Source organism: Lichenostomus cassidix, chromosome 2 (genome assembly GCF_008360975.1).
Source record: "Lichenostomus cassidix isolate B80296 chromosome 2, HeHo_3.0, whole genome shotgun sequence".
In the NCBI taxonomy this organism is placed as follows: Eukaryota; Metazoa; Chordata; class Aves; order Passeriformes; family Meliphagidae; genus Lichenostomus; species Lichenostomus cassidix.
The window spans coordinates 16,304,380-16,506,941 of NC_139482.1; the positions used below are offsets into that span (position 1 = coordinate 16,304,380).

General features: G+C 40.2%; 2 protein-coding genes across 2 annotated transcripts; both read right to left on the bottom strand.

Moving 5' to 3' along the window:
* Positions 1 to 4,241: 4,241 nt before the first annotated feature.
* Positions 4,242 to 45,663, bottom strand: GAD2 (glutamate decarboxylase 2). Its single transcript, XM_085050484.1, has 16 exons — positions 45,475 to 45,663; positions 45,149 to 45,208; positions 44,851 to 45,003; positions 43,637 to 43,870; positions 38,767 to 38,857; positions 37,824 to 37,936; positions 33,898 to 34,013; positions 22,448 to 22,527; positions 19,299 to 19,353; positions 17,796 to 17,912; positions 16,634 to 16,698; positions 12,770 to 12,848; positions 10,934 to 11,083; positions 9,077 to 9,184; positions 7,455 to 7,544; positions 4,242 to 6,844 (listed from the first exon to the last, which is right to left on the bottom strand). Exons 1-16 carry the CDS (start codon positions 45,548 to 45,550, stop codon positions 6,671 to 6,673), a joined length of 1,761 nt encoding a protein of 586 aa, XP_084906610.1. The 5' UTR covers positions 45,551 to 45,663; the 3' UTR covers positions 4,242 to 6,670.
* Positions 45,664 to 47,258: 1,595 nt separating this feature from the next.
* On the bottom strand, positions 47,259 to 160,739 carry MYO3A (myosin IIIA). Its single transcript, XM_085050485.1, has 35 exons — positions 160,474 to 160,739; positions 152,283 to 152,465; positions 147,340 to 147,474; positions 131,201 to 131,305; positions 130,340 to 130,439; positions 116,532 to 116,608; positions 115,132 to 115,277; positions 113,396 to 113,461; positions 112,846 to 113,001; positions 103,569 to 103,668; positions 101,178 to 101,294; positions 100,396 to 100,500; positions 100,229 to 100,312; positions 99,269 to 99,471; positions 97,381 to 97,479; positions 97,166 to 97,280; positions 93,705 to 93,831; positions 92,513 to 92,723; positions 90,531 to 90,678; positions 83,124 to 83,277; positions 81,813 to 81,901; positions 79,960 to 80,089; positions 77,481 to 77,560; positions 76,793 to 76,870; positions 73,564 to 73,769; positions 71,427 to 71,538; positions 70,633 to 70,795; positions 69,902 to 69,988; positions 66,639 to 66,762; positions 64,939 to 65,851; positions 64,148 to 64,286; positions 55,074 to 55,183; positions 52,509 to 52,549; positions 50,616 to 50,756; positions 47,259 to 48,698 (listed from the first exon to the last, which is right to left on the bottom strand). Exons 2-35 carry the CDS (start codon positions 152,448 to 152,450, stop codon positions 48,584 to 48,586), a joined length of 4,944 nt encoding a protein of 1,647 aa, XP_084906611.1. The 5' UTR covers positions 152,451 to 152,465; positions 160,474 to 160,739; the 3' UTR covers positions 47,259 to 48,583.
* Between the last annotated feature and the right edge of the window lie 41,823 nt (positions 160,740 to 202,562).

The window sequence follows — 202,562 nt, forward strand, 5'->3', positions numbered from 1 at the left end:
GGGCTTTCTGTGCAGGAAATATGAAGGCTATTGATCAATAGCTGCAATTTATTTAAGGTTTACTGCCATAAAATTGCTTTCAAGCACTGTAATACATCAGTAATTTCAGCTGTGTTGCAATTGAGGCATCTGTAATCAGCTCCAATCACTGAAAGGCTTTTTGAGTTTGATTATTTTTATCTTTTCTTTCGTAATGACTGTAGCTAAACTAGCAGAAGAAAAAGAGAAAGTGATTGCAAATTGTCATCGGTAGAAGACAAAGTCTATCACAGTGGCAAATAAAGGGCAGGTTGTTTCAGAACCAATGGCACAGTGCTGAGGGGATCCATGCATACCCCTTGGGTGCCAGTGTCATGTCAACAATTCATGATTTGCTTGTAGATTTTTCTGCAACACCAGCTCATAAAAACATGAATTAAGAGAAATGCCAAAGGGAGAAGTGAATCAACACAAACTGAACTGTGGTATGCACAAACAAGGCCCTGAGTGTGTGTGCCTGAACTGACAATTTTGACCACTACCATTAATTGTACGTATTTTGTATTTCACTTCAATACGATTATTTCTTTCAACTACTGACATGTATTGAAATTTTAGTAAATGTGAGATGTAAATAGACAGATCTCTGTTTGGTTAAGCAGGGAAAACAATTCTGTAGTAGTAGTATTGCAATTCATTTGTATTGAAGGTAAAAGGACAGAATGAGATATGGAGGCACTTGCACTATATCATAACCCTGCCATTTGTCATTTGCCTGTTGGATATGAATTCCTGAGGCAGCTTATGGGATCTGTAGCCTTAAAACAGGAAACAATTTTATTTTTATCCAAAGTTATTACAGAAAATAACACAACAATAAACTTGAAGTCTAAAAATTTCTATCAAAGCATCTATTCAGAACTGTCCTGAATCTGAGTAGTAGGACCTTACTTAAGGCCCTTTGCATTTTATTAATATCCAGCTCATTAGGATTACTGTGATTAATACATTTTAATTCTCAATCTCCCAGATTTAATATAGACTTACCTAGAGTAGCAGCCCAAACTGTTGGTGCAAGAGCCAATATTCACAGGGTAAGGGATGGGGATTCATAACTCATCTGTATGTGTTCTGCTCCCAGAAGGGATGTAGGTGCCTGCTGCAGAAGGAAGGTGAACTATCCCTCCTGCCCCAGGAAGAACAACTTTATGGGCCCAGTCTCCAGGAATCCCCTCTGCAGCCACTGTGCAGAGCTGTTGTCCTTGTTTCTTTGAGTTTTCTGCAGCCAGGAGGGTTTATCATGCTGGTTAAACACGCTGGTGGAAGTCATGCGTCTGGGAGCTGGTGAAAGGAAACAATCTACATCCCAAAGTCAAGTTCATTGAAAGAGGAATCCAAACAGAGGATTGCCTAAAAGCTTCATATTTTATTTCCGCATTGTCTCTCGATCAGAAGGAAATATTGGTGAAAGAGAGAAATCATCATGTGAGACAAAGTCCTGAGACTAGCTCTGTGCCCCAAGTCCTTTCCATACTTTCCAGTCTGGAGCTGACAATGTTGCAGCTTTTAGTGCTGCCAAGCTTGGGCTTCCACTGGCTGCCAGCACAATACAAACAGCAGTGGTTCATCTGAATGGCAAAATTAGCTGGAGCTGTTTGGCAGGGACTGCTGTGGAGTCACTTGTCGTGCTGGGCATTGCCTCTCAGCACAGGAGCAGCTGGGGAGCTCTGCTGGGCAGTCCTGGTGTGTGCAGTCCTCAACCACACTGCCCCAGCACTCTTTATAGACTGCCTTTAAAGAGCTGCGGGCTGCAGCTAACTATTTTAACACAAACCATTTCCTTTTAACTTCTCAGAGCAACAAAAACATGTTTACATCAAGTCCCAGACATCTGTTCTTTCTTCCAGAGCTGCTTTCATTACTGGGACAGAGGAGGATGGGTAGGAAAAGAGAAGTCCATCATGCAGGGATTGAAGAAGTGAGAGAAAATGGAAATTTACTGATACAGGATTATATAAAATAAAATTTTCCAGGGTAATGGGACAAATTAAGTATATCTACTCTTATACTCCCTGTCCTGCTTGTTAGTTTAATGTTTGTATCTTTCTGTTGCTATATAATTAAAATTTTACATGGTTTTAATGTCCAGTGCAGGTCAGATGTCAGTAGCACACCAGATCCTGTAGTAACAGGATCAAGATCAAGATCAAGTAATGCAAGATCAAGTGTTTTACAAACACTTCCTTTCTACGGAAGGTGAGGACTTTAGAAATTTCACATGCTGCAGAACTTGTCTTTCCTGATTATTGATCACAGACCTCTGGAAAATTATCCCTGGGGGATTACAGGTCACAGGCTAATAAGGAGTACTCTAGGGGACTGGGATTAAGCAATCTGGGTTAACATCATGAAAGTTAGGTATTTGAAGATCTTTGGAATTCTCAGCATCAGCCATCAGCTGGAGTGAGACCATGCAGGGACAGCTGTTGCCGAATAATGGGAGAATGGGAGGTTTCCATCCTCGCTTGACTTGTGACTTTTCTGTGCCTGGAGAAAACAGCCTTTGCTCTGTTTATGCCACGGGAATTTATAGAACAGGGGTTTTTTACCTTCATTTGCAATGCAAGAATTTCAGTAGCAAGGCTTTTATTCTGTTACAAAAAAAAGATAGGTATTCCTTTTCTTCTAATCTCAGACCAAATTTCTTGCTCCAAAATATAGTGTAAAATACATACAGCTGCATCCTACAGTGCTGTAATGAACAGTGCCATGAGCTGCAGCTGTTGCCTTTTCAGTGAAGAGCAAATTGAGGTCTGTAATTCTTCCAGCCCCAGCACCTGGCTTTCCCTTAATGGCTGAATTACTCCCTTTAGTTAGGTTGACCAGGTAGAAGCTTGATGGTTCAGACATTGTTGGAATAAGACATTAGCACATTAAAGACAGAGCTTCGTGGCTTTTTTTGGTGTTTGCTTTCTGCCTAGAATGAGTTTCTTCTAGGCAGTTAACCTGGCTAAGTCAGATAAAAGATACACATTTTCCTGATCTCTGTTTTGCTTTTTTTCTTCCTTAGCCATGCTAAAACATGAGTTCAGTACAACTAACTTGATATTTAAACCTGCCTTCCTTGGAGCTGTGGGCTGTTGGCTAGGTGAAGGGTTCTCTCTGGGTCCCACCTGGAGCCATTTGCAGAACAAGCAGCATCCACCAAGAGCCAAAATCATCAAGACCCAATGATCACATCAGCCATGTCCTTGGGGGGTCCATCTTGTAATATCAGACCAACAACTCAACTGGCTGAGAACTTCTTCAGCCTCCAGTCTGCTCCTCAGCCACTCTCATGGCTGACAATACAGTCCCAGGGCTGAGGATTTGCAGAGATGCACAAGAGCCCAGCTACACTCTTTTCTCCTGCATTAACCCCCCAGCAACTATTAACTACTGTGTAATGAGGCAAGTCAGTCACTTTTACAGGCCCAAGCTTCATGCACATCTGTGAGGATAGTGCTCAAGAAGACTAAACCAATGTTCCCTCTCTCAGTGCCAAGTGGAGAGCTTCACTGGGATAAGGACAAGTTCTCCCTCTTCATATTTCCTTGCAGATCTCTTAGCTGGGCTCCATTCAGCTATTCAGCATAGGTGTTAATCTTAAATTCTGCTAGAGACTTAAAGAAATGATGCAAAAAAGCCCCATTTCAGGCATGAGCTTTTTGACTGCTGTGGTTTTAACAGCATAGCTCTGTTTTATTTCTCTGCTGCTGGCATTGCACTGGGCAGTACTTCAGAGGGTGGAAGAGAAATAGAGCAGATTGGTGACAGATTTTGAAGGGAGGCAGCCCTGGGCCAGGGGAGACATAAAGATTAAAATCTTAAGTTTTTGTATTGCTTGTTTTGTCTTTTTCACTTCATAGCCCTTTTAAATTGTTGCTATTGTATAGTCTGTGCTGCCCTGGCAAGTGCCCTGAGTGCTTTCACTGCTGTGCTGAAGGCTTGATTTGGGGCTATGGTTAATTTGTGGGTAAGTACTTGTGAAATAAAAAGACAAAACAAAACATTTAAAAATTGTCCCTGTCTGAGGAGAAAAAATCAACTAAATCCATCTTGTAAAGATAAGGTAAAGGAATACCAGATGTCAGATGTATTCTTGTATGCTGGTGCTGAGTGTTGCCTTAAAAAAGGTCTGGTGATGGAGTTGGAATTTTTATGTTACAGTAGTGAACAAAATGCATCTTGTAACAAAAAAATCAAGCAGGAGACACAGAAAGTTCCAATTTAACATTCTCTTTATTGGGGCCTTGCTCCAAAATGGCACAAATGATAAACACTTAGAGTGCTCATTAGTGCTGCAAATGAAAAGACCCAGAGTCACATTTTACACTTTTATTTGGATTTAGATCAACATCACAGATAAGATACTTTGGTCAAACACAAGAACAGATTGCTATGCCACTCCTTCCTGGCTGCAATAAGTACAGTAATGTGTAAAAAAAAAAAAAATGCTGGTTCTCCTGGGACACCAAATGTAAATCTTGGTTTGGCACATACATCTAATAAATACGCTGTTTGCACTTAGCACTTTAAAATGTAATTGCACATGCAAGATGTAACCAGGCTACTGATCACTTCATCATTGTCCCTGTCCTATTTTTACTTTGTTAGTTCTTTGCTTGCCTTTTTCCCAGCAAGAAAAAAGAATATAATTTGCTGCTCTACTCAGTATGTCAGTGATTAGTCTGCTGATTTTGACACGTTTAGCAGAGGTCACATGGAGGCCTTCCTGATAGAATTGGTATCTCCTCTACAGCTTGACTTGCAACACTATGCAGGTAGCAATGGAAATCCACTGAGGTGAGGTGAGAGCCTGCCCAGAAGCTGAGGAGGAGAGGTTAACATCAAGCAAAGATACAGTAGAGGGACAGGCATGAATGCAGTTCTTACAATATCAAGAGTCAATACTACTACCACACAAATAATGACATATCAATAATATATTGTACAAGCTTATAGAGCAACACATGTTGATTTGCAACATTGTACAGTTTAAATCTAAAGTGCACAGCCTCAATCTGAGGTGACAAAACAGTACTATCAATATAATAAAGGCAACACAATTACAGACACTATTTATTTCCTCTTACTTCATGTCCTCATATTACATTGAATCAATACTCCATTTATCTATTTGAGATGAAATTAAAACCACATTGCACTTCTTTTTTTGTCTTCAAGTATTTTAGAGACAGCAAAACAATATTGCTTTACAAACACAAGTTGGCCATTTAGGCAAAGTTGAAACCAAAACTTTAGTAGGGTTATAAGTAGACAGGTCTAAGCTGCAGAACTCTTACCAACACTTCCAGATGCTGGGGGGAGAAAGCATAGATTTCAGTTTCCATGCCAGAGACACCTCTAAAGCTAAAGGAATGATGCAGCAAATAATTTCTGCTAGAGCTATGCCCATGGTTTCTAAACAGGTTGTGAGGCTCTGTAGGGGCTGTTCTTTGGCAGATGTAGCCAAATCTCAACTTCGTTGTAGACAAGGATGGAGTCCAGCACTGTGAGAATCCTTTGACAAAACAGTTTGTTGTTTAGAGCCCATCCCTGTCACTCAGACTACAGTCACAGTTAATTTAGGCCTTGTCTTGCAGACCTGTACATCTGTAAGAAGTCTTTACCTTCCTTATGTAGCTGTGAGGTTTTCAATGTAGTTTTGGACTGCTCAAAGCAGAAATAGTTTTGAGATAAGAATTTACTCAAATGTGTATGTGACTTTTTTTTATAGGCTTTTTAAAAACAGAACACAGAAACCATCCAAATACAACCTTATTTCAGTCTTGGTTAGCACTGTATATTGATTGTGCGTCTGCTTAGGCCACGTGGGAAATATAATTAGGAATAATGGCATCCTATTGTTGTACTGTAATTGATCTTATTAAGTGGTTGTAAGAGCTGCAGTCCTCTTGTGGTTATTCAGTAACCAACCCTGGAGATGTACAATCCATATGACATGGAGAAAGAATGTATTATATGGGCTTATTATTTTAAAACAAGCAGTAATAAATATTTGAGGCACCTCCATCAAAAGAAGAAGAATCCCAGTTAATTTTCAGCTTCTGTCCTTGCAGTTTTATAACCCATATAAAATAAAAATATATAGTTTACAAAATAGGATTTTTTTATATATATATATTTCCTTTTGTAAAACTATACTTATTTAAATACATTTGAAATGTCGCTATAGGTAAATTAGAAATTCTGTTCTAATACTACGAAAAAGGCAAAATCCTTTCACTTTTAAACATACAGCATGTATATTCTGCATCTCACCACCCCCTCCCACTTCCCCCAATTTGATTTTGTCATAATTTTGGGCAACTTTGGCATCATTCAGTTTGATTGCTTTTAATTTAAAGTAATTACTGTGTTAAAATTTGGGATAAAATTTTAAGTATCTTCTGGTCTTCCTTATTTGTTTCAGTGAAGCTTTGTGTGCAGCTAATTATTACGGAGGCCTTCTAAAACTCAGGAAAGGACTTTAAAGGAGCCATGTTTCTTGATTTTAAACTGTACTCTACTCCAACGCCACAATATAGAAATAGATTTACTTTGGAACAAACTACAAATACATTCGCACAGTTTGTGACAACTTAATTGTCTACTTAGAGGTCCAGGAACAGACTTTCCCACCCAGTTATTATAAATCTTGTCCCAGGCGTTCTATTTCATCAATCAGGAAATCAATGTCCTGGTGAGTGGCCGCAGGGTTTGAGATGACCATTCGGAAGAAATTCACTTTGTCTCCCAGGGGCTGATAGCTCACCATGGTCGTGCCATACTCCATCATCCTGGCTTTTATCACTGGTGCCACCTGCAGAGTAACAAAAAGCATGGGATGATGATGATGGCTATTATTATTGTCATTATTATCATTATTTTCATCATCCTCATTATTAATAAAACAGAGTATACTTTCTTTTTTTATAGAAGACGGAGAGCCACAAGCAGCTGAAATGAAATTACATCCAATATTAATCAAAACATTAACCCCCACTAAGGAATAAATGTTGCATTGAAAAGGCATTCAATTTATCTTGTTTCTTTGCCCTGCTCTTAAAATGACTGGGAAAATTTCCCTCTGCTACTTCCTCAATATTACTGACAGGCACACAGTGGTTGTTTTTCGTACTGTTCAAAACATGGCTACAGTTGCTTTCACATGCCAGAGTGCTGTAGCGTTGTTGAGCTTTGGCTGCCCTCGCTGGGTTTAGTGGCTGCAGTTCACAGTAGCTTCAATACGTGAGCTCCGAGCAAAAATGTGCTCTGCAGCTCAGGCAAACCCAGGGAATACCACACCTGGGGACCAGAGGAAGGTGGCACCAGACTGACCTGCAGCAAAACAACCATGGAGGTGTCAGAATCTCACCTTGCCCTGTGCCTGGGGAGATAATTTTGGGGATTGGCTGCAAGATGCTGCTCACCTTATTCAGGCGGCTCGTTCTCTCCTCGCTGTCTTCCATCCCACGCAAGCTGGGAGGTATGTACCAGAAGCAGACATTTGTGTGCTGAGGCTAAGCACAGAATAATAAGAGTTTATGTTGTAAGAAATGTTCATAATATCTCAGTTGCAATTAAGTTCATGCCTTCCTTCCCTCTCATACATCATCTTGTGACAGCAGTCAATGGTTTTCATTATTGTGGTCCACTGAGAGTCATCAGCATTATTAATGCAGAAAAGATAATTTAAAGCAATTTATTCCCAGGGTGTCAGATGCAAAAACACGTCATCCAGCTGGGCAAATATATTTACGCCTTTCTGAAAGGCATCTAGATTTTGCAGATCCTGTCCCCTCCAGGGGCTGGAGGGATCATGTGGCTAAGGCAAGAGTCTATTACAGATAATTTAGAGGTGAGGACCGTGTCATTTACTTTTATTACATGACAGAATAATATAGAATCTGGTTCTGTAAACAGGACCCACAGGTGGTACATAAGACAGTCTAAGATTTTCTTACGTTTAGCGGAATTTGTTATTTCTCAATTTGATTCAGCTAGCTGTTGCATTAATATGCATGCACCACAGCATCTTAGGTTGTTTAACATCTATGGGAGCACTAAGCAGAAGGGCATAAAGAAAGAACTAGTTGACATTTTGTGCATTTTTCCAGTCTCCCAAGAGTTGCCTCTGTTCTTCTTTACTGGATGGTAAATGTGTCTTACAGCAACTCCTCCTGTTGCCAGTCCCTTTACTTATCATCAGACCCAATGGACCAAATTCAGTGATGATGTGGAAGGTGGAGAAAATAAATTCCATAGTGCTATGCAGATATGAGCCTGTAATCTCTGAAGAAACAGTGATGTTCATCCTTGTTCTCTTTTACAGGCAATTGTAATGGAGACCTCTGTCTGTCCCCGGCCATCACAGCTGGAGAGGTTGCCCACAAAGCCATGGCTGAACACAGAACAGTCCAGCACTGTCCACAGGTACAGCCACCCAACCCAGGCTGCACTGCCTTGCCCTGAGCACTGTGTTCCAGCCAAGCTCCTGGCATCCAGCGCTCCCATCTCAGCTGGACTCCCTCCACATGACATGCCTAGTGATATCTGCACCCCAGAGAGTGGTGCTACCTCTGTCCCAGGAGCCAGCTGGGTTCCCAAGCAATGCTAGCCCCTTGCCCTGCTGTGCTGCACCCCATCACAACAGGGACCTCAGTGCAGATGGCCCCTCCAGGTCACCCCAGCTGTCCTTTCAGAGCTGTGTGGGGCACTGTACCACCCCTCCTAAAAGACCCTGCTATTTAGAAAACTGCAACTTGTCTTTATGATATAAGAGCTGGTTCTAATTGTGCCTCTGTGTGTTGGGTTAGGCTGAGACACCAGTGTTTTGTTTCAGCAGGGTTAAACTGAGCAAAAGAACACTTATGCACAGCTCCCTTGTCCCTGCATTCCATGAGGAATGGAGGAACTAGCACATCAACAGGTTTTGTAACAAGGCTCCCTGCTTTCTGTCTCATGCTGTTTGGTTTGACCTGTTGGTAGCATCCCAATAGGTAATGAAGCAAACACTGTTGACCAGCTGAGAAACAGAAGTTGCACTACATACCTTTCCATCAAACACCATTTCATACCCTTCTCTGTTCTTTATTTTATTGTATAGGTATTCAGCAAGTTCCAAGCACTTATCAATTTGTGCTTCAAATCCTGTGGTTCCCTTTACAGAGAGATGAAGAAAAGCAGTTATGTAAATATCTGTTCTACAAAATAAAACAGCAAAAGGACCCCACCATACTTGCCAACACATCAGCACAAGTCACCTCTCAGAAGTCTCTATGAGATCAGTTAAGGATCTGATTCTGTGTGATGAAGGGCACTTTGCTAAGCAGAGCTCATTTGTTTCTAGCTCTTGCCACTGACACCCCTATAGCAAATTCTGCAAAATAAGCATCATGTAGTTGTTTGGTTCTCAGGAGTATTTTGCTCAGAACTTGAAAAGCACTTCTACCAAAGGGTGTCTCTAGTAGATTTAGTAGGTTTAGTAGGATGGTTTTGGACAGCTTGGACTGGCACTGTCTTCAGGAGGTGTTGAGTTCCAGACATGGGGAGTCTCCTGCTATTTTTAAAATAGGGGATTTTAATCTTCCAGCAACGATGTGCTTGGGGCCTTTCCAAGAATAATTTTTTTTCTTTTTTAGTTAAGCACAGAATGTGCAGATAAGCTTTTAGAGCCCAGTCTGATGCCTGTGAAAATGCACACTTTGTTTAGACACTACCCTGCCTCTGTAGTGTTTTTCTCTCTTATTTTCTAACAGACACCATATAAACTCAGAACCTGTGTTTTTAAGAGCTGCAGAAAAGCCTGCTTTTTCTTCTCTGGCAGAAGTCATAATCCTCTCTGTGACATCATAATTGTTCCTGCAATCACCAACTGTGATGCCTCAAACAAAGGATTCAGCTTCAAGAGGGAAGAAGGGGAATAAACAGCTGGAATAGATAAATTCTTTAAGAAACACACATCCTATTTTGTAATGTTAATATTACAAGCAGAGTGTGAGAAGAAAAAAAGCAGTACAAGGCACATTGAAAAAATGGGCTTTAGGAGAAATGTCTTGAGTAATGGATGCATGTCCCTGCTAATCTGTTCTGGCAGTGCAGAACTGACTTAAAAGCCCATGTCATTATCCCTCTGTGTATAGAGATTTCAAAACAGAGTAGAGGTAGCACTGGGAGAAAGGCTTGGAGTAAAAGAGACATGTGGCTAAAATCGCCTGCCACTCTGCAGACCCCTCTTAGCACAACAGCTATTGCATCCTCCTTTACAGACTCCCACACCTCCTCAGATGTTTAATGAAGCACATGAGAATCTTTAAGGTTTTCTGGAAATGAAAACAGTGATGTCATCTCCTCTGAACCACCAACCCTAGGCAACCTGACATAATAGATTGGATAAATACATGCAAAAACTTATTTAGCAACACAGAAAAATTAATCATTAGAGCTGGTGTTTGCAGATTTCCCAGTCAAGAGTTTTTGATGTTTTCCTCTACTCCTTCAAAAGATTACCTCACATCTACTGCATGCAATGAAACTAGGTATTCCAGTCTTGATTTGCCATGTTTAATTTCTGAATATAATTAAAAGGTCTTTTTATTTCCAGAGATCTTTGTAACAACATTCCTAGGTATATGATTTATGTCGTTAGACTCCTACAGTTACACAAAGCAAATGCTATGCAAAGCCATACAGTTCAAGTTTCAAAATCATGTGTGCTGCTTTGAAGCTCCATTGTTAAAAGTATAAAACCCCCAGAAAATAATAATGTCCTTTCTTTCATGTTATATGTATGAAATTCAGATCAGACATTTTCTAAAATTATGATTGCAGAAAAAAAACCCAAACCAACCCCAAGTGTATCTGGTGTACATTATTTTAATGTAAACAAATGTGCAGCAGGCAGTCCTACCTTGGCCCTCCACATCAGCCATAGCTTGAAAACATCAACATGCCGTCCACACTGCAAAGCCTTGTCTCCTGTGTCGTAGGACAGGTCGTAGTGCTTGTCTTGTTGAAAGAGGTAGGAAGCATGCATTTGGTTGCAACTCTGCATCAATCCCTTATGGACACAAAAACACAAGCACAGCGATGTAGGCACAGATGTGGCTACTGCTTTGAGGGTTGCTTTGGGTGAAAAAATTACAAACACCCAAATTCAGTCAAATATGTGTCCAAGTGCAAAGGAAAGATCAAAAAAAAAAAGACAAAACTAGACTAGTTGTTCAATGGACTCACCCCTTTCAGTGCCTGAGACACCTTGGTACCTGATCCAGTAATGTGTAAACCACTCCTAGATCCAAAGCACTTAAAAAAAAAAAAGCTTGACACTGTGCTTCCTAGCATTCTTATACTTAATTTTTGGATCTTTCCTTTTATTCTTTGCTCTGGTTCCTTTTACTCTTTTCCTTTGAAGGCATCTTTTCTGAGTCAGACCAAGACAATGGTAACTAATCTAAATAATATCACAGCACTTATCAATTGCTCTGGTTTCTAAAATTCTGATTTTTATTCTTTTCCTTCTTTGCAGGAACAGTTCTTTTCTGCAAAGCTCTCAGCAGTGGATTGGATGCTTAAGTGGTATAGAAAGCTTTGAACAGACAGAAGAGCATATGGCCTTTAAAAAGCCAGCTAGAGCTATTTTTGGGCTGCAACATACCGTTCTAAGAGCCAGCTTTGTGGGAGGGACAGAAGCCAACAAGGTGAGGAAACCTGGCTCATGAAAGCATGAGATTTCCTTTCAGGCTTTTTAAGTAAAATGCAGAGAGCCACATTCTGGCTCTCGTTAAGATCTCAACCAAGTTTATGGTATACCTTAGGGATGTTGCCTAAAAATGGTAATTTCCAGTCCAAGAAGAATCATAACATGGCTGTTTATCATCAAGTTTAATCTTTATGTGTAACTCAAAACTGAGATAGCAAAACGAGAGGGAGGAAAAAATTGACTTTCTCCTAATCTGAGCCATCTGTTCTCACTAGAAGTCAAGGATGGTACTGACTTCAACTGGGCAGGATTTGTCTTGGGGAACTGACCCAGAGGGCAAATAAAAGCCAGTTTCTCTCTTCCTAAGTGCAATTGCTTTGTATACAATCTGTTGTACAGCTGTTAGCAAAACAGCAACCAGCTTTTTGATAGTGGTCTATTAAGTGGTGGCTGTACAGCAGCTGTCCCAGTAACTGATGGTTATATGAAAATTACAGGCTTGAAGGGTAATTCAAATTCTAGCACTAAATGAAATGTCTAGTTTTTATTCTGAGCGCACTTAGTGCTCCATTTTTACTTCCATGTGCCCCCAAGTGGATATATAGATCAAGGCTGGGTAGGAATATCATAAAAGTCTAGAACGTGTAATGATGCCTCGATTCTGGACCAAATGTTGTGCTGCATGCAAAGCATGCCATTCACCCCAAGAGGACCAGAGTTTGCCTGCAGTTACCTCTTATGCTACACAGGAACGAGTGGGGTTACACATTTATGCACCCACAGCTTAACCATGGACATTTTAAATGGAAAGTCACAAAATTCTGTATGGATATTGCCATTGACTGGGTCATTTCTGCTACACATCTGCTTTAATTCCTTTTAGTCACAGCCTAAGCATGTAAATAGAGGTCTTTTCTCAGTTCCTGTTGTAATCCTCATCACATTAGCAAATATTAGCTATGGCACAGTTATGAAGAAAATATCCAGGATTTTCAGAAGTAAAATGCCAAAAAGGAGCAGAGAAGCACATATATTGTGACATACCTCTTCTCTTACTAGCAGGGCTGAGCACTGCAGCGGGACGCCCATCATCTTGTGAGGGTTCCAGGTCACTGAGTTAGCCCTGGGACAGCAAACCACATGAAACTCAGACATTGTACTATGTGATGAAACCACAGAGGCATTTAGAAGTAATTAGAATAACACTGAACATGTAGCAATACTCACTTTTTTTCTTTTTCTGAGCAAGTAAAGCTGAAAATAATCATGGCTGATATTAGGAAAGCAGTGCCTTCACAGGGGACCTAATCCACTCCAGTTGACTTTTGGATGACAATCCTGGCAATTTACCACAGCATAATTGCTCTATCCACAAAACTTAATCAGTATTAAACTTTCTGGGGAGTCATCTATACTTTATAAACATAGGGCAAACGTCCTAAAAATTCCCATGTGACCGATGAACTTTCTAAAATCACACAGCCGATTAAAGACGCAAGATAGGAAAGCTGGCAACCTAGCAGATCTCCCTCCCTCTGATTCCAGTTTCAACAAGATTTTGCTAATTAGCTCACACAGGCATTTTTAAAAATTCCTTGAAATACTTCTGTGTATTCCTAAGTCTCTGAGTAACTTGGAAAACCTGGCCCAAAGTAATTTTTCTTGTTGATCTGATCATGGCAAATTTTCATAGCTCCTTAATTTTTGCTTGGCTGTGGCAATCCACACAACTACAGTAAAAAGCATGGAACTGACCCATCTTGCTGGAAAAGAGTCTGATCCTGCCTCCCTTCAGGACACATGCATTGGAAAAACTGCTGTCAGCCTAGATTTTGTGAACAAACAGAGAGCTGACACAACACAGTCTAGAGAAGAGGCATTTGGGATTGTGGTGAGGGCTGAATGGAAGAGTGTCCAGTTGTTATTATTTTAATTTCGTGTTATGCTTGACTGGCTATTTTATAATTACTATTATTACATATGATGAATTAGCTGATAAATGTATGGATTTGCATCCTGTTTGTCAGGCTGTCAAAGACACATAGTGTATGTGATTTCATCTTGTGCAGTGATTTGTATTCTGATGGTATAAATTGGCATAAATCAGTCAACTGAGGCACGTGAGAACTTAAAGGACCCAGGACACACTTGCAGATAACACTGATGTGAACAGAGGTGAGCAGGTTACAATCTGGCAGTGTTTTCCTTTGTAGGACTTGGAGACAGTGCTACAGGTTTATGCACATCCTGCCAAATTGCTTCCACTCCTTCAAAGCAAGCAACTTCAAAATACACATGGACATCAGGCAGTACTTTTGTGCTTTCCTCTTTGCTATTTAAATGGGACTGTGCAAGTGCCTGATACAAAACCTGTAGGGAACAGTCTTCCACAGGCAACATCTGGCCACTTGGCTTGGCTTTTTGAGTATCTGGCAGCTTTTAATCAGCTCAGTCAGTCATCTGATTACAACACCAAAGCTAATGATTCTGAACCTCCACTCAGGTCTGTGAATTTCCCTTGATACGATACTTTTTAATTTTATTTGTGCCTATGCAAAATCAGACAGAAAATCTTTAAGAGACCTCTAAGTAATAACAGTGGTATGCATTTTCTCAAGCAAAAGGATTACTTACTGACAACATCCAGATGTGAATTATCTATCTAAAACATTTAATTTATGCTATGGTCACTTATTTACCCAATTACATACCAGTTAAACACAAAAAAGAATTAATTAGGTAAAACAAAACTCCACCATTTTTCATTTGTTATCAGTTATTTTGGGCTTCTATCATCAGTATCTGTTTCAAGAAATTGCTGACCAAGACAGTGAAGCAAAAACATCTACAGGAATCCACAGATGTTTTCTAAAAGCATCTCCTATTTGCCCAAATAACTGAACACCAAGAACCTATGTGATTTTTTGGCTGTAGGTCAAAGATAGGAAAAAAAGGAATATTTTTCCTTGAGAGATTTCAAATGGATGACAGGAGAGATTCACAACTGGTAGAATTTGGTCCTGGGCCATCATTAAATTCAGAGTGGGGCATAGTCACTGACTGGCCACAGCCCTGGGAAGGAAGCCCAGACCCTCCATGGGAGCATTCACTCACTGCACACATGAGCTCTCATGGAGCTGTCACCCCTGCCTGAGCCTCTGGATGGGGGACACCAGGCTGGAACTCCTGATGGTGGCCAGAGCTCTCTGCTCCACACACTGGGGCTCGTGCTTCCTTCAAGGCACCTTTCAGCACCTTCAAATCTGCCATGTGGGGACTGGAGGGCATGGGAAGGACAGTGCTGTAACTCATGCTGCCTGTGACAGGAGTATTTCTGCTGGACTGACTGTTGCTAGAAGGATGGAGTACTCAGAGCACAGTGTGCTCCAGCAAATGCTCCCTCTCCTATCAAACATGAGTACCAGCTTCAGTTCTCTTCCACTCAGACCTGTAATGACTCCATTATCTACCGTGAAACAGAAAGATCCACAAAAGGTCTGCTCTAAAGGTTCCCACACTTGAGATCTGGAGAAACTGAAATGAGCTGCTGTGTCCAGCAAGCAGAAGAACAGCATTCAAAATAACAAATTTCCTTAATGCATTGCCAAACATATTGAGATGGTGCTTATCAAGGACTTAATAAAATCCAGTGGAGTTCTGGATCTAAAGCATATTATTTGGAAAATGCTCCAAAATAGATGTAACCTGAACTTCTCATTCAGGTGCAATTTGGACAGCAATTTGGGAGGAAAACCTTTTTTTTCATACTCTGCCCTCACAGCCAACAAAGTAGACTTTTTTAACTTGCTGCATATTTGGATATATGTTCTTTTAATGCATGATATGTAAGTCTGGAGCACTGTAGGCAGTCTTAACTAAATCAAATTCATAGAACCATTGGCTGCTTTCCAAATTTTGCATGTGAGATGTATGAGAAAAGAACTGAATCATCAAGGTATCCTCCTAATCTCCAGGATCAGGATGAGGAAGTTGTTTGTAACTTTAATTGGCAAGGAAAAGCAATTTGATTTAGTGATAAAGAAGGAGGAAGGGAGTAATAATTTACTCTCAAACATCATGAGCTTCAGGAAACACAGAAATGAGAATGACTCCATCTACCCCAGTATACTGCCTCTAGAAAGTGGACGAAATAGGTGACTGGGAGGAACACAAAACAGGGCAAGCATGTATGAACTTTCCCTACGTAATTCCACTCATTTGTGGCTCACAGAAATCCTGAATGGTTTTTGTCTTTCCTTGAATGCAGATAAATCTTAACACCCTATGGAAAGGATTTCCACAGCTTAACAAAGCATTTCTGGGTAAGCAGCTGTTTTCAACATCAGTCCTTTCAGCCTGGACTAGCATTACTTATATTCATCTGCATTATCTGCAGTGTTTATGATCTCATGACTACAACTGTGTATATGAGCACAGATTTACTGAGAAGACATTAGTAACACAGTCTGGAGAGGGCTATACTCTCCAGAAATGACAGAGCAGGACATTTGTCCTAACTGCAGGTGCATCCACATTTTATACTTAAGACTTCAGTGTACAAGACCTACAAGATTCACTTCTTAGAGAAATGAAATTGCTAATTCATACTGGATGCTGAATCAGAGAACGCTGCAGAAATTACTCTGGACTTGTGAATGTAGGGTGGAAGGAACAGAAAAACAAGCATGGAATGTCTGCTGTTTATACTCCAAAACAAGCTGGAACACTACTGTAGCACAAAGGCACTCAGCAATGCTGCTTCAACTGGAAGAACAATTTGTATGATTTCTCCCTTCTATATCTTGGAGACAACATCGATCCTCAATTTTTACAGGCATTGCTATGGTAATCACAAGTATGTTAAAATGCATTTGATAAATGTCTTTTATTGGTACTAATAAAGCATACCTTTCAATGCCATTTAACTTCCATTTGTGTTTCCTCGACATCAGGAGCCCACCACCCCATGCTCCCTGGAAGGCAAGACACATTATCTTAATGAGAGCTCTGCTTTTCTCCGTCGTGACATCTGTGCATTCCCATCAGTTTGGGACCCTTTTTATCTTGCTGATGTGGCACATTCCAAAATGACCAGGCAGATGGGGCCTGAGGCATTAGCTGTGCTAACAATTTTCTTCCAGTAGCTTGGAAGCAGCGGTTAACAGCCCCCAATGCAGACACCCACCCTTTATCCTCTGCAAACCCCTCACCAGCACGTGGGGCTGCCCCATGCTGTAATTAACAACTTGCAGAGCTGCTCCTGGGTCAGCTGCCTTTCCTCTGGTAGCGACTAAGTTATAATAACAAACCAGCCTGGGATCTCAGCTACTCTGGGGAGTTTTCATTGTATTTTCGACTCACTAATGCTTGCTCTCTACTCATTTGCTTTCCTCACAGAGATCTGGGACAGGCAGGCGTTCCATACGACTGAGAAGTATTTAAGGTAAATACAAATTCTTCCTTTGAATTGGACTGATTTTGGCTGACACAGTAATAGAAAATCAAGACTCCCAAATCTAGGGAAGTCAATTACCAAGCCCTTTTGGAGAAAGGATTTGCAAAAATGACACAGAAGATATTCTAGGGCTGAAAGATGATCCTTCAGAAAGATTTCTTGGCAAGAGTCTGGATAAAGCTAAGTAGCCAATCTGATAAATTTCCCAAGCACTTGCATTAACCCAATCAGCAATTCACAGTACTTTATTCCAGACAAATGTAGCCTTTTCCTTATGTATTTATTTTGCAGCTGCTGCAGAAGCTGAGCCAGTGCTCAGTATGCTTCTTATGTATTTCTTTACTAATGGCATTTAAAGATAAAGCTGGAAGCCAAAAGCACTCTAACTAGGTCATATTAAGTGTCCCAGTTGCTGGAAGTACAACTACAGTCACAGCTCCTAAAATATCCCTCTGACCTGAGCCTTTCAGAGGCATGGGAAGTCAGTGCTTGGATGTTAGACTTAATTACAGGGATCAAATACAATGGGTTTTGTACAACTTGACACTGTCCAAAGTGAATACATTAATGCTAATACACTTTGTAATCCAGCCCTCCAAGTATGATGGTACTTACATCCACATGCATCCAGATTTTGTACTTCTTGCAGATGTCTGCAATTGCTATGAGAGGATCAAATGCCCCATACACTGTTGTCCCAGCTGTGGCACTCACCAGAAAAGGAACAAATCCCTGCAAGAAGGCAGAGAGATGTTATGCATGGTCAGAGTGCTGCAGCCCCCTCATCCCGCGGCAGCCCAGCTCCCCTTGTGCTGCTCCCACAAGTGTCTCCCTGAGGACATCCCTGCTACGTGACACTGGTTTGCTCAGTTTAGATGACAGCGATAGAGAGTTTCTACCTTAAGGTGGCAGCAAACTTCCAAACCAGCATCCTCCATTTATTAGGATGCATGAGACAGGTAAGGACTCAACAGAACAATTCTCCACACCACCTGCCTGAAACAAAAAGGTCTGCACTGCAGGATGTCACGTAAACAAACCTCAACCAGGCACCACAGTGAGAGAAGCATTTCTGTGCCCTGGGCTGCATTGCAATTATCCCAGCGAGTGGCTGGACATGTGGTGTCCCAGTTCTGTCAGTGGGAACATCACGTCTGAGGGTGTTTCCTGGGGCAGTGGACAGAGAAGGTGTGGGGCTCACCTCCAGCCCCATCCCTCATGCAGAGCAGGGAGACAGCTCTTCAAAGGTAAAAACAGCAGCCTCCGCAGAGGCCAGGCACCATCTCTTGGATTCCCTCTGCTGAATGCTGTGCCTCACAGCAGAGCACTCACCAGCCATCACTTCTGCACTATAAGGTCTGGGGTATGCTAAAATTTTTACCAATGATTCATTCTAATTTCATTTGTAGTTCTGTTAATTTCATAAGGACCACTTGTAGGTCAAGAGTGGCTACCTTTTTTCTTTTTTTTTTTTTTTTTGCACAACTGGGGTTCAAACCATCAAAAAGTCAAAACTTCCTTCTGCAAGAGTCAGTAGGTTTGAGTGGCACTCTATTGTAATTTTGCCTTATTTTTTTTATCTACTGTATTGCTTTTCTTGGAAAAAGTGCACTTTTAATGAAGATTTGTGTTATTAATCAGCTTTGAGTGCTGTGTATCTAGTGAATACAAATGTTGAAAGCACAGGGCTGTGAACACATAAAAAAGTGTGTGCGTTTTTAGACATGTGGAGATTTTAGTCTACCGTCTATTGATTTGGTGAGTCTATGAGAAGAATTTTCAATGCATTACAACAAAACACAGTAGCCAAAATGATTACTCTGGTTTTGACAATATTCAGCTGAGAAACTGCATCATAGGCTGATAACATAAAAGAGAAGGGTGTTATACAGAACAACATATAAAAAGAAAGCCAAATAGCTCATGGATATTACAAAGTAGCACTAAATCTAATTTCCTAGCAACTCTTGCCTCATTAATTGGCAGGCTACATTTCTGAGAAATAAATCAAAACTTATTGGGGAAGCCTGAGTTGTTTTACCAAGGAAAGCAAACAACTGGCTTTTCCATTCTTCAAGTTTTTTTCTTCTTTGGAAGCAGAAAAGCTGGTAAACTTACTTTTTGTTTGGCTTCAACAATTCTTCTTTCAAGGTCTGATGGGATCATTTTCCCTCTGGAGCAAGAGAGAGTTATATCAGTAACCTGATCTGGAAATCAACTTTTGCTGTTACTTTTTAATAGGAACCCCAAAGAAGGAGCAAAATGACTTTTTTGCCTGAGAGTTATGCAGGACTGAAGAGCACAGAAAGACTCTGTCCATTAGTCTGAGTTTTCACCCTAATTATTTAGTCAATGTGTTTGCATCGATATGGTGATGGTAACTGAGAGAAAGTATCTCATGGCCATCCCATTACAGACTGATCCTGCTCCTCGGAGCCTCTTGGTCCTGTCTGAGGTTACAGTCCTGGGAGGAAGATTCAGGCTCCCAGGGAGAGGCTCAGCCCAGCGCCTCAAGAAGTTCACTGGGTGCCAAAGCCCATGGTCCTCTCTCAGCAGGCACAGAAAATGCCAGGGTAGCTGCATGGCCTTGAGCAGTGCAACTCAGCTGTGCTGTCAGCAGTTGTCTCTGTGTTCCCTTGCCAGGGATGAACTCATTTCAGGGTGACTTTTCCATGGATCAGTGAATTACATGTTTGCATTTGCTTGAAGCAGGGTGTGAGAAGCTGCCAGTCTAGACTCACTAAATGCACTGTCAGGCTCTTTGCACTGACTTTATTTGCAACACCTCTAGTAAGAACCACCTACTTTGGATTCAGACTCAGTCGTGTAAGGCTTGAAGGCTAATTTAGGAAATCCTGTAGATTAATTAGGCACAAGAAAAAACACTGCTGATATTGAATACTGAGGCTAAAGTTTTCTTTGCTTTAGACACAAGCAAGTCTATCAAAGAAGAGGCAGTATGCATACCAGCAATACATACATTACAGATTCCCATGTTAGATAAAAAAGGTCTTCACTGGTGTTGAATGTTGTACATTTAGATTAATATTAATTTTTAAAGACTTTTTCAGATTTTTTCTTTCACTAAACCTTGATTTCCTGCTGCTCTGAAAAAAGGGACAACATCTATTAAAGCTCAAAATGAAGTAACATGGAAATTATTAAACCCATTAGTTTTAGTTTCATTTTGCATAAAAACCCTTGAACTGTTTTCATGACATTTAGATGCATGTCCTTTTAAAAAATTATTTATTTACTGTAGTAAGATGCTCTTGGTTTTGTAAGTTTTCATACTTACATAGCTTACTATAAGAGGATATTTATTTCAGTAGAAATGGGTTTGTACTACTGAGTTTTTTTGCAAAATCTCTCCTGCATATTCAAAACACTAAAATACTGAAAGAATAACTAAAAATAAAAAGCTCTACAAATCTAAAAATTAGCGCTGATTTTTCTTGCAGACATGCAAGGAAGGTCTAAAGAGTATTCAGCTCCTTGTGAGTTTCCTCAGACACATGGACATGCTCAGAGAAAAGCAGTAGTTGTCCTATCCTCAAAAGCTGTTCCTGGGATCATTAGAGGAATAAAGAAAATAAAACTATGTCAAAGTAAGGCAATGAGTTTCTCCTCAAAACATAATTTAGATGTTGGTCTTTAACAGTTTCTAATTTAGTGATTTTGAGCATAGAAACATACACAGAACTGGGCAGATGCTTTCACTACCCAATTTTTTTTACCAAAGCAAGTGATTATGCATCCCCTGGTCACATGGGGCACATACAGGAATTCATGGCCAGGAGAGGGCAATACCCAAGCAATGTCAAGGTCTACCAGCCAAACCAGGCAAACTTGGCAGCTGTGGGTCAGAATGGGAAAAAGCCACTAGCCACTTGGTCATGCTGAAAACATTAAAAAGATATCAAGGCACTCCTTCACTCTTCCACAGGCCCACATCTTCACAGAGGGTCTTCTCAACCACACCAGCCCACATCCTGTGTGAACAATCTGCTGTGTCCCTGTGGTGTCTGCTGAGACACACAGTAATCCTGCTGTTTACTGCAGCGTGGGCAGGATAACCATTGTGGGCTTCACAGAAAATCATCACGCTGAACTTGCACAAGAAGAAAAGGAAGACACGACTTCATTGATCCACATCCATCTTTGGTGAATAGGAACAATTGGGGATTTATTTTGATGTGTTCTGGTTGTTTTGACGTCATTAAATCCTCTTCAAGGTGTGCTTAGTCTTTTGTTAATAAAGAGATAATAATGCCATAAGTCAATATGCAGGCACTGTGATTAGCACTGTAAATAGCTTACTTGATGCTCGATTTTAATGCGGGAGCAAAGTATTTTGATAGCAGCAAAACCTTCAATTTCTGCTAGAGACATAATTATTTCGATACCTTGTAACAATGAGGGACTCAAACAGCATTTTCTATTGAAAAAACTCTCAGTAGAATCAGTAAGAGTTCCTGTATTAATTGCTGTCCCATAGAAAGTGTCATCCCTAAAACTGAAAATTTTTATCGGAAGATGTTGATTTTGTTAATACACTTTTGTTTTCTCAAAATGGGTTTTCACAGAGAATCAAAACCTCTTAGTTGGGTGAGTTAAGCAAGAAGTTATCTACCACCCTTTTTTTTGGAGCCTATGTGACCTGCAGATTAGTTGCCTCCTGTGCTGTTGGTTTCCAGAGACCATCATCTTCCTTAGCCTGTGCTTCCCACAATGCTGCCAAGATCCTTCTCTTCACATCCTATCACAAACATGTCCCTATCAAGGGCACTGAGGGAAATGTAATCCATCTGAGAAAGATGGTGGGGACATGAAGTAATAGAATTACATTAGCAAATGCTCCTAAATATTATATTCCTATAAAAGGCCCGCTTCAGCTCATATTAATGGATCAAAATGTGCAAGTCTATTTTGACCAAAATAAGCCTCCTCCTGGTTTCTTAGCAAAAAATGTAAAGAATGATTAGTTCAATATCCTGTTTCACTTCAGAATGAAAGATAAAAAAGTATCAGAAACCTCTGAGGAAAGGAACTTTCAGATTTTTTATGAACTCCAAAAATGGACCCATAAAGAAGCTAACAGAGCCAGTTCCTCAAGTGGGATAAATTAGTGTAAGTCTGCTGAAGATGACAGTGCTCTGACAAATTACACCAACTGCTGACCACATCCCACATGCTCTCTTTGAGCTGAGCACCTGCTGATTCTCTCTTATGCACCACAAAGAGTTGTATTTGACATCTTTACTTACCTTTCATCACATCTAATCAAAATCACACTATCTGTACCAATACCCAAGGCTGCAGCTCCTTTCTTCACAGAAAAGTGACTCTGAAAAAATACATTTATTATTATTTATTGGTTTTATTATTTCTTATCTAATTAATAAAAAACACTACCCTCTTGCAAGCCCTTCAGCAAGAAGTCCCATGGGGCAGTAATTCCACACATAGCCCATCTGGAAACTGATCACCGTCATTTGAGGCTTCAAAGAAGGTTACTGCTGTCAACTGGAGAAATAGCAATCCCTCTAATCTGGGTTTACTCCTGGAATATTCCATACACAGCTGTGGTCGATGCTGGACCTTGATGCATACCTGCAGCTTCTATTGCTTGCACAGATTCAGCTATGAGCTTGATTCACTGAAACAAAATAGTCTTCACTAGAGAATTCATTTAGTTTGTGATGTCCAGAGTCATATGCTACAGTGTATCTTCTGCCCAAATAATATGGTGAGAGAAATTAATATGGGAAGCTTAATTGTGATCTCATGCCAGTGAAAGCCAGTAATAACTTCTACTAATAAACAGAGCTACTGCAGTTTAAAATCAGAACAGGGCTATTATTATAGTCAGACCATTAGTTAATCTGTATGTACAAAATAAAATGTGGAAGTTACATACTAGAGTGCAAGTCGGCCTAATTTTCTCTCCCTCATAGGACTTAACTCCTGAGCCAGTGTTAGTTTATAATTCTAAATTAAATCCCAGTGATTATGATAATGCAACAGTTTTATATCAAATTATAGCCCCAAGAATCTGATTTCGTATTAACTCAAACCCAGCTGTTAACAATATTGTCCAAAGTAATTTAAACTACAGATTATTAAGCATTAAAAAAATGGTAATTCTTTAGGTATACTACAGTACCATTAGCTTAGGATGTAACACTATAAAAAAGACCCAGAAGATAAAAATCTAACAAGGCTTTTAAAGTGTCCAGAGTGTTAAAGAAGAAAGAAAAACCTAGTCTGCAGAAGATCACAAAGCAGAGAAGTAATCACTACTGCTTTGTCAAGGGAACGTTTGCTAGCAGCAGAGATGTAGGGAAAGAAATTGGCATAATGGTTACACATGTGACCTTCACTTAAAGGCCATGGATTCACAGCATACTAAAGGGCTGCACACATAATGAACACTTTGAAAATTACAGTAATTCTAAGCCAACTTAATGAAAAAGGAAGAAGAGTAGAACTGCAACATGTATGTCCAACTTAAGAAGTGAAAAACCTCTGTGTTTTAAAAATTGCTCTGGGAATAGTTTTCATTGAGTCTTGGTTAGGTGGTTAGGTTTGCATTAAGAGTTTCCGCTACAAATTCCTTTTTTTATGTGCCTGTATCTCACCATTTTCGCTGAAATTCTTAAAAGTTTTTATGATGTCTGCTGACTTTTTCAATATCCAGACATTTTGAAGAAGTCCAGATTCCTCTGGAGTCATGTTTCGCTCATGATATATAGACATTTTGAACATACTTCCTCAGGTAAATATTTTTCATAATACTTTCATTTTATAAATGCAGTTGGTACAGCTTTTCCCCATGGGACATGGCTGCAGTGTACCAATGGCATGTATTGAGCAGCCCCTCAACATGTTGCCTAGTTGTAAAATCAGTTTTTGAAGTCCTAGTACAGCAAACCACCCCAGTTCCTGAACTAAGCCCACTCTGAAATGTAAACATACACACACTGGACTGACTTTCACATATACTGATGATAAATGAAACGCATTTCATCACTTAGATGAGCGACAGGGGATTTGTGCTTAAATGTTCTGCTGTCCTAGACTGTGTTCCTTGCAGCCAGCCTGACCAAGCTGACATCAGGTAGGCTTCCTCTGCATTCTGGGGGAAACAGGCACCTCCAGGCAAGGATTCATCCAGCCTAAGGGCTGCTGGACTGGAGTGGGTGCTGAATGTCATCAGGTGAAGAAGTTTCTACCCCTTCTCTCTGAACAAAGTCCTGTGATATCTGCTGTCTGTGAGAATGGGAAGTGTACAACATCTGCAGCCACCAGCTGTCCAGACGTGGCAGATGTTCAACACCCTGACACTGCCCAGCCTGTTAAAGCCACTGGTCACTGGTATGTTCACCTTCAAAAGGGAGTTTGCTCTGCTGTTTTTCTGGCTGGGGGTCACAAGGTGCTAGGAAGTATTTATACATGGAACATCACAGCTCAGCCATCACGCTGTTTTTTTCATGGCGTGTTACTTACTTCACAAAACTGAATTTTCGAACAAACGCTTTTCCATGGGTTTCATCAGCTTCACTAAATTCAGTGGACTTTTCATCAGCACTGCAAGTGAAGGCTTGGATTGTGACCAATCCACAAATCTCTAAACATCAAAGACACAAAAGTCTATTCCCAGTCCTGTGGGCCTCCCTGAGCCCTGTGGGGCAGCAGTGCAACTCCGTGAGAGAGGGGAGGAGAAGAGGCCATGAGATGGCTCCTGGCAGGAGGAGGCATATAAAAAATTCACAAGTTTAGGAAAGTATCTTTGAACTTTGCAAAAACTGAAACAGAGCAAGAATATTGCCAGCATGATGACAGTTCACTGACATGCTGTATGAAACCAGAACTGCATTCACATACTTAGAAGCATTTAATCTGTTTTTAATTCGTGTTTTACACAAACTGATGTGCAAATACTCAGTAGTATAAATATACAAATGCAGGTAGATATTTAGGAGTGAAGAGTCACAGATGTATTTCACTGGGATTTGAGTCAATGGCATAGCATTGATTAATTTTGCTCCTTGTGCCACACTAGTTAATAAAGATTTACTGTTGCAATTTGTTTTTCTACTAGAAAACAGAACTATTCAAAGTGCCTTAAAAAAGAAAAAGACAGATTTAAATGGTCTACTATGAGGAAGAAAATTAAGCCCATGTGCTCAAAGGAATCTACTGGAATATGGCCAAGATCAGCTGCCTTGTTGAGCAGTCTCATGGCACTGCTAAAAGAGCACTGGGGAAAAAAAAATGAATGTAGTGCTGATAGCTCAGTGGCCTGGAGGCTTTTTACAGACTGAAGGGGATTCAGTGGTCAGGAACCAAAACTGGTTTAGGGATAAACTGGGAAGAAATACAGAAGTCTGTGACAGAAGGGCAAATGCAATTACAATTTCTAAACAAACTCTGAATATGAAATGGCTCAATCTGTGTATACAGACACAGACATATGACTGCTGTTAGTTTTTGTGTCTTAGGGCAATGCCACAGGAATTACTACAAGTGTTTGAGAGGCTCTGAAAGAGCTAGGATGAAAGCAAAGTAGAAAAAATATAGCTGTAGGAGCAAAGAAAAATTTCACAATGATAATTATTGAACTTTGGTTTAATATTCCTTTGACAGTGCTGAAAATTTGGTTGCCTGTGTAATATAATGGCAAACACAGAAAACTATAAAGGTCAAAGAGATGAAAAGATTTGCAGAAATAAGCCTGATCAGACAGAACTACTCACAGATGATTTAACTGGGCTAACAAAGAAGGACATGAAATGTGACCCCTCTGCAAATACTGGGGCTACAGAATTTTCAGCCACTCCAAGAGGGGAGTTTGAACACCAACTTTCACAAAACAGCTGTATAAGAGTTTCTCAGATCTGAAGTCTTATGGTGGGAGAACCAGGGTAACAAAGGAAGGACAGGGGCAGACTGCCTTATGCCAGTCCTGAAGAAAAAGCCAGGCTTGCAGATGCTGGAAGGTCTGGAGTTTCACCACTGTCCTGTGCTTGCCACAGAGGACACACAGATAGGAATGGGCTGTCACTTCAGCTTCCTGCCTTCCTCCCCTGCTTCATGCTCTGCAAAAGGGTATGTGGAGGACTGCAAATACATCCCCAACAGATAGGAACCTAATTTCTGTATAGAAAGAAATGTGGTAAAATTCAGTGGTGAAGGAGAAGGTATGGATATTAGTGACTAGGAGCTTCTTAATGGTCGGGGGAGGGGGGGGGGAAAGGGTGAGTCCAAGCCAGGGGAATTTTCCCTTTGTCTAAAATTTCAGATGTTATTAAGTATAGATGTGTTCCCCAAATAGCCACTTTTACATGGTTAGCTTTGTAAAGCAGAGACAATGTAAACGTATTACAGGTGCAAAAATGAATAGACCCTCTGAAAAATGGAAGAATTGGAATAATAAAAAACATCATGATGCTGAAAAGTATGGCATTGTTATCTAAAGTGCTTCAATGTACAGATGCTTCTATTTTTATAGCTTGCTAAATTACTTGCTCATCATCTGGCATGGCTGAAGCTGTCAGGAAGAACCATCCTAATGCCATGAGCCCCATAGGGCATGGCTGTTTTTTTCAGATTGTTGTTTCTCCTTGCTTACATAAATCCAGAGTGGCATGAGCTTTGTGGAGGTGGCTTATCAGTAACCAGCTCCCAAATGCTGAGCAAGCCAAGCCATCCTGCAGCTGAGCCTCCCCTGAGGTCTGGCACTGGCAGCCTGGTGCCCAGCAGATACAGACCCCCAGCCTCACCCCATTATCTACTCACCAGCAAAGAAGGTGAACACACTTTCCTCTTCACCTCTCCTGGGCTTTAAGCATTATGGAATCCCTGGATAAGTACACTGGGCTACTTCTCTCTAAATAACCTAAAAATGTGTGGCTGGTCCAGGTTTGGTGTTTGGGCTCCCTCAAAAGTGGGGAAGAAAAGGTACCTGCAGAAGGCACTGCATCTCTAAGGCAGAGATTTGCATCTCTAAGGCAGAGAATCTTTGGCACATTTTTTAGACTTAAGTTGAGTTGTCTTTTGCAGATCTTGTTCTTTTTTTTATTGGCTACAAAAAGTGTATAGAGTAACTCAGATGAAATGTTTACACTTCAGGTGATTAACGTTAAGCAAGATGAATCCTATCTTTATTGTCTAATTTCAAGCCAGAGCTTCTCCTTCAACCACCTACAAAAAGAGCATACTGTGCCCTATCCAAATTTTAAAACACTGTAATGAGATATGTATTTGCTATTGTTTCATTTACCTACTGTTATTTAGTTTTTAAAGTTATTTCTTAATATCAGGAGAAAAATGGGGATATTAATGTTCCTTAACATACCAGTAAGTACATCTTTGGAATTTTTGAAACACACACAACTTCAGGCTGCTTTTCTAATCAGCAAGACTCATTTGGCTTTTTTTCCAGTGCAGATAGTTTTGTAGGATTATATGTGGTAAGAAGTGTTGCACTGAGCTCAAGAGGATACTGTGGCAGTGTAAAAGCCACAAGATGTTGACCAGATGAAGGATTAGACCCAAATGATGAATTTTGCCTTTAGCATAGACTGCCCCAGAGCACTACTTTTCTGGAAAATGGTTTTACTTTGATTTGAACGGTGCTACTTGAATTAAGTTGTTCCTCAAATAAGACCAAATTTTCACTGTTTCCTCTGGCTTCAAATACCATAAAAAATAATGTTCTAGTTATTATACAGTAATGCAAAGAAATAATGTGTGAATTGACCAGTTTGATTTTAAGTTTCCTTAGATGGAAAGGAATCGAATTTCTACTTACTCTGTATGTTCAGAATGTAACTTACAGCATTGTAATCTGTGCTACCAAATAGAAAACAGGACTTCCAGGCTCCTCAAATCTTTCTCTGTAAGTTGCACCACACAGAACTCCCCTTGGATGGCTTCTGGCAGGTGGCAGCTCTGGAAAGTGTCCCCTAAGTTGGGGGGACAGTGTGCAACACTGTGTGCCGTAGAAGTGGTAGCCTAGAGATCAGATTTTCATTCATTCTACACAGAAATCAACCCAAAATCTTCCATAGCCTACAAGCTACAGACACAGAAGTCACTCAAGCTACACAGAAGTCACTTTTTAATTTCCTTCTGCATCAGCACCAAGAAGCTTCATAGTAGGTTTCTGAAACTGCTCAGACAAAAACTTCCCAAAGCCACTCTTGTCCCACCGACACTGGTATAGTTTGAGACATTCCCTGCAACTAATGGGGCTAATCCACAAAGGGAAATCAGCGTGCAAGAAGCTGAGGAGGTGATTTTTTGCTAACTGCCTCCTGATCTAGCTGCTGCATGGATGCTGAGTGCACTATTGCTGGGAGGGTGCTCCCCTACCACCACAGACAAGCCACCTCTCCCAGTGCTCACCCCGAGGATGAGGCCCCTCTGAGTGTGTCCAGCTGTCTACAATGCCGACATTGAAGAGCCAAGAGACTCCCCTCCAGTCAGTACATGCCAGAGCTGCACTCCTAGTGAAGTCTCCAGCAGCAGCTACTTCAACACGAGAGCAGTGCAGATGGGGAGATGCCAGAGGCAAAGAGAGCCTCTTCTGCCTCCTCTGTGGTCTCTAACTGGGTGAAGAAGTCCCTTATTGTCAGATCAGACCCAATCACCTGCAGTTTTTACTCTGCATTTTCTTTTCCAAACCTATGATAAGAAATAGTGCTGCTACCTCCTTGTTGAGCACCTAACAAGATATTCCTTCTTTGGGGGCTTCTAGACAAGTGGGAAAGTAAGAAAGTTGTTGCAGACTATGTGAGAACAGTCTTGCTGGGTTGGAGAACAGAGAAGATGAAAAAAATTGTATGTCTTTCCAACTATGATCAGACTTTTATTCATTCTCTGAACTGTGGATTAAGCCCACACAATCTCTAATTAATCATCAAATCCACATAAATGCTACAAGGCTCTTCAAACTATTTTCCTACTATCAATTAAAAGGGCCAAAGGCTCTTTTGTGACTTGAGCCCACCTAGTTCTCTACGGGTAAACTTCCCCTCTGCACACTTTTCCTCCTCAGGGCAGCATGACTCTGTCCTTTTGCCTGCTAGGTGTAATCCCTGCTCTATAATATTCCCAGCTACTATTAGATACTCTTTAAAGACAGTGCTGGTTGGACAGGTCAAAATCACAACAGGGAATGGGTTAAAATTCAATGGCTCTTGCCTCAAAGACAAATGGAACTACTAAAATATTCTGAGAAGGTAGCTATCCCTCTCAGCAGCTTTCTCCATGCTGAAAAAGGGATGGACTCCTCTGAGCAATTACAGCAGCCTAAAGCTGATATGCTGGAGCACAGGAGGAGTCCTTCACTTTAGATTTTTCATCGTGTTTGAAATGATAGACTGAAATAGGTTTTTACAACTGGAATCCATCACTTTTCCCCCTCTGAGTCAAGGTCTCTTGCGTCATGTGCAGTCCAGAACAGCTGCCCTGAAGGACATCACTGCTCCTGCACCAGTGCAAATGAAAGACTGATGATGTCCTGATGAATACAGAAGACTGAATTAAATCCTGAGTGCAAGTGCATCTCAGTGAAATTAAACCTGTGCAAGACCAACCCAAATAGTTGCAGGGTACTTCACCATCACCAGTGAAACAGAAACCAAGAGAAGCAGTGTACTGGGGTGTGGCTTGGGAAAGATTTGCTGGCTGGGAAGATGCACAGTTGGAATAATCACATAACCTATTTTAGGCACCAAATGTAGGTTGTGTATGTGAGGAGGCTTTTTATGGTCAGTGCACTGAAGTAGGTGAATCCCTCCCAAAGGTGATTCAGAACATTTAAATTAAGGAATATTTAGGTTCTTAATTTGGATGCTCTGAGTTTCTCTCCAGAGGTGCTTCTCTTCATTGGTTGTGCAGATAGTGAGGCTCCTAATTTTGGAACATGATGCACTCCTGAATTAGGGAGATAATTACTTAAAAGCTGTGAATTACTCCTCCCTTCCCTTCTCCCCCACTGGCAGCTGAACCTATCATGGTATCAGATGGAGTTCAGATTCTGATTACAGTAGTAGTGGTGGCAACTGTGACACAACTTCATTCATTTATAGTAAAGGAATCTCTAGACTGGTAGTAACGAAAACAGAGTCTCATCTGGGATGCTGAAATTCTTGGCTGAGGGTTGCTGATACTGAAATCTTTGCATCTGACTGAAAATTTCAAGACCAAAATCTCCAAGTTTTTCAACATGTACAGCTACCTTGAGCTTTGTTTACTACCACACCACATGTGCAGTGCATGGGGAAATGATAGTATGGATCTGCTGCTCCAGCTGGATCCCTACAAATCCATGAGACATGATCCCTACAAATCTACTGGGTCTGAATTCTCAAAGAGGTGGCTGAAGTCATCACAAAGCCTCTCTCAGTGAGTTCTGAGTGGTTTTGGGAATCCAGTGAGGTCCCAGCTGACTGGAAGCTGGGGAACATCCTCCTGATTTTCAAGAAGGGCAAGAAGGAGGACCCCAGAAAACACAGGCCTGTTAGTTTCACTTCAGTGCCTAGTAAATTCACAGAAAAGATTATTCTGGGAAGTATTGAAATACCACACCTGGAGGACAATGCAGTCATTGGTCACAGCCAGCACGGCCTCATGAGGGGAAGTCCTGCTTATCAAGCCTGATTTCCTTCTATGACAGAGTAACCCACCAAGCTGATCTAGGAAAGCCAGTAGATGTAACCTTTCTGGACTTCAGCAAAGCGTTTGATGCTGTCTCTCACAGTGTCCTTCTGGACAAAGCATCCAGCTCACAGCTGGAAAACCCCATTACACCATGGGTGAGCAACTGGATCATGGGTTGGGCACAAGGAGTTACAGTGAATGGGGTGACATCAGGCTGGTGACCTGTCACCAGTGGGGCTCCACAGGGCTCCATCCTCAGCCCAGTTCTCATCCAAATCTTCATTTTAATGACTTGGACACAGGACTCAAGGAATACCAAGTAAGTTTGCTGATGATGTGAAATTGGGAGGAGCTGTTAACTCCCTCAAGCACAGAGAGGCTCTGCAGAGAGACCTTGATAAATTAGAGCTCTGGGCAGTCACCAACAATATGAAGTTCAACAAGGGAAAGTGCCAGATTGTGCACCTGGGATGAGGCAACCCTGGCTGTGTGTACAGACTGGGGAATGAGAGGCTGGAGAGCAGTGCCACAGAAAGGGACCTGGGGATCCTGGTCCATGGCAAGTTAAACGTGAGCCAGCAGTGCCCTGGCAGCCAGGAGGGCCAACCCTGTCCTGGGGGCATCAGGCACAGCATTGCCACCTGGGCAAGGGAGGGGATTGTCCTTCTCTGCTCTGACCTGGGGCAGCCTCACCTTGGACATTGTGAGCAGTTTTGGGTGCCACAATATAAAGAAGACATTGAGCTGTTAGAGAGTGTGCAAAGGAGAGCCCTGGGGATGGTGAAGGGTCTGGAGGGGAAGTTGTGTGAGTAGTAGCTGAGGTCACCTGGTTTGTTCAGCCTGGAGAAGAGGAGACTGAGGGGAGACATCGTTGTGACCTTCAATATCCTCACAAGGGAAAGCAGAGGGACAGACACTGATCCCTTCACTTTTGTGACCAGGGACAGGACATGAGGAAATGGCATGAAGCTGAGTAAGGGGAGGCCTAAGCTGGGTATTAGAAATAGATTCTTCCCCCAGAGGGTGGTTGAGCACTGAAACAGCTCAGGGAAGTGGTCACAGCACTAAGCCTGGCAGAGTTCAAGAAGCTTTTGGACAATGCTCTCAGGCTCATGGTGTGATTCTTGGGGTTGTCTTGTGCAGGGCCAGGAGCTGAACTTGATGATCCTGATGGGTCACTTCCAGCTCAGGGTGTTCCATGATCCTATGATTATACAGTCTGCTTGTTCCTTGCCCACTGTCTTACAAGAGCATCCAACTGTGGCAGAGGGAAACCTCAGTCAGGCTGAGGAGTCTAAAAGTAGGTATATCATCAGCATGATGTGATAAATGAGACAAATGACATTTGCATACCTTAGTGTTTGTTCAGGTCCTGCGTGACACTTCCTATCTTAAAAAGGATTATACTTCTAGGCCTCTGTAATTCCTGTAACAGCTTCTGCTGCTTTGAGGGTTAAACCATTATCTCATATCCTTTGGGCAATTAAGGGTTAAAGGGTTCTGTCCTCAAATAGTGTGGTTTCTTAACGTCTCTAGAAGATGAAAACATACTTTATAAAAAGCTTGACTGAGGAAGGGACAAAACTGCAATTTTAAGATACTTTTAAAATGTAATGGATTTCAGATGCCGTCCTATGAATTCTCTAGTATATTTGATTTTTGAATGTTTAATTTGCTAAGGGAACTGCTTTTTCCCTGGCATGAAAACACAATTATTAAAGCTCATTTCATTACTTTGAGACTGATAGCACAATTTGGGTCATTGTTTAACACTCCATCGCTATGAAAACAAAGAAATTCTCTAATGATTAATAGGATTCGTTACTTTAAATAATCATGCTGAACCTTATTTGCAAGACTTAGGCTTGTAACTTCCATATGAATAATGTATCTCTAGCTGTACATCCAGCTTTGGAAAGTTGCTACTCATCTGTAGAGTCCTCTTAAACTGCTATGGGAACAATTATTCTGCAACATGGAGCCCACAGCTGTGTATTGTATCTCATCCCATCCTACTGCTATGAAAGGCATCCTCAGAGAGATTTACTCCTGCACTTTTCTGATCAATTTTTAGGGTATTTTTTGTTCTTCACACTTGCATAGAATGGAAACAAATTCTATGGCAAGTCAAAAAAGGCACCAGGAGGACATTGTTACCCAACATGGAAAGTATCCTGCTGAGCCTTGGCCACGAATGAGTCCTTTCTGGCTGAGCACACACAGAAATTTAGAGTGGACAATGAAGCCTGCAAACAACTCACAGTCCCTTCTGGGGATAACCCTTCTACTTTCCTTTCTTCCTGCACCCACATTCTCCACTCTAAGCTAGAGGGAGTTTTAAATGGTCATAAGGCCAAGAACAACCCCCCCAAGAGAGACTTCTTCATGGTTATACAAAGAGCAAAGAATGCTCTCACAAGGAATACTCCTGTTTCTCTTGTGCCCACCTCTCCTGCCCTCTGGCACTATCAGGTCCAGAGGTGCCTATGATGAACCCCCTGTGCTGAAGCTTTTGCTCACAGGAAGAAACTCCCAGCGAAGCCCAGCTGCCCAACAAACACTGCAGCTGCTCTGCTGTACACACACACATCATTGCCTTACAACTGTCTTCATGTATGTTATCACCTTCTCATCAAGTAACAGCCGGAGTGATTTCAGACAGAAAGATGTTGACTCAAAAGGATTTTCTGTTGCCCCAGAGTGACCCAAACAGATGACATTCCTGGCAGAAAGTGCTGAAGCCCAACGATGAGCTCTCCCCATTTGATGTGGTCCTTACCACTCACACCAACATTTATATGGACACAAGTGAGAGCAAAGAAATAGCAGTGGTTTGTAGAGACTGCTCTCCCTGGATTTTAGCCACAGAAAAGTGTAGAGATCCTCCCTCTATATATCAAAAAGCCAGCCTCTTCCCATGTTTTTATTCCCAGTGAAGGAATAACAGAAATGAAGACAGTTGACAGCAAATTCCTGTTCAGCTATTTTTTTCATCATAAATTCACACAAGCAGATGTAACAGATTGGAAAAAACAGAAACACATACATGTTCTGATGTGAAGGCAACCAGTCTGGGAATAGCTGCCATTCCTTTTTCTTTAACTTCTGGGAACATCTTGAAACGTGCAATCAACATAGCATACATGTTAGATATGGCACCACCTGGAGTCCACAGTAATATACTGTTACTTTTTCTATGCATTATAATGTCATTTCAGAACAAACAAGTCTTGCTAAAGTTTTTATATCTGTAATGCTAATGTCTCTGCCTCATGGCAGAAACACAGATTCTTCTTCCTGATGCTCCTCACAGCTGGGCTGTGTAATAACAGGATCTACTACACACAAATAAAAACTTATGCAAAAAGTACCACTACAAAAAATGACTGGGGCTTCCCTTCACCCTCATTCAGCTACCACCTCTCCTTCAGTCCCCCTTCAGTTCAGGAAATCTTAGCTTTCCATATGCCATCAACACATAATCCCCACTCTATTCCACCTCCTAAGCAGGTGTCCCCACAAGGCAACTTCCTAAGGGATTTCCAAGTGCTACCTGATCTATGCTCTCCTCTCCTAAATCAGGGTGGTGTTTTATGCCCCAGCTTTGAGCAAACCCACCCACTGAGACCAAACAGCCACTGCCTTCTGGATAACTGGAATGGGAGGAGAGAAGAGAAAGTGAAAAGGGTCATTCTAATAAATATTTTTCATTTTCATTGTCCTCTGATGGGAACAAGGGGAAAAGGCTAAATGTCCCTAACACTTGCCTTAAAATCACTGGCATACATTCACTTAAAATACCCATTTCAAGATGCATGTTTTACCCACTTCAAGATGGGTATCAGATTGACAGCTCTGCAGAGGTCTGTTTTTCCTTTTTGAGATTTTTAAAAACTGAGTCTCTGTGTCTACAGTGGAACAACGTTTGGCTTTACATTAATGCTGCATGAGCACTATGGGAATATAATGCAGTACCTGAGGCAGAGGCTGAGAACTTTTACATTTGTATACACACAAACACACACAGAGACAGATATGTATATATGAAATCCATCAGGTTTATCCTATATATATATATATATGTATATGTATACACACACACACATATATATATATACACACACAGAGATTGATTATATATTGATGTTTATGCACATATATTTATATAAAGCAAAGGTTTTAAATGAACAGGTCAAAATGCCACTGAGGTAGAGTTCAACTATTGCAACATTCATCCATCTAAAAATGGAGTGAAGAGCACAAGATGTGCACCTCCAGAGGATGGTTCAGCTCATTCTATGGCAGCTGTCTGTAGATGGGACCTGCCCTGCAGACACATCCCTTCCCTCTCCCTCAAGTATACAGGAGTTGCTGTAACTAGCCCAGGGTATTCACCCAATGCTTGGGCAGCCAAAGTGAGATAAGCTAAAATCTACCCTTTAAGCAGATGAAGGAAACACTGTTGAGTATCTGTGCTGGCAAATTTAACATTGTTTTGACTTGTAAGATTTGTTTTAATCTCACCAAAGATATATATACTGTTGCACAGCCCACAGAAGCTGTGCCCTTCATTTCTAATCAGTATCCTAGCTCTGCTCTTGCAGTGAGGCTGCCCTGCTCTGGGCTTTCCCTGACCTCACTGGCCCTCTTGTGAATCCAAGGGAAAATGCCACAGAAGAATGGCATTGCTGGCATATGGGTCAGCACAGATCAGGGTTTTTCATCCCCTTTCAACTATCTTGAGGGATATGAATGTATTTCTACACCTCTCTGCAGAAATGACAAAAGAAGAAATGGAGAGATTAAGACGAAATGCTCAGGTACCTGCCCCTAAGAAATGCAGATGTCATGCAACAGCTGCTACTGATGATTTAGGTGACTCAACCAAGGTGTTCAAGTTGAAGTAATTTGGCCTATCTTGTCCAATGTCATTGGCTCAGTGTCAAAAGAATCAAGACTGAAATGTTAAGTTTCTTCAATACGAGGCTTTCCTATTAGTATTAATTACTCTGTCATTGTACCTTAAGTTTATTAATAAGCCTGCATTCTGCTTTTAATTTTGTAGCTGTGTTTACATCCACAGTTAATTGCAGGTTACAAAACACACCTACAGAATTTGGAGAAAATAATCAGGCCCTTATGCTTTACATGTATTGATACTGTGTATTTAATTCCAGAGAATGCAGAGAGGAAGAACCTTTTCCTTGCAACAGCGAGGGCTTCAGCTAAAGCCATGACAGTTTGAAGTGAGAAGACAGCACAGAGATTATTTTGATGATTGCCTAAAAAAGCAGAACCTGCACACTGAGTATTGCTGCCTTAAGAGAGTAAATCAGAGCTATGTACTTTGCACAAACCAGAAACTGCAGAGAAATAAAGAATGAGAAGGGGCAGCCCTGCAAATGCCAGCGCAGGCTCACGCTCGCCGGAGAGCCTGACCCACGCAGGTGTCAGCTCGATGAAGTGAGCTCTGACACACCAGCCACACCTTGGCCCCGTGTCAGGCAGGACCTTCCACAGCCCCAGCAGCTCCTCCTGGGGCACACACCTTTCCTGACTCACAGTGTCTCTACAGGAGTTTGCCAGACTCGGGCAGATCTGAACACACACCGAGCCTTTCAGCCAGCCTGCTGCCGTGCCCGGCTCTGCCCTCCAGGGCTGGCTGGGCAGCATGGCTATTGCTCTCCTCTCACCCTGCAGGGCCCTGACAGCCCAGTGGGAAGGTGAGGAGCTAAGAGCAGCTGTACCGAGCCAGGTCAGGGTTGGTAACCAACCACTGCTCAGTTTCCAAAAGCTTTCACTTTGGTCCTGGGCTCGGGATACACACTCAGATGGCTGGTGTGATGGAGGCCAAGGTTTTCAGGGGGATCTCTGAGCACCACAGTAAAAGCTGTCAGAGTTTTTGCTCTCAGTGCTTTTAAGTAAGAACTCATCAAAAAGCAATGTCAATTCTTCTCCTGTGTTTCTCTACATCTGTGGAAAGGGCCAGAATAAAACTCCCACACCACTTCCCACGAGTGCATTCAGATGTGAGAAGTTGAAGGTGAACCTTGCCTGACCTTCATGGCCTCGGAGAGCTGAACGTCTGAGGCTGTTATCAGTGAGGCTTTCCTCTACTCAGCAGTGCTCTCTTTCCCTCTCCAGTAGGCCAACTAGCTTCCCTTCCTGAAAGGCTCCTTCTGCAACAGCTAACAGTCTGTTCTCTTTTGACAGGCCATGATTTTATACCCAATGTATATTCTGTCAATATTTTGCAATTTTGTAAGAGAGACAAGCCAAAATTTTTGAGCAATGAAATTAGAGAGTAAGAGAAGAGGTGACAAAGAGTATAAATCAAAAGACTAAGTGGAATGATTAAAAAAACAAAAAGTCTTAACAATGTTAATCAATGATTTCTATACTAACTTTTTTGCCTTACTGACTTGCCCTGAAAGATTCAGGTTTCTAAGCCTTTAAGCACTCAGATTAACTAGCTGCCCAAGCACCCCACTGAGCAAAACAGGTCAGCTTCACAAGGAAAGCCAGCAACATGCTCTAATGCTGGCAGGGTCTTACTGACTCCACTAAAACTGCTGGAAGGGATGCTGTGTCTTTCCCTGCTTGCTCCAATTTCCCCTGCAGTGATGGAGAGCTTTGTTGTGTTTCTTCCCTCCATTATTAACACAATAGTCTATTTCATGTAATCCATAAAAAGTGGGGGCAAAGCAAAACTGCAAGGCAAACGTCTCGTCTCATTATGCTTCCCATGTGCCATTACAGCTGCTCATCATGCAGTGCAATTTGCTCAAACAGACCCTCATAATCACATCCCTGAAATTCATAAACATGCAATACTTTATCTCAAAGAGGCCACTGGTGTTTACTAGCAAGTGTCCTCTCAAACATGCATATTTAATTATATTTACTCTTTAGCTACAGGGCATGTCATATACCACAGTCTGAAAAACAGAGAAAGCTTGAAATGTCATGTACCAGGTGAAAATATCCCATCGCCACAGCCCCCTGGCCAGCCAACCATCTCTCTCATTTTCCTTAGTGTGACATATTCCAAAAGTACAAACACTGGAGCAATTTCATAGGTGAACCTGAAACGTAGTAATGTCCATGTTTAATGCTTTCATCTCAACACTAACATATCTTTCTCCAATATTACATTACATTATAGCCACAACATACTCCAACTAATACATGTAAAGATCTGTTTCACAATATTTTCCACAGTCTTCCTTCTGATTCGACATCAAATGTCTAGAAGGAGAAATGCAGAGAGCGCTTGAGAATACATTTCCACCCACTTTAGTGAAAATATTTTGCCCCCTGTTCCAGGTTGAAGGCTTTGCCCTACATCCAAGAGGTGCTGGGCAGAGCCAGCCCTTCGCCCTGCACAAATCCGTGTGCATATCTCGAGGCACGTGTCAGCTGTCCTATGCACAATGACCAGACAGTGCATGAAGCTAAGCAAGCACACCAACATTCTTCCTAAGCCCAAAGCGAAAAAAACCCCACACTTTAAATTCTGCATCTCTTTCTTACAGGAAGCAATGGCTCTGTCTGCTCCCAGTATGGATTGTACATAACCCCTCTACATGAATGCAACTGCTCACTTAGCCCACCTTTCATTTTTTGTATTTATGCATGCAAAATTTTAATCTGTTTGTATTTTTTCTGTGCTTTTGGGAGGTAGCAAAACCAACATCATACCAGTATGATGAAATCTTATAAATGAGAGCCTCCAAGACAATGTTGAATGTCTTTTTGTAAATAACTTGTAACCATTTAAAAAGCAGTTAATTTTCCCCCCAGCAATTTTAGCATAAAATAATTTTTCATTCATATACAGCAACTGATTTTTTAGAGTATTACTGTAAAATTATATTAAACATCTATATATTAAATAAAAAAATTTGCTACTTACATATTAGTATTTGCTGCTGATGTCAGCCAGTCTGCCGCCAATCCAACCATGTCCAATCCAGTGGAAAGTTGATTAAAATATCTAGGGTGCCCTGCATAAGATAATAGGCTGATGACTCTGAATGAAACTATTCAGTGCTGAACAGTATATTTACCTTCATATTTCTATAGAGAAGGAAGTGCTTTCAAGGTATGAAACAAAGCAAACAGCAGTAAATACATTTCTTGAAAAAGGCGGGATAATTTCTCTTCTTTCTCATTTCAAACTCAGTAAAATCAGAGTAATTACACTGAACACAGAATAATGAATTCCAACATTTCCTATTATCCTTTCAATATGCCTTGAAAATTAGCACATTGCTGCCTCACAAAAATAGCTGTTTGCTCCCGTTAGTGTGTCACATGTTGTCACTGGATATGGTTTTGCCTGACTAGGTTTGAAAGGCACGCATGAGACACCATCTGAAGAGCTTGCCAGGACATATAACATCAGTGATGAATGGCTAATGATTGTAATAGACAGGGCAAAATGAGAAAATGGAGTATTTTGGTGACTGCTTTGCACATGACTCAATGGCTGATGATTGGATGAAGATGGCAGGGAAGGTGGTGGTCCTTGTAATTTCTTCACTGTCAGAGTGCAATTACAAATAGCCTGGCTACTTGCAATTGTGATTTTAATCAAACACCATGAAAACCAGCACTGCTGCCCCAGCAGAATGATGCACAAGACTATATTCAGTGAGCAGATAGTCCATTTACTTGGTTAATCTAATTGGCTCCTGTTTTTTTCTAAAATCCTCCTAGAGATTTTCCTTAAAAAGATGCCTAGAGCCATTAAACTCAGGAAGCATTAAAATTCCATTTTTACTAGTTACTTCCCGCAAGCCCCTGATAAGTGGCATAATTACTGGTACAAATTATGGATGGCCCACAATTACTTAAATGCCATACAACTCAAAGGAAGGCAGCCTCTGCTTGGAAAACACCTGTCCTGACCCTTAGACGATGTACTGTTATTGCCATCAGAGAAAACAAAAGATAAAGGAAGATGATTGAGGAAATGCAGACCCAGCACTGAGAGAAAACTTATCTTCGGTCTCCTGTGGCCTCTTATCAGGCGTGGACACATGGCTGGCAGAGCAGCACGGGGAATTGCTCCCCAGCTCCCACCCTGCAGCACACAAAGGCAGAGTAATCAGGCTGAGCAGGCAGGCCAGAGCTGAGGATATGGGGCAGGGGACACACATGCAAATTCCACCTCCCTGTGCCCTTAACCTGAGACCAGCCCTGTGCTATTGCCATCCAGCCTGATCGCATTTTGCACTGAGCTCCCCCTGTCCAGTGACAGAAACTGCCACCTTTCCCTGGTCTGTGCTGCCAAACACAGGCAGCCTAAGTCCCTGAGACACCGAGGAATGATGCTGAGATCCAGCAGAATGAACTGGATCTTGCTCCCTGCTGTTCACACTCTTCAGTGGGGTCAGTGGACCTAAGACACACGTGCACCCCATCACCACCACCACGGCCTCAGCAACCCTGCTCTGGAAGCTCTGCCTGACAGAGGACTGCACCTCCCCATACTGGAGGGATTTTGGGAGATTTCCATATTTATACCTTAGGTTCCATATCACAGCTGGATCCCAGATTTCACCTGAAAGTAACAGAAAATTAGGAGCTAAAACCCTTTAGTAGGTCTGAGCCACAGGAATGCTCAAAGAGGTTACAAAACCTCCTGTTTTGGAAATAAATCCGCACTGAAAAGCTGGGGAATAGCAGAATTTGTATCTGCAGCTGCAGTGTCTCAGCGGGTCTCTGCCATACCCAGCCCCAGGCGACAGCCCTGTTGTCACTGCCTGTTTCTTCAAGCAAACCTCCCAGCACACCACCTGCTTTGGGAGCTGCCGCAGGAACGGGGCCGGGCAGCCGGACCCTGGAGCGAGCAGCGCTGCATCGAGAGATGTCAGGATGGAGAGAGCGGGAGCTGCGGCTGCCGGGAGAGCCCCCAGGACCACACCTGTGACACAGCCCCTCCCGCTCCGTGCCCTTCCCTTCTGCGGCACGGCTGGAACACGGGAGGGCAGGGAATGCACTGCCCCAGCCTGACCCCAGCCCTTGCTGCAGGGGTTTGTCTGTCCATTGACAACTCAATACGTGAGCAAACTCTCTTCTCTTGGCTAGATGGACATGGAAAATTGAGCCTTTGCTTAAAATACAGGCTCTGCTGGCCAGGTAAGAAGAGTTTATAAGAGGTGCTGAAAAATCACTACCCGGGTGCCTCTGCCTGAAATACACATCCTTTGTCGAGGTTGCTGCTGAACAAAGAGGTATTGGAAAAGAGACTGTGACAGGGTGAAGAATGGGGGGAGAGGTGAAAATAGGAGATTATGACTTCATGGTTTGTTTAGCAATAAACAGTGTATTCGCAGATATGCCAGAGTAAATCGGGAGACGACGGCCAAGACACAGGGACAAGGCACAGGGACACCGGGGTCCTGGCTTTCACCAGCGAGGGCGTGCCTTTGTCCCCCACACCCTCCCAAACACACTCCCGCCGGCACCGGTTCGAGGCACGGGCATTCCCAGCATGAACACAGCCTCCGCAGCGGCCGGCGGGAAGCGATGAGAAGGGCTGAGCACCCCGGACAGCTCGGATAAAGGCACGGCTGGCAGCACTGAGTCTGGCCGTGCTGGCAGCCTCACTGCGTGCATGGCCAGCATCAGCGCCTGCCAGGGAGCAAGGCTGGGCCAGAACCGGCTCCTTGCGTCCTTCCTGGAGTCCCTAGGCCATTTTTAAACGTTCGTATTTTAATTCCCCTGTTCAATTTCAGTTGTACAGCACACTGTAACTGAATTTCACACCCGTCTCTCCCTGCATTCGCAGTCACTGCCTTTTACATTCTCTAGGCAAGGATTCTGTCTCTGCTGGCAAGGGGGCAGAAAGCGTGGCATCCCCGCACCCCAGCGAGCCATGGCATGCGGGCAACACCTGGGAGCAACCCAAACCTGCCCCTCGGCCGGGAAATCAGCCATCTGCCTCGCCGAATGCCCGGACCTGGGGATCCAGCTGTGAGGCTAATCTAAGCAATACAATTTATTTTTCAATGAGCCTGCCGGGCCCCTGCAGCCAAACGCCGCCCAGGAGGGGCCGTGTCCGAGGGGCTCCTGCGGCAGCAGTGGAGGCAGACGCTGCCCCCAGAAACCTCACCATACTGCCCTTCCTCTGAGGGTCATTCCAGTGTTTTACTCTGAAGCACATGCCGAACCCTCTGCATTTTGTTAACCCCCTCCCAGGCTGGGGCTGTCGCCCCAGCGTGCTGAGGAGCAGCAGCAGCCAAGCGAGGTGGCTTTGCACCCCCTGGAATGAGCCCTGCCATGCCACCGCATTTTGCAAAACCCCCCAGCACCCGTTCTCAGACTTCAAAAACATTATTTTCATTAATACAAATTTTAAAAAGCCAAGACGGGAAAGCCTCCAATATTTACAGAGAGGAAGAGAAATGGTAAAAGGGTCTCTCTTTTTGGATGCACAAAATTAAACAGGTCTATTATGTGAAAACAGGCTATAACAAAAAACAGTTAAAGAAAATCACCTAAGAAACACTATTTTTTGACTGCCCAGAATCACAGATTCCACGTTCTACATCATTCCGTGCAAACATGTTTCCTATGCCCTACCCAGACGCATCACATAGATCACTGGGCTGACCGACTTTGTTCCTGTAGATATCATTTCTCTAACTATTTATTGCAATATTTTACAGATATTTTGACAGCACCCGACTCACGCACCAAAAACATTCGTCTGGTCATTTCCACCTCTAAACGACGAGGATTACACAGATCACTCATAATCTTTACCGGGATCTGTCTGTTCTCTTCTCAAAACCTGGGGGTTTTTGTTTTCCACTCAGCCTCTAGTCACAAATCAGCCTTTTGTCTCTTTCAGTAATTGCTACGCATTTATTTTTAAGCAATTTCTCAGTAATTCAAATTCCCACTAAGAGCTCCCCGGACTCCCTATTATTTCCCAATGACAGCCGTAATTGCGGCTCCGCTTTCTGCCTGCTCCGCCGCAGTTTATTTAAGGTGGTCCCGATGCAGAGTCGGGCGCTTCCCCACGCCTGAGCGACCCCATGCCGCCTTCCCTCCCCGAAGCCCACATGGGGCACGACTAACAGGGGATGCCAGGCAGGCAGGAGTCAACCCATCCCTGCTTTCCCCAGTGAAAAACAACTGATGGCTGATAAAATAAATCAGACATCGGTTTTGTTGCTTGAGCCTAAAGTTGAAACAAAAATCAATGTTTCAATATTCCTGTGTACGATTCTGCTAAATTCTCCAATTTTTATTTTACGTCCTGCAGGCAAAGTGAGAGACACGGCAAATGGCCGCCCAGAGGTCGCATTTTCAGGCTGTTTACTGCGATTTTGGCTGTTAAATGCGCTGGTCCCTGCTGCCCCCCGTGCAGGGACTTCCCTCTGCCCTGCGCTCCGCTCCCGCCGCATCTCTGCTCTGCAGGGAACAAGAGGCCATCGCCAGGGCATCCCACGTGAAACGGATGAAAAGGAAGGGCAGAAATTGGTGAAGGTAGTGCCAAGTCTGCTCAGTGGCACACTCGGCAACTCCGACGCACAGACGCATTAATTTTAAATCGGAAAGGGTGTGCGAGGCTGAGCTGACAGCTACAGAGATGGAGCTGCTGGAGTGTTTTATCATTTTGGAAAACTATTTCTGTCTCTGCTAGAAATTGCTTGGAGCTGACAAAATACAGTTGCTGCTTCAATCTTTAACGTTTCAAGCTAAATTGAAATGACACCTTTAATCAACGGATGAGACCATACAGAGTAGAAAATGAGCATTGCTATTACCTGTTTTAATTGCATACTTCAGAGTCATTCTGCAGTTCGATAAAATTTCTTCCAAGGTCTGTGGCTGGTCTGCCAGTTCCCAGTTATATTCCTGGAGCAGCTCATTTGGATAATGGAAATCAATAACTTTTGTTGATCTGTCAAAACTTTTCACCACATACTGAAGTAAAATGTCCACAACGTCTTGTAGGAAAGACATAGTTGTTATTTCTCCGTTGCATGTCGGCAGAAGATCTGGGAATGGAGAAATTTAAAAGTTAACTTCGTTTTACGACTTCATGCATAGATTTTGAACAAAGGCTTCTCCCACATATGTTTAGGAAACCTTTACACTGTGTTTAATAGAAATAGGTTTTATTTTCATTTAATAAGCGGATTGACAGGATTGTATTTCAAGGAATGTTCTGAGAGATAAAACGATTTAATCTCCTATCTAAATTGGCCAGTTCTGTCCACAGTATATTTCAGACCAATTTTAAAGACAGCGAGAGCAGGGAAACAAGAAATAAGGGAAAACGAATCTCAGGAGAAATAAAGACTGAGCAACAAATGTTACAAGCAGCACCCTAAAAATTGTCATTTGCCTTGCAATAAAATACCTTCGTGGTGACTCTCCTATGCAAGTGACTTGTTGATAATTTAATGCCTTTTTCTGAGGCAATGCTGCACGGGCTCTCGGTGTACACAAAGCTTTTGTTCAAGCGTGATGGCTCAGTCCGAGCCGGACTGTAGTGGAAGCCCCTAATTTGGGGTCCCGGGCTGCCGAGTAAAAGGGTGAGCTCTTGGCCAGCGCATGTCGGCAGGAAGCTGGGATCTACTCATTAGCAGATACGCTACCTCCAAGGTCAGAAAAGATGAAGTGCAAAAATATCTCGAATTAACGCAAATGAGTAAGAGAGCGCTCTATCTCCCTCCTCCCCTCCAACCTTAATTACATCGCAGGGTCTTCAAAGAGAAGGTCGCTGCTACCAGTCTCCTTAGAAATAGAAAGCTGCAGGCTCCAGCACGCGGGATTTTACTGCTTTGTTTTTTTCTTTTCAGGATTTCTTGTTGTTTGAGTGATTTTTCGCGGGTTTGAGAAATGCCCGGCGGGGGCCGGGGCTGAGGGCGCAGAGCAGGCACCCCACGCCTCCGCGCAACGCGATTTCCCGACCGAACCGCTGGGTTTGTGTTGTTAGTTTTAGAGCAGCAGCGTGCCCCGGGAGCGCCGTTACCTGTTGAGTGCAGAAAGGCGTAATTCACGTCCGCTTTTTGGCAGCCGCAGGGCTTTTTGTCGCAGGTACAGGTCGGCCTCGGCTCCGCTACCCCCGGGGCTGCTGCCTTGGCGCCGGTTTCCACGGGCTTCTCGGCATCTCCGTAGAGCAGGGCTTGACAGCGACACGGACACACGGCCTCATTACCCGGGCATCGACCCTCGTCCCCCGCCCCCCCGGCCCGGGGCAGGTCCCGCGGCGCTCCGCGGGCGCGCAGCCGCGCCCTCGCCGCGGGCTACCGGGGCCTCCCTGCCCTTACCGCAGAGTTTGTTTCCGATCCCTCCCGTGAACTTCTGGGCAACCTGACACCAAGCTCTGGCTGTAAGAGAAAATCGAGCGGAGGGTCCGTGGGGACGGGTGTGGGTCGGGGGCGTCTCGTCCGACCCCCGGTCCCGTTCCCCAGGACCCCCGTGCCCCGCAGAGCCCCGCGGCGCTGTCCCCGGCTCCAGCCGCCGTCGGTCCCCGCCGCCCGCACCGCTTCGTCGCGCCGGTCGAGCTGCCACAAAGGGGGCTCCGGAGACCGGGCAGCGCTGTCACGGCGGCTCCGTCGGGCCGGTCCCGCCCGGCCGCTCGGCGTCCGCCTACCTGTGCCGGGCGCCTCGGCCGCCGCGGAGCCCTCCTCGGCTCCGAAGTGCCAGAAGCCGGAGCCGGGGCTTGCCATGGCGGAGGCGAACCGGCGGGGCGGGCGAGGAGAGGCGAGCTGCAGCCCAGGCGGCCTGAGCGAGTGTGCGTGAGTGTGAGTGTGCGGTGTGTAAGTGCGCGCGGCTGCGCCAGGCGGCGGCAGGCGAAGGGGCGGGAGCGCCCCGGGCACGCGTGGGTGGGAGCGTCTCCCGTGGGCGCCCCCGGGCCGCGCCCCGCAGGCGCTGCTGCCCGGGACGGGGCGGGCGGCTCCACGGCAGGAGGTGCCCGCTGAGGCGGCCAGCGGCGGCGGCGTCGGCTGTTCTAAGCGGTGTCCGCACCGTGCATCGGAGGATCGAGGGGCGGCGGTGGGAGGACGATGGTGCTCTGAGCAGACCCGAGCTATAGGGGCTGCTTGCGCCGGGGCTGCAGCTGCCTGGGGGGGCGAAGGCGAGCGAGGTGGCTTGTGCCGTCTTCACCCCGCCGACGGTCCTTGCGGCCGCAGCCCGGCGGGGCGGGAGGAGAGGGCCGAGTCCTCCGGTGCCGCCGAGCGCTGAGCGGAGTGGAAAGGTAGTTTTCCTGGTCTTGGCGCGGGTGGCCGTGGTGGTCCAGCCTGGTACCCCGAGGGGAAGGTTGGAACTACGGGGAAAAGCATCAATCCTTTAAGATGCGAAGTGACGGGAAATCCCCCCAGCCCCCTCCTGTTCTTGCACCGGGGCACCCCCGCAAGTGCGCGCAGGGCGCTCCTGGGCGGCGGCGCCGAGGCCGGGACAGCCCGGGATAGCCCGTGCCGCCGGCGGCGAGCAGCAGGGCAGTCCCGGGGTGGGGAAGAGACAGCCCTCCTGAGCCCCAGCCGTCCCATCGGCCCGGCCCAGAGCCACCGGCGGGCGCCCCGTCGGGCCGGGCCGCTGCGGATAAGGCGCGGGTGGAGGGGCCAGCACGGGGCTGGGCTCCCGCTGTCCCTCCGGCTCCCGGGCGGGCAGGGGCTCCCGGCTCCCACGGACCTGCGGGAGGAGCCTTGCGCGACGGCACGGCTGAGCCCGAGTGTCCCTGGAACGCCGGGGCACTGCCGGGGGCTTCCCGCAACATTCCGAGACCATTCCGAGCACCATCCTCGCTCCAGCCCGGGGGAGGCAGAGGGCCCAGAGGCCAGACGGGAAGAGCACGAAAACAACTGTTCCCGTTCCCTTCACGATGTCATTTCTGAAGGCAGCCGAACCCATCCCTCTTCCACCCAGCCGGGTCTCGGCGGGAGCACAGAGCCTTTCCCTGCCGCGGCTGCCTCTCCTCTGGCACAGGAGGGATTTCCAGCCCTGGCCTTGAAGGGAGGCAGGACCACAGCAGGTCAGGATGTGGCTCTGCCGAGAGCGCTGGTCACGCAGAGCCCCCACGCTCTTCACAGCCAGGCCGCGCTGTGTTCGGCCCCGGGCATCTCTGCTTTCTGCAGGCACTTGCATGGTTACGAGGACTGTCCCACCATGGGACCTCACAGAAATAACACAATGCTTTAAACTTTAAACTCAACGTTTAAAACACTGCTGTGGTGGGAAAGCAAAAGAAAACCAGTCTAGGCACCTCTTCATGTGAAATTACAGTCTGCTCTGGTTGCCGCATCACGCTGGCTTGCACGTAGACAAAAACCCCAGCTTTCCACGACCAGAGGCTGCTGTGAGCCCTTCCCTGCCTTGCTTGCTCATGCCCCAGTCCACAATGTTTTGTCGGTTCTGGGTGTAATTCAGACACAATCAACCGTATCGCTGCTTGGTGCATTTTTATTTACTTTACTGTTTTAATAACACGTGACAAAGCAACTTTGGAACGGATTTAAAAATTTTAACAATTTATAGCAAATTTTACATTGCAGCAAATTTTAATCTGTTGCACAGGCTTGTAACTAGTTACAGATCAGGAAGCAATGGTTATCTGTCTCTGGGGAAAAGGCCAAATGTGCATGGGGAATGGACAAAACCCAGCCCCTGTGGCTGACTGCTGCCGCCAATTGTCACGTTTAGGAGAGCTAAGGAATGGAGTAGGATCAGGCCTTTATGCTGGCATGGTGAAATTTGCCTTCTCTTGCTTTGCAGCTGGGAACATGCAATTATGAATCTTGAATGGAAGCGCTGCAATTATCTGTGTGGTTTCTGTGAAATAAGGTCTTTTGAATAAGGAATTGGGGAAATTTGAACACTGTGGCTATTGCTTTTATTTTCATTTAATTTTTAGTGGAACTGATTAAGAATGATCATTACATTTCGGCAGCAATCAACCTGAGAGTGTATTTCTATTCCTTTCTTGCTACCCCAGAGATTAAGATTCCTAAAAATCTAATGCAAATGAGAACAAAGCAAACATGATTTAAAAGTTCATCACTTAGTCACAAAGCTCAGAGGCAGAGGAGAGGGCTGGATATACTTCCCATAAATGGACATCTCCAACATAAAGATTATACACACAATATTGACCTTTAAAACTGGCTACTAGCTTTACAGTAAAGTCAATAATGAAATAAACTGCCATAGTATGCTATCCAATTGATCCTTTATATTCATTTTCACTAGAGGGACACTTGCCACAAACAGGTCATCCCAAAATTTAGGCATTGTAAAACTAAAATGAGAAATTCCCCCATGGTGCTCTTGCCATTTTTTTTTCTGTAAAACAATTTATTAGAAACAATAACTAAAGTTTTCTGAAGGTGCATATGGGAATCTGAAAGCTTAACTAGGGAACTATAAAGTAAATCATTATTTTGATTGGATGAGACTGATGAAGTTAAAAAAATATGCACTGAGGAAAGCAACCTAGATTTAAGCTGTTTAATGTCTAATAGTTTTAGGATGTAGCAGTGGTACACAAAAGAAAGCTGATTTTTATATTAGGGAAGAATATTATATGTGACTGACAGTGTCCCTTTGCAATGCTGTTGGGCTGTAAACCACAGCAATTCATATTCACATGAACACACACGTAAACTTGAAACACCGAAGATTAAAAAAAAAAAAGGAAACACATGGTATAAAATGATAAAAAAAATTATGCTAATAAAAGCCAAATGGCAGCAGGAACAGCACAGCAGCTAGAACTGCTGGATAAGGCGCCGGCGCTGTGAGGTCTTCCGCAGCAGTCGTCTGTAGTCATAGGGATTATCTTCGGCTTTACTCTCTTCCAGGGGTCTTTCTGCCACCCTCGACCTAGGCATTAAGCAGAGAAGTGTTTTAGAAATTAAAGTCAAAACATTTACCTTGGCAAACACTCCTAATCGACTGCTTAACCTCCACCCTTGTGGGAGAAAAATAAAAGGAGAAAGAAAAAAAATCAGCTGACTTTGCTAGGCCTCTTCCTGTGCTGCACAAAACAGGCACCTTGGAACAAACACATTATATGCTAGAAGCAGATGAACACAGAAGAACAGCATGTTCTTCTATGAAGGGGACATAATAAAAGGACATAAAAACGTTGAGAGCATGGGGATGCTTTGCAGTAGCATTTGCCTGATGGTTACTGCACCAGATTTTCAGTTGGCATAAATTTGTTTGCTCTGTATTTAACCTGCCTGTGGAGCTCACTTTAAGTGTCCATCTAATTTTATTTTATTTTCAGATGGCAAGATGTGCTTTGGATGCCACCTCTTACAGGCTGGAAGGGTGATGTGGCATCAGCTGTTACCATGGAGCAAGATTAAAAATAAAAGACAATTATTTAAAAAGTAAATTACTCTGAAATAATTACAGAAATTTTTAGTATTCTACACTAAAGGTGTCCCCACCACTGGTCCTACACCAATGTTGAAGGTAAACTGCCAAATAAAACATATTCAGTGCTTCACTTCTGTAGATTGAAATGGCTGTACAGTCTGTACATCCTGGTAACTCTACTCAAGATATACTGAAGTGCAGAAATGTTAATTAATTGCATTCATCTGCCCTCTGAGGTAACAGTGTTGATTTAAAAGTTACACATCTTTTGTTTCACTGTGCCTACTTAGGCTGCAATCAGAGCAGCACACAGGAAAGGGTGAGAAATTCCTTTTAGTAAGGTCAGTAGTAAAACATTCATTCACCTAAACCAGACCTCAGGGTGACAGATTTGGTGTAATTAACCACCTTAGAAATGCAACATTTTCTAATGGTTGTAAACTACATGGTAATTCCCTCATATTATTCTTTTCAATTGCACATCTTCACAACACTTTCCTGAAACTTATTTAGATCCTACATGAACAAAGGCCAGAAATGAAATACGTAACGGGCACAAAATATTCTACATTCTAAATGTTCTACAGACCTTTTCTCTGTTACTACAGATACATTTTCAAATTCAGTGGTCATCTCAGGATTAGTGTTTCCGTTAAGACTTTGACCTAGTTAGTTTTCCAAGCTTTTTTTACATTTAGGAGCATGCAAGAAGATAGAAATATATTAAGATATATAGACGTGAGTTTGCATATGCAGTGTGTGTGGGTGCACTGGCAAGAGTGAGAATGTGAATTTCCTTAGCTTGGTAGAGGTCACCCTCTATGAAGTCTATGTGGGAAGAGAGGAGGTCTGGCAAACTCTCCCTTTAGGGTTTGTCTCCTGGCTGTCCCCTCGGCAAGGTGCACACAGGCTACAGGCACCTGTGCTGCTACAGGACAGCAGGAGAAGGAGCCAGTCAAGCTGGACTCTTACCTGCAGAAAACATGCAGAAAGTCTGCCACACATCCACCCTATTTAAAACCTAACTAATCAGAAATACAATTTTTAGGTTCTGCTTCAGTTTAATTTTATTTTGGGTCAGAGATGCAGCATGTCTGTCCATTTGGCCCTTGGGAAACCAAACAGTAGCAGGTAGGCTGAACACCAGTCACACTGGTATTTATCTAGCAGGTAGGCTGAACACCAGTCACACTGGTATTTATCTCTCCTGCATGGAGAATATTTAATATATTTCCATTTTAAGATGGGAAATTTTCAGCCATATGTTTTACAAGTTAATTTGACAAAATTCTATGACTAAAATAATAGATTTATGTCTAATTTGAAAGTGCATTTCTTTTCTTTTTAATAGTCTTTAAAATATCTCCACAAGGATATACAATTTTTTCCCTATTACTATTTTGGATGAATTACCGCTCAGTAGCTCTTAAAATGGAAGTCCTGCGCTCAATTGGGTGTCTCTTCCTTCTTGTGGTAGTACTGCTGTCCTTGGAGGTGGAGTCAGAAGATGAAATTTCTTGGTAGTAGAGATCTATATCTAGCACTTTGCTTAGGCTGTCAATAAATAAGAACAGTAAGTTAACAGTTTGACTTTTCCATATTATTTTCAACATACAAACCCAAGGCAACTGAATATCATTATTAGTTCTGTTTATGTGTTGAGGATCGAAGGAAAAATATATATAGGCACAAAAAATCAGTCTCTGAAGTGTGACTGCTGTACAGTGTAGATATTGAGAATTTTGAAATGCTAAATACTTTTATATATTCATAAAGGAGACACAGATGACTGAAATTGTTTGGGTTTGCCATTAGACTCAGTCGAGAGGCATTTTTATGCTATAATTCATCTGGCCTATTTTAGTTATCTTTTTGAGCAAGAGATGAGTAATTTTCATAAAGATGACTATTTTTTTCTCTGAGTACAAGAAGAGAGTCTAAAGCAACTAGTTCAGATATGGGTGTCAATAATGCATATATGTCTTATTTTGTTAGGTGAATGCTATCCAGGGTATTATATATACAGAAAAAAAAATCAGTCCCAACATCCAGTTTAGAATAGCTAAGGAAAACAATAATATCCTAAAAAGAAACTGAAGACAGAAATTCAGAATTCAGTCCTCACATTGGTAGAAACTGGAAGCAATTAATTGATTTCACTTGCTATGTTCCACTAACACAGAGGCAGCCCACGAAAGAAGATGCAGTCAGGGAACTGGTTAACTAGATTTAAGATGAGCAAAACCTAACTGAAGCCAATGAGAGAAAACACTAGATTTTGCTGTGTTGTCTTTTCGGTTTTTTTGTTCCCTAGACTAGAGTCAATAGGTGTGAATTCTTTTCAGGACCCAAATGACATCAGAAAAAAACCTGAAAGAGACCAAACACGGGGGACATGGACATAAGGTCAATCCTTTAAGCTGCGGCATAATCAAGTGCAATTTAAACAGTGGTTGAATGAAGCTCGGTGCTGTGAGCACATTTTATAAAGATGTAATGCCATGCCACATCCTTTAAGATACATATTTTAGCTACAGAGTTTGTATTGTGCAGCCTCAGCTGAGGATAGTGCAGAGAGCCCATTCATCTGGTGTCTGTGAGCAGGCTGCCATCGCCTTCTCACATGGTGCCACAGCAGTGCCACCGAGGGGGCAGCAAAAAAGCCTCGGTTTAGAAACACAAATAAAATAAAGCTATGATGTATGTCAGGAGCTGTGAACCAGGTCTACAGCACACTTAAGGATCTAACATACAGAAGGGCAGTATATACCTATTGCTTCCTTCTTTTCAGCAGAGATCCATCAAAATAGGTTAGTTATACTGTGAAGAAAACACTTGTGGTTCAAATTTCAAGGGCTACTCTTCTTTAGCTGTTATTAATATTTATTTTTTAAAATTTTTTATTATCTATTTCCAAACACTCAAATATTTTTAGGAGAAAATTTTGACAGTCTTTGTATTTTTGCTAACAAACAACAAGCTGATTGCCCATTTGCTTTGACTAGAATTTTAAGCACCTTCAATTATTTTCTGTGTCAGAACTATCTTTGATGTGGACCTTATCTTAACTTATTATAATGCTTGTGTTACCATGGTAAAGTGCCATGTTTTAGGAAAACTGAATGACTGAATTCTGTAATGGATTTTAGTCGATGAAAATTGCATATTTTAACTTTGCATACAAGTCCCCTTGTGAATCACCAAATTACCGTTCTTTTTTCAATGCTTTATTCTCCTGGTTGAAATACAGCTGAAAACTATTCTAGAGTACTAGAACAACAATAGTGAGATAATGAAAAAAATTACCTTTCTTTTCTTGGTTTCCGTTTTTCATCTTGTATTGATTTCTAAGAAAATACAAAGTAATTAAAAATGCTAAAAGGAAAGCTTATGCAAACATACAATTGATCAGTGTTAGGTGGGAGAGTGTTGTATATTTTCCATTAAAAGAAATTATAGAGAATGAACAATTGTCCCAGAAAAATCTCTTTTAAGAACCTTTGAGACTGAGAATGAGATTAGCATTGTTGCTCCCAAATTTGTTGCCATACTGTGAAAAAAAGCCAAAGTAATGATGATCAGAACAGAAAAAGGGGATCTAAAACTTTCAAACAGCTATAGCTGTTTTAATGAAGTTTACAACACTATCTCACTGAGGCAAATTTACTGTGATGCCATGAGAATTTCCATGAATAGAAACAATGGAGTGGTAGGAGGCATAATCCTATTCTCATTAATGCCAACGTAGCCTTGACACAGGTTTTACTAGAATAAAATGGACAAAGACCCCATTTAAAAACAGTATACTAGATGGCACAAGAACCTTTAGGATACAAGGTTTCTAAAAATGCAGAGGAGAGAAGATTCATAGGGAATGTGAATAATTTCTTATCTCTAATAGAGTTCTATCCCTACAGCCAAAACAATGCTATGTTGCAACACCTAACACATCACACTTCAAAGGCAGTCTTTTTAAGTTACCTTTTGGTCTTAATTGTGTTTCTTGCAAATGAGTGAAAACTTATTAGAATTAGTGTCTGTAAAGTCACTGTAAATCAGAAATCCTGATGGACTTCAGTATGCAGGCAAATGAACATGACATATAATTCCAAAATGATAGGCTGATTTAAAGAAATATACCCCAAAACAAAATTCTAGTGCCTTATATGAACAATGGGCTATTGTCAGGCTTCATTTATACCTGTATACCCCTTCAGGTCATTTGATATGCAAGGAGATGAGTGAGAATGTAAGGTGTCTAATTAATGTCTGTAGCATGACCTGAGAGAAATACCTGATTTAGCAGAAGACAGAGAATTTTTTGTAAAAAATGCACTCATATTGTGTTTCTTCACTTTCATGTGATCTGGGCTTGATAATAATCTGTGAATGCCTGAAGGTCACAGAGATTTTTAATAAGGTAGAAAATCCGCAATAGCTGGGAAAGCTGACTGCCCTCTAAAGCTGACTACCATCTAAAGTTAGAGCTTAATGACTTACCCAAGGTCTAAGAATTTAAGAACTAGTAGGTCTCCTTTCTAAGCTTCAGTGTATAGATATTCACAGTGAACCTTTCCCTGACTAGCGAACTTCATGTCAGGAAGACAGGCTTCTCTTTTTCACACCTTCTTGAAAATACAGCTCGTTAAAAGTAATATTGATTAATCTCTTGAAAAGCTGCTGCTAAAAATGGATTAAAAATTTCCTGGCATTGCTGCAGTTTTTGTTTGCACTGATGTCATGGCTGTTTTCTGATACGGAGCTGGCTGTGTAACAAATTTGCTCTCAGAAAATACTATATTCCTGACTCTATAGTCTTAGCTTTCTAAATAGACATTTACTGCAGAATTAACCTTCTCCTCAGAAATTCTCTAATACAGGTTTTGTGTCATGCTTTTCATTTCAGTCCTTTATCTCACCAATCTTGCTTTCACAAAACAAATTTTATTCTTACACGCAAATTTATTTTTAAGAGTGCAATTTCTTTTCAGAATATCCCCATTCCAAAGCTGTGTTATTTCAAAGCTCCAGAATAAAACATAGCTGTATTTGTCTTTTTTTGGTATGCCAGACACAACTGTCCCTGAAGGCCCTGGTGACACCTTCTGTTGAAAGGAGAAGCAATTGCTATGGTTAGTTTATTAGCTGGGTTCTCACCGGCTGTTAAAATAGGTCACTAAGATACAGGCACCTCGAGCAAATCAGTTTAATTGCTTTTTTTGTTGGAAGTGCTTTCTGAGCTGCTTTTATATTTTCACTCTTTCTGCTTACTTTCTTGCCTTTTTTTCCTATATTTAAGGGCACTGAAGTCAAGAGGGGAAAGCAGCACTCAGTATCTGAACTTGGACCAAAGGCTATATATAGAGACACTCAAATCCATTAGTCTCCTGAGCTGTTGGTATTTGCCAATGCCTTCATAATCACAATCTGACACATTTGTAAAGGAAGTTACAGTGTGCATACTAATACAGCTTATTTTAGTATTTGCTCTCTCTGCAAGATCAAGCACTAATTTAGATGCTCAAAATAGCTCCAAACAAACCTGTGACTCTCCTGGTTCTCTCCTGTGACTTACAAAGAAACTATGGAGACAGGGTGCTTGATTTGGGTATTGAAAATGCAAATGCTGCTTATGCATATAATCAAAGTACGTATGTTTAGGTACAAAAGTAAACACTGGTCTGCCTGGGTAACTCTGTACTTCAATTTCAAGTCTTGTTTGAAATGTGAAGTTTGTGGCCTGCCTCCTTTCAGCAGGACACAGGTTTTATGCTGTATTAGAAAACAAAAAATGGGAATTGGGTAATTAGAAAAGACAGTTTAGATGGGAATTATCTGACAGTTTTAGCTCACAAAGCTTCCTAAACTCACATGTATTAGAGTGTAGTAGGTGGAGTCTTCTGGATTATTTAATGTCTTGGGCTTCCGTGGCCTTCTTGGGGGTCTCTGCATTGGGCGAGAGTCTTCTACTTTGGCCACAACTGTAAAATAGCAGAAGATAGCAGTGGTTATTTCTTCACAGAATGGAAGGCTTTTGGAAAAACAGGAGAGAATTTCACCAAAGAGAGAAAAAATTCCACATAGCCACTTTTACTGCTTGCCGTAACTCAAGAAAGAAACTGGTTTGGACATTTTCATCAGCAGAAAATGGGTTTATCCATTCGAGTCCTGACTGCCCACAGGGACAAATGCCACATAACAAATGCCAGGCTGGAACAGCCTGAAGGTCTGCCTGGCCCAGTCCTCTTCTTCTGAAAAGGGCTGATGCTCCACGTTCAGAAAAGGGCTCTGAAGGGTAATGGCTACTGTGAGGCTACTGTCTTGTAATGGGGACGTGTGTGGCAGTGATGATGGTTTTTTTCAGAATAAAGTAAATCTGTAAGGCCTCTGTTTCAGAGATTGGTCCTCTACATTATCATAGTGAAGCTTTTCCTTAAGGTCTCCTGCTGAAGCTTTTTATTTCAAGCCAAATCATGTACCGCTGGGCAACACAGCATGTCCATCGCATCCAATGTAGTCTGAGATAGTGTACTTGAATCCTGATCTCCATTTCTACAAAAACTTTCTGCAAACATGTGAAAAATGCTTTCACTCTAATAGAAATGAAATCAAGATTTTAACACAAAATAGAACTGCTTCCTCTGGGAGTCTCCCAGTTCAGAGTTTAGACGCTGACTTGCAGATTACACTGGTTGGCACATAGGGAATTAGAAAAATATCTTGAGTATTTCCTTGTTAAAAATCTATATGCAATTCTGACACTGCTAAGATACAGGTCTGCTTGGGTTCATAGGCTGTTTGTCACAGAGACAACATAGAGTGCAGGGTTCCTAATCCCTGTTCTTGGAGACCACAGAACTGACCCTGGAGGGACAAGGGAGCACAAAGGTACAGCTTGGTGAGCATGGCCTCCTTCCCTTCAGCTTCAGCTATAGGAAAAGTTAATGGGAAGGAAGCAATTCCTTCATGATGATGGAGAACAGGGTTGCACAGCAGCAGAACACCAACGATAGAGATGCGTCATAGGGACACGCAGGGTGGGGAATGAAGTCACACAGAGCACAAGGTTGAGGCACAATGAACCGAATGTGTAAGGTATATTGCATTATCCAGTGAGGTTTAATCTTGTCCTTGTCCCATCACATATACCAAGGACAGTCCATGAGAAAAAACATCTCCTTGTTCATAAATGAATATAGTGTGAGGCTGGAATGGGGATCTAGGTCCCAGCAAATTACTAAAGTATGTTCCGCTAATATAATCCTTTCACAAGAAGAGACTTTAACTCCATACCCAGATGTGTTTGACATGTGATTGAGGAGTCCTAAAAGGAAGAATGTATTTTGTTTCCCTATGACCATCAGAAACCCTTTTACATGATAAAAATAAAAACTCCCACATACAGCAGACATCTTTTTAATTAAGCAGGTAGCACAATCATTTAAAATGAGAAATGATCAGTAATACATCAGTGTTGACTCCTGCAAAATTAGCTGTTTAAGTTTTTAGTTATGTGTGATAAATAAAGGCTTGTAAAGGTCATGGATATACAGAGGAGCCAGAATGAATAATGTTAATTTAAATTGTAGTTGGATAATGATTACATTTATTGTTTTAGTTTCTTATCTGAAATGCAGACTGCTTCTTCTGTAATGAATGAACAAGTATCTTTGTAACATTTTGCAGTTAAGAGAACAATGGTGTTTTCCTCAGCCAGGTTACAGATAATTCATGTTAAACAATGAATTTTTAGATGCAATAAATTAATTTCAGTAACCTGTATTAAATATAACTGACATACCCTGATATCAATAGGTATAGCAGGCTTGATTGTGCTCTTAATACAGGCCATTGCTACCTTGCTGCATTTCAAATGGGCAACCTGGATTATCTGACTTTCCATTTGTGAGAGAGAAAAGGCATATCTTCCCTATTTTATTTTTAAACACAACAGGGGTCCAAAGTGGAAACACTACCCTAAAAATATCCCTTAAAATTCAGTGCTGTTGAAAAGAAACACCTAACGCCCAGTCTGTAGGACATTTTCAAAAATTTTGTCAAAGACCATGACTGCATGAAAGTCTGAAAAAAGAAATGAAGCCAATTTGGGGGCTCTAGGTAAATCCCAATGAAAAGGCTCTCATAATGCCTAAAGATTTTTTATTGTCCACTAAGAATTCATCACTGTGTATGCTGTTACATTATTTAATTCATCAATGTCAAACAGATAAAGCATTATTATATTCTAGATACAATTATTCCAACTGAAATTACTTGTATACTTCTTGTGTGTGTGCTCTGCAAAGAAGACTGCTTTTTACATTCAAAAAATACCATTTTGGCAATGATAAAGGTTTCAGTAGAAAAAAGCTTTTTATCTCAGCTCTTGTGTTGTACAAATGTATAAGCTGTGCAGAAGAATTGAGTGGATAGGAACACTATGTTGGGGCAGGTAGCCTTCTAAGCTTGGACCTCCACTCTTCCTTATTAAATATAGGGCTGAAAATGCATTTCTGAGTTTTGCCTCCAAATGACACATTAAGGTTTTACTTTATTTGTTTCACCAGAAAATGAAACTGTGATTTCCTTTTGCACGTAGATTTGTGTGTTCACTGCAACTGAAATTCAGCAGATGTGGTAGTAAGTTGTATTGGATAACACCAAGTAAAATTTGCTTTTTTTATTAGTTTCTGATAAATACAGAAATAATTTACCAAGTCAAAGTAAAGGTTGGGAATGCAATTTAAATACACAAGTTTGACAAATAGTGAGTTTGATGTGCTTGTTTTCCAGATGGACTATACCTTTCTGCAGCAGGCAATGAAGCAGAAAGGAGGAGTGAAATAATTCATTTATTAACAGGGCAATTATGTTGCTTCTGTATTCCATTACAAAGAAAAGGTTTTTATTGAAGTCCAGTCTCTCCATAGTAAAGTATCTTGTACCTTATTTTTTCTTAAGACTTCATGTATCTCTAGCAAGATCTGGCTGTGTGCTTTATATGCAAAAGGAAAACTGATGTTTCTCTCCTAACAGGCATTTAAATAGATATTTTATAACACTGGTACAAAATCCATTCAGACAGCAGCTGTCGAAGAACTTGGGAAGTGCCAGGCTGGTGCTATCATCCCTATCCTACTAGAAGGGTAAATGAGATGCATAAACCAAGACCCATTGCTTGACATTACATCCTAGTTAGTCATTAGCAGAGCTAAGGAGCTGGACCAGAGGACTTGCTTAGACTCCCACCCCTGCAGCTAGCCCACACCTTGCTGCTGCATCTACCTGAAGAGGTGCTGTCTGTGCTGGGACACACGCCTTGGGAGCAATGTGTAGGAGAAACTGGGAAGACACTGAATAACAGGTTGAAACAGGGGGATTTTCCTCCTCAGACTTCCCAAGTGTATCCAGACAGTACTTGGTTAGTAACAAAAAAAAAAAAAAAAAAAAAAAAGAAAAAAAAAAAAGAAAGAAAAAAAAAAAAGAGATTTTCCTCTCATTACCTAGGTGCTTTGTTTTTGACAGTGAATGTCAGCCATGCCTTAAAACATCCCCAGGAAGTTAAATCTCCCTCCTGCCCAGACTGTCAAAGCATACATTTGATCTAGTGATGATAATAAAAGTTAAAGTTGTTTTCCTGGGAATGAATGAAATACAAAGTTAAGGGTCAGGAAAGGCATGTGAACAGTGTAGCTGCCAGATAACATTAAAGCAGGTTTACTAACTCTAAGAAAAATTCTTTATTCCTGTCAGTATCTCAGCTAGCTCATTTAGCACTGCCACAAAGGTTCCTACCTAAGTTGCACACACACTCAGTTGTACAACATATTAATACTTTCATTCTCAGCCCTCACTGAAAGCTCCAAATATGCTGAAACGTGTATACGATATATATGTGTATCTTGAACACCACCACAAACTACAGGAACTGAGGAGAGCTGCATGTGCTTGAAACATTCAAGGATGAGGAAGAAATGCTTGAATAAAGATGAGTCAGTATCAACAGCCCTTTAGGTTGAACTGTGTCTGCACATTCCAACATACAATGATAAGCTTGGAAGACAGCAATCTAGAGGAATCAACATCTGTGGAGTCTAATGTAAATTAACTATGACTTACAACAGATTTTATACTAAAGACTGGAGAAATAGTGTGGTTACAGCTGTGATAAACATCTAAAGGATGAAAGGCCTCTATTTATTAGGCTGCCTGGAGAAACAGACAAGGCCATCTTCATGTGATTTAAGTGAAATGTTACATGTTTGATTTAGAGTTATTCCACATTTTATGGAGGCAGAAATATAAAGCCAGGCTTGGAATTAAGCAGGAAGGAAAACAAGAGGAAAAGCAATAATTGCATGGGGTTTGTGGAGATCTGAAAGTAATCAGAAAAAAAAATGGAAATACATCAACTGGAATTCCAGGACTTGATAATGAGAAGCTAACAGGTATTACTGCTTACATCATTTATCTGCATACCTTTTTACTGTTCTAATTGTACACAGCATGAGGATGTAACTACTCAAGTTCAGAATTTGCATAGAGAAAAGCACTGCTCTTCAACATTCTGGTTAGTAATTTTTAGGTATTTTTAATTCATGGGATGCTTAATACAGCCAGATTTGGAAATTATGGCTGATGGCTGCAAATTCTTAGCAATCTGGAAAAAACAGAGGGATTACTCTGGCACAGACCTAGAAGTAGAAACTGCAAGAGACTGAGAACTTTGTGTACAGCAGAAGTTGAGAGTGTTTGATCTCTGACACCTAAGTCCCACAGCCCCACTGAGGAAAGCAGTTTCAGTCTCGGCCAACACTAATACAGAATTACAGAATCATACACATTGGAAAAGACCTCCAAGATCATCCAGTCCAGCCTTTGACCACCTTGCCAGATAGACCATGGCCCAAAGTGCCATGTCCAGGTGTTTCTTAACATCTCCAAGGATGGTGACTCTACCACTACCCTGGGAAGTCCATTCCAGTGCTTAACCACCCTTTCAGTGAAGAAATTCCTCCTGACGTCCAACCTGAACCTCCCCTGGTGCAGCTTGAGGCCATGTCCTCTCATCCTGTCACTGGCTGCCTGGGAGAAGGGGCCAACCCCCACCTGGCTGTAGCCTTCTTTCAGGCAGCTGTAGAGAGCAATAAAATCACCCCTGAGTCTCCTTTTCTCCAGGCTAAACACCCCCAGCTCCCTCAGCTGCTCCCTGTTGGACTTGTGCTGCAGACCCTTCACCAGCTTTGTTGCCCTTCTCTGGACTCTCTCCAGCACCTCTCACTTCTCAGAGTCTGGTAACCTGGGATTACTTCTTTTTAAGAGAGGATATTTAAGGAAAATGTCTGTACTCCACTTCCATGACCTCCCAGCTCTTATGCTCTGCCATGGATCTGAGCAACTCCCCACAAAGATCTTCTACATCCTGGCTGTATGTTGCCCAAAGGGCCACTCCAGTAGCCAGAAACCACCAGACAGCAGTGCCTGACTACCCTGTTTTTCTCCAGTCCCACACCTCAGTGCTCCCTGGCTGACCATTCACTTGCAAAGAAGAAAGTCTGGCTGGTGAATACTGCTCTCTCACCCAGGGCTACACAGGCTCCCTTTTCCTTGCAAAGTCTGCCCATTAAACTTCCATTAATAGTGCTTTGACAGCCTACAGCAGGAGGAATCCTGGATGAAAACCCTGCCTGTCTCATTGCCTCATTTAGCTGAAAAGGTCCTCAGCTGCACTGGGGTTCCTCATACTATGTAAATTTCATTCTAAAGATAGAAAATTCTGTTCCTGAGAGTTTGTACTTGAACTGTCTTTAATAAGCAGAAGGATGGGCACTATGATTCATCTGGAAAAAAAAAAGAAAAAAATTACTTCCATAATGATCAAATTCTCCTCACTTCAGCCTTTGATCTCAAAAATCTTGACAGCATCTACTTGTACATCTGTTCTGGCACCACAGCAACCTAAGGCTCTGTAGCAGTCCAAAGGTGCAGTTCTGGGGTGCAGCCATTACATTTGGCTGAAAGTGTGTAAGCAAGCAAATATAACCTACTCACATTCTAGCCACAGGGAATTTTGTTTATTCCAGGAGCCTTGTGCAGCTTGCTTTACGCATTTTATAAATACAAAGAAATTTATTTAAGAACAACTTAACCTTGTGGATTTAAGATTAATTTAACCTCTTGCTCAGATGTTCTTTGAACTGCAAGCTTTGCATTTTTATTAAAAACAAACAAACAAACCATTTTAAAAATGTGAACATTTATCACAGTATGCCATCAGCTGTTCCTCAGTTCCTTCCCTTCTATGGGTAGCAATTTAATAAAATATTTTAATCAGAAGAAGTGGTAAGTTCTCATGCTGCATAATGGCCACCTACCCACAGACAAAGGTAGCCAAGATTTCCTATCTAGCTATAAAATACAATTCACATGCTATAGCTGTAAAACAACATATAAAACTAGTGAAGCTGATGAAAAAAGTGTGAATAAATGTAAATGACCAAAGTAATCACAAATAGGTGAATACCACATGATTTAAAGAACACCTAAAGCTCAACAATCCCTGCCTTCATAAGACTAGGACAGGAAAAGTAGGCATAGAGGGAAAGCTGCAGCAAAAGCATATCCTTCTGTAAATGAGTGTGTAAAAATCTGACTGTAACACATAATGTAGGCAAGAAGACAGGAGGACTCCTCCCTTTTAGTAAGGCAGTGGATCACCACATCTACCTGCTTCACTTTAGCAGTACATTACCTCAAATCTTTGGGTTGTAGTTATTTTACTATGTTGCATGTAGGAAGAAAGTGCAATATCCAGAATGTTGATAACTCATATGTTTTAGACAGTACAAACCTAAATGTACTGAACACAGGCATTTTGTTACTTAAATATTCTCTACATCTAGTTAAATCATGTTTGCTATAATAAACATCTACTTTAGACAATGCAGCTTAGTGATAAAGCTGGTTTCCAACTGGCTTAAAGGCAAACTGGGGAATTACTGCAGTATATTGTCTTTACTACCTTATGCATTGGTCATAGCTGGAAAACAAACAGTTTTCCTGTCATGTGAATTATGTTCAAGTGTAGAAAAACAAAGTTCACATTCCACACCAAGAAAGGTTTTTCAGTGAACTGTTTAGCACACTTTACCACTGAAAAACTTCTGCATTGTGACACCACAGGGTTTTCCAGCACCACGACATTTTCAGAGATAAAGGGAAGTGACGTAGCTGACTGGTCACGCCTTTAGGGAGGGGTGACTTTTAGGCAGGATGACCCTTTAGGCAGGGTTGGATTCACAGGTGACAAACCCTGGCAAGCCTTTGTCTCCTGTAAAGCTACTTAAATTGATAGCAGTGTGAAGGGTAGACTTCACTGCATTTTACACATGGCAGGTACATTTTCATCTGGTTTACTCATGCAAGTGATGAGATCTTTAACTGATAAAACAGGGATTTGTATATTTATTCCCTTTCCCTCTACCTACCTCTTTTCTCTAGCTTCTGCTAGAAAATGTGTTAGAACGAAGAGTTATTTTCCAAAGCATGCATTTTTAATTTCTCATGTTTGTCTTGTCAAAAAATCAGCAGTATCTAATAGAGAACTCTGTACAAACCCATTAATGACAATCACAAACATTGCTCTGTCTTTAATGAAAGATCATGGCACTTAGTTTTCCATTTCCGATTTCTTTTCTCTTGCAGACTTTGGTCTTTGAAACAGGCTGAACTACATAGATTACTTACCAGCAGCCAATTTACTCTTAGAGGAGTAAACACCAAGCCCTCATTTTAGCAGTCTGCCCATTTGAGAGGACTCCAAAGTGGGACTGAAGTACTTTTAAAATCTTTTCAATGTAGTCATGGGAACAGGAAGAAGTTTCATCACACATGACAACTGAATCCCCAATGTTATAATGAAAATAGCACAGCTAGCTTTGGGCAGCAAGAGACAGTCCTAGATCTTATTCCAGCTCTTCCCCAGAGGCAGTGCAGTGGGCTCACACAAGCCCTGCCTCAGAGATGGAGACACAGCCAGTTATCTGCCACATCTGCCCTCATCTTCCTCCACATCTGCAGCCCAGGACATGGGCTGAGGAAATTCCCTGTTCTGTCTATTCCAACAGAAGAGGCTTGAGCAGCTCAGTCAGTTCTTTGTGGTCCTGTTGGTGGGGCACAGGTCTTAATGATCTGCATGCTCAGAATCCCATGTCCTCTTTATTCTCCCAGTGCTCTTCCCACTTCCACCCAAGCTGCTCCAAGCATGCTTGCATTTTGGGAACTTTCACTGCCCATATTAACTGGAATAGGAATAAATCTGGAGTGTATTTTTAGAGATCATGCCCTCTTAAGCGTGTGACTTACAGGGATACTGAATATTAATAAAACTTCACTTGCAATTTTAAGGACATACCCACCAACATGGATAGGAGTTACAGGTTTTGAATAACCTCAGCTGCATTTGTGGATAGCAAAAAATTTACTCAGCATGTATGTGATAGACTTTAGTAAATAGTTTGGCATATTACCTAAAAAACTGTTTCGTTTTTAAAGCATAGTCGCATATCCTACCAATAGCACACACAGTTGAGTGACATGAGTTAAAAAGAGCCAATATGGAATTTTTAACAAATAAAAATATTCCTAGAGATTCTGTGTCTAGGTCTCACAAAGATTCATTCAGCAATCCTAAGCAGCACTGAAACAAAATACCAAGAAAAAAGGTAAATACATAAATCCCAACCAGGTTTGGATATTTCTCTTGAAACTGTTCCAGACACGCACTGATATGAGGCTTAGTACAAAAATACACAGCCTGAGTAATATGAGCAGCCAGAGTTAACTCATCTGCTAGTTCCCTGGCCTTTAAAAACATGACCAGGAGTAGCTTCTTGTCAGTCCTGTTTACAAATGAAAATTCTGCTAACAGTAAGGTTAAACATTACCTGACTGACAAACATGAGAAGAAAGCCGGCCATTAGCTTGCTTATCTTTGGACAGCATCACAGGTCTCAGCTGATGGGACAATATCATTTCGTTCAGTTTTTGCTGCAATGCTAAGTAATCTTCAGATAATTTTGATATCTGAAAAATACATTTTTACATTATTATAGAAATAAGTACACATGTTCAAAGGTAATCAAAGATGAAATAGTGGATTAATTTAAAAGTTATTGCTCCACCTACTGCAGTGTACACCCCTACCACATTTACCTCCTCATCTCTGGAAAAAAATGAAGATGGGAAAAAAAGACACATAGGGAACTCCACACTGCAGTCAAGTCCTACAGATACTTCCTATTGGTTCACATATGTGAGCAGATGGTGCCTTGCTAATGGAAGATTGCTTTTACAGCTATAGGCATACTTCTCTGTATGTGTGTGAGTCCCTGACATTGACACAGCAAATTTCAGTTTCATTTACAGGGACATTTCACAAGTTTACTGAGTTAGGGACCTTGATGGGTAAACAAACATTTCAACAAAGGCAAAACTTCTGCATTAAACTTAAATCCAATTAACTTTATTTTTGCTAGCACTCTTTGTCTTTTCCTCCTTCCTGAAAGGGCTATTTTCTCTTGAAAATCAAAATATGCATTTTTATATAGCACACATTACAAAATCTCCTTGTTTAGAGAGCCACACCTTGGTACCATCGAAGTCAGTAAAACAATTTTGCCATTCTGTTATTGCTTAGAGTATTATGCTCAACATATGTTGCTTACAAGCTTCTTACCTGTCGTGAAAAGGCTGCCAAATCACAAGCCTCTTTCTCTGGGTCTCCCTTCAGTGTCTTAGAGTCTTCAGCCTCTGTACTGGTGCTTTCCCTACCTTTTGTTGTTTGGGGGTTGTTATTTTGAATGTGTATTTCTTCTGTTGGCTCCTTTATTATTTTCTCTTGACTTTTGCTAGGTAGTTTCCCTTCTTTTCTGAGTTGTCCCCTCCTTCTGTAACCCCGGTAATTGCTCTGAATTACCACTGCTGCCTTCTCTTTGTCTTCTGAACCTTGTTTTTCTGCCTCAGCTTGCTTCCATGAGCCTCTTCTTAGTGACTCTTTTCTTGTAATTCCTTTACCTCCTGTAGGCATCCCTGCTTCACGCTTTAGGTGGTTTCTTTCCGCATCCCTGTCGGTCCTGGGCTGGACCACAGCAGATTGTTGATTTTGCCAATCTGCACTGTGTGTGTCTTGATTATCTTGCTCTTGATGAGGTCTAGGTTCAGCTGAGATTTTGACAGATTTGCTGGGTAACTCTTCCAAAGAGTCCTGTTCTTCATCTTCACCAGACTCTTCTACTGCAGGGTTCTGCTTCACAGAAGCTGCCTCTTCTTCAGTAGATGTTTTCTGTTGTTCCTGTACATTCCCTGTGTCACTGTGCCCAGAGCACTGGCTGTCAGTGACACCATCAGCTTCATCTTGAGTCTCCTCACTTGCCACTTCTTCCACTGTATCATTTTGAGCTGGCTGCAGTTGTGCTTCAAGGAATTCCACAGCAGATAATTCATCCTCTGCCATGACATCTGCTTCTTCTGTTCTAGGGAGGGCACTCTTCACTTCAGTTGGACTTTCCTTAGGATCTTGAAGTTCTTCATAATTTTCCTTCTTGCTAATGGATGCTGCATTTTCAATTTCTTGCTTTCTGAGTGCTTCCCTGAATGGAACAGAGTTTTGGGCAAAAATTACAGCTGAAGAAGACGAAGAGTAGAGACAACTTTACAACTACTTTTGGTGGTCTTTATGTACTAACTGGCAATTTAGTACACTGCAACATGGGAAAGATTAAGTGCATATAGCTGGAATTAAAAATCGCAATTTCTGTTGTTGTTATTATCTCTTAAAGTGAAAAGGGATGATATTATTACCATCAACATCATCACCTCTTAAGTGAAAAGGGACATCCCTGTTAAACTTCATGGAAAATTTCCAGGAAGACAATCTAGGCTGTGTGAGGGCTAATAAAACAGTAAATAATTAATTTAAATATTAACAAAAACATAAGGCATAACACCTTTTAACACCTCAAGAATGTATAAATACACACAATCCTAAAGGTATTCTGGGTGTCCTCTGTCATCATCTTTGCTTATCTCAAACAGTGACTTAAGAACAGTTCCTTGCAGACATCTGTCTCACTCTTGTCTGAACATTTTTTATTACAAGCTAATTCCAAAAAGAGACTCATCTACAGGTTACATTAATATTACAAGTAACTACAGTATTGTTGATCTTTCCCCTAAATATGCCTTTATTCCTTGGGCTTGAAAAGATGAGAAAATTGGCTACTGCCATAAAAAACCTCCACATAAATATGCATTACCTCTGCATACATATCTAGAATAATCCTAATTTGCCTCACTCTTAGTTTATGATGTTGCTATTCAGTAGTGTAATTACTGGAAAGGGACACATTTGAGTGACATAAGAGAAAATGACACTACCTCCTGCTTTTGAAGACCTTCCTCTCCTTATATCCCCTGTAGTGAGACTGAATTGTTATTGCTGCTTTGTTTCTTGTTTCAGTTAGTTCTTTTCTCTTCTTCCTGAGTAAGTATCCTCTGGCAACTGATACAAATTGTAATGCAAAACAACCTTAGGCAACAAGCAATGGGTGTCACACACATTTCAGACAGCCAAGTGCTAACAGCATTAAACAAAAGCTAATAAGGAAATACAGACCAGGGTGCCTATTATGATTATGTGTCATCTGAAATTATTCCCATGACATTTATTTGAGGTTTTGGAAAGCTGTACCCATTCTACACGAGGATACAAAGAAGCTCTTTCTTCATAGTTTATTGGACTAAAGAAAATATAGGAAGATACAGAATAAAACAGAAACACAGAGCTATAGAAGCGTCTCTAGAACACAGTACTCTGAGCTTCATGTACCTGCTTTGCCTGATTCAGGCAATTGATTTGACTGTCTTTCATTTCCCTGCGAAATGCCTTATTATCAGCCTATGGAGATTACTAGGCTGTCAACTGGCACAGGCTTGGAGTTAGCTGAACATTCAATAGATCAGAGAGAAACTGAAAATTTTATAGCTCAGTGGTTACAGAAGACTTAGCTCATGCTCCTTTGGCAAAGATTCATTATTCAAAATGAAAAAGCTCAGCATGAAAGATGTGCTAAGCTCCACAGTAACCAGGTGCACTGTGGCAAAGAAACTCCCCACTTGTGCTTTGTGGGAGGCACAAGTTACAGCTTCTGGTCTGAACCAGAAATAAGAACTCAAACATGGGCCTTCCCTGAGCCACGTAGGTGCTGATGGGTCACTGGGGCCTTGCTGCAGGTGCCAGCATGTTGGTATCTGGTGCCATCTGAAATGCTCCAGGATAGCAGGGCATCTACACAGAGCTGGTGGAAAGAGCAGGACAGATGGGCCTTTCTGGAGAGGAATAGTTTGGTATACCACGCGAAAGAAAGTTGGAGGCCAGACAATATAACGAGGGCACCTCAAATGACACTAGATACCAATATGAGGGAAAACGAGCTGAGCATTTGCTGATTTTGAATAAAATTAACCAAACCATAGGCTCCACTGACTATAACAGAAGTTCAGACACCTAAATCACATTTAGACATCTACACTGAAGAGTCTTAATCAGAAACTGAATTGTATTCAGAATGTTGCTCAAAAATTTTTGAACCTGAAAATAATTTCCTAATGGGAACTGGCTCAGTCTCCACAGTGCTGTGATTTGGACAAATCTGCAGTTCCAGGGGTTCAGCACAAATCCGCTAATACATGGCAAAATAAAAAGAACACAATGTTTTGTCAAAATATTTCTGTTGAACTCTAATTCCAAATGCATTACCAAGAGTATGGGGATAGTGGATTTGGGTGATTTAAATACTCTGTGGACATGGTAGTATGGGACTCTTATTTCAACTCTGCTGAGTGTTTTGCATCACAGAGAAAAAGTCAATCTCACTTAAAAATGAGAAGGGAGCATAAGCAGTCCATTCCAACACATTCATGTAACTTAGTGCTAAGTTTTACGTGCTTTAGCATTCCCCACTCATAGCTTAGACCAGCTTGGGCTCCTCTAGGTGCAGTCATTCAGTGTAAGAAGCACCATATAAAATGGGCATAAATTATACCTCAGTAACTGGATATAGGATAAAGAAACACAAACACTGGAAGTGGAACAATTGGATTTTATATTGCAATCTGACAGAGCCAGAAAAGTGCAAATTTTAAAGCATTCAGAATACTTCTTGAGTTTCTTGGATTTCTGAGCCAATTCTCTTTCCATTTTCATATAAAAGCAACTCAACAGGAGTTATTTTGAAACAAATCAAGTTATGTTGTCAATGAACATGCCAACATAAGCTACATCTGGTGTTTTTAGACTATTCTGGTTCACATTTGACGTTTTCTGAGAAGTTTGTTCTGAGACAGTAGCTGTCTAAGCTTTGTTTTCAAACAGGAAGAGGAGTTTTGTATTGCTTTAGAAATAAATGGGGGAAAAATAGAGAAAGCTAAGTAAAAATGGACTTCATTTTAGTTTTGTCTTCTTGTGCACTGAAAAAGTTGAAATGAAACTGCAGACATGACAGAGACAGTGGACAAAAACAAACATTTAGAACATCAAAAGAGTGAAAGTGGTAAATGTATACTTTTGCATTTGCTAAATATCTAATTGACAATGTTCAGATGTGCAATAATTTTTGGCACATTACTGGATTTTATGCTGGTCTTAGATTGTTTTCTACACTGATGAACTTCTACCAACTGCAGTGAAGTAATCTTCAGTACACACTCCCACTGACTCAGTGCAATTAACAGATGCATCTGACAATGATTAAAACCAGCACTGGTGGTGGTATGTACTCATGAAGGCATATCTGAGGACATTTAAATCTAGATAGACTAGGTACTGGCAACACTAGCTTATATTGGGTTGCCACCTTTGTAATTACTGAAAATGCTGTGTGGATTTGTGGCAGCTGTTTTATAGAACCATAAAATCATAGAATGGTTTGGGTTGGAAGGAATCCCAAAGATCCTCTACTTCCATCTCCCCTGCCATGGGCAGGGACACCTTCCTGCCTTGAGGTTGCTCAGAGCCCCATCCAACCTGGCCTTCAGTCCCCCCTCTCTCCAGCTGTATTGCTCCTGATTTCAGAGCTGTCTAGCCTATGTCTGGCTTGGGGATGCAGGGACAGGGGAGACCAAAGTACAGGGAGGAAGAAGAGTTGTACCACAGCAACACCTGGGCCTGTGGTTATTATGGCTGCAAAAGAGAAACAAAGCAATGGCAAAAAAGAAAAAGAGGCATGAGCGAAATTACAGCCTGCAGTCTTCTCAAATGTAAGCATTACTGATACGGAAGAAATCCTGTTCCTAATGGAACAGCACACATGCATATGTGATATGCAGGCAGAGTTGTGTGGGTTTCGACAATACCCGCACTGGGTAGCTGTAGTACTTCAATATCTCAGACCAGGAGTGACAAGGTTTGCTGTGGCATTTGAGCATCCCAGTTCACAGCAGTGGAAAGTGCCTCTAAACCACTCTGAGGTACAGGTAACAGAGTACTGTGACCCATTTTAACCACGGTATACAGATATTTAATAGAGAAATTATACCTCAGAACATGCTAATGAGCATAGTCAATTAGTGTAGTGAGAATCTGGGTCAACATGTTGTGTATGGATAGCACATTAAAAGCCAAGAAAGCAAACAATTCTTACTTGCTTGAAATCTGGTAATATATTCTTCCACTTTTTTATTATGTTTTGCATTTTTGTATTCTTTACGAGCAACAAACCCCCTGTAAGCTGAAAAGAGATGTTAAAAATTAAGTAAACCACTAGGTAAAAAAAAGGCTCTAAGAATAAAGAAAAGTCTGGATTTACAGACCTCTATTAAAAAATTCATAAGTATTTTGCAGGCTTTATCTTTCAAAAAACATGACAAGCGCAACCAGTAAATCTACATAAAAATACATTTTCTGGTGAGTAAAGTTATTATGAATTAAGTGAATACAAACCACAAGAGAATCAGAATGTGAAATAAGATGATGTTTGAAAGTATTAAAAAGTTCAGTTGATGTCTCCATCAACAGGGTAATTTGCCTTATTATCTAGGACAGTTAATATATTTTATTTTCATTATTATATCATACAACCTTGTCAGTGCATGCCAGAATATTATTAATAAGAGTATCATCTGTGCAATCACATCCTTCCATTCTTAAAATTGCGGTTTAAATGTAGTATTGATAAATGTAATTTCAGTAAAGAGATTGTCATAAGCTGGTTAAAAGAAATTTTTCTTCATAAGAACAGATATAGCCATGCATAAGGTATTTTGTCAAATGCAATAGAAAAGAGCAAAATCCACATCCAGCATGCACATTCATCTATCAACTGTACACATGCAGTGGCTTTAAGCAAAATGTTAAATGCTTTAAATCTATTACCTGACTGTATTTTAATAGCACTTTGTTCCCTTTGTTCCTTTATCTTTTTGTATCTCCTTGAACCCAGCCACCCTCTGACATAGGCTTGAATCAAAATAATCATGTCAACTGTCTCCTTCCGCATTAAATTTAGCTGCTCCACATGATAGTATTTGAGGAATACCTTAAAAAGAGAAACAAACAAAAGTTTTAGTTACCCTGCCAGGCCCTTTATTCACTCAATCCATTTAACATCGACAGGAGCTACAAGTTGGTTTCAAATGATGAACAGACTCTTCAGCTGTAGTACGTAAAGGATCATTCTTGTCAGAGATAGCATTTTCATTGTTTGGGATATTAGCTTATCCTACTTTTCAGTATCTTTAGTCAGTCCCTGCTTATTAGTGTTTTTATAGGAAGATGTGTGAAAGTTTCAGTGCAAGCCTTCAGTCTGTAATTATAAATCTATTTTCAAAACTACAAGGCTGGCAGTTTTGTCAACCTCACAAATCTAATGTACGTTACATAAACGTGATCCAAATCTGGAACCTTCAATTTCTCCACTTTCCAATTTTAAATCTAAAGCATTGTTTATTTGCTAAATTTCTTTTATCAAGCATGAAATCACATAAATCCTGAAAAATGAGTCCAGCACAAGGGTTGCCAACACACATCGGGTGTATATTAAGGAGTTCGCTTTTTAAAAAGAGTAGAGACCAAGAGCTACTTCAACCAAAAGAGCGAGAAAACAAATTGCTTAATATGTTAACAAAGGCATACTGCAACGATGAAGATAGAGTATATTAAAAAATTACTTTAGTTTTTCCAAGAACCCAGTTGTCAAGGTGGGCTTTTTCCAAGATGGCAGCACAGGTTTCCGGGCTGACTGGAGGATCATCATTTGTTTTGTAACAGATGAGGTAATACCTAAAGACAAATGCATGATTCTTTATTTGCTTAATGGAGGGTAACACATGCAAATACACTTAAACCATTCTTTTAAATAATAAAAACAGTTACATGGAAGAAAACATAGCACTGAAAAAACCAAAACAGCATATGAAAGAAAGTGCAGTCATTTATACACAGTACTGAGAAACTCAGTAAAAAGTGGATGAGTGACATATTGTACACCCTGGAGGGTTTTTAAATTCTATATCAACACCAGAAGGTTTTTAAAAAGAGTTAAACCCAAGTAGAGTAGTGCACCATTTCTTTCCTGCTCTCTACATTCTGTGAAAGTGATTTCAGTAGCAAAATAGAAATAAAATAAAAATATTTTAAAAGCTTTTCTGCCTGAATTATATTATTTCATATTTAGAAATGTCATGAAAATTTCCTATCTTATGTGCTAGACCATCTAACTTGGAGTTATTTAATATGACCTGTGACACATCCCAGCTCTTCTTACCTCCTTGGAATCAGCTTTGTAGATCCTTTTGGAACATGTAAGTGCCATTGTGACATATCATCTGGAAGCATTTAATCTAGCAAACTCATTTCTCAGAATTAATTCTGACTAGGAAAAGAGGTCATGATGCTCACTCAAAAATTACCTGTAATGCACTAGCTCAGCTGCTGGATAGAAAAGTTCTTGTTTGTTCCAGGACTTTCCAAAATGCTCTATAACAAAATGAACCACATCTATCTTGGGTCTCTTAATTTAAGAAAATTACATTAATTATGTGTGCTTCCTGACAGTACATTATGCTTTTTTAATTGTTATTCAGCCTTTATATACAAAGCCTGGGTTTACCAGCTTTAAATGATGGTAAAAGTTTGCTCACAGAATAATAAAAAAAGAGACCATATAAATTGCTCTATCATCATCCACAGCTTACTTTTTTTTTTTTTTTTTTTTTTTTTTTTTTTTTTTTTTTTTTTTTTGTGAAGCACAATGAATTGGCTTATTTTTATTATAACAATAATGTTGCCATTATCTCTGGTCTACCTGTAACTCTCGACTATTAAAAAAACCCAAACCCAAAATAAGAAGACAGATATTTAATAAAAAAATCCCTTTTCATTTGAGGGCCATGTCTCCAGTGCCAGAGATCTGCAAAGCCTCACTGTAATCAGGGGCACAATCTCTGGAGAGCTACCCCATTATGTTCACTGCTTTCCTCTCTTTTTCCCTGAACAATTAAGTTTGGGGGTTTTTATAAAAAGCTGTCACCAAAAGCTACAGCACATCTTGTAGTGATAACTATCTTTTTCCATATTTCACTCTTCCAAAACAGCAACACTCCCAAGATTAGTTTTTCCAGAAACAGTGCTACAAAAATACTCCTTTGCTGTTCCACTCCTATCTCATTCACCTGCAGCATTCTCCTGCTAGCTCCCTGTTTCTAGTGCACTATTTCTTTTAAATTCTTCTGTCTGAATAGGTAGTTCTTGCTTCTTCCCAGTTTTGATCTCCACTCCACACATCTCTGCTCCCTGTTTCTAGTGTACTATTTCTTTTAAGTTCTTCTGTCTGAATTTTAAACAACACTATGCACTCAATGAACTTTTCAGCCCTAGACTAGGAATCCCAAATTATCATCTACCCTGCACAAGTAGATGCTGCATAGTGTTGAGGGTTGGGAGCCAGAGAAACTGTGATGTTCCATGGATGCTGTCACTCCAAATTCTTGGCTTTAATTTGAAACATTACATTTCTAAAACTCAAGTCCTTGAAGAAACTTGCAGATTATAAGCAAGTAAATTTTTAGTCAAATGTTCAGAGAGCCTGAAAAATCATCCTTAGATGCATCATCTTCCCCTACCCATCAGAAACAGGTCAGTAATATTGTGCCTGAACTATTCTTGGTCATCCAGTCTGTAACTTCTTTGTCACAGGAAATGTCTTTGTATTTTTTTTCAAAGACCATGCCAAAAACACTGCTGATGCTTAACAAACACTGGACAGCAACTGTAGGGGAGAAAAGAGCTTCTTCACATCGATGTTACCGTTTTATGAAGTTAGCGAAGAGTATACGATGTGAATAACCCTGTCTTCGGATCCTTGCTGTCTCCAGAATTCCTGTGTAACGCAGCTGAACCAACACTTTTTCTTTGTCAAACTTGTTTGCCTGCCGGTCATTGTTTGGCTTGATGCACCTGACAAAATGAGGCTGGCCAACAACCATTTTGGATAGCAAATCCATCAGAGAATACTGCAAAAAAGTAACAAGAGATCTATCATCAGGATACTTATAAAACTTGTGTATAGGTCCACGTGTAGTTGAAATTTTATTTCATGTGATCAGAATCATGTCCAAAACCATTTACATTTCATTAACCTGGTACTTTAAAAGTAGAGGAAGTAAATGACCCAACAATTACAGCTTTGATAAGGTCTCTAAGCTACTAGTGTATACTACTTGAGAGAAACATTGATTCCAAATAAATGAACCAAACTTCATCCAGGACATTCTGACAGATTTCCATGATGTTTAACACATGACAGAACACTTACACTCCTTACATTTATTTGCTTATCTGGGAGTTCATTAGGTAATTACAGCCCACTTATTTTTCTTGTTGTCACCTATTTGAAGACCCTTGTTCACCCAGGCAGTAAATCATCCTTCTATGGATGGGAAGTGGAACAGCAGCAAGCCAGTAAATATTTCAGTTCCTTCATTAGACTGGAGGAAAGTAAGGCCACCCCAGAAGAAGGGCTGGTTGAAGTGCTCTGATCTTGGCATGTCCTGTTCATTGTAGAGACTGAGTGTGATACCATAACTGCCCTGTCAAGAGGAAACTTTTGAGAAGACCAAAACTAGAAGTACACAAGATCACAATTCCAAAGCTGCATTTTTCCCACCTCACCAGGATACCAGGCCAGCAGAGGGGATGCAGCTTGTAGCTCCCCATGCCAGCTGAGTGGAATCTGACTAAACAACCTTGATTGGTGTTTTGAAAAAGTGCTTCCTGGGAGTATCTTATTAAAACACAAATGAAGAGGCTCATTCCTCAAGATTCAACCTGACTCAACAGAAAGAGGCAGCCAGGAGGTAATGCAGCTCAGCAGTAGGTTGGTTACATGAAACCAATGTAGGACGTCAAGAGCCATATGTTTCCTATTAAAATGTGCAATTCCATTCTGGACAGAAGCTGCACCATGCAGCAAAGTGCTTAATTAGCTCCATCACTAGTGTGCCAACTGAACACAAACAAGTAGGACACGCTAATGGATATTTTTTTTTCCATGCAGTCTGAGGCGGCATATGCTTTTCTCTGTCACCCATAGGTTTCTGTGTATGAGTAAACCAGTGGGGCTGAAGCTGAATTTTTATTTAAGAGCATTAGCTATGATGATCTGAGCAAGGATTTCCACTACAGAAAAGAGTATCAGAAAAGTGCAAATATAATTAACTCATTTGCAGCCTCTGATGCTAGAAGTGGTCATAATGCACTGAATCATAGACATTAGGTTTGAATGAGATTCAAATTTTTTTCATCTAGAATATTAGAACATTATGTACCTTTGGACCACCATGATACCTAAACTGAAATTATCCTTCACAGTCCACAAAGCTGTGCAATTTTATCTACAAAAGAGAGATCTGGCTCCTTATTGTTCTGACATGGATGTAAATGAACTCTTACGGGTTGTAAAATCATAGAACACCCTGAATTGGAAGGAAATCATCAGAATCATCAAGTCCAGTTCCTGGCCCTGCACAGAACACCCCAAGAATCACACCATGTGCCCGAGAGTATTGTCCAAACTCTTCTTGAACTCTGTCAGGTTTGGTGGTGTAACCACTTCCCTGGGGAGTTTGTTCCAGTGCCCAATCACACTCTGGGTGAAGAACCTTTTCCTGATATCCAACCTTTTCCTTATCCAACTTAAGCCTCCCTTGACTCATCTTCATGCCTTTTCCTTATTTTGTCACTGGTCACAAAAGTGAAGAGATCAGTACCTGTCCCTCTGCTTTCCCTTGTGAGGACATTGAAGGTCACAATGATGTCTCCCCTCAGTCTCCTCTTCTCCAGGTTGAACAAACCAAGTGACCTCAGCTACTACTCACACAGCTTCCCCTCCAGACCCTTCACCATCCTCAGGGCCCTCCTTTGAACAGCCTCTAACAGCTCAATGTCTTCTTTATACTGTGGCACCCAAAACTGCATACAATGTCCAAGGTGAGGCTGCCCCAGTGCAGAGCAGAGCAAAGCAGAGCGGAGCAGAGCAGAGCAGAGCAGAGCAGAGCAGAGCAGGACAATCCCCTCCCTTGCCCGGGTGGCAATGCTATGCCTGATGCCCCCAGGACAGGGTTGGCTCTCCTGGCTGCCAGGGCACTGCTGGCTCATGTTCAACTCGCCATGGACAAGGATCCCCAGGTCCCTTTCTGTGGCACTGCTTTCCAGCCTCTCATCCCCAGTCTGTACACACAGCCAGGGTTGCCCCATCCCAGGTGCAGAATCTGGCACTTTGTCTTGTTGAACTTCATATTGTTGGTGATTGCCCAGAGCTCTAATTTGTCGAGGTCTCTCTGTAAGGCCTCTCTGTCCTTGAGGGAGTTGACAGCTCCTCCCAATTTAGTGTCATCAGCAATCTTACTTAGCATTCCTTTGCATTGCGCATTGAATTAGTCATGAACATCCCCTCAGACACTTTATGGATTGCTGGGAGACATGACTAAATAAGAGCTGGAAATTCAGAGCAGAACCAGCTCTGTGCACTACTTCAAAGGAAAGGATGATCTTCCATGTTATTTTTTATTGCAGGACCAGCAGCACAGCTAGTGCTTGGGAAGGTCCAGAGCACTGCTGGAGAAGCCACAAGGATGAACTCTGGGCAGCCTCTGTGCAGTGACCATCAAGAACTTTCTCTGGAGCTCCTGCTTCCAATTAACTTTGTCCTTTCTTAAATTCTTTAAAAAAAGCTTTATCACTAATATCCAATCTCCCTTTATCTTCCTTGGTGGAAATACAAGCAATTGAAAGATTAATATTGATCATCATACATCATCATGACAGCAATGTGGCTGTGTAATCAAGTTCAGTTAAAGATGAAACATCACAATCTCCTCGAGATATTTGTGCTGCACATACTGCTGCATCATGTATGCAATTCACAAACTCTGAATGGATCACTACTGACTCTAACTCAACAGGTGCAATTCAAAGAGTAAAAGAATAAATGTTTGTTGTACTCTAGAAATATTTATTAAAACATCTGATATCTTACTCTAAAATAAGAAGCAACTGTCTGTGTTTTCATGCTGGTTGTCTCTCTTGGATGATGTCCAGTATCTCCTGCTTCATTCTACAAAGATGAAGAAAAAGAAATTACACTTTTTATCTCTAGTTAGCCTGTAGTGCCCTTTCCCATGCCCCAAGAAAGTACCCCTCAGAGAACAGAGACAATTGTAAAAGTATTCTAAACAGCAAAAGTTACAGCATGATCACTAGCACAAACCAGTTACACCAATACTTTGCTACACAGTTCACAAACATTCATACACACAGAGGGCACAAATTGATAACAGAGCATCTAATAACTGCCACAAATAACTGGACAATGTCTGATGTTCTGTTTGTTATTTTATCATCACTGTTCTCTAATGAATGTGGCTATACTCCACATCAGTATTTTCTCTTTTTGCTACAATACAGCCGGGAAATAGTATTTTTTTCCCCTGAAGTTGTTATAAAACTATAGCCAGAAAGAAGGGAAATGTTAGGTTTTTACCTCACGGAAGGAATATGAATTGCACAACACAAAGATATCCAGCTAAACAGAAAAGAAAATAGGAGAGGGAGAAAAACCAAGGAAGGGGTTACTTGCTTACTTTTAGTACCAAAACAACTACTGCCTTTCTAGCTTAAATTAGGCTTCAATGCAGAATCACAAAATTTTACATACAAAATCTTACCTTTGTATGACTGATTGATTTTTGTGAGGTCCACATTTGGTAACTGATTGTAGTTTTGCTTTTCGTGTGTGCCAGGTTACCTATGAGAAGACAAAAGAAAGCAACATACCAAAGTGCTTACATCTCATCTAAACTAAGAACAGTGCTGGACCACTTTATTCACACCCCTAGTGCAACCATATGATTATAAAGGTTGTTGATTGTTTCAGGGTATGTCCTCATTTCCCTTTTAACCCTTGGGATGGAATGATCTGAAGAAGTTGTATGACTATAGAACAGGATGATTTTTTCTCCTTCAGCTCATACATCAGCTACTTGATAAAAAGTTAAACAGACTGCTGCTGAAGATAAGAAAGATACATCTTAGAGCGTCCATGTGGTTTTACCCTAAGAATGCTATTGTACTATTCTAGTTCTAATGCTACATATTAGTTTAAAAAAAAAAAAAAGTGTTAGTACCCTTTTCTGGCCCTGAGGAAAAGTGACATGGCATGACTCAAGCTTATACACGTAACTCTACGCTTCAGTACTCTTTCAGTACCCTGGTAAAAATAATGTTGTATCTTTCCACAGACCTGGCTGGAAACCATCACTGGCCTGTGCTTTCCCTTGAAGTGTGGCTCGGTATTCCTGGGAGGCTACCAGCTGACACGGACCAAAACTGTCCCAGGGAGGCTTTCTAACAATTAATCAGGATGAGCAGTCCTGTGGGAGCGTTTCAGCTATTGTTCATTGGCTCTGTTTGCTTTACTAGCACAGACATAGTCTTAAGACTCTAACTTTAGAATTCTAAATCAAGAAATACCTTCATTATGATGACTTTGAAGGACTAGGTGTGCTGGTGCACTTTACACAGACACTGGTCTTTCAAAGGAATAATGAAAATTCTGCTGAGCTTTTCATCTTGTCTCTCTATGTTGATAAACCTTAATCATTTCTGCATGCTGCCACTGCTTCTGCTAACAACGTAACACCTCTGGGATCTCCACTGGGACAGCCTATATCTCTCTATGCTCAGCTGCTATCAGGAAGAGGTGGATAAAAGTTGGAACAATAGCTGCAAATATGTGTCATGATGAGCTAATGCATCACGTATTATGTGATGATATCAAGGGCTAAACCTCCCTTGGGTTCAGCTGAATATCACAGGGTGGGAAGAAAAAAGAGAGGATTACTCACAGCTAACTTTAACTATCTGAAAGTGAGGTGTCTACAGGACCCCTGCTTTATTCAGTGGAGAGAGGCACCTTTAGAGGAGATTTTTCCCGTCTCAAGAGAAACACCTGATGGGTTGAACACTGGATAACCCTCTACAATTCCTCTGATTCTAGATGAATAACACAGATCAGAAACCAAACTTTTAGATGGATATAGCTGGATGGTTTGGGTCAGTTAAAAAAGGCTACATGCAATGTTTCACAATATTTAACAAGAAGACTAAAACAGCCTTCAGAGTTATCTTGCAAAGCATTAAGACTTGGGATCAGTTCTTGGAACCATTTGGATGCTTGCTTTGACTCTATGGAAATTATAGTTTAGTATATTAGCAGATATCAACAAGTCAAAAAGTTCAAGCAAGGACACTGAGGTCTGTGCTTTCCCAGGAACGCTCACTTAAAATAGAACTTCAAGACCAAATTTTGCATTCTATTAGCAAAGCTCCCTTTGTAAAGAACAGAGTCTTGCCAAAACCTCAGCTTCTGTAAGTTATGATAACATTTTCACTTCCTTTAGGCCCCTCCAATTTAGCTTTTCTATTCTGCTAGAAATATGCCTCCCATGTAGTTGTACAAGAAAGTAATGTTGTAAAGTACTTACTGTATGGCATCCATGCCAACACACAGGGAGTACTAAAACATGGTAACAAACTGGCTCTAAGGAGACTCACCCATCATCCTGAAGTGGAAGGTAGGACACTTTGCAAGGACATGGTTCAAATAAGGTGCAACTTAGGAGTAATTTCTGCAGAGTCATTTTTTTCCTCCACCTCTACTTAACAAATCCCTGAGGAAGAGCTAACTGCTAGGACCCCATCAGTTACCAATCGTAAAGGACTCTAAGACTGAGGAAATAGAAGAGTGTCTTCTAACTCTTTGCAGCAGATGTTTGGAGCCCCAACCTTTGTTCTCTACCACTTAGAGATAAATTGCACTGAGGAAATTTATATATACCCTGTCTAAAACAGGCCAGTAACTTACCTGAGCCTTCCTATTCAGTTCTCAAGACATGCACTCCACTCCCTGTCTTGATCCCCTACCCTGAAGAGAAGACCCTGAAAGAAGTCTCTACCACTTTCTTGGCACTTGACCAGACCGTCCCCTGCATCTTGAGAAGGCTGGGGCTCCATTCAGCATAGATTCTAGGGTTGGAAAGTTAAGCCACAAAGTGTATAATATCATCAATTAGTGGTCATATGAAACCTAGCAGTGGTCATCACGAAGGCTAGAGAAAACTGAGGAGATCACCACAACAGCAATACCTGTTTTTGTGAGAGGATGGGTTACCAGCTGTCGTGTCAGGTTGTTTTCAGATGATCGCAGTAGCAGCACAATATCAGCTGGCAGAGTATCTCTATTTTTGGCTAGGAATCCACTTGCATTATATAGAACCTGTTTTAAAAAGTGCATTAATACATCTTCTTGGGGTTTGAAAAGTAATTGTAAATTTAAGCTTTCTGGAATAGAACTTTTAATATATCAAGATATGAAAATAGCTTTTCAGCCATCAGGCTCACTCTTGCTAACAGTCTTTGACCACTGAAAGTTCTAACTTTTCCATACAGAGACACGATGCAGATCACTTAAAGCAAATCCATCATTCCAAAGTAGCTTGAGGCATTAATTTTTCTAATGCAGATATATTAATAGTAGTTTTAACCTGTGTGGATTTATCACTAGGACAAGTGCATTGCAGTCCTCCTTTACACCTATACATGTGTGAATGCACAATTAACGATGCACTTGATTTCAACCACATCACACAGGATTACCCATATGACTGTACAATCTTTCTGCACTATTCATATTGTTCTGTACTAGACCCAGGACTTAACACTCTTCCTAGGGATTTCTGTATTAATCGTAGAGGAAGTTTGCAGAATCACAAACTGCATATTTGCAATCAAAATCGCTCTAAAAATTTAAAGAATGGTGTACCTAACTCAAAATATCACTCCAGGGTTCTATCTCAATGATGCTTTAAGGGATTCACAGGAAAACCTTACCTCTCAAGAAGGGTAGAAGATACTGGGATGCATAACTTAGAAAAATCTCTCACAACACAGCTCAATGGAAGTCTTAAATTATGAAAAATACTTGTAAAGGAAGAGGAAATAATTATTCTCCAGTTCCACACTAGACAGGACTAGTAGTAATGAATTGACATGACAGCAATGGAGACATAAGTTAGACAGTAGCAGAAACTTCCTAATGAAAAAGCTTGTTGAACACTGGAAAGGGTTAATAGGGAACTGGTGTAATCCCCATCTTCAGTGGTACAGGTAGAGCTGACTCTCCACTCCTCAGCAGTGAGTTATGCTAGGCTGGTGAAGTGCTGTTCAGCTAGAGATGAGGTTCAGAGAAGTTACAAGAGGCTCTTTGTAGCTGGTTGTCTTCCACAAGGGTTAAGTTTTCTTCCACCAGCTGATGGGCAGTATTTGCATCTTCCCAGGCCAGCACTGCACAGACTCAGCATGGTTTCCTATGTGAGACACTAGTCCTCACTCTGTACCCTTTAAAAGAGCTCAGCAGGACGTGAGAGATGCTGCTTTTCCAAGGCAAGGTTCAGGTGACCAGTGTCACCTTGCTGCAGCGTAACAGCAACTCCTCCTGTGTTTGCAGGGCATGTGCAGCAAGTCAGCTTGCACAGGAAGGCAAAATGCTGCTCACTGAATGAAGCAGGAAGCAGGGGCTGAACTCTCTATCTGGCTGATGACAAAGTACAGAGCTAAGTGAGGCTGATGGGGTGTGGGAGGTAGTAGAAAGAATGAAGCTGGGTCCTGATTAGAAACAGGGGGAACAAGCATGGTGCAGGACTTTAAAGAGCTAAGGAGAAGAGCACTCAGCTGCATTAGATAACAATTATGCTTTTGCGTCTTCTATAGTACAGTCAGCTCATTTACCTGGTGACATTTAAGAAAAATACACTCCTTCTATTGCTTTTTTAAATGAGGGATAATAGCTATTCAATTTACTTTTGATTTGTAAGGCACTGCCAACATACCCATGTCTGGAATGAAGACATGACTGTTGAGAACCAACCCAGCTGACCTCTTCTATTCCCTTCCAGCCCTACCATTCTGCAATCCCCAACTAACATCATCACATGTCTTACCTTTCCTGCATAATGATAAATTCCAAAGGTTAGATCTACTCTTTTGGGTCTCCAAAAATATTTTGACTTCAAATTATCTTCAAATTTTTCTGAAAGGAAACACATAGCTTATCTTACTGGAGTTACTGTACAATCATTCTCTTCTGAAGCTTTATCTCACCAAGGATATTTCCTAATTTCTCAGGCAATTCAGGGGAACAAAACAGACACTGATGTTTTCAAGGACAGAGATACCAAAATGGTCTTGTAACAAAAGACACTAATAGATAGAGAATATGGGAGCTCTTGGACAAGTTACTTCCTTAGTACCAAATTTTTAATGTGTGACCTCAGAAAATAATAGAATTTTTAAGGTGGGAAAAGATGCCTAAGATCATTAAGTCCAATGCTTCACCCAGGACCACTCTGTTCACTACTAAGCCATGTCCCCAGGTGCCAAATCCACATGTGTTTTGAACACATCCAGGGCTTGCTTTTCCAAGATTTAGATTGAAATATATGAAGCAATGTAGTAATCCTTCCTAAGGATTCCTTGAGGAATTGTAAGGAAACATTGATTGATTGATTGATTGATTGAGGGTTTCAGTACCATAGAATAAAAAGTATGAGGATGGAAGGAAAACAAACACGATAATTGCTTTAGCATGGGCATTGCTAATGGATGTTACTATGTTTTGTGATTGGTTGTTGGTAAAAACTGTAATCTGACATTTTGCACATTCAAAAATGAGTAAAAGAAGGATTTACCTGCACAGAAATACCACTGAAATAACTAAGTCAACAGTAACTGCAACTTCCCACCCAACAGCACTGAAATTTTCATAATCTGACTTACAATGAATTTAGCTGTTTTAATTTTAATTTCTGAACAGTAAAAACTCAGCAAGCATAATTTGCTGAAAAACACTGAAGCATGTTTGCAGTCATTACTCTTAAAAAGGATTAAACTTCTTGTTCAGATACTGCTCACCGAAAATCTCAAAGCTGAACATGATGCAAGTTTGCAAACAGTGTTCTTGGTCTATGACCCTAGCGTTTTAACTCAGTTTGCAAGCTCTGCAGTAAAAAATTCCTGAAGGCAGGAGAACTTGAAACCTGGATCAGCAGCTTAGGTTCATTCGTACTCTTGATGTTTCTCTATGAACTTCGAGGACACAACCATCCCTGCATGCATGTGTCCCTCAAACACACTGTGGCACTGAAATGAGGGCTCGCTAAAAACATGACTAGCACATAGTCTAAACTGTACATGCCAAACAGAAATCTAACAGAAGACAAGCTGCAAAACTCTGAAATGAACCATACACTTACCTACAAGTGTCTGATCTGTTGCTTGTGGGAATCGACTTTCCTCATCAAGCAGAGATAATAAACCCATTGGTTTCTGCAGGAACATATCTAAGAGGGGCCTGTTGTCCTCATATTCTATAACTCTTGCATCAACACCTTCATAAAGGTATTCATTCTGCAGCAAAAAAGAGAAGGCATGTTTTGTCTGTGTATACAGAACAGGAAATAATAGGAAATAATTCACAAACCGTCAATTGTAGCAAATTAAAACTACATTGAAGAAGTATGCCTCAGGCCTAAAGATATCAAGATTTTGCAGAAACAAATGTCAGCTGGGATTTTTGGTTTTGAGTACATAAGTTCAATACTCCAGCAGAATATTTGGTAAAGTAAGATACTTTACAGGAATAGCAAGAATTAAAGAAACAGAGTTGAAGAAGCCATAGTGTTTGCAAATAGGGGTCTCAGGATCTATTTATTCCCCTGGTCCAAAATGTAGAAAATATTTCTTAACCACTTAGAGCTATATTTACATTTCCAGTCAATTTCTCAGATTTAAATGATGGCTAAGATTTACAAAACTGACTATGTGTTACAATGGCTTAACTTGTCTGATCACCCTTCTCAAACATCTAGAAAAATTCTTATGTGGAGAAGAAAGGTACGCATACATTCTAATAATTAAAGAATTGTGTACATATTTCCTAAAAATTAAATATATTGTCACAGATTTGTCTCTACCACATTGTCAGTCCTTTTATGGAACTAAGAAAAGGTATTCCCCAAGATTTAAAAACAACAGAAAAGTTGGTGGGGTGGAATTTTTAGTTTCTTCTTTTTGTTTGGTTTGGTCTGGCTGGTTTTCTCCTGAAGACTGCAAATATCTCTGTATTTCTCCCAGACTAAGAAGAAAACAAGTAAAAAATGTTGTGTACACAGTGTGTTGCAATGGTTTTATCTTGAATATAATTTAGATTATGGCTGGAGAACACAAGAATGACCTTCCATAATCCTTTAGCAAGGCACAGGACAGCTGTAGATTTACCAAGGGAAGGATGCTCTAGGGACTGCCACCCCCTATTATTCTTGCCTACATTAGGTAAAGCAATATCAGTTATCCATCACAAAATGCTCCTGTTTGTGCCAGGGCTGCCTTCAGTCTTGTGCAGGCTGTACTGTGAAATACAGAGTTAAGCCTTTGGGTCTACTTTACAAATCATCCCTCTGCCAAAGGATAGGACTTTATAAAAGTGTTGTATTCATGTAGGGTGATAAAATCACAATTTTGCTATCTTGAATTCATTGTGAAAAGAGTGTCACGAAAATGAATGATGGCTAATATTAATGAGTTCAAAGACCTTTAACCCTGGAAGACCTCTCATTATGTGTCATTCACTTGAGTCTGAATGAGTGAAGAAGGCAATGCACTCAGCATTTCAAAAAGAAGTCCACTTTCATATACAACAGAAAAACACGTTACTAGATTTCATTCCTCTTAATCTCTAAGCAAGAGAGAAACAGCAAAAGGCATAAAATCAATAATACTGCCCTGAAAATACAGGCACAAATAAAAATCTGCTGATCCATTTGAAAGAGAACACAAAATATATACCTAAACCCTTCCAAAATCCAGACTGATCTGATTTCCCAGGACACTCTTCACTCTAAGGATAGGTTATAGCTCAGTTTACATGCCATACAAAGGTGTAATCAGTAAGAATCTCTCCTACAGCCCCATGAGGGCTCCTCATTTGAGACACGTAACATTAACCTCATTCATGTCTCCCCTGAAGCAGTGGACAGGTGGAGTTTTGCTTTTTATTTTAATCAATGACCTGAGTAGCAGGACAAGACAACAGAGTAATAAATGTATCACTGATATAGGCCAGAAGTTAATTATGTACCTGTAAGAGCTGGTGGCAGAAAGGGAATGAGTCTGTGTTATCTCCCAAAGATAACACGGGAGAAGGGGCAGCTTAACTGAGGGTTACAGCTGCACTGACACACAGATGTTCATGGAACCAGCTGTTGCTATTAGGATTATCTAGAGTACCCTTATCAAGGGGGCAAGGGGAAGAGATTGCTCAGAATGAATCTATCAGAGGGGAGTGTTTCTGTGATGCTCAGACATCCTCAAACAAGCTCTCACAGCCAATCTATCTAACGATTAACTTTTTCCAGCTTCAAATGCTTGTGAGAGAGGCTGGTCTAGAGAGCTGATAAAAGTGTTCTCCTAGAAAAAGAAAGGAACTCTTAGTAGCTGTACTGCTATTCTCTAATAGCGACATCTGCTCCCCTCCCTGCCCAGCCTGACCTCCCAGCCCACAGTGTGTGTGACCACTCTGCCTTTTGTGTCTTTTGTGTCTCGATGGCTGAATGAGTGACAGCACTGCCAGTTTTGGTAATGCTGCCACCTGCCCAGCAGGACATGGAAAGAGTTCACTCCATTACTTCCCACGGGCTCCTGAAGGACAGCTGATAACCAAGCCGGGCACCAGTCTGACAGATGACTCAGAAATGATACTGTACTACACTTTCTTATGCAGTGCTGGTTTCAACCACATCAGTAGGATACAAGCAGCAAGTATAAAAGCTCTAATGATGGACATCATAAAACTGTAATAAAATAGGTCTTGTTTGAATTAATAAGATGAATCAGCTACAGGATTTTGTAATCCCCTGTGATGTTCTATGACAAGAAAGCTCCAGAAAATAGCTACCTTTTGAAATTCTAAAGCCCAATCCATTAGAAATTATTCCCATGGATGGGATGTCAAAAGGAATAACTAAGTTACACTATTAACTGGGCTTCCACCTCATCTTAGTATTGCATGGTATCTTTTCTATATCAAAACTATGTAACATTAGCTTGTGCAACCTGGTTTCAATGGTAACAAAAGAATTATAAATGCATTAGGAGGTGGTCTTCATGTTTATTAAAGTAATGCCATTTTGCGAGAACATGTTATGATGACACTTTGGTTTGAATGGGGACACCAGAGACTTATTCAGAATGAACCTTTTCCAGCTGAAACTAGAAGATTAAATTGTCATGAGAATGTAAAATAAACATTGCACACATTTAATGCAAAAAGTATCATCCCTCCAACTGACAGCAAACTTGCTACTTTCCAAAATGTTTTAGCTATCTGCCATTACAACTGACAGCAAACTTGCTACTTTCCAAAATGTTTTAGCTATCTACCATTACACCTTTTACTTTTAAAGGGGGGAATGACAAACTAAAGAAATGGGAAGGCTGTCTTGCTGATCAATGTGACCTGCAGATCATGGAGCTGAAAGAAATTAACTTACATCACTACCTAATACGTAAGGGAAACACCTTGAAGGACAGGACTGAAGGTCCAAAAGTTCTGCTTTGCTTAATATTAATCTAAAAAACAGCTTGTGCCAGCAAGACTGGTGGACATCTAAAAGCAGCAACTGAGTTGAGAGCCCACATTCTCTCCCCAGTCAGCAGAGACAGGGATATATCTATTTGTCCACATTTACTGCTGGGAATCTACACTATCTTAAACTATAAGCCCACTTCAGTCTTTCTGTTAAATTAGGGAAGGTAGGTTGCATTCAGGCCGAAAAGCCTTTATTCTCAAGTGCAAATATTAAGTCAACAGTAAAGAATAAATTCCCTTAATTTTGACTTGAGTTCTCTACATTGGCACACAGACACTCTGCCGTAGCTGACATCCTGAGCCTCAGATTGTGATAGTACCACCATTCTTTCCTATTACCCCTATCACTACTGTATCCTTATTTTTGTAGGCCACACTTCCAAGGAAAGCAAAACTGTGAACACTTATTAGATTCAGACACAGAAAAGAGAACACTGACAATGATAAAACAATGTCACCTGTAACACTGAAAGTACAATTCAACCTTAAGAGTTTATTTACTATCTGGCTTCATTGGTCAAGTTGCCAAAACATGATTCACCTTCTTGAATGACATAAACACTACTTATTAGGTCAATATGGGTTAACTATGAACTAAACTATAATCAGCTGATTTAGGCCTCAACTTCCCACGAAATAAGTCAAATTTCATCAAATTGCATGTAATATGATATTGAACAGGGCAGAACAGGGAGAGGAATGAAGAAATAATGTCTCTATACATTTTGATTCTCTTCAGGGCAATGTGAAAGAATTTAAGTTTTTCAGTCTTCCTTGGGTACATCTACAGGGCTCAATGCAGAGTTGTGTTACAGATTTCTGATGTTGCACAGGGAAATCTGACATGTCTGTCTGGCACTGAACTGGTAATGGAAAGTCAACACAAAGGTCTTGGTGACTGCTGGCATCAGCCTTCTCATAAACATAACTCCTGTCTTTTAAAGACACAAACCCTTGCATGTAAAGTCAATTGTAAAGTCAGGCAGATACATCAGCAAAGGGCAGAGGTCATCCTAATGTTTGTTTTTTACATCAGTGGTACTTCTTATTTTAATTTACAATTAAAGTACATTACTGGCATCAACACAGGAGAGTCCTTACCATGAACAGAAAAGATTCTGAAGCCAGCTGCTTTCTCAAAGGCTGTTTTTGTGATATAAAACTGGGACAACCATGTAATAAATAAATGAAAAATGATGTCTTATAAAGACTATGAATCATAGCACAAATCATTCTGTGCCATTGGGTTGTAATGCAGAATAATACATTTCTCATTTCCCATCTCTGAAGAGAGAGATTTACACCCACACTTGCATGAACTTAATCTATATAGCTCATTCTGCACTGCTGTAGTAATATCTTTGGAGACTGCTACAAGTTAATATAATGAAGTTTGATATAATCAGATGTAGTGGTTTGATGTAAATGAAGGTAGACACTCCCTTGCTTGGTGTTACAGTCTGGATGTGGACACTTGTAATAGAAATATTAGGACTGGTATAAATGAAATATGAATGGGAATGTGCATATAAGCACCAGAAAAAAGAGTCTTAAAAGAATAGCCATGTAATACCCTGTGATTTGAATGAAGAACATTTGTTCATAACCATAAAACTGAGGAAAGTGTTTCTTACATCAAGAATAGAAGGCCTTCACTTAAAGAGAACACAGTACAGGGAGCTAGCAAGTGGAACACCCTCTAAATCTGACAGCAGGAGGATGACTGTAAGGTTATAGCACATCACACAGAGCTTTCCTATGAGCCCACCAAGGAAATGGACTATAGGCATAAGGTTGTATATATTCCAAAGAAGTAAAGCCAGATAATTACCTTGCCAAATGACTATGGAGGCTGAAGTAAATAAGGGTTTGAGGCAAAGAACAATCTCTAGAGGGTATGAAAGATATGTTTAAAAACTATTTCAGCAAGAAGAACTTAACAGACATGATGAAGACTTGCTAGGTGGTGTCCATTATTCTATATGTCACTTACAAATTATCTTGGACACACCACTTGAACACACACACACACGCGCGCACACACACACATCATGGTGCATTCTATGTGTCTGTGAGGCAATGAAATCCATGGGAGAATGAATGGAAATAGGTAAAACTGACCTACTTAGAGATTCTGTAAAGAAAGATCACCTTCCCCTTCCACAGAGCCTGTAGTTTTTGTACTAATTTTCTGCAGGGAGAAATGAGCAAACTATATATTGTCAAAATAAGAAGTTAATTTTTCCCCTCATCTGCTCAGTTGCAGAATAACCACCCTGACCATGCTGCAGCAAGGCACATGCAAGAGAGCAAACTGTTCCTATGACATGGTGACACTGCAAATATCTGCATTAATATAGGTCTGGCAAAAAATCTCTGTACTAGGATACCTAAAAACTAGTAAAGGCAGATTACATTGAATGTGACTCTAATTAAAAAAGAGAAGGCATATTAAGACAAAATTGGGTGTACAGGGATTGGGCTAGGAAAGCCAAGGCAGGTCCATCAGCAGCAAAAGGTAACTAGGGAGAATGCAGTCCTTCTGCTGAACAAGTCTGTGGATGACAAGGAAAAGGCTGAGATATTCGATGCTTTCTTTGCATTGGTCTTGACTGATAATCCCAGGTCCCTGAGACCAGGGGGAAAGTCTGCGGCAAGGAAGACTTAACCTCAGTGTGGGTGGATCAAGTTAAAGGAGCATTTAAGCAAAGTGGACATATGCAAGTCCATAGGACCTGGTCAGTGCCTGGGTTTGATGGAATAAATATTCCGGCTGCAGTCTGTGCTATTTCTATCTACCAGCTGTTAGAAACAGCAATAGCCAAGTGCCCTTCTGTCGTGAACTTGTGTATTTTGGAAAGAAGATGCCTGAGTAATTACAGTAGATTGAGTTACATTTTCTCTGACTTTCAGATGATATTATAACCAAGGAAACACTTGTGTTGATAATTTTGCACATAAATCTATAAAAACAACTATAAGATATAAGCCTCTAAGACAACATGACCTGAAATAATTGCAAAGAGGATAAAACATTTATCCATTAAAAAAAATTGCCATACTACACATAGGTATATACACTTCTAGACTGACACATGCATGTACACACCTGCATACATGGACACATTTCACACTTGTATCTGTCTCATCCTTAAAACAAACAGTGATTAACACTGACAAAATACTCTGCTTCTACTAACAATTAAAATTACAGTTCAGGAGAATTTTCATCCATGTATCACAGACACCAATAACTTCAGTAAAAGAGCAGAAGTATAATTTCAACTACAATTTTAATTTTGACTGTTCTGCCACACAGAATTTTGGAATATTTCAATTTTCAACATGATTATTTTTTTCCCCTGAACATGTTATTTCTTCAAATAACAATATTGAATAACGTTGAAAAGATGGTTAATTTAATTCCCCTGGAATTATTTACAAAGTTGAGATGATATTTTTTGAGGTTTTTCCCTCTCCTCTTCAATTCCATAAACTTTTATATTTACAATGCTATTCCTTTGCTTTGCTTTACAATAAATTATTTAGATTAAATCCATCTTTATTTAGCTGAGAAAATCTAGTTTATCAATAAGAACAAAATAATTGTGAAATTTGCAGTTTTTACTAATGGAATTTCAGTGTTCATTAAGCTCATTAGTAAATTCTTATAAACACTGCACTTTCAAAATTTTGTTACCACTCATTTACTTTTTTACCAGAGAATCATACATTACAACACTCATTATTCCTCAAGAAAACAACATCACATTTGCGTCGATCAGATTATCACAGTGTTATGTTGCTTAGATACTGTAAATTTCAAGTTTAATGCCTTTTATGTTGGCATTTTACTTGCAAATAGCAAGCCCTGCTTTGCAGAATACATGCTTAAAAACATTTGTTATAATCTGCTCTTTACAACTTATTATAGAGAAGGAACCATGTAGTTTCTTGAGAGAAGGTTTTATATGATCAGTAATACTAAAGCTTTATCAAAATAGCCAGCACATACCTGTTCCCAGGCAAAGACATGTTGGTTGAAGTAGAACTGAATTTGTTCATTGGCAATGTTGATGCAGAGTTGTTCAAAAGAATTTTTTTTGAAATTCTCAAAGCCAAAGATGTCAAGAATTCCAATGTTCAAGCCATCATCGTTTTCACTGCAAAGATGAAGTATACTTTCCATTGTTATATCTTTACTTTACATTAACTCCCTCCATTACTATTTCACAAAAAGAAATCATGGGCCAAATCTGTACATCAGTTACACAGGATAAGTTTTGCTGAACCAGATATCTCTTAAAATGACAATAATTGTTTGTTTGAAATACAATAAATGCAAATCAATTCAAAGTTTACTGCATATGCAGACCAGATATACATAAACACATAACCAAGTCAACTGATAAGTGAATAGGGGATTTACAATTTTATTTTTACACTAATATTTGCTAGTAATCATTCTAAAAAGATGACTACAGTACAGAAAGAAAATGCAGTTCTTTTTGTTTCTCTTATAATAACACAGGTTTTACTCACCAGCATCCTGAAATTAAAGACTGTTGCCATTAAGTATTATTTCTTCATATTATTTACTCACAACAATTAAAATTGCTTAGTTTAGCATTAAAGTCAAAAGAATGAATAGCTAGAACTTTTATGAATCTAAGTAACTACTTTATGCACTGGGATGTAGTATGAATTTAAATTACCAAATAAATTCCAGAGAAGCACTGGAAAATCTTTGGCTTGATATTTTAAGTAGGGCATACTGATGATATGTGATCACTTCTGCAACTGAAAAAAAGGTCTAATATTTATTTGCTGAAGCAAAAAATTAAGAGGATATAATTTTATAACAAACTGAGACTGACATTAGTGTATTTTCTAAGCAAGGAAAATATAAATCACATTCTTTCTATAAAACCTCTTTGAGGGGCTATCTGTAACCATTTTAAAATAAAGATTTAGGAAATCAGAAATTAAGAATCAGCCTCAAGACACTCATGAATAGCACTTAAACCTCTTTGTAAAGTCCATCTCAAAAAAAGAAGCATTTCATTGTGGAGGGATCTAAATTTGGTGACTACTTAATATATCTCAAAATTACATTTTTGATGCATAGACTCCTAAAATTCAACTTCCCCATTCCTTTTTCAGAGCTAGTTACATAAAAATAGCAAATACAAATTATTTTACTACCACAAAATCAAGCAAAGGTTGTTTGGGTTTTTTTTACAGTGAGCATTTCCGGTTAAATTTTCTCCCTCCTCATCAGCATAATAAGTAAGTATTAAATTTGAAAAGGGCTCTGTAACAGACAAGTGGGAGAGGCACTCAGGCTGGAAGTGCTGCCCCATCAATAATGGATTTTATCCTATTACTTACTGATAAAAATTCTGGTTTTTGTTGCTCTGCTGTAACCAAATACTCAAAAGTTTAGACAAATTTTAGGATTGCAACATTGGCTCTCCTCTGATATTTAAAAAGAAAAAAATCCAGGAAATCCAGACTTGCAAATCAAAGCTATTTGTTATTGATACAGTGTTTAAAATGTCACCTTGTAAGTGTAAAGTGGACAATACCTTCAGTAAATGTGTTTGAAAATTATTCCCACTCATATATCAAACCACACTAATAACAACAATGACAAAGCAACAGCATCAGGTTAAATAAAAGCAGGATTTGACATATGTAATCAACACGATGAATATCAAAAGTTTACTCTGAAACAATACAAAAGAAAAGTAGCTAGCATGTAATTTAGACAGGGTTAAATGAGTAAAGATCAACAGGAAAACAGAAGATGCTTTTGCCAACCATATCTACTGTATTTTCACTATATACCATGAACAGGACAAAACATTTTTTACATGGTAGTGTCATAAACAAAAAGGTACCAGAGAAAAAGGACCTAACTACACTAAATGCTCTAGTGTAGACTATTATTTCCACACAAAAAGTCTCTCTTTATTCTGCAAAATCTTCTTTTACCTTAAATGTTTGTCAGGTTTGAGTAAAGTGTTGATGCGGTTGACAATCCAGCTGAAGAGGCGCCCGTACAGTGCTTTGGCCATGGCATCTCTGACATCAGTGGCTTTTTCCACAGTGTTGGGACGAATAATTGTTTCTCCTCGAGTCACTACACAGTGAGAGGTGAGGGCTTCTTGCAGTTCATCTGCTTGAATGCACAGCAAGGATGCACCTAGGAAGAAAGGTCACAGGAACAGCTTAGAGACAGATTTCGGAAGGTACAACAAGCATTTTTGCAATCAAAGCTGCAAGTTCAACATGTTATGAATAAGGGCCAAATCAAAGTCTTGAACTATGACTAATGAGGAATTTCACACCAGACAAGTGTCGTTATCTAATGTAGTCACCAACCTTCCTAGCTTCCACTGCAGTCAGAGTAAGCAATTCAAAGCAGAGGCTTTAGGTTCTAAATTCCTTTATCAAGGAGGCTGTTTCTCCAGTCTAAGGAGAAATGCTAGGGAATCTTTGTGACTATATAAGTAACAAAGTTGTGAGGTGTGAACACCCCTCTCAATTATAACGCACTCATACAAGCCACTGCTGTTCTCCTTTTGCTCCAAAAAAGGGGTGCTTCTTTCCCAGTTCCACAATATTTTTCTATGGCAAGAAAACATGTAAGAAGATAGAGTGAAGACTTCATTATCTCCCCAGGTGTAAATACTGAGAAATTGTAGCAAATTTCTTGAAAATCTTTGCCCCTTTGCCTCCTTCACATCACAGCAGCTTAAAATGTAAGGCCTCCCTTCCAAAGAATTAGTTAGCTGTATTTCAACAGGCATATGTGGGGAACAAGCAATGAGCAGCTGAAAAAGAAACTGGGAAAAAACCATTCAATGTGACAATGAGGTTCTCCATCAAATGTTCAAATAACCTTGGAAAAAATCCAAAGATTTTTTTCTGGCATCTGCAGTATTAGTCATGTTTCCTGTATGCCAGTGAACTAGTTAGTCAAATAAGATGCATAACATGGAAAATTTTTTCTTTTTTGCATTTTAATTCAGGTGGGCTTAGAATTAATCTACCTCCAGCTTTTGATTATTCTTGCAAAATTTCCATGTGAATACAGTTTCATTGACACCTCTCTCGCAATAAAATAAATTTTCTATGAAAACACTACAGAAAAACAATGTTAAATCACGAAAAAACCACTCACAGTTCTCAAGGGCTACTGGATTGGAAATGTTGCTCTTGTCAATCATATGTTCAGATACTACTGCAGAAAATTCAATGTTACCCACATTTAAAATGGCAGCCAGGACACTGTACACACTTCCAAGTTCCTGAAAAGTACATTAAAAAATGCAATACTTAATAGCCAGGTAATTTGCCTCTGTTGTTTCTGCAATGGGCGTGTGTGTGTGTGTGTGTGTGTTGTCTCCTGTGGTCTGCCACATGCCCACTACTGTTAGGAAAGCTGTTCTCAGCAATTATTCCTCTACTGTACTCAGCAAAGTCTTTCAAGAATAAGACAGTCAAAGAGGGCAAGACAAACCATAGCCTAATCCCTCTTCTGTACTTGTTGACAGGACAGGATTGGCACGAATAAGGGAAAGAAAAACAGTGGTGTGCATTCCTCTTATACAGAAAGAATTCAGAGGTTATTTATATCTACTCTTCACTGTGTCTGCAGGTGTAACCGTGTCTAAAAATTTAATACCTAGATCAATAAAAATACAAAAAAATCTGCATCTATGTTTCTTGCATCATGGAAACAAAGGTACTCCATATAATAGGTCTACATCATCTCCCACCAATGTCATCAGAAGTTTCACTGGGAGAAGAGTGAGACCTCACATCTATGATTTGGCAAAGCACTTTACCCTTCAAAATATCAGTTAGAATCTCACTAAAGCATCTTAATCTGGACTTAACTTTAAAAAATTTTAGATTTCAAATTATTTAGGAAGTTCTGCCATGGTTTAGTTAATAAGGTGGTGTTAGGTCTTAGGTAGGACTTGATGATCTCAAAGGTCTTTTGCAACCTAGCTGATTCTGTGATGCTGTGAAGAGGGACTCTGTTTTGAAAAAGGCTGTTATTACTCTGGACAGTGAAGTGATACATACACTAAGTTATTTTAAGTACATATACATGAGAAAATCATATTTGCAATTAGTAAAATAATGCTTTCATTGCAGGTTTGACTTAGACTTTAACTGCAAATTTTCATCTGAACTGTGAATGTTTATCATTATTCCTGATCTGAGTAGTTTTTACTCAGAAAATGCTAGGTATACCTGTAAAGCAGACTAGGAGTCTGTGACACTATACTTTGAGGCATACAGTATTAGTGTGTTTTATAAAGAGAAGGTTAAAAACTTCTGTGGTAGTTTTATAAGAGGCAGTTTTGCAAATCTGATTGGTATTTTATAACTATGAACTTTTTATAATTGCACAGCATTTTATCCATATTATTCAATAGTTTGCTGGTACCATGTCAGGCATCATTTACTCAGATAAAATCTCTAATTGCTCTAGAATACTTGAGCTTGTTTTCAACACTTTCAGAAGTTAATCTAGCAGCTAATAAATAGTGATTCCAGTGACAGCAAGACAAACTGGATAAGCTCACACTAAAAAATTATGCTGAGGATAATTGGCACATAGTTTACTCAGGATTAAGCAACCATTTTCATTTTAAGCTTAGGGACACAGCTGAAATGCAAAGAAATGGATAGCTTAACTTCTGCCATCATGCTGTACAATACGTATAGCTGCTGACATTTTTCTGCCCTTTTCCAGTGTGCTTGAAATCTGGCTTGATCTGTCTCGTATAGCATAATTATTGTTCCCCTCAGGCAGTCCTTTCTTATTAATTTTGCCATTCACCCTGAAATAAAACTGTGTGATTTTAAGACAGGGAGTACTGACAGTAGTTACTTTTGAAATCTGTCAGTAAGTAAAAAGCAAATTTCAAAGGAATTAAGCTTTGTTTAGGTCTCAATTTTCACTGGAGTGGAGATTTTTTTCTGTCCATGGCTTTCTGCTAATAAAACATTGAACATGCTTATATAGAAGTTCCTCTGTGCACTGGGATGAATGTCAAAGCTTAAGGCTGCATTAATACTGAAGGCTTCTTAATACTGAAGAAAGGAATTCAATGTCCTATGGGATATTTTGCTCACTGAAAAAAAAATCTCTTTGCACATGTATCCGATATCAGAACATCAGTGTGGGAAAAATACTGTTCCTTCCCTCTTGCAAGCACAGCCTCAGACAGGCTGGTTCACCCTGAGGAGGGTGTAAGACAGGCTAACATGGCTGGGGCTCACAAGTAGCCATAAGCAGATTGCCTATGGCACTCAACCTGCTTCTGGAACTGTGGGGTTCTACAGGTAGGTAATTCTTCACAGATTCAGCTCACAGTGCCTTGCTGACTTAATCAAAGTGAAGATCCACGCTAGAACTGCACAATGCAGCCAGTGACCTAGCTCTAACTGCATCTTCAATATGTGTGGATGGCCTCTTATGGATGATCAGGATTATTGTTTCCACCCATCCAAGTGAACAAAAGAACTGGAAACAAAAACAGACTTGCTGCTTTTCATACTTTAAATGAGAACTTATCAAGGTCTCTGGTGCTGTGACAAAACTGCTATCAGTGCTGAACCATGAATGTCCTTTCATGCTCCTTCTGGAAAGGTGAAAGCACAAGTGAAAGGATGTGATAGTACAGGTGTGATATTACTAAATGCAGTTGTGAATAACATGTAGAGAAGAAAGAGCTTGTGAATGCCACTGCTACTACAACTTAACACAAAATGACTATGGAGGAACAGAAATAGTCAACTCAAGCAACCAATTTTCTGTGAAAAGCTCCTTACCAGTTTTGCCAGAGAAATGAAAACATACATTTATTCTGCAGTACTAGTGCTGTATTTCACAGATACTGTGTGGATCATACCTTTACTATATATATTGTTTATAAATAAAGTGAGAGATAAATGACACCTGTGATGCACCACTTCTCCTAAGGTACGACTAGAGCACAGGATGGGATTTTTTTCCTTTATAAATTTATTTTAATTCTACCTAAGACAGACTAAGGAGAGGAGTTTAATGGCCAGCTGAGCCATGATATGATATAATAAAGAAAGAATGGGTTCAGTTAATGTTTAGTGATGAGATTCATCTCCAAAGGGATTTAAGAACTTCATTCAACTTTATCCCCGGAGTTGTGAAAATGTATTGAGTTCATCAATACTCAGATCAACTCAATGAATTTTTAGAATTCTCACCATGGACTTCCTCTTAAAACTGAGACGAGGCTCATATTCACAGGCCCAGAATTACTGGCCAATAAACAGTTACAACACCATTTTCTATGCATTAAATTTGTTAAAATCTTCCTCCCCCTCCCAATTACTCAGCTGCGCTGTGTTCACTGATTTCAAAGCCTTGTTGACTAATACCATTTTATTGGTTTATCAATGCCTTGAAACCTTAAAAATTTAAATGGTACAATATAACAGTAAGTTGATCATGCAAGATGCTGAAACATAAACACAATACTGCTAAAGGAAGAATTAATGACGAGATTTGAATGCTTTATATAAGTTTTTCGTGATTAAGGTAGCTGGTAAAGTTCACAAAAGAAAAGGGTTATCATCACTCACCTCCAGTGTAAAACCTATGACTTTGAAGCACTGTTCTATTAATTCAAACTGAGACTTATAAAAGCTATTATTCATGAAATCTTGCACTATTCTGAAATGATCATTTTGCAGATATCTGAAAGAGTTGATTGATACAGAGTTAGAATGTAAATGAGGCTGAGAATTCAACACTGCATTTCTTAGTAATCAATTTATGCAAAAATAAACTGCATTACCTGGGAGGTCTATATTCTGGCAGTTTATAATGTGCCAGTTTTTTCTTTTCTGCGAGACCAGCATAAATATAATAAAAAATATGGAAATTTTTCTCTCCTCTGAAACAACAGAAACAACAAAATGGTTTAGTAATATAACCATGCCACATTTACTGATGACAGACATACTATTAATAAATGTTATTTTAATAACAGGCAAGACTCACACAAACTGACAGAGGACTCTGAAAGAAGCTTTATTACAGAACTTCCTGTGAACACCCTTTTCATGCCTTTGTCTGTTTGTCCTGACACTGTCAGGGTGGCTGCTCAGTGCTAAAGCAGCTCAGTGCTGCTCTGCCCTTGATGCAATCGGTAGATGCTGTGTGAGATCTTGCACATTGCTCACCCACCCAAATTGAATTGGCTGCTTAACTCCAGTTATTTAAAAAAATTCTTCTGACAGTGGGAGAGGTATACACTGGTTCACTGAGTCCAGTATGTCTGCTGTGTCCTCTAGCCCTGAGCCAAGAAGCAGACATGCAGCAAAAGGGCCTTATGACTTGGCATGCTTTGCCTAGAAGCTAGATGCCCAAACCTAGGACAGAGGTTTATTACACATTCAAGGTTCCTGTGCTCCTTATAAGAAAGAACTGGATCCTTAGGTGAAAATTTGCAACCATGACTGAACCCTGAGATGCCCAAGTCAGTCACTACTGAACAGCAAAAAGGAATTGTGTTCAAATCCCTGCTTTCTGCAGGAGCTGACGGGTATGTCTCAGGAGCACCATTAGATCATGGAATGGCTTGGGCTGGAAGGGACCTTAAGGACCAGCTAGTTTCAACCACCCTGTCATGGGCAGGGACACCTTTCACTAGACCAGGTGGCTGAGAGACCCATGCAGCCTGGCTTAAACATTTCCAGGGATGGGGCATGCACAACGTCTCTGGGCAACCTGTTCCAGTGCCTCACCACCCTCACACTAAAGAATTTCTTTCTAATATCTAATCTAAACCTACACTTCCTCAGTTTAAAGCCATTCTCCTTGTTCTGTCACTACGTATTCTTGCAAGAAGTCTCTCTCCATCTTCCTTGTAGGCTCCCTTCCGGTACTGGAAGGGTGCAACTGGATCACTCTGAAGTCTTCTCTTTTCCAGGTTGAACAATCCCAACTCTCTCAGCCTTTCTTAATAGGAGAGGTCCTCCATCCCTCTAATTATCTTCATGGCCTCATCTGGACTTTCTCCAACAGGTCAATGTCCTTCCTGTGCTGGGGACCCCAGAGCTGATGTAGCACTGCAGGTGGGATCTCACCAGAGCAGAGCAGAGCAGAGCAGAGCAGAGCAGAGCAGAGCAGCAGAATCCCCTCCCTCACCTGCTGCCCACAGTGCTCTGGATGCAGCCCAGGACACCTTTGGCTTTCTGGGCTGGGAGTGAACATGGCTGGGTCATGTCCAGCCTCTCACCCACCAGCACCCACAAGTCCTCCTTGGCAGGGATATTTGAGACATAACTCTCTATAAACAAATCCTACTAGATGTTCTGAAATTGAAAGTGAGCAAACAAGCCAAGAAACAAGCTACAACACTACAGGAAATTTACAGGAAGTAAATAAAACCAAATGTATAACTGCACTACTAGAAAGTTTTTAATTCTTTGCACATTCTGATTTTATATATCACATGTGTTTTTATAAAATTTGTTTAAATAACTCAGAAGGGAATGAAAAAAAATCAGGAGTGGTTTTCACCTAGCTTGCAGATTTACAAGCTATGCATATACAATTTTTAAGAAAAAACATCTAGGTCCCTTATTCATATCTGTGTTTTTTGAACCAAGATGATTTCCTGCATCATAGGCCTGCTCTGTAAGCCCCCAAATTAGGTCAAATGCAATTTTCATACTTACACTGCCTGGTGGACAACTCTGGATTTTTCAAGGAGGTACTCAGAAATCTGAGCTCCTACCACAGTGCCACCACAAGTGAATTTCATTTCCAAATATTTTCCAAATCTGCTCGAGTTATCATTGATGATAGTGCCTGCATTCCCAAATGCTTCTACAAGATTGTTCACCTGGAGAATTTTCTCCTGCAGAGTTCTGTTATTAGCCTGGATAGGAAAAAGGTATTGCTTTAAATTGCCAGTAATTATTCAAATACATACATTTTTAGGTGTTTCTTTAATAATCTCATTAGTATTGTGAAGTGTGACATAATCAGGGCAGCCATTCCCATGGGAATTATATGCAGAAAAAGGTGCATATATATATATAAGAAATCTGTCAGAATGTAACAATCTTCAGAACTAAGGCTGTCTGGAAGGCTAACATACCCAATGATAACACCACCACCAATTAATTTCTGTGGTTTTTGTGGCTCTGAGATGGCCAATCTGCTTTTTGGATCCTTGTTATGATCTCGCTACCACTCCACTGCACCCTACCAATCCATCAGTTTGCTTGCATCTCACCTGGGGCATGCAAAAAATGGCATTTTATTTAAACAGTTATGGTGGCCACTTCCCAGAAGGACTATGTCCCACTGACAGCAATCTGTTTGTGGAAGGATGAGGAGCCAGAAGAGGATTATATTTATTACTGTTTAGGTGACTGGAAGACAATTAAACAGGCAACTGACTAAGTCACAGCCCTCACTGCAGTGGGTACTCTTCCTTGTGGAAACTCCAACATATTTTCAAGTGTCCCTAGTTCAGGAGGGAGGAAGGAGTAGACAGATCAGCATAATATTCCAAAGTTCTTTGGAAAATGTGGAATAATCTCACTCCACAGGCAATGCCCTGCCCATAGGTTCAGCTCTTTAGGCCCAATATAGCAAAGCGTCACAGAGACATCCCCTCTGCCACTCACCTTGCCCAGGACAGTGAGCTGCTGGACCAGCAGGTGGGCACTTTGTGTCTTGCCAGCTCCACTTTCTCCAGAAATAACAATACACTGTAGAGAACAGAGCAAGACTCTGAGCTCATCACATACCTCTCAGCCTGGCAGAGGATGTAATTAGGACACCTCATCTATACCTGATCAGAGTTGTATGTCACCATGGACTGATAGCCGATGTCAGCAACAGCAAAAATGTGAGGAGGGTTGGCAGTCCGTTTGGCTCCAATATACAGTTTGGAATGCTAAGCGTAAGAAAAAGAAAAACATTACTACTGTCCTTTAAAAACTTATTTTAATTGGAGTTTAGTTTTATTTTTGGATTAATGTACATCAGGCTGAGGTTTCCAGCAGTGATATTTTCTGAGGGAGCTGTTACTGCACTCACTACACCATGAATCTGTACGTACTTAGTACTGTAAGAACTGCTGAAAAAAATGAAGTGCAATTTTCTATAATTTTAGCCCTGATTACACTATGAAACTCAATTTATTAAGAGAGAATTTACTGTTGTCAGACATCATAGTTCCAACTTATTTAAATTTATTTGTGCTTCCCTTCCTATTAGTATCTCTGCATGATATTGATGTTAAAACTTAAGATATTTTCTGTACCTGTACTATCTGATAATTAATAACCCCAAATTATTGTATGATCAGGATTTAAATATCTTTCCCCTTCTGTATAATGGGGAGCCAAATTCCCTTTTGTATAATGAGGAGAAGAATTCACAGAAGTTAACATTTTACATATTTTTGCTAGATATACACTACAGACATAAAGACACAAAAAATGAATTTTTTTAGTTTCTCATTTCTGTGCTGAAATTCCAAAAATGATCTTACTTTATGCTTAACACAGATATTTATATTTTAGTGGAAATTTGGGCTAGTTTAAAATAACCAAACCTAAATTTTCACACCTGTGAAGAATAAATATCTATGTTCCGAAATGGGTTGACAGCGATGAGAATGTCCCCAACATATGTGTAGATCTGATCCTTGGCATAACCCTTCTGCAACTGCTCCGTTACTGTATTCTGATGGAGAAGGAACAGGAACAATGAATCACATGGGGAGAAAAAGAATATTATGAAAATGTATAAAATATTTATTTCATTTCAATGAGTGAGGATAGGGAGGGAAGGTATTTATAGTCAGGAATAGAATTGATCATGATCAAAAGTAAGTAATATTTTCAAACACATTGGAATTTCTAATTTTTTGTGTCCAAACTCACTTTGAACAATATTTACTTACAGAACCCAAGCGGCTGTAGAAAAATGAGTTAATAAGTACTGCTTTCATTCATCTAATCAGAGGTTTCCTTGAGACAGTCCTGTCTACATTTCTAACACTTCAGTTTCATGTAACTTATCAAGCAAGAGCCATTTGATTGAGCCCTTAACTGCCATTACAACTGCTTTAACATTACTCTTGGTTATGACACAACACAGATGTTCAGCTGTTTGGTTCCTATTAATGTAAACAATGAGGCATCTTTCCTTATTAAAAACCAGTTTCTGCTGTGATTGTTCTTTGCTGCTGCAGAGCCAGTTCTCCCTGAACCAAGAAAAAAGAAGGGTCCATCAGTGGCATTCAAATTTCTTCATGTAATTTCCCTCAGCTTCTTCTGCATGCACAGCTGGGTATGTAAAGTGCCTGGTTAGGTTTCCACTTAAAGTTGAATGAAGAAATTCAAACCAGCCTTGAGAGTAATCTGAGGTACATGTGAAAATATTTAGGCCCCACACCCACTGGAACAGAACAAGTGGCAGCAGAGGACTACAGAAGGAATTGCTTTCCTTCCTCATCCATCTGTTCACAGTGTTGTACACCATGTCCTCTTTAATACACTTAAAAGCTGAATTCTCAACATCTGTAGAGGCTTTATTTCCTTCATGAGAAAACATAAGGAGGAAAATTTTGTTTTCTATTGCCTTGATAAAATTTTTTGTTTTGAATGCTCTCTTTTCTTTTGGCCATAACCAGATTCATGTTACAGAATTATTTCAGAGGAACTTCTGCCCTTTCAAAATTATTTCTTGCACCAATAGAACATCTCTTGTCTTGCTCTGATGATGGGCCTATCTAAACTAGAAGAAAATTTTGAGTGGAAGAAAGAATACAGTTCTGAGAGGCTGCCATGCATATGTGAAAGAGGTTTTAAATTGGATTGGATTGAGTAACATCACATAGTCAAAGGATGCCTTTAGACAGAGGCTTCCTGAGGACTTCCATAAGAATGCTCCACCTCTGAGGATGTTTACAGTTTGTCTGGTTTTTTGTGTGATAAAATCTCTTTAGCTTGGATTGTTTATATGTATCAGGGTAAAAGATCAAAAAAAAAAATCTTACTCTTCCCAATACTAAAAAAAATGCTTAAACTTGAACTTTGTGCAGTAGATGAAGTTTGGATTATCTCAATTACAATTAATTAAACATCAAGCTACCACAACTAAGCTCTCGGGAGACGGAAGATGTTCTGTGAGCTGTCAGCATTACATAGTTTACCTGCTCCAGTGCAACAATGAGTATTCTGGACTGACAAAGACACAATACACCAGAGAAGTTCTACAGATAAGAGAATGTGAATTATAGTCTATGCACAGCCCCGCAGATGAAGAATGACAGTTTGTTTACAACCACTGATGGCCTCCAAGACCTGCAGATAATGTGCTGCTGCAGCCTGATTCTTTCTGGTTTTGAAGCTTAAAGCATAAACACAGCAGACTTCCTCCCTCCCTTATGCCATGTTCCCCTGCTCCTAGTGTACTAATTTTTGAACTTTGACAAACGAGTGATATTTCTATCAGTAATTTCATCAAAAATTCACCAGCAGGCATTGACAGGTCAGAGCCTCAGCCAACATAAATTGACCCTCATGCATCTTCACACTAAAATAAGCCAGAGAGAACCCAGTCTGAGAGAGTATGGTAAGCTAGTTTAAGACAACTCTCAGTGTTCAAGCAACAGGGAAGGAAGGTCTTGGACCTAGACGAATTTCAGGTTAGCACACAAACACACAAACTGGATACTTAGCTGTAATAACATCCAGTGATATAAATTCCGTTAAGCCAATGGTGTTAAAATGCTGTTTGGTCTACAGCTGTAACTGTAAAGGTTGTTTTAGCTTTGCGTTGGAACACAGTAAACCTCATCTAAAATATTTGGCAGAAAGTGGTGAAATTTCATTGTGCACTTACACAATTGAAGTGTGACAATACAGTTGAATTTGAAAATCAACTGCACACCATTGTGATTTAACATGTGATTACTCCTCTTCGGGAAAACATGAAAAAAGAGGTTCTTACCTCATCCAGTACCTCCAAGGTTGCTAAATCATCTACCTCTTCTTGGTTTGAAACTGGTGACTTACTGTAATTCCCTTTCTTTGTATGAATACGTTCAAATCTAGAAAAGAAAGAGATACAATCTCCTTGTGTAAGGAAACACAGAGCAGATCTTGCATCTGTAACCATCTTGGAGTCCAAAACATTCCAAGTTCCATTGTTCTGAATTTAAACACACAAACATTGGAATAGCAGGACAGGAATCAACTCCTTGGTAGAACACACCTGTATTTGACAATTCAAAAGCTATGATTTGATCCCACAAGTGCTACTATGAAGAACTTTTTCACTCTATACATCTCTGCTTAGATCACACCACTACATCAGCTGCAAGACTGGAGCTTGGAAATACAAGTTTAAAAAAAAAAAAAACAAAACAACAAAAAGAACATATTTATGAAGCATGCAACAGTGGTGAAACTCTGGCACCAACATGCAAAAAGATCCTGATAAAAATTATGGATAGGACAAATCCAGAGGTGTATGAAGAAATAGTATGGCAAAAATGATGCAGACAAAGCACTCAGGATGGAAACATTTCTAGCTTAGTAATGACAGGGCTCTAAAGTCTGGTTGAGATGACCACACTGTAGAGCAAAGTGCTACAGAACCACTGGGGTAAGTGAAACACATCTTGACCAAATTTTCTTGGACTCACTAGGAAAAAAAAAGTAATACAAGAGAAGGAAAGAAAATTTCAAATATTTTTATTATCAGGGTTAAACGTCAAGTTTAACTTTAAATTTGTCTTAAATTTCCCCTTCAATCAAACAAAAAACCCAATTTTATGCAGTCTTATTTTAATTAGCAATAAAATTCCCAGAGTCTTGGATCATTCTTTATCCAAGAGTAAAGGCATTGCTAAATAGAGCAAAAGCACCAGAGAATGCAAGGTTTACAATTCATATTAGTTATACTTGCTTTATGAGATGAGGGAAAATGAGGGAAACGGAAACTGCATAAGTAAACAGCAGAGTTCACAAATTAAATCAAGCTCAGATGTGTAATAAGGCACAAGCACAGATAACCTATTAAGTAAATCTGATCTCCTGATATGACCTCACTCCCCTTGATGCCACTGGTAGGAAGGCACCTCTCAAACATGAGGAACATACACCTTGGTAAACTGAGACAGCAGGGAAACTGTTGTGTGAAGCACTCACTCTTTCCCTTGATACCAAATAAGACCAGGGAAATTTTTCATTTAATTTTCATATTTGGATATATGGCATGCGTACAAGTAGACAGGTGTTTTCTACACAGGCAAGAACTTTGATCTACAGTGAGCAGATGACAAGAGAAAAAGTATAGTTGCACCAAGATGGAAAGTTAGAGTGAACATGACACTGGTGGGGAAAGCTAATAGACTTCTGAGTACCCACAGATTTACTGCATAGTTTAATGGGCTGTACTTGTTCCATGAATATCACCTAGTTCATGAGTGCTACTTCAGGTCACACTGGCTGTGCACTGATGAGGGATGTAGGTGTAGAAAGTCAAGCAGGCACCGACTTGGTGCAATTACTAGCTGCCAGGACTGAAAAGGGACTGGAAGAAATGGGCAAATGATTCCCTCCCAAACTGTAAATGCAATCACAATCTGTATGATGGAAATCCAGGCAGGAGTGCACTCATCTAGCACTTCTTTCAATTTCTCTTGTCTCTAACAATCATTCCCTGAGGATGACAGAATAGCCTGTCCCCATGCTGGTGCCAGTAATGATTCAGTTTTTTCCTCCTTTACACAGGTGCTAGCCAATACTGGAGTCTTTTAATTGTCCACAATGCAAAGGCAGGCGTTTCACACCCACAGCTCACTAATTCTGCAATTTTAATATCAAGATACAAACATGTAAGGCTTCCTTGCAAGAGCTAGCATGGTTTCACAGTTTCTGTGCCAAAATCACAGCACAGTGAGCAGGCTAAGTGATGAGGAAGCACAATGAACCATAGGATTGACGGGATCTACATTATCCTTGGATTGAGCTGTCCTTCCCTTTCTTTTGGAATCCTGTTGTACCATGAGAGCTGTCCTGATAGTACTGTCCTTGCAATAACTGTCAGACAATTTTTGGTAGCAGGTAGCCCCATGCGACCATGTAGGTTGTATTAAAAAGGATGTGGCAATATTAAGATTTAAATTAACTCTTCAGCCTTGCATGATCTGGTGCTGTCTGATTTGCACTTACCAGCTAAAGGACATTACTGAATCCAGAGGTGCAGGTAATGTCCTACCCTCTCAGTAGAAATCTATCCCCTCTATAATCCACACTCCTATTTATACCCCTCTTTAACAGTTTCATTTGAAAAATTTTAAATTTGGATAGTTAAAACAATTTCTCCTTTGTACTTGTATGATGGTCATTTTTTGTCCAGGGGATGCATCAAATATCGGTGTGACTTTAAGAGAGAATTATCAATGTGTACATGAGTGACAGATATGGGAATTGCAGGATTGTGTCAAGCTCTACGGTTCTGTTTTTTCCATTGCCAAATGAAGACCCAAAACAAAGCATCGTCAAGCTTTGCTTTCCATTTCTGATGGAATTGTTACACACTGAACACATATTTTTTAATATGTTAAATCCTTAAATGTTACTGCATATCAGTGAGAAAGTGATATTTCCCAGGATTAGTTTCAATCACCATTTTTCATTTAATGTATGAAACTAACAACTGCCTTTCAGGAAGTGAGGAGAATGCTCCAGTCGTGGACACTTTTCTTTTTCTTTCTTTTTTTTTTCTTTTAAGGAAACAAATGTCTGTGTATGCCAGGGAAGTTTAATTACATAAAATCGATCCTCCTGTAATCCTCTTCAGCTGACATTATGAGAACACTAGCTCTTGTTGGACCAGATTATATTCTCCATTCTCCAGAGTACATAAGAGTGGCAGATTTGCAGAACACAATATTTTTCCACTTTGCTGTCAAAGGGCACAGACCCCTCAAGGGCAGTTATACTGCTTCACTCCAACCACTGAAAAAAAACACATCAGTGCTGTTGACATCAGTGCTGAAGTTTCATTAAGAACATGCACATAGACATTGTGAACTGAAATAACCATGTATCTCTGTTCTGCTCAAAAATGAGTTGGAGGCATTGGATTTTACAGGCATGCCCAGCAAGCAATTCAGGCAGCTAAAGGCCAGAAACATTGATGCAGTATGGACAAGAAAATGAGTCAAGGCAGCATTGTTTCTGTGCATTCTCCTTCACACCAACACCCCCCTCCCTTGCTTATCTTTCAAGATTCAGTTAAATCAAAATGAGGCAACTGCAGCTTTTTCTTCTTCAAATTGTCAGAATGCATTTAAAAGATTTCTGATAGTTCCAAAAATACCATGAAAAGGAAAGTGTGACTCATGATGCCCTGCTGAACTCTCTGCCTAAACTGGTTGGAGAATCATCTACAGACTAAGAAGTGACAGGAAAAGGGCTGGCCTTAGTCTGGATGTTAAGAAGAAACTAAAAATGATGAAGTTTTTTGTAAGGCGAAGGTGGAAACAGCTGTAAACCTCCCAGCAGTTACAAACAGCAGTAAAATCACAAAGAAGCAACACAGAGAATCCTGTACAGAATCTGTCCTTGCTGGTGATTTCTCTGGAGGCTGCGCAAAGCAATATTAATTCACATTTAAAATCAAAATATTTTCTTCACAGATACATCTTGTGAAATCTGTTTAAATAAAACTACAGTCTGCTATCTATGAAAAAACTGTTCCTGACTTTAGAATGTGCAAGGCTCCAGTGATAAGACTCTAGCTGCATTTGCACAATGCTTTGCAGACAAACCTGTGCTCCCCTCTGTATTTAAATGATTCACAGGACCGAGACTGCAGGCTGCAGTCCCAGGGAGCTGTACTGCAGCTTATGCAATGTTGCTGAGAGCACTGTTGCCCTTCAGAGTTATGGGGCTTTTGATTCAGAGGTGGCCTGTGTCCAGCCACTTAAGTCATGTCCTGCTCTGCACAATCTATTTGACAAAGCTTGTGCTGCTTTACCATGACCTGTAAAAAAAGCAGATTATTGGTGCTTCACAACAGTCTCAAGAAATGTCTGTATCCCTGACAAATTTCAGGGGGAGATATGTGCTCTTAACTGAGCAAATAGGAGATCTCTAAAAGGACTCTGGGATTAGCTCCTCACGAGTCAGGCCCATGCACTGCGGTCAGAGCCATACTGAGAAGATAAAGGAGAAGCTCCAAGGTTAAGCGATGCCTGCTGAGGTGTCCCACCTTCAGGAGAAATGAGCTGCTGAGCAAGTGGACTGACACAGCAGTAAAGTACTACTTGCAAAGCATTTGTCCTGAGGAGTTCTGAATGCAGGAGGAACACCTTCCTCCTGTTTTTTTCAGAAGGTAAAACTATTCTCCATTCAGGTATTGCTGTTGTCCATTGTGTTATATAGAAGAACATCATTCAGATATAGAGATGTGTATTAGGAAGAAGTACATGGGCCTGGAGATCTGCTTGTTCTACAGCCTTTGTTCCCAGAGCTCCCTACTGCTTCTACAGCCTGAGAGAAGTTTGCAGCACAGCCATCCAACATATGAGTGTCCTCAATGCAGAAGCACACACTTCTTGGTATAACAAAGCCCACAGTGAGTTCCAGGAGAGGAAAAACTGGTGTGATGGGCTCTGAGATTGAACTGGAACTCCAAAACCTCCCATTTAAACCATTACAATCCAGATATCATCTGGAAACCTTGGCCAAGACGGCACCAGCCTGTGTGTATTGCCTTGTTCCATTCCTCATACTGTCTTTATCAAGCCAGCCTGGTGATCCCCCACCCTCTGCTACAGCTTGCCCCGCAGAGTTGAGCTTGAAGGATTGCTGTCAGCTGCTTTCCACTGGTAGGATGAGTCAGAGAGACTGGGACAGAATGAAAACCCAGAGAATGAGCAGCACAAGTCTGTGCAATCACGGAAAGTCACAAAAGGAAACATTACACTACTCCCTGCTTTTAATAGAAGCCAGTGAATTGAAAACCACCTTTGTCCACATTGGACATGAACTTCTATGAAATTATCTCCCTGACCTTTCCAAATAGTTACATAGAGCAACTGTTTCATGTTCTGTTACTGATTTCAGTGCTATCTCTATATGGTCAATACAGAAGGACAAACTCTTAGGAGAATTCAGCTCACCCAAAACTTTGCATCACTTTGCATTAGAATAGGTCTCTTTCCCACAATTACTCAGAGAGTATACAAAGATGACTCTTAATCTGGGGACCAGAGTCATTTGCTGAAATCTAGGTGCACCGAATATCCCTCGTATATACAGCTCATTCTGGAATGACTCACAATTCCCAGGAAATACACAATGTACTAATCATTGCATATTTCTGCAGAGATTATTGTAAAAGCAGTCAAGAAGAAGACAGCCAAACAACTCAAGATAAAAGTCTTACAAGCCTGACTGTCAGGTGTAGATGCGACAGTTCTGAAGGTTGTTTCAAAGACAGCTATTTCTGTTGCAAAGTAAAATTCTTCACAATGCAGGGATTTTTCCCTCTTTTGGCCTAGCAAGAAGTGTATTTTTAGAACTGTTTTGGGGTATATGCTGCAGTGCTCATCACTAATTATAAATTTTAACAGCTATACTGAAGGCCTTTCTCAAGCTCAAGGCCCCTGTCCTGAAAGTGACTCTCCTCACAAAAAACCCACCAAAATTAATTGCACTTAGTATGCAACTTCCCCTGTTTCACCTCTTCTCTAACATGAATTCTTCTCATATAGTATATCTTATATAGTATGTTCAATATATGGCTCATATATCATTCCCAGCAGCAGATTTTTGAGACGTTTCAGTCAAGATGCTATGAGAAAATGTTAATGTAACAAGAGATATTTTCTCCTACTATTCCCATTGTCATTTCAGCCTGAGTTCTGAGCTAGGAAAGGTTAAGTTGCAAATAGATATTTTGAACATTAAAAAAATGATGATTTTAGAGAAAAATGTACTGCATTTGCTCAAAGTAACAAAGTGGAAATTTTAGTGAAGCTCATTGCTAATATTCATGCTTTTTTGAGTCTTGCGAAGCACAAGATATCCTGGTGCTAGAGCACTTCTCAAAGGCTACTGAAAAGCCAGTACTATCTTCTATCATTTTTATTAAGTCTGGATCCAGGCTGTGGCACATTGCCATTTAAAGTTTTATCAGTGTTAATTGAGATTTCTCTCACTAGTCAGGTGGTTGGTGGGCTCTGCTCCTCTTGTTGTTTCTCTTGTTTCCATCTCTTGAAAGGATGCAGTAAAATGCAGCACAATGCAGCACCAAAACCTTGGGTTCCTCTTCACTAGAGTGATAACACTGGGAAAGTTCTGAGGGCCCTAATGACTTGGTGACTCCTCAGTGTTAGAAAATCCCTCAGGAACAATGGCAGTGACTTCAGGGTGGCTCCACTCAGTGCCTAGAGATTACACATCCTTCCTGAGCACATACAGTGCACAGAGAGGGGATCTGAGGGTAAGGCCTTCTGGGAAAAAGCCCTGAGAATGTGACATAATGTAATATGAGCTTTTCTTGAAATATATCAACTGCACATTTAGCAAACAAGATAAGATCAAAAGCACGTCAACAGACTACTGTCACAAGTCAACAGACTACTACTGCAGAAAGCAGTCAGAACCAAACCACTCCTCAGCACAATGGGCTAAGAAGATCACTTGATTTTGAGTGAAAACAGAAACAGTGCTCACAGTAAGACCCAGTGGCTGGACCTCAGTTATTAATTTCCAAGTATTTTTCCTTTTTCTCTTGAAATACAAATACTGTTATTAATAAAGTAAAATTTGATGAGGAGAGTAAACACATGCATAAAATAACTGGACTCCTAATTTTCAGCTTTAAGTCAACCTCACCAAATGACTGACTTTATGTACCATGCCCATTTATGCAATACAGGCAGCAGGATTTCTTCCTTTGGTGGAAGGAAGAGATCTTTAATCCCTTAAACTACCTGCCTCCCGCTGTCACTCCCAGTGTCAAGAAGGACTTATGCATTCAGATAAGGGACTGAGAGAGCGTGAGCTGGAGATCAGGAAGAAGTTTTACTAAGAAAGTTGCCAGCAACTAGTGAATGTTCAGAAATTCCACAGCAGGGCCTCAATACATCAGTGTGAAAACAGTCCCAGAATAGCATAAGCAAGAAAAGAGCAGCTCTTCCAGGGGACTTGTCACTATACAGCCTATATCTTGACTCTAAATCAGATTTACATGTTACTTCTGTACAAACACTGCTTTTAACACCATTTGCTCTGTGGAGATTGAAGGTCAGAAGATACATATGATTAGTATTAAAACACTTTTTAAATAGCATGGCTACTGAATTCAAATATCTTTGTATAATGTCCTATTATTCACAGCAGAAAAAAACGCCAAATGCCATTCTGTAGTCTGTCTTACAGCATATTTCACAAAATTACAGATCACAGAATCATTTAGGTTGGAAATACTACTTGTTAATATTTTAAACTGCTAAACTGAATTATGGGCTACCTCAGTTTAACCATACCATTTAAATTACACTCTTAATTAAATAAGTACATTTTTTTGCACAGTTTCAGATATGAAATTATTACTATTTGGAAAGAGAAATTCTGTTTTCCTTTGGGAACATTTACATAAAAGTTACAGTTGATCAACTATAAAAGCATAGGCAACTTCATCATGTAGTAATACATTCCCTTAAATTGCAATTCTCATGAAGAGCCATCAGTTTATAAAGCACAGTCTAAACAGGAAGAGAAAATACCAGTAGACCATCCTGCTCTTGTGCCACTCAACTGCTCTATGCACATGCAAATTGGGCCACTTTCTTTATGTTTGTATTGTATAGAAAACAAAAAGAAGTTCATGTAGTTTGCTTTGTACAACATTTACATGAAAGAAAAAATAAAGGATATGACAACAAAAATGAGTTCTCTAAAATGTGTACAAAAGGTCACAGTATCTAATTGACTTAGAAGCTTGATTTTTTAGAGAATTATTTAGGCTTTGAAAGGACTAATATCACAAGTGTATTGACAGGATTCCAATTAATATAATTTAATGGTTTGGACTTATTTTTCTACCACATATAATTTCCCTGTGTTTTATAAAGAAATGCTATTTAAAGTCCAGATTATGTTCCTGGTTTAGGGCTCAGCGCTGACATCCAATAAGCTTATTTGAATTCAAGAATCTTTCTGGATTAAGTAAATGTCAAGTCTGCAATATATAGGGCATATAAATCCAGTCTGAAGCTTAAATTTAAGCCAAATGCATAGTTTTATACTGAGATGTCAGAAATGAGAAAGCACTACTCCTTCCATATCCATTTAAAGACAAAGAAAACTTCAATAAGATAATTATTTAGAAATATATTTTTACTATTATCTTCCAATCATAGAATAAACAGAAAATTCTCCAGAATTAGAACTGAAGACTGCTATATTCTAACTATATTGTGCATATCATTACTATAAATGTGTGAAAGGAAATGTGGCAGACTTTAATAAGCTTTTGCCACATAGATGATAATGCCAAAATGTCTTTTAAATTTCATGTTCCACGGAAAAATAAAAAAGAAAAACCATTATGCTTTACCTTGAAGCAGGAGCAATCACACCAGTAGTTCATCAATACTAATCTACCATATTTCACATCTGATACATGAGTGTACTGTGTGGAGTTTATTCAATTGTAAAATTGAGCCAAGACATTTTCAAGTACTTTAAATAAAAGCTATCACATGTTAAGTGGTTTGCTCAGAACTGATATCACTAAATACTAGAGGAAGAAAGAAAGTATCTGTTCAACAGGACATAAGATTTGAAGTTTTCAAAACACAGTCTGCTACCACTATTGCTTCTTTCAGTCAGGAACATTCAATTCCTGCAGGAACGTGACTAGCCATTTTTAGCATACTTGCTCAAACTGAACATTATCTGACCATGCAAATGTAGGAAAATGCCAAACATTAATTTCACACAACCTTAGCTTTCTAAAAGCTGGGATCTAAGACAGTATCTTGAGTCACAGGAAAAAGGGGAGGCACTTCTAAAGTGTGTTTCATCCCACATGTGAGTCACGATGCCTCTGTCTTTCCATTGGCTGTACAGGGGACTCCAAATATTAAGCTTTCTATTTTTTTTGCCCGCTAAAGTTATTAGGGTTGAATCTTTCTCTGAGAGCTAGTCATTCTGAAACAGTGGAAATACCAACTGGTTTACTTTTTAGCTACTTTTACCTTGCCTTTTCAGTGACTCCCATTTGTTGATGAACATCAATAAATTCCATGAGTTGCCTTTGTAGCACGTTTTCTTTTCCTTCAATTTGCTTAATAAAATCATGCTGCAAGAGAGTAGATACTGTTGGGCGCTTCTCATAATCTTTAGTCAAGCACCTGTGCTGGCAAAAAAACATATGATCATTGAGGGTTCGCAGTTAAGTTTTGAAATGCTTGTCTGGAGTTCATTCATGCCTCCACAATAAATACATCCATCTTAATCAAAACAGCTCTGCACTGAAAACTGATACGATTTCACAGAATTGATGAGTCCAAGAAGTTAAATTAGTGCACTTTAAAATTAAATATTCTTTAAATAAAGAAACATCAAGTGTGTTGAAATGCTGTTTCACGTTTTAAATAAGGAGCCTCACTTGGAAGTCAAACTGAATTTACAAACTAGCCTTTTAAGGAAGATTATTAGTTGCAACAGATTTCCACAAAAGATATTTTACACATGACATTTACACATGTTCCATATTCAGCCACAGTGGTCTCAGTGGTTACTCACTTGTTAATGAAGTCATTGAATTCAGGTGACCACAGTTCAGGCTGCTGTAGCGTTGGAGGAGGATTCCTGCAAAGGTCAGGGTAATGATAAGTTAATAAGCTACTCACTTGACAAAAACAATGTGTGAAGGCAGACTGAGTAATGAGTTTTAGAAGGCCACCAAAAAAAGATATTGATTTGCACTGGTAAAAGGAGCATGGGTAGATGATGCAGTGCCTCATTGGTTCTCCTGCTTTACATAACTAATAAGGAGAAATAGCATTGAGATGATCTACCAAGTGTAGCTAAGAATCACTGTAATTTTTTCAATCAAATCAATAAAAGGAAATTAAACTAACAACCCATTAATCACTATTCACTTGTAATGGCAAGTTCCTTTTTTCAAACTTGAAACAACACATTTTCTTAAGGGATTTTTAAAAAGAAATTCTATTTTAAGCTTTTTTAGAAGGACTGAATTAATCAACTTGCTGAACAAAGTGTCCAAAGGAATTGGTTCTTTATTAACTATTCCTCATTCATCAGAATATAATCAGAAGTGAAGGTCTAAATACAGATATATTGTAAATAGATGCTACTGCTTTATTTTCTATTGTTAGAGTTGTATATTCTAGGTGTTAATACAATTGAAATGGACTTCACAGTCTTCTTCCATTCAGAGGTGCCATTTTCACTGAGTATGGTCATGAAGACAAAAGGAATGACTGACCGAGAGATGAGGTGACTTGCTGTTCCTTTTCAATCAACCATAACTGTTTTTCTTTAAGTGCTGTTTAATATTTACTCTATTACTCTCAGGTTTTACTTAATGCAATGAAAGGATATTGATCTTATATTTGCTCCAGGGCAGAAAGTTGCCTGGTACTTGTAAGAGCATAAGCCAAAAGATTTTTTTAAGTCCTAGCTGCAGTGACTGACCACAGTAGTTTGTTACTGCTTTTCCCCTAGCAAGCAAGGGTTAGAGGAGCATTCATACTCTGTTTTAATGCCAAGTCAGCCTAGACTTTCTAAACTTAAGGTAATTTAAACTAATTTGGATGTCTTGGCTGAAAAGGACTCAAAGCACTTACATATACTATGTGGGCTCAGCTGTTGTGGTACTGATCCAATTTTTAGAGCAAAATCCACAAACTACTGTATGATCATCACCTGGAGATTGATATTCTTTGAAATGACATAAGTAGCACTTTGGGTACTTACATCTTCAGCTTCAAAGTAAAAAACACAAAAGAAGTTGCTATTTGCACTGCCCAAGGACAGCAACACCGGAGCTGCCAGAAGCAGCACAAGCTAATGAAAAGCTGAAGCCTAAATGTATATGAGTGGTGGAACAGCCTTTGCTTCAAAGGACAGAAGACAACTCCTGAAAACAGGTGTGGGACCTGTTCACCATAGCAGCATATTCACACTCTGTGTTTCTATGACATGTCATTCTTTGTAACAGAATTTCTGGGACTCAAGTAAGTCCTGCACTCATGTGCCAGCAGCCCACTTCCTTCAGGGGATGGCCTTGTGACTTTTTCTCAAATTCAGCTGCAGTCAGCCCTGAACTCCTCAAATGAGGTTGAAGTGAAGCCTGCAGAAAATACAGCTGGGCAAAGGATTTTTAACCTATCTCCCAGTATAAATAATGAAAAGAAAGTCCACAAACTTACATGGTCTAACTTTGAAGAAAGTAAGAATTAAGGAAAAAGTTCAGTTTAACTCATCAACAAACAAACACAACAAGATATTACCTTGGTATTTTGAAGAGTGCCCTCATGGGGTGCAAATCAGCAAGAGGTGGATCTCCATCTCCCAACTCTATTGCAGTAATACCCAGTGACCATGCATCACATCTAGCATCATAGGAGCTATCTAGCTGCTGCTCACAGGCAATCACCTGTTGGAGTAAAAGACTGGGATGGTCAAATGTCCAAATTTAAGAGTACATCCATAGCTGGAGGAATCTCTTACAGAATATTCAGTGAAATAAACAGACATGCACACATTTAGAAAGCTAAAGCATCTATCCAATTACCGACCCGCCCCCATCACACACCCCATGTTTAAACTAGAGAAACCAGGTGTCCATGAACATCATGTTCTCTGGCCAGATGTTCTCTGATATGCCAAAAGGCTACAAATCCATGGCTTTTTCAGCTGAAGGTGATAAACTGCATCCCATGACTGAGGAAGTAGAAGGAAACTTAGCAACCTGACAACTCTTTACATGGATTATTCCTGCTAAGTAATTTTTGTAACTATTCTGCTCTCTCTATGAAGTGAACCAATCAGAAAAGCAGAAGCTGAATTCACTATCTCTTACTAGGTCCTTATTCAACCAAATCAGCCAATTTCCAGATCAAGTGGATCTGGTCAAAGTTCATTAGATCACAGCAAAGTATTTAATTTCATATGAATTTGAGCTCATCCATAATGCTTGATGAATCTAAAATTTTTCTTCCCATTAGCTGCAGATTGAAACATACATGGATGCCACTAGTTATATGGCTAGACCTATGTGTATGAACAGAATGTGTTGATAAAAATAAATCTGGATAAACAGTAGTTTCATGTGCTATAAACAGATGTACTTGCTTGTGTTTCTGGGCACACAAATACTCTTAAGTAGATAAGCTTATTTATAAGGAAATATGTTTTCTGCTCAGCTTAAAATGTATGCTTCAATTTCAGTCTGAAAAAACCTCCACAGAATCACTGTGCATCTTCTTCATTCATAATATCTTTTTCCATTTCTTGCTGCAGCAAGTATGGAGACATATGTTAAAAAATTTCCAGGTGTAAAAGTAAAAAAATAGAAGATATAATGTATCACAGCACCAACCTGGGCTCCTTCCCTCCATGGGGAGATGTGATATCTATAGTTTCAGTGCTTGAAAGTCTGAAAAGTAGTACTCTATATTCTTTAACATTTTAGTAAGCATTTCAATGTCTTGCTCCCTGTCTCTAATCTTGTAATTTCAAAAATAAACCCCATTTTAACTTAATCCTTGCAAACATGTAAGAAAAAGAGGTTTAAAACACTTTTTGACAGGACATGACTGTTTCATTTGGTGAAAAGAAAAAAGACAAAGAGCAGAAATGCAGAATACAGCAGCTCAAGTACCAGTGACAAAATATTTTGAAACCTGACCTCTGGAGCCATCCAGAATGGGGTGCCCACGGAGGTGTTCCGTCGGAGACGAGTGCTGGTCAGTTGAGCAGACACACCTGGAAGAACGAGGGGAAGCTATCATCAGAGCAGTGGCTATTTCCATCCAAGACAGCCCTGCTGAAGGGTGACATCCTTGTCTTGTTATGCTACAACCTCCTCTGCAGGTGAATCTCAAATCTCCAGTTCTCTGGAGAGGCCCAGTCCTCAAAGGTACTCAGCACTTCAGCGGAGGTTCTCCACATCCTTTGTTTCCAGTGGCTTCAGCAGGACCAGGACTTAGTCCCAAATGAGCATTTGATTAGTAATCTGACTCCATCTATTTTGACTGGTTAATTACAGTTTTTATATCCTGTTCTAAGAGAGCAGCAAAACACTTTAGGGAGGGTGGAAAAGTACTGTACCTTCCACAGCTTCTAACGCTCAGTACTGACACTAAACCTCTGTTTCATTTTTTATATACATATATACATCTATATGTATGTATACATATATAGTTCATGTTAACACTATAAAAGATACCTATTCTCATCTCTTAACTGCTCTGCTATAAAAAAGAAACAACAGAACAGCGAAACCTCAAAAATTCTTACAAAAGCAGAAGTCTCTCCATGCTCAAAGCACATTCTCAAAACGACAAGCCTGTAAATCAGCTTTGCAATATGAGCTGTAGTTTATGGACTTAACTATTTCAGGCCAAAGATTGGAAAGTGAACTCTGAAGTTTAAAGGTTCCTCACAGTTTTGAATTAAAAGACATTGAAATATTAGAAATTCAAGTGGGCTACAGCACAATTCTGAGCAGTCTGCCACCAATTTCCTTCCTTACAAAACAAGGGTGTATCAGTTGGAAATAGCTCTAGTGCATGCAAAGGGGACAGTACAACACAGGGAGAAAAACAGCCCCTCAGCCAGCATGCCCTGAACTATTATGGATTTGTGAGTCACAAATAACTGTGAAGTCCACACATGGAGGAAAACAGCCCCTCAGCTAGCAAGTCCTAAACTATTATGAATTTGAGTTATAGCCAACAGTGAGGTCCACCAGAGGCATGTTCTGAGGAGCTGATGCCATGGACGGACTGAAAGGTCCTGTGCTCTGCATATACATGCTCCAGCCTCAGTCTGACTGACACTGGAGCTCACTTATTTTGCCTTCACACACACATCTGCTCTTTCTTTAAAACATAAAAAGACTCCGTTTCACTCTGTGAGTTTCATTTCATTGTTCTGAAACACATGAAGCTCCAGTGAGCACCACTGGCCAGTTTCAACTCTGTATTGTCTGGTTTGAAATGCTTGACCTTCTCTTCCTGAAAACCTTGCAGACAGTTCATAACAAGAGTAATTCACATTAACTGCCCAACAGGAATATTAACTAAACCTCTGTCTAGATAGGATTTTATTGTTTGGAGTTTTTTTCAGTGTAGTTAAGAACACATGGAGAGCTAGATCTGTTTTTTCATTCTAAAGCTACATGTTTAGCTCTGATTCACTAAATACCAGCATTTGGCTGTCGTAGAAAAGTATGCAACATCTGAAAATAAGGGCTGCAAGGAAGACCCTGCCTGTTCCTTTGAGATAAATGCAACCACTGCTTTTGTGGCTGCCTCCCTCTATCTACCCCAGCCTTGAGAAAGTTGGATCTTTTTCTCTCTTTGTGTCTGCAGAAAGTCCAAAACACAGTGTTATGCATCATGGAAAGCAGGACAATGTGAGCCTTAGCACAAAGTTCATCCATCCTACTTCAACTCAGCTAAGCAGGGGCTTTGTTTTTTGCCACCTCAAGGAGTTGTCTGAGGTCCAGCTTCCGGCTCACAGAGTCTGTGGCTGTTCTGAGCTCGGAGAAAAACATGTCATTTAGTAAGTACACATCACCTCAGGCCTGAAACCATTGCAGGGATGCCAACAGACATTATTATGTGAGATCCTTGATTTTGGAGGAAGCTGAGGCTACTCTCTGTTCCTTCGTGTTATGGAAGTCCCCTGTGCAAAGCTCTTTTTTGCAGTCTTGGACAAGGAAATGGGATTAACATCTGCAGGCAAAGAAAGGCACTAAATATATTTTTATGATTCCAGTGTCAGATTTTATAAATAATCATAACTTTCTGAAGAGATGAGGAACAAAATAGAAAAGGTACATAAATGTATTCAATCTTCTCTGTCTATGCCCTGTTGGGTTTTTTTCTCTTTTAACTGCAATTATTAAATGAACTGAAGATTTTTCCGTCCTCAGCCTTATTTTATTTCTGTAAAAAACTGATTTAATTTGAATTGTTCACCACTAATTTCTTTAGGCTCTTGGGGGGTTTGTGTGCTTTTTGTTTGGTTGTTTTTTTAATCCTTTTGCTCTTAGCATTAAAGTGGCATTTCAGATTATGCAGCATAGGTCTTATGACAAATGATATTTCCCTGGGCTTTTTCTGTGTATAGAGGAAAGATGATGTAATTCCACACTTAGTAACATTTCTTCCAGCATTTCATTTACCAGTCAAGCATAGAGCTGGCCAGCTTTTCTTAAGTTACATATTTTCAAATAAAAATATCTTGCTCCTCCCCTTCCCATTTACTACTGCTCTGTTGCAAAATGTGCCAAATATTATCCTAAGAAAATCTAAAATATGTCATAAAATGTTTTTTTATCACACACAAATTACTTTTTCTTATGAAAGTTAACAGTTTTATAAGTATGTGTGTTATTAGTACAAATGCACACCAAAAAGAAAATATTGTGCATACAGCTACATTTTTTCTTATTTTTTCAGGCACCATTTTACTGATATAAACTGATCAGGACACTTCCACTATGAGTATCATGCAAGATTTTCATTGCAAAAATGGGCATATTGAAAATAACATTGCAAGTAAAACCATCTGCTTCTGACCTTAGCACTCAATAAAAGAATAGCAGGGCAGCTCCCTATAATCAAGAAAGACTTCTCTCATAGTGCCCAGTCTGACCAGACAACATCCTGATCCAAGCTGGAAGGCTGTACAACATCACTTAATCATGATGTCCTGTGACAGAAGTATGCACATTTTAGTGGTTTATGCTAGTGAGGGAATGGTGAGCCCTAGTAAATTGTACTAAACTCACATTTGACACACAGCAGGGAGACTGTAATCATACATAACAACCTCACCCCCATGAGCTTACACTCCTTTAGCCTTTTATTCCTTCCTTATTTGTATCTTCATTGTACACTTCAATACCAAAGCATCCTCACTGTGACCTTCTGTAGATTAAAAACATGTAACTCCATAATTTCTTAAGCTAGTCTCTGGACCAAAAACTGCTCACACTGTTAACCCTGCAGATCTAAACAGGCCAAAATGCTTGGAATTATTTCCCTATTATTTTTTAATCTCCTAGAGAAACAAAATAAAACAGCAGTAGTGTTTTATGCTGCATTCCCCTTAAGCCCACTGGCAGGTATATTTTGCCATTCTTGTTCCATGTTGTTTGATGCAAAAAGTGGCCACTCCTTCCTCATCTCTTTGTCCAAAGTTGTAAAATCAGTCTCTCATAAATCACTCAACTCCACCTGTTTTAGTAGGCGTGGAGGCAACAGGTCCTAATGGTTCCAGGTTTTCCTTTAGCACCTTAAGCTTCACTTTGAGAAGAAGCCACTTTTCTTGTCAGGGTACAGACAGGGAAGTAGCTACTTCCCTCACAACAATGGTGGAGTTATGACTCAGTTCCTCTGTAATTACTGCTATCCTTGACACTCCTTTGTTTGCTTCCTTCAGAATGTATTGGTGTAATGGTACATGTCCAGACAGAATATTTCAGACAGATCAGCTGAAATGCATACAAAATTCTAAGAAAAACCTCAATCATGCAATTCCTTCAATTCATTCCTTCTTACTCCATAATAACAAAAACCAGAGAAAGAACAATATTAAAGCAATTCTGGTAGTACAAAAAGCAAACAACACACCAGGTATGTAACCACATGTAACTGTACTGCAAATAGTGGCATCCCCCCTAAGACTGGAAAAGGAGACCAAAGAGCTTCTCCCAGGTTTAATTACTTCCAGCATTATTGGAAGCATAAAGGCATTTAATAGAAAATGTTACTGACAGACAACAAGGACACAAGTGGTTGGTTTGATGCCTTTACAAGACGTGTTTGAGAACCTTTTTGAAACAATGTCAATATTCAAAATTCCTTAAAGACTATAAACTGACCCCAAAAGTAAACTTTTAAATGAAAAGAGTACAGAGCAATATATTTTTCTTGGGTGAGCTGTTGCCAGAAAAGCATGCTGGAGAATTTCTGTTCATTGAAAAGTGCTCAAATTAAATCTAGAACTAAAAATCAGGTTCTGATCAGTAAGATGGAAATAAAGAAATAGGTAACAAAGTTGAAATGATGAGTCAAAAAGATTAGAATGTTCAGCAGCATTTTGTATTGAAAGGTGTTACATTATGTTATGATGAAGCATGACTTCCTTTTCATAAATCCATGCTGCCTACTCCCAATCACCTTCTTGTCTGTCATATATATAGAAATGATTGCCTTGCCCCAGACTTCCCCACTGGACTCAGGGATCTGGGATTACAAGTTAAGTCCATGACAAATAAGACATTCAGTGCCTCCACATTTTCCATGTCCTTTGTCACCACACTCTCCATCTTTCTGTGTTATTTTGATGTACATAGCTTTAATGTTGAAAACTAGAGTTTCCCAAACCCTCAGGAAAACACACACTGCAGATGCAAATTTTTAACTGAAATAGGCATATCCAAAAGATAACCAAAAGGCCCAGAAAGATGAAAAGCTTAGTATGCAAGAAGACCATATATATAAACTGCCTGGGAGATGAAAAATCTGTGGCATTTACTACAAAACCAAGAGACATGAAGTAAAAGGGCATAAAAAAGTTAATCTGTACTATCAAATACAGGGTGATATAAATGGATGTTAACGAAATGAAAGTCCAGTGGCTTTCACAGTAAACTCACCATGAGGCTTAAAGACAAAGGAAATACGTTTTTAAGCATACTAGGAAAAAATTTAAAATCCTAATTCTGAAACAACCATTACAAGGTACATACTGATAATGAAATTACAAACAGTGCCCTAAAAAAAGACAGAACATTCACTACATTTGGGAGAGATATAATCTTCTTTAAACAGAAGGGTTTAATACAAATTCTTTCTTTAAGGAATCCAAGATCTTTCATCTTACAGACTGGGCCTCCAGCAGAGCAGGTGACCACAGACTCCCCTCCACATGCTCCTGATGGTTCAGTGCATCACACCACCAGTGATTCTAATCAAATCTCATGCTTCAGGGCTTCAGCTGGTGTCCTGAAAGGGATGCACAGGAACATTTTTTGTCCTGTTGCACAATTGGCCAGATGTACTCGCATAGGAGAACTAGTCTTCTCTAGAGCCTCAGGGACTTGTACAACTACACACAATCTGGTGCAGTATGATGGTGAGGAAATTCCTCCTCCTCAGATGCTGCCTTCTTTATACATTAGATTTCAAACTGACTGTCACTTTGACACCCAGAAAGGATTTTTTTTACCCCTGTATGACTGACAAAACTCAGGAGATTTTTCTCATTGTTTTCCCGTTTTTCATGGTTCTCCTGTTATGATTATCTGGGTTACTGTCATCACCTATGCTGATAGAACAGAATATTTAAAATACCTTGGGACTGGAATACTCCAGTACAAATAAGTCACTGGGTTCAACTTTCAGGTGAAAAGTGAATGGGGTTTAGTATACACAGATGAGACCAGAAGATTTCTAATAACCTCAAGAAATGACTATTTTGTGACCCACGACAAAAACAAGTGGAAGTCTTTGCTAACCAGAAAGAGCTATTTTCTCACTTCATGTGCCTCTGGCATCCAACAACAGCTTTCAGCATCAATCTTTTTTAATGCTTAAGCCACCAGTGACATCTTTATGTGAATTAATAGAAGAAAATATTTGAAAGACCAAGTGAACAGCTTATCCTGGATATAGAATTTGGCCACATGATTTATGTTTTCTGTTACTGGACAGCACAAAGGTTTTCATTCAAACACAGTCCCTCCCCAAAAATTTTCAGGACTAAGCCTTCAACAAAGAATTAAACATTCAACAATGAAAAAGCTCCACAGCTCAAGTCAATGCAATCCATCTTATCCTTGCTAACCCTGGGTTGAAAAATTTGGAATTATTACTTTGATTGGGTTCAAAGCAGTTTGACAAGCTGCTCATGAAGAAAGCTTTCTTCAAAGTCTTTTACTTTTATTGGCTTCTGCCATAGTGTCCTAGTAGATGCATTTTAGCAGCATCATGTGAATGTCATGCTATATGATATGCAGAAATGACAACACAATAACAGCCTGGTTTTGATCTGAACCAGTGAAGCAGACAGCTTTATTATGGATGCATGCTAGAATGACTAAGACAAATGCAAGTCTTGCTATGACTCATTGCTTAAAGTAAGCTAAGGGCAGAAAGAAAATTATTTTATTTTTGAATACTTTCAAATTAAATTATTTTAATTAATTGTTTCACTTTTGCAGAATGATTCAGACAGCGTTTATAGCTGATGCAGGGCAACCAGAAAAGGACACAATAGGTTATTCTGACTACTCCAGAATAAGTAATCTACAAAGGTTTGGAAAACTACTCAAGGCCTTGCTGAGCTCCTCTTCAACGTCAGCAGGACATGCAAACCTGGGAATGATGATAAATATTAAAAGGGACAGAGACTGAAATGCCCCAACACCCAAACTTGGATCACTCACAACTGACTTCTCAACCCATTCCCTGAGCACAAGGTGGCTCTAGACTCCCTCTGTTGCAGCCTGACCTGCGCCACGTGCAATCTCAGCACAGTCCTGGGAGCCTTCTTGCCTTCTGCAATGCCACATGCCCCGGGCATTTGCCTGGCTGATCTGTGATCAGCCAACAAACCACATCTATTGAGGCCATTCGTGGTCACTTAGGTCATGTTAGGATTGGCCAAAGCACTGTGTCACAGCAAGACAACACGAGAGCCGCTGAAGTGTCACAGTGAAAGGATGACACTCAGTGCTGTGGTTTCCTCCCCAGCCTCTGACCCGAGATTTCAGATGCTTTTTTCCCCACAAGACCAGCAGAAAGCTCCCTCATGCATCAGAAAACCAGGAGAGGTGAACAATTAAAGAGACTGAATTATCAAGATGCAGTCTTACCAAAACAACTGTCCCCATTGTTTCTGACAGGCTGTACAGTGTAACTGAGTTTACTTCTCTTGCTTTGTTGTTATAGAAGCTGCTGGCTCAGCTACACTTCAAAAACTTAACCTGTTTAGTACATTCACAGACTTCTAAACATTTTGGCCTGTACTTCTGTATCAGAATAGACATAAATAGCATAGACCAAAACTTAACAAAAACACCTGTGCATTCTAATGCATGTTGAGCAATTGTTACTGATCTCTAGTAGTGGTAAAGCACTACTAACAGTCCATAATTCGTAAGGAAGAAGTAGTACACCACTACTGAGACACAAAACAGAATGTTGGCAGAATTACTCTTTCTAGGGGGAAAAAAACCCAATAAATTAATTTTAATAACTAAACTGAATTATGAAATCCATACTTTCATTTAGTATTGCCCAAATTAAAGTATGTGTGCATTTCAAAGTAAACACAGAATTAATGTAAAAATATGCCAGCAAAATGGTGCCTTGCCATTGACTAGTTTCACCAAATTGCAATTTTGAATAATAATAATAAGGTCATCTAGAAATGCCAGTATTAAGATTTCTTTTCTTAACTTTGAAAGACTTCAAATAGGTTTAAAGGAAGAATGATCATTCTCTCCATAACAAAATATTAACCCAATTACATTCCAAAGACAAAAGCTGACCTCTGTCTACCTACCTGCAGTTTCCAAATTTCACAGAAGCAATAGTTCAAGTATTAAACAAAGCAATATCAGTATGTCTAAATAGAGTAATACACATTCCCTTCCCCAATCCATTTTTCCCCCAATGAGTTGTACTCAGGTTAAATCTCTAGTTGACCCTGGCTACTGCCCACAATAGAACTGTGCTAGATATATGCAAAATGGGGTATCTGAAACTGCATTTGGAATGCCAAGGCAATATTCACACATGACTTTTTCATCCAACACTGACACAAAAGCAGAAAAATGCAAACTAAGTGTGTTTAAAGTACGAAAATACCCTACCTTCATTATATATTCCATTAATATAAAAATATATGTTTTAATTATGCAACTTATTTATCCACAGTGCTAAAGGAACCCTTGAAGACATTATTCCATTAACTGCAGCAACATAGCTTGTATTTTTCCACCATCTGCCAGCAGCAGTGAGATTGCATTACCTTTTTTCCATGTCTTCACTGGAACCTGTTTTACATATTAAAAAACATAGATCTTTCCCAGGTATTGCTTATCCAGACCGTCTAACGATGAAGAGTTTTAGGTACTATTAGCAAAATGCCTGCAAAGAAACTGAAAATAGAGAGTGCCAACCCTTTTTAATATCCCCTTTCCCACAGTTACATGACAGGGCAAACTATAGGGAACCATGGGTTCTCTTGTAGCTGGAAGTAGGTTTGAATTCTGAAGATTTAATGGGTCCACCCACATTTTATTTTCCTTATGGGTACTGTAATATTTCTAATGTCCATGTAGAAGTCTGACTTTCTTTTCTCCAATGACCTTTCATGGTAATAACAGCAAAAGTCTAATTACATGTGGCATGAAAGTATGTTGGATGCACAGACAGGCATGGCCTTCAGCAAGACAGAGTGCTGCTGGAAAAATATGCATTTTCTAAGTGGAGGAATATAATTTATATTTTTTCTGGACATTGCCAAGGCAACAGCTGCTCATTCTGAGATATTTCTAGTTTGGGAGAGCAGTTTTCAGTAGTCCCAGAGAAGTATGAGCTACCTGTCCTCTTTGTCAAGACTATCAGCCTGAAGGTCAAACCTCAAAAAAATAGCTGAAGAAAAATTTTCCATCAACATTAGAGTGTCCTCTTTTTAGCTAAAAGAATCACTTGCCACTTTACTGCAGGTGTTTCAAAACATTTAGTGGGAAAATGGTTCTTTCCTCCATGATTCCCGAAACATGAGCAACTTGTCTAGTTTGCTGACAGGGAGTTGTGTCCTCTAGGATCCTCTTCACTCACAAACATATGATCATGAAAAGCTCTGTCTTTCAAGCTCCCAGAAGCACTGAAATGGCAGGGGATTTCAGAAATAATTTCAAATCTTTCAAAATGAAATGTCATTCAGACTTTTTCAGATCAAAGTTAAAATGATAACAATAATAATAATAATAATATAACTAAGTTTCTTTTCTCCCATTTTGAAACAGTACATTATAGAACTGTGCCTTAGGTTGACATTAATACCTGAAAGGCCCTGTGAGCATCCTGATTTCAAGAAGAGAAACTGAATTGAGAGGGACTATTCAAAGAAGCAGTATTTGTCAGCAGATGCAGATGTTATACCCTCAGCATCCCAAGAAATTGGTTACACATTATAAGATGCAGATAAATATATGAATTTTTATTGAAGATGAGGTGTGCTATGTGTTCAAGTGACTTCAGGCCAGCATTTTAACTGATGGAAAAAGATCAGACACTGACAGATATTTAAGAAACAAAGGTTGCAGATAAATTTGTCACATGACTTTCAAAAGATATCCGGCATTAAATTAATTTCTTTACATTTCATTAAATTAATTTTCTACACCTTTAGAGGCTAAAATTTCTTTTGAAATCTCTCTTTTTAACATCAATCCACTGCGTACAACTAGAGTTCTGAGGAACAGATGTAAAAGATTTTCTACCCAGAACACTAATAAGAAACTGTGAATATAATTTAGAATATTTATCAATACGGAATTTAATTCACACCTTGCTTGCCTCCAGTTCTTTTTATTCAATAGATTACATAGCAGTCACTCTTTAAAGTGCTGCAGGGTATTTAACATAAATGTCTATTTTTCTATCAAGTCTCTGTCTTATACTGAAAACATAGCAGCTATATTTGAATATAATGCCATTATATTATGTGGTAGAGGATATTTCTTGCTTGGAGCCTGATTGCTGCAATTCTCGGGCACAACATCCTGCACCAAAGGTTTTCTATTAGAACAGATTAACAGCGAATTCCCACAAATGTTCAAGTAACGAAACTGCCTTCAGTCAGCCTTCTTCTCTTGCAAAGAAAATATAGGACTATTAATGTATTTAGATGTTTAATGACTTTAGAGACTGAATCTGTGATCAGTGGACATACTCACAACAGATCCCCTTAGCTGCTACTCATTATCTGTGGAAAATAAAAATTGTTTATCTTTGCTGATTTAAGTTATCTTACTGGATGGATGTGAGGTGAGAGGATGCATCCCCAGTAACAGTGTTCCAAAATTTTAGTGATTGGGACAGTCTAAACTAAAACTTTATCTGGCAGCTCCTTGAGAAGCAATTGAGCTCCGGAAACACTGTTGTGAGATGTTAGAGAATCATGGAATGGCCTGGGTTGGAAGGGACCTTAAAAGTCATCTAGTTCTAACCCATCTGTCATGGGCAGGGACATTTTTCATGAGACTTTCAGAGTCCCATCCAGCCTGGCCTCGAACACTTCCAGGGATGTGGCATCCACAGCTTTTCTGAGCAACCTGCTCCAGTGCCTCACCACCCTCACTGTAAAGAATTTTTTTTCTAATGTCTAATCTAAATTTATTCTTTTTCAGTTTGAAGCCATTCACCCTTGTCACTATATGATCTTTTAAAGTACCTCTCCAACTTTCTTTTAGGCTTCCTTTAGGTATTGGACTTGATTTCATCATTAATCTGTGCTGGGATTAGGTGTTCCTTAGGTATGAGAATATTACTGGGGTGATTAAACAATATTACAGCAGATTTTTAAGGGAAAGCAAAAATTTCACTCCTCAAAGCAACCTAAGTGAGGCATGGCTGTGGGGCTGTGGTATTTTTTCAAAGCTGATCTCTTTAACTGCCAGTACCTCTAGAAAGGAAACAGTTCAGAGATTTAGCCTGGATTTTGGAAGAGCTTTTCCTCACATATTCTGTGTCACCTCAACCAACTCAGTCTCTCAAAGTTTCAGATCCCCAGCTGTTAACTGGGAATTAAAGAAATTTATTTCACCATAAGGGTGTTGTGAAGGTTATCCATTACAGAGTGCACAGTGTTCAGAAACTATGGTCCCAGCATACATAAATACCTATGATACAATGACCATTAAGCAGTATGTATAAATTGTGTCCCAAAATGAAGTTCCTGCAAAGTTGGTACTGCTGTGCAAAGGAGGACTCACAATGGCAGAACACTATACACCAAGTCCAAAGAGTACAAAAGCAATGAACGAAAAAAAGCTATTTTCAAGTCATTTAATTCACTGAAAGTTAACTGGTTTTTTCACTTATGATTCCTAAAAAGTTCCTAAATGTACTTTTAAAAAAGGACAATAAAAAGCACAAATAAGTTAAACAATAGCTAAACATACACAGACTGAGAATAGGTCTTTTTCTAGATTCGTGTTCCATAAGGCACTTCACAAGCCCATCTTTCACACACAGGGTTTATGTTTAGAAGAAAACCACCATAAATAGTATCAGGGGAGGACAGCAAGGACTTCTTCAGGAACATCTCATCAGCATCCAGCATGCAGGAGAATGAGACAGACAAAATTATCTTGGGAAGAGCTCACTCCCTTGGTCATGTGTGTCTGGTGGTTGAAGGAGTCTTTGGTTCCCTGTCTCTGTTCCCCTCTCCACACAGAAAAGCTGTGTGCATGCTAGAAAGGGTGATGTGATTATTTGGATTGGGATTTTTGGTGTTTGTTTGGCCCCACATCATAACTGGTTCACTCTAAACCAAAAATTTTTCTTCCTTGAGTATTTACTGGGTGAAAAGGACACTGTGCCTCCATATCTATCTTACTCAGTAGCCTGTCAATTTTAGAGCTTGTATATTAAAATATGGCTATGAGTTTAAGTCTCTGATACAAAAAATGTTTATGTACAACAATCTGTAGCAACACCAACAGGAGAGACTTTGATCAACTCACATTCCTGGCTAAAAAATGATCTAGGCATCTGATTAATGTGGGCTTAAATCCTCTTAAACAGAAGACAGAAATCTCAAAAATCCCAGCTGAATAACTTAAGCAGCAGCCTGAAAGATGAATGGTATGTCTTCCATGATGACTTTATGAAGAATATAAATTTATTCCATTTGAAACTACTCATTATCGGCTTCAGGTGTTTTTTCTTCTTGGGGAGGTGTGGGGAAGCCAGGGAAAATATGAATCTACTCCTAAGTTAAAGTGCCATTTATATACTCTTTTGAGAGGAAGAACTGCAGCCATTACAGGCCCCTTTTAAGCCCACATAAATGTGTGTGTATGTATATTTGTTTCTTGTGCATGTTCTAATCTGTATTTTGGCATCACAATTTTCCCACAAGAATTTAAGGTTATTTTTCAATTACAGCCTTATCAGTAGATTGCAGTAACTGGGGAATAAAGAATTCAGGTCCTCGTCCCTACCGCTTGTACTTTTTGACATCTGCATAAGCGAATTAATTTTCAGAAGCATTGATCCTGTAATTGCCTTCAGCACCTCAAAGATTAGTATCCACAACACATTAAAAGCCTGTAGCCAAAAATACTGTTTTTTGCCACACAATAAACTTCCAGACTATCAGAAAATACTAGTAAGTGTATGGCAGATGATTTAGGAAGTATGAAGATTTCTGAATGGAAGATTTTATCTGAGGAACATAAAAGAAATACATGACATTTCAGAAGAATTACTAACCCTAACAGTTTTGGGGATTTTGTGTGTGAAGTCATGAGAGTTTCATAAATACAATCTACTGGCAGGTAGATAGTACACAAAAGAGAGTTAAAATCCCATTATTAGTTTAAGCTATTGTTATGTATAAATTGAATCAATACCACTAACAAAACAGAAGGGTAAAGGAAAAATACAGATTTTCCATCTGCTGAATTAAATATATTTACAATTATCTGCTGTGCCGTGAAATAGTGACAAATAAATGTAATTTAAACATAAGAAGACAGTGTTCTACCTGAAGATAATATTTCATAACAACAAACATTGCTAATTTTTTTATCCCTCATATACAGTCAGTAACTTTTAAGACAAATCACTCAGGTATGGCTGATAAATAACAGGTTGCATCAATTACCCATGTCTATCCTCTTCCCTTTTGGTGGTGACACCAGATGAGAGCATTCAAGAATCCCTTTAGGTCTAACAGACTTCAACTGACCCTTTTAATGCCAATTCTTTTCAGATTTGCCAAAATCGGTTAATCTTCCCAGACTTTAGAAAGTAGGGATTACCTAGATACTATTTCCTCCTCCACTACCATCAAGTATGTCTTGTTTTGTTTTAAACCAAATTAATGAAATATATGTGTCAGAGGTGGAGCTTTCCCACTCTTCACAATATCCAGTAAGTTTTTAAATGCTCTAATATAAAACATGAAGCTTTTTCCTATCAGCTCCTAACTTCACTGAACCAGTGCACGGTTCCTGGAGGAACAAAACACCAGCAATTGAAACAACATTACCAAAATAACTAAAATTTCTATCAAGTTAAAAAAAGTAACTTTGGTTATCCAAGTGATTTTTAATAAAGAAGCCAAAAACTTAACAAAAAATTAACATAGTTAATATTTTCTGTTTTATTTACTCTATTTTATTTTCCATACTTCAGATGTAAAACGCTCTATATATAAGTAAACATAACGTACCAAAATCCACAAGCTTGACTCCTCCTTCAGTGGTCAAAAGGATATTATTTCCCTTAATATCACGGTGGATAGTTTTGTTTTCATGCAAATGCTGAAGTCCCTGGAAGGTGACATATAAACATGAACTTTTTACAGCTCTGTCCTCTGTATTACATTTGCAAAAACAACAAGGCAGTGGAAAAGTATGAAAAATATTTGAAACATTTTTTTTAATCTGAAACCACAGGGATGTTAGTCTTACTGCAAAAGCACTTGCCACACGATAAAGAAAAAAAATTTTTTAATTTTCCCACTTTATGTCAAACAGAAATTTTAAGATGAAAGCAGAAAAATAGCACTATAAACCTACATATAATACCTTTAGAGCATAAACTGAAATAAAACTACAAAGACCTAAATTCCACTGGAAAAAATAAAATTCCAGTTATAATAAAATTATAAATAAATATACTTGATCCTGATGAGCAAAACCAAATTCTTATAGCAGGGTTTGAATTTGCTAGATATCTGAATTGTTTTACTATAAGAATATTTTGGATCCAGACACAGGAAGCCGAACAGTATTTTGCTTATATTTCTGCTATTTCTCAAAAGAAAAGATGCTGAACTGTATTGACCAAGAAAATTGATCAATCGTCAGAAATCAATTTTCATTCTCTTAATAGTGAAACATACAGATTAACTGCTATTTACCTTGTTTGCTTAAAAAGAACCATCCTAATTACACATTACTTTGATTTCATAAAATACTGCTATAATAGAAGATAGTGAGCTGTGTTAGTGGGGACATGACCTTCGTTCATTTAAATAAAAAAGTATGAGCAGAAGTTTAACTGTCCTTTCATGGAAAGCTTATCTTACCATCAGAGCCTCACGTAAAATGTAAGCAATTATAAGTTCATTCATCCTTTCTCCTCTCTTCAGAAATCCTTTCACAAGATCAGTCACAGATCCACCATTGCACAGCTACAAAACATAAGGGGAATATAAAAAGGAATTAAGGAGTGTTAGAGTAGCCACCTGGTCTTCATTTTCTGTATTTTTTTGTATCTGTAGCCAAATGAGATTCTACTAAACTGACAAACCACAAGTTTGTTCTTAAGTCTACCATTTATACAAACAATATAGAAAAGTCTACCATTTATACAAACAAAAGCAACTTTTGTCAGTATTTTTCACTACTTTCTGCACTTAATTCTTGCTGAAACACAAGTACAGTAGTCAATCCCTTTGTTTTCCTATACCCATGACTGCTTCCCTCTGACACAGAAGTAGATCACAGTGCAATAAATTAGCTGTGAAAGCATATTTTGTGGGGCATACCAATTGCTTCTTATATTCATCACGTGCAACTCACCACCAATACAGATTATTACAAAATCCATTCTCAGGTACAAAAGCTATGTACAGTATAAAATGGATTTAAGGCAACAGAAGACAGGCAGCAGAGAAATTTCCCCATCATGAAATCTTCCAGGGGTAAATCTGCCCTTTTTGCCAAGCAGCCCTAAAATCCTAAAGTGGGAAGATGTGATACACAAGGCACGGGCATTGTGGAAGATGATGAAAGCATTGTGGAAAGGAAGTCCTCCCACAGAAACAAGGTGTGCTGTGGGTGTAAGACTAATTATAGTCCTTGTTGCATCAACCCTGTCAACTCCTTAGTCCAGATGCAGAGCCACAGTCTGCTCTGCGAAATCCTCTCTCTCTCCAGAGAAGAGTCCAGCCAAACCCCTGACCTGTCTCATATGCGTGGGAAGAAGAGACCTTGCCTTGCCTTCTAAAAAAGACAGTGAGCACACATTACCAGCAGATTAGTTTAGACTGAAGTACTTCATTTGTTAATTTTTATCACTTACAATTTTTCTGCAGGAAGAAGCAACAACGTAACTTTACTGAGTACCTACTACTGTAGGAGTTACATGCCTGCAAAGATGAAATTGGCACTTAAGCCCTTAAACTATCCATAATGCACCTGACAATACTCATTGATTGAAGAGCCATTGCCTCTGTGAAGGAGTAGCTGCTTCCAATAAAACAGTAAAATAAATTTTAATTCTTGTACGTATTATCCAGTGGCTTTTCACATGAAACTAAATACCCATGTAAGACATTTTAACAACGCAGCACAAAACAATAATTCCTTTTCACTTCTTTTGAAGTATGTTCAAATCGAGGGCATCATTTACCAGTAAAACCTTTCAGCTGCAGAATTTCAGACATCAGATTCTTTTGTATGTGTATATTTTTCATCTGTTCTTCTATACCCCTACATTTTTTTCTGTGCTGCAATTAAAAAATACTTGCACCTTACAGTAAAAAGCATTTTCTGTCCCTTTGTACCCAAACACAACAATAATTCTCTATTATTATTGAAACCCCTAGGCTGCACTGAACTTGCACCACATGAATGCCTACAGAAATACCATTCAGCACATAACTCTTGTTGCAAGATGTGTCCCCCATCAGGTCAGCGAGGGCTCTGGCCTGACAATCTTGGAACTCACTTAACCTCACCCTTACCTTAAGTGGGGCAATATGCATGCTTAGACAGGGAAGAACTCATATGCTTAAATGATGGGATTAAGTGCTTTGCTGGATAAGGATCAGATTCCCAAGCAGGATTTAATTTACTGTCGTTAGCCATGCTGGTCTGCCTTCCACACTGACTTTTTCAAGTTAAGTTATTTTTTTATAATGACATTATCTTTTCAGGGTTTCTATCATTTTAACTTTGGCACATCACCGACATATTTAATCAAACCAAACGGATCATGACAATTCTGGTTAATTTAATGCACTTGAATTCAGGGCACTGAAACTGTCTGACAAGTAACAAACCAACTGTGAAATATATTACACATATGATATTCTCCAAACTATTTTTCTTCATTATCTCATACTAAATTTTGCTGCTTACATATGGGTCTTCTTTTTTCTTTACAGATCTGTATACCTGTTCAATAAAGAAAACCAGTGCAGATGGGAATATATTCTTTTTGTAGGCAGAAGAAGGGTGAAACTACACCTAAGAAATCACCTTCTTTAATGATTAGGCAGTAAAGCTAATACTGGATTTATTTGCCTGGGTCAGTAATGTTAATTTTTATTTTCTTTAACATGTTGCTCTAAGTAATTTTTCTACTACTCTCATAAGATATACATCCTTATTACAAGATAAATATCTGCATTATAAGATGACACTTACTTAAAATATCAGGTAATGTAAGATACTAAAACTGTGATTATTTTTGACTGAACAAAAACTGAACCTGGGTATGGAAAAGGTCAGCTAAACAGGTCTTGAAATAAAGAACCCAGAAGTCAGCCATACCACCATGGAAATCCTCCACCAACTCCCAAGGCAGGGTGGCTGCTTAGACAGAGGTCAGCTGAGGATGTTACAGACACAGATTCTTGCACACAAGCAGGGCAACTTTTCTTTTGCTACATCTGAGTCAATGAGCTACATACTTTTACTTACAACAGACAATATTTTTCTGAGACCACCAGCATGGGAGGAAGAGGGGGAAAAAAGGCTAGGTATTACAATGCAAGCAACTATAAGGAGGAAAAGGGATTATTGGAATACAGCTGCAATTAGAAAAGGAGATTATGGCAGACACTGTATTTGTGTGCTCTACGCTGCGTGGGTGGGAGGGGGGAACGATGACGACAGGGATGACACAAGTTAGTATTAGCCCTGTTCTATTTTTACCATCATGGGTAAAATGTTGTATCTGCTCTAATTTCCTATCTCTACTCTGTATTTATGCACACAACTAAAGCTGAAATGGTCATTTCTTCTCCTGACTCAGGGTACCAAGTTGCATATGTACTCAAGGCAAAGGTATCATAAACACATCAAAAAGTCTTTCTCCTAGTGAGTCACACTCTTCTCTTCCCTCTCAAGACAAGAAGCTACAGAAAGTTACAACATTCCTGCCCAATACAGTGCTGGACCCTGCTTGCTTGGGAATTTGAGTAGGCAGGAAATAAATTATCCTTGGGGATATTAATCAGGATCTAGTCCATAGAAACTTGTAGAGTAAAAAACACTAAATCATTAATTAAAAAAATCACACAATCTTAATTCATACAATCCTTTAATGAGAGACTATGGGATAAATGTTATTTAGCAGTACCGCTAGACAGAAAGTTTCCTGGGGTGTTGCTAAATATTGCAGCTTGTAATTATGATATCTGCTTCTTCTTAGTAGCATGCTGTCCACTGTAAAAACACTGTACAACCTCTTACCAAAGGTGCTCAGTTTGAGTTAGCCAACTGAAATGCTTGGATGACAAGAAATCATGAAGGCAACAGAGATAATTGTTAAAAAAGATCTTTCTAGTTTTCAATGAAGCATCTCAAGAAGGGAGGTGCTGGTAGCTATTATTTTGTTGCAAATATTGTGAACTCACATGAACAACTAGCTAATCAGTCTGTAACTCTATTTCTCTCTCCCATACTAAAAACCCCCACACATTCAAACACATTCTCTCTTGCATAAACAAAATAATTTCTTGTGGTTTGTATCAGATGGAAGCCTCCATTTAGGTTTCAACATACTCAGCTTAAAGGGACAGACTCTTGGAATGTCCAGCCTATGAGACACAGAAAGGGAAGATATTCATGATTGTCCTACAGGGAAGGAATTTAGAACTGTCAGAACTTTGTACATGAGTAATTTTCATCAAATTAATATTAGTCACTTCTGTTGTTCCCTTGTGATTTAGAGGTCTTTTCCTTACTGGCAGTTTTTTCAGTGCCTGTATTGATAGAATGCAAATATTATCCACCAAAACAAGCAACTAAAAGGAGGATAAACGGAATCTTTAAAGCTACCTAAAACGGAGTGGAGAAGACAGAGACAGAATCCCCTCTCTTAGTGTCACACAGCAAAAGATGAGAGTCAACAATCCCCCACTGGAAGACAGGAGATTCCTACTGGACATAAATGAAAAGTTTTCCCACTGAGTTAAGCACTGGGAGAGATTACACAGTGAGTTTGTGTTACATTCATGCCTGGAAATATTCAAACTTGAATTGGAAAGGCAAATCTGTAACATTTCAGTTAATAAGCTTTGAACAAGGGGCTGGACCAAATATCTTTCAAAGGTCCCCTCCAAGCTGCACTTTTACATGATTCAGAATATATGAATTTTACAATATTCAGTTCCTAGTTTGGATATTCAGACAGTAGAAAGAGTGGGAAAGAATGAAGGAAATTTTTTATACCTAAACCAATGGAAAGAATAGAAGGCTTGACTCATATGAAAATTTGCCTTAAAGAGCTGTGGCTCTGATAGCCATGCATAGCTGTATCAAAGGAGGTGCTTAGGACTCTTCTACAGTGGTAGAAAAGGGCTCCTCCTTTATGATTTTCTGGGACTCAGAAAGGCAAAGACTCATACTGGGATGACATGCAGTTCTCCACCCACCCATCTGCCACAACCATGTGCTACTGTAATTGAGCTATTAGTATGCTAAGCTATCTTCAGCAAAAAAAAAATTATAAAAAAGCATGATCCTAACACATGAAATGTCACTTGAAATTGCTATCACATCACAGTCATGCAGATGTTCTTTTTAGGTCTTAGTCACTCTTCATCTGACCCAATTATACATTTCTCCTCTTCAGCTCTTCTTGATTCTGATGCCCGTTGAATAACATTCAGTATCAGCTCCCCTTTTAAGAAAACCATCAGTTGCACTTTTGTTAGGGCCATTACAAATGGCCTTTAATATCCAACTGCTCCTGACTTATGCATCTGTACTAAGCTGTCAGGTAATGTTTGCTTGCATCCTGCAGTTGTCAAGGTGCTTTCATCTTATTTCAGTAACTTGGATGCAAACAGTGGGACAATTACAATTATTTCCTTCCCCATCTTTACAGGCTACACAGACATAAATGACTGGGCAGCATATCACATATGCACAACTTATGGCATACACGAATTATAGTTACAAAAAATTCCAACCTTGCTTTAATGTTATCATGCAGAAGAATCACAGGCACTAATCGCTATTTTGTTCCCTGTTCTTAGAACAGATCAATAATCTGACCTGTTCTAAGCAGCCCTGCCAGTCTCTGAGCTGACTGCGCCTTCCTTTCAAGACTGACTGCTGTAAGACCAGAAGAATCTCAGTTGCTGCTGTTTTGTCATCATAAAATTACAGAATCAGAGTAGTAAAAGGGATATCAAGAAATCACTTAGTCCACCGCATATGCACTGTGCAGAGATCTGGTACTTTCAGATATGAGAGATGTATGTCTAACTTGCTCCTAAAAATCTCTCATTGAGGAACATTCCAGCTTTTCTAAGTAGCCTGTTTCTGCGTTTCTCTAGCCTGATAGAGCATTTTTCCTACTTTCCAACCTGAATCCTTTTTGCTTCCAACAAAACTGTTATTTTTGCCCTTCCTTTCAGCAGTATCTGATAATAAATTATTATTTTCTATTTCCATCTCTGTCATGACATCATTTTTTTCTGTGTTTTTTCTTTTTCTTTTTTTTTTAGGCGGTACAAGGTTAATTGTTGTAACCTTTTGAAATTATCCACGTTTTCTCAATTTAGACGGCCTTCAATTTGCCACTGATGTTTGTCTCACATTTTGCCCCAAACTGCATACAGAATTCCTTTGTAAGTCTTGTCTTAGCTGGGAAAAGCTGAACAGAGCACAACAATCTCCACTTTGCAGAGATTCCCTTACTGCAGAACCACAGCCTGGTCAGGTATGTCCCTTTTCTTCTTCTTATGGATAGCAGTACTTTGCACGAATCTCTTTTCTGTGATTCAAAAAAATTCCTCTGGTATTCATGTCTGTGAATCTGATACTATTCCCCAATGCACCTTTAATTAAACTAGGTATGCATTTCAAATTTTTATGTGGACTTTTTTTCATCACTCAAGTTATTACTGAACAGAAACAGTCCAAAAGCAGATGCCTGCTTGAGATTCTCCCAACCCAAAAGTAAACTAAGTCCAGTTTTATGAAAAAAAAGTTATTTCCTTTATTTTTTTTTATGAAATTTATGTATTTCCACATTTTCCTCACACACATGTCACATGGGACCATATAAAATCCTTACAAAAGACATATTTCATCTATCATTTTCCCCTTGTTACACCAGCTATCCTGTTAAAAGATGACATTTTATTAAAACATTTTTTTCTGGCCCAGTCCAAGTTGACCACTTACCACATTACTGGGTTCTGCATGGTCTACAGTGGTTTCTATTAATTTGCTCTGGAATTGTTGTGGGTATCAAAGTTAAGCAGATTGATCTGTACTTCCCTAAGACACTGGTTTTCCTCACTTTGTAAAGACATATACTAAATATTCCTGTATCTCATTTCTCTAGTAACCTTGTCTTTACCACTCTCCACATTTGACCCTCTGAACTTGTCTTTAAATGCCCTAGCTGAGCATTTTTGCTTCTCCTATTTGAAGGCATTCTGAAATATTAGTAGAAGCAGACCCTACTGCATTCTTACTAGTCTCTTACTGTGCTTCTATTTTTCTCTGTGCCAGCTAATTTGCTGCTGTGTTTGTAATGTCTTTGAAGAACTGCCAGCTACCCTGGCACTTTCCTATATTTTTACATTGTTTTGCCTAAGTACAAGTATCTACCAGTTCCCCAAGCCAAAGTATACTCTAAGCCCATTATCTTTACCCTGCTGCCATCTTTACCATCCTTTTTTTTCTCAGGTCGGTGAAAGCAACTATTTTGGGGCCTTATTCACTCAAGTTCCCCTCCACCTTCAGCTTTTCAAAAGAGATCTTCTCCATTAGAACAGAATCTACGTAACACAGCCACTTCCAGAGTCACTTTCTTTGCCTTCTGACTCCAAGAAAGAACTCCATGGTCTGTCCATCTCACAGGGTCAGCTGTGACCAGATAATTCCTATTCTCTGCCTCCAGTGTGCCACGTTTTATTACCACCAAAGAGGACATTCCCCTGACAGCACCTAACACCTACCACACACACTTGAAGGTTCTTGTGAAAACTTACAGGGAGCTAAATCAGTTTCTTCAATGGGCCAAGTAGTTAAAATATACAACTCCTGTCTGTGCACCACAGTTTTGATTTCATCTCAAAAAGAAGAAACATGTGCACTGTAGCTCCTATTTCTCCTAACAACTGGACAAGACAACCCATAACCAAAAGAAACCACAGCAATGGTTTCTCTATGCTTTTAGATAAAGTTGATTGCTTTCAATTCAGCGTGAACGAAATGTATCACTGAAACAGGCATCTTTCCTGAGTTATTTTGCTTCAGTGATCAAAAACCATGTGGTATTTATGATTTTGCTCTCTTATATCATCTAGCACCTCCAGGGCTGTGTTAGTCACAGCCTCATGGTTGTTTGTTTGTTACTTTTGATTTCTTTCCTTTCAATTTGGCTTTTAACTTCTCACTTTCTTTGCCATGCACATGCAATGACAAGACAGCCAGCCAGAGGAAAAGTTTGCCTGTTTCATCTTATGCAATGCTGGCCTTCACAAACTCTTATATTTCTCAGTCAGACCATAGATATCTTCACATCATGATTAAAATGGAAAAGCCACAACTATGTATTATTGCCTAAATTTCTTCTTTTAAACTCAGCATAATTGAGTGCAGCCAACAGGTTTTACATAAACAAGTAAAAAAAACCCCTAATCCCCCAAAAGGAGGATTTTTCTGTTCTAAAACTTTTGTAATATTGTGAAAAAAAAAACAAGTAGGTGACAGTGCTGTTAAAAAGGTCTACAGGACAGAGCCCAGCTCAATTCTCCTCCCAGCTTATCTCAATGCTAACTTTACATTTCACCATCCCATAATTCACATTATAATACATTTACATCCCCACCAAGTTGCAAATGAAGAATCAATGTATCACCTATCCACATCTTCTCAAAAGATTGCACAGCTGAAGTGGTACCAAGTTATGATTTCAAATAGTTCTGTGTAAAGCAACTGGGATAAAAATATATTTAAAACAGAAATTCTAAAGGAGCTTCAACCATAGCTTCATGGCCTGACAACACCACAGCACAGCTGTAATTTTTTAATAAGCAAATAAATGGAAGGGTCATTTTGCAAAATCAGAGCTAACCTAACTACAAAACTGAGACGCACTGGTCAGTAGATCCAGAACTTTCTGAGCAAATACAGGAAGCAGCTTATCAAGACAGAACATTTTGAGAGAGCAAACTCAGCGCAAATCATCATTTTATTATACACAAGGAGCAGTGGTAAAAATAACACTTAGAGGGCAAAAACACTCCCTTGGCTAGGGAGAAAAAACAGGGTCTAACTTTGGGATCCATAATGTCAACAGAAGTATTTCTACTGACTGCTGCAAACCTTAGCTGAGGCTCCAGAAAACACACAAAATCTCCTAAGCAAATAGGGCAGCCTGTGGTAAGAGCACTTCACAGCTTTTATTGCCTGCTCAGAACATTATTACTTTTGTTCACTCTTCAACAATTAAGAAACATTTCAAAGCACCTTCCTTTTTTGTAGCATCATTTCTATATGATTCAGGGTTCAGACAGTAGTTCCAAGTACTTCCATGTCCACACTACTCATAATCCATTCTATGTGTGTGTTTCTACACGAAGACAGTAATTTAGTCTAATTCACTGTAATTTAAATTACTGCAATAGAAATCTTTCCTATTGAGTTTAAAAGCATGGCTGGGGAAGCACAGATCCAAACAATGGGGCTTGTCTAAAGGCCATTTTACAGAAGGAGTGAAGCTGAAACCCACTCATCCCCAAGGCAATTTGTCTCCTCACAGGAGTGTGCAGGACAGGAAAGGAGCTGTAGGACTCTGTTACAGGACCCTATTTAGCAAGGACTTTCTGAAGTCTTAAAGACTTATTATTTTTAAATATAATTTTATAAGAACAAAATGATGCTAAACTCAAAAGCCCTTTTTTTATTTTCCTTTTTTCTTACTTTAATGAAATGCTGGAATTATTAACTCAGAGAGACTAGATCAGACAAAATTGAAATTAAAGTGTTTTGTAAAACAATCTCTCCCTCCTCACTGTGGATGTGCAAGGTTCCAGGGTTTAATTTTAGCAAAGTCAGCAGCCTTCTGAACTGCAACAAATGCTGGCATTATTTCTGGAGCTCAGCAAACCTCTCATCACCACTTACACCTGACTGTCTTTTCTGTACCTCCTGGCTCCTTGTTCCTTGCTATAGTACTCTTCTCCTATACTCTGCAGCTTTCTGCTCCCTCTGCCCAAAAGGAACGAGGAGGAGACCTCTTTCCCTGCTACTGGAGTGCCTTCAGTCTCTCCCTTTACAGAGAGACCCAACATGCATCTGAACACAAAACCAGCAAAATTGTATTGCCCATCACACTTGAATTTAAACACCTAACCCTCAGGAGTCAGAGAGCAGACCCTCCAGCAAAATGCAAAAAAGTCTTAGCCCAAGCATTCTTAGGACTGATGCTATTCCCCATTAAAGCTAAAGAAGGTCTGGTTATCTTGGATCTAATCAAAAGCTACACAAATGTGAGTTTGGAGTTTTGTTTTGTTTTTAAATTACATCACATCTTTGGTTAAACTGTGATCAAAAATAAAATGTACAGAAAGCAAAGTGATGTTACAGATTTTATTCATATGCTACTTAATTACATAGTGGTATGGTAAAACTCAGAATATTTTACTCTGGGCTTCTGCTTTACTGCATGGTGACAAAAATTGTTGGAGGTTACTGAGAACCAGGTTTTTGCCTGTGAGTATTCTCCAGCAAGGTGGGCCATAACCAGTTGTTTAAAAGATGCAAACTTTGCAAACCACAATGCAATACAAAATATTCTTTACGCAGAGAAATTGTGAGTATTTAGTAAAACTTTGAAGCACTAAATGATAGTTGTAGCCACACATCTCTAGTTCTGAGAAAATAGGATATGATTCAAGAGTGAAAAATTGCTATAATTGGGAAGCAAAGAGGGAAACATTAGAAATGGAGAAATCAAGCCCAATTCAGGCATGTAATGGATCAAAACATTCAGTGTTGGTCTGAATGGTGCAATTATAACCAAAGACATTACTGAAAAATGACCTGTGTTAAGAAATATGAAAAAGCAATTTTCAATTGTTTAATTTTTCTTCTATATATGTCATTTGAAAATAGCTAATAATATTTAGGCAAATGACAGCTTCCTTTCCTTCACCCAGCCTTTTATAAAACCTAAATGGACTAGTTATTTTCCACTATGCTAATTTCCTGAAACATTGCTGTTTTACAGCAAATATTGCATAGCGAAAAAAGCTGTATACCTGCTTTATTATAACTTTTATTATATATTCCATTAAATAGAACAACTTCCATTGAAAGCTTTTTTTAAACTCCATAAACTTGCCTTTATTCCCTTAGATGGAAACACATCTGCATATAGTAACTTCTGTATTGAAAAAAAGCATACTGTAAACATGCCAAAGGAAAATCCTAAATAAATTATTAAACTGTCCATACCACAAGGTCCTGTATTTCACATAAAAGAGAGGTAACTGATGCAGTGATGTCTCCAGTTTATCTCAGGTAGGCTCATATTTTTAACAGCCAAAATAAGACTGTTGGGTCTTGCTTCAAGGCACTCCCACAAATTCCTGCAGGGCTCACTCCAGCCAGTGGTCATTACTCAGAGAGGCCCCAAAAAAAGGATCATGTGACCAAATTTGAATTTTCCCATTCCTGCTGAAACTGTCACAGCAAGAAAAACAACTCAAGTTTCCATATTTCTACCCCTTCCTTATAGAATCATGGAATATTCTGAGTTGGAAGGGACCCACAAGGATCATCGAGACCAGCACCTGGCCTTGCACAGTACAACCCCAAGACTCACACCATGTGCCTGAGAGTGTTGCCCAAATGCTTCTTGATTCATTACAATTGTATTATTTTTTTAAGACAAAATCTTCAGTCAAATGGAATGCAAAAACTGAAGTCCCAACAGCGACAATGACATGAATCTTTTTGCTAAACTTTTGCATGATCAGCAACTTCCCAGGCTCTGTGCATTCCTTGCAGGCTGGAGAACCTGAGGCTGCAGATATTTTCAGCCAAACATCTTTGCAGATCTGGAAGAAGAATTAGCTGCTTTACAACACTGACAGCCTCCTCTCTCCTTCTTCCATGTGCAGAGAGGTGCCATGAAGAGTGACAACACCCTTAGCTGAGAAAGCAAAAAGATCAAGCTAATGGAGAGAAAATGCTTTACTGCCAGCCATCAGGACTCTTACATGGTGCTGAAAACCTCAGCAAGAGAGAAGGGCAGAGCTACTCATCCTGCTCTGAGCTTTGCTTTCTTTGTGCCCAGCCTGCTTGGGCACAAACAGCCCCCTGAAGAGGTAGCCTGTGCCTGGAAAAGGAGCAGTGCCTTGTGAAGAGTCTCATGCTGTCCATGAGAGGATGACAGCACACTCTCCCTGCAAGAAACTTATCCATCCCCTGCTCCATACATATTACAGGACTCCTTGCCCTTTTAGACTGGGATATGGGAATGAGGTAAAAGCATCGCAAGCTTGGTCAAGGAAGATTATCTAGACAAACAGATTTTTAAAAAAATTATTTATTTACCTAACACACAGAAGTTATCAGTCTCCACATATAGCTTAGAAAATCAAAATTAATAAGTCAAAAAGAAATTAGTAAATATATTGTCAGCTACTGCAAAATTTGAAATTATTGTAAAAGTCAAAGAATCCATTGTGGTTGGTTTGGGTTTGTTTTAGTTCATTGGGGCTTTTGGGGGGGTGGGGAGCAGGATGGTATTTTTTTTACAGTAAATAGGTTTTACAGTTTACAGTGTTTCTTCCTATTTTACATCACCCAGACTTCCATCTCTCAAACAGCTGAAGTCTCGTTCAAGTTAATGCAAACAACAGCAGTGAAACATTTTAGCCTTTTTTTTTTAATTTAAGAAAAATACCAATAACTGTATCTTTAGACAATTGTTGCTCCTCTTTTGCAGAAACCACACTGCAACCTAGAGTTGCACTATTAACATCTCAGCTCTGCAATAGGAAAAAAAAATCTCCCTCTTGGCAACTGGACTTGCTGAGACTGTTATTTCTTTAGATAAATATACTCTATAGATAGGACATTATATAACAAAGCAGAGGATTTTTGGTTCTTTTTGTTTTTGTTTAAATTAGAGGGATGCACTTCAGTGAGTTCCCCCATATATTAGAATTACATGACATGTTTAAAAAGCAACATGACCAGAAACTCTTTCTCTTATAGTAGGTCAGTGAAGGATCCAAGATGACTAACCACACAAAATCTGGGCATTAATTATACTCATTTTTCTCTGACACACATGTAAATTGTGCTGTCACTGTTCATTTATGAATCGGTGAGGAAAATTTATAAATATTCCATGATCTCTAAGGCTTTCTTTGTGACCACAGTTAGATTTGCAAACGTCTGGAAGAATGTGATTTGCTAAATTTCTCTCTCCAAAGAGCAGATACAAGAGTGCAACAGCACAGCAGACTCAGTCCAGGCCAGACGCAGCAGTGTACATGCATTGTTCAGCACTCCCAATTTTACCTAGGAGTTACTGCAACACTTTCTCTTGGCTTTAGTGAGTACTTATCCCTAACCAGCCATCTCTGACCATGCCATTATTCCTTTGAACCCTCACGCTGACTGCCCTTTTCTCAGTCACATCAAACATGACCTGGATGCTCTAACTGTCAAACCCCACAGCAGCTCTAATGCCATTTCTTATGCAGCAAGAAATATACTTCTATCCTTGATCAGCTCACAGTGCTGGCATCTATTAGGTTACAGGTTACTGGGTACCTGTAGGCATAACATGTTTTCCTTTCTGCTTTGAGGGAGCAGCTAAAACAAAACAGAAAACTATTGCACCATCCTCCTTCAAATCCTCCCTAATAACTCTCCTGGACTACAATGCTGACAAATGCTTGCTGCTGATGGAGATTTCTGTTATCTATTCAGTTCTCTGTTTCCAAATCCATTTGTTCTATCTGGCTTAAACCTTTCATGAAAGCTCTCTGCTATGAAGAGTCACTTTTTGGACAGGAAAGGAGTGAATAATTGATACTCTACACATTGTGCTGGGCTCTCTATCTCTAGGCAAATTCAAAAATGGTAGCTCTTCTAAAGGATCTCCACAAAACCAGAAAGGAGTTTCATCAGGGGATCTCAGCTTGTTGCATTCTCATTATACCTAAACAACTCACCAGACAAAGGCAACTGCCCTTGTAATTGGTAATTGGGCGGGAACTGCACTGGTGGGCTACTCTGTGCCCATAACACAGCAATAGTCTCTTGACAGGTTCTATCTCAGCTCCTACCCTGTTACAAGCATTTTGGCAAGCCACTGGAAGTAAACTGGTAGCAATGGACTGACATAACCCTGGTTCAGCAGGCTGGCAGTTTGATATGCTGGCATTTTATTCCTTTTTTCCACATGGTGCTAACTTTGCAGTTGTAACAATGTCCATACTCTGATTAACCCTGGCTTTGTACTTTCTCTATGCTTGCAGAAAGAATAGCAGGTGAACTGATGCACTAGTTTTCTGTATTCTAGTTTACTTCAAACTCCTGAGAGCTTCTATTTACTGGGTTTAAGATCTTTTCCCTTCTTTCTTAAAAATCTCTATCACAAATAGAAGCATCCCAAAGACTTAGAAAGAAAATTTAGATATTTTTACATGTAATTCTTTTCCTCTTAATGTTAACTTTAAAAGATCAAAGGTAAGTAACAAATTTGAATCACTTCAGGCAAATTTTAAATCAGCAGACATAGCTGCCAACTGAATCACAATAATCCATCATGACAATATTTCTGTAATTCTTTTGAATTATCAGTGTCTGGTTAGCAGGTTCAATCAACATCAAGAAACACCCAGAAGATGAAACTCAAAGTATACCACTTTGCTTACAAAAATCTAGAGTTACACAAATTATCAATTTATTTAATGATTTTTCCCATGTTAAAAGGTTGAGGGAAAGGCTAAAATGACACCTCTTCAGAGAAGCAGATTCCAAGCACAAGCTACTCTACACTTCCACGTGATTTTTCTCATGAAGATTATTCTTGATCAAGAAAAGGTTCTACATAAGAAAGAAGATGAATCAGGTTCCCTCAGTCTGGACTGTGCATACCCAGCATCTGTACAGATTGCAGCAACTACTCTGAAACAGAGATGGTCAGAAATAGAGCCTGCAATTCACTGGAGACTGTAACATATTCTTCCTTCCCAAATGAGCAGGATTCTAAATTTCTTCACACTGAAATATAATTAGATTTAGAAACATTTTCATAATGTTGAAAAGATTATATTCTACTGTGTGGAATACCATATAAATAGAAATCAGCATATAATGGTGATGCAAAAATTCAACTTGTATGCTTGCAAGGAGAGAGAGTACAGCATGGCTGTATCATCATCAGGTTTAGTGTGTCCATAAATGCATACTAAATGGAATAGTCTTGGACATCTGTAATACGGCAATTAGAGTTGCTGGCAAGCAGGAGGGAAACGGACTGCAAAAGGACAACAGACTCTTCCTAAAATCCGTTTTATGACACTTTTCTTTCACATACGCTATTATTGAAAGGAAAGCTTCACCAAAGTCAATATTGAAATTTACTTTCCTACTTATGCATATCTAAACATACCAACTGAAATCCATTGCATTCATGGATCCACACGTGCAGTGACAGAAAGCATCCAAGAGTGTTCCACACTCTCCACTAGCACTTGCACATGTGTAGCTTGGCATGAAAAGAGTAAATATAAAACATGCGCCACAGGTAAGCTTGTGTTTTTCACACAAAGAACATCATTCCATGTGAAATACAAAAGTTGAAATATAAAAACTTGACTATTTCCTCATAGTCTGTTTCAGCTTGGCTTTTTGGCATCCATCCTTTACAGGACAGAAGTTTCACAGATGGAAGTTTCAAATGCCCAGCAGACACAACAGAAGCTGGATTTTCCAAGATGCTCACTTCACAAAGACCTGATACCTTTTGATGTCAGTCTAACCTAATAATTTGTTGTGATTTCCAATGCAAACTATTCTTAAAATACATCTTCCAATGGAACACATAAGAATTTGGAATATAATTTTTCAGAACTTAGGCAGTACTGATATCTTGTTTCCAGGATTAGATACCATTGTACTATTGGGATATTTGGCAGGAAATTTGTATTTACTTAGCTGACAAATCATAAAATACAACCAATTCTTCAATCTCAGCCTTATCAAGCCCTGATCAAATGACAGCAAAAGTCCTGATTGTCAGGAAAACCACACTACTCCTGTCAGAGATATTCTTCATTTTCCTCTGGATATAAGAGGAAGTTTTTGCAGAACAGGCTGTGAATCTATGAAAACTGTAATAATCAAGCTTTTTACTCACAGATTACTCAAAAACAAAGACAAACACACAAATTACAGACCTTACCTTGGTCTCAATTTAATTTGAGGAAATCTGCTTTCAACAGCATTTGGGCAGTAGCTGCTTTAATTGTTTATTTATCTATTGTGCATTGACCTTCCCCCAAGAAAAGGAATTCAGTTAAATAATTTCTATAATTTCATTTGGAAGAAAAATCACCATACTGTGTTCTTCAACTGTTACGCCATATGTTAGCCATATTTAAAGAATTGCTACTACAAGAAGATTCCCATGCCAAGCCTTTCACCAAAGAAAGATTTTAGGTAGAAAATCCTATGAGTTCTATTAGAATTTATATCCTAAGTCTGAAGGCACAGGACTATCAGTGTAATATCAAGATAAGAACACTAAACTCAGAGCAGACCATTTAATCAGAACACTAAAAAGAATAAACAGCACTTATCACTTTGCATGCAACCACTATTAAAAAAAAAACCAACCCAAAACATTAAACAAATTACTTGCATCTCATTCATTGAGTCTATACTCAACAATGGAATACCAACTGGAATAAACGTCCCATTTTTCTGTATTATTTACCTCAAGAACTAGCCAAAGCTGGTCTCCATTTTTCACATCTTTCTTATAGTACATGCCGTAGAATTTGACTACATTGGGATGATCAGAGAGAGCTTTCAAAATGTTGTACTCAGCTTCAATTTCTTCATCAATATCCTAGTGTCACAAATGAGAAATGCATAGGAGTTAATTAATAAATAATGATAGCCATAAAAAAAAAACCAACACAAAATATTTTCTGTCAATTCAAATGTAGTTAGTTTGAAAGAACACAGAGGAAAAAACAAACAGAACATGAATGTACCATTTAGAGGGCTTCAAAGCCTGGTTCTGTTTACTGAATACAAAACAGTAATTTAAAAAAAAATCATTTTGTCATTATCAATTTCAACTAATGAAAACATGGGGTATGACAGAGCAGAGGGAGCAAAGGTCCTGGAGGAAAACAAACTTTCCATGAGCCAGCAGTGTGCCCTGGGATCCAAGAAGGCCAATGGGATCCTGGGCTGCATTAGGAAAAGCATTGCCAAGAAGCTGAGGGAGGTGATCCTGCCCCTCTGCTCAGCCCTGGTGAGTGAATAAACACATCTGGAGTGCTGTGTCCAGTTCTGGGCTCCTCAGTACAACAGAGGAATGGAGTTCCCATAACAGGTCCAGAGGAGAGCCACAAAGATGATTAAGGGATTGGAGTATCTCTCTTATGAGGAAAGGCTGAGGGAGCTGGGCCTGTTCAGCCTTGAGAAGAGACGACTAAGAGAGGACCTCAACTGTATCTACAAGTGTCTGAAGGGAGGATGGCAAGAAGACAGATCCAGGTACCTCTCAGTGATGCCAAGAAATAGGATGAGAGGCAACAAGCAGAAACTGATACACAGGAAGTTCCACCTGAACATGAGGAAGAATGTCTTTACTGCATGGATGACCGAGCACTGGAGCAGGCTGCCCAGAGAGGTTGTGGAGTGGCTCTCACTGGAGAGATTCAAGAACTCACTGGATATAATCCTGTGCCATGTGCTCTAGAAAGACCCTGCTTGAGCAGGGAGGTTGGCCCCATCACTGGTCCCTTCCAACCTTAACTGTTCTGTGATTTCAAGGCAAAGTCAGTGCAATCCACAATCCCAGATACCTTGGAAAGTTATATGTAACTGCTTTAGTCTTAATGGTATCCCCAGCTAGAAACGGTGCGGTTGAAACTACCTCTCTGTGCATGAACAAGTATGATCGGAGCAACATCTTATTCGTCATCCCACTTTCTAGAATTATCTGGGAATTTTTCTCATTTTCTACTGTCATAGAATCTGGTGACATCCATGATGTCTCTGGGTTCCTCTACTGAACTATAATAACCACGTTTTTTTCTCAGTCTCTGGTTACAAACCTCAGGTTTCCTATACAGTGAGGGAAATCCCTTTGGAGATGGGATATGAGGATATGTTTTGCCAACACATGCACCAGGAGCTGTGCAAATCCCTTCAGACCAAACATGGACACAGGCATTGGGAGGCATTAGTAGGCATTGGATGACTCAGGTAAACCCTTCCTACCTGTGCACTGGAATTGCTCATTGAGGGATGATGATTAGACTGTATTTGAGTCATGCTGAGAAAATATTCAATCCCTCCTGACAACAGATAGTCACAATACCTGCAGTCATTTTGCCCTCATTGTTCGGATCTCAAAACCAAATTGTTAACAAACTTGTTCCAGATTTAAAACATTTTTTAATACAATTTCCTATTTACAACTACACAAAAAGAAAGAGAAATCCATTCTAGAAGAAGGCTCCCTTATGAACTCCACTATCCATAGGAATGGATTTCTTATCGATGAAAAGCATCTACTCACTGCCAAAAACCTGTCTTTGCACAGCCAAATAGAAGTGACCATGGCAGAGAAAGGGAATGCTTTGTATTCCCAAAGAATTATGCTCCTTCTCATTCTGCTCAGCACACCTGCCCCAAGAGGACTTTGCTCACTTGTTTCTTACACAGGTCTCTCCCACATCCAATTCAAGTTCCTCACACAAGCCTTTTGCCTTGAGACCAGCTTGACAGGTCTCCAAGAGCCTCCTCTGTCACCAGCATCCTCATGAATCAGGCCATTAAACTTTCATATTGAGATTACAAGGATAAGTCTTCTCACAAGGAAGGGTTTTAGAGATCTTGTTATAGGAACAACTGAAGAACAGCAGGAATTTTCCTCTTTCAAGAAAAGGAGGAACTCACTTTAAGGTAATTTTCCCATACGCACAACACAGAATATGGAAAAAAGATATGAGGAAGGAAGAAAGAACCAAAGTACTGAAGGTGGCAGAGGATGGAAAGAGAAAGAGTAGAAGTGGAAGCAGGGATGAAGACAGAAAATGCATCTGGCAAAAATAAAAGAAAGTAAAAAAATAGAGTCAAAAGCCAAGAAATTAAAAACAAAGCATACAATAGTTCTGCCTGCCTTAGGGAAATTGGAAGAGAATTAGCCCACTGTCCTACTGTGAATAAACAGAGGTTTCTGTCTCCTGAGGGGTACTCAGATTTGATGAGATTTTTACAATTATAAGGAGAAATTAAATGAATAGAATATCCATTCTGTGCCTACTAAAAAGGAAAATCTTCCTCGGTATTTTATGAAGGAAAAAAACTTGAAATATTTGGTTTCATTTAGCATATTTACCTTCATCAAAGTACTCTATTAGAAATGGCAGACTGAATATTTTCATCCTATGTATAGGGCAATTTGGTCAAGAGTTCTAAAATAAAATGGTATTTACTTATAGTCCTGAGGACAAGACTAAGCCTTCTCAGTTCCATCTTCGTATATTCTCATTTAGACACCTTTGCTTTCCTGTTTCAGTTTCAAAAAGCTGAGCTGTTATTCAGCAAAAAGAATCTGTGCTCTAAAGGATTAAATGTTAAGCGCTTATTTTAGTCTTATATCACCAATGTTAATGTAGGTTCCCAGTTTAATTTCAAAACATCAGTTAAACCAAACCACATTTCTTCTGCTTTGTTTCCAGTCCACCTCTCAAGTGGCACAATTCTGAAATGATCTTCAAAGAAAAAGAATTGTAAAATGTAAAGCAGAAAATATATAAAGTATCTTTTTCTTCATTGCAATGGCTCCCTCTGCAGCCATTAATAACACTTTCAGTTTAAATAAAAAGAACTCGTTTATTACTTTCACTCTATTTCCAATATAGGATTGTCATTTTAGCAGTAACATGGAAGTACAGCAGCTACTCCAAACACCCTCTAAATAGGAGAGGGAAAAGAAGAATAGTGTTCTTAGAATAAAAAGGTTAATACATTTACTTAAGAGTCAAGTCTTGGAAGTGTGATGTCTACTGCATTACTCCCATTTTTTCATTAAATAAGAAACCTGTTTTCATCAGTTATAACTTTGCCCTTCTTCAACTTCTTATATTGCATCTTTATCCATTCTATTTCTTCCACCTCCTTTACATTCTATTCCTTTTTCCTACTTACTCTATTTCTCTTTCCTCTAGCATCAGCTTTGCTATTTCTCTTTTCTTCCTATCATCATCCTTTAATCTTTTTCTGCATCTTCCAAAGTGTACACAACATTGAAAGTTTAACTGATTCCTTCAGGATTTCCTGCCATAGCCAGCTGCCACTCCAGAATCATTCCTGAACACTTGTGAAACAGAGGAAAGCAGAAGCATTTCCTGCCAAACAGACATTCAGATGAACACCAACGGCAAGGAAGTCATGCCCATTCACTGTAAGCACAAAAACCTCGTTTACAGAAAGCAACAGAGTCAAAAATAGCTTCCAACGCATTTGAGCTCATCAAGATCCTTATCACTTGGCTGCAAGTTATGTTTACTTTGGGAGAGGTATGTGGTACTGAATTGAGATGAGCACCCTTTTGTTGCTTTGAAAGCACGTTGAAATGAAAAGCAATCAGCAAGGAACACAGCAAAGATAAAGGAAGACTCTATGTTTTCACCAACACATTTCATAGACTTTTGTGTCATGGGATCATAACCTGACACTGTGCGATGTGCAGAGGTAGAAGAGCCCTGTGTGGCTGTGCAGCTCCAGACCTGCTGGGTCCACACAGCATGATGTGTTCACTCATTCCTGCCCAGAGGTAATGCAACAGAAGCACACACCTCACAAACCTATACTGGGAGTGCAGAAGATGACCTCAAAAGGGCCACTGAAAAAGCAACAGCTGTTTTTCCATGTTTTGTTCTCAAGAAAAGTCCCAAGCCATGTGCAGTACCACTGAAGTCGGTGGGCTGTGCCTTTACAAACCAGATGAGTGTCCTTCCTCATTCTTTGAGCATTAATCTGCCACCCAAGAAATGTCAGCTATCTAGAACAAAACCATTCTCTACGGCTTCATAATTCCACCTCCCAGTCACCTGGTGCTTTGTGTGTAGATCTACTCCCTTTGCATTTTCCATTTGAAAAGATGGATTCCTCTGTGAGACCTACATATTTTGGCACATTCTGAAAACACAGAATGAACTATAACAACAAAGTATGCTACTTTACTTTTGAAGTATCATTCATAGCATGTAACTCAGCTACAAGCATGTACTCAGATGCTTGAAGGTACAGCTTAAATACTTAGAAGTACATAATTTCCTTACAGTCTAATATGTCACAAACTAAAAACAAGAGGAAAGGGAACAACAGTAAAAAATAGAATAAGCTAGGACTCCTAGTACTGAAAAGAAAAATAATCAGCTCTGCTTCTGAACAGAAGAGAAAAATACGGGGTAAAAAAGTTTAGGTATATATCTGACTTTTACCATAAGCAACCACTTGGAAGATCACTTATGATAAGAAAAATGCATTGATAGGTAGCCTGATACTCAGCAGGCTGAAACAGTTTATTTCACTGTCACTACTAATACAAATTATCTACAAAGATTAAGAGAAAAGACTACATAAACTTACAATTAAATAAGCACAAACCAAGTAATTTAAGTAACTTACGTGAACAGGATCCAAAATTTTGACTGCTGCTTTGCTGCCATTTTTCTTATTTAACACCTTGAAAACTTTTCCATATGTTCCTTTGCCAATAGTCTCAATTATTTCCCAGGTATCTGAAGGATCAGGAAAGCTATCAAATATTATTGTTTTCCCAGTCAATGGAAGCATCTCAAATGATGGCTCCTAGGAAAAAGAAATCTCAATGTTCACTCAACAAATGATTAATAGCAATTGACTTCCTACAAATGGGAAGAGAAATATACATTCCAGCCTCAAACACTAGAAATGTTTTTGCATATAGTGAGCATGCACAGATAGCATAATGAATAAGAACTGCTGCACTTGAATTTCCTTTCATTTGATATTGTGTTGACTGCACAATATCAAATGAAGATATGTGCAGTCAATACAATATCAAATGAAGGGAAATTCAAACGTTAATTTGAATCAAATTCAAGCTTGAGTAAAACCAGGGGAGTGGAAAACCAGTTCCCATGCACTTCAATCAACATATATTTTCAGTCCAGGATCTTTGGAGGGATGGGGGAATAAGAGTCAAGTTCATAAAATCCCAAAGAATTTGGGTCCATTACCAAAAATCAGGCAAGTAGGGAAAAAAACCCACAAACCAACTCAAAGAGCAGCATTAGATTCATTCAAACTCTTACAGTAAACAATCATTTTTATAAGCCTACTCTTAGCATTTGAATTAGGACATAGACCTCAAAAGGCCAAGCAGATCAAAGTGACAGATCTTTTCACAATACTATGGACTTCTGCCAGTCAAGCATTCAGAGGCATGGAAAACACATTTACCAATGTGCATCCTTTAACAAGTGGTTTACACACTGCAAAAGGAACACCTTTACAATGATTGAATTGTATCCATCAGGTTACACCAACAGGTTACACCAACACTCTGGTCCTGATGGATACAATTCACTTACACCAGGAAACCTGCAGCAGTCTGTTGTGTACTAGTTACTGCAACCAGTACTGGTCCAGCTCCTTGATTTCACATGCTGTGGGAATGAACAACCCAATTTTATGTGATACAATGAAATCTCCCTTAACACGATTCCAGGCTAAGGCCAAAGTAAAGACTGAGATCCAGAGACATACAGCTGTAATAAGTAAATCCTCAGTTTTCCATTCCAGATTCAAAATTTGCTTCCTCCTTCTGTCTTGTGGGATTCACACAGACTCAACTCAGTCAGGACACTGACTGCAGTCTCTTCCTAAGGCATCACCTTTTTCATTACCTTATATCTAGTCTTTACCCATGCCTCGGGAACTTCACTACTTTCAGGCAAAGCCATTTCTTCCCTCCCCCGCAAAAAGAACACAAATGAGTTACAACATTTTTTTAACCTTTCTTTGCCTTTAAAATAGTGCTCAATTACAATCATTGTACTGGGATTTTTTTAATCACTTCATCTCTAAGTGCTTTTTAATTAGCTCATATTTGGGACTTCACAAAACAATAACCAATTTGGAATGACAAAGTAATTAGGATTCAGAATACCAAACCCTTGCTTTGAGAGTTTCAATAATGACAGGATTTTAAAATTTCCCTATCTATGCTTTAGTTTTTAAAATTGAAGCTAACTATTTGTTTAAGATCTTACTAGATACTAAATCTGTGACCAGTAATTTTTTTAAGGGAAAAAAAGTCAAAAGGTGTCAGTGGTTGCCTTCATAAGAACTGATGTATCCAAACCATATTGAAGCCTGTCTACATACAGGCTATTTTCTACAGAATATGTAATTTTCCATCAAAATCTAGAGTCTGCTATGTCTCACATTACAAGAAAACACAGGAGCTTCTGACCCAGGCAGCAGGAGATACGCAGCATCGAAGAAAGAAAGATTTCATTCCTCCCTTTCGAAGATGAGCACTTCTGACACAGGAACTCAAAGAGCAGCTTCACATTTTTAGACTGCCAGAGCCAGGCAGGGAACTCTGATACACTGAACTTCCAAATACATGCCTAAGCAAAGGTCCACCCTGCTGCATGGATGTTTTACGTGAAGTAGACAACTACAAGAAAAAAGCATCACAACCTGCAGATTCAGACAGCCTCCTAGGCTTCATTAACTCCCTGTACTTTGACAGAATGAAATTCATTCACTCCCAGTATCAATTGCTTATTTGTCTGCAGAGACTGGTACAATGAGAACTGTTAAAGGGCTAAGGAAACATGATCCTGCAGGTGCTATTTGTCTACCAGAGGGGAAGTGCTGGAGAAATTGTCATGTGCTTTTGTTTTCTTTTGAAAATCACACCAGTTGCACATAATTTTGTGTTAAGAAAAGTCACCACATAATTAACAAACATGCATTCAGTAGCTGTCATACTTAGTTCAATAATTTAAGAGTGCTATTCCAGAAAGAATTATTCACCCTAATTCTTTCTTTTGATTTACAGCTTCAAAATAATAACTTGGATAAATTATACTGAATATCATGTTTCCTCACCTTCACCAAGTTTAAGAACATGTCCCGACAGATAAATAGTTTAGTTTCCACTTCTATTATTAAAAATATATTAAATAGAATGATTTCAAGTGTTCTATTCTGGATGATTAATAATGTTTTATTACATCTCAGTGAAGTTGTGAAAGCTGATAACAATTTAACCTCATAATTCAGTAGTAAATTGGACTGTTCCTGGGATATGTCTAGATGCCAAACCAATTGGATAATTTATCATACACTTCACCATAAAAAATTTATTTAAAAGCCACCACAATTTATAACTTGATTCAAACCTCTAAGCTGGGAATGTACCCTTGAACTGCTAGGAAAAAAAAACCCTTTAAAATACTTCTGGTGTGCTCAGTGTGATCATTCATTCAGCTTCTGCTCAGATTTTGGCTAACCTGGTGGTGAGGCCTGATGGATGCTGGGCACAGTGCCAGTATGTCAAAGCAAGAGCACCCAGCAGGCAGACAGGTGGCCTGAAAGAGCTCAAGAGCCATTATGTGCATTATGCACCATTATCACTGGCAAATCTCTGTCTCTTGTTATCTTTCCTGTTGCAGTTTCCCCAGAATCTGCTCACTTACAAAAAATGGTATAGGCCAAGCCTCCAAGCTGGAACGTATAAAATATCAGCTCACCCCAAAAGGTTTATAAGTGAATCCCACAGCAGCTGGACTGCTGAGGCTTTCCTGCTGCTTGGTGGGATAAAGGAGACACCTGCACCGTGACAGCGGAGAACGGATAAGCAGTCTCTTACCCCCCAGCCAGATTTTATTCTTCTGGTTTTGCTTGGAGGTGCATGAGTTAAGAGTTATAGGTTATAAGTTATGAAACTTTATGGCATGAACAGTGAATAAATGAATTCATGTGATAGACTGACCTGGGCAAAAGGGGATTGAGCCCCTCTTTGGCATGTTATGGTTCTTAATGAGCTCACAAAACGAAGTTTAAATCACAGAGTACATTGTGCTGTAAGTTTGAGAGAGCAAAACAGACTGACACAGTGATTAAATTCAGGGCATTAAAGACAAGGAAACAATAGATTTTGAATTCCAAGAAAACAAGGTTTGGGGTTTTTGTTGGTTTGGTGGTCAGGTTGTTTTTTTCTCTGAGAAGGGGATTTGGTGACAGTTATAAGAACAAATTGAGTGAGACTTCTAATGAGCCAGTCCTGTGTGACTTCTTGTTTCACATCAAACACAGGCACCCTATATAGCAGACTTCAGGCCAAATATTAGAGATGCCCAGAGATGCCCTGTTCAGCAGCTGTGCTAGCAGACCACTGCATCCTCCATAATTTTCAGTATCTAGTCAGTTTGGAGAGGGAAGGGGAAGCCTACTGAAGAACATAGTATATCTCCTCTGGACTATCTTATTGCTGCCAAGGCAATTCAGTGAAGTACATTTATCACACCCAAAGCCTCAGACACAAACCAATTGTGGAGGGATTTGCAGTCAATGCCACAGAGCATTAGAGACAGCACAGTCACATGGGAATAGGAAATAGGTTTTGCTTCTGCCAGCTGGGTTGAAAGCACAATGAATATAGAATATTATATGTTAATCCACATAGAATATTATATGTTAATCCAATATATTCACTGCTGTTTCATACCACCTAATTGTGCAACTTCATTTTAAACCTTCCTCCACAAAAGTTTCTGAATGGACCTTCATTTCACTTGGATGAATATATATCCATTTCCTCCACAAAGAGCTAATAAAATGAGAGCCACCTTGTCTCATGTCGTTCTCCACAGAGGGAGTCTATATGATTAGCAAAGCAGACATCTAACTATAATATAACTATTCACATATAACTACAATGAACCCAGCCTTTAGGTTCCCATCAGCATCTTGTCTCCTGGCTACCACAACCTTCTGGTCTTGAAAACTGGAACTGGGACCTCGTTGGTTCAGTTCAAAGCACACCTGCTGAGGTTATCTTCCATTTTGTTTGTTCACATCACTCTCCTTCACATTGCAAACATTACTTATGTTTAAACAGAGAGCTCCTGCACATAGCCTATCCTGCAAGGTGCCAAACATCTTCTGTATGCCATAAGTGGTAGATGTCAGGTACCAAGAACACTGGCATACATGGCATATCAGGTCTGTTACCTCTCTGGAGGTGACACAATTCATTCCTTCAGACTGTGAAACTTAAACCTCTTGCTTAATGGATGCCAGAAAAAATAATCACCCAAACAAAACCAAACCAACCAAACAAAAATAGACCGCTTGTTATATCAAATAAAAAAGTCTCATCATCTCACTTTTTCACCCCTTTTATTGCCTTTATCCAGTATCTAATTTGTAAGTTCTTTGGTCTGGCACTGATCACGAGGCACAGTGGGGCCTTCAAACACTTAATGCAATGGCACAATCAAATCCCAAACCACATTTCTTCTTATTTCATGAGTTATGCCACACTGACAAGTACTTAATAAGAAAGTCAAAGGATGCCCCACAGAATTCTCAAAACAAGCCAAAAGGTACGAGGCTACAATATGCCCTTCATCATACTAGCACCTAGCAATTTCTGGTTAAATGTCCAAATAATTTGATTATTCAACTAAGAGCATGGATTGCAGCTCAGATTCTCAGGTAGTATGAATGCAGCTGCAATGAGTCATTTGTGCAGTATATTATCTTAGCCATCATTCAAAGGGTACATTTTGCTCTGGAAATTCAAATATCACCCCCACTCAATTCTGAGAGAATATCTGGCCTCTGATTTTGATGGCAATACAACTTTATCCAAATGGGAACTATACTCAAACCTAAGCTTGGTGTGAGCAGATTACCTTGTCTGACAATTAGTTAAAGACAAGTGTTTAGAAATTTGCAGGGTGTTTTTTTTTACTTAGTCAAAACCTGAATGCACTTAGCCTTATGATTTCACTCTAAAACAACAAATTTGCATAATTACATAATTTTTGTACTATCTGAATTATCCTCTTCAATAACACATCAGTTTGCTTACTACTTTCCACTCCATATATTTCCCATTGCTTTCAATTGTCCTTCCTGTCTGCAAGAAACCTTCCAGAGGGAAAAAAATCTCTTTAGTCCCAGCTGTGGTAGATGAAGACTAAAAATCAACAACCTTCTTTAACAGTCAGTCCATGTCTTTTGCTGTTGTATGCTTACACGAGTAGGAGAGACACAAGACATCAATTTAGGTAGACTTCACCCAAGCTAATGTATAAAATACACCTATTGGAACCTAAGCTAGATGCTATCATTCCATTTGAACAAAAAAAATTGATTCACCTAAGCTGGTTAGCATTTATCTTAGCATAAGACAGCTTAGTCTTCAGACACTGTTGATTCTACTAGCTAAGTTTCCACTGCCTACAACAGGAGCCCAGTTACACTGCTTCAGATGAAGACATGTTAAGGTGAATGAATTCTATCCTACTTAAATGATGGAAACAAAGAGTTATAGTTTGACAACTAATAAAATGAGTATCAGCTCCCTACTAGAGTCAGGAAAGCTGTAAGCCAGCCACATGTCATCACCTGAAAACTGTCAGGCAACTTGGTCATTATCTGATGATGCACAGACAAGGCAAGCACCACACAATGACACTGCCAAACAAACTTTGAATCCAGCAATCAAACCCTAATGTAATGTAAATGCAGGAATAAATGGTTAAGTAAAACATTTGGAGGCAAGGAATGGTGATCAATTTAGGCAAGTATCAGACAACACATTTCCTGTACATGTATATAGTTCAAAGTATACACATCAATCTTCGGGCTGTCCAAGGAAGAAATTGATCTAACTTTGAGGTCACTTTTTAATGTTTACTCTCTGAAAGGCTGGGTAACTGCTTCTTTTTTTTCTAAAACCACTTTTTCTCTTTGGTGACTGTTATCCAGTGACAAGTTTCCCAAGAAAGCAAGACAGCTTTCAGAGACATTTGATGCCTCTGGACTCCTTGACCTTTGTAAAACTTCTACACACAGTAGAGAAGCAGTACTGTGTGGTATCAGTAGCTGATATCCTTCTATTGATAAATGCATATTGGGTGTCCACACTGACATTTCATCTGCTGATTATTATTCAGCTGATCTTGACATTTTGACTTGCTGCAGACTGAACTGGCCAGCCCTGCTCATGGGAGGCTCCATGTCTTCACTCTCTGAATGTTCTCAGAGGGCATGGATGCAAGGGATCGGTTTCAGTGTTAGGTTCCACCTTGGTTTTCATCCATTCCCTGCCATGCCCCACAACAGTCAAAGTTACACTGCATGCTGAGGTTTACAGTTCTAAGGACACTCCATCAGAGGAGGGGATTTTTTAAGCAACAGGTTAAAGAATCAGTGAGGGTTGTAAGCATTCAATCTATCCTCATGCATCAGGGCTACCCACTGGATTGCAATCCTTCAGAGTTTAAACATGCCACCAGTACAGAACCCCAACTTTTTTTAAGCTAACCTTCAGTTAAAGGAAGAGGGTATGAAAAGAACATGGGAGAAAAAAATGCTAAATTTAATTACTGTGGTCAATTTTAAAAGCTCTAGTGTTTTGAAAACAAATGAGAGCTAAAGATTTTTGTGGCAATTGTCATCCAACAGACAATATTTATGCAGGGGCATTACAATCACGAAACAAGATTAATAACAGAAGGGGGAATGGTTTATTATCAAACTGTATTTGGACTTTGTGCCACCAGAAGTAATGAACTGACATTAGCAATCCATTAACTGAATTATATCCAGCTCATTTTGTGGCTCCCAGAAGAAAGGCACTGCAAGTGATGAGAATAATTTTTCAATGACTAAACACTAGATCAATATATTAGCAAATAAGTTGGCTTTCAAAGCTAAAGCATTACTTCGTTTTCCTATTTTAACACAGTAAGACTTTATACGGCCATAAAAATCAATATGGTGCGACCTCACTCACTCCGTATTTCTCAGAACTTCTAACAGCAGCAAAGCCGCAACTCAAAATTAATTTAGCTGCTGTATCAATGAGCTTTGTCAGGGCTTGAAATTAAGGCGATGCAGTAACTTGATAGCAAGATAAGGAAGGCATTGCAGACAAGCAGACTTGCTAGCACTTAGCATTAGCCGGCAAGAAGTTACGGGGTGTGAGTGTATCCTGGGCACGGTAAGACTCCACACGTGTCCGGCCGCGGTCACGGTCACGCCACAGCCCCGCGTGTCGCTCGGGCGGGCAGCGCTCGCCCTGCTCCGGGAGCGCCCGGCGCCTCTCAGCCCTGCGCGCCGCGGCCAGGCAGCGCTCCCCACTGCTCCGAACGCGTTTCTCATCCAGAAACTCACTCACAAGGAAAAAAAAAGGGGATGGGAGGGGAAGAGGAGGGGAAAAAGCAAAAGTAGACACAAGCAGGATTCATCCCAATGAGAGAGCGCAAGAGCCAGCCCTCCGGTGCCGGGACCCCCCGCTCCGAGCAGCCGCTGCCCGCCCTGCCGGTGCCGGGCGCGCCCATCGCGTCCCGTCCCGTCCCGTCCCGTCCCGTCCCGTCCCGTCCCGTCCCGAGGCATCACGGCGGGAGCCACTGGCCCGCCGGGCCGCACCACCCCCGGGGGCCGGGCCACCTTCCCGCCGGGGCCGCCCCGAAGCCCCTCGGCGAGGCGTGGCCGCTCGGCAGCGCAGCTCCCCGGCGAGCCCCCCCTCAGGCACCGGCCCCGGGAGTCGCCCTTGTGCCCGCCGCTCCCGGCCGGGGATTACCCGCGGCGAAAGCTCCGGTCCCCGCAGAGCCAGCCCCGCCGAGGGGGCTGGGGCCGCGCCGCCTCCGGCCGCCGTGCCTCGGCTTCGCCCTCCTCCCTCTCCTCCTGCGCTCGGCCCCGGCCCGGCTGCGGTCCCGCCTCGGGGTCAGCAGCGGATGAGCGCTTTGCCCCGCTAATCCCCCGCAGGCGCCGGCAAAGCCGGCCGGGCTCGGCCCGCCCCGGGCAGGGCGCGGCGGGGGCAAAGCCGGGGCAGCCCGGGCTCCCTCACGGCGGGACAGCGGCGGTGCTGAGCGCGCCCCGGGCCGGCCGCGGCCGCTGGGCATCCCGGGCCGGCCGCCTGCGGAGCCGGGTCACAGTCCCGCACCCTGAGCCGCCCCGCGGGGATTACACGGCCGGGCGGCCGGTGAGGGTGCTGGCCTGGCACGGGGGAGCTGCGGCTCGTGGCCCTGGGGCTGCCCATAGCCGCGCTGCCCTGAGGAAACCTAATGGACCTACCTGTCCCGCTAAAAATAATTCACATCTGGTGCACGCCCCGAGCTCGCGTTAGCACCTTTGCAGAGAGGTGTCTATGCCGCAGCAGTACAACGTTAGAGTAATAACGTAATAGCAGAGTGAAGGTGCAAGATAAAGTACTCAAAAGTTGGGAAATTGGTGAATTTTATCAATACAGCTCGTATGTGGTACATGAGCAAGGCTTTAATTACGTTGGTTAGGTTTTCTTTGCAAGTTCCCTGACACATCCACTTCAAAGAAGCAGACAAACTCAGTCAGCACTGGGGATCATGTGCCTCCATCAGAGACTTTGGCTGTTGGGTTGAGTTTGTCTCCTTCCCTTTTTCTGATAATATTTGAACCTGGATTTTGTTTTCAGACAGGTCAGACATTAGGGGAACGGTTTCAGAGGTATCTATGTTCTACGTTTTTCACAAAAGCAGAGTAAACATCAGGTCATTCATAGATGGTTTTTCCATGTGAACATATCTGTAACAGGTATGGCTGCTTCTGCCATCCCAGCCATTAAAGAAATCAAACAGAGAAGAAACCTTATGAAATTCCTCCCTGTGGGAAAATCATCAACAGAAATTTCTCAAACCCCAAAATTAAACAGCCATGAGCCAGGTATGTATAGGGACTAGAGACCTCTTTGATTTCCTTCATCCAAGCACTACTACTTTATTATATAAAAGTTGTTGACATTATTTTAGACTGTGCACTGCATTATGCATGTAGAAATTTATGAGGGATAATTTAATATCCCATATAGACTTTATAAACTCCTTTTGTTGCTGGCTGCTCTGTCCCTTCATAACGGTTCCTCTTCCCTTGGCTGAGACCCTATAAAAATACAAAATGAGCTTCCTAGTTTTATGGTCCCATTTTACCAATTAGAGTTGGAGGCACTAGCATAATAGGGCCTCAGCTGTAAAAACATCCATATCTTTTAGGCTCTAGTCACTACAGGAACAACACTCTGCAAAAGCTTCCCCATCCCTGAGCAAAGCTTTTAGTTGTGCTTGGGAGTGCTTGGCACCCCGCTGCCTTTCAGTTGCATGTCTGATGGATGGCAAATCACATGTAGAAGCATGACTAATTCTCTGATCATGCAGAAGTTTGACCAGAGTGCACCATCAGAAAAAGGCTGGAAGCCTCTCAGTGGAAACTCAGGTACAAAAAGGAGTGGTGGGCACTCATAGCTCTTCTCCCAGGAAGAGCTTGCGTGCATCCAAGACCTGAAGCAGGGAGCTGAGAAGCGTTTAGATACAACCAAAGGAACCAGAAAAGACAATAACATCCGTGATAGTTGATATGACCCCTTCCACTTCTGGCAGTGCTGTCTTAAAACCACTGCTGCCCACCACAGCTCACTCTTGCTGTGTGCCAAAGCTACCATCTCTTATCTCTGAAGACCTGAAATTCCCTATGAGCACTCCTTCTGTCACAGGGGCCTCAAAAGCAAAACCCCATGCTCAGTGGATCCACTTGAACTGCTGAACACACTTATGTCTTCTGCATTAATTAATTATTCAGGTGAACTGGTCTGTGAAACTCAAAAAAACTTGTATCTGTTTCATTCAGATAATCCTGAACAATATACAAGTAATAGCCTGTTGCTACAGAAAGGGTCCTACTTTAAACCAGTAAAATTCACAACAAATGTCACAGGCCTGTAGACCTAGGCACTGTTCATACAAAATGGGAATTTCAGCCCTTAGGCAATGACAATCTATGTGTCAAATGGACACTGATTGTACTGGAAAACTTAGTCATGAAATGATTATGTGACATTTGATGTCATGCAGCCTAGCCACATTTCTCCTTTCCCTTTATTTTTACTCCTTCATGTTCTTTTTCTGTCTCAACATGCCTTGGCTTTTGCCCCTCATTTTCCCAAAAAATAATAATTTGCTTTGCTTTTATCTAGAAAACTTTTCAGATGAGATATCAAAGTTCTGGAGTACATATGGGTATACACTTTCTCTCCTCCAAAATAAAATTGAAATAACTAAGGACAAATATTATGTATTGACAATATCCATATATATATATATATATATATATATATATAAAATGATAAATGAAGTGTGATCATCTCCAGCTGTACCTGGCATGAGGCTAAGTTGTGCTTAATGCCACAAGACAGCATCTATGCTACACTATCTTTTTAACAGATTGTGGTTAGATTAGTTTCAGACTTTCTCCTTGCCTTTCAACATAGTTTTCGTCTTCATTAGAGGCATTGTGGATGCAAGTCTGAAAAGTATTTTTAAATTACGATGTGACAAATATGAAAGCAGTATGAACAGACACCCTTTCAAAGTATCTTCAACATTAGATTGCATTAGACAGTTGCTTTTAGAATAAGTCTTACTCTTCATTATTGAAATATAATGGACCTAAAACATACATAAGTGGAAGAGACCTCTTTTACTTCAGAACTGATACATTCAGGCATCTACATTCTTAGAAGCTCCTAATAACAGAAAGGAGTAGAGAGGGAAAGATGCTCTTGTGATTAGGGCACCAAATTAAGAAAATTTACTTAATAAGGTATTTCGTATATTGTGAAAGATCATACTACAGCCAAATAAAGTCAGGATGCAGATAGGCAGGAGACCTTGAACCCTCCCTACCAAAGGAGGTCCTTGGTTGCTAGGCTCCAAATCCTGGGCAGAACTCAGCCATAGAGAGCTTGTGGGACCTAAGGCACATGTTCCTGCTTTTCATCTAATTTTTTCTTTAAAAATGATCTTTTAATAGTATTCTACTCAAGAAAAGGTGCTTTGATGGCTAACGAGGTACAAATGCAAATAACAAGTGACACACAAAAAGATCAGCAGATAAATAAATGAAGACTTAAGAAAATAAACAAGCATGCTTCACTAGCAGGAGACCACCACTATAAGAATCAAAAAACTTACCTCTCTGGGGAAGTGCTTTTTGACCTCTCTAGCTGCTTGACTGAGCACAGCCTGTAGCAAATATAAGGAACTCCTCCCCTTTTGGTGTTTATTACAGAGAAGCAGTACTTCCTGCAACACCTGAATAAATATCCTCTAGGAAAACCACCACAGAGTTTGTCTGCATCTAGCTTAGTATTCTTTTGATCATAAATACCATCTACCAGAATGAATTATCAAGGATGTCCAAAAGCATAAGTTATTTATTAAATGCACAGTTTTCTCGAAGCAACCCAGAGCTTTGCTAGATATTTTCTTTAGTTGATCAAAAGAGCTCCGTAACCCCTTTTGAAGGTCTTAGATGCGTGATCCTTGTAATCACATTTAAGGGGCTGGTTAGCTCAGGAGATTGTTAATAGGATACAAAACCTTTAACATCTAACCCAGATCATTGCAGATGAAAAGCTGTGAGTATTCAACAGCTTTTTCATGTCCCATGACCTAACTTAGTTTCTAAAGGAGAAATGTTTGTATTCCTTTAAATCTACACAATGTGCTTTTCAGACTTTTTTTTAACTGCACATCTAATATAAAACATTTGACAAACAGGAAGATAATTTAAAAGCTCGGTGGTAATTAATGAATCCAATTAAATCTGCAATCAAAAGAATTTTGAAATTTACCACTCCAAAATTGGCTCCACAGTCTCAACAAGTCTGTAAGAACAGGTGAGAGTTACAGTAATGAAAAAGCAGGAATTGCCAGAAAGTAGGAATAATTTAGGAAGCTGACAGTTCTTCACTAAAATGTGCCCCTATCAGTCCCTGTCATTAGACCCAGGAGCTGCACATCTGGCACAGAAGTATTAACCTTTGAATGGTGATAATCTAACTCATGCTTATTGATTCATATCCAGCAGGGGAAAAAATGTTACAAGTAAAATGTTCAAGGCATTGTGTTGAAATATCACAGCTGTTTCTGTTTCACAGGGTTTGAGGTAGCAAAGTTTTTGCAGGTGGTGTTTTTCATCTAAGAAAGTTGTAAGTTAGACACAGTTTGAATGCATGTCTCAAATTCAATTTTTAAAAAGTGCTCTTAATTTTTTCAAACAAAATATAGGAAAAAGATGTATTGGAAAATTTGGGATATAAAACCTTCTGCAGTTCTAAAAAATTGCCCTAGAGAAGCTCAGGGACCAAGTGATAACTGCAGAGAGATATGCTGCAAAATGTGTCCTGGTGTCAGTAGTTACTTAGAGAGTACCCTTATCCTTTTCTTGGAACACACGGATCACTGAAATAACATTAAAGGATTTTGCTTACGTGCAGTGATGTCAACCAGTAAGAAGGTGTGAGACATCTGAGGATTGCTGCTTTTTGTATACCTGGGGTTAATTTAAAGTGCCAGTCTTGAAAATGTGCAGGTAAAGGTCAGGGGTTTTGGTACTGTCGTTTCCAAGTGTGCACAACATATCCCTCAGTCATGAAGCTGGCTTGAAAATTGTGGGATTAAAAAACTAAACTAAACAATAAACAGCACCAGTCACGTGGTAATTAATATTGGTCATGTGGGTCATCTTGTAGTCATCTCGTTAATACAGCAGTTCCCAAACTAACTGCTCAGCAATTTCAGGTTTGGCACTTTGTAGTTTCTCACAATATCTTTTTGAATCAGTTGTACGGAGGGTCTTGCTTGTATCCTGGAGTGGCAGTGCCTTCAGTTTGCCTCTGTGAGATGCTATGCATATATCTTTACAGTTGTAGTTCTTCACAGCCCTTGAAGGTTTAGGTGATCAGCAGTCTGACATTGAGTAAAATACCTATTAAACAAATACCACTATTGACACTACTAAACACAAGTGTACTTTGGTATGTAAATAGAACTGTGAGCTAGCGAAGTATAAGCAGCATCAGTATATTGATAAATGAAGCAGTTAAATTGATGTTTGATATGTGCATCTAATTAGCATCTAGGATTCAGTCTCTTCAGTTCATTGCATTCCAGGTCCTGCTATTTAAAAATTTTTTTGTAAGTGGGTGAATAAAAGTCTTTTCATATCAGGTGATAAAAGAATACTCAGTGTTGAAAAAGTGTGTTTTTTCTTCTGCCTCAGAAGGGGTCACAGTGCACAAATGAAAGTGTCAGCCAGCAATGATAGATGTCATTTTGTACAAGTGAAATGGAGAGGGAATTCGTCTTGTTCAGTAGCCAGAGCACACACATTTCTGTACAGGCAGTAAAGACATTTTGGTTTACCTAAAACCAACTTCTCTAAAGACTGTATCAGTTTCAGTAGGCCTGGCAAGAGTCGCAATGCACCAGATCCTTAATCTGTGGATTAACTGGATGTTGAGGTTACCATTTGGAAAAATTAAACTTCTAATCCTCATAATATGTAAGGAATCTAAGTATTCAGCAATAAGATGGAAAAGAATGATAACCTAAACAATTTAGTGAGTTCTATTTGGTAATACCTTTTTTTAATAACTTTTTAAGAAGCAGCTACCTTGATTTTGAATGGAAATTACTTGTGAGGTTTGCAAATTTGAGGCTCAGAATACTTATCTGAGGTAATTTCAGGTTTGGAATATCACATAATGTCCAGAATACTTCCAAGGATAAAGAGAATGTGTCCAACATGCTTTGTTCCACACATCTTTTCCCTGTTTCAGACCTACCAGTAGCTTGCTGTCAGTTTTTCCCTTCCGTTGGAGCCAGAGGTAACAAGCACTGCCAGACTTCACACACTTCACAAATACACACTTCATTAATCCCAAACAGTTGCAAAATTACAAAAAAACTCCCAACAACAACAAGAACCCAACAAAAAGCCACAAAAAAACAACCCCCAAAAACACTCACAACCAACCAAACAAAAAAAAACCCCCAACCAACCAAAACAAAACAAAAAAAAAAAAAAAACCAACCAAACCAAAACAAAACCCCAACCAACCAAAACAAAAAAACCCAAAAAAACTTAGAAAATTCTCTCTCTTTCAAGCAAAAAAGGAGACAGACACAAAAAGAGAATGGCAACATAATCTGAGAATAACCTGGAAAGCTTGTTCTGGAGTTTTTCTCCATTATTCTGCCTGTACTATTTTGAATTCCTCAGCCTCCTAATCCAGAGGCACGCCACAAATGAGTTTCATAAACAGTTTCATATTCGTGACCCTGTCATTAATCTCTGAGGATGTTCCAAAGATAGCCCTTGGAGGATTTAGATTTGTCTTCTTTTTCTTTTTAATCCAGTTAGGGAGTATAGCAAACAGTGACACAAACAGGATTACATTTGGAAGGGTTCTGTGCCTGGCTATGCGAGTGGCACACAGGCATAGACACACTGAGCTGTGCTTTCCTGCGCTCTGCACTTTGCTGTCTTCCCAGCTGCTCCTCCTCTTCTTTTCTGGTTGATTGTAAACACATTTGAAAAAAACATATTTATTTTGAAAAAAAAATCATATTAAAAAAAAGAAATAAAGGAAGAGGAGGAGAGAAGCTGAGTGCCATCCTGATTTTAAACTTCCTATATCTCTTTGTTACCACACTTGTGTCCCAGAGCTCTACTGGTTAGCTGGATGTGCATTTCTAACACTCCATTCTCCTAAACAACAAGACAGCCTTGTAATTTTGTCTGTTAGCAGGAGCAGAACCAAATCTCCTCTGCTCCCACAGAGTACTTCCAACTTTTCTATGGTGATCGTTTTGTAGAACCAAATTGTCAGTAGGATTTTGAAGGTAACAAGCACTTTTTGAAATAAAACCATGGATTTTTAAATGTTGAGGGTAACTTAAAACACTGAAATGAAATACAAAAGTTACCAGTTATTGTCTGTCTCAGATTACCTTCAAATCAAGGCAAAGAATCTAAAACAATGAAAAGCCGTTAAAGCATCAATTATTCTGTGTTCCTGAAAGTATTGATTGCATATTGATTATGGGAGCTGTTGTGCTAAATGGTCCCAACTCGTCTGTGCATGATCATCTCTCCCCATTATTTGTTGCTCCCTCAATTTTTGCCATTAGTTGAAATCTTTATCAGGAAATACTTTTGCTTCCCAGCTATTGCCAGGAATAAAGTTCTTTTGGAGAAAGACAGATTGATACAGACTTCCATTAGAAACATGCCTGGTTTTGAATGGTTTTTAATCCCTTAAGACTTTGAAACATACGTGTAGCCAGTTTCCAATGTGTCAAATGGTGATGGATAGATTTTGTAGATTCTTAGAACTAATATAAGCTATCTAGAGTGACTGGCTTTGGTATTTCAGCTAAGTTGTTATAGGTAGCAAGGGTTCACATTTAAGAAGATACCTGATAATATATTCTGTCAAAACCACTTATAAGATAATCAAGATAAACTTAATAACCTCTCATGTTTTTCTGACTAGAGGCTTAGTTTTCAAATATACCTTACATGTACTATGTTATGATTTGCATTAAAATAGCAAAAAGTCACAGAATGCATTTTATAAGTTTATATATAATTTCTACATTAGGTAGTATTGATTTTGCTGCTATACACATATGCCTCAGATGGTATCTGACATGATTGAATATGAATTGTAAGTCACAACAACATGGCAGTGTAAATCACCCAGATTAGCTCTGAAGGTTTCCATAAACAAGATCTAAATTAAATGAAAAAGTCGACATTCAAGACCCCAAAGCCAGCAGTCAAAAAGAGTAAAGTGAAAAGTTTTCTCCTTTATATTATCTAGATAGGAAAGAAGACTGTACTCTGTGTGTTTGTTAAATAATACACCTTTGCAAAGCTGAGGTAAACTTATCTGGCTGTTCTTTAAAACATTTAAGTTGCAATTAGTATAATGGTCCAGCAGTTTCTGTGTCTAGCTGCCTTTCAGTGCCAGAGTTAGATCTTCAGTTTGCCTTTTAAAACAGCTTTTTAAAGCAGGTTGTTAAGGAAACCTGCAGAGGAGCGCTGTAATGGATGTAGGCCTGTGGAAATTTTCAGTCCTAAAGGGCAAAAAGGTTTTTATGAAAGTGCTATAAGGTACAGGTTGAGTGACATAAGCTCCGTTCCTCAAACCCAGCAGCCTTTGCAGCTGCTAATGCTTAAAAATCTGAGAGGAATGGATCATGCAAAGATAAATTTAATTTCAATCCACCCTAAATTATGAACATCATGCAGTGGCTGGGTTTTCCCTTGCAGAGTCCTGAGTGAACTGGACCTTGAACTGGTTTTCACACCAGAGCAGTGTCTCAAAGGGTGAGAGAGTGGGGCTGAAAGTGTGTTGCTGGAAGTCGAGGTCAAGCTGTTTCACGCCCCTTAACAAATATAGCACTGAGAAGAACGGCTGTTTTTAAGATCTGACCTGGCCTCACTCATGAGCAGTATTAAGCACAGCCAGTTCTTGACTTAGTGACCACAGTAATGTTCTCTTCACCTAAGCTGTATATTCCATATATAATATATAATAAGTATATATAATAATTTATAATAACTAATGCTCTTTCCACCTTCCTCTCCTGTCCTTACACAATTGTGAATCTACAGTCACACTATTTGAAAGTACCAGACCATAAATTCTTATTCCAGATATCAGGCCAGTCCCAAATGAGGAAGTAGGATGAGGCATTTTTTATGGGGTTGTCTTATCCCATCTCTGCCTGTTACGGTGCTTCCTGTACCTTTTTTTAATGGAGCTGGAATTGCTCACTGTTGGAGGCCCAACCCCAGACTGGGTAGCCCACAGGTTTGGTTCACAGCTGTAAAAATTTGGTGTTTCTGCTGCAGTGTCTTGGCCTCCGGATCGGGGTGTTTTCCTACCTGTTTGTTGCCTGACACAGTCTCCTGTGGAGAGCATCTCAACACAAGCCAAGACTGTCTCCTTCATCCGTTTTTAGCTAAAACATACCAGTTAGCCATTGTTTTCACACACAATTGAGACAACAATGTGATTTTTGACTGTTTTGATAGCAGCGGTCAGGGCTGCTGCTGCTATCCTGTGTGCACTGCCATCCTCAATCAGCCTGTCTAGTGCAGAAAGGTTGTTCCCGGAGATGGTTTTGCGTCCTGAGGTTCTGACTTTGATTGTGGCAGCTGCCTTACTTAGCAGGCGCGGCGGGACACGGAGGGAAGGCGAATCAGAGCAGCGGGGGAGGCTGCTGCTCGCCGCCCGAGCACAGCGCAGCGCAGGGCCACCCACCGCTCCCCTGCTGCCATCTGACAATTGAGCTCCGATTTCTGCCTTCAGTCTGCTCCAGTCCAAAGAAAGGAGACGTGTGTAGCCGAAAATTGCATACAAACTTTCTGCAAATACAAACAATTTTTTTTGTTTGTTTGTTAAAAAAGGAGCTCATCTTAGGAGAAATTCAGAATCTCACCTAGGAGAGCTTTGCATGCTTTTGCCATGCAATGTAGACCTCATGCCAGCTCTGTTTGTGAGTGCTGGCAGGACAGTGAACCTGGTTCTGTGCTCGCTGTACCTGTCTGACTTGAGAAGAAACTCCCAGATTTGTTATGGGAAAGCTGTGTCGCCTAGTTTAGTGTTCAGAATCCTACTGCATGCAAGTATCGAACAGTGAATTACTATGGTTGTATGAGGGAGTTCACTATGGCACTGTGTTTGACTGGGGGAGCACATGTGTGTTTCTGATTATCAGATGCACTTTTAAGATTTACATTCCTAACCCAAATGGCATTCAACGTAACAGTAGAACTTGTGTTGGTTTGGAATGGGCTAGGGACTTACCCTTGACAACCAATACTTTTAAATGAAAATGAGTTGTTTCCCTTATTGCCTTTTTAGATATAAGACAACAATAAGGACCAATACTTTACACTTTCTGGCACTGTTTATCCCTAGGATTTATGAATATGCTGCAGTCTACATGCACACCATCAGCCCATTGCCAAGAGTGTTGCAGTAGGCAGTAGAGATCTCCATGCTCACAGAGAGCAGACAAGATTTCGCTTTTGAAATCTGATACAGAAGACCCACTGCACAGAAAGCATCAGAGCATCTCGGATGGCTGTCTCAGAAGAAGAAAGGCGCAGGATATGATGTGTTTTGCACCTGTTATGCAACAGAGAACAATTTGCCAATTAATTCAGGTAGAAGAGATAACATGTCTTGGATTTCCTGCTCTTAATTTATTGAACAGCTAAGCCCTTGGGACTAATAAAAAGTATTTCATCCGCCTGCAGGACGTCTACAGTTTCTGATATAATAGAAAAACACCAGCTCTCAGAATGGCAAAGTATCATTAACTGAGGCAGACTTTGCATAAAGAGCATTTCTGGTGGACTGTTTAAATAAATGTTCTACCTTACCTTCAAATTGTACTCCCTGATGGGCAAAATGATAAACAAGGTACATGAGTGAGTATTTACTCATTTTCTTACCACCGTTTCTTGTGAGAAAACAAGGAAGAAAATAGCCTTTCCATCACTTTTTTCTGGCACGTAGGTGACAGGAGACTTTAATTTCCTAGGCATTTGTTATATAGGATTGCATCCTAGGACCTAGGTGACAAGCTCAAGTGCCTTAGGTACTAAACCATGACTGAGGGAATATGAATACATAGAACTCTATGTATTTAGTTAGGAAATAACTGAAAATAACTCGTAAAATACTAACTCAGTTGCTAGTTTCTTCTTCTCTGCAGCTTCTTTAATACAAATTGGAAGAACAGGTAATACAATAGAAAGTCTTCTGGCTTGACAGCAAATTCCCAGAATCTTCTCACTTTCAAACTAATGAATAAACCAAATGTTCCTTATTCATGAAGATGGAAGTACCATCTTACAATGCTTGCTCTGATGCCAAGTGCAGTTTAACTAAAACATAGGGCCTTTTTGTTTTTCACTTGGGGACAGAGGGCTTATTGAGGTCACCAGCTGCTCTAGAAGTGATGACATTTTTCTGAAAAAGGTCATTGAAAAAATAAATGTTGAGTTAATATTCTTCAAAGAACTGGGTTTTTTTAAAACTAGTTTTAGTTTGTACTACATTTGGAGAGCCTGTACCGAAGCTCGGATGATTATGCATCTTCTGATTTGTGGTCTTCTTGCACAGTTATGCTAAGATTTCTTTGTCAAGGTACCAGTGGAATTATGATCAGATAGACCAATGAACCACTGTCCCGCCTCTTGGCAGATGCATTATCTCTTTTCCTCTCTTTTCAAAATAGGCATCTCTGTCTTCAGTAGTTTGAGGACACATCCTCAGTCTGTAAAGTTTGTTTTACAAGGTAGTGAGGTTCAATCTCAGTTTTATCATGAGGTTCCTGATTGAAAACTTCAAATCAAACTGCAGACGTGTCTTTTAGTTGAAATAGTCGTGCTTTCTTCCACAGACAGCAGGCTGTATCCTCTGAGATGTGAGATGTGTCACACATGAGATTCATCTTACAGAAAACTGAGAACTAAACAAAACCTGTTTGGTTTGCAAAGTAGCTGATGTCACAGTGTCACAGTCTGTAAAAACCTTCCACGCTGAAGCGCCTGGTGGTGAAGTCCCCCAACACAGAATGAAGTGTTTACAGTCAATGACTCAGGAGAAAATTAGGTTTATGTCCAACCTCCAGCTTTCAAACAGCTTCTGGGAAGTCAACGTGATTCGTGTGGCTTCCAGGCAAACCTCACTGACAGCGCCTTTCTTATGATTCTGGCTGGAGCTGCTCAAAACATTAATTTCAGCTTCTGTCAGATATTTTTGAGTCTCCTTGATGTTGGTCACCCTAGGTCAGAGCCTCAGGTTTGTTGTAATCCAGGTTGGTTGCCTTGGATTTCCTTGCCAGCACCTCAAAGACTGCTAGCAAGATAAGGGCCTCTGCTTTTGTTCTCTAGATAGTTCTTAATTATTTTTCTTCTCGTGTATTATATATTCTGCAGTTTCTAAATTCAACTAGGTAAAGGGGGATAACCAGTCACGTTAATTATTGTTTATAACTGTGCCTTTACAACTTAACTTCAAAAGATTCCTACCCAAGTAGAGAAACAAGAAAGTTATATTAGATAGACAGCAGAAATCTTTGTCCAGTTACACATAACACTAAGATTTATTTCGTTTATTTTTCTGTCTTTTTATGTTCCATGAAATCTTTTCTCAAAGGTGAAAATGGTAATGGAATGTTTTTATTTACTATTTTCTTCACGTTTGCTGTGCTTTTCAGGTTTACTATGTTGTATTTTTTTTTATTTACTGTTTCTCCATATCTCTGAATCTCTGGATTGAGATGTGGCCTGCTTTGTTGTTTTTAAAGGGACAAAGACAAAAATGTGGAGGACAGAATTCAAGGCTCATTATTTTAGAGAATGCTCCTCAGGCCCAATGCAGCTTCACTCTCAGTTCTTCAAGAGGGTGACTTGCAAAGAATCCAACACAGCATACTGAGGCCACAACACCATTTTTATTCCTTTCACACAGATCTGTAGACAGCATCCAGCTGTCTCCAGAGCAGAATTAGGTCTGCATTGCTACTGAATGACCTGGCTCGGTGTCATCAAAAGATTTTTGCAAGCAGCTCCTATTAATTCTATTAGGAATGTGACATATTAATCTCTCATGTGCAGATGAGAGAAAAAATCCATTCAGTTGCAGAATAAAAATACTGTTAGTGCTTGAGGAACTATAGAAACCTGAACGATTTAACAACACCAACAACAAACAGAGCAATACTTTTGGCTCATTAGTACCATACAGACTAAAATCAGTACAGGTACAAAGAGAATGCAATGTGTCCCTCCACTCTTCCACCTCTGCTGGGATTTTTTTTGTTGTTCTGTCACAGTGTTAAATTGCAACAGCATTATTCTACCTTCTGAGAAAACCTGGGAATGCATAGTACAAATATTTACCCCATTGTAGGACCAGAACTTAGAAGACAATGTAAAAACAAACAAAAAAATGAAGGAAAAAAAAAGTCTTGATTATCTTTGCTTTGGTAAAACAAATAAATTTTGCATTTACTTGTTTAAGTGGGTGTTTCCATCTTATATTCCTGTGTGCTTATCTGCAGTAACCAGCAAGTTACTCTTCAGCTATTTTCTGGTTTTACAGTATGATTTCATATTTTATTCCAAATAAATATTATTTGTTTATGGTTGAGCTCCTTTCATCCAAATAAAGCAAAGATTGTTCTGAAATCCTACATCTTTACTTTTATCTGGGAACCAGTCTAACCAGTATGTCTTTCAAATTTCTCGCTCCACTGTTTAAAAATGGTAACTCTAAAAGGGAGCATTATAGACACAACTGTGAGGAAGATTCAAATCTATTAGCTGGTTAGTACAGGACAGGTAGGTGTCTGAACCAGGAAAAAGACAGTAAAATCAAGTGTTGGGAGACATCTGAAGATGTTGCAAGTATAGATGAGATTCTGGGTCATGGATGTTTAAATGTTCTCTGTGTGCCTGTAAGAGACAAATGTTTATTGTCATATTCTGCCACTTCTATGTACATGAGTAAACTGCCATAATGTGAGAACATGTCTGGTGCATGTTGTGAGCCAACACAAACCTCTCAGAGGCACATTGGGTGGCTTCAGAATGCCACCCTCTCCTGGATGTATCTGCCCAGTGAAGGGGACCAGGATGTCTTGCCAGGAGTGTCCCTAGAAATGCCTTGCTGTGTGTGGGTGGGGCATGGGGTTGAACTGGTTCACAAAGGAGTCACACTGGCTGGGAGCATGGCCAGGACCAGCTGCTCCTCAGGTTTCTCCCTACCAGTGCAGTAGGAGCACTTATAAGACATCCCAGAGGCATCCTACAGACTAGAGAGGAGGACTTGGGAAGGCCCTTCAAGGGCCCTGTTTGGACCACTCTGTCAGGCAGCCTACCTGAAGCTACAAGTGCCTTCCCGTGGAGATGCAGCCTTGCCTGTCTAACATACTGGCAGCACTTCCTACTGGGAATGGGGACTTAACCAGCTCAGATGATTTTTCTGCATACATTTGAATGTCAAATATGGTGCTGATTGCAACAGCAGCATTTGCTAAGTGTGTAAAATATGATTTACTGCTGAAACCTAATACAAAGCCAATCAAAAGGACACCACAAAATACACCAGCTAAGACAAATCTCCTGTGGGGCACTGAAATTAAAGCCACCCCCATGCAAAGCTGTGGGTTCCTTGATGGTCTGCTTTGATGCTGGCTGGTGTTGAGTCAAGAAGCACATCTGAAGAGCTCTGTCCTGCTGCCTGAGCTAAGAACACTGCCAATGGGTGTGAAGCTCAGAGTGGCTCCTCAGTGTTTGAGGACCTACCTTTGCAGCCTGTGGATGCCTTGGAGGTGTTTCAAGAATCTGAGGATCCCAGACAACAAAAACAAGGCATTTCTTAAGGAAATGAAATGAGAAATAGCTTAGAAAGGAAGAGCTGGCCAACCACACTTGAAGAAGCTCTTCAGGCACTAAAATAAGGTGATTGTCATACATTTCTTGTCACTGCTACAGCTGCATGAAATTTGTTTCTATTTATACATTTTAACATACAAACCTGTGTTGGTTTTGCATGGCCTGGTTCTTGGTAGTGGTGGGGGGCTGGGGGGAGAGCACAGAGGTGGCCTCTTTTACCAAAAAGTCTAGTCTGGCCCCACTAGAGGAAGTATGAACACTTGTGAACTCTATCCAAAAAATAGTTTCAAATTGACAGTTCATCTTTCACCTACATCGAGTTCATTTACTGTAGTTTTCAAACCTGTAAAATGTATTTTTCTTCTGATTTATACTGAACTTTTTGTTTGTCTCCCCTAATTTGTCTTCTGGCCTGCAATTCAAGCATCATCCATCATGCAGTTCTTTGGCTAGACTTGAAACTTTCTGGCAAAGTAAAATCTCAGGACTCTGGGAGTTTTCTGGTTTACCATAACCCTGTGTGCTTGCTCATTCTAGAGCTAAGAGCAGGGCAGCTTCTGGGGCTAAATTCACATACTACCTCCTTGGCTTAAAATACTCAAAATGGAATTTCTAGATTTTGGCTACATAAATTTTCCCACAAGCTCCCACCTGTCTTTCTGGATCTGATCTGATGCCCCATGGACAGGCTTTTTCTATTAAAAAGATGGGTGGTCATGCACATGGATTCAGTACCACATCTGCGAGTTAGCTGCATTGGTCTGGTTTGCCTTACTAATTCTGCTTATATAGGACTCAGTTAATTTCATGTGTACAGAACAGACAGGCATTTGCAGCTGGCTGGAGGCTGCAGTGGGTGCTTTCTCTGTGGCTTTGATCTCCTCATCAGCATCTCAGACTGCTGGCAGGATCAGGGCCTCCACTTTAGGAAGGAGGGAGGAGGCTGCTGCAAGGTGCTTCATCTGTCACTCAGGCTGGTCATTTATTTTCTTCCCTTTTAATCTATGTCCTATAGAAGGTCTACAATCTTCAATTTCTCATTTCTGCCTTGGAACTGCACTCTGTCCTATGAGCTTCTAAGATAATTTCTTTCAAACTGCAGAAATGGGAAGAGGACTTTGTAATCATCTCAGATCTATTTTGTCACATTGGCCTTGGGCTTATATTTGCATTTGGGGCCAACCTCCCAATTTTTCCTGCTGCCTCAGTTTTGGCACTCTGCCTTGAGTATGAAGTGAGCCAGTTTAACCAAGAAACAGCATAGCACTGGAGGATACACTTGGCTGAAGTTCAGCCCCTGTCTTGTCAGGGCCCATGGCCATACCAACTTTGACAAAGTCCTGTGAGGTTCTCTACTCAACACTGGGTTAAAAGGAAATAGCAACTTACCCACTTGAGAATACCAAAACAAAATTAATGGAAATGGTGATATTCTAGGTGGAAAATGCTGTTCTTAGGAGTCCCAAGACAGTGCAGCATTACAGCGGGAGACCTGGCCTAGGGAATGAGTCTGGAACATTCATGGTGTGTATTTGTCATCAGGTGAGAAATGTCATCAGCTGCCAGAGATTGTGATATCCATGAATAAAATCCAGAGGGAATACAGAAGGCAAAGTGTATAAGGATTTTCCCAGCATATCTGCATTTCTGTTTGTATTACCAGAAACTTCTCTTGAGTGGTGACTAGTTAATCACTTGGGTTTGGACAGTTGCACACCACAGAGCAGCAGTGCTGTGATGGAGCTTGAGCTGCAGTGTGCTCACTCAGCATGGCTTTCCAGATCAGTGAAAAACACAGAACAGCCATGGCCGTGGCTCCAGTCATTACTGCAATTTCCTTTGCTGCATCAGCTGACATCATCTATCTACACCTGCCCATGTGCAGTCACACAGGGCTGCAGAAAGTCAAGACCAAAGCAGTAAAGTGTATTTGACAACCAAGGCAGCCCAACAGATGTGAAATCCAGATATTGAGCAATGTGAGAAATATGCATGTCAGCTTCTGATGGAAATTATCAGAGGCAAAGGGCCAAATTTTCCAATGCTTGTTGTCTACTGCTTGAGACAGTAGGTCCTGGAGTAGTTAAAAGAGCCATGTCTTAGGAAACTAAGACAGCAGGAACTGCTATGACACTGCCTAACAGACATCCTGCTGCCACCAAGAAAGAAAATTGGGCTGTGGAGACAGGATAGAGAGCTGCACCAAAGCTACAAACAGGAGAGAGTGCTGAGCCTGCAGGAAAAACAGAAAGCATCTTTTTGATTTCTATCAGGCAATGCTTCCATCTTGGCTGGAGCAGTGTAGGCTCACCCAGCCAGGCAAGGACTGTGAAATAATCACCTGAGTAACAGGCTCTGTGTGTTACAGAATGAGCTCTTTGGTCTTTCTGTTTTGTGAATAAAAACAAGTGTTTAAAATTGATCATGAGACCCAGTGTTAGTACCTAATATGCTCAGTGTCCCCCCTTTTACAGTACCTGTGTACAGTGTTCCCCCTTTTCTCTGTGCTGTTGGATTATTGTACAATTAAATCATTGATTTCAGGCAACTGACGTCTACCAAATTTTTAAAAATTGGATTTTAATTTCTGTGTTAATGAGTCACAAGTCAATGAGTAGCCAGGCTACTAATGAATATTCAATGAAAATATAGGACAGTTCCTCATCTACAAAGGATAAAACCATCTGCCTATGGTCTCCATTCCCACATCCCCACAGTTAACCAGCTGGCAAACAAACCTTAAGGGTTTATCAGCAGTGCTGTGTACATTGTGCTGTCTCTGTAGGCAGGATTCCATGTATTATTCATTTCAACATCCCAAGCATAACAAAATAGGGTTTTTAAACAAAACTTTGTATTTAAAAGTACACATGTGTACATATACTGCAGGTGGATAGGAGGTGCTTTGTAACTCTGGATGGCATTAACCAAAGTGGTACCTTCTGTCCAGGAAAAATCACATGGTGAACTGTAGGAAGAAATATTTGAAAGCAAGAGTACCACAGAGTGCTTTGAGCAAGTCTCTCTAGAACACCAAAGGACAGAAAAACCAAGTATCAGCTTTTCATCAATGAATTAGTATGTTGTCAAAGGTCTGACCACTGCTAACATGTCTTTGTATGGAACAGAAACCTCAGCAGCTTTTATCTCACTCCATGAGCACTGACTCATCTTTTCTGCCTACATTAAATACCTACTGAACTAATCTAAACCTTCTGTAAATGTCTCTCTCCCTTAAAAGAAAGGGGTGTTCAGCATTAGTTCTGGCTGTATTTTTATGAACCAAGATAAATGAGAGTTGTTAACACACTCTTCAAGCACTTATTCAGGTTTTCAGGCTTGAAAAATCATTCGAAGTAGATCAGTAAGAAGCCTGCATTCGGCACACCCAGCATCTCTGTCACTGGATCGTAATTCCTCCACTCTGGGATTAAATTCCAATGGACCTTGTCCTGCACGTCTTACAGAAAGTAATTAATGAAGAGAGGCTATCTGAAAAGATATAATTTGGTATAAGAATGAAAGATCACATACAGGGGACCAATATGTCTCTGGAATCCTCTCACACTTAGCTTGTAATTACTTGCTGAAGTGTTAGGATATGAAGAAGTCCAGGTGGTCTGTTAGCTCTGCCTTTTCTCTAAGTGCTCAGCCAAACTTTTGCTTCGGTCTGCTCAAACCCCTTTCTGGAATCAATACTCCATGACTTTAAGTAACTTTATAACATCATCAAAACTTCTTTTTAACTACAGCTTATAAAAAAAAATAATTTTCCTATGAGCAAGATATAGTTTTCCAAATTATATCTGCATATACATAGATGTTTTCTCATACTGTATTGGATTTGTGTGGCCAGGTTTTGGTAGCAGTGGCGGAGGAGAGGGACAGGCTACAGGGGTGGCTTCTTTGGGAGTCTGCTAAAAGCTTCCCTCATGTCTGACAGAGCCAATTCCAGCTGGCTCCAGGACAGACCCAAAGCTAGCCAAGGCTGACCCTGTCAGCCATGGTGGCAATGCCTCTGGGGTAATGTGTTTAAGAAGGAAGAAAAAGGTTTTGCACAGAAGTAATTGGGCTGTGACCCTGTGGGAAGCCTGTGCTGGAGCAGGTTTGCTGGCAGGACTTGTGGAGCAGCCTGTTCCTGAAGGACTGCAGCCCATGGGATGGACACACACTGGAGCAGGTCAGGAAGAACTGGTGTGTGTGGGAAGAACTGATGTTGGAGAAGTTCACAGAAGACTGTCCTGTGGCAAGGATGCCCTTCCCCAACCTAGAGGAGGGGAGGAACTGTTCTCCCAGAGGAGGAAGCAGAGGCAAAACCAATATGACGAACTGGCTGTAAACCCCATTCCTTGTCTCCCTGCGCTGCTGGAGGGGAGAGGTAGAGAATCAGAAATAAAACTTAAGCGCAGGGTCAGGGTAAGGATCTGCTTTACTTCTCATTATCATACTCTGATTTTGATTAGTAATGAATCAACTAACTTCCCCAAGTCAAGTCACTTTTGCCTGTGATGGCAGCTGGTGGGTGATCTCTTCCTGTTCTTATCTCAACTTATGAGTATTTTGTTATATTTCCTCTCCCCTGTCCAGTTGTGGAGAGGAGTGATAGAGTGGCTTTGGTGAGGCCCTGGCCTCTAGCTGGGGTCAAAGTGCCACAGACAAAAAGGCAGGTTGTCTTTCACAGCAGTCATTGGGTTGGTTTAGACATTGCTTGACTACTTGGAGTGTTGTGGTTCATGCCTGGGACAGTGTACACCCTTGTTCAGTGGGTGATTAGTTTTTCCCTATTAAGATTCACTTTGAAATTCCAGTCAATAATACAGTAAAGCAGAACTGCAAATGCTCTGATCACCTCTATCAGCTCTATCATCACCAACATTGGCAAAGAGTATCCCAAGGGACTTATTTGTGTTGCTCTGTGCAGCACCTGCTCCAGTCAAATGCTCTGCAATACGGGTAGGTTAGAGCTAATACCTGGCAAATGATGTGAAACAAGCTGGAAGCTGTAATGATCATACAGTAGCAAGTGTCTTGTATTTCAAGAAGTTACTTCTGTCCACCCACAGTATTTTTAAGTGGAGTACTAAATTAGCCCATAGTTCAATAGATGTTTGTGAAATATTTTACCAGTCTAATGTTCCAGATGAGGCAAGGGTAATGGCAAGTTGCAGTGCATATGTATGCAAGACAAATCACTTTAGCCGCATCTGAAATAGAGTTTGCTAGTGTAACTCCTGGAGGCTGATAACAGTTTACACTGAGATACACAGACAATTACCACAACCAGGTGAAATTGCAGGAGGCATTTCACCACAACAGGAAACAATCATGCAAAGACCAAATGGGAAGTTGAGCCCAATGATCCTTTCATATGCCAAAGGTATATGTGGTGAGAAATCACAGACAATCCCAAATTTCTTCAGTGCCCAAAGTACTTCTCCTTGTTGTGTAAAATTAAAGGGACAGTAACATGATATCCCTAAACCATTCTGAGGTGCCACATCAGACAGATAGGGAAGGAAGAATGCTACCTGCTGCTTTTTTGAAGGATCTCCTTCACTCAACCACTAACCCAGGCTGGCCATATTTATTTTAGAACTGATGCAGTCACAACCTATGCAGGCAGGTCTGGACAACCAGCCAGTGCAGCTAGAGATGATGACATGGATCATAAATAATAACACTATTATTTATATAAAGTCTCTGAAGACACCTGAAGGTAAAAAGGGGCTATGACCATTTGGTGAATATTTAGGTTTTTTATATACCAGGGGCGTATAATTTTATTTGTGTGTTTACTGTTTCCTTTTCTAGCTGTATTATTCTCCAGAATGGTGAGGTACTTCTGGATTACACTATCATTTCTATAATTTCAAACTCATTTTTTATGCATTGGTCTCAGGTCACTTTTCACTTCTTGTTTCCTGCAAGTTATGTCCCTTATGTTCACCCACAGTGAAAGGAAGAACTTTGTGCATCCAGGACAGATGTTATCAGCCTGAGCATTTCAGCCCTTAAACTGAAAGCAACAGACAGCACTTGGCTTAGTTCTCCCCACTGGAGGGAATACTCTTGTCTTCAAACATGTGGGCGACAGTAGACACAGAAACACTGGGTCTGACAGCATCTCACTCTCCATCTAACAACTTTTCAGTGGTTTCTTGTGGTGCAGCAAACACTTTTGTGGCTGAATCCTACTTGTCTCAATACTTGGCTTCCTTGAAGGGCTTTTGCATTCTCCTCAGCCTTTATGCCAACATGCTCTGCCTGCAGGTGCTTGAGAAACACCTCCATCTCCCTAGTTGGCTGTGTGGCCCCAAAGGATGGCACAGTCTCCTCTTCCTCTACAGGTTTTCCTCAGACCAGAAGGGGAGCCATCAGGATGAAGAGCAGCCTTCCACCCTGCTGCCCTTTCCCCTGGGTCTTTTCACAGGAATATGTTCATCCACAATATGCAAGAAAGCATTTTAAACAGCTGTGCCACCCATTCACCCATTTAACCCAGAATTTCCTAGATGGAGTCTGCTCTGGCTAGTGTGGAGTTCTCTGGAAGGGCTGCAGTGACAGCTGGATACTAGAAGACATTATCTACTGAATCTAGCATTTCCAGACCCATGAGACATGGGCGCAGTTTCAGCCCTGCAACCTCTAAAATGAAACGAACAAAACTTCTGCTCATGTTCAACCAGAGGTCTGCCCAAGGGGCCAAGAAGCCAGTGGCATCCTGGACTATATAAAAAATAGCATGGCCAGCAGAATCAAGGAAATTATTGTCCCTCTGATCTCAGCACTGGTGAGGCTGCAGCTCAAGTCCTGTGTCCAGTTCTGGGCCCCTCACTCAAGGAAGATATTGGGGTGATGGAGCATGTCCAGAGATGGGCAGTGAAGCTGGTAAAGGGTCTAGAGAGTGAGTCCTATGAGGAGTGGCTGAGGGAGCTCGGGGTGTTTATCCTGGTGAAAGGGAGGCTCAAGGAACCTTTTTGCTCTCTACAAGTGCCTGAAAGGAGGTTGTATGCAAGTGAGGTCAGTCTCATCTCCCAGGCAACCAGTAACAGGACAAGAGGATATGACCTCAACCTGTGCCAGGGGAGGTTCATGTTGGACATCAGGAAGAATTTTTTCATTGAAGGGGTGGTTAAGCATTGGAATGGGATCTGCAAGCAGGTGATGGAGTCACCATCCCTGGATGTGTTCAAGAAAAAACTGCATGTAGCACTCAGGGCTTTGGTTTAGTTGACATGGTGGTGCTTGGTCAAATGTTGGACTCGATCTTGGAGATCTTTTCCAACCTTAATGATTTTTAAATTCTCAGAGGGCATGGCAGGCTGCAAAGTGCCTGGGCTTTCCCTGTAAAACCCTTTCTGCTTTTATTTCAGTGAATGGAAAAAAGAAGAGTCAAGACCTAAAGAGCCTTTCCTACAATGAAAGGCAGCCCTGCTTTAGAAATCACTGTTGCCATTAGGAATCATTTTTCAGACAGGAACCATCAAGACAGCAAGGGAGTTGATGGCCAGTGGTGAGCAGGGAGCAATGACGTTTCTGTCTCCTTGGTGCCTGCAGCGCTGTGCAGGGAGCCCAGCTTGCCCTGGCCCAGCAGAGGGCAATCCCAGCAAATAGCTCAGGAATCTGTGCTGTTGCTGGGTTCAATTTCCCTGCAAAAGTGAAAGTTTGAAAAAGTAATACAGCCACAGCTACCCGGCTACTTTTGCCTCCTGTGACCCCTGCTGCCTGCACCAGCCTGTGAGTGAGTGTGAGGTAGGAGCTGGGAGCATGGAACGTGAAATGGCCCCATTTCTGCCAATTTTGGGTCAGCTTGTGACCTCAGGAACTCTGCCCCTTTCAAAGGTTTAATGGGATCAAGCCCTGCTGGAAAGAAGAACTCTGAAAAGCAGCCAAATTCTGCAAACATTGGAATATGGAAAGATCCCGGAAGAGCTGTGTTACACTGTGTTTATGCCTCTCTTTTTTGTACACCTCACTAGTACAACATCAAAGTTTTCTAGGCCTGCCTGGAAGAATATTTGCAAGTACAAGAAAATCAGAGCAGCTTAGTAGTCAGACAGTTTCTGGGTGCTTATTTCCGCTTATAAATGAAGTGACTCATTCTAAGCCTCCAAGTACACTGAGTTTACTTTCCCACGCACTGGCATCAGCAAACATTTTTACCGTAAAGCATATTAGCTAGTCATAAGCTTTTTTGCCTATAATTTAATGCAATGTGTGCAAACCCCTGCTCATCTACACAGGTGTTTGTTTGTTTGTTATTCTAGGCTGTTGATTAGCACTGAAAGCCAGAGATACCACAGAAATCATGCAATACCAAGTGCCACTTTTCTATTTAGAAGGGAATTTAATTGTTCTTAGCAGTATAAACATACCTGAAAGATCATGGAAAAAAACACATACCTATTTGAGGTAATGTTGCAAGAAGGCTTTTGACGGTTCCTCCATCAGCAGCACTGCTCAGCGAATGACCTAAAACAGTTGCACTACAGCAGACAAACCTGGCGGAGACAGAGTCATGGATGAATGCTGTAAGGTCTGCAGTCTCTTGGCCAGCCAAAGGTGATTAACAGCAGCACAGACTTGTGTACTGTTCCTTAAAAGCTGTAGCAGGAAAGCAGGCTGGACAGGGCAGAGATAATTCCAGGAAGCACCATTAAGTGGAGATCTGTAGCGTTAGGAGAGACGTCCTTTCTAGGGACACTCCTTGTTCCATGCGGGAATTGCCTGGGATGTCTTGTGATTGTCATACAGGCTGTCATTTATCCCACACTACCAGTGGAGTCAGGAGGGACTATTCAATGGCCTTTGAGGTACATCTTCTGATATTTTGTCTCTGACTTTAAGTGACAAGGTAAGTTCCACAAAAGCCCTCAACAAAGGAATACAATTGCTGAACTCATCTCTTCCCCCAATCTTTGGAGAAAATATATTACAATGCAAGTCTTCAAGTAATGATTTACCCCAACCCTCCCACAGACATGTATGTATGTATGCATATATATACACAGAGAGAGAGAGAGAGAGAGAGAGGGAGGGGTGTGTGTATAAATGTAATATATATATGCATTCCATATCATTTCCCTAAGAATCCTGGTGCACTATGTCTTATCTATGCTCATCAATGCACAGTCAATTCAAATGTTAATGAGATTTAAGAATTGTTTAAAACTGAGTTCATGATTAAGTACTTTGCTGGCTCATTCAGCAATACTCCTTCATTTCACAGTCAGCCTAATGTGAGTTAGAAAATCATATAAAACCATCAAGTTTATCTCATAAACTCTATAGAGAAGGAAGTAATCACTAGAGAAACAATTTGATATCAGCCAACTATTGAATTAATTAGTAGAACAAGAAAGATGAGTATAAAATTTCTGCTAGAAATAATTTCTGCAGAAATCAATTTTACCACTAATATATTGATCATAAAAGGAAGCTTGGTCTTATAAACTATTTCACTGTAGTTTTTATTTGAAACCTTCTTCAAAACATTTTTTTAAACCAATTAAACAAATATTTTTGCTTCATGTCACAGTGTGTTGTTAGGAAACACAAAGAAAAGTCTAATGCTATGATACTGTGAAATGACTGCATCATTTTGAAATATAAATACAATACAAGCATGACCTTTCAAACCTTTTTGTTTATGCACTGTGTATGCCATTTTGCTGAGTATAGTGACTTTTGCTGAGGACTTTGGACTCTAGCAAGAAATTATTTTGGCCCCATATATAGTCATAGAAATATGTACTAATATTTTGGTAGTTTCTATAATTCTCTACTGAAAAAACAAAGAAGGAAAATACTCTAATTTTCTCGTTCGAAGGAAAAGGGTGGAAAAACCAGACCAGAACAGACCAGAAACAGATAGATTATTGAAAGTGTCATGATGAGAAGGTTCACGTAGAATGGCAGAGAAGAATTATTTCTACTGTTGCATTTAAAAATCAGGTATTATAACTGTGTAAACAAATTTATGTCATTCTGATACCACTGCAAAAGTGAAGACATGAAAAAACCCCACCATTTTGAATCAATCTGTTGGGGTTTTTTTCAGGCTAATGTTTGTTTTTAAAGAAAAAACAGTACAAATGTCCTGGGTTGCAGCCAGCCATTATATATTCACAGAGTTGAAGATTGGCACCTGCCTGCCCTCTTCACATGTGGAATTGCCCTTTCCCCAGGCCAGTGTATTCATAATGCTCTTTTTTCTGATGTGTTCCCAGCTCCTTCATATTAATCACAGTGGAGGATGTGACAGTGTTTCTTGTCATGCCAGGCCAGAAGAAACTCCTTGCCATCAAGTGATGTATGTGGTGTGCTATAGAGAGGGCTGGTGGATGTGCTGAGCCTTGGAGGTGTGCAGTGTCTGAGGCTGTGCCAGGGGAGGACAGCTGCTTTAACTCAGATGGACATCTCAGGCTGGGAGGATGGCCCTGAAATGCCATCCTCCAAAACACTCCTTAGAAGAAAAAGAAAGATTGAATCTGCATTTATGCCTGCCTTTGATTTCTCAGTCTGCCACTCTGTATGTCCTGGGCAGACAGGCCCTGCAGCAAATATGGCCTGCAGAAAAGCCCACGCTGCTGACAAAGTGTGTAAGATGTGGCAGATCAAAGAACAGAGTTAATGTATGGACTGTGGTAGCAATCTGCTACTGAGAATATCTTCTTATGGCATTTGAAATTTAAAGATATACTGGCTTCTGGGAGCCTTTCTCTTTACATTCTTGAGTGTCCTCTCTTTCCACAAACTTTAGTAATTACCCTCTATTTTGTCCTCTTCCTCTGAACTGTCAAATTGCCTTCAAACAAAGGAACGTTAACAAAAGCTCCTCGAAGGGATTCAGCTCAGGAGAATTCAACCCCTTATGTCTAGGGCAGAATATGTCAGTCCCAGCATTTCCATCCTCCTCTCTGGTCATCCTGTGGCCCATCTTAAAGCTTTGCCCCTCTTCATGTATTGTCTACTAGGGCTCTTACTGGTGCTAAGAGGGTGATCATTACATTTTAATTTCCAAGTATGACCTGCTCTGGTAGGTCCACATCTCCTCAAAATCCTGGCAAATCAGATCCTCCACCCCAGTTCAGCTGGGGACATATCCAGTGGGGATTGCAAATGCCTCCTCCACACTGGCTAGCTCTGCCTTCAGGGCAGTTACCAGATGGGCAACAGACTCATGACACAGTTCAGGTGGTCTGTGCTGTACCAGGGAGAGTTAGGGAGGAAAGGTCCAAACCTGATGAGAATAACTGCTCATAAAGGAGAGTGCAAGCAACATAAGAATGGTGAGTTTGGACCATTGTAGGGAGGAAGGAGGGGCAAGAAAGGTAGGTGGAATGGCATGAATGAAAACACTGACTTTCCCATGGAGTGTGGAAATGGGATAGCTGATCCAGATAAAGGTTAGAAATATTAGTTAAAAAAATAATCTGGTAGGCAACTTTGTGCAGAGGGAGTGGTTTCAATGCTTTGAATCAGGTGATAATGTCACTTTTGTTATGAACATCCTTTTTCATTGGAAGGAAACAGAGTATTTCATACTGCCACTAAGCCTGGGAACAGTTATTGCAGTACACTGGAACAAGCATGGAAACATTTAGGCAGAATGTTAGTTTTATACAGTCAAATACTTAAAGTCTCTTCTAGAAGCTGGTTGACTCCCCGGTTTTCACACAGGGCTTACCCACAGGCAGTGAATCAGGCTCAGTGTTTTGCAGTTGCATTATACCTTTGAACTTGGTAATTCTCTCATCTCTTAATCTCCTTTTCTGTAGGAACTGGCAGCCTGCCTGGCTTTAAGCAGAAGCACTGGCAATGATTTTGCATTTTTTGTGTGGCTTTTCTCCTTTTTTTTTTTTTTAATTTTTAGGGCACTGCTCAATCTTGAATTTTGGATCTCCCTACTGATATTCAGCTGCAATAACAGAAAAAAACAAGTTACTGTCAGTCCAGTCTGTCTCAGAGACAGCTGCAGTTATTCCCCAGATTCCTATGAATCGCATGATTTCTTTGATTGGCATTTGGGAAAAACAACAGTGACAGCTATATATCACAGCTATCTATTGTGGCATGATGAACAGGTATTTCCAAAGATCACAGCTGATCCCTGGGACATTGCATACAAGATTCAAGGTATCTGTCCTCTGATTAAATGTTGTGCTCTGCTTCCTCCTGCACAAAGGTGGCAGACACAGCAGTCTTCCAGTTTACTTCCAGGTCAGATACATCCAACTCACATTTGGGCTTTGTCCTTCAGGTTGTCACTCCATGTTATAAGTTTTTGGTGGCAGGTTTTTAAATGTATGTTTTGTGATGTAGGAGAAAATCTGGAATATCTGTAAGTTAAATCAGAATTGTGATCTTCCTTCCTGTAGCCACAGGTTTTTGAACACTAAACCCATTGGTTTTGTTAAGGAAATTATTTTTCTTCCCCTTAATCTGGGCTCATAATACTGTCCCCAGACTATTAAAAAAAGAGGAAGAAATCCTTTATCACTCTTCCAGTGTGGCCTCTGAAGGACTTTGGCACAATTCTCCTGGATAAAATCTGTCTGCTTCCTGAAATACATCCTGACTCTGATGTGGTTCCTGATTCCATCCATCCAGTAAGGTACCTGATCTTCTTCCAAGCAGTGCAGAGGAGGATTTTCAAGGGTATGAAGGACATCTACATCACTCCTGCAGTATCACATGAAGTACATTCCTAACAGAAATACTGTGGATGAAAATAGCATCCTTCACTGTATGATGACAAGAGTGCTTTTGACCTTGGGATTTACTTTCCTAAACTCTAATGTCCCCATGCCTTTCAAGTTATAAAAACATACAAAATCATTTAGTATTTTTTGTTTCTCTTTTTAAACAGAATCCACCACATATCAATAGTGGGCATAAAAGATGCTTCAGACTCACAGGAATTGGAACATCATCCTCATAGGAATTTTTTTACTACTAACTCTTCATTATAGGAGTTATTAATCAACAACCTGAAGCTTGGGGGTGTACAGTGGAGAGATAAGCTGCTCAGTAAGAATGAGGTTGAATCTTTGTCCACTTGCAAACCTGGAAGCTTCACTGTGATTGATGAAGATGTTGAACAAAACTAGTCCCAGAACTGGTCCACACTTTTCCTCATCTTAAAAAGAGATTGCTAAACACTGGCACTTGCTTCTTGCTCCTTATTCAGCTTTCAATCTGTAAAAGGGCCTTTACCCCAATCCTTTAAAAAATATTTTTGGGGAACAAACCCAGGCAATACAAGCTGTCCAGATGCTGGCACTGGCAAGTGGAATCCTGAGCCCTGCTGTGGCTGATGCTTTGAAGAATTTTGTGTCACATGGTGATGCATGCCTTTCCGAGTGCCAGGTAACTCCAGCACAGCAGGCACAGTAAAAGGTGTTATTATTCTGGAGATATTAAACAGGGAAAGTGACACAACAGAGGAGACCATCACCGAGAAGAAGAAAACTTTATCTGCCATCCAGAAAAGGAAGGAAATGGGCAAAGTAAACTGTGGGGTTGGAAGATGCAGCATGTCAAGTTGGCTAGAAAAGCAGCTGCCATCAGTTGCCAGTGACTGACATACAGGTACCAGTCAGCTGTGAGGTTTGAGAGATGTCCAGTCAGCCTCCCTGGCGTTGGCTGAGGAAACCATAAGGACCAATAGATCAGCAGGATTTGTGCACTCTGTGATAAACAAAAATAGAAATTAAGAACATTTTTACTTTGAAATTTTCAAAACCTTAATGCTGTCTCAGCTGCAATGGGACATCACCTTCAGGTTGAAACATATCCTAACAACAAAGCAAACAATCCTTTAAAATCCCTTACTCCAAATATTAGATCTTTGATTATTTTGGCTGTGCTAATTACAGCCAGCATAAAGCAGGTCATCAGTGAGAGACAGCCTGAATACCCATTCTCTGAAAAGGGTGAGCAGAGATCCAGCCAAATAGAGTGATTTTTGTGAAAGAAGCAGATGGAGAAGGATGCTGACATTGATAAGTCTTTATCAGACACATCTGCATAGAATCATAAAATATGAAAAATGGTGAAAACAGAAGTCAAAGGCAAAAGTCTATGAGATTCATTAATCAATGATAAGGAATGGAAGGATATAAGATAAATGAAAAAGCACAGAATAATGACTTTGTCACTTTATCACATAAGACTGGTATACAATTTCAGAGTAACTGAAAAAAAGAGAAAACAAAGAGAAGGTTCATATTAGCACAGTTGACTCCTTCTCTCATAAACTGTGAGGAGTGAAAGAATTGTCCCTACAACAGAAAATGGGGCTGTTACAGGTGACTGGGTGAGCAACAGCGGAAAACTCTCAGCATGTGCAGATTTCATCAGTGATGTAAGAGCCAAGAAAGACAGAGATTTAGAAATCCATAATAATAACTGGTGTTCTGTAGTTTACGTAGGGTAATCATTGCCAGCCTAGAGATCAAACTGAAATTATGTGTGCCTCAAAAGATTGGTGTTTCAAGAAAAAATACTAGTCAAGGCTTTGAAAAGTTGTGCAAGAGAATTCAAATGAACAAAAGGTGTGTGTCAGAATCCTCCTACACCTGTGAAGAAATTCCCAATGGATTGGTATTTCTGTCCAGATGGCACATTGCAAATGAAATTATGTGTTAGAATAGGCAGAAAGAGACCACCATCTTCCTTTGGTTATGACTTCCTGCATAATGTAGCTGCAGGCTTTCAGTCAGAAGAACTTCTTTAGAAAAACTAGTAGTCTTAAGATTTCAAGTAATTGAGAAACCACTAAGTTTCTTTTCTGTTAACCTGAATTATTGACTGGCACATACCACGAAGGATACATACAACATACGAAGGACATGGATTTGCTGGAACAAGTCTAGAGGAGGACCACGAAGGTGACCAGAGGCTGGGAGCACCTCTCCTATGAGGATAAGCTGAGAGTTTGGGATGTTCAGCCTGGAGAAGAGAATGGTCCCAGGATATCACATAGCAGCCTGCCAGTACCTAGGGGGGCCTATAAGGAAGCTGGAGATGGACCTTTCACAAGGGCATGTAGTGGCAGGACAATGGGGAATGGCTTTAAACTGAAGGACAGTAGGTTTAGATCAGGTATGAGGAAGAAATTCTGTACTCTAATGGTGGTGAAACACTGGACCAGGCTGTGGATGCTCAGCCCCTGGAAGTGCTCAAGGCCAGGCTGGATGAGGCTTTGACAACCTGGTCTAGTGGAAAGCGTCTCTGATCATTGCAAGGGAGTTTGAGTTAGATAATATAAGGAGTCCTTTCCAACACAAACCATTCTATGGTTCTTATCAAGTTGATATTGTCCAGTTTTAATTTCTCACTAATTGGTTGTTTGGCTTGTCTGTAATATGACGTTTTGATTAAATATCTTTATTTCCTCAAAAAAAAATGAACCTGTGCTCTGAGAAGCCTTCATCCCTTCCAGATGCTTACTGATGGGAATCAAGTCAAAGTTGGCAGTGTATAAAAGTTAACAAAAACAATTCTAAAATATTACTGTTCCACTTTATTGTATCTGATAACTTAGTTGACAGTGTTCAATTCCTGGAGATAAAATAGCTTTTCTCTCTTATTTCTTCTTTTTCTCTTCCAAAAGTTCTCTCTTGGTCTCCTATGCAGAATTTCCTTATAGGAAAAAAAAAGAACACACCAAACCAAAAAAAACCACAACAGACCAAAAATAGTTTATTAGTACACCATTTTGTCAAGAGATACTGAAAATTGCCTTTTGTCAACGTGTTTCTGGGTGACATTTCTCTCTCAGTCTTTAAAAGTGCACCAATAAAACCTTCCTACCTAGGATGCATGTTATGAATACAATATATATGGAGGGAGTGTAAAGAGAGGGATGTCTAAAGTGAACTAGGATATTCTCTAATACTAGTCTTTTTTCTTTTTCTGGAAACAACTTTTCTTTTTCTTCTCCCCACCTTGTTGCATCCATTAGAGTCACAAGCAAACAGGTCAGCAAGCATCTTTGCTCAGCGATTTCATTCTCTGACTCCCTAGAAACATCAACCACAGAAATTATATCTATTCTATTCTATTCTATTCTATTCTATTCTATTCCCCTGTACCAATCTTCTCTGCCTGCCCTGTCTTGCACAGGGCACAAGTGAGTCCCTGATGTGCCTCTCAAGTACACCTGCCCTTCCATCACACCCTTCCACTGGTACCTAAGGGCTGAAACATATCTTCCTTCACAGCCAGCACCACCCTTCTACCATCTTCCTCCCCACCTCCCTCTGCCCTGCACCGCGGCTAACCCTGGCCCCAGCCCCTCCACATCTTGGCCACTTGCTTCTGAAATTCCTCTTGAAACTACAGGTTCTGTAACCAAAGAGAAATTTATTCGGTTAATAATATGTGCAAACAAAACTAAGTGGATTAAAGTAATATCTTATTCCTATTAATTTTTTCTTATTTATGTCTGAAAAATACCTGGACCAATCAGAAAAGAAAACTGCCAGTGATATGCCTTTTGCTGGCAAGGCTATTCCTCTGCATATCCTCAGGGACTGAAGGCAATTCCATGAGGGGGAGTTCAGACAAATCCTATCCCTCAAACAGGAATCACCTTAAAGGTCTAAATACCAAACAGATTTCTTTAGAAGAGAGTCTCCGATTGAGTCTCAGAATACATAAGGAAGAACTTTCAAAAAGTGTACGAGAAACACAATGTCTGTATTTGGATTACAGTTTAAGAATGTAGTTTATTACTGGGTGTAATTTAATTGCTTTGTTACTAGGGGATACCCAGTCATACAAATGCCCTAAAGCAGCTCTTTACAGGGGGAAGGAGTAAATACGATCACACAGCTGAACTCTTCCATTTGCTGCTAGATGCCCAGAAACCAGAAAAGGGAACTGCAAACCCTACTTGACACACAAGCCCCTTTTGGTAAAGGAAAGCCCTTGTTTATGTAAATACCCCTTTCTAGTAATTTGGAAGCAGCTGCTAACCACAAGTGTTTTAATTGCCACTGCACTATTTCAATTACTAATTTCTGAATTGTTCCCGTCTCTCTATGGACATGTTGTAAATTATTGTAATTTGTTATGATGGACAGCATTAGAATGGCATCCATTAGCACTTCTATAGATGAAAGACCCTCGTAATGTCTATTAGCAACGCTTGCAGGTGATGACAATGATGAAGGGGAGTTACGCCATCCTACATCTACTGTGAGCAGTAATTCAGCCACTGAGTTCTGAATAATTACTCCTTTTTTTTTTTTTAAATTTGTCTGTCTTTTTCCCCTTTTCTTTGTCTCTCTTCCAGACATAAATATTGAAATGTGTAAGTAAACTCAGTCATCCTAAAATTCCAGTGGAAAGATTCTGCAGTATTTTACTACATTCAAAATTATTTTAAAATCTAGCATTTTACAGACAATGAGCTCCTCATACACTTAATGCTGATTTTTGATAATTTGGTTTGAATATTGAAAGGGAATGAGTTAGGATTCTAAAAGGTAGCAGGAGGCCTATTACACAGTGGGTGGCAACACAGAGTGGCATAGGAGAGAGACAGCTTCTCTACAACCTTAGTGATCCCTGCAAGCTGTAAAAATCAATAAGAGAATCAAACCAATTACAGGGTACTGGGAAGTTTACAGAGGCTGAAAATGGAACTGAGGGATACAGCCATTGATTTATTGTCATAGTGTGATCCCAAATAATAGATTTATAATTCCATTTTTTGCCACTGGATTCTTTTTCTTCTTTAAAGTAATCAAATATGAGGCCCTCTTCTGATGCAGGTGTATTGGGTAATTATCCTTGTGAGAGGTGCTTTTGTCCTCCTTGCTCTTTAAAATACTTGGAGATTCACTTAGACAAAAATCAAATGACTGAAAATGGTGTATGGCTCAGTAGGTGAGAACAGCATTCTCACTCTATTTCTGTGTGGGTGGAGGAAATGTAAATGCCTTTTAATAAAACAGAATTGCAAACAATGGGTGTCCTGCTATCACTCCTTTGCTAGTGCTAAACACCTCAAGGAGCATTCTCCTGTGAGTTGCTATGGTCTGGATGCAGAGGATGGCACCAAACCTTGCTCACCTCCACAATATGTCCATTATCCTGATGACCCAGCAAGTGTCACACCTCTTCCCTCAGCTGCTCTGTGCTCCTGCTCCCTCACAAGAATCCTTTATTTCTTCTTTGTACCCAAACAAGGTGGTTTCACTCTGAACCAAAGGGAACACCCTGCAGTGTGTGAGGTTTTCAGGGGAACTCTCTAGTTGCAATGGTACAGGACCCATGATTTACTGCAGGTGTGATGGTCCAAGGCCCTGGCTCTCTGATGTTCAAATCAATAGCACTGGTGCAGGGCTTCCCCTTCTCTGTGTGTTTGGCTTCACACTGCAGAAATCTGACTTCTTCAATTTTGATCTTAAATAGATACACCCTTGAATGGAGAGGTCTGTCCCTTGGTGTCACAGCTGTGCTATGCAGGAGTGATAGATGCTTGCAATCAACATATTGCAGCCAGTCCAAAAGGCAGCTGCCTTGGTTTGCTTTCAAATATCACCAGATTCTGGGGAAATGTTCCAGAATCATCCCATGTTTCAACCTCTCTGGCATCCCTCCTGGCTGCCCTTTCTCACTTCTTGGACAATGGAATGCTCCAGCCCAGTGCAGGTACTCTCCCTACATAGGAATTGCTTATGTGTTGCCCTCCTTGGATCTCCAAACTCAAAGCTGCTATGGGATACACCTGTGTAATTCAACATCACATTGGGAAATTAATGGCTCCATCCTTTGCAAAAATCCCTTTGTCCACTTTGGGTTTCATTAGAAATGTCTAGCTCTACCAAAGAGATAAGATACAATTGCTTGATACATGTTTCACTGCCCTCTTTACTCTGGTATATGACCAGAAGACCCTACCTACACCAAAATGCAATTGCTACTCTGAACTTTTCCTGAACTCTGTTCCTTCTGCTGCCCTGCCTGTGTCCTTTTTCTTCCCAAACAAGATCTATTTGCAGAATGCAATTTCTCTGTCTGGCTAACACAAGCACAGGGAGCATCTAGAATAAAATACAACAAAGCTGACAATCACAGTACAGGCAAATTTAATTATTTAATCCTCCTCTAAGGGACAGGGGCTATGAAGGCACTGGAGAAGCTACAGAACTAGGATAAAGGTAATGCTGGGTTTGTGAATGAAGAAAGAGGAACAGTGAAAGGTCATTAACACAATTGCTTTGCTGCTGCTAGGTGAAAGAGGGCAGTAAGTGCTTCTGGGAAAATATATCAAAGCTCTTTTGAAAGAAGCTGCTTCTCTGCCAGTCTTCACACCTTCTTCCTGAATTCCAGCAGTTGCCATGCAGGGCTGTAGGGCTCAGCACAGGCAGAGCAGGCAGGAGGGCCATGGCTGGGTGACAGCCTCACAGCAATGCAGGCAATTGCTTGTCTTTGTGGGTCATGAAAGTTGCTCCTAAGGACGCAGAAAGTTCACAAAATCAAACTGGAACTTGTGTGGGTGTGGAGATATCACCCTACTTAATACAGTTTTCTCTAAAAATCAATCTGAGCTGCTTACAGACCCTTGAATTTTACCAAATACCTGCAAATTCTGCCTTAAGGGTCTAGAAAACACCTTAAATTACTTTGGCCATGAATTATGGGAAGTCCTGAAGATTAAGTAATCTTTGCAAACACTTTAAAGATAAAAAGTGACAATTGCATGTTACTGGCAGCAATATATATAGCCTTATGTTGTTGATTTCTGTAGAGAAACAGGCACTTTAGTTAAAGCTGAGACAGTAAAGGGGAGGAAGCACCGATGGACTAATTGCTGTCAATTGCACTCCACTGCTTCACATTTACAGTCAGCTGAGATTTGTTTCCTCATCTGTTTGCTGACTTAGCAATGTGACTCTCCCAAAGCCAGGCATCATCACAACAAAATTCTGATGTATTGCCCTGGCAAACTTCTCCTGAAATCGCTTCTTTATAATTTACTAAAAAAAACCCATTCATAAAGAGTCAATTCATTGATCCCAGTGACAGTGAGGAGCTTCAGCCTTGCTAGCAGCTAAGTGGCACTAATGTTATACTGAATTTGGGAAGCAGCTTATTTGCATGGAAGAGCCTCATTGCTCAGCTATAGTCTTATTTCTGTGGCAATAATTTCTGTGGAAATCCAGCAGCATCTACTGGATGTAGAGACCCATGAGCTTTGTATTTTTTAAAGTTTTCACAAAAGAGCTAAAATAGTTACCATATACCAAGTGGTTTCACAAAGCCCTTGTCTAGCATTGGCATAGTCCTTTTTATAAAAACACATTTGGTCTTTTGTAACACACAAATTAACAGAAAAAAAATAGGCCACATTCTCCCAAACACACAAAAAAGATTAAAACCCCTTCTTGAAATACAAATATATTACAAAAATGGGGTTACTTCTTGTTTAAACAGTTCAGAGTTACGGCTTGGTTCAGTGACATTACACAAAACCAATAGGTGTAGCATATTCCTGGTGATGAGCTATTTATAGGTTTTTGCTAGATACTAATTAAAATTATAATAGCTATTGCTTTAAAACTGTCTTAACATGACTGATGCAGTTTCATATTGGCTAATAATATTCCTCCATTTGTTTCTCACCCATTTATATGCTCCCACTTAGTGAAGTGTGACCCCACCAGATGTGCCTGCAGAACTGAAATGCAGGCACAGAAGCACGGAAAGCCTTGCAAGCCCTTCAGCTAATTGACATTATTGTGTGTACAGGAGGATGAACTTTGAAGGATTCAAATTCTTTATTGACAAGAGGTTTTTAATCTTTACTACATTTACATGTTTTATTAGAATCCAAGAAATTGTCCTGGGTGAGATTATTTAATTTTACCTTATTTGAATGCAAGTTTTGAAAGAGAGAGCATAAAAAAGACACTTTCCTCCCTCCACACACCCCCACTCATTCAAAGGCCACCTTATGGGAGAAAATGCGAAGTAAAACACCATTAAAAAAAAAAAGTGTAACACACAAATGTCTAAATTATGGTTTGGGGTTTTTTAACTTCTTAGATACACAGCTGGTCTTTATGTTACAAATAGGCATGGATGCTGATACTAAAGTCCAGAAGGATTCACTTTAGGCAGCAGCTCCTCACATAGGCTGAGTCCTCAGCTCCAAGGCTAGGAGATGGGTCTGAGTCTATGCCCATGTCTCAGAATTTGGTGGTAGCACCTGGAAAACCAGTTTCTTTACTACATGCATTGCTTTGCTCCAGATATCTAGACAGACAATGCCTCAAGGATGCCCTGTTGGTAAACCAGCTGGGAAATAGTGTAATCACCTGCAGAGACAATGAACTGCCTTTGCTCTTGCTGTGGTGCTCGGGGAAAGGGAATTAATCCTCAGACTACTTCCTTTCTCCTCAAAAACATCATTTGTTGCATGTGGCAGGGACAGGAAAGGCCAGGAGTGCAGCAACGACCTGTATATGAGACATACAAACACAACCATGGAGAGGAGTTGGATGAGGCATTGGTTGGGTGTGGATGGAGCAGCCTCAACAAGCCAGCCCTGCAGCAATCCAGGACTAGCTGGCTGCTACACGGATGCTAGCAAGCAGGCAGCTGAAAGTCAGAGAACTGAGCAGGTTTGAAATCAAAACTTTTTTAAGTAGGGAGAGCAATAAGCCATGGAACAAATCTTTACATACAAAGTGTTCTTGCTGTCACCACTTGAAAATGTAAAATCTTGCATTTCTTTTTGAAGTATTTGTCCTGCTTCCTCCAGCTTTTGCAGCTGTTATGACTGGGTGGTTCAGATATTATTGATGGGAGGAATCCTTCCCCCATGCAATATACAACAACCAACACAGCATTCTCTTTCTGCCCCTACAGTAGACTGGTCTGTTAGTCCTGTGACTCCCATCAGTTTTGTCTCAAAATACCTGTCAGTCTCTCATCTAATCTCATGTTATCGACACGAGGAATGAGTGGGTAACTGCTCTCTTTGTTGGCTGGAGAGTGGCGTGACAGTGGCACAGCAGACGAGGGAAGCAGTGGATGCTGAGGGCCAGATTTCCATGCTGCTCACAGTTGGTGGCCACTTTGGGCAGTCTTCAAACACCCAAGGCTGATCAAATCACCTGAGGTGTTCTTGCAGAGCCCATCTTCTACTCTGTTTCACCCAAAAGGGAGTCAATTCGCAGGCCCTCAGATTACCCTGTATGATAGGTGGTGATGATTTGCTTAAAGTGCAGTTTCATGGTCAAACCACAGTGGTGATGTGGATACACACCCACTAGCATGGCACAGAAATGCCCCAGTCCAGGAGAAGCCTTGACTGTGATAATAATCAGCTCGGGGTCCTCCAGAAGCAGGAAAAATCACATCTTGTGATTCCCATGGCCAAGAGCGTGACACTTTGATATGGACTTGGATTAAATCAGTTTTGAGATGATAGCAGGATCTGGCTAATCTCTAGGACGTATGGTTGAAGTCAGTTATGTAAAAAGAAAAATATTTACAACACTAGAAATGCTGAAACATATGGAACATTATTTCTAATAACCTGAAAGAAAATGTTGCTTAATAGCAGTTCTTGTCTTCTCTTTAGCAAGGCTAATCTTAGTCTTCATTTGTTTTCCAAATGACATTATTATTCAGTAAATAGAATATGAAGCCAAGAAATAGAAATTGCTCACTTCCTGGCAAACTTTATTCTCATCTTGCTCAATAATAATGATTATAATGATTTTATTAATAAGTCACACTAAGTTTTTCCCTATGGTAAAATTAAATGCAATGGTAATTGAATGATCTGTTCCCTAAATGCAAAGCTAAAAGCAATACATCTTGCTCCTACATGAAACAACTATATTTATGCTCTGGATAGTCAATGACTGAGTCAGAAATAACTATTCTGATGAACACTGGCATTCAACTCTTCCTTTTCTTTTTGTTTAATAGCAGAACAAAATGTCAGTCTAATAAATTAGAGCATAGAGATCTATCTTCAGAGATCCCAGAATGTCAGAAAGATTGATACTAAATTGCTGGAAGCAGAGTAATCAATGCCATCTGGGAGATCAGAATCCAAAATTCAAACATGACACTGAACAGATTGATTTGTGTCATGTTTTATTATAAAACATGTACCATCAGCTCTTTACATTTCCATTAGACTGAAGGGGACCAACTTTAGGACTGAGTTTGGTGTGAACATTTTGTTGAATTGGGGTATCCTATAAAACCAAAGACTGGCCATAATTTGCTGAGATTTTGGTTCAGTAGAAAGTTCTTACAGATGGAGGGAAGCTCTGAAGACCAGACACACAAAGTACCTGGGGCTTGAGGTTAGCATGCAAAATGAAAAATATTACATCCTCTTAGTTCACTATTGCCTAGTGAAGGTATATTGTGCTGTACCAGGACACCTTCTGAAGGAAGCAGGATAACTGCACAAAAGCCAAATAGTCTTTTCCCATTGGAAGTGAAGCAGGTGATTTTTGGAGGAGTAGGGCAAGCAGAGCACACGCACTTGGGGATTGACCCAATCCTGAACCTGACAAAAGAGACTGAAAATAAAAAGTAGGAAAGGCTGCACTGACTTGGATCAAAAACTCACAGCCTTGAGAGAGGAGTGACTGATGCTTTTGCAAAAGGCATTGCAATATTTTTATATTTGCTTGGCATTTTTTAAAGGGTCAGTCTTCTGAGTTTATATTTGTCACATACAGCAAACTGAGAAGACTTGAGGGAAGAAAACTTAATAATAAATCTGCTAAGCCTCTATGAGTATAAAAGGTTCTGCAATAACAGTGGCAGCATTTACCTGAGATATCTGCATTATTCTGGAGGAATGTTCCTGTACAATTTATGGTTGTGATTTTCAGCAATTCACCATACTTAAAACAAGTTTGTTAATGCTCGAATATTATATATTGCTTTAATTGAGGCTCTGGCATGTCCATGACCCAAATCTTGGAGAAAAAATGTCCCAAAATTAGTTAAATGCATGGGATCATTGAGCATAAAGAGGATGTATGTGCTATCCAGGTGTCGTGGTTCAACCTCAGTCAGCAACCAGGTACACACAGCCACTCGCTCACTCCCCCACCAGGGATCAGGGAGAGACCTGGGAGGGTAAAACCTACAAAACTCAGGGGTTGATATTAAGATAGTTTAATAGGGAAAGCAAAACTCTGCACACAATCAAAGAAAACAGGGAATTAATTCATTGCTTCCCATGGGCAGGCAGGTGTACACCCATCTCCATGAGAGCAGAGCCCCATCAGGCACAATGGTTACTTGGGAAGAAAAATGCCATCACTCCAAATGTCCACCTCTTCCACCTTCTCCCCAACAGCTTTATATACAGAGCATGATGACATATGATTTGGAATATCCCTTTGGTCAGTTTGGGTCATCTGTCCTGGCTGTGTCTTCTCCCATCTTCCCATTGACCCCAACATCCTCACCAGCACAACCCTGTGAAAAGCAGAAAAGGCCTTGACTGTGTAAGCACTGCTCAGCAATAATAAAAACATCTATTATCAGCTCCGTGTTCAGCACAAAACTAAAACACATCCCCATACTAGCCACTGTGATGAAAATTAACTCCACATCATCCGAAACCAGCACACCAAGTTACTGTAATACAACCATAAAAGTTTACTGGAGAGCGAAGCAGTACAGATAGACTTGCTGTATTGTACCTGCCTCACAAAGCCTATTTTCTGGAGAATGCTGAATTTTCCTAAAGTTTTGACAGAGAGGTTCTTTTTAGGATTACCTTTTGATAGCTTGAGAAAATTGATGCTGATTTCCTTGGGTAGATTGAGGCAGGGATGCTTATTAAGGCAGCACAGGAACTCACCACAGTGTCACCCAGCTCTGCTATCGGTGAGCACAGTGGACAAAGGCAGCTCTGGCAAGGCAGGGGTAGATCAGCCCATTCTGAAATGTGTGGGGCTAGGAGGCCACGCTTCACCCCTAGGGGCTGAAATGCCCAGGGTAAGCAAAAGGAAACTAGGGACCAAAACCATCCAAACCATACTGGGCACTGAGCAGTCCTCCAAAAATAATCACTTGGCTTGCTCAGGACTCTGTCTCATGCATATAAACCTAAGCAAATAACGTCATCTATTTCTTTATTAATTTCTCTGTCTTGTTTCCAGTGGATTAGATATCAAGAATCCATGTTTGTCTAGTTTGTGCTGAGCTTATGGCCAAAGAAAAATGTGATCAGTGTTGAAACCACATTGCCCCAAATAATGGAGTTAATCACCCAGCTCAACAGAGAGCAATAGGGAAGCAGCATATTTAAAAGAAAAACAAGGTTTTGATTAACTTACTTTCACGTATTTGCATTCATATGTGTCTTTAGTATGTGTAAAAGCTTAGGTTTATTTACACCTGGTATGCCTGTGGAGTACCAGATACTCCCTTGCAGGAAAGAGTATGTCCTCTTTTTTGCCATGAATTTACCTCTTGAACTACAGATGGAAGAACATTAAGATTTACAAAGCTATTACAACTGACATATTAAATTTCATGGGGATATGTATTTTAATTGATAGTCATAAAAGCAGTGCAGTAAAGGTTATCTTGCAACTATATTTGGAAATCGCTTTCATAACATCACTTAATTCCTCTAGAAGATATATTTAATCAAAGAAATTCTCTGCTGATATTATTACATATATTTTATCTGAAAGTGACCCTATTTTGTCTTGTTGTGACCTTATCTTATGCACGATTCAGCAAGAATGGGAACTCATTTACTTCCCACAGATCCTTTTACTTCATATATCTTGCATAGATTTTCTATCCCCAAATAGACTAACACAAGAATATAAACACTGGCTATGATACACTGAAATCCCTGCTCAAAAAATGGCTGGCACATAATGGTGTCCTCAAGCAGCTGACTACAAAATGTTAGAAAATTGTGACAGAAGGCTGATCTTTTTCCTTCTGTTTTTGTAAAATAAAGATTTTGTGGGGGAAATCTGTGTTTACAGAAAACCAAAATAATGCTGTTGTGTCACTTACTACATATAACATCAAATGGTTTTTGTCATTAAAAGCAGAAGAAAATAAAGACAGTGCTTTTTAACTTGCAGCCCTGGGTCAAGTCTCTCCCCATCTGCTGTTGGACAGAAAACTCCATCAGTACAGTCTGCCCCTCTCTGCTATCAGGTATCCACAACCTGAATAAAAGTATTGTGAGAAACATCAATTTTAAAATCTCCTTAGGCTGTGTAAGAGCATCACCGTTTCAGGGAAGCATAACAGCTTGGAAGATTATTTGACTGGCAGTTGTTGTTGCTGTTTCAGTCTGTGTTTTCCCTCCTCCCATATTAAACACACAGTCTGTTCAGCTGTGCATGGCTGTGGGGAAGCTGGGGCACACAAGGCTGCAGGGCTGTCTGTAAGGGTGTCTCTAGGGGTGTCTGTGATGGTGGCTGTGGGGGTGTCTGCAAACGTGACAGCTTTTTCCATTTTTCAACATGACAGTTACCAAATTCATTAAATAACATATCCAGTTGTCAACAATGAACAAGTGTGTGTTAGGAACTGTATCCATATTGTTCATGAAAGCACAAGTGTTAGAATCACTTTCAAAAATGAGAAGGGTGTGAAACAAGAGCCCTGGCAATGCTCATGCTGTTTTACCTTCAGTGCTCTTGCAAGGCATGTGCCCCAAACTGCCCATGCTCCAGGTCCTGGTTGCGACACATCAGACTGTACTAGTGACATCTAGTTACAAATACGTGTGCAAAAATATAATGAAGGGCCAGTGAGCAAAGTCATGGAGCAAGTATGGACAGAGCAAACTGCAACAACTTGATCAGAACAGATAATTTCAAGCCATCATCAATGGATCTAGACATCGACATGAATGGTTTCATGTATTCAGATACCCAAAAGTTCTTTGATGACTACTGGATAATGGGCTTGTCATGTAGTTCACCCACAAGGCAGGAACAAAGATGGCCCTGGCCTGAACATGTTCTTTGGTTTCAAGGTACAAAAATGAGAATTAGAATAGGTGACCAATTTTAACAGTAGAGGTGATCACCAGTGGGGTCTGAGTGTTGCAGCACAATCATAGAAAACCTGGAAATGGAATGAGAAGGGAGGTGACGTGGTCTGCTGATGATAAAGTTCTTCAGAAAGAAAAAACTAGGGCTGATTGTTAGGAGCAGCAGAAGAGCCTGAAAGTGATGATGGACTGGGGAAATATATTAGAAAATTAGGATGAATGCACATAAATATAAAAAACAACGAAAACTTGTTTGAACTGACTTAAACAAAAATTTGGGCTATAAGTATCATATTAAAATTTCAATCTCAAATTTCAACAGTCAA

What these genes read in the sequence shown, in the direction of transcription:
- GAD2 (XM_085050484.1), bottom strand. Translation starts at nt 45,550, where the DNA reads ATGGCAAGCCCCGGCTCCGGCTTCTGGCACTTCGGAGCCGAGGAGGGC. An exon ending in GGCCGAGGCGCCCGGCACAG is followed by an intron (nt 45,209 to 45,474) that starts GTAGGCGGACGC and finishes TTTCTCTTACAG; the next exon opens with CCAGAGCTTGGTGTCAGGTT. An exon ending in CGCCTTTCTGCACTCAACAG is followed by an intron (nt 43,871 to 44,850) that starts GTAACGGCGCTC and finishes CTCCATTCCCAG; the next exon opens with ATCTTCTGCCGACATGCAAC.
- MYO3A (XM_085050485.1), bottom strand. Translation starts at nt 152,450, where the DNA reads ATGCTTCCATTGACTGGGAAAACAATAATATTTGATAGCTTTCCTGAT. An exon ending in CCAGAATATAGACCTCCCAG is followed by an intron (nt 97,281 to 97,380) that starts GTAATGCAGTTT and finishes CAACTCTTTCAG; the next exon opens with ATATCTGCAAAATGATCATT. An exon ending in CCTACTACACTCTAATACAT is followed by an intron (nt 52,550 to 55,073) that starts GTGAGTTTAGGA and finishes GTATTTTCTTAG; the next exon opens with AAATCAATACAAGATGAAAA.